Source organism: Dermacentor andersoni, chromosome 6 (assembly GCF_023375885.2).
Source record: "Dermacentor andersoni chromosome 6, qqDerAnde1_hic_scaffold, whole genome shotgun sequence".
Taxonomy (NCBI): Eukaryota; Metazoa; Arthropoda; class Arachnida; order Ixodida; family Ixodidae; genus Dermacentor; species Dermacentor andersoni.
Genome location: NC_092819.1, coordinates 43,529,527 through 43,817,884, shown reverse-complemented (window position 1 = coordinate 43,817,884; position 288,358 = coordinate 43,529,527). Strand labels below are relative to the sequence as shown.

General features: G+C 45.9%; 13 protein-coding genes and 4 non-coding genes across 20 annotated transcripts in view; 8 read left to right on the top strand and 9 right to left on the bottom strand.

The window, feature by feature from the left end:
* Nucleotides 1-38,079, bottom strand: part of LOC126521977 (rho GTPase-activating protein 18-like) — a 216,274-nt gene extending 178,195 nt beyond the window's left edge. The window contains exons 1-7 of the mRNA XM_050170739.3: nt 37,734-38,079; nt 17,965-18,117; nt 14,960-15,022; nt 14,186-14,397; nt 13,194-13,335; nt 12,923-13,059; nt 11,062-11,115 (exon numbers count right to left, since the gene is read on the bottom strand). Coding sequence (XP_050026696.1) covers nt 11,062-11,115; nt 12,923-13,059; nt 13,194-13,335; nt 14,186-14,397; nt 14,960-15,022; nt 17,965-18,117; nt 37,734-37,737 — 765 coding nt within the window. The 5' untranslated portion in view covers nt 37,738-38,079. The remainder of the gene's footprint in view (nt 1-11,061; nt 11,116-12,922; nt 13,060-13,193; nt 13,336-14,185; nt 14,398-14,959; nt 15,023-17,964; nt 18,118-37,733) is intronic.
* On the top strand, nt 5,441-10,071 carry LOC140218738 (uncharacterized). Its single transcript, XM_072288516.1, has 3 exons — nt 5,441-5,539; nt 6,667-6,854; nt 9,715-10,071. The coding sequence occupies exons 2-3, from the start codon at nt 6,694-6,696 to the stop codon at nt 9,788-9,790; spliced, it is 237 nt and encodes a 78-aa protein (XP_072144617.1). The 5' UTR covers nt 5,441-5,539; nt 6,667-6,693; the 3' UTR covers nt 9,791-10,071.
* Nucleotides 38,080-60,333: 22,254 nt separating the features above from the next.
* RpL11 (ribosomal protein L11) lies at nt 60,334-82,439 on the bottom strand. Of its 2 annotated transcripts, none has more exons than XM_050170765.3 (5): nt 82,346-82,439; nt 81,049-81,174; nt 78,537-78,686; nt 69,019-69,261; nt 60,334-60,426 (listed from the first exon to the last, which is right to left on the bottom strand). In XM_050170765.3, the coding sequence occupies exons 1-5, from the start codon at nt 82,355-82,357 to the stop codon at nt 60,388-60,390; spliced, it is 570 nt and encodes a 189-aa protein (XP_050026722.1). In that variant the 5' UTR covers nt 82,358-82,439; the 3' UTR covers nt 60,334-60,387. The 2 variants fall into 2 exon arrangements, with proteins under 2 accessions (XP_050026722.1, XP_050026723.1); XM_050170766.2 differs by lacking the exon at nt 82,346-82,439 and adding an exon at nt 82,149-82,171.
* A 6,928-nt stretch (nt 82,440-89,367) lies between these two features.
* Nucleotides 89,368-94,227, bottom strand: LOC126521984 (DDB1- and CUL4-associated factor 4-like). Its single transcript, XM_050170745.3, has 3 exons — nt 93,370-94,227; nt 92,043-92,531; nt 89,368-89,681 (listed from the first exon to the last, which is right to left on the bottom strand). Exons 1-3 carry the CDS (start codon nt 93,922-93,924, stop codon nt 89,424-89,426), a joined length of 1,302 nt encoding a protein of 433 aa, XP_050026702.1. The 5' UTR covers nt 93,925-94,227; the 3' UTR covers nt 89,368-89,423.
* Nucleotides 94,228-94,595: 368 nt separating this feature from the next.
* LOC126521991 (popeye domain-containing protein 1-like) lies at nt 94,596-98,568 on the top strand. Its single transcript, XM_050170760.3, has 2 exons — nt 94,596-95,676; nt 98,408-98,568. Exons 1-2 carry the CDS (start codon nt 94,788-94,790, stop codon nt 98,479-98,481), a joined length of 963 nt encoding a protein of 320 aa, XP_050026717.1. The 5' UTR covers nt 94,596-94,787; the 3' UTR covers nt 98,482-98,568.
* A 103-nt stretch (nt 98,569-98,671) lies between these two features.
* Nucleotides 98,672-135,479, bottom strand: LOC126521980 (uncharacterized). Of its 3 annotated transcripts, none has more exons than XM_055066202.2 (7): nt 134,433-135,450; nt 134,261-134,374; nt 133,463-133,733; nt 130,593-130,657; nt 125,712-125,754; nt 105,784-105,897; nt 98,672-100,152 (listed from the first exon to the last, which is right to left on the bottom strand). In XM_055066202.2, exons 1-7 carry the CDS (start codon nt 135,252-135,254, stop codon nt 99,959-99,961), a joined length of 1,623 nt encoding a protein of 540 aa, XP_054922177.1. In that variant the 5' UTR covers nt 135,255-135,450; the 3' UTR covers nt 98,672-99,958. The 3 variants fall into 3 exon arrangements, with proteins under 3 accessions (XP_054922177.1, XP_054922179.1, XP_054922178.1); XM_055066203.2 differs by having other exon boundaries at nt 99,961-100,152; nt 105,776-105,897; nt 134,433-135,479; XM_055066204.1 differs by lacking the exon at nt 105,784-105,897 and having other exon boundaries at nt 134,433-135,444.
* An 8,076-nt stretch (nt 135,480-143,555) lies between these two features.
* On the bottom strand, nt 143,556-149,018 carry Snx3 (sorting nexin 3). The gene is made up of 4 exons (XM_050170767.3): nt 148,605-149,018; nt 148,439-148,534; nt 148,151-148,275; nt 143,556-143,758 (listed from the first exon to the last, which is right to left on the bottom strand). The coding sequence occupies exons 1-4, from the start codon at nt 148,776-148,778 to the stop codon at nt 143,653-143,655; spliced, it is 501 nt and encodes a 166-aa protein (XP_050026724.1). The 5' UTR covers nt 148,779-149,018; the 3' UTR covers nt 143,556-143,652.
* A 5,281-nt stretch (nt 149,019-154,299) lies between these two features.
* On the bottom strand, nt 154,300-156,533 carry IntS11 (integrator complex subunit 11). Its single transcript, XM_050170740.2, has one exon. The coding sequence runs from the start codon at nt 156,301-156,303 to the stop codon at nt 154,540-154,542; it is 1,764 nt and encodes a 587-aa protein (XP_050026697.1). The 5' UTR covers nt 156,304-156,533; the 3' UTR covers nt 154,300-154,539.
* A 301-nt stretch (nt 156,534-156,834) lies between these two features.
* On the top strand, nt 156,835-168,313 carry LOC126521983 (bis(5'-adenosyl)-triphosphatase enpp4-like). Its single transcript, XM_050170744.3, has 3 exons — nt 156,835-158,138; nt 160,580-160,807; nt 164,819-168,313. The coding sequence occupies exons 1-3, from the start codon at nt 157,145-157,147 to the stop codon at nt 164,932-164,934; spliced, it is 1,338 nt and encodes a 445-aa protein (XP_050026701.1). The 5' UTR covers nt 156,835-157,144; the 3' UTR covers nt 164,935-168,313.
* On the bottom strand, nt 168,181-179,552 carry LOC140219059 (leucine-rich repeat serine/threonine-protein kinase 1-like; the record flags this gene model as incomplete). The annotated part of the gene is made up of 3 exons (XM_072288921.1): nt 168,181-173,660; nt 178,351-178,517; nt 179,317-179,552. Coding segments are annotated over 3 exons (810 nt in total), but the record flags the coding sequence as incomplete, so codon positions are not given.
* An 875-nt stretch (nt 179,553-180,427) lies between these two features.
* On the bottom strand, nt 180,428-242,530 carry Lrrk (Leucine-rich repeat kinase). The gene is made up of 31 exons (XM_055066093.2): nt 242,160-242,530; nt 241,991-242,093; nt 240,668-240,708; nt 238,404-238,569; nt 237,511-237,818; nt 234,145-234,460; nt 233,125-233,341; nt 231,574-231,760; nt 230,211-230,621; nt 228,833-229,027; nt 222,345-222,612; nt 220,995-221,116; nt 218,658-218,935; nt 215,619-215,889; nt 214,846-214,968; nt 213,800-214,049; nt 211,434-211,563; nt 210,765-210,859; nt 209,424-209,546; nt 207,738-207,919; nt 204,630-204,842; nt 202,402-202,533; nt 197,185-197,594; nt 192,895-193,045; nt 190,175-190,288; nt 188,033-188,377; nt 186,359-186,607; nt 184,413-184,535; nt 183,492-183,687; nt 181,159-181,247; nt 180,428-180,664 (listed from the first exon to the last, which is right to left on the bottom strand). Exons 1-31 carry the CDS (start codon nt 242,256-242,258, stop codon nt 180,551-180,553), a joined length of 6,021 nt encoding a protein of 2,006 aa, XP_054922068.2. The 5' UTR covers nt 242,259-242,530; the 3' UTR covers nt 180,428-180,550.
* Nucleotides 242,531-242,614: 84 nt separating this feature from the next.
* Rbsn-5 (Rabenosyn-5) lies at nt 242,615-253,393 on the top strand. The gene is made up of 8 exons (XM_050170754.3): nt 242,615-242,841; nt 242,903-242,983; nt 243,053-243,193; nt 245,228-245,389; nt 246,895-247,034; nt 247,709-247,779; nt 249,408-249,491; nt 253,047-253,393. Exons 1-8 carry the CDS (start codon nt 242,703-242,705, stop codon nt 253,378-253,380), a joined length of 1,152 nt encoding a protein of 383 aa, XP_050026711.1. The 5' UTR covers nt 242,615-242,702; the 3' UTR covers nt 253,381-253,393.
* Nucleotides 253,394-259,113: 5,720 nt separating this feature from the next.
* Nucleotides 259,114-276,222, bottom strand: Pus7 (pseudouridine synthase 7). The gene is made up of 11 exons (XM_050170741.3): nt 276,033-276,222; nt 275,192-275,608; nt 273,710-273,850; nt 271,572-271,634; nt 269,857-269,982; nt 267,223-267,284; nt 266,103-266,381; nt 263,898-264,011; nt 262,460-262,532; nt 261,564-261,715; nt 259,114-259,305 (listed from the first exon to the last, which is right to left on the bottom strand). The coding sequence occupies exons 1-11, from the start codon at nt 276,152-276,154 to the stop codon at nt 259,178-259,180; spliced, it is 1,677 nt and encodes a 558-aa protein (XP_050026698.1). The 5' UTR covers nt 276,155-276,222; the 3' UTR covers nt 259,114-259,177.
* Nucleotides 276,223-277,020: 798 nt separating this feature from the next.
* On the top strand, nt 277,021-277,093 carry TRNAK-UUU (transfer RNA lysine (anticodon UUU)). The gene has a single exon. It is a non-coding gene; the product is annotated as a tRNA-Lys (tRNA).
* A 2,410-nt stretch (nt 277,094-279,503) lies between these two features.
* TRNAK-UUU (transfer RNA lysine (anticodon UUU)) lies at nt 279,504-279,576 on the top strand. Its single transcript has one exon. It is a non-coding gene; the product is annotated as a tRNA-Lys (tRNA).
* Nucleotides 279,577-283,338: 3,762 nt separating this feature from the next.
* Nucleotides 283,339-283,411, top strand: TRNAK-UUU (transfer RNA lysine (anticodon UUU)). The gene has a single exon. It is a non-coding gene; the product is annotated as a tRNA-Lys (tRNA).
* A 4,499-nt stretch (nt 283,412-287,910) lies between these two features.
* TRNAK-UUU (transfer RNA lysine (anticodon UUU)) lies at nt 287,911-287,983 on the top strand. Its single transcript has one exon. It is a non-coding gene; the product is annotated as a tRNA-Lys (tRNA).
* The last annotated feature ends 375 nt before the right edge of the window (nt 287,984-288,358 follow it).

Here is a 288,358-nt window from a genome sequence, read left to right as displayed (position 1 = left end):
ACAATTACCGATGGAAAATCATTAAACAAAACAAATAATATGCAAGGAGGCGACAAAAACAATAAGACACTACTGCAGATATCCACTTCCTTTAGATCGACTCAACTCCTCCCGCTGCTGCATTCAGGCGGATTGTGATGTGAGCCAACAGTTCGCCTTTATAGGCAAGCTGTGGAACCGTAGGGAGATGGCCGCGAATGGCTCACTATACACGGACGAACCACCTGGACGGTATCGACCACACATAGTGTTAGCCACGCGCGATACTGAGTGCAAGTCCGTGTCTGTCTATACTTTGTCGAATGTGGGAACTCGCACGGCTTGCACGTACGAAATAACGTGCGCACACGCACACGCGTGGGCGTGTAAACACACAAACAAGCACGGGTACGTGATTGCACGAAGGCACAACGACATATGCCGCGTACATTGCAGCCCGCAGAGAAAACAAATGAGCGATCGACGATCAACGTACAGAGCAGGGGAGGGGGGGGGGGGGGGCAGTAAACTTGGGTCCTAAAAAAAAATAAGAAAATCCATTTCGCTTGTTATGTTTTTACCGTCTAGAAATAGAAGACTTTTCATCCCACGTTCCATGTCTAACTGTGCGTTCTATGCTTTGTGGACCAATGCTCTCTCGTCGACGCTCAACGCGGTCTCGGAAGAGAGCTCATGGCCATGGAGAGTGAACAATTTCCTTTTTTTTTTTTCAGCACTTCGCCGCGAGCCACAGTTTGTGGACTGCATCGCGTACTTATTTCTAAACGCACGAATGCAATAATTTCCTGCGAACATGCGTAATCACTGCCAACTGTTGCATTTGTAACGCCATATTCGGTTGAAAATCACCCATTTGCAATGTCACGAAGCCGCTTAAAGCCAGAAGGACATGCCCATCATTCGCCAGAGTTCTGTCGAGTGCTCCTTTGTACTAAATTCTACGCCGCGATTGATTGAGTAATTGACATGATGTCGATCGTGATTGCGCGTCACTCAAAACGCGGTATACACACACACATATATATATATACACGTCGATGAAAGACAACTAGCTGCTACGCTATGCAGCTTCACTCTTAGGAGCGAGGAAAAAAAAGGAAAACCGTTCACGGCGTCTCGAGAGGAAAAAGAAAGTTCCTCGAATGACCCGCAATTTGCGTCGCGCCGTGACGTGTGTGTGTCATTCGCGCTGACCGTCGGCACCTCGCGCGTCTTCCTTTTCCTGCAAGCGTTTCCGACACGTTTTGCGCCACCATGCGTGGCGAGAATACGCGCCGTGTTTACCGAAAGCTTTCAGTGTGTATGAAGAAGGAGCACTTGTGTGCGGATGCTTTTTATGTGCGTAAAAAAAAAAGAAGAAGAAGAAAGACATCATAGGAAAGAACGTTTGCGCGCCCGTTTTAGTCGCACAGAACACTAGGTGCGGAAGTAGAGGCGTTACGTCACTCATTCGCTATGGTTCACTGGCAAAAAGCCGGGCAGTTAGGTCTGGCAGGAAAAGCGACACCACTCGCCCGTTCGGGAAGCTGCGGAGGATTATTCGTTTCTTACGTAAGGACAGAATGCTGGATTGAGCTGGCAAGTTAATATCGATGTTCGTCTACCGATGTAATCTTTCCTTTTTTGTGAGAGGCTGGTGGCTATGTCGATATATATGTGTGTTACTGCGTCGGTTCTTTTATTTTGGCCTTTCCCTCATATCAGACGTCCTGCTTTGCGTGCTGCAATACTTGCGGTGGCGCGCGCACGGCGTTGATTGAACTTAACCGATATATCCTGGGCTTAGTTTGTTGCTGCAAATTCTGTGAGGTGGTCTTTTGAACACGGGATCCGATGGACTGGCAGTCACGGCGTATTGTTTTGAACACGGGTCGTCGTATGTGTTTTGCAAGCGTGCTTCATTACTGACGCGTTGCCTCAACCATGACCTCGGTCGTATGAAGCGGGGAGTAAGGCGAGCGCCAAGTCTGCATGTCTCGAGCTTCCGTTACACTGTAAATTCTGTGCATTTCCTAACCCCACTTCACTCATTCATTGTATTACAGACCATAAGAAGTATAGTCACTTAGCACAAATCGACATAAAAATAAGGGGGAGGGGGGAAGGGACAAAGCGAGCGATTCCTCTCCTTATCTTTATGTCGACCTGCGCTAAGTGGCCATAGATCTTACGGGGTCCATAATACAGTGTGAAACGACTAGGCCAGCAACAAGTATTAATGAGTTACATTCATTCATTCATTCATTCATTCATTCATTCATTCATTCATTCATTCATTCATTCAATACGTGGAACGAATGGAACTAATTATTCCAGTGCTTATGGATCAGCGTGTATCACAGTGTATAGCGTAGTATATGGGTGCACACCATATAACGGCTTGCCATGATCAGGTAAAATACATGCTCTCATTAAACATACTTTTAAAAAATATATATGGCGCAAGGAAAGTATCCGTCCTTGCCATTAGTCGTCTGTTGTGTTACCAGACGTGTTTTACCAGATCAGTAAATTATTACAACAGATGATGACAATGAATCATCATCATCATCATCATCATCATCATCATCATCAGCCTGGTTACGCCCACTGCAGGGCAAAGGCCTCTCCCATACTTCTCCAACTACACCGGTCATGTGCTGGTAGGATGACGATAAATATCCTCAAGCAACTATGGCACACACAGACTGCACTACGGAGGATACGAATATGATAGGGCGGCACGCAGAAGGAACCAACTTATGCCGGGTCGTCCTCTGTCATCGTCGTCTTCTGTGCGTCGCGCGATGATGACTTCCGAGCGAGCGAGCTATACACTCCTTCCCAATGCCGCGAATGGAATGCGCAAGCACAGTGCAGTCACAGAGCAACTCGTGTTCGTCGTGCGGCTCTTGCGTTATCGAACATCAGCGCACAGCTGGGGTTAGCTGAGCCACACTCGGATACCTAAATGTTATCTATTGTTCGTAAGCGCTGCAGTTCTACCCGCACGACATTTATCCTGTCTCTCTCTTTTTTTTTTTTTTTTCGGCTTGCCAGGAGAAGCTCACGACGCGTGTGCCGGGCATACGAGTTGCAAACTTCACTGAACGGTGCCGACGCTCAGTGACTCGAGCCTTCTTAAGAAGTATGACGCAAATATGACACCACCAGTTCGTTCAACGAACCGACTAAACGAATGGGCTATCTATCACTCACGTGCGGCCATTTGCGAAATAACCTATTCGAGTACAGTTTCACTGCACGCAAATCAAAGTGACGGACATATGGACTGACGTGCACTGAGGAAAAGTCCTAAGTTGGCGTGATTTTTTTTTTTTTTTTCTTCCTTTACGTGTTGTATTGATGCACTATTAGTTTAGACGAGCGTTTTTCAACGTTAAGCTGCTAACTTTTAATAACGAACTGATATATCCAAAAAGCTATCATAAAGATCCTGGAAGATGAAGCCGCAACACCTTGGAGAGGTGTTTCACAAACGTGCAGAAGCGATCCGTGACGCTACAACCCTGTGATGTCATCACCCGGCAATTTCTCCTCGTTGAAGTTTCCCGATATCCTAAAGGATTTTTCCCAGCCGCGCATTTCGATGAGACTGATAGCAGTTATACGAATAAATAATTGATAAATCATCAAACGCTTATATATATATATATATATATATATATATATATATATATATATATATATATATATATATATATATATATATATATAGTCATATCATAAGAAGCCAACAAACACTGACACCAAGGACAACACGGGGGAAATTACTTGTGCTTAATTAATGAAATAAAGAAACGATAAATTAATGGAAATTAAAGTGGATGAAAAAACGGTTAACCCCCTTTCTTCTCGTTTATTTATTTATATATATCACGAGGTTTATATACTAAAGGCAAAATCTAGCATGCCCAAACTATGACCCTGTGAGGAATGACTGTGAATGAATATGTGGTTGCTCGCCTCTGTTTTATGAACGTTTTGTGGCGCGCAGGCATAAAGACGAAATGGCGAGATTGATAACTGAAACCGCCAAAATAGGTAAGCTTGACCAAGCTTGCGTTAGTACTCCTTCGATACTTTTATCGAGAAGTCTCACTTCTCGCTGGTTCATTGTTTACGCCTGCTTCATTTTGTCTCTGCTATATACAGCCCGTGATCCGGCTTCTGATAAGCCATTATTGAAAGTATCACCTGTGTTTGTCTCCTCCACCGTCCGTAGTGTATTTTTTATTCTTTCTTAGTTTCTGCGCTAAACACCAGAATAGAATAAGAACACACGAAGACGGGAAGAGCACTAGATGCATTATTTTAGCATAGCGATATACCGCTGTATACCGTTGTACCTCTACAACATAGACCCCGTTCCAGCTCTGCACGTGCTACCCAAGTCGCACCAGCTACATTCGCAACGTGAATAAGCTAGCACGTGCGAAGAGTGGCAGGGGGTAGAAGTACGCTAACCTGCAACTGGGGGCTAGGCTCTCGCAGAGCAGAAGACGAGGACAAAGGCGAAGACAGAAAAACCACACATCCCCTATGTGTGTTTGCCTTCGTTGGCATTCTTGTCTTTTGCGCTGCAAAGAGCTTCCACGTCAACGGTAGTGGCAAACGGTAAAGCTGCGACGCCATGCTACGACACCGTAGCGAGTTCTTTCGCGCCGCGTCCATGAGGACACACACATATCTAGAATTAGGAAGGAACAGTGTCAACTAAGGCGACCACGAGAGGCAGAACGACACAGGACAAGAGCGCTCTCCCTCTCATGATCGTCTTACGCTGTTCCTTCCTAATTCTAGTATGCACCATCTAGCCCAAATGAATGTTGTCCTGAACAACACATATCTGTCGTCGTCGCTTGGGCACACACATATCCAAGAGTGCACGTCCGCTTGTACTCGAGCAAAAACTACAATGAAATTACTCGCGCAAAACTTGACGAACCTTCCAGACCTCCGGTCGCGTTCAACAGAATGCCGACCAGCTGCGACGGATGCGAATCCCGCATAACAGCCGTCTTGTAACCGGGTCCCGCAGAATAGGCGTGCCACGAGGAACTGCCGCGTCGTCGTGCGCGCTTTGCAAGCCGCGCGCGCGCGCTCGTCACGGTTGGGAAGGCCGCGGCGGCGCGCTTTCCTCGTTAAAGGGTCGCTCGGAAAAATCTTCTTCCTGTCTTCGGCGGGTCGTTTTCGGGACTACCCCCCCCCCCCCCCCCCCCTCACACGGACGACGACACATGCGGCTGTGCTGCTGCCGAAAGAGAAATGTAGGTTGGAAACTGATTAACATGAGCGATCGAAAAAAGCGCCGGCACCGGGTGTGTGGGCGCGCGCTCGCGCATCGGTTCCGCAACGCTGGGTCCGGCGCCTCCTCGCCAACCCCCCCCCCCCACCTCCACCCCACCCCCCCCGCCTACCTCGGCCGTAGTCCGCGGGGTCCCGGCTATATAAGGGGCACGAGCGGCCCCAGCATGGCACACACGCACAGCCACTTCGGCGACAACCAAGCAACAGGCACCAACTTCTCCCGCCACTGGTGAGTTGGAGCGGGGTTCGCGCTCTGCACCGAGCCCCGAGAGAACCGGAACCCGAGGCGATCGGCGCCGAAAGGCCTGGGATTATTCATCGACCTGGTGGTTAAATCTACGCGACGTCCGATCAGCGCCTATTGGATATTCTCTGAAAACGAAGGGAGGTGCTCGTGACTCCTATTGCGGGAGTTTGTCCCAGGCTTGACTCCGTTTTCGGGAGTTGTCGCAGTCCCCGACGGAGTAGGTTCGCTCCGTTCGCGCGCAAGCACGCAGAGTCGACGTGCTCGATCGGGAAGCACGCAGGAACTATCGAAGGTAGGGTCAAATGTGGAGCGGGTGATTGTGGGAAAGGTGCTAGCACAACAGGAGTCGCCAGCGCTCCTTTTATTGCGTGTACGGAACACTGGGAGTGTTGCAGAGTTAGATGTCTACGCTACTGAGATCAGAGGACGAACGACCAGCGCTTGCGACATAACAGGGTGCGCGCCGCAAGTGTTGAATCGCGGATCTGTCAACACAGGGACGCGAGGAACGTTTGCCGTCCTTTGATTTCGATCTTGGCAAAGGTACAGACGCCGGAGCGCAGGGCAATAGGAAACGCGGAAGATAAGTACGCTGACCGCCTGAAGTCATCTTAGCTCTAGCTACCCGAGTATTTGCTCAGCACCTGTTCGTAAATAGTCTCTATCCTCATTTTATTTTTAATAATGTTCAGTTGCTCGCAGAAACAGCCTTCCGTGCATTTGTAAGTTAACCACTATAACAGCGCATATAAATTCGGCAAAGGTTTTCCTCGTATAACTGAGCGCGACTGTGACACAGCGCACAAAAGATTCAACTCCACTACGCGGTTAACGTGGCCAGGGCACTAAATTGCAATTGAAAACATAAAGACGCGATTGATCAGTCTTATTTTTTAATACGTTTGGTTTGTCACACGGTATAAGTTCAGAATGAAATTAAAGATAAGCATGCAGGCCGTTTCGTCCAGACACAGGAAAATCCCGACCGCACTTAAAACCAACAGGCAATGAATGAAGCCAAGGAAGGATATTACAAAAGCGACTTTCGAAATGTGTTATCCATCATCCCTCTTGAATATATTGCGACTATGTGTTCCGCATCCTCGCAGCAGCCGCACCAGCCAGCCCCGCTCAAGATGTACAGCCGCCGAGCCGCACTCACCCTTCTCTGCCTGGCCCTCGTGGCGGCCCTCGTGACGCAAGAGGCGCAGGCCAGCAAGCTCAAGAAGGTGGCCAAGTACGCGCTCATCGGCGCCGCCCTGGCGCCAAGGATTGTCCCAATCCCGATCCCGATTGGGTAAGCGAAACCGTCCCACCAAACTGCTTCGAAGCATGGCGTAAACGGAGGAGGTGCCACCTATCGCTAAGACAGTAACTCGTCTACGAGGAAACAGGACAGCCAAGGGATAAGGGCTAAGAGAAAGCACTGACTGTGAACGAGTGGTTCGCGTGAAATACTCAAACAAGAGTGTTTTGTTTATTACTATTATCACCTATAGTTAGTGCGCGACTATTGCAACGAAAATCACATGACTATGATAAGACACAATCGAACGTGCACGAATTATGAGTGAGTAGCCTTGCTAGAGTCTGTACTATAATAAAATAATTTGGAGCTGACGGCCTTTCTCAACAAGGTCGCAGAAATGGCGTGCGGCAGGGTAAATCCTCCGGAGGTCCCGCCCGAAAACACTTCATCGTGCTTGGGCCGGGGGTAGGGCGCGAAGAAGGTCATGTGGTTGTCAGGTTTCGTCGCCCATTTGCCGTATACAACGGTGCCCGCAGCTGTGCTGGCGGCGTCAGTCATCAGCGCGAAAGGCGCGCCGAATGTTGGGTGCGCCAGAAGGGTGGCGTGGGGCTCACGCGCGTTCGACAGCGGCGGCATCCACAATTCGATAAATCACAGCACGAGCGAGAGCACGCGAATAAATTACCTCGTGCACGCGCGACGCGAGCACGCAAGGTAACCGTCATCCGCGCAAACTGTCTCCCGGTCCGTTTCACTACTTTCCCAGAAACCGTAAGCGTAACCGAAGCGGTGACTCTTCGTGTCTTCAGTGACTCTTGCCCCCCTACAAACTGCTTCCTAGTAAGCGCGCCCAGAATCGCAGCTTCCTGCAGCGGTGGTTGAAAGCAAGGGTGCATGGTCGAACGACCGCACAAGGCTTGGCCTCACCTCAACCTCCGATTACACTTGACGACCTCACTTAAACTAAACCTAATCCCATGAAGTTGAGATGCTTTCAGTAGACCTCACCTTAAATTCCATCACTTGCCAGCTACCTCACCTCAACCTCACCTGATATTCATTACTGAGGTCGAGCTCTCAAACTATTTCATGAATTTGAGGTCACGTACTCAAGTAATAATGCGTTTATCTAAATACCACGCTGAAACCTTCGTTGACATGGTAACAGGGGTTAGAATCCAACACGGATGGCTTGAAACCATGATATAAAGAAGTGAGCCGCGAAGAAAGTTTCCCCTCAAAACTCGACTTTCGGCCTCCACCTCAAACTCACACATAACGTTAAGCTGGGAATTACTGACGTCAATCGCAAAAAATACCTCGCAGCGGCCAAACCCACCTCAACGGCACTTGAGGTGGGTTCAAACTCTGCGAGATTGAAGTCGGCCTCGGGAAGTCAGAACCTCGTTTCAGGTTGCCCCCCTATGGTGAAAGCTTTTTCGTGTTATCAGAAAGGGACTCGCGCACGCCTTACTTCCCCTGTGGTTCACGAGAACGGGTCGTTCTCACCGACACAAGGTCGACCACGAGAAGCATAGAGATAAAACATTTTTAGCAACGCCTTGCGTCACGTAACAGCAGGAACAAGCGGGTCGTCGGCGATGGCGCCGAGTGTTTGCAGATGAAAATGTACCAAGCCAACGCAGGGACTTAGTAGAAAAGACAAGAGATAATATGCCACGCGAGTAAGAAGGCGCGAGCCGGCTTCACGTTATCACGATTGCATGCTCGCCAGAAAAGCATCGCGAATTGATAAGCGGCCACACAATCTCGGGCCATTAGAACGGGAAACCTTCAAGTGCGCGACGCGACGAGGAAAGCACGCGATACAAGACAGCGTACGCGTACGATTCTCGGGCGCTTGACTCAGCGTGTGCTTAGGACAGGAAGTTGAATTCACGAGGAAAGGTTAAAGAACAAACTTAGAAGATATAAGCGTCAAATGAAAATAACGCCACGCAAGGGAAGGTATTCAAGACCGACCTATAGATATGCAACACCCTCTCACTTTTGTGTTTTGGATAACTATTCAATGGAGCAACCGGAAACCACGCGCTTCCAACCACTCCATCAAACCCCAGGTAAACCGATCTATCGTGTTGTGCAACAAAATTAGCCACTTCGAGCGCAAGTGTAACTTATCAGTCACACATGTTCGAGAGCTCGTTTGAGGGAAAAAAAAAACCGCTCTGCAAGAACACAGCACCAGTTCGTCGATTAGTGTGTGCTTAATGCAATGACATAACATAAATACCGGCACAGGCGAAGCGGCGCGTGGCTGTGAGATCATACTTCAATCTACGTGCGCCGTGTAATGTATGGTCTAGATGCACCACCTCACGGCGCTGCAACAGCGGCGATTTACAGATCACCATTCGCAATAACGCGCCGTGTGCAGCAAGATGAACATAGCAAACAACGTGATACTTCAACATCAGCGGCAACAGCCACGCCGCAAGGGAAACGAAGTCGCATCGTAGCCTGCTACGCTAAAGCATAATGCACTTTCATTTGTGATATAAACGCGCGATAGTCAACTACCGACCTTGTGGCACGCCTAAACCCCCCAAAAATGACAACAATAGCACGGCAGCAGAAACACTTCAGAGAAATCCAAGGTTTCAACTTAAGTATTCTTTTAGTCCGTGTGACCATATATAGGTGAGCACAGCGTTTCAGTAATGCCTTTACTCCCCACTTTTGTAACATAACGCAATGAGTCTTTAAATGTTTCGTAAGTTCGACGACGACGATGACTCAGCCACGGCGAGTCACCGCTTCGGCCTGACGAATGTGCGCTTTGGCCCATAGCTTTACGGCCTACAGCTCGCAGATAACGGTGCACGTTACACATATATGTAATAGTCGTTGAGACCGTCGCACTCAAAACGACTCTCGTCTTTTACAGTCACCACGCGCACTACGAGCCCCACTATGACCACGGCTGGCACGCCGGTCTGCAGGGCGGTCACGGCTGGTGGTGAGAGGGCCACCGGGAGTGGCGCTACACGCCCACCCGACGGCAACGAAAGTCAAGTGCACTTCAGTTCCCCCCGCTCCCTACGAAGAGCGCTACGACCACCAAATGTGTGACCAGTCAACGTTTCTGCGTGTTTGTTGTATATACCGTACGTGTGCTCGTACCTGACAGCCTACCATGGACTCACACCGCATTTGTTGTCCCCGTCCGAACCGACGTCTTCTCCGCGTTCCTGTCCAAATGTCTTCGTTTTAATAAAGCAAATAATTCATTGACCACCACAAACACGTCGTTCGTCTTTCCTTTCGCGCGGCCAGAGGAGCCCCGGTCGGTCGCCTCCGGCCCAAACTCACTTAGGCGGCAAACATTTGCCAGTTGAATTAGGAAGGAACAGCGCCAACTAAGACGACCCCGAGAGGGAGAACGACACAGGAGAACGACCCTCTCGTGGTCGTCTTAGTTGGCGCTGTTCCTTCCTAATTCAAGTACGCAGCATCTAGCCCAGATGCATGTTGAATTTTCGTTTTTCCACTGAACAAGGTTCCAAGCCCGCTTTCTTAATTATTTTACTGAACAGGCCTCCGTACAATACGGTTGCCCGGTACGAGGCCGCGAAAGTCTGCTCTTCTTCTTTAAAAAAAATGAAGACTTTTCGGGCGTTGTCAGGCGATCACAAAGCGAGATACCTATAGGTTACATTTACGAACACCGTTGTACAAGGCTTCCAAGGAAAAAGCTTGGAGCGACTATGCGACACATCGCGACATAACATTCTGAAGAGTCGAGTTTTAGTGAGGGTATACGTCATTCGTGAACGATCAGTTCGATTAGGTGCAATGGGCGCGCGGCACTTTCTGTATCGTGGCGGTGCAGTCGGACGAGTGTGACATACACACCCGTTGTCTTGCGCGGTCACTGTTTTGTTTTCACATTCCTGCTCAGAACCACACTGCGTGGTTGTCGATTCTACAAGAGCCAGTAAGCGCCTTAGGATACTGAACAGATCGCAGATGTATGCGGCCCTCTCTATAGTCTTTCGCGGCGCGTATCCAACAGCCCGGCGATGAAAAAACAACGACCACAACGCCTACAGGGAAGACGCAGGGTAGAGGGTGAGAAAACGGCGCTGTCGCATCGGGCGCTATCGACTTAAGGCCGCCGACGATGAGAGCGCACGTGCTCTTGCGTCATGCATTCTCTAAACGTCAAGGAAGTCGCGCTGAGTCCGCACCATGGTTGAAAGCCATACAGAAGAAAAAACGCCGGACGACTTACAGGAAGCTCCTGGTCTTGGCTGTCCAGGCTGAACGAGTCGTTGAAGCCGGGTTGCTGTGCGGGAGCGAGTGAGAGAGAGCAAAAGACAAAAATTAATATAACTACTAATAGAAAGAGCTGCAACGTATGTCGGTGTTCTGATGAGATCAGCAGGTTCAACCATTTGGATACGATGTGCACGAGAAAGCAAGTCCCGACATGCTACCTGACGTCTACGCTAGAGCTATTCAATTCGGTGCATTCGAATTGGTAAAAAGCGCGGACGAGGAAAGGAAGGCCTTCCACCACGTTAAAAAAAATAATAACTTAAATTCTGAGGCTTTACGTGCCAAAATCACGATATGATTATGAGGCACGACGTTGTTGGGGACTGCGGGCTAACTTTGACCACCTGGGGTTCTTTAACGGGCACCCAATGCACGGAGCACGGGCGTTTTTCTTTCTTTCTTTTTTTTTTTTTCATTTCACTTCCATCGAAACGCAGCAGCCCACCGGGACTTGATCCCTCGCCTTCGGGCTTAGCAGCGCAACGGCATAAGCCACTGGGCTACCAGGTCGGAGTAGAAATCAAATACTGTTTTACATGCTCTAATATCATTTCTATAACTAAATGTTGTTGTTTTTTGCCACAAACTATACATTGGCAGAACAAGAAATCCAATGCCGTTTGATGTTATATAATATGAAAATCGTGCAAACACAGCCAATAAACTTCCGAAAGAGTGAGAGAGCCAATTATCGATGTAGAAATGGCCAAAACTGCCACGCCACCACGGCGGATTTCACCGTCTTCGACATGCGAGCCTGATCGACGCACGACATGGCGCTGGCCGCCATGTTTAACGCGCGTACGAACCCAACTTCGTACGTAATTCTCGTGTGGAAAGTGTGCGAGGCGCATTCAGCCGAAGTGCATGCGAGAAAAAACAAACACAAATTATCTATCTCGACCGAGGCGGCGGCGGAAGCTCTCGCTGTCAATTCGGTCCCGCAAGCACGACAGCAGTCACTCTCGGCGCTTTATTTAGGCCGCCGGATCACGTGACATAGAGGCACACTTACAGCTGCGGGACCGAGACCAAAAAGCGACAGATGTGAGGCATCGCGGAAACACGCATTTTTTTTTTTTTTTAGCCGCTTATTCCTGTCGCATTGAAAAGACATTATTTCGTTTGTTTAGCAAATGTGCCGGGGCCACAGGTGAACCGCGATGTTCCCCCGCTGCGTCACAGATAGTTTGAATTGTCACCAACCGAGCCAGGAATCCACACTTCTTCCACCGTACTCAATTAAAGAATTGCAGCAGCAGCCCTCTTGTGATTTTCTGGGGCTCTATCCCTCTCCTTTCTTTCTCGACCAATGTATAGTCAACTGGTACTTAATGCTGGTTTGCCACCCTTCTATTTCACCATTCTCCTTTCTTTTCTTTTGTGTGTGTGTGAGAGAGAGATGCAAATGAGAGAAAGGCAGGAAAGTTAACCAGAGTTAAAACCTCCGGTTTGCTACCCTGCACTAGGGAAAGGGAAAGTAAAGACGGAAAGAAGCGCGGTGACAAAAATAAAAGCGTGAAAAAAATTAAGAGGTACGGAACGAGATCATTACAGTCTTTCTAATAGGCCACTGCCACGTAAAAAGGTCAACAAAGCCTTGACCGACTTTCGGTCCAACGACAGTTCATGTTGTGTGTTTGTTTAGAAGTAATACATGCATCAGGCGATCTTGTTATACTTCAGTCGGATACTGCTTCGCGTTCCCGACCGAAGTTGACCGGTGTGAACCGACTCTCAAGCTGCACATATGCACAAGTCGAACGTGCTATATAAGCAGCGCAGTTTCGCGAGCCAGCGCCGACTGCCCTTACCAAAGTCCAGTCGACCCCGGGCTGGACCGCGACCGGTGACTCGTCCTCGTCGTCCTCCTCGGGGGGCGTCAAGGACGCCGCTTCCGTCGGCGCCCCTCGCAGCGTGCCTTTCATCTTGAATCCGAGCACGGCCACGCCTGCGCAGAGAGAGGTGCGCACACGTCAACACAGAGCCGTCGCGGTTTGAACGACGAAGTGGCTCCGCCCACGGAATTAAAACACCCTCAATCATCGTGGCAGTGGATTATTGCTCCCGTCCTTTCTTTTTTACCTTTGACGTCAGGCGTGGCGATGGCGTCGTACTGGTTCCAGTGGTTCTTCCACAGCGGGCCTTGAGCAGCACGGCCGCCGACTGGCGCGGCGGAGGGCAGGCGCATCTCGCCACGGCGTCCGTCCGCGGCGTCGCCAGCATGCTGCGGTCCGCGAATAATAGTACAGTCGCCTCGTAAGCCGCATTACTGGCATTTACGAAGAAAGCTTTTTATTAAAGAATCATACATTTCTGCCCGAGAGAAAGAGAGACGAAAGAAAGGAGAAAGGCCTGGAGGTTAACCAGAACCGAAAATCTGGTTCGCCATATCCACTATAATAACATACACGCAATCACAAAGGTTGGCACTATAGGTAGCACCCGTCAGCGCGAGGGCCGTTTGTTCAAGTCTGCTGCCCTTGAACAATGCCTCTGTCAACTTCTGCCGCGACAGCTGATGAGGCCGGCATTCCAAAAATGGTCCCTTCCAAAAGTGGCGTATACGTATAACAGTATTCGTGATGCATAGGTGCATGTGTCCAGGTATACACTTGAGTGGCGGGCACGCGACTATTCCCGATCACCAACCTGCCATCCAGTCGCCCAGTAAATTCCGTCGTCCCTGAATATGTGCCGTGAAGGATAAGACATCATAGGACATCACTCTATGCGCACCGCAGGTGAGCCAACACATGCCGCAAGTGGGCAGGTAACGCTAACGCGACAAAAAAAAAAAAAAGGCTGTGAATAATGGCGGGCGGCAAGGACAAGTATACAAAAGTACGTGACCTGAAATATATTCTGCTGGCATCCAAAAGCCCAGCCCAGTCCAGCGTTACGTTAAATGAGATGGAACACCGCCCCTGCTAATGGTCGGGCTTGAGCGAGTGAAATCTGGTCAAGGGCTCGGCACTGTAGATGCACGGCTCCGAAAGGAGTACGGCCTGCCGTTCATTCGCGCTGTTAGCGTAGAAGGACAATACAAGAGAACGTGCTACGGAGGGGGCACGCACCTGGTGGGCGGCTGGATCGAACACGTTGCGTACGTCCTGCCTGGGCGCGTGGTGCTTGCGCCGGCGCAGCGTGACCGTGTCCAGCCGCCTCTGGACGGCCGCTGCCTGCTCGCGGCTGAGCGTACGCACGTAGGACCGAGCCGCCGGCGGTGGTGGTGGTGGTGCACTTCCATCATTGTTGTGCTGTTGGGGTTGCTGGCCGCCGCTCGACCCTGCATGTTTTTTTGGGGGGTGGCTCAGTTCTGGGCGAATTGGCGCCGCACGTTGATCGAAAGGCTTGTTCTTGTGGCTGCTACGAGAATGCGGAAATTTTTAGCGGTCTACGGAAGACAGCCTGCTACATCAAAACCGCAGCAGTGGGTGACAAAAAAATGATGAGAGAAATAAATAACCGAAACAATTATTTCGCAGTGGCTGTGATAAAGCAATATCGTCAACAACGGTATACTAAGCGAAGAATTAAAAAAAAAAAGGATGGCCGCGAATACATATCAGACGCAATGCATGACCAGGAAATGACTTGCGAATAATATCAGCCAAGCAAAAGAGGTAAGGTAGTCGCCTGCACTACGTCCATCGCCCAGAATTGGAACACAGCCTCTGCTTTCCCGAGACCTTTCGTGACAAATACCTACCTGCGATCAGTGATGGCGCTACCTCTCTGCTACCAGTAATGGCGCTCTTGCACTCCAGACCATACTTCACTAAATATTTTCTTAGCACGAACGAGCAAGAAGGTTCGCAATCTACGGACGGCCGACGGAAGATACTCACCGAGGACGTCGTCGAGCACAAAGTCGAGTCCCACCTCCCGGAGCCAGTCAGCATCCTGCTCCTCTGCGGTGAGAAAAGAGAGGTAGAGACATGGTGCCGACTTTAATGAAAGGTGGAGGTGCGAGACAGATATAGACCGTTTTTTCGTAGGCGCCGCCATATTGTGAACGCAGTGGCGCCGCCTATGAGCAGCGCCATACTGGCTTGGTTGAAAGCGGTCTTTTGCATGGGAGGTATACGCTCGGCGGTAGGTTCTGGCGTTTGTTTTCGCGGTCGTGCGGTCTGTTTAGTATGACGTGCGTCTTCTACGTGGTAAACGGTTCTGTTAGACGTGCTGAAGTGGTTTAAGGCGTCATGGCCGGAATTTCTGCTGGCGTTGAGGTGGACGGAACACGCAGCGCGATGGTGTGTTCGCATATTTGAGCCTACAATCAGCCTCGGAGATCAATTGTGTATTTCTAAATGTTCCAATGACTAATGTGACCTTATTGCAGTATTATACTCTATTTCTAAGCTGCGGTTTAGGAGCCATAAAACATACGCGACGATCGTAACAGCATGGGTACTGTTCTGCTACGATAGGAGCTGTGCTGTTTGACAAGCGTTCAAACTGTTCACTGCAGGTTACATTGCGTGACTACTTGGTTGGATGGATGAGGTTTCCACCCATGAATAAAATAGTTTTGGCTAGTGATAGCAGCATGCCTTACAGTCTGAATTAAGCTTGTCCAGCAAAGCGACCGTTTACGAACTGCGCGAGCGTCCTAAGCAGTAGTAGGTGCTGGATTACAGATATCTTTGTTCTGTATAGCGCATGGTCCAAGCATACGGCATCAGCGGTTATATATTTACAAACGTTGTGCGGCGTTAGCCCGTTTTCTCTTGCTTTTTAGAGAAAGAGGATGATAACCGAATTTTTTTTTTTCGGTTGTGTTCGTTCAGTTCTCTACGACGCACTCACACGTATTACGGAAATTTTGCGCTCAAAAATAGCCATCGCATTCTTTTTATGCAAACCCTCTCATATATTATGGCTGTATACAGGCCAAAATGGCAATGCCGAAGCACACAGCTTTTACTGTGCTGGCTCACCAACCGCAGTGGTCGCTGTGTTGAGCAGCGCCATGGGCCTCATGCAGAAAGGCTAGCGTAGACATATGGTAATTTCAAGCATACTAGACTTGCAATGCGTGAGAACGATGCCAGTGTATCACGAATATTTGATAGCGGCTGCCGCTCAGATGTTTCGTGGTTGCCTTAGGTTGGCCGTGCACGAGCATGCGCTCTTATGTTTTACTGCCTACGCCAATCGATCAGACAGTGAGCTGATTTACCATTTAATGTCGGTAATACAGAGACGCCGGTTTTCTTTGTTGAATTAAAATCGATATAAGCAAAATAGTAAACAACACATACACGCACCGCGGCTGATAATGCTCGTACACCGCGGCTGATTATGCGTGTCACATTTATGCGCCCCCAACACATATTTCTGCCTACAGTAGTTACCGATGCACCGAAAGGCTTCCCTGACGACCTTATATCAACGAACATGGCGTAAATTTCACAAAGTAAGATCTAAAACATCTCGAAATCGTTCCGCAGCACGCGACAGCAATACTTTGAAGCAGCGCCGCGCCGGATCGCCCAAGCCAGAGAGGAGGAAAGGCTCTCCGCGCGCCCTTTCCTCCTCGCCCGATGAAACGATCTATAGAAAAGGAGAGGCGGGGAGGTCAAACAGGTTGCAAAAGCTTCACTATACTACACTAGGGGAGGGGTAAGCGGGCAGAAAAAAAAACAAGGAAAGGGAGAACGAAATAAAGAACAAGGGATGCAAGCCTGGCCATAGGCCTATAGTGTGCGGTCCCTGCCCGATAAAGGGCGAAAAAGAGCAAACGACGATACGAACGCAATAGAGAGATATATATATAAAAGGAAGGGAGGGATGTTAACCAGTCAAGAGTCCGGTGGGCTACCGTGCGCTGGGGGGAAAGAAGGGGAATGGAAGGTAGAGAGGGCGAGAGATGGGAGTAGAGAGACGTGCAAGGACGGGACTACTGAGTGAAAGGCGCTCGCACAAGCCAGACGTTCTCAGAAAGTACAAAAGTGCCTTCATTACGTTCTGAGCAGGTGATCGGCGGGTACGGTGTTCTAGCATTGTCTGTTCGCCCAGAAGACGATCGTCTAGTTTCCTGAATGCGTTGGACACAGATTTTCTTTGTGCTTGAAACTGGGAACGCAAAGTACACACAAGCACTGGAGACCGTTTATAAATGTACGAACATAAACTGTCACCGCTTTTCATAAACAGGTGACGTAATGCTGCAAGTCTGACGGCAGGCGGAGCCACACCGTAGAAGTATGAGAGGAAAAGGAGAACAAGGAGAGAGAAAGAAAGAACGGAGAGGTAGAGAGAGTGCGAGCGGGAACGGAAACCAAGAGAGTTTTTAACCAGAGACCATTTCCGGTTGGCAACAGTGTTCTGGGAAAATAGGAGAGGTGGTAGAAAGGAGGACAGAACAATAAGGGCACAGCGCGGTTGATGGGTGGGCTACCCACCACGACAACGTCTTGATGAGCACGATTTGATACTATTTTCTGCCCACAGTGAACTAGACATGTGAACTGAGAATCAGAATCCTAAACCGCTACCGTCTTTGTTGTCTCACTTTCTGCGTGTCGTGTGGCCTCCTTTATTTCTACACCTCGGTTTATCTTCCTGCAGACGTAAAGAAATGAAGTTGAGAACAACATCAACTCAACCTCCTTCCACATTAAGAGTCAAAGTGAGCACACTGTGGAAGCCATCTGCTGACCGGACAGCCAGCAACCACATTTGACTCCGTTAAAACAATGGTCTGGGCTAGCTGGTTCATGTGTTTCATTTGTTTGCATTACACTCCTCCCTCCTTGCCTTCCTTTATTTTTTTTATTTTTCAGGCTGTCCGCTTATTATTTCAATCCACCCGTCAAACAGTCCCAAACGCGCAGTCTCAAAAGTGTACCTGGATTCTGGTGGGTCGCGCGGTCGTCCTCTTCCTCATCGTCGTCGATGCGGAAGTGGTCGCACTCGCTCCAATAGGCGTCGAAGTGGCGCCCGTGGCCTTCGGGAGCGGCCGCAGCGGCCGACGAGGTCCACAGCGCTTCCTCGCCCAGATCTGCAAACACAAGGTACAGCCATTACTTCCAACTTCGCGCGCATATGCCTCAAAACGCAAACGGGAGTGCAAACGTTGCCCGAACGGTCAGAAAAGCATGCAAGCCAGAAAAGCACGCAATCAACTTTTGCAAACAGCTCGTTGCGTTTGACGTAGCCGCGTTCTTCGAAAGCGCATATTCATTACGACAAGATTCAGCGCTGTATTCGAACGCGCTCCGCACAAGATACTTAATATGTGGAACTTGTTCTTTTTTTTTTTTTTTTCAGTGTCAACAGCCAGCTTTAGCTCAATGTTCGCACGCGTTCCGTTCCATTTGCAGCGGCATTGTGGATGAGGCACGCACACGGCTGTCGACGTTGCCACGTGTATATGTATGTGTCTGTGTGTGTGTGTTTCATGCGTATAGACAACTAGCGTTCCGGTAAGCTGTTTCACGTAGAAGCGAAACGGAAGCTTACTCTCTGCCGGAAGTGCGTGACACGAACAGTTTCGCGCTTGCGTATATACATCGTATGCTATGTTTCCCATATTGCGGCGTGAACACGTCGAGTACACGTACTGCTCCTCGCAGCCTTTTCTGGCAGCGCGTTCTGTTTACACATCCGACACTTGATAGCCTTCTATAGTAGCAAGTATACAGCGCAGAACTGCCACTGCGTTCTTTCGTCCTTAGATGGCTCCGTCAAGGCAGAGATGTGGATTGATCTTTCCGCTCGGACAGCCATCTGGCTCGACAGAGTACGCATTCTAGGCAGTCAGCCAGGCTAACCTCTACAGTTTCTCGCTGATATTTCCTCTTGAAGGCAGTCTTGAAAGGACTCAGCCAGAAGAAAGAGTACGCACTTAGCCAGTGCTCCGGAAGTCGTATAGATCATTTACTTTAAACAACCTCAAAGAGATGACAGTACAGGCGAGGACGGAAATAAGTGAATACGGATGTTTGTTCCGCGGCTGTTCTACAAGCAAACCACGCGGAAAGGCTTTTCCTTCACTCGGCATGTACTACTATACCAGTGTACGGCTGCTGTATGACGAGTCCCCGAGGAACAGTGTTTATGTGGGCGTTCCGCTCTTTACCGCTTCCGGGGAGAACCCGAATTTCGTAGACCTGAAATTCTTGTTTAACGAGCTTTCCATCAACGGTAACCGTTCGGGAATAACGTCTGCCCTTCTTTCCAACAAACTATGCACTCTAAGAAAGATTTGTCCCCTAGGGGGCTTTCTCAAGAAAAAATCATCGTCATGCATCTATCCCGCACGGACTTCCTTTATTTAACGTTACGCTCTCCGTACTTTCAAGTCACGTACCAGCGTGACATAGCGTTCCTTACAAAGTAACCAGCACGAAGCGCTAATGAAAAGAAGAGCACGCAAGACAGATGACGATTACACTCTAAAAAAAAGTCTATACCCTACGGCGTAACTGTTCCCCACAACGATAATCTTCATCTGTCTTGCTTGCTTGCGCTTCCATGCTTGAAAACGCTGCGCTCGCTACTTTCATGTCAAGAATGCTGGGTCACGCTGATAACGCTCATGCTGTTCGCGACTTCAATGACCTGCAAGTACAGGGCGCGCAGCGTAAAGACACGAAAGACACACGAGATGGTAAATATTGGTTGGGGAGAAGATCAGCACTAAATTGTGTGAAAATCGTTGAGAGAGAGAGAGAGAGAGAGTGAGTGAGTGAGTGAGTGAGTGAGTGAGTGAGTGAGTGAGTGAGTGAGTGAGTGAGTGTGAGTGTGAGTGTGAGTGTGTGTGTGTGTGTGTGTGTGTGTGTGTGTGTGTGTGTGTGTGTGTGTGTGTGTGTGTGTGTGTGTGTGTGTGTGTGTGTGTGTGTGTGTGTGTGTGTCAACTATGATATTGGACTTGAGAGAGTCAACGCAGGCCAAGACTTGCACGAAGTTTTTCCTGGCTTTTTCTTTTTTTTTCTTTTTTTCCTGTATCGACGCAGAACATCGCACCGTCTAGATAGTGGTTGGCGCAACTTAGCGATTGACCGCGGGGTGTTTTCTGCACAGCGGAAACGGTAGGCTTTATTCCTTTCAGTGCCATATCGACAGCGACTGGCGTGGGCCGCGAATTGGCACACCTTCGGGAATGCGCGAGTAACAACTTCGCCAGCTGCCGCACTGCTGGAAACTTTGTTGTCACTGCATCGATAAAGTTTTGGCACCAACGCGTGCGTTCTGTCTGGCGCTAACATTGAGAAAGGAAACCCGAAAGCGGCGACGACACCGTTATAAATATATTCAAGTACGACGGTCGGTAACGCAGTCGCAGTCACATTTTTTTACTGGAACGAACACCGAGGCCCGTGTTAATATTACAGATGCGACCCGTAAACATTGAGTCACGTGCTTTTCCTCGAACGTTCCAGCGTGGTACCAAAGCTGAAGTATTTAGGAAGCAGAGGAGGGCGAACCTCCGTTTGCTTTCAGTCGCCTGAAATAGCCCACTTACACCTACCTATACAGTAGCGTTCTTAGATAAAAAAAAAACAATGCTTACGCTTCGCAGAAGTAAAAGCGAGCAATGGCAAGCAGAGCTTCTACATGTATTTGAGAATACCGAGCGGCCCGAAAGCTATAGCAGGAGGAGCTTTAAGTGTCCATATCACTCGTTAAAAGAAGCCTTGAAGGGGCTCGTTCTGATGCTTAGCAGCGAATTGTGCAGATCGGGATGTATTGTGCTAATGAAGCACGGATGAAGCACACTGGCGGCAAAAGGGGGAACTAATGTTCTGTGAGATTCGTTAAGCGCAGCTGAATCGATTTCCATTTACGACGGAGATTAACGTAACGCAACCAAAACTGCAGGGCGCATGTTTGACAGGACGTTAAGTGCCGCCCGATGAGCGTGTCCCGAACATGCATCCATGATGTTTTTTTTTTTTTTTCTGGTGGTGGTTTCGACGTATCTTTTTCTTGTTGTTTTTAGTTCTGTCCCCCTTCTTCGCTCACTATTAGTTTTATATTCACCTTTTTCTCTTCGAATGCCCGCATGCGTTGTCCCTTTTAGCTCTCCTTCTACTTTATAACTGTTTTATGTATTCAAATAGAATAACAATAATAAGAAGAACGACAGCTTGTTAATTAGGTAGCGTACACTGTCACTTCAATTACGCATACAGGATTTTTTTAGAATATTATGCTGTGGAGTTTAATGCCCAAAAGCTGCACAGTGGGCTATGCGGGACGCCGTAGTGGAAAGGGTTCCAGATAAATTTTGACCGCCTGGGGTTCCTTAAGGTGCACGCTAAGCACGGTACCGATAAAGGTGCTCTTGCGTTCTTCCCCCGTCAAAATGCGGCCGACGTGCCAGGAAGTTGAACCTGCTACCTCGTGCTCAACTGCAAAGCGCCATACCTATTTGGCCACCCGCGGTGGGTAATCGGAAATTTACTCAGGGCAAAAGTATGCTGCTGACACTTTGACAGCCGCGCCATTACACTCGTATACCTTCCACACGGGAATAGTCGACAGTGCAGACAGTGGCATCTGCGGTGAAGATAAAACTATCGCCCGCATTAGGTGCAGGTGCCAGTTTCCGCAGTACAGAAGCGTACGCCGCTGGGCTCAACGAATTTGACGACCGACCTCTGTCGGAAGAGGTAATCCTCAAACATAGACGTGACTCGATATCCCCATCAGAAGACCGTGAAAGCATTATCGTGCTTTTCGCGATCCACAGGAGCCAGTGAATGCAGCTGCTAGTTTTGTATCCTGCTTGGTTTTTCATACTGTTTTATATTTCCTTCATTCTAAACCACCGTTTCTTTTTACCCAACCCCCGTGTAGGGTAGAAAACCGGCGGCTTGCGTCTGGTTGCCCTCCTCCTCACCTCTCTCCCTCTCCCGTACTCTCCACAACGAAGTGCCAAAACGGTTTTGCGACGCAGTTGGCAGCGTGGGTCACCGTACAAGCGGAAGCCTCGGGCCAAACACGGGAACAAAAACAACGACGCCGCTAGGACTCCCACAGTGACAACCGAGTCCGTGAGAGAGGTGTGACGCAAACATGGCCGCCAGGCGTCAACAGCGTGCCGCGCCCTACACAAAGGGCGAGCTCTTGTCGCAGCTGGCGTGCCAGCAACCGCCGCGGTCGCCACCTGTTGCGTCACAACTTGCCGCGAGCGCTTCCGAGCCATTGACCGTCGCGACCGGCTCCCTGCGTTCGATGTTTGTGTAGGAACCGTTGGACGCTTATACGATATACTAAGCACGAAAGAATCCAGCTCGCCAGTCTCCTGCGTTTCAAAGATAGCTGCCCCGTTGTTTGCTTTTCTTTGGTTCGCAATATTTACGAAGGAGCGTGGCAATGCTAAAATTTGCTAATCGAATACTATTATTCGAGAAATGAGAGCTTCAAACACCCGACCAAATACTTTTCTCCTGCTTTCGAAGGTACAAAATAAATGTGAAGAAAAAAGATTTTTTTTTATTAAGTTAGCCCTAGCTGCGATGCTTGGAAGTCCGCTCGAACAGGCAACAATAAATAAGCAAAGAGTGAAATGTCGTCACACTTTTCGGTAGTCTCACGTACGAGAGTTCCAGCTATCCATGCTGGTATTAAGATGTTATAAAGCAGAAACTTTGAGTATAATGACGAAGCTTGGCAAGAAGGTGAAGACCGGTGCAACGAACGATAGGACGAAGTATGGGTGCAGCGTTAAGAGACAGGAATGCGACGGCGTGTACTATAGAGTGTCGATCAGTGCAGGCTACGTGACGCGTCGGGTACCCAACCGGTGAGCTATTAGAGCGAGAGAATCGGTGCCTAGCGAAGGGAAGCGGAGTCGACAGACAATTAGGTTGTGCGATTAAATGAGGAAACCTGCAGCTATCGAATAAAAAAAAAAAAAAGTCGTGTAGGCTGTACCAGGGACGCAGCCGCACTGGAGTGCGTGAAACGCCTTGTGCGTGCTGCAGAGGGTGCATGGGCACTAGGGTAAAGAAATGACGTAACCAAATATACACAAGTTATATTTATTCACGCATTAGAAAGACTGCATGCTCATGTTACAGCTAGTGGGGGTTTTACGATCTGATTGTGCAATCGCGCTCGCTTTCTACTCGTAGTGGGCCCCGTTTGTTTGGTAGAAAGTGTTCGGGCACTAAAAGGTAGCTAAACGACCCCCATACTGGCGGCGTCCGAGACAGTCCTGCGCCGGCACGAATGGTTTCCAACAGAACGCACCCGACACAAGGCACGGAAGACTCCGGAATAATTTTGACCACCTGAGGTTCTACATCATCACCATCATCATACTATTTTATGTCCACTGAAGGCCTATACCTGCGATCTCCAAATACCCCTGTCCTGCGCCAACCGATTCCAGCGCTAGCGCTTGCGAATTTCTCAGTTTCATCACCCCACCTAGTCTTCTGCCGTCCTCGACTGCGCTTTCCTTCTCTTGATACCCATTCTGTAACCCTAATGGTCCACCGGTTATGTAACCTCCGCATTACATGACCTGCCCAGCTTCATTTCTTTCTCTTAATGTCAATTAGAATATCGGCTATCCCTGTTTGCTCTCTGATCCACACCGCTCTCTCCCTGTCTCGTAACGTTAGGCCTATAGCATTTTTCGTTCCATCGCTCTTTGCGCGGTCCTTAACTTGTTTTCGTGCGTCTTTGTCAGTCTCCAAGTTTCTGCCCCATATGTCAGCACCGGTAGAATGCATTGATTGTACACCTTTCTTTTTAGTGATAATAGTGAGCTTCCAGTCAGGAGCTGACAATGTCTGCCGAATGCCCTCCAACCCATTTTTATTCTTCTGTAAATTTTTTGCTCATGATCAGGGTCCCCTGTGAGTAATTGACCTAAATAAACATACTCCTTCACACAGTCTCGAGGTTGACTGGTGATCCTGAACTCTTGTTCCCTTTACCGGCTATTGATTACTATCTTCGTCTTCTGCCATACTAATCTCCAACCCCACTCTTACACTCTCTCTGTTAAGGTCATCAATCATTTGTTGTAACTTGTCGCCAGTGTTGCTGAACAGGACAATGTAATCTGCAAATCGAAGGTTGCTGAGATAATATTCGCCGTTGATCCTCACTCCTAAGCATTACCAGTTTAATAGCTTGAATACTTCTTCCAAGCACGCAGTGACTAGCATTGGAGAGATTGTGTCTCTCTGTCTGACCCCTTTCTTTATAGGTATCTTCCTACTTTTCTTGTGGAGAATTAAGGTAGTTGTGAAATCTCTATAGGTACTTTCCAAGGTATTTCCTTAAGCATTCTGTACTCCTTGATTACGTAATGCCTCAATGACTTCTGGTATCTCTACTGAATCAAATGCCTTTTCGTTATCTATGACAGCACATAGAGAGGCTGACTGTACTCTGCGGATTTCTCGATTACCTGATTGATGATATGGATGTGATCCATTGGTTGACTAAAGTCCAGTGATGCCCTTATTCTATTGGAAATTATATTGGTGAATTTTTAATATAATACTGGAAGTAAGTTAATGGGCCTATAATTTTTCAATTCTTTAACGTCTCCCTTTTTATGGATTAGTATAATGTTTGCATTCTTCCAGTTCCCTGGGACCCTTGAAGTCGATAGACATTTCGTATAAACAGCCGCTAGTTCTTAAGCATTGTGTCTCTTCTATCTTTGATTAAATCGACTGGTAGTCCATCTTCTCCTGCCGCGTTTCCCCGTTTCATGTCTTGCAAGGCACTTCTAACTTCATCTCTAGTTATAGAAGGAGCATCTGTAACCTGTTCATTACTACTTCGAATGGAGGTATCGCGGCTGCTCTGGGTACTGTACAGGTAAGTATAGAATTCTCCCGCTGCTTTTACTATATCTGCGAGATTGCTGATGATATTACCCTGCTTATCTTTCAGTGCGTACATCTTGGTTTGTCCGATGCCAAGTTTCCTTCTAACTGATTTCAGACTGCGTCCATTTTTTGCTGCTTCCTCAGTCTTTCTCACGCTATAATTTCGAATATCCCTTATTTTCTCCTTGTTGATTAGTTTTGACAGTTCCGCGAATTATATCTGATCTCTTGACTTGGAGACTTTCATTCTTTGTCGTTTCTTTATTAGGCCATTTGTTATTTGGGAAGGTTTACCTACTGGCTGCCTTGGTGCATTGCCTCCCACTTCAATTGCTGCTTCTGAAGCCAGCCTAGTTACGGCTTCATTCATTGCCTCTATATCATCTTAATATCTCTGTTCTAAGGCAGCATATTTGTTTGCAAGTGCCAACCTGAATGGGTCTGCTTTTACATTTACTGCATCAAGGTTGTCTTGTTTCTTCTTGACCAATTTGCTCTCTCTCTCTCTCTTCAAATTGAGGTGAATCTTAGCCCTCACTAACATTTGATAACTGCATTTTATTCTACCTAACACTTCTAGATCCTGCACTATGCCGGGATCGACAGCAAGTATGAAATTCACCATTAGGGCTTTCCCAGGTCCAGTTTTTGTTCCAACACTTCCTGAAGAAGGTGTTCATTACCGCAGCTTGTTCCTTTCCGCGAATTGTACCGACATCTCTCCTCGAGTGTGCCTAGAATCCATGCCGTCGTTGCCGATTGCTTGTTCACCAGCCTGCTTTTTCCCCACTTTTTCATTGAAATCACCCATGACTACAGTATATTGATTTTGCACTTTGCATGCATCGCTAATATCTTCATAAAACTGTTCTATTTCTTCATCGTCGTGACTGTAGGTTGGAGCGTAGGTTTCTACTACCTTTTCTCGATACTTCCTATTCAGCTTTATTACGACTACTGCTACTGCTCATTAATGCTGTAGAATTCGTCAATGTTGCCCACTATGTCCTTATATATGGATTAGGAATCCTATCCCGTATTGCTTCTTATCTGGCAGACATCTAGAGCAGTGGACATGGCCATTATTCAGCACTGTATAAGCCTGACCAGTTCTTCTAACCTCACTGAGGTCAATGATATCTCAGACAACGCCTGATAGTCCCTCAAAGAGCCTTGCTACGCTAGCTTCACTCGAGAAGGTTCGGGTGTTAAACGTTGCAAGGGTCAGTTTCCATTGGCGGCCTGTCCGGGTAGAGAGATTCTTAGCACCTTCTGCTGCGTTACAGGTCTGACCACCGCCTTGGGCAGCTGTTCCGCAGCTGCTGGAAACTGAGGGCCATTGGTTAATCGAATGAGTCATTTGGGAAGGAGTGGCCGGATACTGCACCAGGGAGGCCAAGTCCTGTTCTGGTGAGGGAGTGTCTTGTTGAAGCTTAGTGGGTCTTCTTAATTTAGTTGTACCTGAATTAGTATAGCCCCACTTGCTATCGGCGTTTCTGCTGGTGTCAGGCGCCACTCCAAGCCTGGAGATGTAGTGTACTGGGGGAGGTGAATTCAAAGCTTCCACCTTCAAAAAAAAAAAAAAAGAAACGCGAGGATTCGAACCTCTGACTGTGGCAACCGAGCATACAAGCTAGCTCAATCAGATAACCCTGCGGACTCCAACGTGACCGCCGCAGCCGAGATCAAAACCACTGCAGATGCCGTTCTCTCTCTCTCTCTTTTTTTTTATCTCAGCAAAGGTGGCAATCCTAAGTGCACCAGAAAATCCAAACACCACTCAGGCCGGTCCGCTATTCGTAAAATTTAATATTGGAGCTTTGATCAGCGGAAATAATCACTGCGAAAAAAAGGTCCTAAAGGCTTTAATTCCCCCACTATCAATTTGCTCCTGTAAAGTAAGGATGGGAATAAGAGTTCTGAGGGGATATTTATCAAACTAAACTTGTTTAGGCCGGCTGCTTGGCCCAAGTTGATTTCGACGTCTTTCGCAATGTACACGCCGTCGCCGTGAAGGCTTGCAGTGCTGAGCTTAAATTCCCGCCAGCACTTGCCACTCGCTTCAACACTTCGCGCGACGTCAGCTCTCACGTGACTGTCGCGTCCAGCCACGCCAGTCAAAACATATCTCAAATGACGACATACGCGCGGTATCAATAAACGCGCAGCTACAGCATAATATCGAATCACGTCACACGCTGCATGGAGCCTGGGAGCAGCAGTGCATCAACTGTATGTGAGCGGGGATGAATCCGTTGGTGCACTGTGCGGTGCGAAATTACAAATAACAGCACACGCTTAAAAACGATGAGCCTCACTGTAGAAACGCAGGTGTTCGAGCAGTCGACGAACACGGTTGTGCCTTCTCGCATGTTGTGCCGAGCTGTAAGTTAACAGGCATCGCGAAATGGCTTTGTTTTGCGCGCTTTGAAATGTCAGGTGAGGTCGCCGTTATTTGTTGTCGGAATTAACGCACCGAGGTGCGAAAAAAAAAAAGGACATGACACATGAGTATGAAAAACGCAAAAAATGCATGACCCCACGAGTATGATTAAACTTTCTTTATCTCTGTGCACCACGACCGCTAATTTCCAATTGAGTTTATTGCGAAAACGACATGGGGATATACTTACGTCAAAAACCTCCCCTGTATCATGCAGCTCCTTTTTTTTTTCCATTGTCGACAATCCTTTACGCATGACCTGCTAAACGTACCACAACAAGTGCTGCTGAAGATAGATTTCAAACATATTCTGATGATTTGATGGATGCATGATGTTTAACGTCCCAAGGGAACACTGGGGGCTATGAGAGGCGCCGCAGTGGAGGGCTATGGATTCGAACCCGCGACACCGTGCTCAGCAGCAAAACGCTACAGCCACGTACGACACCACCACGGCGGGCCAAGCGCGTTGTTTTAAGAAGTGAAGTTCGTTTTCCGATAACAAAGAAATTGACGCCATGCATAACACATACTTCTCTTCTTTGATACAGAATGCCTCTATGATTTTTCACGCGTTAGCTTGTCCTTCTCTCGTTGTAAGATTAGCGTGCTGACTACAACCACATCTTTTGCAGTGGTCCTCCAAGTGACCACTGCAATGGTAGCGCACATTGAACTTTCATCATCATCATCAGCCTATTTTATGCCCACTGCAGGACGAAGGCCTCTCCCCGCGATCTACAATTACCCCTGTCCTGCGCCAGCCGATTCCAACTAGCACCCGCAAATTTCCTGATTTCGTCGCACCACCTAGTCTTCTGTCGTCCTCTACAGCGTTTCCCTTCTCTCGGCACCCTTTCTGTCACCCTAATGGCCCAACGGTTATCGACTCCACGTAAAGGTCACGCAAAAGATTATCTGCAGCTTTATTCTTGGATGTCAAAGGGGCATACGATAACGTATCTCACGAGGCTGTCCTCGATGCTCTTGAGATGGTTGAGCTAGGTGGTCGAGTTTTCCAATGAATTTCTCATTACCTTTTTATGAGATCGTCCTTTGTGTGTACCGGCGATGGTCAAACCGCACGACACTACACCTACCGAGGTGTTCCTGAAGGCGGTGTACTAAGCCCTACCCTATTCAAATTCACACTCATTGGTCTCGTTGATCATCTGACAGCAGCGATAAAGATATCAATGTACGCAGACGACATATGTATATGGACTTCAGGTGTGACACGTCCTCAGATACGTGCAAGACTTCAAAAAGCTGCTACTCAACTATATACCTCCGCAACCAAGGTCTCGAAATCTCATCAGACGAATGTGCACTGATGGCCTTCACTCGCAAACCAATGACACCCTACACCATCTCAATAAATGGCCAGATAATTTCTTCTGAGAAGACTCACAAATTTCTTGGCATAATCATTGATAGAGATCTCTCATGGAGCCCGCACGTGACATACTTGAAACAGCGACTGACAGCAATCTCCCAACTTTTCAAGTTTCTGGGAAGAAAGACTTGGGGAATGTCAGTGCATGCAATGTTGGAATTGTACAGGGCTCTTTTTCTGGGCTTCTTGAGATACAGTTTGCCCGTACTGACCAACACTTGCCAGACAAATCTTCGTGCTCTACAGGCTATTCAAGCCCGGGCTCTCAGGGTCTGTCTTGGTTTGCCAAAATGCACATCCACAGTAGCGACTATTGCGATCGCCCGGGACCAACCCATACAAACACACATTGCAGTGGAAGTGTTGAGAGTGCACATTAGGCACATTGCCCGTGCCCGTTCCCACCATCTGGCAACACTATCGCCAGAAAAGCCGCAGGCATCATTTTGTACTACGATTTCGGATTATTACACCTGCCTTTCATCACGCTTCACCCCCGCAACTAAGCCATCGATTCCTCCATGGTGTTTGGCTCGACCTGCAGTGCACCTCACCATACCAGGAATCGGCAAAAAATCTGAGCTGTCATCACCTGCTCTTAAACAACTAACTCTGCTCCTCTTGCACGAGAGGTACGCCGACCACGTACATATTTATACGGGTGGATCGCCAACTCTCCAGTGTTCCTCTGAAGCCGTGATTTCACCAACGAAATCCACCACCATCAGTTCCAAGACATGTCACCCAACGATAACGATGGCTGCGGAACTTGCAGCTCTTCGCGCTGCACTTCGTCTCGTGAGCCAAGAACAACCTCGAAGATTGTCAATATTCAGTGACTCGAAGGCAGCACTGCAGTCTTTGCTATCAGCCCTGTGGTGTGGGCCACACGAACAACTGGTATTCGAGATTAGAGAACTAATCCATACCTTGACTGAGAAGGGCCACCACGTGACATTTCAGTGGATTCCAACTCACTGTGGTGTCATAGGGAACGACCACGCCGATAACGCTGCTCGGTCGGCTCTTCAAGGGGACGAAAAGGAGGCGATACCATTATCAAGGACAGATGCCGCTAGAAAACTTCAAATGCTCAGCCGTGATATCACGTTATCCTTGTGGAACGCAGGAAGTTTTCAAAACAACCTAGACTCCTCTCTACGCATTTGCATTCCAGCTGGACCTAGCTACCAGCTACCCAGCTACCCTGCTTTGTCGAATATGGCTAGGGTCGGCCTTCACCAAGTCTTTCGCTTTCCGAATCGGATGGGCCGACGACGCCTCGTTTGGTGACTGTGGTAACGAGGAGACTCTTCAACACCTTCTCTGTGACTGTCCTCGCTATAATTTACAGAGAAGATCACTCGCAATCGGAATAGCGCGCTTTGACCGGAGACCTCTAACAGAGGAACTTATTTTAAAATGCCACCATCACAAGCCATCGCAGCAGAGGGCGAGTTTTTAAAGGCAACAGAATTGGACAAGCGACTGTAGCCGGAACAGATGTTTATAGTGCTGCAAGCGCTACTGTGCTGTGCGGTGACAGTATGCGGCGACAGTGACCAAGAGTGATTGTATGTCTGTGCTCCTTTCTTTCTTTATCTCTACTTTGTTATCACTTTACCTCCCCCTCCCCTCTCTCACCAGCGTAGGGTAGCAAACCAGATCTTCTCCTCTGGTTAACCTCCCTGCCTTTCCCCTTTCCTCTGTATATCTCTCTCTCTACTCTACGCATTACATAACCTGCCCAGCGCCATTTCTTTCTCTTCTTGTCAATTAAAATGTCGTCTATACCCGTTTCTTCTCTTATCCAAACCGATCTCTTTCTGTCTCTTAATGCCTAGCATTCTTCGTTCCATCGTTCTTTGCGCAGTCCTTAATTTGTTTGCAAGTTTCTTTGTCAGCCTCCAAGTCTCTGCCCCATATGTCAGCACCGGTAAGATGCACTGATTGCATACCTTCCTTTTCAACGATAACGGTAAGCTTGTTTTCTTTTTTCTGTCACTACAACAGCGCGACCCGCTCTGTGGTATTCCATATACACGCGAAACGCATTTCGTATACCTAGTTGCACGTTTCCTGACACATTCCTCTCTTTTTTCCATCTTTATTTGCTGAAGCGATAAAGTAGCAGGAGCTAGCTTAATACAGAACATTGAGGCAATCTTTTAAAACCGCGCTTTTCACGCGGTAAATTGGAGCATATATAGCAAGGATGCGAGTATAGCCAATAAATGCGGGGGTTCAGAGATTTATTCTGATCTATTTAAAGACGACGATACAGTGTTCATAAATTCACGTCGTGCGCTGAAGCAGCTCGTACATCGTGGCACGAACTTCTTTTGCCGCGAAAGCGACCGAACCCGCTCTTGAGCGTATTCCAAGAAAACAGGACCCCTCCGAAGCATGAGTTCAACGACTTTAGGGCGTGATAAATGCTCTATCCGGTAGCACTTGCAGCATGCATTGTGCTGGCACCGCAAAACATTCCCCTCCCTTCCTTTCCGTCCTTCCTTGTTTGCGCCAAAGCGATCGTATTTATGGTCTACTTAGCAAAACATTGCTCTCTCTCTCTCTCTTCTTTTTTCAGTAGAAAGGTTTCCGCAAAAGCCTGTGATCATTACAACATAGCTGACAGGACCGCAGGCTAATCTTGAAAAAAGAACAGAAAAGTGAGAGTTGTTGTCAATGAAGACCCCGTTTCGAAGTGTAAGACGGACCTCAAACCTTCCCTTTCTTGAGGCGCTGATACCCCCTCCCGCACTGCTTAAGACGTATTGAAGCGTGCTTGTCCCTCTTCTCTTGCGCATCTTCAACAGTTCCCTAAAGTTTAGTACGTTTCCCAGCACTTGGAAGGTAGCATGGCTAGTGCCCGTACAGAAATCGAGTGATAGAAGTGCAGTTACTAGTTACTAACTGCCGGCCTATGTATATCCTCTACGCGGCGTCAAAAGTATTTGAGTCTGTATCGCATTCCCTACATGCTGTTAGTATTAAGAACATCTTAACGGCTTAAGAACGGCTTCGCATCAGGACACTCCACAACAAGGAATTTGGTCACATTTATGACCCACGCCTCCAGCGCGGTATGTGTCCATAGTAGGGGCCAGTTAGATGCTGTTTACTCTTTAATTTGACCGAAGTAAATCATTTGATGTAGCTTTCTGTGAGCTTCTCATTACAAAGCCCACGCAAATCGACATGCCTTTTTACACCACGTGTAATTTCCATACACCCATCGGGATGCTCCACTGCCCAGGGTCGACGAAATGAAAGATCTTGGTGTGTACTTTGACAAAACGCTAAACTTTTCTTCAGACGCTAAATATGCTAAACAACGTACCCTTCGCGCTCTTGATATTGTTTGTCGGATATCGCATGACTTCCACTTCCCTGTCGTTTTTATGAAATTGTATTCTATTGCGTGCCTTTCCGTTTCTAGAGTATATGCTTCTGTGGTTTGGGGCGAAATGCGCAAATCTAACTCTGAACTCATCGAACGCGCCCGGAATAAATGTATATATCTCAGCCTCGCCGTTGCCGTTCAGGCGACCATTGTCCAGCCCTCTCAAATATACCTCAACTCACACTTCTAAAATCAAGATGTATTTAATCACACCTTCCGTTCCTCTATAAGGTGGTCCACGGCATTATACACTGTCGAAAGCTGCTCGATCGTGTGCGATTTTCCGTGCCGCAAAAGTATACCAAGCAGCATTTCACGTTTTCTGCGCGGCCTTGTTGCATTGGAGATTGCCATATATAGCTCGACTATTAAAAACTTGTAGTAAGTATACTGCCTGTATTGACATATTTAGAAGCTAAGTACCTGTGTTTTGTTTATACGTAGGTAATCATGTTGTATGATTAACTCCCATTTACTTTCGCCTCCTCGTTTTCTGTTTCCCTATTTGTTTCATTGTTGTTGTTGTTTTTCTATCTCAAATTGTCTTCTCTACCACATTTGTTTTCTCTGTATATTTTGTCTAGCGTATTATCTGTTTAAATACACGAGGAGGAATGCTCTGTAGCTTTTCCAGGGCACTACAATAAACATTTCGTTGTATGTATGTATGTATGTATTATTATTATTATTATTATTATTATTATTATTATTATTATTATTATTATTATTATTATTATTATTATTATTATTCGCACAGTATGGGTATCCACAGAAAAAGACGGAGCCAAAATATGCTGCAGTGTGAGCTTTCAAAGCTACTCTCAAAGCTTAATTAAAACTAGGCAGTATGCATAAATAAAACAGAAATTTGAAGCGATATACAGTGGACGAAAAAAAAAAAAGCCCTCAGTCTGGAGCGAACGTGTCGACAAAGACACTCTCCTACATGCGTCAGGGCCAAGACGAGTCCCTTTGCTGGCACGTTTGTTCTAAGCAGAGGGATCCTTCAGGTTTTCGGCCACTGTTGAAATATTTTATGTTCATTGTGCGTTAATCGCTGTCTACGCGATGAATAAACTCTAATGTGTGCAGGAAACACCATTGCTGACGTTATATAAACGAAACTGATGGAAGTCCGCCCTCATCAATATTTATTTAGACAATTCACACACAATACCGCTTTCCTTCAACCTTATAGTCTACAAACGTCTCTTTATACATCTATAGACTAGTCATACACTTATAGTTAATACCTTACGCCTTACTGCAATCAACCAGCTTGGGCTCGATGGATACCAATTATTAAACGATAGCAACAGGTTCATTTCCGGATTTTCTGGATATTCTGTAGATTTTATAGGATGCATGTGGTCGCGCGGAGCAAGGGCCAATGATTGCCAAAGAGGGCCGATAGATTTTATACAAAGTATACATACGAAATAAGCCTACGTGAAGGCTAAGCTTTGCAGCTTCGGTAAATATATGGACTAAAAGCGTTCTTGTAGGGGTGTGCGAATCGTAATTTTTGAGATCGAATGGAATACCAGAAGCAAACCGAGTATTTATCGAGCAGTTCTCAAGTAATGAATAGCCGTTCTCACAATTAATATAAAACAGCTGCTCACATAGCTTAATATCCGTAACGTCGGCAAGTGCATGTCATTACATTGTGCGTTACATTGTGCGTTACATTATGCGTTATTAGAAATAAATGCGTAGTTCGTTAGCATGCACAGTGCTCTTCAGAGTGTGCGAACGATCGCTGTGATAGTCGGTAAACCGTGGCTCGCTGATCGACGTAGCCTGCTCCACTAGGTAAGTTGTAATGCTCCATCGCACTCTCGTTCCTTGTTTTAGGCTTTATTGGACACAGTTGACGTTCTCAAATATGTCCCAGCAAATACTCACGCACACGCCACAAGCAAACGCACCAGGTCTGCAAAATACTCTTACTTACGAAAAATCGTTATTCGATTTGAAGACCGCCTGGAATAAGACACTGTTCGATTAGTTATTTGAATGCTTCGAACATTTGCGCGCGGCACACCGCTACATTTCTGTTAGGACGGTTGAGCCCAAATCTTGTTTATTGCCACGAAATTTGTCTCAATCAAACTGGAGGACGCAACTTCGCAAAGACTACGTCGTCTGGGATGTCTCGGAAGGTGTCACGATTACTCGTTCTCTAGACGACACTGTCCAGTGGCGCTTTTCCAGGGGGCCCCCTTAAATTCTCGAGAGGACACGCGAGCCTAATTTGAGAAAGGCAGCGTTGGTTCGTGGTCAGTGTTTGAACTATTCGCTAAGCCAAGCTCGAGAACCAGAGTGAAGAATCAACTATAGGTTGGACAATCTTGTTTTGAGTTCAAATGAATTCCTTCTTCCTATCTCGATGTTTCCCCCGTCGGGTTGGCTCTCGAGGGATAACGACAGAATGCGAGGCAACGGCAGCAGACGCCAAGGTCGTTAACCTACAAAGTAAACTTGACGAACCAAACACAAGAGCAGCTGTAATCTCAGCTGAGTAAGTCGCAAGCGAGGCTGCGAGCACCTAAAAAGACCGCGCTCGAAGATATACTGATGAACGTGCAACGACATCGGAGAAAAAAGGAACGCGTGTCGGAAGCAAACCGATCTCCAGCAGCATAACATACCTTGGTGACATAGCAGCGAAGTAGCGCGAAAGAGACAGGGACGACACGGAAAGAAAATACCACAGGACCATGCGATGACTGCCAACTGAACTTTGATTGATAAAGCCAGCCATTTAAAGATCCTTTTCTTTTTTTGTTCGACACAAAAAAATACAATAAGGCATCACGAGCATGCGCATACGAGGGAACACTGTCGGCTACGTGCGTTGGTTGAGAAATTAAATGTCCTTTTCAGATAGGCGCAAGTGACGCGCGCATACGCCACTTCAGCTTTTCTTTTAAACTATACTGATACGATTGTTCTTTCCTCATACTGCGAGCGCATCTTCTTGCAATGAATGACAAAATGACTGTTGTATATGGCTCTTTTTTTTTTTTTTTTTTCACGTTGCATCTGCGCTCTCTTGCAGTTTTATTGAAACACTGTCCAGCTTGTCCTACGAACATTTTCCCGACCGTTGACCGTTTGCGCACCAGCACGACAGGCAGTCACGCCTGCATTCAGAGAGTGGACAAGTCGCCGGACCCAACCTGCGGCGCTCGCGACCCAGGTGAGCCAGCCACAGCACACCGTCTGGTATGGCCATGTTTCGGCCTATCCGCGCTGCGGAATACCTGCCTTGCCGGGCTGCAAAGTTCAATCGTTACGTTAAACGACTGGATCGTACCAGGAAGGAGCGGAAAGTCATTATACGACAGATTGATGCTGTTCTTGTTCAGAAGTGAAAGAATACGCCTAATCTAGCCACCTCACCGAAAACACCACAGCGGTCATGTCTTATTAATTTACAGCGAAGCTGTACATGGCTAGCCAATTAGTCCGTCCGCCCGTATGTCGCCTGTACGCCGGAAACTCCTCCGGCGCAACCCCATGCGCGCGCACGAAAAAGAGAGAGAGGCGCATGATTGGCTGCGCCAGTAGTGACGTCGTTGCTCTCCGTCGCAGCCGAGTGCGCGCGCAGGAGTTTCTCATCGGTTCCGAAATGGGTAGGCCACACGTCATACGTACTCCTGAGGAGCAGGCAGCTTTAGATCAGCAACGCCGCGAGCAGAACCGGGGACGAGCTCGTTTACGCCGCGCCGATGCTGCTGCCCGGGCACAAGAACATGCTCGTGCAGCCAAGCGCAAGCAGAACTGCGCATCGAGGATCTGGCAGCCTACCAAGCCGTCGTTTAATGAACCGTCGGGATTAACCCAGTGATTAACGCCTGGGCCGCACGTTTCATCTTCGCTTGTTAACCATCTGCACGGAGTGCTTGGGCAGCAATTATTTATTTATTTTTTATAAACGTTCTTTTTTTCTATCTGTCCAGCTATTAACCTGTACTTCACTTTCTTGCGGGTTTGCACATGTGCGTATGCGACTTGTAGCGAGCCACACAGGCATAACTGCCGCAGCTTCCACACGCACGCCTACGCCTCTCAAGGCCAGGCCACAGATCCACATACATAAACGAAGAGGCATCGGGAAGCGGCACGGTCGACGTCAGGTCATGCAAGCGCACGCTTATTAGTGTACGCCAGCAAAGAAAGCACACACACGAAAAATAGAAAAACGAGGCCGACGAGAACAGAAACATGTCACCGTTTTGTCTACGCTTCAGCGGTGAGGTTCTCGCTGAGACTTTCGCAACGTAATAAAGATAAACAAAGACGCGCCGGAACCACCATTTAGCATACCAACAAAACATAGTTATTATTATTATTATTTTTATTACGCGTGGCTTTCGCGTTTTTCTTGACAGCAATCGCAGGTTGGCGTGATCGGAAAGCAGGACAATGCGAACCGGCATCCGCATTAACAAAAACAGTTCTTACGCCGGAACTGTTTCTTAAGAGCAGGTGCCAAGCCAATCGTGATGTGGGACATATTAGAGAAGGCCGACGGCAAACAGCCCTTACGAACCGAAAGCTTCGTGGATTCGGCTCTTGCTTCGCTTTCTAAACGCATGTAGTATCTGTTCTGTATTTCAATAATCTTCATGGAGTTTTCACACCCTCGATACGAGGCGCCAAAGGCCTTAAAAGAACCTCTTCCGCTGCGGTGCCTTTTGCGAACTATCGCTCAGAAGGAAACGCGCCTTGTGTCAACAGCCTAAATGTTTATTGCGAGCTTGCAAAGCACGTGATAATTTATATTTCAATATATATTACAGCTCTATCGCAACTACAGTGTCACTTATCTCTCAATGACCTAATGCGAAAAGAAACAAAGAAAGAAAGCACGTCAGCCTGTACTCTATCAGAACATTTCGCTCTGGAAATTGTCGCATGCAGCTCATGTTGTTCTCTGCAGAGGTGCAGTCGACTTAAAACGGTTTCCGCTCCTGCATCTGCTCGCCCACATAAAATCAATGCAGCTTGAGCTTAGACCCCGGCAGCGCCGGGCGTCGGACGCATCATGGAAAGATTTGCTTTCCGGGGTGCTGCTCCGAAGCGTTCGCGCAACCTTCCAACGACTGGAGCCTAACCAGAGCCGGCGACGATTGTTCGATACCGAGACGCGCGGAAACACCGCTCGCTATCGAGGCTGGCTGAGATAACAGCTTCGACGTTCCTACGCGGCGAGCACGGCCCTCCGACTGACAAAGCCCCAGACACACGGCTCAACGTTCCGTCTGCAACGCAGACCCGCCGGCGTCATGATCGTACGAAGACAATAGGAAGGAATGCGCTGAACTCGGCGCTTCAACTGGCGTCATTCTTCCACTCCGCTCACCGCCAGACACGCGCAGACCTCGCGCCTTTCGGTGGCCAGACACCTTCCAGCTCGCGCAAGCCGCTCAGATCCCGAGACATGTTCAGTGCTCTGAGCTCGTCAGCAGGCAATGTCCAGCTCACCCCGTCAAAGCAAACATCAGGCCATACACAAATACGCTCAAAGCGAGCGCCATCACGCTGTCCCACTTACTCATGCCGCCTTCGAATCTCCCGCGCTGATGCCGCCGCGCTCACTTGCTCGCGTGAGCGCGCCCGAACGACGCACGGCGAAGAGTCAACACAACACGCGCGCACGGCTGCACACACAAACCGAGCGGCACTCGACGCGGCTGCCTTTCGTGTCCCAAGCCTGTGCCCGAGCCTCGGTCGGGTGAAAGCGAGCTCGCTCGCGGGTGTTGTCAGTCACCGGAGCACTACGACGATCGCGACGTAGTACGAAACGCGGCCACACTAGCACGACGACGAGCAGCGAACCGCACCCAGCCTTCGCACGGCGTCCATCTATGCACGTCACGGCCGGAACCACGTGGGTTGCGTTTCCGGGAGGTGTACGGTGCGCGCTGCGGCGTGCTCTCCGTCGTTTACGTTCCGCGCGCGCCGATCGCAGTCACGTCGCCGTCGAGGGGGGCCCCTCAAGGACAGCCGCCGGCTACGCGCTGCTGCTGCCGTCGCCGATATGCGAACGCGATTCGCAAAGCAGGAGTGGCGCGCTGGGGGCCCTCTCCGTAAGCTGGCCGCGTCGCCGGAACCACTTTGCCTGCGCCCGTCAGCGCCAAATGCAAATGCGAGTACCTCTGTGGGCAAGAAAAAAAGCAAGAGCGGGTTTTTTTTACGACAGCTGGCTGCTGCCGCTCCTAAGCTAAAGGGTGAAGTGCATAGCGCAAGCTTTGCGAGTCACGGGGATGTAACGTGAGGATGTAACGACGTGCGCGTCAGATATACGTGGCGAAGCATATAGTCGCCAAGATTTCTAAATCGATTTTTGTAGTGAGTGCACTGGGACAGAAAATATCAAGTGCGAGTCAATTTATAAGTATGATTTACCTTGTCTTTTGCTTTCCTAAACTTTTTTTTTTTTACAACTGCGCGGTATGTTTATTTTTTTCGAATTTGTGCTTTCTGTTTACATGTTTGTACGTATTATTCTGCGTTTGGCAGGCATTCGCAGATCATGAACAGCAGGTTGCCATTATCCCTCAAGAGAAAAGTGTATAACAGCTGTGTCTTACCAGTACTCACGTACGGGGCAGAAACCTGGAGGCTTACGAAAAGGGTTCTACTTAAATTGAGGACGACGCAACGAGCTATGGAAAGAAAAATGATAGGTGTAACGTTAAGGGATAAGAAAAGAGCAGATTGGGTGAGGGAACAAACGCGCGTTAATGACATCTTAGTTGAAATCAAGAAAAAGAAATGGGCATGGGCAGGACATGTAATGAGGAGGGAAGATAACCGATGGTCATTAAGGGTTACGGACTGGATTCCGAGGGAAGGGAAGCGTAGCAGGGGGCGACAGAAAGTTAGGTGGGCAGATGAGATTAGGAAGTTTGGAGGGTCAACATGGCCACAATTAGTACATGACCGGGGTAGTTGGAGAAGTATGGGAGAGGCCTTTGCCCTGCAGTGGGCGTAATCAGGCTGATGATGATGATGATGATGATGACGTATTATTCGGTCTTCCTCTGCAACGTTATTTTGATGATCCTTTCGCTTTGTCGCACTTCGTGCCTCCTTACTGAGACGAGTAAGCAATGGTGGTCAAAGAAAATGCGCACAGTACAATTTAAGCACAAGGACAAGCTTTCAAATGTTTCGCTGAGAGTTCTCATATAAAGATGCACTTATTTTTGCATAGACGGAATAGTGCATGACGGGTCGTACTTCTAACCAAGCACACTCTTCTCCATCTCAAGCCCAATATTCCGGTTTCGCTATCGCACCTTCGACATTCCATTTCGGTTTTCATGTGGTCCACGCTAGTAAGTGTGTCTGCCATTTTGCCTTCCCACATGCAGCGAGTTCTCGTACCTTGTGAATGAGATTACGAAGGTCAATGAAGGCTGAAGGGGAACTAGAGAGATTTGTCTGATTTAGGCCTGCTTCTCATGCTGCTCCACGTGGATGAAAGAAGGGTTCAAACATGACGCTTCACACACTCTGTGAATGCACACTCTAAGGTGGCGAAAACACGCAAACATTGAGCTGTTTGAGAAGTCTCGTCAAATCCCGTTGCGCAAGAGGTCCACGAATGTTGTCGCCCACGACGCACTGAGTTCGCGTATGGAGGAATACACGCCCAAAAAAGAAAAAAAAAAGAAAAATAACGTAGACGCTGTTACGTTTCGCCTACAACGCGCGGTAATGCCGGCGCGGATGCAACGGACGCCGGGGCTTCGTTCAAAGCGGCGGACATTTTGGGCCGTTCGACGCCGCCGCAACGCCTCCCCGCCAAGCGTGTCCAGGCGTGTTTCAGTGCCACGTGTCTTCGTATGTGCGTGTGTGTGTGTGTGCCCACGCTTGTCAAAGCGCGGCAGCGGGGGAGCGGAGCTCCCCAAGTGAGGAGCCAGCAGGTCTGTCCGTCGGCGGGTTGGCGATGCGTCACTACACTCGGCTCACCATGTCTCTCGGCTCGACCGTGCGCGCCGTCGTGGGCTCATGCTCCGCCGTCGCGTGGGCTCATCCCGTGACCTTCCTTCTGGCCCGCGACGCCGGGAGTATAAGAGCAGCTGCCCCCGGACGCCAGGAGAGGCTCCGATTTGTACTGTTGAGTTACGTGCTCTCCCGTCTCTCCACTTCGGTCGACCTGACCGGCCGCTCTTTTGCTATGTTAGAATAAACAAGTTGTTCTGTTACCAGTCTTCTCATGCTTTGCCGGGACCTTCGGATGCTTCCAGTGCCCCAGGCCGCCAGGCCAACGCTACCCTTGGGGCTTGCGACCCATTGGCAATAACGGGCGTCAGCACCGAGACCCCAACAACGCCAGCACCTATTCAGTCTAGTCTTCGCAAAATGCACCATCCCCCCCGACCATAGTGTCAGGCAGGCAAAGGCACGTGCGCCGGCTGCCCGCAATCAATTGTACCATAGCCCCTTCTTTCGTTCGTTCGTTCGTTCGTTCGTTCCTTCGATCTTTCTTTCTTTTTCTTTTCATTTACAACGAAGCTGTTACGGACTCGTTCCCCCAAGATCGTGTCCCTGTGTAGACACAAAATCCCGAAGATAGTGCGATGCCGGGCCGACCCTTGGCGGGGGTGACGCCGGGGTTAAGCATTCCCTATACGGGGGCTGATCCCGAAGATAGTGAATTGCCGTGCCGACCCGTGGCGGAGGTGACACAGGCGTTAAGAATGCACTCCCTATACGGGGGCGGATCCCGAAGATAGTTTAATGCCGAGCCGCTGTTAAGGGCTAGGTCCCCAGGATCCCCCCGTGTCCGTGCGTAGACATAAAATCCCAAAGATAGTGCAATGTCGGGCCGACCCGCGGTGAAGGTGAAGCAGCCGTTAAGCACTCCCTATACGGGGGCCCTCAATCCCGAAGATTGTGCAATGCCGGGATGACCCGCGACGGAGATGACGCAGGTGTTAAGCACTCCTTATACGGGGACCGATCCCGAAGACAGTGCAATTCCGGGCCGACCCGTGGCGGAGATGACGCAGTAAGCACTCAATATATGGGGGCCGATACCGAACACACTGCAATGCCGGGCCGACCTGCGGCGGAGGTGAAGCAGGCATTAAGCCCGATCCCGAGCACCGATCCCGAAAATAGTTCAATGCCGGGCCGACCCGTGGCGGAGATGACGCAGGCGTTAAGCACTCCCGATACTGGGGCCGATGCCGAAAATAGTGCAATGCCCGGCCGACCCGTGGCGGAGGTGACGCATACGTTAAGCACTCCCCATACGTAGTTTGATCCCAAGCTAGTGCAATGCCGAGCCGCTGTTAATGGCTAGTTCCTCCAGGATCGTGTCCGTGCGTAGACACAAAATCCCGAAGATAGTGCAATGCCGGGCCGACCTCCGGTGGAGGTGAGGCAGGTGTTAAGCAGTCCCTATACGGGGACCGATCCCGAAGATAGTGCAATGTCGGGCCGATCCGCGGCGGAGGTGAAGTAGGCGTTAAGCACTCCCCATACGGGGGCCGACCCCGAAGTTAGTGCAATGCTGGGCCGACCCACGACGGAAGTGACGCAGGCGTTAAGCACTCTCCAAACGTAGGCAGATCCCGAAGATAGTGCCATGCCGGGGCGACCCGCGGCGGAGGTGAAGCAGGCATTGAGCACTCCCCATACGCGCGCTGATCCCGAAGATAGTGCATGCCATGCCGGGGCGGCCCGCGGCGGAGGTGCAGTTAGCCATTAAGGGGCCCACATACACAGCTTCTGTGGCCATCCTTCTTCACAGAGTAGAATGGCACTGATTTTTTTTAAGGAGGCTGAAAGCGATGCTTCACTGAAACCTGCCTGCGCAGCTCCTTACTTATTGCAAAGTCCCTGGTTATGAAGGAAGTGATCCTTCGTATTAAAATTCAGTCTATGTGAGTCGACCCTAACAATATAAACATATGACGCTGTTTTCTGCGGCACATTCTGGCTTGCGATCAACGCAGTGTTCAGGCCGCTTTCTTTCATCACATTCAGAGCTCAGAGAGAGAGAGAGAATTAATTTTGCTGTAATAATATACAGCCCGGAGCTTTATTCTTATTTGACCCTACACTCTGCGACGCGGCGCGGCCGTGGTCGCGGTCACGCGTGCATGCTGGCACTTATGGAGCGCTCTCGCACAAAATGGTTGGTCACGCAGAAGTTCGAGAACAAGGCGCGAGATCATGGCTACTGTTCTCAGTCCACCCGGGAACGCCGACCTCTCTCTTGCATCTGAGAGTGTCTGCCGTTCATTTTGTCAGTGTCATCGTCCCACGGTCACTTAACATGTAACCTAATATCGCATCTTTCTCGTAATAAACTGTCTACTTGCACGGCCCAGCAATTCGTAACGAACTCGCAACGACATTGCATGTACAGAATGCTGATACAGAAAAAGTTATTTGTGAGCATTTACCTATATCACACTCTTCCGTTATTTATTATAGAGTGATGAAGTACGTAAAACCCAATTTGATATTCGAATCCAGTCTTTACTCGTATATTCATATTCGATTGGCAAATTCGCTATACAAACAACACTATATATATATATACTTTAAATATCCAAAATCAAGAAGGAGGCAGACAGACGGATTAACACACTGTGGTATAACAGTTTCAAGCAGGGATAGGGTGTCCTAGAACTATAAGGCAATCTTCATTGCGGGCAGTGTGGTCACCATCAATAGCGAAATTCTGGGTGAGGTTCCTGCGACACGCTTCCCAGGATTGAATGTATCCTTCTCACTTGAGGAATTGGACGCTGCTCTGGCCACATGCAGGCGCTCATCGCCGCCAGTACCAGACGACATCACATACGCTGCTTCATGCCACCTTGGTGAAGATCGCCGAGGTCGACGTCTGGAATGTTACAACCAGTCATGGAATGATGGTGCCTTTCCTGAGCGGTGGAAGTCCAGCCGGTTGATACCACTCCTGAAGCCTGGAAAGACGCCACTTGACCTAGCGTCCTACCGACCCATTGCGCTGTTCAGCTGTGTTGGGAAGGTCATCGAAAGAATGATTCTCAGACGCCTAGAGCGATATCTTGAGCGCCATAACGTATACCCCGAGGCCATGACTGGGTTTAGAAGAGGCTGTTTCTCTATTGACCACGTCATCGACCTCGTGACGTCTGTGCAACAAGAGAAACACCGCAAGCGCATATCGGTTGCACTTTTCCTCGATGTGAAAAGCGCCTATGATAATGTAACGCATGAAGCTATCCTTGATGCCCTGGAAAATAATGGAATTGGTGGACGCATGTTTCGGCGGATTCGGATCTGTCTATTCAAAAGATCCTTCTTTGTGCACAGTGCAGATGGCCGAACCGCTGACAATTATACTTGCCGTGGCGTCCCGCAGGGTGGGGTTCTTAGCCCCTCTTTGTTCAACCTTGCAATCCTTGGACATACAGTCAACCTTTCCATATATGATGACGACATATGCATATGGGCATCGGCAGTTACACGTCTCCAGGTGCATGCACGGCTCCAAAAAGCAGGTTCCCTAACATCATCGTACCTGCGTGCTCAAGGCCTCAGCATTTCGACCGAGAAGTGCGCCTTAGTCGCTTTTATCCACAAGCCAGTGAACTGGTACCCCGTTTCTATTGATCACCAAACAATTTCAAACACAAAATCTCACCGATTTCTAGGCGTTATTATCAACAGAGACCTTTCATGGAGCCCCCACATCTCATACTTGAAGAAAAGGCTTACCCCTATCGCCCATATACTAAGGTTTCTTGCCGGTAAAACGTGGGGCACATCCGTAGCATCTATGCTTCAACTATACAGGACGCACTTCCTAGGATACTTGCGACATAGCAAACCAGTACTGTCCAATGCTAACAAAACTAACTTCCATGTCCTACAGAGCCTTCAAGGCCAAGTCCTTCGAACATGTCTGGGGATACCTTGAAGTGCTTCAACCGTAGCAACAATTGCCACTGCGAGAGACCACCCAATAATGACCTATATAGCTATCGACGCACTCCGGGCGCATGTTCAGCCATATATCCAGACTCCCAGACCGACATCTCGACCCAAGAAAAGACCCAAGGCACCGTTCTCCAGAGCAATCTTTGTCATTGACGCACTCGCCCGCAACAAGACCGCCATCCCCTCAGTGGTGCTTGAAAAAGCCTCATGTGTACCTTGCTGTTCCGGGAATAGTGAAGAAAGCTAGCCTGACCACCGCGGCTCTCACGCAGATCACATTGGGACTTTTGCATTGTTCGTACGCTAACCGAATCCATCTTTACACGGACGGTTCCGTCTCGGAAAATTCGACGGGCGCCATTGTTATACCATCTAAATCGGTCGTCATCAAGTTTAAGACTTCACACGTAACGACATCTACAGGTTCCGAACTGACCGGTCTTCGCGCTGCTGTTGAATACATTGAAAAAGAACCCTCTAACAAATGGGCAATATTTTGTGATTCGAAAGCAGCCCTCCAGAGCTTGCGAGGTTTACGACGTGGCAGTTATGAATAGCTGGTGTCTAAAATAAACGAAACTTGCCATTGCGCTTCTGAACGAGGACATGATATCATCTTTCAGTGGCTGCCGGAACACTGTGGCATCGTTGGTGATCACCTCGCCGATGACGCTGCCCGACGCGACCAGGCTGGCGCACCGACACTCCTTATACCTTTATCAAGAGTAGACGCTGCAAGAGAGCTTCGCAGTCTCGCTCGTACCATCACGTTAGGTTACTGGCATACACCACAGAACTAAGTGTCGTTTATACAGATTCGACCCATCACTGAAAGTTAAATTACCAGTAAAACTTTCACGACGTGACGCAACACTGCTGTGTCGGCTGTGGGTAGGAGTAGCATTCACTAACTCTTACAGCTATCATATTGGAATGGCGGACTCATCAATGTGCGCTAAGTGCAGGTGTGAAGAGACCATCAGTCATCTTCTGTGCCACTGCTCTCGCTTTGATAACCAACGTCAGACTCTCCAGTGTGCCTTAAATAGACTGGACGACAGGCCATTTACAAAAGCAAAGATCTTGGGAGCCTGGCCTCACAGTTCATTAGCCCAGAAAGCAGTTCGAGCGCTTCTTCACTACCTGAAGGCAACAGACTTGAGTGCCCGACTATAGACATCCTGTACCTAACTTAGTGCATCTGAAAGTGCGGTGTAGACTCATGTTTTCTCTCTCTCTCTCTCCTTCGCTCCCCATTCCCCTCCCCATGTGTAGGGTAGCCATGGAGGAAGGAAACTGAGGAGAGGCCCTAACCCCTCCGCGCGCTAGGAGAAAAGTGTGGAGGAAGTGACGTAGTAGGTTCTCCTCTATTTTGTTAATTTTTTATTTCTTTGTCGTAGCGGCCACGCCTTTCGGGCTACAATGGCGGCTCTGTTTTGGTTCTGTGCGCTCACACGTGTTGCTCCGTAGGTTTCGTACCGTGGCAAAGGCGCCGTGCGGGCAGGTTTGCGTTGATCTCCGAGTTTTGTTGCGCTGCGTTATCTGGACCGTGCTCTCCCGGATGTTGCTGTCGCCAGGTGGGACAGGAGGAACTAAAGTTCGTGAAGTGAACGCGCATGCAACGCTGTACGCAATGTACCGCGCCACGGCAATGGCAACGGACGAAGGAATATCCGCGGGTAGTTTTGCCCTCTTTGGCGGAATCATGCTAACGTGCTAACGATTGTTTAGTATTGCTGCGGAGCGCGCGGGTCCGAGCAGCACGGTTGCGCGCAGGCGGCGTGGTTTCGCGAGAAATGTAAACAAGAGAGGAGAGCTGGCCCGATAGGCGGAGCAACGCCATGAGCAACGCCAACTTCCGGCTTCACTTTAGCTTCACAAAGAGAGACGTCAGGGCCTCTCCTGAATTTCCTTCCTCCGTGAGGATAGCAAAGTGGACTCAGTCTGGTTAACCTCCCTGCCTTTCCTTCTTCCCTTCTCTCTCTTTCTTCATGCAGTAAATATACATACATACATACATACATACATACACACACACACACACACACACACACATACATACATACATACATACATACATACATACATACATACATACATACATACATACATACATACATACATACATACATACATACATACATACATACATACATACATACATACATACATACATACGATCTTACGTACGTACAGGATTCAGCGACTGAAACGCGATATTCGGACTGCCGGCGCGTTTAGCGTTACCGGTGAGGGCTCGGTGATCGCCGAAGGGCCCAATGCATGTCACAACGCATCACATACATGCACTCTCGCTTCACACGTGATACAAAAATGCAACAGCTCGGTGTCCCCAGCGCCCACCGGCGCCGCAACAAGTGCCACGCGCCCCAAGTATCGCGTTTCAATCGCTGAGCACGGTAGAGTATACGTACGCACTTGAATAATTTGTTTAGCGCAAAACGACAGAGACAAGAAAGACGACAGGACAAGGCGCTACTCTCAACTGACATCATTTTATTGCGTCACTCCTTTATAGACCGCTCAAACCAGAGGAACATGCGCAGTGAGCACCATGCGGTGGAGCCACCAACATCCGATTCCAAGAGCGCACGAGCGCCTTGGAATCGGATGTTGGAATCATGTTGGAATCATGAACCTTGGAATCATGTTGTTAACGAGCGCCTTAGAGAACATGAGCGATCCATACCAACAGGCACAGGTTCCCATTTGGCTCAGCATTGTAAAACATGCAAGTGCAAACCCATGTTTCGTGATACCACGATTTTGAAAAAGAGCCGTGACACCACCGCCCGAGAGTTATCGGAAGCTTTTTTCATTCAGTCATTGGGGTCACAGTGCATTAGTGTGCCTTCCTTAACCTTGTACAGCGCTGAATTTGGTTTTTTGGATTCTGTCGCATGAGTGCGCTCTTGGAATCGGATGTTGGTGGCTCCACCGCATGGTGCTCACTGCGCATGTTCCTCTGGTTTGAGCGGTCTATAAAGGAGTGACGCAATAAAATGATGTCAGTTGAGAGTAGCGCCTTGTCCTGTCGTCTTTCTTGTCTCTGTCGTTTTGCGCTAAACAAATTATTCATGGATTCGCACCAACTAGCCCGCCAACGCATTGTGCTGAACGTACGCACTTAAAACCATCAACGGAGGCCGTCCCTTAACGGTGCTTCTCATGCGTATGTACGTCTAGTAAGTTCGCACAATGTCCTTATATACAACCGGCGACCTGCACAAGGTGCTTTTTCCTCCGTTACGTCCTGGACGGCCTGAACAATGTCGGCGTCGAGCTCCGATGCCATGCGGAACAAGCGCGTTCCCACCTTCCGAGTGCACATCCTGTGCGTCATTTCGCGAGAACAGCACACAAGCAACGGCGGTCAAGCGAACTCGCATTCTTTGCGTTTACAACGGCGGGCGGGGATCGGCCAACACGGAGTTGTTCGGCAGTCCGGACCATAATGATAATGGGATACTTTCTCGCGTTACGTCACGCGAGCAGCGACAAGCAGGATGCTACGTCTGTGTTTCACCGGACGCATTCCCACGATGCGCGTCACGGCGCTGAAGAACCCGAAGGCGCGTAAACGAGCGCCTTTTCGACCGGAGAGACAAGAGCGCCGACTATCTCACAAAGTTTTAAGGATACACTAAAGATAAACAGTAACCAGTTCGGACTAATAAACTATCTCATAAAAATTATAACTGCGTTATAATATCGCGGTAAAAACTGATTATTATAGAATTAAAAATTAAGGGCAAATATCTGTTTTCGAATTTCGCACCAAAACCGCTGCGCCGGTGTACGTCACTAGTACATCACGAATTCCGCCTAGATTTTTTTTTTCCGAATTTACGCCATTGAGGCTTAGTGTGAAAGTTCTTGAAACTTGCAACACTTCCTCTCTTAAGCTTTTTAGAGTACATTGTAATCCACCTTTACCGATAAAAGAAGTATCTACGACCGAACAAACGCCGTTCAAATCCATGACTTCACGTCACGCTGGTGCGTAACGACGCGTCTTTCGCTTTTGCGTCTCTTGTGGATTATCAGGCCTCCTCTCACGGTAAGAGTGGCGTTTTTGGAATCGTAAAGGGCAATTTACTAATACAACTGAAATTACTTTTCTCTTTAGCACCCCTTTAAAATAAGTATGTGTGTCTTCTCACTTCTAAAAATATAAGGAAAGGGTAAGGCGATGACAAATGACGCACTAGAGCTTGCTATTATGATCGTCAATGAATGCAATGTAGTACGCGCTTGCGCAAGGCAGTCAGATAGCTAGGTAAGCTTTGGTCAAAGGGCGACACTGTGGTCAACACGTAGAGACCTACGGTGTACTGTGTGGAGCCTTGAAAAAGAAAACCACTGGACACGCCAGGAAAGCTAGATGGCCCTGTAATTATGATGTACAAGAGGTATATTTTATCTTTTACCTCAAGCTTGATTTAATCTTGTCATCGGTCTCACTTGTTCTCTGCGCTTACGTCGGCGTTCTTACACCGATTAGTCTGGGGCGGCACACATCACCGCCCAACGGCTCGGCTCTTGAGATCGACAATGCAGAAATGTCACACTTGAGAGAGAGAGAGAGAGAGAGATTTAATGATTGGCTGGAGATGTTTGCCTGACATGCTACTCCGGGTGATAGGTAATGATTACGATATACGTAGTGAATGGCCTAACAGCCATTTCGTGTAGTTACATCTCACAACTCGCTTTCCTAGTTTGACTGCATACACGCTTGAGTACATAGTGCCCTGCAGACGAAAAAAAAAAGATGGGAAAAAAAAGCACTTTAGCTTCTTTGATCTGCAGCAAACCCCGGCGTGAATACAATGAGTCACCCGCCGTGGTTGCTCAGTGGCTATGGTGTTGGGCTGCTGATCACGAGGTCGCGGGATCGAATCCCGGCCACGGCGGCCGCATTTCGATGGGGGCGAAATGCGAAAATACCCGTGTGTTTAGATTTTGGTGCACGTTAAAGAACCCCAGGTGGTCAAAATTTCCGGAGTCCTCCACTACGGCGTGCCTCATAATCAGAAAGTGGTTTTGGCACGTAAAACCCCATAATTTAATGAGACACTGAGTACTGCCGATGCTGTGCATATCTCAGCAAATAGAGACAATAACCAGCGCGCTGATTCTCTTGACGGTAACAGCCACAAGAGTGTGCGCGCTGACTCGTGATGACTGTCCGTGCTCCGTCTGTTTTGATAGAGCCAGCAGTGACCGCAATTTCATGTTTGCTTTGTAATGACATCGCTGTGCGGGCGTTCCACCTTTCTCTCTCTCTCTTCCATTTCATTTATTTTCATTAGTACGATACATATAAAACATACGTGGAGTTTATGAATTCTCCGCCGTCCACGTAGCTGCAACGAACATGATACGAATACGGCACAAAACACTCCGGCACTCTGTTCGTTATAATGTTTGCCTGATTTAACAATGCCCGAGCCTGGGCTATGGTTGAACCAGAGCAAGTTTGGCGATTGGTCACTCTCGGTGCGGCCATGCGACCATGGACGACTGTGGAAGGCGTCATATAGCCCGGAACCCCAAGCATTTTATAATGTCGCTACTAACACACTCCATTGCTCTTTCTAGTATAACGCGAAGGCCACTCAGCTATAGATCAGTAACCCTGAGGGCCCACACTAAGGAATAGTTTCTTGACAGTGTGGATTGATGAATCGGATCGTGCATCGCGCTGTGAACACACTATTTTCACAGACGAAAACGTATACACGATGCATTCGATGCACTATATACGTGTACGTGCGTGCGTGCGTAGCTCCCTAAGAAAAAAAAAGTTCTTCATAGCTGGCTTCTCCGCAACATAAATCTGTATGTGGGAAAGCCCGATTCTATAACTATTCGTTTTTCAGGCGATAGCGAGCGTGCAAAAACGAGGGACTACACGTTCGTCGGCTACGACGGCTCGGTGCGAGTCGTTTGTTCAACCCTGCTCCCTTGCCGGCAGTTGCGCGCGATGATGGCAGCAGTGTCACGTCATCCTCACTTGGCTCCTTTCATCACCAGCCTGTTAAGTATTTATGCGCGCGTCCCACTCGCAGCTGTGACAGGACAGCGGCGAGCGAGATGAAACAAAAGAGGGGCGTCAGGTGAAATCGTAGGTGAATGCTCGTGATGCTGAGACAATTAACCGATACAATTAACAGCCAAGACATGAACAGTTGCATACGCGCCTAAGAGCGTGTAGCGGAGAGTTATCGGAGGACGAATGTGCATGCCGGGACACGCGTCCGGAAACAGCAGTTCTAGTGGGGACATCTTGTGCCGCTTTGATCAACCATAAAACACTATAAACGCTCTTCTACGCGCAAAGCTTACCTCCGAAAACGAGATATATATATATATATATATATATATATATATATGCGTGTGTGTGTGTGTGTGTGTGTGTGTGTGTGTGTGTGTGTGTGTGTGTGTGTGTGTGTGTGTGTGTGTGTGTGTGTGTGTTTGCACCAAGAGTTGCGAATATATATGTGTGTACACTAGTTGATATCAGCGTCACAAGGTTGCAGTACACTATGCTACAGTGGAACGCCTGAACGCTCTTCTCCTCGTTCGGGGGAGAGGGCAAGCATTGTTTTGTGGAGGTATACAAGGCGCAGGGACCAGTGCATTCTCATCATCACGCTCTTGATTTCCAGACATGAGCTTAACCGCTTCACGCGCGAATTAATTCTGTCCATCGAAAGTTTTTCACCACCTCCTTCCCTTCTTTTTTTTTTTTTACATTCTCGGCGTCAAGTGATCGGCAACCGCACGTGTTCACACTGATAGTACCTTTTTCCCTCCCTTTCCTTTCTTTCTTTTCATGCCTTAAACACCATCCCCCGTGCAGGGTAGCAAACCGGACCTGCGTTTGGTTGACCTCCCTACATTTACTTTCTTCTTTTCCTGCTCCTCGTCCTCCTCGGAACTCAGAATCAAGGAAAGAGTACTGCTGCAGAAAGGATTAAAAATTTTCAGTTATTCAGTGTGTCTTGTCAGTTTTACAAAATATGGAGTCCACGTGAAAAGTATCTACAGTAACGTCATATGTGAGAACTTAGCGAACTATATTTTATGTCTATCATACTTGGAAAGCATTCATCGTGCCTCTCGCAATATATATGCTATATGTAAAACATTGTAAAAAAAAAAACAATATGTGAAGCGGATATCGAGATCGAATACCCAGACGTCCACCTTCCCAAGTCGATTTATTAAAACAACTTACGAACGAGAGAATGTGGTGTGCTATATATAAACACTACACATGCGCACATATTATGCAAACTTTAATCAAAGGTGCAATCAACAACTAGTTTGACACGTTAAAAAAATTAATATAATTATTTTCATCAGTGCTCTCGCTTTCGATGCGCTACCTTGACGTGCACAATTGTGCAAACAGTACCTGAAGGAGATGGTTTTCACTCAAGTGTAAGAGCGACCACGCGAGTCGCAGAACCACTATTATTATCTGCGGACGTGGACATAAGTGCACCTGAAGAATAAGTGCGTTGCATTAACGTCGACGCCTGCAAGTATGCATCGATAATTACCGAGGATTCATAACCCATATTTTCTTAATTATGCACCCTATTGATTGAAATGTCAAAATCAAAAAGAAAATAGAAATAACACACACACTACCAGCTCATTATGCAAGACTCGCAATGAGCACACGCTCAGCGATACCCACCACCAACGTGTCCCACCCAGACATTCCCATTGAGTACAAAGCCCCCACGGAGCCGCGCCTCAATATAATGGGGGCGGGTACCTACCTTGTTCATTCGTCTTCGATTTTCATACTGTGGTCTTGCTGATATCGCCGTCGGCTTAGGCACGCCGTGTTGCGGTGTCGACGTTTCGCCTAGCAAGAAACTTTCTGTTATGCTGTGGCATATGTCCAGTAGAGCATAGCGGATACGCAAAAGCATGCGGGTCATCTGATAGCAAACTGAGGTGGATAGAAAGCCAATCATGGAGGCAGAAATCTAATGGTGCATTCGACGATTCGCTTTCGAGTCATCAAAGCTCTCCACTTTTCTTTCTGTGCGTGCGTGCGTGTGTCCAAATCTCGCATGGGAAGCGAAATGGCGACTCATTCATTCATTCACAAAACTTTATTAGTCCTGAAGCCCGGTCTTTTCGAACCGAGGCAGGCCGCGTCCACGTCGGCACCGTCAGGCCGAGCCTTACGGCGCCATCATAGACCCTCTGGACAGCCCGTAGTTGATCTTGATATGAAAAGCTTGATATCATCTTGTGCCAGTAAAGCAATTTTTCTTCGGGGTCGGCGAGGGTCGCGGGACAGCCCGCCAGCATGTGTCTGATGTCAATGATGCCATCGCACACGTTACATTCTTTCCTAATTTCTCTTTCGGGGTGAATTTTATTTATGAAATATGGAGTGGGGTACGTCCCGGTTTGCAGTAAACGTAGCGTGACTGCCTGAGCCCTGTTCAACTTTACGTGTGGCAGAGGGAATTGCCTACGCCCCAAGTAGTAGTATTTAGTGATGTCGTTGTAAGTTAGTAAATGATCTTATGCTCCTCGGAATGGTAGTGGGCGTCGGTTCGGTTCTGACCGGCACGGCAAGCAAGTCGACTCGCCCATCACTGTTTTATGAAGCAGGCAGAGAGGCATCAGCTGTGTCCCTGTCTCACCGCGTGACAGTATAAAAAGATACTGGGCCGGTGTGTATTCATGTGTTTGATCAAAGATAACAGGGCCCGCATTCACAGAATGCTCTTAAGCTTTAATTGTGGGTAGCATAACATTTTAGCCAATCCTGACGTTGGACGTATTATTAGGGAAGGCGGCTGGCCAATAGCAAGGAACACTTACGAAAGAGAAACTTTGTGGATTCGGTACCAGGATTTCACAGTGACGTGCGTTATGTGACCATTGTGGGAGCTTCACGTCCTTACCTGTTCCCTGTTCCTTCTCCTTGCATGTCACTTTCCCTACAAACAAATAGAAGGTCCGTATTCCCAAAAACAGCTTACGCAAGAATTGTTCGTATAAGCGAAAATTCAGCCAATCCTGGTTCTGGACAAATTACAGAATTAAGGCTGCCGGTAAATGGCAAAGAGCACTTACGAACGAAAAGCTTTGCGAATTCGGCCCTAGCGTAGAAAACCAGACACCATTCCTGGCGTACGACCTTTGCTTCCACTCTCGAATCGAGCCGGAACCAGTGGCGCACCGAGAGAGGGTGGGGGAAGGGGGAGGTACGTTATATGGGCTATTAGTTGGATGCTTGGCCTCGCAGTGAACTGGAGCAGCCCATTCACAGGGATTGGCCATGCGTCGGACAGTGCAAGGATTCCACAAGGTAATACGAACATGAAAAAAAAAAGAAAATGAAACAAAACTGGCAACTGGAAATCTTGAAATTAAATGTTAATTGAAATAGATATGATGCCCATATTGACTACATATTACGAAATAAATGTATCATTATAAAAAAAATTCTAGCATGGAATTCTTTTTGTCTCGTACAGAAAATTGCAGAGTGCATCAGAAACGTCCCTGTGGCTAAAACTCAGCTCGGTAGCGCCACAGGACATCACCACTTTCACTGCAGAAATGACACGAAGTTGATATCGCCAGACCAGACGTGTGAAGGTAAAAGTTGACTGGGGGACTCGACAACGTAGTTCCGTAAAAGATACTTCAGACTCTAGTGGAGCACCATCTGCTGTTCCAAGGAAAATTTAGATGCGAAAAATCGGAGGCGGACAATCAAGATTTGTGAAAGTTACGTACTTGCAGTTGCAAATTTTCTGGATCGAGCCGCTGTGACGAACGCACATGTTGGTAAAATAGAGACTACCGGACTATTATGTGGCGCTACTGCATGTTCATAGGCAGTTTCATTTAGTACTGAATACTCGTGGCCTGGCACCGGCCCCACCAAACGAACGGGGCGGGGCGTCTTGGAACGAAAGAAGGCAACGTTTCGAAGACGCTTCACAAATTAGGCGTAGTTGGAGAACAGACAGGCAATCGGTTAAGATTACGGGTGATGACAAAGACGAATGTAACTTTCCTAAACCTAATCCAACTGCCAATAATCCATTCTAAAAGATAGGCGTGAATTCAGGCAGTCGGATGGCAAAAGACCAATTCAGAGATGATGATACAATGTCTGCACCTGCTTTCAAAGACGGAAGCGTCTTGTTGCAATCAAGGCGCTTATTTCTGGGTGTGCAAAGTGGTACTCTAAACTAGGTATGGGTAGAGAAAATGCTTAGCATTGTTTGGAAAGATGTCATCGAATTCAGTCTTAGTGATCGACGCAGTGATGCGAGCTGTACGAGTGTTGTCCATCGTACTTGAGCCGCTCAGCAGGGCAGCAACGGAAGCCACGGTCAGCCAAGTCCGGGAATGTTCGCGTAGAAAGCTTCGCCCTTTCGGGTTTATTCAGTCGTGTTAAATGTACGCATTCATTTCAAGCTTTTTGTGGCACTGGTTTCTACGTTTTGAAATTGTAAGCACCTCACTCGTTTAGACTGGCGACTAGCGAAAATCCGTGTCTATATAACACGTGGCACTTGTATCGAAAAAGTCGATAGGATGACAAAAAGCACTTCAAAAATCAAGTTAAAGGCCAACCGCAGCAAAATTTTGGACCGCGCCAGAAGCCTAGTTTTCAGATAGCGCAGATATGGAGCAGCGAGCAGCCTCCGTGCAAAAAAAGAAAAAAAAAGAAAAAAAAAATCCCGCTCGAAATACGCGTCACGTAGAAGTTTTTGATATTGCGTCAATGTAAAAATTTTTTATATCGAAATTGAGAAAGGCAATACGGCAGAAACCTGGCGAGGACTGTCGGAACGATCCCATACGGCAAAACGGCGCCGCGGTAGCTGAATTGGTAGAGCATCACGCGCGTAATGCGAACACGTGGGGTTGTTCCCCACTTGCGGATAGTTTTGTCCGCTTCCATTAATTTAGAATTCCTTTAATTCTATTATTAAGTACAAGTTGTCGTTGTTGACTTCAGATATAGCCAGCAACAGTCGTAATTACGGCGCGGATCTTCTTCAACGTATCGCGGAAAAGCACAGGAGCGAGTCTGCTTCACTAAATCCGACTCGGCAGTTTCGTAGGCCTTATTCTAACGCGCGTCGGTAGTCCACACTCCCGGCGCCTCGCAGCAATGAAAGTTCAAAACTCACGCCTATCTACTCCGGCGACCTGATTGGAGGCGCAAAGGGAGATGGCACACCAATATGGCTGCATTTACGGCTTCAAAAACCTGACGTCAGAGCCTCTTCTTTCCTCCATGGCCGTATTAGAGTACACTCTAGCCGTATACGATACGGCAAGGCTTAAGTTCACCAGCGGCGAAGATTTCCGTTAGGTGCAGAGTCGACCAAAATCCTTGTAGTGGCCGTACGCGATTCTTAGGCCCCGGAATCGCTAAGGGTGCTATTCTCGACACGCATGGCGGCTGCACGGCCACCATTATCCGCCATGTTGACTCTCTGATTGGCTGTCGCGAGCTCACGTGCCTTGAAATTTGTGCTGGGAAACGAAAGTTTTGCGAAATGTCATTTTGCGTTTTCATCAAGATGACGAAACGTGACGTGGAGCTACAAATTTTATGGACTAATACATTCTTTTGGTCCTTGGCAGATATATTGTGATGTTAGCGCTTTAAAAAGAATGTGAGCGGTAGCGTGCAGAAGCCAGTGCAATGCATCTGCAATTGCGCGAATATGTGGTGGTGATCCAAGATGTGCGCCACGTCAGCTTGCTGATTGGCTGAAGGAATATCGCGTGAGGAGCGTCACAGGAAGGGCTGTTTCGTAAACGTCATTTTGACGATGCTTGACGTTGCGCTGGCCCGCCATTGCCGAGATTTTCCGCCATAATTTTTGCTGCGACGAGCCGCGCGAATTATGCTAATGAGCAGCCGAGAGGAATGCGTACCGCCACATTTTCCCCGTCGTTTGGCGCCACGAAAATCTTTTGTTCATTACGCGTGCTCATAGCATTTGCATCGCTCTCGGGTGGTGTTGGCATTTGTTTGGGGCCATCATTTTTTAAAAGAACGCGTTTATACGAAATAATATTGGTTGAACATAGCAAACTTTCGGCACTGTTGTCCACTTTTCACTGCTGCATTTGTATTGTAATCAAGATTAATGCCTTTGCGCACAATCAAAAATTATGACAATGGCCTTTTTCTAAATTATAAAAAGAAATGTACGCAAGGCGGCGCCTTGAAGTTTCCTCCCGTAGAGTCACTGGAAAAAATTTCAGAGTACCGCATTCGTTTTCCACGCGCCGCCGACGCGTTTATTGGCCCAAGCGTACCACGTGACCTTGGGGGAGCCATATACCTTCCAAGCGCCTGGCGGGCCGGCTGAGTTAGAGCGCAGGCAGCGCAGGTTCCCTACGTTTTTTTGTGTTCTGATTGTCGCGCTCGCGTTTGATTGCAAGGAAATCATGCCTAGCTGCCGCGCCTTCGAATGCAGCAACCGAACTGAGTCTGGAAATACTTTTTTCTAGATTCCGACCGGGAAAAATGACCGAGAGCGTCGTTCTGCGTGGTTACACAGAATCGGCCGGGAGAACTTCAAGCCTACAAAAAACACGCTGCGAGGTATAAGTACACCTTGCTTGTGCTTTTCGGCACTGTTTTAGAAGATATTTAAGCGAAGGAGTTCATTGCAGGGATCGTTCGCGTCTTGCACGCTTGACGCGGGTACACGTGTACGCGTTTGTTGCTCAACACACGCGGTTATTCCGTGCTCGTGGCACGCGAAGGCACACTTGTCGCGCGAGAATTCCGCGTCCTCACGTGCACCAGGTACTCGCATGATTTCTCCGCGCACGTGAGCGCGCTCTCGCCTGGAGTCACTCGACCCATGTGGCACTTGTTTTTCGCAGATCGTGACGATCGCAGTCAATAAAAACATGGCCAATACGAGGCCCATGGCACTTCCTTTTTTCCACTTATCCTTTGCTCATTTATACATACGCATTTCGAGCTTGAAACCAATGGCCAGGTGATATTCACAACACATGATTAAAATTTTGAGCTTGTAAGCCGAGGACATGCAATGAACTGAAGTCAGCATACATATTATGTTTTATGTTGAAATGCTACGGTGCATACCCAGATAATGTTGTGCTTGATGCATAACAAGAAATACAAAACAACAGAACACCCAGTAGCATTAGTTTCACTCTGTCAGTATGCATATGTTACATAAACCGCTCTAAAAGCACAACAATTTTATACATCGCCTGTATAACTTAGAAAAATAAAGTGCTGCGTCACCAGCGGGTGTTCTTGCTTTTTTTTTTACACAGGCAGCAAATCTTGGCAGTCTAAGAAAACAGTCATATATAAGTTGAGAAGAGTAGCCGCTCATAAACGCGCTAGACAGCTGCGTTCATAAATGGCAATGTAGCAAACTCTCGCTCATTATCAGTGTACAGAAGTACATATACGTTGCTGTAATCACGCAAATGGCTTATATTGGCCTTCCACAAGATTTAGTGCGCAAAATGGTTATTGAAGTTGGTTTTTTACGCGTGCTGTGCACAGATCGTCTTACGCGATCACGGCCAAACACCGGTGCGCACACGGCAGTCGCAGTGCGTCGTGCGTATACGGCGGACGAAGTCGCCCGGCAGAATCGAGAACGCGCGGTATCCGTTTACAAACTAAATTAAATGTATCCGATTTAGCTTGTGAAATTATACAATGAACGTACGTGCCTGTGACACTGTCAGGTGTTAGTTTCGTCCTGCTTGGAAACATTTAATAGAAGCCGACGGCAGACCCCGAGGATAACGCCCAAAAGCACAAGCTTGCCTCATTCCGGCTCGAAGTGACGAAATGTTTCCTTCGTAGCTCGCTCCGCAGAAGTGGAAAAAAAACGCGCGCATAAGCTCCCGATAGCAGCGCTAAGCTGCTGTCCACAATCGTAGCACAGTTTCAGCAGTAAACGCGATCGGCGTGCAAAACAACCACCGGCTGCATTACTTCCCACAAAATAACATTTTATTTTCGTTCTTAGCAACCATTATCTCCGGGCAGAAAGTATTTGTACTTAAGTAAACACTCAACCCGATGTGTCACTGAATATCAAGCTCTTCCAACACGGCGGCCATCCCGCGATGCAGTCGGCTCGGAAGGTATATGGCGGTGGCCGCTCAGTGTTGCCAGTCAAATCCCGACCTTTGCGGTACTCTGAAATTTTTTCCAGTGACTCTAAAGCCCCTCCATCCACGCGCCACCGCCGCTTTCGTGGTCGGCGGTTGCGCGCGGATGGAGGGGCTTTAAGTGACTCTATCCTCCCGTGGTGCGAGTAACCAGCGAAATGAACAAGAGATGGCAGTGCCGGCTCTTGCGTCGCGCTAGTGGATATCTCTGGCGCGCGCAACGCTATCGGTGATATGCGGCCGTTTCTCAGCCAGCCGAGTCGGGCTGAGTCACTTGCGTTTCACGAGATAGCGATAACGTGGCCTAGAACGTGCGCGCATCACCACTGGTAGGTCGCGTATGTTGTCTCAAGCAAGAAAACAAGCGCGTTGGCGCCAACATGCGATGTCTCATTCCATTTTCCGGGTACACGCATCCTAGCTATTGAAGCAGACGACGGAAGCGAGAAGCGTTTTCGACGGAATAATCATATGCTTAGAGATAGCTGCTTTATTTTCGCTGCGAAGGAAAACTGTTTTGCTTTACTGATAACGCTACATTCAGTGCCTTCATTTCAGTTTCTTAGGCGAAACGTCAAGTTGGCGTCACGTTACGTAAGCAAAACTGGGCCAGCAGCGCCATTTTGTTTGCGTCGCGCTACGTCACGCACCGAAGAAAATGGCGGAATGTCCAGAATAGGGGCGCAATAGAGCAAATGTTACTTCACCGCCGCCATGCCTGCGATAATGTACGCGTTGTTTGAAAAATCGAGCGAGACACCACACAGCGTACGAAACTTGTCCCCGTTTCATAAAACATTTGACATACAGGAGCGCGTTCGCTCGCTGCCGAAAATCGCGGTTGTCCCCTTGCCTAAACCACTCGCATACGTTGGGGTGCGAGCTACTGAATACAAACAGCAACATACGGTACAAACATCGGTACGATCCTTTGACTCGGCCCACCGCGCGGCTAATGAAGCCGCTGGTCCACGTTCTTTAGACGGTGCGGCAAAATGGCGCTCGAGAGCATGGCACCCTTTTTCTTAAGCGCAAGAATCGCTTTCGACGCAATGTGGGCACATATTTCCCATATTCCGCTGAAATGCAGCAGGTCGTAGCAGAGTTCGCCTCTCTGCGCAGTTCGGCGCAGCATCGCTGGATGCCTACAGCCCCCGATTTCGCAACGGTCCGCGACACGTTTCTTTCGTTCGAACACTAAGCATAACTACAGCCGCCGACCGACAATTCCGACTCGACGGGGACAGCCAATGTCCTAAATACTGGATTCGCCTGAAAACAAGTGGTTTTATTCGATACTTTAAGATCGCCACTTTTGCGTGTACTACCTTCAATTTCATGTGACGTGCAAGAGACGCATGGGCGTCTATGAGCAAAGGCATTCTTGGCACAGTGCCGAGCTAGCTATTAGTGCGGAAAAGCTTCCACCCATCGACACAACCGGTGCCAGACACGAGAAATAGCGCGAATAAGTATCTTTAAAAGTGGTCCTCCAAGAATACGCCTTAGGTACAGCCCAACACATTCCGCGGATGCGATCTTCTAGCAATGCCTTGTATACAATTCCTTTTCACGCTTTTCGTTCTATGTCAGTGATCGGAGCACCATTCAGCACATATCAATAGCATCAGCAAAATTGAGCAAAAGGCATTGCCTACAATATCGTGGCCTGTATCTCTACCAGTCATGCTGTCGTTTCAGGCAGACGTAACTAGTGAATTCGTGCACCAAATTACTCTTGGAGACTACTAGATGACTAGGCTTTGCTGGTTGCAGTTTCGAGATGTCAGCAGGTATCAAAATGAAAATATCACTATGCTTGTCTAGAGGCCAAATGAGCACACAGAAATCTGTAAGGTGTATACATTAAATCTAGGCTAATGGCGGTGGTGCGGAGCTCTCCGATTAATCAAGCATGTCCAAAGTATCAGTCGGCGACTGTATGTGTATGTGTACAAAGAACCTTGAACATATACCATGTGTTTTTTTTTTTATTTGTGAGGAATCAAATGTGGCTGACAGCAGGTTCATTTGCCGCCCTTTCCAGGCAAGATGATGCCATCGTACTGCAAAGAGAACATTTCACAGCATTAGTCACCAGTTCTCGAGTTCTCCAACTGAACTTTAAAAATATAAATTGAACAAAATGTGTACCCCCCCCCCCCCCCCCCCCGAATCGATGAAAAGGTAGAATGGCTCTTAGCTCTGCCTAATGTGGCCGATTGCAGCTGGAGTGCACAGCCAGAGACCTTTTGTCCCAAGGAGAGCATGAGAGCATGATAGGGCAAAGACAACAGCAACCCTGCCAGACCAACAAGATTTACATCTTGCTGCAACATTCTAGAATTTAAGAACTTATTCTGAATGGCGTCTAGGTGTATGTCAGTCAAAAGCAGCTGCTGGCAAGGAGTCCCATGCAAACGGCATTTTTCCAGAATGACTGCCCCATTAACAGTACATAAGCTGTACCTCCAATCTTGTAGTAAGGACTGAATATGTGTCAGGCCCAACGTTGCAAAGGAGGATTTGCTGTTGCACTCGTTGAGATACAACACAGGACTGCATGCCGATCAAGCATCAGTGCCTGCCGATGCAGTGCGATAGTACAGCAGAGAATATCGGTGAACTCATGCCACTGGAGTTGACAGCTTTACATTTAACTTACCGTATTTACTTGAATCTAGGCCGGCCCCGATCCTAAGCCAACCCCGAATATCCAAAGAAAAAACTAGCCTCGAATGTGAACATGACAAGCTCACCCTACATCATACTACTTTACTCGCGGACAACTTTCTGTGGCTATGACGGGAAAGCTATGGAGGCGGAGCTTCTGCACATGTGTAACCGCTCCTAGTATTTTGCCAGCGTTTGACAGTGCTTTTGGTTGCTCAGAACAGACGAATCGACGCAGCATCCACGTGCGACGGCTCCACATGTGCCCAGGCGCGGAAGTGAAAAGCCGCAAAGTAAGTCAACTTTTACAATCAGTGGTGTGTGCTGTCCTATCTAACTGCTGCTAATAAGGTGTTTATGTTTTCTCTTTCCCAGCTTAAACTAACATGGGACTCTTCAGAAGCGCTCTCACTTGCGTGCACTTTGCCTCCGTAGCTTTCCCTTCATGGCCACAAAGTTTCCATTAGTATGGCCTGCTTGCTATAAAAGGGCTAAATATAGTCAGACATAGTGTGAGCGCTCGCACACGTTACGTCACGTTGGCGAGAACAACAGTGTCCATAGTTCGACCGATTATTGAAAGCACTGGCGCAGCCAACATAACCGAACGCTGCCAATGCACTCCGACATGCCCGACATCAAGCAATGTGCACCCGCGCACCGATAGCGTCGGACTATAAATGCGCCTAGTATTCCATACCGCTGTCATCTCCTCGTTGCGGGACACGCAAAAAGCGATCTCCCGTTGCCCCCTCCAACGACCAACATATTTTTCATCGATGTTGAAGTCCCGCCCGGTTTGAACATTTGACGATACCTCTGCGGCTAGCGCAACTTTTCATTTGAAATCGACAATATAGTGGCATCGCCTGTTTGGTGCCATTGCGACAAAGCCATGCCGCATGCCAACACGACGCAGGTCAAAATGGTGACATCGTTTGTTTGTGTACTTCAGTTGGCTACTGGCACATCTAGTGGCAGCTGCGATACTGACTTTTCTAGATGGCACTAGCTAGGCACAATATTTATCATTTTCAGTCAAAAACTGGTGCATTTTTAAAATACTGACCCTAGAGCTGACCCTAGAGTTTGGTATATGATCACATGAAAAAAAAAAAAAACTATCAGCCCAGATTTGAATAAATATGGTATTTACTCGCAAATATTTTCCTCAGCCCTTCTACCGGAAAATAAGAGCTTTTTCGCAAGCCCTAGACAGCACATTTTTCAGATGGGGCAGCTTCACTTTTATGACTAATTTGTCACCTAAGCTAGCTAATTTTGGCGATCATCGGAACGTCAATCAACAATAAAGATGATGACATTTTAAAGCTCTACACCCCCAGATTATGCTTAAAGATTGTAAACATCAGCCCATTTTATGTCTACTGGAGATGAAGCCTTCTCTAAGTGATCTGATTAACCTTGCCTAGTTTGGACTATCATGTCTGGCAATTTTTTATCACATTGCCTACCCGTCTACCATCCTTGACCGATTCGTGGTGTGTAAGTCCCAAAGCAACACTGCAGCTATGAAGGGTGTCATTGGAGAGAACTCAGAATTCTTTTGAACACTTTCTTTTTATCATACCACACCAAAACTGAGATACATAGTTTTTGCTTTTTACCCTTATCGAAATGCGGCCACTGCAGCCAGGAATCAAACCCACGACCTCTAGCTTGAGCAGCAGCAGACCACCATGAGCCACCGTTGGTGGGTCTCGACTGCATCTACCGTTCCGTGGCACTCATTCTGTTACGCCAATAGACAGGTTGCTTGCCCTACACACTACATCAGGGGTGTCCAAACTGCAGCTCAAAACTCTCGGATCTGTACACCCCCCTCCCCCCCATATCATTGACTATAAAGACCAGCTTTCTTCATTTTCAAGAGACGCACACACAATGGCTGCCAAACTTGAATGTGCTTGCTTCATGAAAGGGAAAGCACAATGCAGAGGCACAATAAGCAATCACAGCACGAGTGGCATTCAGTGTGACCACCAGCTTTCTTGGACAAGCAATACATTTAGTCTTGACATTTTTTTTTTTTTTGCAGTTCTTTTATGGCTCTGCATATGCCTCCCTGGCAAGCCCCTGCATTAGATGTGTCTTCACTGTGGAAGAAATATTCAGGAAACCTGACTGAAAAACCATTGCATTCCATGGCACATTTTCTGTTTGAATTTCTCACAACTGACACTAGCCACAAAGTTTCTAGCGATGCTTTGAATACTGGAAGATCAATTCCGCAATTACAACATGCCAGCCTATTGAGAACTGGCTAAAAATTGTTGAAATCAATTCTGGTGCCTGCTACGAAACTTGATCAGTAATTACAATGGAGTCACGTATCCCTCACTTTTAGTACAGTAAAATCTCGTTAAATCGTACCCACTTAAACAGTAGTTTGATTTTAAAGAAGTCAAATCTCCAACTCAGCGGCCATTGAAAATAATGTGTTTTGTATCCGCATGAACCGTACCAGCTTATTACGCACGTGTCGGTTAACACGTAGTGTTTACACTTTTCGTCACGCTATGACGGTGGTGTGTCGTCCTCATTGGGCGGCCCATTAGGACAACTAGCCTCAAATATCAGAACAGCCTCCAAGCGCCCTGTGCGTTTGCATGTGAAGTTTGCATTTCAGCGTCGTGCAAGCAAGGACTCGTGTCATGCCGAAGCTCAGACAAAAAAACACCAGGTGCTCAGCATAGAAGAAAAATTGGACACTGTTAGTGCTACCAAACGTGGAGCGAAGAAGTTGGCGCTGTCATGTGACAAGGATCTACCGTTGACAACAGTGGGCTTCTTCGACTTTCCACTTCTGGCTACCTACGGGCTGCCAGAGCCAGCCAGAGCGTTTTAGTTTTTCTTGGGTTGCTCCGCCCACCGCACTATGTACGCACTTCCGCCGGGCATTCGTTTTGCTCGGGCTGGACGGTTGTGGCTACCCACAGGCTGCCAGAACTTGCCAGGATGATTTTGGTCTGGCTGCTCTCTGGAAGTTCTCTGGCTAGCAGATGACTTGTGATGACACAACGCCAACTGATCAATGTCGCCGGTGGGCGATGTGATCACTGCGAGCAGGGATCCTCGAGCTATCGCTTTCAAGTATACGATCACTTACGCGGGATTTCGCGTCTCGTCACCCGCCGCGTCGGAGGCCATCTGTTGCGCTGCGCAAGGTGAGGTTGGCCCAGTGCGCGTTTTGCGCCGAGTCGCGCGAAAGTGATCGTATCCCTGAATGCAACTATATATTTCCAATCTGGCAACGCATAAATGGGCCGACTATGCCAAGCGCGTGCCGGCCTCGCCGGGCACTGCCATGCTGGTAGCATGTTTACATTTGGCCAGTTGTCCCGGCGTTCGATTTTGCAAACTTCGGGCAGGTTCGGGTTGTCTTGGGATCCCAGCCCACTTGACTTCCTAATCGAAGAGGCCCAGTGTGTGATATTTGGAACGCGAAAAGTTGCTCGGCAGCGCAGCTGCGACAGCGAAAAGATAGTGGCTACAAGGTTCGACTTTTCGCCGTTGTTGCTTCTGTTGTCAAAGTTCCGCCTAATGACAGTGATGAGGACGACAGGGAAGGCAACAGCACGGGTGATTAAGACCCGACAATGGCAGAAGCTGCGTGTTACGTCAACCTGAACAGCACCCCAGAATGAAAAAGGTGCCCTGCGACTTCTGCAGCACTACAGCGCCCATGCACGCCGAATATGCAATGCCAAAAAGGCATCAGCCATGCGAGTGTTTGCCGAGAAAAAGGGGCTGGCTGATACCCTGGCTCGCAGCTTCGGTAAGTTTGACGCCGCTGTTGTTGCTGCTTGGCCGCTGCAGCATTAAACGAAAATGAAGTGCAGTCTACTTATAACGATGCCACATATGACAATAAATCGGTTATGACGGTGAATAGACTTCAGAGTATCAATTTATGCATTAGGGCTAAGAGAAAAAAAATTCACCACATACCGGATATAACATCGAAATTCTGCCTTTTGGGCAGCGTTTTCCATGCAGAATAATCGTAGTATTTGCGTTGCTAAGTTCCCATTAACCAAGACAGGACTAAAAGTTTGCCTATGCAAGTTCGTATCTGCCACCATTACCGCGCAGAGCATCCCGCCAGCACACTGATTGCGAAAGCCACGGAGAGCACCGCAAGTTAGCACAGCGTACCACAAGATGGCGCCAGCTGTTCCACGTCTCCGGCAAGCGGGGGGAAAAAAAAAAGAAAGAAAAAAAAAAAGAAAGAAAAGCGAGAAGCACACTCCACCTGTGCTCACTTTCTACAATATCTCCCTCTCTTCCTCGGCGAGTACGGAAATGTGATCAAGAAGCAGCGATAGGTGCGTCAACAAAGCACAAAGCTGTGTTGCCCGAGACACAAAGCTGCAAATTTTGCAAGACTCAAAGTACGAGCTCGCGCAGTTGATACTGACAATTCTGCAAACCACGAGCGTCATGATCATAAAGGCTAGAATGAGCAACCGTGCCGATTAAGGGGGGACGCGGGGATCAGATCGCGAAAATCGCAAAAAAGATCGATTTTTGGCAACGACGCGTTTCGGTATCTGCAATGCCTAATCTACATTGTATCAAAATGGTTTGACTGAAAACTCGCTAAAAGTGCCCGAAAAAAATTAATTTATCAGTGCGTAGGGCGAGAAAACAGCTTTAAATCGCGTAAAATCACCGCAGTTCGCGGAGCCCTAACTCGTCTTTCCCGCCACCGAACGCCGCCATCTTGGTATCGTTCGAAAGCTCGAAGTTTCGCCATTCCGTTTCTGAATTCTTCGGTCGTCGCCATCTTGTAACAAACACACAAACACAAAAGAAGCGCGGGTCTGCTAGAGGCGGTCACATGGGCCCTGCGATGAAAGCGGGCCTCCGATTGGTTGCCGTACTGAAAGGCGTCTCGCCATTGGTTGCTGCTGCAGCAGCGGGCAAGCTGGCAACCACAGCGGACCGCAGTTGTCTGCTTTGAAAACCACGCCGGCGTCGTTCTTCGTTTGACACTCGCAGAATTCGGATTTATGAAAGCTCCCAGGTCAGTGATGGATCGTCGCTCATTCGAAAATAACTTTTAAATGAAGCATGCCTTCGGAAAACGGAAACGCAAGCCTCCTACGGCGAGAAAAAGGCGGCGGCCAGCGGGGGAAGCGGAGAACCCGACTGAACACGCGAATAACGTGCCGCGTTATCTTGCACCGTGCGATTCCAGCAGCGATACCGACAATCGCCCTGTGACATCGACACTGATAACCACCGGAAGACGTGCCAACGGAGGCTCTCGCACCTGTGCGTACGGCCGCGCGAGTCGGCAACCGAGATCGCGTTGTTGGAGGCGACGCGGGTCGAAGGTCTCCATCGCCGGCAGAGACGGTGTGCGTTTCCGATGCATCGTGCGACAGGGACACGCAGCCTGCAAGTAAGCTTCAACCGTCGACGAGCTACATACTGTATGGTGACTCAAGGCTCACCAAACGAATCGTCGCACGATTCAGACGCGCCTCGAGCCGCGTTTTGTGTCAGCGGTGACTGCAGAAGCACAGGCATGCAGTGTTCGCGACTCCCTTCGCGCAGTGTCCGCGACTGAGCGGAAGCAGCAATGCCAAGAACAAATTTCGGCCCCTTGTGACTGTGAGTTCATTATTATGCCTGTTTCCGCGATGAACTCTTTGATCGCTAAAACTCTTAAGCCCAAGATGCCAACAGCGTTCTGTGGGTGTGCAGTGCGATACCAGGCTCGGTCTGGCAGTGAAAATGGTGGTCATGCACTACTCCAGACGGCGCAAGAAAAGGATAAAGAACGCCTGAAGAAGGCATCCAAACCCCACCAAACAATGAGGCAAAGGTGTAAGAAGATGCCTGACAGCAATGATTCAAAACATTACAGCCCTGGTGCTTTTTAATAAATTTGCAGTGCTTTTAAAACTTTGCAGCCAGTTTTCTCAATTGCATTTTTTTGTCAATCACCTCGCTCGTGGAAAGCGTAGCACAACAATGGCTGGACCGATTTTGGCCCAGTTTGTTTTGCTGTGATCCACAAGCTGTGCTGCACTTAAAGACAGTCCTGAAATGTTTCTTTATCTTTCCATTATTTAATTATTTCACAATTACTACATGGCTCCATGCAGTGAAGCACAGTCATGTGCATGTTATGTTGAGCAAAAAATTATTAGCGCACTAAAAAAAAAATCGAACACTGTCTTGATGTAGATTAGACATCTGGGCAAACATGCAAAGTATTCCCAGCTCCCTATCATGCTTCGTTACTGTGCCAGGCTTTCCACAAGCAAGGAACTTATAAATTCTTATAAAACAAAAACTAATTAAGATATCCTAATGAAACTTTAGATTTGTCTCTTTATTGCGATGTGCAGTGTGTGTGCCAAATTTCAGCCCTTTCTGTCAAGAAACAAAAAAGTTAATTCTGATCCCCTCCTTCCCCCTTAACGGAAACGGCGTGCTTTGGGTGCCAGTGCGAAACCCCGCATGTCTGAAGCCAACACAGTGGCAGCCGCTGACATCACCGATAACTGGGAGCACGTTGCTACTGGCAATAAAACAGATGGTGCTTCGATGGAGGAGTTTCTGAGTACAGATAGCGCTGTCTCATTCTGCGAAGAATCTCCGACGGAGGGGACGACGAGATGACAGTGGCCCGTCTGACACAGACCCTAATGTTCACGCAAAGTGCACCGTTGTCGATAGAGTCGCTCCTTGATTTCATGCACGCTACGTTTGAGCTGCCAGTGTTCGCGCAGCTTCTGGACGCGATGCACACCGCGGTTGTGAACCTGAAACTTCCGCAAAAGCAAACTGACAATTTCAGCGCACCTAAAGCTTGACACGCTCCTTCGAGGTATAAATAAACGTTTCATTTTTCACACCCTACTTCCTACAACGCCAATTTTCCATCGTAAGCAGCAAATTTGGTTTTGGAGCTGCGAAGGTATGTTCGGCACCTTTTTCTCTTTTTTGCAGCAGTCCAGATATAGCAATGATCAGCTATAACGATCGGATTTTTTTTATTTTGGATATTGTTATAAGTGGACTGCACTGCAACAGACTTTTGTTGCACGAAGTGAATAAATACTGCCATGTTTTTGCCCTTTCATCACACTCTCTCCCAAGTTCCGTTTAATCAGTACTACCGTTTAGTATGTACTTTTTCCAAGCTCTGGCCAAGTACAGTTTAACGAGCTTTCACTGTAATCTAAGACAGTTTTCGAACAACACTTGGTATATTCAAGGTGAACTCATTTCCAACACATCCAACATAAATCTTCACACTGCATTAATCAAAGCTGACCATGTCTGCTGTCAGTTCTGAAACCTAGTAAACAGGGTGATGCACTACAGAAAAAATTTAGTAGCCATGTGTGGATGACCTGAGAAGCTGTAGCACATCACACACGGCTCGACAACGGTACGTGTATTTCTTTCCATCATTTTATAATGGTAGCGACGCTAGCTTTGCTAACCCATGCTAACTGCGACATCATGAACTTCTTGATATCACACTTCGGTGTACCTGGCGATACACAGTGGATATCAGAATTCAGTCTTTCGTTTGTACTGCACAGACATCACCACAATCAGTGGCATTGTTCTCTTGTGAGTCAAGGGTGTATGGGTGTACATACATATTGTCCTTTTTGTATATGGCAAAATCTCCTGCTCTAAGAAGCAACTTCAATTGTTTGGTGGTAAACAGATCAGTGACATGGTTTACAACATACACGACTTACTGTTGTTTGAACAATATGTCACATACCTCTACCTTTTATATGTGATGCACCATTTTTTGGTCGCAATTCAGTGAAAGAAGTTCATCCAGTTTTCACAGCGTTGCATGCCATTATGAAAAAGTCTAACAGCCTACATCTACATACAACCACCTTTCACAAACGTTATTAAATGAAAGTTTCAGATGAGAGGGAGTAAAAACAACCGTGTGCCCCTATTGGGATACTGACCTTCTGTTGGAACCATTTGATGGCCTCTTCCTTTGAAAGCCGGTGATTGCACCCGATGGTGCCTTTCTTGTGGCGTCTGTGTGCAACGTTGAAGCCTGGGCGGCCCAGCACTACGTAAAAGTCGAGACCGTAGATTCCAATGGTGGGGTCATACTTGATACCCAAGTCAATGTGCTCCTGGATACCGAAGCCAAAGTTGCCCGTGTCCGAGAAGTTGTCCTTGCGGAGCTCGTATTCTCGCACCTGCAGGAAGGAAGGGAAGGCATGCCACACAGCAATTTTTTATGAACCAGTTTATTGGAGGGCTTTCAAGAATGAGTACAGTGGAACCCATCAAATATGTTTTCCACGAAATCACAGGAAAAAAAAAAAAACTGCATGCCAGGGAAATGAATCATGCAAACATGCTGTTGAATATTAAAACAATGACACAATACACGGCTCAAGATCTAAAAAGGAATTAGTCACCGAATGATAGTATGGACCCAACAGACTGCCTAAATGTCAGAAATACAGTCACCGACTGATTTTTCGTACTCCAAATATTCGGACATGCTCGATTATTCGGTCTGCTTCGCGGCACCGCCATTCTCCCTATAAACCATTATGTGTAACAACTGGCGAAAGTTCGGACACCTTGCAACCTCTCGTCTGATTTTTCGGACACTACTTGAGCCAACTCGATCGAGAGCACCATGCACCGACTCTGACCGGTGCATAGTTCGACTTGCTGAATGCCATTTTTGTTTTGAATGGAGCCTCCTTGCTGCCCCACGAAGTGGCGCTACTGCAAATCCCCGCTCATCATCATTTCTGCCTGGTTCGTAGCTACAGCAGTTCCGGTCTCAGCTTAGTAAGCCATGTCAAGACAATCCAGCAGCTGATTTGTTTCTTTCTTCGTGCATGACGCTGCGAGTAGGCCACCTTTTTTGTTTGTGCGACTGGTGTTGGTGTGATGGCGTGGTGATGTTTGCTTTGTGTGCTGTGTCGAGGTTGCGGTCATGCAATGCGGCATACGGAAACATCGCGTCAATTGTCTAATGGCGCCGACAGTGCCCACGAAAACTGCGCTGGGAAATGCCGGCAAGCGTGTGCCGAGAGGCCTAGGATTTGTCGCCTTCCGATGTGCTCCCTACTGACGCCGAAAATGTTCTGCCGAGACCTGCGCAGTGGTTGCATTGCGATTCTGAACACCGTCTCATTTGACAGTTTCACAGGTGCTGATACTGCTGTACAGTCGAACCCGGCTATATCGAACTCGCCAAAAAACGCCTATCAGTTCGATATAGAGCATAATTCGATATAAACCTGCTAAATAATTGGATGTCATAAAAGCACATACCATTTATAAAACCACTTTATTGATGAAACTAGCTTATTTTCGTACGAAATAGTTCTGCATTTTCTTCTGCTTGGGCAATTTCGCTGCGTGCGAGGCACACACTTTTCCACTTTGAGGGGGGACATGGGTTGTGGAGATTATTTCCTGCATCTTATGACCAAATCTGATGAATATACACATGCTTGCTTAGTTTTTCGTGCTGATTTCAAATATGCAATAATTTTTCTTGTAGGTTCATTAGTTCAGGAGATTGACAGTGCTGCCACTGTATTGTTTCCGGAGACAATGGAAAAATAACTGCTCAGCAGGAAGCGAATATTATTGCATAGCTAGATGCTATAATGTGCAATAGCTGCAATGCTGCAAAAAGTTTTCAAATGAAATTTTAATTAGCCATTCTGCAGGTGATCAAAATTCTTTCCTTGACCTAAGGCTACCACACCAAAAGAAAATTCATAAAATGGAAATATACATACGCACAAATTTGAAATTCTGCTCTCAGCACTTTGTAATACAGTAGAATCTCGGTGATACGAATCTTAAGGGGAGGCGAAAATATTCGTATCACCCGAAATTTCGTATCACCAAAAAACGAGCAAAATCTGTCCCGAAACCATGAGACACGCACAAAAAAAAAAAACATTTATTTACGAGCAAAGAAGTCGCGTATGTCCTTCTGCGTCTTCTTCTCCGCGAGGTCGGCCAGCAGAGAATTTTGGAAGCTGAAGAACTGGGCTGTGGTGTTCTCACGCACGGTCTCGGACGTCACAGCACGCCGCAGAATATCGAGAGCGTGCATGGTTTCGGCTGCCGACGGTGCATGCTCTTCACCATTTTGCACTCGTCTTCTTCATCGTCACTGGTCGAAATTTGAGGCTGCGACGATACATCCTCCACGATGTCTTCGACTGTGCGCAGACCACAGGTGACGAGATCGTCGTCCGCGGTGACGAAATCGTCGGCACTGCAGTCAGCGCCAAGCTTGTTCCAGACATCAACCGGAAATGGATCTGGCACTTGCGAGGTGGTAGCCACTGCGGATTTAAAAATCCCACACTTAGCGAAACAATTCGCGATGGTTGCAGGGGAGACGCGCTCCCAGGCCGCTGCAGTGAAATGCATGGCGTCCAAAAGACTGATCTGCATATTTGGGTCCTTGCGGTCAATCTTCGCAAGGAGGCGGCGCACCAACAAACCTTTAAAGTGGTGCTTCACGTTTCTTATAATGCCAGCATCCAGTGGCTGCAAATGACTTGTGGCGTTCGGGGGCAGGAATACCACTTTGATGCTCTGTAACGTCATGTGCTTTGGATGCGCCGCACACTGGTCCAGCAGCAAAACAATCTTTCTGTTCTTGAATGACATCCTATTGTCCAAGTATGTCACGAACTCCATGAACAGAGCCGACGTCATCCACGCCTTTTTATTGGCTTTATATGTGCAGGGCAAACGACCGGCTGCCTTGAAGCATCGGGGCTTTTGGTATTTTCCAATGACGGTCAGTTTCATTTTTTCTGACCCGTCAGCGTTGCAGCAAAACAAAACAGTCACACGCTGCTTACTTTTCTGTCCTCCCTGGCAGGCTTCGCCCTTGAAGCAGAGACTCTTTTCGGGCTGAAGGTTGTAAAAAAGCCCTGCCTCGTCAATGTTAAAAACATCGCGAGCGTCATATCCCGCGATGAGAGACTGCAGCGTGGTTGCCATCCAATCTTCAACGACGGAGGCGTCAACCTTTTTCCCTTCGCCGCAAACGGTTTTGTAGGAGAGGTCATGCCGTGCCTTAAATCGGTGAATCCAACCACCAGAGGCCTGAAAATTTTCAATTCCAAGCGTGAGTGCGATGTCCGCAGCCTTCTCACGCAGAACTTTTCCGTCAACGTTGACGCCAGCCGCGGTGACCTCTTTAAGGGGGGACACGGGTTGTGGCGACCAAAAATCGCGAAAAAAACTTTTTTTTTTCTTGCATTTTTGGAATGTACAGCTATTATTGCATCTATATTGTTAATTTCATACCGATAACATCAGTATTTTAGCCGCAGTGACGCCTTATACGACATGTACTAGCTGAATTTCAGGCGGAACTTGCGCTGAAACGGCATATTTTCCGAAACGCGCGCCTGCTCTTCCACGTGTGCTAGCGCGGACATCTTGGTCTCATTTGAAAGAGCCGACTTTTCCCTTCAAATTCCCGCCAGAACGGGCCCCATTCAGCCATTGGCCACTTATAAAATGCGCGGCAAAGAAAGGTACTAGAACGCCCTCCTATTCGTCACTCGGTGCACGTGACTTGAGCTTGCCTCCCGATTGGCGGAACTGCATGGCCATCGTCTGCTCCGCGCTTGGAGCCGCGCACTGAGATGCGCCATCTTGCCCCAGTGTCAACGCGATATCTGAAACGGAACGCAAATTTCGAACGCGGCACAAGTTTGGTGCGCAAAAAGTGGGACGGACACTCATCGAAAACTTCAAAAAACGCTGCTCAACACTGCAAAACGCTCAGGACGCCACAACCTCAGCGACCGATGCCGAAATCGTCGATGCAGCAACGGCAGGCCTAACGACCGCATCGGCTGCTGCGGATACTGTGACAAGTCCGCCAGCCGTTGACCCTTCGACCCAGCGCTCGCGTACGGCAAGATACGATCTACCGGCAACCCTCCAAGCGGGAGGAGGAGGAAGCGAAAGCCAAAGCAAAGCTATCGGAGTTGTCTTCCGCTCCAGCGACGGAGAGGAAACGCGAGTGTGGGTGACAGCACCGACGATGCACTTCGCCCGCCTGATGGGACTACGTTTACGATTGTGGATTTGAGTGCCGTGAACACATTATTAACATTTGCGAACTGCAACATCTGCAGTGGTGCCTTATAAATCGTCCGAGACGAGCGGGAATATGGACTCGCTGTGAAGCTGCGTTTTATGTGCGCAAATTGTGGAGAGATTGCGTCGGTGTGGAGCTCGCCGCGCGTTCACAGTGCTGAACGAATGAAACCCTTTGCTGTGAACGTTTTGGCTACGCGTGCCATGCAGGCAGCGGAGAACCGACAGACCGCGCTCAATGACGTTTGTCTCGTTGATGGGCATCAGCCGTCGGGCTCTTCACACGAAAACGTGCCAGAGCTACGTGAAGACGAAGTTGACGCCAGCGGCCGATCGCACGTCGCGTAATCTGACGAGCGACTGCGCGCGGTCGGTTCGCGAACTTTACGCCGAACTGAACGTGGGTCATACTGGGAACATCGCTGTGTGCAAGGGCAAGGGCCTCAAAGGACATAATGAAAGAACTATGTCTAAATCCGAGCGAGCAAAGTCGCACCCTCATGGCCGAGAAATATAGGCGTCAAATGACAGCATCAGCCAAGAAATGCAAAGCATCACAAAATTTGCGCCAGTCCCTCAAAAAGCGGCACACCGGAGCTGGGAGTCAGCAGGACTACATGCCTGGTGCCTACTGAGCTGTTACAGCTGTAAATTTGTAAATAAAGTAGGGTTTTGCACGTTTTCTCACTTTTCTCAAAACATGTTTTTGGGTCACTTCACTAGACTGTCGAAGTGATATCTCATGATCTAGAACAGCTAGAGCACTAATTCTTTCTTTAGCAGAAAGCCTAATCTACATATTACAAAGTGCTGAGAGCAGAATTTCAAATTTGTGCGTATGTATATTTCCATTTTATGAATTTTCTTTTGGTGTGGTAGCCTTAGGTCAAGGAAAGAATTTTGATCACCTGCAGAATGGCTAATTAAAATTTCATTTGAAAACTTTTTGCAGCATTGCAGTTATTGCACATTATAGTATCTAGCTATGCAATAATATTCAATTTCTGCTCAGCAGTTTTGTTTCCATTGTCTCCGGAAACAATAGAGTGGCAGCACCGTCAATCTCCTCAACTAATGAACCTACAAGAAAGATTATTGCATATTTGAATTGCGCCAGTCCCTCAAAAAGCGGCACACCGGAGCTGGGAGTCAGCAGGACTACATGCCTGGTGCCTACTGAGCTGTTACAGCTGTAAATTTGCAAATAAAGTAGGGTTTTGCACGTTTTCTCACTTTTCTCAAAACATGTTTTTTTTTGGGTCACTTCACTAGACTGTCGAAGTGATATCTCATGATCTAGAACAGCTAGAGCACTAATTCTTTCTTTAGCAGAAAGCCTAATCTACATATTACAAAGTGCTGAGAGCAGAATTTCAAATTTGTGCGTATGTATATTTCCATTTTATGAATTTTCTTTTGGTGTGGTAGCCTTAGGTCAAGGAAAGAATTTTGATCACCTGCAGAATGGCTAATTAAAATTTCATTTGAAAACTTTTTTGCAGCATTGCAGTTATTGCACATTATAGTATCTAGCTATGCAATAATATTCAATTTCTGCTCAGCAGTTTTTTTTCCATTGTCTCCGGAAACAATAGAGTGGCAGCACCGTCAATCTCCTGTAACTAATGAACCTACAAGAAAGATTATTGCATATTTGAAATCAGCACGAAAAACTAAGTAAGCTTGTATATTTTCATCAGATTTGGCCATAAGATGCAGGTGGTAATCTCCACAACCCATGTCCCCCCTTAAACCATGTTAGCAGAACTTCTTCTAACTTTACATGGTGAGCAGTCTTCGCTTCTTTGGAGTTTACGCCAAAGTGCTGCACATTCTGCATAATTTGGTCAAGCTGACCGACGATGGTAGACAGCGTAGAAATTGGCAGGCCTAATTCCTTGGCCATGTCAATGCGCCTTTTCTTAGGCTCTTCGTCCACCTTCTTCAAAATATCCAGTTTGTCCTTCAAGGACAGCGCCTTCCGCTTTCGCGACATCTTGTACCTTTCGGGCTGACGCGATCAATGCTCAACGACACACGCAAACAACACGCTGCACTTCCGTAGTCGTCGCGCACGAGGAAACAAAGAAGCGGGAGCTGCTGCTAGCGTGAAGATCTGCTCGCTGGCTGTCGCGGAAAGACCGGCGGAGCGGGCGCGCAGGGCCGCGAGAAATGTGGAGAGGACAAATCGCGCTCGGCCGGTTGGGTTGGCTGGTTCGCAGGGCGAACGGACCAATAAGCAGCGGCGCTAGCCTCAGGCAACAACAAAGTAAAAAGAAAAAAAGCGAAGAGACCGCCCCCAAAAACAAGAGAGAGAGAAAGCTTCCCTTGCCTCGTTCGCCTCCCCGCTGACGCGGAATCCCAAACTGGCACGGGCGCACGCTGCGCCGGTCTTTTTTTTTTTTTTTTTTGCGCTGGTGGTGGCTCGACGGTTGCGGTACCGAAGTTCGTATCACCCGGCGCGACGCGGAAAAGTGTTCGGAACATCCGAATTTTGGCCCATTGCACACAATGCTTTAGGGCGGGGGAATTTAACGAATTCGTATCACACCGAAATTCGTATCAGCCGGGTTCGTATCACCGAGATTCTACTGTATGTAGATTAGGCTTTCTGCTAAAGAAAGATTTAGTGCTCTAGCTGGTCTAGATCATGAGATATCGCTCCGACAGTCTAGTGAAGTGACCCAAAAGCATGTTTTGAGAAAAGTGAGAAAACGTGTAAAACCCTACTTTATTTACAAATTTAGAGCTGGAACAGCTCAGTAGGCACCAGGCATGTAGTCCTGCTGACTCCCAGCCCCTGTGTGCCGCTTTTTGAGGGACTGGCGCAAATTTTCTCATGCTTTGCACTTCTTGGCTGATGCTGCCATTCGACGCCTATCTTTCTCGGCCATGAGGGTGCGACTTTGCTCGCTCGGATTTAGACATAGTTCTTTCATTATGGCCTTTGAGGCCCTTGGCCTTGCACACAACGATGTTCCCAGTATGACCCACGTTCAGTTCGGCGTAAAGTTCACGAACCGACCGCACGTAGTCGCTCGTCAGATTACGTGCCGCGCGATCGGCCGCTGGCGACGTCCAATGCCGACGCTCGACGTCCGATGCCCATCAACGAGACAAACGTCATTGAACACGGTCTGTCGGTTCCCCGTTGCCTGCATGCCACGCGTAGCCAAAACGTTCACAGCAAAGGGTTTCATTCGTTCAGCACTGTGAATGCGCGGCGAGCTCCACACAGACGCAATCTCTCCACAGTTTGTGCACATAAAACGCAGCTTCACAGCGAGTCCGTATTCCCGCTCGTCTCGGATGACTTCTAAGGCACCACTGCACATGTTGCAGTTTTTGCAAATGTTACTAAAGTGTTCACGGCACTCAAATCCACAATCGTAAACGTAGTCCAATCAGGCAGGCGAAGTGCATCGTCGGTACCGTCACCCACAAACTCGCGTTTCCTCTCCGTCGCTGGAGCGGAAGACAACTCCGATAGCTTTGCTTTGGCTTCCTCCTCCTCCCGTTTGGAGGGTTGCCGGTAGATCGTATCTTGCCGTACGCGAGCGCTGGTCGAAGGGTCCACGGCAGGCGGACTTGTCACAGTATCCGCAGCAGCCGATGCGGTCGTTAGGCCTGCCATTGCTGCATCAACGATTTCGGCATCGGTCGCTGAGGTTGTGGCGTCCTGAGCGTTTTGCAGTGTTGAGCAGCGTTTTTTGAAGTTTTCAATGAGCGTCTGTCGCACTTCTTGTGCACCAAACTTGTGCCGCGTTCGAAATTTGCGCTCCGTTTCAGACATCGCGTTGACACTGGGGCAAGATGGCGCACCTCAGTGCGCGGCTCTAAGCGCGGAGCAGACGATGGCCATGCAGTTCCGCCAATCGGGAGACAAGCTCAAGTCACGTGCACCGAGTGACGAATAGGAGGGCGTTCTAGTACCTTTTTTTGCCGCGCATTTTCTAAGTGGCCAATGGCTGAATAGGGCCCGTTCTGGCGGGAATTTGAAGGGAAAAGTCGCCTCTTTCAAGTGAGACCAAGACATCCGCGCTAGCACACGTGGAAGAGCAGGCGCGCGTTTCAGAAAATATGCCGTTTCAGCGCAAGTTCCGCCTGAAATTCAGCTAGTACATGTCATATAAGGCATCACTGTGGCTAAAATACTGATGTTATTGGTATGAAATTAACAATATAGATGCAATAATAGCTGTACATTCCAAAAATGCAATAAAAAAAGCGAGTTTTTTTCGCGATTTTTGGTCGCCACAACCTGTGTCCCCCCTTAACAGAATGGGTACTTATTCATGCTCACGTTCCGAACACCTTTATTGCTGTTTACAGACCACAACGTGTTTGAGGTTCTGCTCTCCTGAATGGCTTTGAAAGCATTGTGAATAAGCCGGTGGACCAAGGCTTTATTACTCGACAACACCAGTTTGTCCTGCGATGCAGCTCATTGCCACTGGCTCATCACATAAAATTACTCTTCTTTTGAATGAGTTTCTGAAAGAAAGCGGTGTATCAATGTTGTCAACCTACACAATAGCTTCTGTTGACATCTTGTGCACAAATGGTGATGACGCTGCTGAGTTTGGCTGCTACCAATGCTGTAAGAATGGTTTCTTTCGTATTCAATTATAATGTGGACAAAATTTTCGAACCCATTTAAAAAAAAGAGGTAGACACAAGTACACTATCTTTGTACATGCCTATCATATGGGAAGCAGGCAACTAAAATGGTTCTCTGATGCTCCTGACAATCCAGGCATCTGGATGGCAAGTACAAGTTCTTTGGTTCCTGAGGGCAATGAAACTAATGGTAACCAATGAAACTCCCTGAAAGAGCCTGTAGTCACCTGGCAGTCGCAAGCAATGCAGTCCATATACTTTTGACAAAGACTGTACCTCCAATTTAGTAGCAAAGCCTGAATTTGTACTCGGGCCTCACGTTGCAGAGGAGGATTTACTCTTGCACTTGTTGACATACAACACAGGGCTGAGTGCACAACACGCATTCAGTGCCTGCCGATGAGTGCTTTTGCAATTGCTCCACATGTGGACGCCTTAAACCTAGGAAAGTTGCCAGATTTCAAGACCCACTGATCAGCTACGCTGGTGGAAGCAGACCAACCAAACAAAATTGTGATCATGTAGGCTCCTTGTCACAAGTACAGTAGCTTTGTATTTGCCTATCATATTGGAGGCAGGTAGCTAAAATGTGTTACATAGATCATTACTGTTCACATTCTCAGAACATAAACTGTTTAAAAATCAAAGTATCAGGCACCAATTTCTCGACAGCCTTACCCGGCAACAATCGACGCATGAAACATGCCACCTGCAGATCACACACAACAATCACACACACCTTGAGGCCTTTCTCGAGGATCTCCTCTGCCTTGGGGCCCCGGACGGTGCAGTGCACAGCAATTTTTTCATTTCTCCTGATGCCGAACGATCGCACCGTGTAGCGGGCCTTGGAGAACACAGGCTGCTGGCCTGTCAGCTGTTCGAGCACCTGATGAGAGTCAACAGACATTCAATATATTGAAACCTGCAGTGGAGACATGAGCATTTCCCCTGTACCAAATGTCCAAGTCGTTAGCAATAAAGGCTGAAGCATTTGCTCCTGCATGCTTGAGTTATACAATCACCAGTGTTCTGGCTACTAATTTAATAATGGGGTTTTACATGCCAAAACCACGGCCTGATTCCGTGGCGCGCCGTAGTGGTTTCGTTTTCATTACCTAGGGATCTTTAATGCACACCTAAATCTAAGTACATGGGTGTATTTGCATTTCACTGCCACCAAGATGCGGCCGCCGTAGCCAGGATTTGAACCCACGACCTCGTGCTTAGCAGAGCAACACCAAAGAGCAACCACGGCGAGTTAGTGTTCTGGCTACAGGCAAATGCAGATTGGCGAGATGCTCTGCCAGACAGGTGATACACCCTGTGCTTATTAGCACCGGCACTTAACTATGATAGCTGCGATTTGTCGTGTGGATTATGCAGTGCCCTAGTTACAGTGTCGTGCTGTTAGTGGCTTGGCTGAACCTCGGTTATGCGTATTGAATCTTATACCCATGTCACACGGGCACAGAAAATGGCATTCAGTAGTTAAGGCCCAAGTCCACGGATTACATTTTTTGGCGAACCTTAGAATATGACAAAGACTACAGCAAAAAGCAAAAAAAAAAAAAAAAAGATACACTAAACATTTTGACAACTCATCAAGTTGATTGTGTCATGGCATTTAATGCGCCAAAGAAAAGATTATTCATTAAAGATTTGCAGACTTCTGTAGAAACACCGTGTACAGGCGCTCTGCTCTGAATAATCGCAGCACGAATGATCTGCGTGACAAAAAAGTTTGTCAAGTTGACTCATGAAATAATACAATAATAGCAGTTGAAACTTCAGTTGTGATTATATTGTTTATACAAGCTCATAAGTGTATAAGTTCTATATATGTCACCGATGCAGGTAGGTACAAATAACTGACAGGTCTGAAAAGTTGGTCAGCGACTGTACATACATCCTTTTGAAATCAGTTCTGGCTTCCCTTTAAAAACAAGACATGAATGCATTTAACTGTATCTCGGCAGAAAGTCTATTAAAGATGAAAAATGTCAATGGAAACAACAGTTCTATATACACTTTTGCAAGGGTTATGATTGACAAACAAAAAAACGTCAAGATCATTGGTGCCAATACAACTATCACATTCGAGCTCTAAAAACTGGGCTCATTACAATATAATTGCAGAAGTTAGCAAATAAGCATTTTGCTGAAATATGTCTTTCCATGTTAAAGATTGTCATAGTAGTGCTCATCCACTCTCATCTGTTGCAGAAATCAAGTCAACATTCAACGAAAAGAACAGTTAACTGCTTCATTGGCAATGTGCATAGATGCTGAAACCCCCTACTGTCCACCTCGCAGATACGTTAAACGGGAAAACAGATTAAAAAACATTAATGTACAGATGCGGTGCAAGCTGTACCTCCAACTTAGTAGCAAAGCCTGAATTTGTACTCAGGCTTCACGTTGCAGAGGAGGATTCACTCTCGCACTTGTTGACATACAACACAGGGCTGAGTGCACAACACGCATTCAGTGCCTGCCGATGAGTGCGCTTTAAATAGAGAAAAAATGATAATCTGCGACATGGATACACATGAAAAAAAGTTTTCCAGATATGTAAGGGTTTGTATTGCAACATGCACCAATCAGCTACACTAGTGGAAGCATACCAACAAATAAATGTGTTATGTAGGCTTCTTGTCAATGCTATGTTAATGCTCTTATACCATCACGTCTCATTATCATGGATCATTATTGTCAGCACCAACACATCATCAATCGCTGCTTCAGTTCACCGCAGAGGGGCAACCACGGCATGTGTTAGGTCATACTGATTCTATTTCTGCAACACAGCACTTGCCACACGCTTCTCTGTAGCAAACAAAAAGGCACAAGTGAAAATTGAGCTTTCCGGTTTTAAGCCTTTTTTTTTTTTTTTTTAAGACTTACGCATTTGTACCTCTTGTCCTGATTACATAGGACATAAGATGGGGAGAACACCATCCCTGCTAAGCAAAACTGAAAATGGTTGGAAGTCTTTCTGTGCTGCGCCAGCTGCCATAACCAACATTCTAAGTAGGCGTTTTCCAATTGTGAAAATTTAAAATTTTGCCCGCTAAGATAACTCAATTGAGGTAAAAGCTAATGTCTCTAGTGTAGACAAAACCCAATGAGCTTCTCATTTAAGTTGCAACATTGACAGACGCCCACAGGCCATACCATTAGTGTCAAATGAAACGTGAACGGGGGAGCACATGTCCGAAGTATAACCAAGTTCTGTACAAAAGGCTCACCTTCGCGGCCCGTGTCAGCCTGTCTCCCGATTCACCAACACAAATGTTTAGGCACAGCTTTCGGATCCGAACCTCTCGCATAGGGTTCTTATCCTTGTCTTTCTTGTCCTTTCTCGGCAGTTTCGTCTGTAAAGGAAGCTGCGCATGAAGCACATGTCAATGCATTCACAAAGCACGCCTCCATAAGTCCACAGCAACCGCAGTGTCATTTCTGCAGGCCTACTTTCATCTTAGAAGGGTGACAGTGTGGGTTGGTTTTCCATTTTAGATTGTGTGATACAGCGCGAAACAGGGTTAAGGGACGCAAGAAAAGCGCTTGTCCTCGTTTTTCTTGCGTCCCTTATCACTGCTTCGCGCTGTACCCCACAACCTACTTTCATCATTCTTCAGGGGTACAGGCATTGTCGACTGTTAAAGTCCTTTCATGAAATGGCAACCTTGCTGTCCTCCATCGTTTAATCAAAACACGCAAGATGTTTCTTTTCCATGTGCAGTGCGCCGATGTTCTGCTCTAAGCACGAGTTATATTTTGATGATGACAGAATGATTTCGATGTCATGTATGGGGTAGGACAGCGACACGCAATAGCCAATTTAGCGCTCTTGAAAGAGGCATATTATTCACATAGGGCTACCACGTTGGAAGGAACAGAAAACTTTTCCAGAATGGCAACACAAAGGGGCAGGCGTTGTGAGGGCGCTCCTCCACCCAATCACGTTTGTAAACTTATTCAGCAAACAGTTGTTCATAACGCCTTTAAAAAGGGCAGATTAGCGATTTTATCTATGTGCACACAACTCTCGAAAGGCTTCTCAAGCACGGTACTCATTTTGCAGTTACACCAGCATACGCATCTTCATTCATACTAGCAGGATCGAAACTCGAGAATGATTCAATAGAACCATGCACAATAACTCCCGGATGGACAAGACTAGACATGCCCAGACACGAAGCCATTGTGACCCCGCAAGCTCTGGCCCGGAAGCCCCCGTTGCAGCTAGTGTCAAAGAAAACGTCCCAAAGTAGCCATAAAACTGACTTGCAAGCTGTACACCCGCTCAACACTTCGCCAGCATACACGTTGCGCTTAGCATACTCACGGACATGCAAACACCGACAGTGCAGAGACAAGCGTAAAAGTCGTCGTAAAGTACTGTAACAGTTTATTAGACTTTCACTAACTATGTAACTTCGGAGCAGGAGCCCTTCTGTATGAGGTCGGTATAAACAAAAACGGTTTTGAGTATGCACTTTTCCGATTAATTTTGATTGAAAATGTGAAAAATATTCAGCATACCTTCGCCGCCATGGTGCCGAACGGAAAAAGAACTCGGCTTGTCTTGTCTTATCCGACAGCGGCTCTTTTCGGTACTTTCTTCGTTCGACACCGCAACTTGTTGGCGCTGTCATCGCTAGCGTTGAAGTGTTCACTGATGACGTCAAACAAGTGACAAATTTTCATGGCATCTGAGGCCGTATAACGTAAAACTATTACAATATATTTTTATTCCAAACTCCTGACGTCAAATTTGCGTAACCACCGACGCAAGCACCGGGCGGTCACCCGCAGGGTTGTCTGAACAAACCAATCAAATGCTCCCCGCGTTCATAGGAGGTCACTTTTGTTTGCTTGAAAAACGAACAACATTGCCTGCACTGAGCGGCTTGTCTTATCTAATTGGCTCACCAGAGGCGAGGAGCATGCTCAAGCGGAGAGAGATTCGATAGGGCTGAGCCACTGCACTGAATGGGGAACCAGCGCTGGATAGGCGGCGCGTCGATGGATGGATGGATGGATGTTATGAGCGTCCCCTTTGGAACGGGGCGGTGGCTTGCGCCACCAAGCTCTTGCTACTATGCTGCTTAATATCCTACCTAGGTTAACCAATGAAAAAACAAAAAAACCCCACTATGAACTACCACGTCCAAATTTTCTGATACCCTATTGCGAACTGTGCTTTTGTACGCCTCCGTCTTTTGTCGTTTCCCTACTTTTCTTCCACCAATCCTCCAATCGCCTCTTACTGATGTCTATTGCGGACCTGTTTGCTTTACCACTGCTCCCGCTGAACCCAAGGGCTTCAAGGAGGCCAGTGCCTAAATCGACCGCTGGATAGACGTCTTCACATTCTAATAAAATATGCTCCGTCGTTTCCCTAGCTTTACTGCAGCAAGCACATGCTTCTTCTTCCTTCTTATATCTCGCTTTATAGGTGCGTGTTCTAAGGCATCCCGATCTCGCTTCGAAAAGTAATGAGCTTCCCTTTGAGTTATCATAAATGGTTTCTTTCCTAATTTCGTTTTTTCCCCTTAAGTAGTTACTCATGGCAGGTTTCTTTTCCATTGCCGCCACCCATGAGATTAATTCAGCCTCTCTGACTTTCCGCTTGACCTTTGTTGCTGTGTTGCCCACCCCACAGGCCACATACTTGCTGGTAAGCTTCCTAGTTCTTTTCCTCCACTGTGAATCTATGTTTTGCCTGTACAGATACCTGAACACTCTCCCAGCCCATTTACTTTCCTCCATATTCCTCAGCCGTTCTTCATACTCAATTTTACTGCGAGCTTCCCTTACTTCAAAACTAGTCCAGCCCATATCCCCTTGCACAGCTTCATTTGTAGTCTTCCCGTGCGCGCCCAATGCGAGGCGACCCACTGACCTTTGGTTCCCGTCGAGTCCTGATTGTACCCCTGATTTAAAGCAAACAACCGCATTTCCAAAAGTAAGTCCTGGAACCATTACCCCTTTCCACATACCTCGGAGGACCTCGTACCTATTGTATCCCCATAGCGCTCTGTGCTTCATTATGGCTGCATTTCTCTTCCCCTTGACTGTTATGGTTTTTTCCTGAGTTTCCATATATCCGTTGCCTTCGTTTATCCATATACCAAGGTATTTATATTCTGTTACCCGAGGTATTTCTTGGCCCTGTATCTCCACTGTCTGTTCACTGTTTTCATTGAATACAATAACACCTGATTTTCTAACACTAAATTTCAAACCTAAATTGTTGCCTTCATGTCCACAGATATTAGCCAGACGTTGCAAATCACTTTGCTTGTTTGCGAGCAACACAATGTCGTCCGCATAAAATAAACCTGGGAGTTGCTGCTCTATTACTGTACCTGCCTGTTTGTATGAGAGATTAAACCCGATATTACTTCCTTCTAGCGCCCTCTCCATCCTCACCATGTACATCATAAACAGCAGCGGGGATAAAGGGCACCCCTGCCTCAGTCCCTTGTTGATATGAACTTTCTCCGCGCTCCTCATCCCTTCCCATTCAACGCAAACAGTATTTTCTAGGTAAATCTCTCTCAAAAGCTGTATACAATCGTTACCTAAGCCTTCCCCTTCCAGAATATCCCACAAAATGCTGCGGTCTACGTTGTCGTATGCTCCTGTAATGTCCAAAAAGGCCACATACAACGGTCTGCTTTCTGCTTTTGATATTTCAATACACTGTGTAAGAACAAACAAGTTATCATCCAAACGCCTACCTATTCTAAAGCCATTCTGAAGCTCTCCCAAAATGCCATTATTTTCTGCCCATGCTTGAAGCTTTAATTTGATTGCCTGCATTGCTAGCCTGTATATTACCGATGTAATGGCCAACGGTCTATACGAGTGAATTCTGTCTTTCTCCCCCTTACCTTTATAAATTAAATTCATTCTACTTTGTCGCCAACTCTCTGGTATTCGTCTATCTTTTAAAGTTTTTTCAACTGCTTTCACGAGAGCTTCCTTACTTTTTGGTCCCAGTTCATTTATCAGCCTAACGGGAACCTCGTCTAGCCCTGTGGCTGTGCGCTTAGGAATTTTCTCTTCCGCTTTCTTCCAGTTTAAATTTGTAAGCACTAGCTCCTTTGCCCCTTGGGTCTCTTTCATGCTCTTTATTTCTTCAAATACAACCTTGTCCTTGCCTTGGAAAGATTCGGCTGTTACTTTTTGGATGTAATTTATTGCTGCTTCTCCTTCCAGTCTGTTTTCATCTTCGTCTAGGATATGTTGTTGTATTGTTCTTGCCTTCCTGCCTAATAATTTTATGTGATTAAAAAAAAGGTACCCGAAAGCAGGATTCGAACTCACGTCCTCACGCTCCCATGTCAGCTACTCTAACCACTGCACCACGGTGCGTTGTACGCCGCCCTGGCGACGAAATGCGGCATACTCCAGCCGCTCGACCAGACGACACACACGTGCGCGGCCGTATTATAGTTCGTATGTTTCCGCTTTTGCGCCGCTTCAAGTGGACAGTTTTCGTGAAGAAGCTAGCGCCATCAAGTGAAGAAATGACGAAGGAAGCTTTTTAAGCTTTATATATTTTTTACAGCGTGTCGCGGCGAGCAGGAGTGTTTAACGGTTGCGCCGTGTGCCGTTGCCATGCTTGCGTGGCAGCCTGCCTCGTAAATCTAGCAGCTATGGCTCCGGTCGTGCTGCGCTATGGTTTCGGAAGTATTAGCTGGCCTGAAGGCATTCCATATTTCTCTGGCTAGACATAAAAAATTCTGATGTTACCTCGCCACAGCAGTCAATGAAGAAGAAAGTTTTATCGCATCAGCTGACTCGCGCAAGCAAGAGTTTGAGTGCTCCGCTGCTGGATCCGTAACAACGCTGGCTACATTTGGCACTAATTACATAAATTTACCGGATGCATCTCATCGCCGAGTCCTCATCCGCATGCCCATGTTAAAAAACACATAGGCGGCTTAGTAGCGCGTGCGCCGGCAGTATGTGCACACAACTCGTAGTACAAGACAGCTTCCCTCCCACATAATTCTTGGCAATGAATGGATAATATTTACTTTTCGTATCGTTCGCTTGGTGCGGTGGCATTGGAAGGGGCTTGGCGTTGGTATTGCGAAGGAATAGTGGTTGGTACATATGCCGGATAGTGCATGCTATTGCTCATTTTGTTTTCGACGAAATGCTGACTGCAGATTCTGCTGTTTGTTACTGGCTGCCACGGCTGACCGTCTTTTTTATCGAATAAACCAAGCACACACGCGAAATTCGATATAGAAACCAGCCTGACACCGCTTGACAGGGCGACAAGACGGGAACTTACTCCGCTCGCCTGACTGCTTGGATCTAACGCCGCCTCCGTTCTTGTTCGTAGGGTTTAGATGGAAAGACGCAGAAGGATACATCCTCCCTCATCCCGACGTAGTTGCGGCACTTGTATACGCAACAGTATCGTCGGCGTCCTTTTTTTTTCCTTCGACTATCAGCGCACGCAAGGCCACTACCAGTAGCAATTTTCGTCCGCGGGAGCGGCTGAGTTGTGCACATTCTGACCGCCAAGGCGGCGCTGTAGGTGTCGTGAAAACTCCAGCGCTGGTTCCCCATATCGTTAACCGGATGAAGAGGGTGGTGCCGGCGCCTGCGATTGGTCCGCTTTCTCTTACTTAGCTTGCGGTGGCTCATCCACAATCGCGGCGGCATGCAACGGAAGCTTAAGAATGGCGCTAAAACGGATCCTCAGCAAAGAAAATTTCGCAGATCGTGGTCGTAAACGTGCCCAAAGTGCTCAAAAACGTTACATGGCCACGCAAAAAGCTTTATTACACGCAAATAAATCCATGCTCTCCGGCAGGGGCGAGTAGCCAGTGTCTGAGCCACTGGCGGCAGCCATCTTCTATTCCTTTCGAAACGGGGTAGCCTGCAGCTATTCAGAAGAAAATTCAGTTTTGTTCGGCATATTAATACATATTTAACGCGTACAAGTCACTTTGACGTGGTAAAATTCTGCTGTTTTGTGACGTCGCGTGAGAGGCAAGTGAAGTGGGTGCAGCCCGAAAACTTTTGACCAATAGCCGAGGGCTAATGGCAAAGAAGCGTCGAATCAGAATTAACTATTTTTGTTTTGTTCGGTCTAATTATGCATAATCAGTGTGTACACGTCACATCAGATGGGGAGCTATCGCGGTTTTCGTGACGTCGCGTTACAGACAGGTGAAGTGGGGGTGGTCCAAAAAAGTTTTTGACCAATCGCAGTGGGCTGATTGCAGAATTGGAATAGAAAAGTTTGAAATAGTTTTACGTTATAGCGCCCCTGCTTGCGTGTATTTATTTTTACGTACTGCAGCCCATATGGGGTTAAAGCAGGCGTGGCGATAACATCACATGTAAATTACTGGCAAAAGCTGGTCAGGGGCAAAGAACGAACATTTCTGGGCAAATCGTTCCACCGTTCAATTCTTGAGGGAGAAAAGAAGTTTACACCCTTTGGCGCTTATCTTGTCCCCAAACAATAATCATCTGCCTTCCTCGCGTTTCCTCTCTTGAAAACTCGGCGCTCACTACTTTCCTGTCGAGAATGCCGTGTCAAGCTGATATACGCACAAGCCATTCGTGACTAGGAAGTACCAGGCTCGCAGCGTCAAAGAAATGAAATGCGGACAAGAGAGATGACAATTATTGTTTGGGGATGAAATACAACCCAAATGGTCGAAACTTTTCTTTAGAGTGCATGTCTGTACATGTCGGTTATGAATTGGAATGGTAAAAGCTGTGAGATCTACGAGTACAGTGCACTGTACGGAGAGTACAGGAAAGTTCAGAAAACTTAATGTCTTAATCTAAGCGGGTACGGTGTGAAGAGTTAAGGTGTGCAGGAACTTTAAGCTTTCGTTGTGGCGATGTCTTGCCGGAGTGGGACGTTGCTTTGTGCAAATGGCAAGGGACATTTTTGTATTTGCTCCTGACTAGCCAGAGTTCTGATGCAGCAGAATAAATGCTGCTTTTGCGACGCGTTATCGACTGCAATCTTCAAGAGATGATGGCCATGACATCATTTCCTGGCCCCACAGTCGCGCAATCCTATGTGAGCAATATTGTACGCAGTAGCACAACTCCGTGATGCAAGTTGGCGAGATGAGCAATATGTCTGTTACTGTATATCGCTTATTTATACAGGGTGTTTCACTTAACTTTAGACAAACTTTAAATACATGCAAATGGTACATAGCTGGTAAGAACCAACATAATGAATTTGTCGTCACTTAGAAACACAGTTTTTTCTCTATTCACAGGCTTCTTTCATGCTTAGAAAAACACTTGTGTAGCACGTATTGAGCAACAGAAAGCTGTATCGGGAGTTTTTCATGTTGCTCTACAATTTTCTTATAGACATTTTTCATATCATTGAGAAGTTGCTTGCAAAAAATAATCTGAGTATCTCCAACCGACGACAAACCACATTACCTTGGTTCGGACCAGCTACATGGCATTTGCATATTTTAAAGTTTGGCTCAAGTTACATGAAACACCTTGTATGTTGCGCTACCATAAGCATACGAGGCCATGGTGCACAGATGCTCCTACGTCTGTTTTCCATCGTTTTAGGCCGGGCTGTCTCCTCCCGCGGCTTCTGAAATCAACTGGGCCTAGCTACACATGCCGCTTTGCATGGTGTCGTAACCTCGTTGATATGGTCTTTCACTTGCAAGATTATTTGTGACCACCTAAGAAAATCTAATGGAAAATGTTACACAAGGGCAATGTTTGAGTCTATAAATTAGAATTTTGGTCAGGAATGTGTCGCATCAGCCAATCTTAGATGCTTTGACATGTACCGTTAATTTAAATCTTTTACTGCCCCATACAAATCGCTTCAGCTACGTGAAAAATGTTCAATGATAAATAAATAAAAGTGAACAGGCCAAAGCTACTTTGACGCTGCAACTATGGCACCACCACAGGTTAAACACTTGTTAAATTATGTGCAGCAAATAGCAGATTGCCTAATAGTGTATCTACATTAAACCAAGCTATTATAATAAACAAAATGTGCACCATGAATATTTGCTTCACCATTAAATGGAACACATTTTGGTGTGAATTACTGCGGCCATGCACACATTAACATTGACGCACTCATGGATATATATCCCATGTGGCTTGTTGCCACAAGTACATGATGATAACAAAGATCTGTAAGCATTTCTGTCATTCAGTAACAATGGTGTGAAATAGTGGTAGGTGCCACGTTGCTCTGTCATGCCTTGACCTTGTGGATCCATGCACAAATAATTTTGTTGGTTAAGCCATATTTCAGCACAGGAATTCATCAGAAGTGGAGGAACAAGGGAAGCAATTTGAGCTAAAACCAACATTATGATAAGGGGCGTTGTCTTCGTAAGAAGCCTTGTGATGAAGACAACTCCCATTATTGAAACCGTGACTCCAGGCTGGGGCTTTCCTAGTTTGTTGGCTGTTAATCAATTCAGCTCTCCAACTATTTCGTCTAGTTTGTGTTTCAGCATGTGATTACTTCAGACATCCCAGATGTTACTTTACTTAACACTTTTGAAACATTGCAAGTGTAAAATTGGCTTTAATTGAAGATTCTTGTAGTTCTTGATAGTTCTTATCAGGAAAAAGTGAGGCACTGGTCACCCACAGCACAAAACAGTGTGGTCGAGTACCAGGGCCATGGTTGGTGTTGTCCGCTGCCAGGCTTCAATGCAGTCAGTGGCTCCCGCTCACCCACTTTCCACAACCGCACTACTTTGTCATGTCCTGCTGAGCAAACAGTTCGATCAGATGCATTGTAGCTGAGTGGCATTTTCAGCCCGTTGTTGCAGTGGCCAGTGAATTCCTGCACAACTTGCTGGTTCCGAAGGTCCACCTGAATGACAAGCAAATGACTTAATGCCCACACAATTAGTATATGTCTTCTTTGGCAAGATTCTTCTGTCCTAATCAAGACATACTTTCGTCAACGCCGTAAAGGGGCATTAAAGAGAAACACGAAGTCAGTTTAGAATGATGAATGATGTTTTTCCTAATTATATTTTCCTTAACTCTGCAGCAATAGATTGATTATTAGATTAGGAAATGAAGGTACAACTTTCAAGTTTTAAATTTCATGCCAGAGCCCCAGCACTGCTACACTGGAGTGACATTACAGATTTCTAGGTATATTTTTGTAGTCTGGCCGTTGTAGCGCAGAATTGTTCTTGAAATTTCCGAAGTTAAGTCTTAGGTCCCCTTAAAATACAATGTATTTTATCTCAGCTGATACAAAAGCCAGAGCAGACACCATTAAACTCCATGCATGAGCTGGTGCACAAACTGCAAGGTTGCATTGCCATCCACATATTGTCTTAGTCTTCTTTTGTCTCCTCTCTTGGTAACAGTGGCTTTTTGTAAATTGTAGAATAGTTACTGCTAATACAGCTGAGGCTTATTTTTCTCTTTAGTGTCCCTTTAATGTTTGTTAATAAATATATTAGACTTTATTCAGCAACTTCTAGAAGATTATAAAAGTTTAATTGACACAATATCTTACTTCAATGCCATTTGTAATTTCAGGTGGAGCGCAAGTGAAACTCCACTGCATTTCGTGTGACGTATGCTGTCAAAACATTTTCCCCCAACTTCCAAAACACTCAGTGCTCGGGTGTCATGGCACTACATGGTAAAATCATGGTACAACATGTCAGTGACCACACTACATCCCAGTTTTTGCATGCTTATGATCCAGCCTGCCTACCAGTAAAATGGCTAATGTGCTTCAAACTTAAAACAAGCCAAGTTGAAAAAGCAGCAGATTTATGTGGTATGCTACAAGATAGCTCAAATGTGATATCTGCTCCAGGCCAAGAGAGTTGAAATTCGAGTGTTATAAGCTATGTGAACCACACATTCTTTATGACTTGCATAACTTGAGCGTCACAAAGAAGAACACTGAAAAAGATTAATGCAATCTGTCGATTCAGGTGTTTTCTCATTCTTACACTGACAGCTTGAATGGTCACTGGTGCACATCTGGACTGAGTCACAGGCACATGGATAAGTAGAGAGAAAATGCTGCAGGCCTTCCAATAGCGGGAAGAACATATGTACATCCGGCGACCATGGGATCTCCAAAAATGTTCAATTACCAAGCAGCCTGTTGCAGTAGCCTGTAAAGCTGTATACCCCGACGTTGCTGGCATATTCTAGTCGAAGCCCAAAATGCAAATACCAAACTGTGTTGTGAAGTTGTGGAGATATTCAGCTTTTTCTCAGATTTCGTGCCCTGCAATATTTTGTTGCCAGGGGTACACATATGCAACATTTTCGCCAGCACATCATAAGGATTCATGGCAAACAGTACATAAAACTTATTTAGCACAGGAAAAGTATTACTATTTAGAAATAACAATCTGCATCTGATGATGTTACTGCTAAACCTAACGGCAGTATAATGGAACCTCGTTATGATGAAAATTGCATCGCACACAACAATGCCTTCATTATATCCAATATTCATTATAAGCATATATAGGGTGTTCTTTTTTTTGTTTTTAGCTGCACAAGTTTTTTAAAATATTGCCTATGGCATTGGTGTTCCAGTTAATGTTGCTTCAATGTGTAAAACAGCAGTTTCTTGATTACGTAACTGGAACGCCAATGCATTTCGTCGGACACTTTGAAAATTAATATCTCGGAACTAGTGCTGTCCAGAGAATTCATTCCAAGTGGATACACCGTGCGAACTCAGCAGCTGTATTTTGTAGATTGAAATATGTGGCATAAAGTAATTATTTAAAAAAAGTTAATCAAGGTAATTATGTTAATTATCCAATTGAACATTTTGAATTCTCTAGAAGGAATGGCCATATCATTGAGTAATTTAGATCAAGGGTAAGAATTGTGCTATGTGCCATAGGCAATATTTAAAAAAATTAGTGTAGCTAAAACAAAAACACCCTGTATTTGTTACATGCTGTTGTCAGCAAGAAATGTTTTAGATTTATTTAGCTATATCCGATAATTAATATATATTTGTTATATTGAAGTTTGACTCTATTCTGTCAACTCTACTTAACCTCTGCAAAAAAAAATTAATTTATGACGTCATAAACAAATGTCCGCACTCAAGAGAAATGCAGTCCCATGTCATACAATTGGCTCCACAAACAGAGGTGCACTTCCCTGCTATGCCCACTCTAAGAATGGCCACATGCAAGACAGCACACAGCCAAACGCACTGCAAACTCACCAAAACCAGTTTTCCATCATAGGCACTCGCAAGCAGCGCGCCGCCAGAGTCCATTACTCTGAGGGACACCACACCACGATTGAGCGGAATCACATACACATGATTCGACTGTGGTTGATGGCGTAAGTCAGCGCACATCACATTACCACGATGTGTTCCCACAAACAGCAGGTTCCTGTCCTCAGTAAACTCCAGACTGAGTGGGTCTTCGCAACAAGTCCATACGTCAGATGCCACTGATCCAGTCTCCCGAAGTCGCAGAAGTTGTACATTCCGTTCCAAGCCAACAGCGTGGACCTGCCCTCCAGGTGCGGATGCACAGCTACGTAAAGCATCGCGAGTGAAAGGCCATGATGTGACTGAACCTTCGCCATTTACAGAACGCGACTCCGCAAAACTGCTTGCACCTGGCATGCAGTCTGAGGCTACATATGCGCACACTGTGTACATTGTTCCATCTGGTCGGCAGTAAACACTGATGTCCACCACCTGAAATTAAAAAGTGAATGTAAAACCATGAGGCTGAAACGTGTACAAGAGCCAATTTGCTTTTCCACGTACAGTTTACATACATGCATTGCTATGAAATTTGTATTTATGGCTGCTGTCACATCTTGGCCAAAGAACCAATGCTTTAGCACAGGACAAGAGGAGACAACGCACACATCACTTGTATGTGTCACCTCCTTTTATCCTCTGATAAAGCGCCATTTCTTTGCCTAAGTGTGTACCAAGCATACCAGATTAGCACTGATATATGTGATTACCGAGAGTTATGCACGCCTGCTAGCAGAAATTTTCAGAAAATAAACACAAGAACTGTTACTTAAATGATATTGCACGACAAAAAAATTGTCGCGCAAATTTTGTCGCGCAATAGCACTTAAGTTATGGATTACCAACTTGCCCGGAATGCTGCTCTCACAAGAACTGTATGTGCCTCCTTGCAGCCTAGACATGTAGCACAGGTCTGAGATGTGTGCTGCAAGCTGTGTGTGCAGCATGTTGTGCTTCAGGTGCAGACGGCACTTCCTTGACTGCATGTCTAGGCTGCATGTTCTGAAAACTTTTATGAAAGTCTGCTGTTTAAGCATGTTAACAGTCTGTGCATACTTGCCTCAACAGTCAAATTTGATACTGGAATTCACTTCTGCACTGAACTTTCAAAGCTAAAACGTTTCAGTGATTTCGGCTTGCATCTTTCGATTCCCTTTCTTACTGTCTCTTTTTTACATTTTCTTTTTTATGTATCCTCCCCCCCGGCCCGTAATTATACACCGCGCACATCTAACAACTGGGATTTTGCCAAGCGCAAGTAGACGAATACCTTATGTCTCGGGTGTGCGGCGATAGTCTGCAAGCTAGCAGTCGTACACTTGCCGACATTGACACTGCGGAGGATGGTACCGCGACGGCCGTCTTCAGTTTCGGTAGCCCATGCGCCGACGACTACAGGACCCGACTCCCTCTGACCCGATAGGAAGGTGCACTCTCCTCCGTCGTCAACCTGCGCCTGCAAGGTGCCTCTGAGCGATGCCATGCGCGCACGTTGCACCGAAGCAGCCAGGCTACCGCACATAAGTTGCCCTGTCTGCATGCGACTCAGACTCCGAGGCAGTGCGGTGTTGCCATTGCGCTGCAGACTCGCGTCGACGACTTCCCGACACTTCCTGTCGGTCAACTTGGCCTCGATGGACGCCAGTGTAAGCGGGTTGTGTCTGTTCTGGCCTGGCGTCAGCCGAAAGTAACGTTTCTGAGAGGCGTCGTAATAGAAGCCCGGTAGATGAAACGCATCGTCCTGTCCACTGTTGCCTCTCGGTGCGAGACTGCCCTGATCACCGTGCCTGTCAAGGCGCCGTTGACGTCGCCGACTGCTTCTCATTTTATTTTTATTTTGTGTCGTTCTTTTACCAGGTTTCACCAGATGACTGTACCACTATTTCTGTCTGTACGTGCGTTAAGCTGTGTCAGAGAACATAGCACCTGCCACCTACGCTAACCGAGCTTGGATTTTATTGGAACTGGATTTGACTTGAGTTTTTCGCACCCATTATCTAGCCAATGGCAGAGTAAACGGAAGAAAAACTAAACTTGAAAGAGTCATTCGCGGATGTGCTAAATAGTCTTTGAAAGTAGCACTCAAAGCTGTTTAAAGTACATTAAGTGTTTTCATATATCGGGGTACACAAAAGTTTCTTGCTGTTTCTAGATCTCTTGCGGTCCTCGTTGATTACCTTGCCTGTTTCAACCAGTCATTTCATGCATGAGTCATTTACAAGGTTAGCTATTTTTTCTTGTTTACTGTTTATTTTAGTATAACCGCGCATACTACCGTACTATGTTCTCTGCATCACGGTGTCACGGTGGTTCTTTATTCTATGGCGTCACTCTGACCAGAAAAATGCGCTGCGCTCTAAACGAGACCTGTTTTGCTTTTTCTTGTTTGTTTCTTTGTGTTCGCTGTAGCTTCTTTAACTTCCTCTAGCGACACGTGCGGCCGCGCATTTTAGCTTCGTTTTCATTGGCTTCAGTAATCGCTGCATGCGGGCGTTGTAGTAGAGGCTGCCGCAGAGGCAGCGGAGCCTGCCGGGTCGTGCTGTATTGCGTCGCTCAGCGTAAGGATGAGCGTGGCTTGTCTGGCGATGTCGGTATCTCGCGCGCGTTTGTTATCTGCTGATCGCGAGGATATGCTGCCGCGGAACCGAAGCCCTCTCCAGTGCGTCGGTGTGCGGTCGTCCTGACGCGATGTCGGCGGGCGACGCGATGTCGGCGGGCAACGCGACGGCGGCCGACACGCTGCAGGCGTACAGCATGGGTACCTACTTCTCGACGTCCGTGTGCCCGACGTGGCTGCCCACCAACCACATACTCTTCCAGTTGGCCAACATATTCCTCTTTCTCTCGTACATGGCGCCCGCGGGCCTCTATGGGCTCCTATACCTGCGTGTGTGCCTGACAATAGGCAGCTTTTTCTTCGCCCTCTGGGGCTACGTAATTTTGTGCGCCTTCGACACTATGGTGTGGAACGCATTCTTCACTGCCATCAACCTAGTGCATGTGTGCGTGCTAATGTATGTACTGCGGCCGGTGCGACTGGCGCCCCACATGGAGGTCGTGTACCAGGAGCTCTTCCAGCCGCTCAAAGTGTCGCGCCAGCAGTTTCAGGCGGCGGCATCCTGCGTCAAGACTGTGAAGGATGTGCAACCGCAGGAGACGTACGCCGTGGAGCGCGTGACGCGCGCCGATTGCCTGACGCTCGTGCTGAGCGGCAGATTCCTCGTCTCGCACAAGGGCCGGCCGCTGCAGATCGTCGATCGGCTCGAGTTCCTGGACTCGCCCGAGTGGTTCGGCGTGTGCGGCAGCGGCGACGACAACTTCCAGGTGACCATGACGGCGATGGAGCGCTGCCGCGTGGTTGTGTGGAACCGCGACAAGCTCAAGCTCACCATCAGCGGCGACACCTTCCTCCAGGCCGTGTTCGACAACGTGGTCGGAAAGGACGTGGTGCGCAAACTACTCTTCGTCACCGAATCAACTCAGAACAACCCGCACGCCGAGAATGCGACCGAGACGACCAAGCTGCTCATCCAGATGAAAGAGAACGCTGTTCGCGCAGCGTCTCGCGGAGAGAAGGGTGAGATGCTGCGCGTAGCCCACTGCGCAATCATCACACCGTCGCCCCATCATATCAAGAATTTCTGGTCCACTGGCGTTCTGCGCATGTTCGAGCAGCTCTGGGAAAAGAACGAGTACAAATGACAGTCCTTGACTTTGCTTACTGATTGAGCGAGCAGTTGGGGGGAAAATCATTTGTCTCTATGCTAACGGTGCATTCTCTTGTCACGAGGACGACCCGCTGAGCCATTGCAGAGTGCGAAAGCTTCTCTGTGCAGCAAAATAATGTCTCCAGTAACAGTCGCACAATTTGCTGAACGCTTGTGTGCAAGGCTTGTTGGGGCTAGGGCATTGCATGGTATAGGTGCACATTAATTTCTGCATCCCCTTGAACATTTTCCATCTTTCTTAGCAGTTAAGGATTGGCACAGATTCCTTTTTTCCCTGTTGCTTTTTAGCAATGCCACCTCATGCAACAGTTGTCTGCTTTCATTAGCAAGATAAGGATGTGTTCGGGAGCAAGTAACCTTTAGCAATAAATGAGAAGCCAGCCAGCCAAACAGTGATCTCGGCTGAGTTGTTGCCCCTGGATGACTTAATTGAATATAGAATACCGTAGTGCTTGGGGCACAACCAGTTATTATTAATTCTGAGACGTGCATACCACACATATGGTGCAAATACTCTGCTGTTCCATGTATTTTCCTGCAAATTGCTGCTACACACTGCAGGACCATCAATCGAATGACATGTACTTTGTGGCATAATTTGGGATAGGTCCTTCTAAACTGGTGCTAGTATCGGAATTTTTCCTAAGTGCAGACACCTTGAGCAATGAGTGTTCCGTTACAGAAGCCTGTGTACTGAAGCCTTTAATTTGCAAAGTAGTTAGCAAATTCTAGATGAGTTTGTTGTGATGAACAGGCAATTCCTGCTGCCTGCTTCCATATTTATTTATTGCTGTATTTCTATTGCACTGTGTTTGGGAGCTAGTTAGGTGTCATTGGAATACTTAAATATTAAATTTATCCTACGAGCACAGGGCTTAACTACCAAGTGCTCTGTTATGGAAGAGAGCCAAGTGGAACTTAGTTTGAAAAGATTTTTAAAATACTGCCTGTGATAAGTATTGTTTCACCTTTTCAGGTACATTTATAGAAGTGGAAAACATTACTTGCAAAACAAATTACAGTGCCCATGTGGCTGATTAAGAATTTGTATATTTCTAATAATTCACATTAGGGCATATGGTGCCATTGCAAAATTGAAGTTGAGCAGTAGTGAAGTTGAGTTTGCTTAGTAGAAATCGTGATTGTAGTAGCACTTTCAAGATATCTGGCCTCAAAAAGTGCCATGAAATACATTGGCATTCCATGGTTAGCAGTTTCCCAAAAGCATGCATCAAGCAGTCTGGGATGACCTTAACTGTAATGTCATTGCACTTTCCAGTAAACTGTGGCTTTTGGCAACAAATATCTAAAAAATGGTGCTAGTCTTACTATTTCTGCTAAGCAGAAAGCTGGCTCCTCTGCTGCTGCATTTTGATTTTGCCACTTCAACGATTGCCCTAAATTGAATAATTAAATGGTTAATTCAGTAAGTGGGTATTTTTGATTAGCCACCTCGAAACTGCAATCTCTTGCGCAAGCTACGTTGTCCTCTTAAAGTAGTCCACCTGAATGGGCAAAATTTCACTATATGTTCCATGTGATTTTTTTTTTAATTGTTAAAACAACAGAAACATGTTTACGGGTATGTTTCTTCGTGCCACTTCTTGGCTGTGACGACATGGATAATGGCAGGTTACAATTGTTTTTCTGGTCTCAAAAGTTTGCCTTAAAGTTGTGTTCATGCAAATGTGGAATGTTTTACTTCAAATGCTACATGTTCTCAGAGCCTCTGTCACAAGTGTAGTATACTATGCACCTACTGAAGAAATAGGAAGAGCTATGCATTCTTAAAGATAAAGAAAACTGTAATGAAAAGGGCCCCTAGCATCATGTAAACAACACACTGCAAAGATTGACACTTGAAATACATGTCGTGTGGCCTGGCTTTAGTAGAGAGGACCTGTAATTTGTGTGAGACTTCACATAACTGGTGCCATTTTTATTTACCGTTGAACATGGCGAAGTCTTCTAGGGTCAAAGCAGTAATGGTCGCATAAAAGCTGTTGCCTGCCTTTATCTTGGTAGCATTTTTATAACAAATTGTATTTTGTAGACCTTTGCAGCTCTTTTATATAACTTCTGCAAACTGGTATAACATAAGAATTCCTTTTGTTTAGTCCTATTATCCACCATTCACAACCGGCTGATTCTGCTGATGATGTGGGCGGAGCACTGCCGAAATGAACAAAGAAACATGAAAAGGAATCTAATTGTTATATTATCCTCGCTCTAATGAAACATTGCTGGATCACAGCAGTTGTTAGACTTGTAATTACCATGCCATTCCCTAAAAATGTTAAACATTAAATTGGAGTTTCCTGGAAATGCTAATTGAGCACATTGGTTCTGCATCTGACTACCTGATTAAGTTTTTTTTTTTTTTTCATACTTCGCTTCTTCCGCAGTATGCATTTTGCAATCGCAGAAGTGGTTAAATGCACTGAAAAAATGCCATCACCGCTTTTGAGCATATTATTTAGCTGTCCATTATGTAGCGTCTGGCTGCAATGTGGTTAAGTCTGTGAACATGTCTACTCTTCACACACTCTTGGGTGACATCCTGTATTTTGCCTTTTGCAGACGATGCTCTGGTGAGCGTATGGAGCTGGGGCCGGCGACCTTGCTATCGTTCAGACCCAGAGACAGCAGTCTAACTCACCGGTACCTCATTTGCTGCGAGGTCACACATCATGGTTGCCAAATGCATTTTTCGCCATTAAACTGTTTTTCCGTGTTTCAAATGTGTCGTTTTTACCCACCTTGAACTTCACTTCCCAGACATCACAGCCATCACACAGTGGCTTGTGCGAACGCAGGCAGTCCATTCAAACAAAACACAGACCATTGACATGTGGCTTTTTTTTTTATTTTGCACTCCGTGAATGTGTGACCATGGCACTGTGAGTAAGGGGAGATGAGTTTTGCGGGTGCAACACACAGCTGCTGCCATTAGCACGTGCGGCACAAGATGCTTATTTACAATGGCTCTGCAGAGAAAAGTTTTGAGATCCTTGCTAGTACGGAACTGGGTTCTGCAAGCACTGCTAAACGACCACCAGTGAATGTAATGACAATGTTTTTTTCTTCTTCTCAGAATGTGGCTATGTAGTGGCTCAAGCAGCGGCCATAGTCTTGCAGGACCAAATTCCATGAACACACTGCATGATCTACAACACTAGCTAGTGCGCCATGAGAGGAAAATAGGGCCGGCTGTGTTCCCTTAGCTGAACTTCCACAACGAGGAGCAGTTTTTCATAACACAAGTGAGGCTGCCAAGACTAGCCAATCAACTAATCTCGTCAATGTCTGCCACTTGTCCAATGGACACTCCAACCAGAAGCCAACTTGCAGCTGGTGGAAAAGTTGTTTATAGTGCTACAAGTGACCTAGGAGATTCTTAGATAATGTAGGGTCACAACTGGTCAACAATGCTCATGACCTCGTTAATGATGCGGAGATTACTCACTTCAATTCTCGGTAGGCACAAACATGCCGCGTCCCAAGCACTGGCGCAGGCGCATTCAGACAGTATTCCAGTAATGCCGGCCCTTTCAATATTGCAATGTAACGCTTGGAATGTCCTTTGGAAAACTTCCTCCGTCAGCTCACTAGACATTGTTATAGACCAAGTACCATCAGCACAAAAGGAAATCTGAGGACAGGAGTGCGTAGCCTGCAGCCTTTTCTGTACAAAATGTCTCTAATGTTTTTTTTTTTTATTATTATTATATAAGTGGCTAATCAAGCCACATAGGTTTTCTGCCAGCTACCTTTTCTAAGCTTTGCCAGGGTAGCTTTAGCTTGCCGAGCACTGCTACTTGTAAAACACTGATGATTTTTTACGTCCCGAATATAAACCAAACTACTTTACCACTGTTTTGAGAAGCACTGCACATTTCTGCAAATAAGTGCAGCATGATATTTCCAGAACTTTCAAGATCAGGCTAGTTGATGTTGCATCTGCGATTCTAAAATAAGAAAAAATATTCTTTAAAAATAAAACATTAGAGACGCGCATTTGCGTATGTCCTACCTTCTGCATTAAAAGATTGACAGTGCCTAAAGGGCAGCGGGCTGCACACTCCCATGACGACACATCTTATGCTGGTAGCTCACAAGAGAAAGCTGCCTTCAACGCCAAGCAGCCGAGCCGCGCTGCGGTGCAGGGGGTGGAGGATCCCTGCGCTGGACCAGCAGCACCTTGCGGCCACCGCTCAGCATCACGGGCCTTGCAGAAACCCGCTCCCCTGTAGTCGCTGGAACACGCTTGATGATTTCGACTCGTTGTGGTTGTTGCTGTGGCTGCTGCTGCTGCTGCATGTTACCTGCACGAAAATAGAAAGTTTTAGCTTGTCTGTAGGTGCACTACGCTTCGTGATTTACTGGGTTACTGTAGACGTCGACAGCAGTTGCAACAAGACGGATAAGCGAGCCAGATTCTTTACATTCATCATGCATACTTATTTGGCACAATGAAAAAAAAAAAAAAAATAACTGAAGACCTCGCTGGCACCTCGCTGTATTCCTTCTGGCAGCACGAGCCCGTGACGCTTTGTCCAACTACACCACATTTCAAACATTTCTGTTACACGGATGTTTTTATCAGTGGAAAAGAAAGGGACTGCATGTTGACAATTAAGTTGGTGCCAACATTTTACACCAGCAGCCAAGTAGAATACGGTTGGTCATTACATGTCCCATCCAACCACCGCCAAGGTCTGTGAGTGGTGGCGCTGGCTAACACTCCCAGGGTTCTACTAGGAAACATAGATACCCAAGAAAGTGGATGAGGAAACAGCACCGCGGTAGCTTAATTGGTAGAGCATCACTTGCAAAACGCGAAGGTTGTGGGATCATTCCCTGCCTGCGGCAAGTTGCTTTTCATCCACTTTCCTTTCCATTAATTTATAGTTTCTTTATATCATTCATTAAGAACAAGTAATTTCCCCTATGTTGACCTTGGTGTGTGTGTTTGTTGGCTTCTTATGATATGACTATATATATATATATATATATATATATATATATATATATATATATATATATTTTCTCTCGTGGAAAGCTCGTTCTTAAGCTGTAAAATGACTAACGTCACCGGCTCCTGATCGAGAACGGTGCGAAAACACGAGGTAGAATGATAGGACCATGACGTCAGCTTAACAACCATCGTGATGTGCGCTCGCACGATACACGCGAAGCTCTTGCACCTCCCGGACTTCTCGTCCTCCCGCAGCCACTATCTTCCATTTGCAGAAGACCAAAACAACGAAAACACAATAAAACTGCGCCGATAAACATCCGCGCCCTACGCGACCGGCACGCCGTTCTTTTCCGCCCTTTACTGCGAAAATGGGTTCGGCTCTGCTTCGCCCCGGAGGTTACACACTTGAACTGTCACGCGCAGCGAAATAGAGAAAAACAGAACAGGCGTATACATGTGTACGGAACTCCTGCAAGGCGAACGCTATTTTTGGAGCACATATAAGCCTATTTTCTGCACGGTTATGGCACCAGCAGACGACACGCTGGACGCAAGCGGGAATCGCCGGCACGCAAGACAGGAAGGCGGGGAAAGAGAGTGAGTGAGAGAGAGAGTAGAGAACAAAAAAAGAACAGCAGAAACGCTTAAGACCGCACGTGTGGGAAGTTGAAAGCATTACATCGTTTGTAGACCACGTAACGTCATGAACACGCTCATGAACGCAAGCACTAAGCAGTCAGCCAAAACCGAGCGCACTCGCCTCGCACCCCGGAGGCCCGGGTTCGGTTCCCACCCAGACCGAAATGTACTAAACTTTCTTTTCAACGCAATTAATTTACTTTTTTTACAGGAACCTCCCTGTGAGATTTGACGTCAATCCGAGCACTTTTGACGTGTTTTTAAGCTGTCGGCCACTTTTGGTACCATCTTTCATTCACACCGACGGATTTTCGCGTAAGGGGGCATATAATGCTTCCTCATTAAAAAAGAACTAACTGTAATTGAGCAGGCTGAGCTTCGCGAGTTTTCCGTCGAGCGTCTGTCGAAACGCGTGGTTGAAGTCTGCCAGCGCGCGATGTCGCATACTTGACGCTCGAAGGCGGTGAATTATCAGTCGCGACAACCGCGATAAGTCACGGACGGTCGTCGTACGGGTCGCGCTCCCCGCTCAAGTCGCGAGAGGTACACGGTTTATCGCAAACACGACGGCCTGCTGATGCCGAAACACGCACACCATGCGCAAACGATCTTCGCTCGCTCGCGCGCGGTCTCTGGACAATAGACAGCTTTTTGCAGAGCGTTGCAAAAACGCTCCGCTCCGCACACATTTCACGCGCGGCGATGGTGGCTGCGTAGAATGCATTGACTTCTTTTATCTAACAAGCACATCTCCCAGAGTCGCCAGTGACGTAACAACAAAGAAGGCGACTAATAGACGCACCCTGACGCTCCCGCTAAATCGAGTTCTTAGCGGAACGTGGGCAGCAAATGCCCGCACGCGCACCAGCGTTCTCGGTAGCGTTCTGCCGAGCGGCTGTGTGCAAATTATACCGGTGCCACACGTACATTTCTGATCGCGATCGCGGCCGATCCGGATCGAGCTTGACCCGGATCGGGTGTTGCTACACGGCCATTTGAGATCGCGATCCTGCGGGATCCGGATCTGGGCGATCGTGAACCGAGAATCGCGATCAGCCCATTAATCGCGATAACAGGCTGACGTCTCGGGCAAACTGAAAGCACAGAATCGTTTACAGACGCTAATTCTTTACCGAATACGTACAGTGAACGCCACTGCGCACGGTCGCCGCGATGGAGTCTCCCGAACCGGCTTCTTGCGTGAAAGGTAGGCAAACGCAGAGAGTAAACTATGTGAGTAAATATGTCCTTATAGTGGGTTGTCTGTATAAACAAATTGAGCATAACAGAATGAAGCCTCAATGCAGCGATCGCACGGGTTCGCAGCGACCGACTGTGCGTCTGCGTGCATATCCAAGCACAATCTTTTGCTCGTGAGCGCGTTTTTGCACCGTGCCTTGAGCTTTAGGCCGCAGCATATGAGCATTTGACAGCACACTAGGAACAATTGTTGCGTGGACGCTATCAGAACCGTTCAAAACAGTTCGGCTTCGACGCCTACGGCGACTGCGATATGCCGTCGCGACGATTCAATCTTTTTTTGTCTTCTAAGTTCTTGGACATTTGAATATTATTTCTCAAGTTGCGTCGCACTGTATGTTTATCGGTCTTCTCAGCGTGCGATTTCCCTCTGCTTCTTTTTCGTAATCCAGTACATTAATTCATAACACAAACATGACCATATGCCATGCCTTTTTTTAATGCGCTTCTTACCGCTCCCTTTCCATTGCAGTGAACTTGCCAGAATCTAGTATCAACAAGTTCATAGACCTAATAAAGCGTCATGACATTAGCCGGGCGCGGGCGAGCGTCTCAGTGCGCGTTTTCTGCTACTCTCCGAATATCGCGCAGTCCCGGCGCCGTAGCAGAAATCTTCCTCGCGTCTGTGCTTGCTGCACACCCGAGTTGTAGCCGATGGCTGTCTGCCGGTTCTAAGTTCCGCCGGCCAAGTTTCACGCAGCTCCTTGCCCTGCGGCTACGTGTGAATAAGGCTGACACCGGGCTCCGTTGCGTGCGTCCGGCACTGCAGCACCGAGCAGTAGCCTACCATGCTGCACGGCTAGAAAGGCAGCCAATGCCTATTATAGTGCTTTCAAATGTTGTCAAGCAGACACCCCAAGGCGGTAAAGCCTCACCACTTAATCAGAACCGCGGCGCAAGTGGGACATTAAAACTTTCGTTTTCAGCTTCGCTTCGGCGCTTCCGAAGCAGCCGACGCGGCCGCTGTGTCCACGTGATCCCTCATGCCACGTCACGCCGACGGTGGCGCCAGCTCAATAAAAAAGCGTTTAAAAATCTTACCAGCAATAATAAGCTGTAAAATTGAACTATTGTCCAAATTTAACTATATTTTGCAAATCTGAATTTGTAGCTAATAGATTATGCAGTTCTGAGAGTTTCTGACGATCAGCAGACGATAATAACTCTATCTGGATCGTTGGACCGTGTAGCAGCGACCATTCTTGATCGCGATCGAGAAATCCGATCCGGATCAGCCCCGATTGCGATCAGATATGTACTTGTGACACCGGTATTATATATGCCGGTCTGAGTGCAGCGGGTCGTAAATGCTCTGCTAAAACTGTCTAATAGGTGGTGGAACACTTGCGCATGACGGGTGGGCGAAGAAGCAAAAGACCTCGCTGTGTAGGCAGTTTACGCGATGGTTGAAAACTCGTCCAGAAAACAGGTCTGCGTAGCATGCATGTTTTCATAATAATGAAACTAGTCACTGCTGGACTCTTTGCACAACTGCACACATACACTAGTCTTGCCTTGTGCAGCAGAGTGAAATATATCGCTGTGTTCATTTTCCCTTCAGCTATGATGCAAACCTTACGTTGGTCCTCGTTGTATGTCCCATTGGTCCATATATTTGAGTCGTCGCATTGATCAAGTGGTTTTTCATGGGTTTCATATGATGTTGTAATCTACAATTAGCAACTGGTCTTAAAGACCCTAAATTCTAGCTGGTTTAGTGGGACTTGATACAATTTGTTTCAACGGAACTTAATTGATATGCCAATTGGTTTCGTTTGAAAGCCACACAGATTAGCAATGCTGTGAAAAAAATAAAATAGTTATTAACAATAATTGCAGAACTGAAGTGCAAGGCCAGAAATATGAGATCTTTGTGCTTTGGTATGATCAATGAACAGCAGGATCTATTTTGAGTAATAGAGTCTGCCATAAAAATCTACTTCTTTGTTGTGAAAAACTGGTGCTATTTGCTGGGGCAGAATTTACTGATATAGATATAATGTGGGCAAGATTACATTAAGTGAAACAAGGGGTGCATTGATGAAGCAATTTTCTGCCTAGGAGGTTTCTTGAGTTGAGCGCACATAACCAGACAACCTGGTTTCTTTAGCTTTAACAGGCATCACCCATATTTAAGAGCTGCATTCACAAAGCTCACCATTCACCCAGGTCCAACTGGGTCACCAGTTATCCTAAATTGTATGACTACAAAGGTCCGATTGGGTGACACAAGTTAGGCTCAATTAGCTTGCCATGGAAGGCTAGATGGGCAAGCAATTACATTTAGTTCTGCTCCAATTAGATCTAAATGGCTGACCAATTGGTCATCAATTTTTTTCAAATGGGCTATCATTTGAATACATCCGGGAGGCTAATTACACAGAAACGGTGTTCTGAAGTGGTTCAATGCAAGCTTATGGTAGTTAAGAAGCTTCCGATTGGATCCACTAAATTTTTTTTATTGGAACTGCCTTCCTATCAATCCTTTCAAAAACTCCAAAGTGATTTGATCAACATAAATTTGATTTAGGCCACTGCGCATTCCCGAACGACAAAAAGCACCCATGAAGTATGTTTCAAATACTGCGAACTTGCATGAAAATTCAGGGCACTGCTTCAACATACCAACCTATTACACACTGTAACACTGTTTAGGCAAAGAAAAGCAATTTTCACAAGCACAAAGAGGTGGTTACTTTTTCCACATAGATGGAGACGCTATCTTCCGCACGTAACCATTGCATCTAAACAAAAAATTGGTTTGTCACGTTCATAACTACAGACGAGACGTTTAGGCATTAAAGGATGCAGTTTGAGGTGCCTATAGCAGGCCTTAGAGCTGTCAATGAAGGCATATACTATAGGCTCAATAATTAAGAACATTCGCTGTCCATCTGAGGATAAATGAAGATTTTTTTAAGGTACATAGACCACTAAACCCCTGTTTTGTGAAATTAACTTAATTTTCTTGATAAAACAGAATGAGGCAAGTTGCGAAGGTAACATTTATCTGAATTCTAGTGCGTATAGACAATATGGGAAAAATTATGACAGCAATTGAAAAGCACCATCTCACGATTTTCGGGTTTCAAGTTGTGCCTTTTTTCACTGAGTAGTAGTAGCTCGACATCCATCAAAGTTAGTGCAGCATACTTGAACTTCAGAATGTTCGATGATCTCGATGAGCCCTCTGTAATTGCAGAATGTTTGCCGGTCAGAATTGTTGACAGATCTTTTAGTATGAAAAAGATGGGATTGTGTCCAACAGCAATTATTGTTTAGAACTAACTCTATCAGCAAGAGATCTATTTAAAATAGTCGTGAGCTTTTCCTGAATGTCCAACATTAGCCCCTTATTTCAGGTCAGAGTTGCACCCGAACATGAAAGCTTCTTGATGATGTTGGCTAAAAATGTGAACACAGCAAAGAAGTACTTATGCTAAGTCACATTGAAATGTATTGTTGCATGGAACAGTTTTAGCCCTTCTCACAATTATGCTCTACCAGGGTGTCTACCAAGTTGACATTTCCAAATTCCCAGAGTTTTCCAGGTTTTCCCTGAGTGCCTTTGCAAAATTCCAGATTGACACAGAACTTTGTTTTATGTCAAGATGGACTGAAATGTATGTTTAAAAAATTAAAAAAAAAAACGACTTAATCCAGTTTGAATACCAAGGAGTGGTGTTTATGTTATTCAAAAAGGAAACAGAAGGGACGGGTTAGTAAAATGCACAGAAAAAAAAAAAAAAGAACCACCTCCGAAAAAAAAAAAAAGAATGGTAAAGGCCATTGCAAATCGAGTAGAACATTTTCCAATATGAATAAAAAGATATGCATACAGAAGTAAATATTTTCGAATATGAGTTATTTCTATCAACTGATAGCAAGCTAATTACTTGGCGTATGCTTCACCGCGTAACATTGCTTCATTGAGGCGAAGCTGACTCTCGGGAGCCGGCATTATGCAACGCACCGTGCTTTCCGAGCTTCGAAGCCAACCGCGAGGATTACAAAGGCGGAGTCGGTGCCATTGCTGACAGCGGCGAATTGATATAATGAAAAACATGGCACCGAAAAGCAAAGAGTTTAATAGCGAACGTCGAAGCAGCTAGGCCTAGCGTTGCCGCGGTGGTGGCAGCGCATCTGCGTGCGAGAGTGCCGGTTCGAGGCGGCGAGGTAATCAGAATGGCGGCGGTGGTGGCTTTAATTCCGTTTCGTACCTGCGATCACGGCAAAAAGTCCGGAAAATCGGACGGCGAAGGGTTCCTGCATCCGAATTTCAGGCGTTCTTATACATTGACTCTATGGGTGTACATGGCGGTGCCGCGAAGCCATCCGAATTATGGGGCATGTCCCAAAAAGCGGGCGTTGACCGTACACTGCAAACTCCTCCAACCGACGAGACGGCGTCAAAGTCTATTCCTTACGATTCCTCTATGTTACTCGGGCCAGCATTAGCGTGACTTTTGTCCCCTTTCAATAAAATTACAGCTAATTTCCCCTGATAGCAGCAGAAATCCCCCGAGTTTTCCTTGAGTATCTCCAGACTATTTAAAATCCCTGAGTATTCCCGGTTTTCCCAGTTGGTAGACACCCTGTAGTCTACTCTGCTGCAAAGCTGTTAATAACAGCCTTCATGCCGGCAAAGTGTTATGGTAATGATTGGCTGTTTTCAGCCAATTTCCCTAGCTGGTTATCACATTGTGTATGAACGAAAGGATGCTAAGACAAAACACAAAAAAGAAAGGCATTTTTAGGCTCATAAAATGCTATATACGCACCAACATTGAAATGGGCATCTATAGGCCAAATAAAGGTGCCACTAAAATGTTTCTAGAGCCGTCATTTGTTCTATTATGTTCGATAAGCATGATAAGGACGTAATCAAAAAACAGCCATTGTAACTAAAGTTCCGGTTTCTATTCACAACATACCTGTCAGTGATAAAAAATGACTTTAAAAATGATTATGTCCTGGAGCTATCTTCGGGTCTGAGATATGCTAGGTATTGGCCTGTGAGGCATTAGGGAACACAGATGCACAAATTAACTTTGACAGAGGAACAAGAATAAATTTTGTCACTGAACACATATAATATGACAAGTGTAACAAAACGGAGAAACAGTGCTTCCCGAGGTGTTGGTCCTTGTGTGCATGACACTGTCCTGGAAATGTAGAGGATGTAGGAATCGCACCGCTGGCACGAGTTGTTGGGGTCTCGGTGCTGACGCCCGTTATTGCCAATGGGTCGCAAGCCCCAAGGGTAGCGTTGGCCTGGCGGCCTGGGGCACTGGAAGCATCCGAAGGTCCCGGCAAAGCAAGAGAAGACTGGTAACAGAACAACTTGTTTATTCTAACATAGCAAAAGAGCAGCCGGTCAGGTCGACCGAAGTGGAGAGACGGGAGAGCACGTAACTCAACAGTACAAATCGGAGCCTCTCTCCTGGCGTCCGGGGGCAGCTGCTCTTATACTCTCGGCGTCGCGGTCCAAAAGGGAAGGTCACGGGAAGAGCCCACGCGACGGCGCGCACGGTCGAGCCGAGAGACATGTTGAGCCGAGAGACATGGTGAACCGAGTGTAGTGACGCATCGCCAACCCGCCCACACGACGGCGCGCACGGTCGAGCCGAGAGACCTCCTGGCTCCTCATTTGGGGAACTCCGCTCCCCGGCTGCCGCGCTTTGACAAGCGAGGGCACACACACACACAGGCACACACGAAGACACGTGGCACTGAAACACGCCTGGACAAGCTTGGCGGGGAAGCGTTGCGGCGGCGTCGCGCGGGCCAAAATGTCCGCCGCTTTGAACGAAGCCCCGGCGTCCGGTGCATCCGCGCCGGCATTACCGCGCGTTGTAGGCGAAACGTAACAGACCGCCCCGCCGGGGGAAGGAGATACCGATGGTCAGGGGACTGCATCCGCTGTCCGGAGGGATGTCGCTCGATGATGCTCATAACCGAAGTCGGGCGTCCTTTGGCGTTTCTTGAGCGCAGCGCACAGAGAAGGCCTCGTTCTCACGTTCAGGTGCACACAGGACACTGCAAAGTGACTTCGGGAGAGTTGACATTTTTGTTCTCGTTTCCGGCAAGCGTTAGAACTACGCCGAAAGTCAACCGCTCAGTCAGCAAGCACGGCACAACCCTCACTAAGCCCTGCCAGGCTCTTTCCCCTTTTATACTGCTGCCTAGTTCCTTACAGTAGTTTAGCAGCACTCAGAACGCGTCCACAAATCGGAAAATTGCACTAGAAAGCACATCATCACTTTGAAACACTACACGAAAGCAATAGGTTAAAAATCCTGCCTCAGGAAGAAAAACATCAGTAACAAGCAATTTTGAGGCTGATTCCCACGTTAGGGGCTTCGACTTAAGCCATCGGCGTTACCGTTGAGACTCCCCTTTTTGTAACGCACCTCAAAGGAATATTGTTGCAAAGCGAGGCTCCAGCGCAGGAGGCGGCCATTTTTGGGAGAGATGGTCTGCAGCCATTGGAGAGGGCAGTGATCCGTTTCAATGATAAACCTCGAGCCGGCTAGGTAACATGACAATTTCTGAACGGCCCACACGATACACGCACACTCTTTCTCGGTGGCGCTATACGCCTGCTCACGACTGGTCAGCTTACGACTAGCATACAGGACGGGGTGTTCTACTTCTCCATTTTCCCGTTGGCACAGTACAACGCCCATGCCTCGCTCACTAGCATCACACTGAACAACGAACCCTTTTGTGTAGTCGGGCGATCGTAGCACAGGCTGGCTTGTTAGGGCGCTCTTTAGGGCGCTAAAAGCTCTTTCCTTCGTCTCATCCCAGACGACTGTTTGCGGCTCTGTCTTTCTTAGAGCATCCGTCAAGGGAGCCGCGATATCAGAGTACCTGGGGATGTACCTCTGATAGTAGCCGGCGACACCTAAGAACGACCGAATATCGGTCTTCGTGCGCGGTGGCGGGAAGTCTCGCACAGCGGCCACCTTTATTTCAGAGGGGCGGCGTCGACCCCGACCAATCACGTGTCCGAGGTAGACAACCTCGGCCTGTGCTAACTGGCACTTGGGAGCCTTGACTGTCAAGCCCGCATCGCGCAGGCGGGTTAGCACTGCCCGCAAGTGCGCCATATGCTCAGGCCAGGATGCGGAGAATATCGCTACGTCGTCTAGATACGGTAAAGCGAATTCTTGCTGTCCCCGCAACACTTTATCCATGAGGCTTGAAAAGCAGTATGGCGCGTTCTTCAAACCAAAACTCAAAACTTTAGGACGGAATGTCCCCATTGGTGAAATGAACGCCGCATACCTACTAGCCTCTTCTGTAAGTGGAACCTGCCAATAACCCCTGACAAGATCTAGGGTGGAAATAAACTGAGCGCTACTCACTCTCTCAAGGCGCTCCTCGATGTTAGGGATCGGATAAATTTGATCCTTAGTGATGGAATTAAGCCTGCGGTAGTCGACGCAAGGACGAGGTTCCTTGCCCGGTACCTCAACTAAAATCAAAGGGGAGGTATAATCACTCTCACCCGCTTCAATAACACCGAGCTGTAGCATTTTCGTTACCTCAGCCTCCATAATATCGCTCTGGCGGGGTGACACCCGGTACGCCTTGGATCGTACTGGCTCTGGGGAGGTAAGTTCTATGTCATGAGTAAGGACAGAAGTCCTACCAGGCCTCTCAGAGAACAGACCTTGAAACTCTTGTAAGAGCTGGTGTAGTTCGGTTTTCTGCTCAGGCGACAGCGATGCTTTACTTATTAAGTCACTAATGACTTGATCGGTGTCTTTCCTGTTCGTCACTGAGCCTAGTCCCGGAAGCTCGACCGGAAGCTCTTCGGGAACGTTTACCATCATGCACACCACTGCTTCCCGTTGCTTATAGGGTTTGAGCAGATTACAGTGGTAAACTTGCTGTGCTTTCCGCTTTCCTGGCAGACTCACCACGTAGTTAACGTCCGACAGTTTTTGAACAATCCGTGCTGGGCCCTCCCACTGCACGTCGAGTTTGTTCTTTAGCGATGTGCGCAATATCATGACCTCATCGCCCACCTCAAAACGACGGGCCCTGGCTGTCCGATCATAATAAACCTTGGCCCTCTGCTGGGCCTCTGCCATTGCTTCACCTGACAACTCCTGTGCCCTTCTTAAGCGTTCGAGGAGCTTAAGCACGTACTCTACCACGACTGGGTCGTCGCCCCTGCCTTCCCATGATTCTCGAAGCATGCGAAGCGGAGATCGCAGCGAGCGACCGTACACCAGCTCAGCTGGCGAAAACCCCGTAGCCGCATGCGGCGCGGTCCTTAATGCAAACATCACTCCAGGCAGACACAGCTCCCAGTCAGTTTGATGTTCAAAACACAATGCTCTCAACACGCGCTTCATAACGGAGTGGAGCTTCTCAACGGAATTCGACTGGGGGTGGTGCACTGAGCTGTGTAACAGCCTTACCCCGCACCTTTCGAGAAAGGCTGTCGTCAAAGCGCTAGTAAACACTGTGCCCTGATCTGACTGGATTTCTGCAGGAAAACCAACTCGCGCAAATATGGACAGTAGTGCATTGACTATCTCAACTGAGCTGAGTTCTTTAAGCGGCACTGCTTCAGGGAACTTTGTCGCTGGGCAGATCACAGTCAAAATGTGTCGGTACCCCCGTGGCTGTTACCGGCAGAGGTCCCACTGTATCAATAACGAGCCGTCTAAAAGGCTCCGTAATGATCGGTACCAACTTCAACGGCGCCCTCGATTTGTCCCCTGGCTTGCCCACCCGCTGACAGGTGTCGCATGTCTTCACAAAGTGGTCTGCGTCCCGAAAACACCCTGGCCAATAGTACTCCTGCAAGAGACGGTCCTTAGTTTTCTTGACTCCTAGGTGTCCGGACCACGAACCCCCATGCGACAAGCGCAACAGATCCTGACGATAGCATTGAGGCACGATCAGCTGATCGAACTCCACTCCCCTGCGGTCTAGATACTTCCGGTACAGGACCCCACCTCTTTCCACAAAGCGAGCATTTTTCTTGGCGATACCTTCCGTGATAATGCAGCGTATGTTTTCTAGGCTGCCATCCTTCTTTTGCTCGGCTATCAAAGCCGACCGGCTGACTTTTAGCAACCTGTTAAGTCCGTCTGACGTAGGCGCGATGAGCAAATCTGGAGACAGCTCTTCTAACTTTCCCGTGTCGGGAATTTCCTCTCCAGTATCTGCTGCCTTTAACGCTACAGGCTCAATTTTATCCCGTTCGGGCGTGCTCTGAATACCAGCTTGCTGCGCCTCTGACCCTTTTTCATCGTTCAACAACGTCGGCCCCGCAACTACCGCCTTTGCAGCGAGCTCCCGAACCTTCGATCTGGTTAAGGCCTGAACGCTAGCCTCACCAAACAAAAGCCCCTTCTCGCGCAGGAGGTGATCGGACCTGTTCGAAAATAGGTACGGGTACTGGGGGGGCAGCATAGATGACACTGCGGCCTCCGTCTCAAGTGCTCCGAAAGGTCCTTCAATAAGCACTTTTGCTACCGGCAGACACACGCTATGAGCTTCCACTGCTTGCTTGATCCATGCGCACTCGCCCGTGAACATATCGGGTTCTACGTAAGAGGGGTGAACTACATCCATTGTAGCTGCGGAATCGCGAAGCACTCGGCACTCTTTCCCGTTCACGAGGAGGTCTCGCATGTAAGGCTCGAGAAGCTTCATGTTCTCGTCAGTGCTGCATATAGACAAAAACACGACTTGTGTTTTTGTTTCTGGACACTGCGCCGAAAAGTGACCCGGCTTCTGGCACGTATAACAAACGCGCGCTTGCCTCGTCTCGAACCGCTTTCTGCGTTCGGCTTCGGTTGCCGCCGTCTCCTTACGTTCGGTCGGACTGCTTTCACTCGCATCCGAACTACGTGTGTCCCCCTTTGCTCTCATGGGTGTGAACTTCGGCCTCTCAAACTTGGAGCCAAATTCACCCTTTTGACCATCCTTAGCTCCGCGAGCCCGACGCGTCACAAACTCCTCGGCTAGCTCAGCGGCTCGAGCCACCGTACTAACGTCTGGCCTATCCAAGACCCAGTACCGCACGTTCTCAGGTAACCGACTATAAAACTGTTCTAGCCCAAAACACTGCAGAACTTTCTCGTGGTCACCAAACGCTTTCTCTTCTTTGAGCCACTCCTGCATGTTTGACATAAGCCTGTACGCAAACTCTGTATATGACTCACTTCTGCCTTTCTCGTTTTCCCGAAACTTCCGACGGAACGCCTCCGCTGACAGCCGGTACTTTTTTAGCAGACTCGATTTCACTTTGTCGAAATCCTCTGCCTCCTCTCTCTCCAAGCGAGCGACTACGTCGGCCGCCTCGCCGGGTAGCAAAGTGAGCAAGCGCTGTGGCCACGTTTCCCGAGAGAACCCCTGCTTCTCGCACGTTCGCTCAAAGTTAACCAGGAACAAACCAATGTCCTCTCCAAGCTTAAACGGCCGCATCAGGTCAGTCATTTTGAACAATACTCGTTCTCCTGCACCGTGTGCCTGACTTCCATTACGAGCGCGCTCCATCTCTAACTCGAGACGCTTCATTTCCAAAGCGTGTTGACGGTCGCGCTCTTCTTTTTCTTTCTCTTTTTGCTCTTTAAGTTCGCGCTCCTGTCTTTTTGCCGTCTCCCTCTCCTCAATGGTCTCAAGGCATTCCGACAGCTCGTCATCCTCAGCTTCTAACTCAAGAATAGCCCTTAGCAGTTCTGGTTTTCTGAGTTTGTCTGAGACATCCAGACCCAACTCTCTTGCAAGCTCCAGCAATTTCGGTTTGCGCAACGACTTCAAATCCATGGCTGCTCTGAATGCTGCTTTCTCTACTGCCTACTATTGTCTTGCCGCAAACTAACCCGGCAGCAACGACAACCACAATTACCAGCTCTGTTTCTAACACTAACAAAAGCCTGGCAAAACTCAGAAGAAGAAAGTCCCGCACTCACCAAACCTCGCAGCCAAGACTTCAGCGCAGTCGTTCCGCTGCAGGCAACCAGTCGTCACACAGGGCTCGTTGCACTGCTCCCGGATGGTCGTTGTGCTGCTCAGCATACAGTCAACCGCATCTCTTCGCTGCTGGCCTCCGTTGTCGCGATCTCTCCGCTGCCAACCAGTTGTTAGGAATCGCACCGCTGGCACGAGTTGTTGGGGTCTCGGTGCTGACGCCCGTTATTGCCAATGGGTCGCAAGCCCCAAGGGTAGCGTTGGCCTGGCGGCCTGGGGCACTGGAAGCATCCGAAGGTCCCGGCAAAGCAAGAGAAGACTGGTAACAGAACAACTTGTTTATTCTAACATAGCAAAAGAGCGGCCGGTCAGGTCGACCGAAGTGGAGAGACGGGAGAGCACGTAACTCAACAGTACAAATCGGAGCCTCTCTCCTGGCGTCCGGGGGCAGCTGCTCTTATACTCTCGGCGTCGCGGTCCAAAAGGGAAGGTCACGGGAAGAGCCCACGCGACGGCGCGCACGGTCGAGCCGAGAGACATGTTGAGCCGAGAGACATGGTGAACCGAGTGTAGTGACGCATCGCCAACCCGCCCACACGACGGCGCGCACGGTCGAGCCGAGAGACCTCCTGGCTCCTCATTTGGGGAACTCCGCTCCCCGGCTGCCGCGCTTTGACAAGCGAGGGCACACACACACACACGCACACACGAAGACACGTGGCACTGAAACACGCCTGGACACGCTTGGCGGGGAAGCGTTGCGGCGGCGTCGCGCGGGCCAAAATGTCCGCCGCTTTGAACGAAGCCCCGGCGTCCGGTGCATCCGCGCCGGCATTACCGCGCGTTGTAGGCGAAACGTAACAAGGAACACTCCTGTTTTCTACATCAATTCTGGCTATAAAGCCAAAGCTATCTTTACAATGGTACTCCCCAAAATGGTGAGCATCTCAACTGTGATATATCACAACAAAAATATACTACCTGCGCAGTGGCAGGTGTTAAAGGCATACGGACATGATATTTTCGACTCTTAATTTCTTGCATTGAGTGAGAGTCCCACACCTAAAACCCTAGAAGAAAATACCCACAAGCTTCAGTGCACCCCAATTAATCTAATATAACATAACAGCTTTTCTACAGCCAGTTTGGTTGCATTTCTACTGTGACGGGACATCACGATGCAGAAGGTGGTAATGTGAGAACAAGACATTGCAGTGTTTTGCACTTGCTCCGGTTCACCCGGTCGTCTCGTATGCTGCTAGTCGTTGTTCGATCCTACATAGCGACATAGCAGACGACCGAGCGAGCTGCAGCGAGTGTTGAAACGTGGCACTGTCCTGCTCCCACGTGACTTTCTGTGTCATGAAGTTGTGACACAGTAGGCTCCCAAGAAAAGAATTCGAAGCTGAGCGTAGAAAAGAGACTATATTAATTAAATAGGGCGCGCCAAGGCTAGGTTCTTTTTTTCTGAGGTTTAGAGATCTACGACCTTCATTCTATGGACAAAAAAAAAAAGAATCGAGACTCCAAAATATGTCAGTACGCTTAATTTTCAACAGCTAAAGATATTGTCAAGTGCTAAAGCTGTTAAAAATATATATAATATATATGAAGAACAAATACTGATGTGCGAATAGATGCCCTTATTTTTGAATTTTGCATTTCAGTAAAGTTCAACTGAGGGACGAGACTTGCTGCTGTTGATAAAAATGAACCTTTCATGGATTCAGTCCCAAGCTATTAGAAATAGAGTGCAAAGTTCGAGGGTGAGGAATTTCCAACAAAATTTAAGCAATGTCCAAGGGTCAAGAGAACAAGCTTAAGTATTACCAAGTTGTGATCTTGACAGCCAGCTAAATTTCGGCTACATCACTTTACGAGACAGCTTACAATATCCAAGAAATGTATTCTATCTGAAATTATTTATTTGTTTGCAGTACAGACGCTGTCAGACATATGCTTGCCTAAATAATTGAAAACTATGAACCATGCCGTATGTACAAAAGTACACACTAAACATTTAACAGCCTGGTCATGAGGACATGTGGCAGCCAATCACTGTTGATAAAAGATTATTACGGCATTATGATTAGAAACAGAAAGAAGAATTGCTGCTACAGTTGCCGTCCGAGTATGAAACCTAGGGAAGGCATATTTCAAACGTAAATGTTGTACTTTTCTAAGCAATAGTAGGGTGCTAATGCATGACAATTGCCATAAATGAGACACAGTGAATGTAAATTATGTTTATCTTGCTAAGAACTGTAAAGCATGTTGAAGCAAATAAGGTGACATACATTCCAGAAACCTTTTCTTTTTTGCTTTGCAGGACAATGTATTTGATGCAGCTGCCATGGCAACGACTGTGTTGAAATTCAATGCATGTACCATCCACTTTACCATTAGAGTTTGCCCTGCAAGACCATTTTCCATTTGCAGACCAAGACAGCAAATGATGGGAACAAACTTTTAAGGGGGGACACGGCTCTTTGCGGCGAAAAAATTGCGAAAAAATCGATTTTTTGAAAACGAAATTTTCGATATCTACAGCTAATATTCCTTTAATTCACCAAGTTTCGAATCTCGGGGAAGAGTATTTCGTCCGCAATATCAATTTATAACATCACTGTGAGCTGAATTCCGCGCAAAAACAGCCCTTTTTAGCGCGGCGCGTAGCTCTTTTTCTACGCGCGCGATCGCAGCCATCTTGGTCTCGTTGGAAAGAGGAGCCTTCCTTCTTTAATTTCCCGCCAAAAGTGACTCCGTCGGTACGCCAGTGACGTTGAAATCCGGGGAGAAAAAAAGCCCGAACGCGCGATCCGATTCGTTGACTAGCGCACGTGACCAAAAACGCGCGCTGTGGTTGGCTGCGCGAGGTTCCCATCGTCTGCTCCACTCCGCAGGCGACGCGACTGCGCGTCTCGTAGGTTTGTTGGCACCATGCCCAACGATGTCCGATCCACCGGGAAAGTTTGCCACGAGGCACAAGTTCGGCAAAAAGAAGAAGCGATCAGCTTATAACTTTCAAAAGCGCTCCATTCCTTCTGAAAGCATCGAGAGTAGCTCGCCGCCAACCGCAAATGATGCCGAAACCGCGGACGATGCCGAAGTAGGCCTAGCCAGCTCACAAATGAGTGAAATCGTTACGGACAGCGGCCGCGTTCGGCGTGACACTGCAATGTTGCAGCGTGCGGATTTGTTGCAGAGGGAGATGAATGCTCAAAAAAAACTTCGAGTTCTCGCGTCAACGCCAGCAACAACGCGGGTGTTGGATTTGCTCACTCGCGCCGACGGCGTTGCAGCCGCGCCAGTCGACGCCGAGGTAGGCTTCGCTTTCCTCAGTAGGACTCCGTGAGCGGACTGATGTCAAGTACAAGGTGTGCGGCGGCAGCGTCGCAGTAGGCAAAAGCGAACGGTAATCTGGCCTCGCCATAAAGATCGTTATCACGTGCGCGTGTTGCGGCGATATCGCGTCGGCATGGAGCTCGACCCTCGTGAACAACCTCGCCGCGCGCGCGATGCAAGACACCGGGAATCGGCGAACGGCGCTAAACGATGTTTTTGCCGCATTTGGGTGGCCGTGGTCAGAGCGACTACATTCCTGGTGGCTTTTAGCCACTTTCACTGCAAAGTAATGCAAAATTATTTCTGCACTTTTGATTAAAAGTGAATGTATTCCTTTTTTCTCGTTTTCTCAAAACGACATTGTTGATGGTAGTGTAGTTTTGGAGTGACGATATCTCTGGTTCTACTCATCTTATTGCAATAATTCTTTTTTCATCAGAAAGGTGGACAAATTGGGAGTGCAGTAGGCCTAAAATGTGAACAAACATCATTACAGAAATTTTGAAAAAGTAATAATTTCTCCAGGGCTTCACTAATGCCTTCTGCTTACAAAAGTTTGACATGCTGTAACTTCGGCATAAATCAGTTTAGAACATTCATTCTTGTAGCACTGCAACCTCTGATCATTCAACATCATTTTGATGTGCCAGTCTCCTTCATTAACAGCCAGCATTGTAGAGAGAACTTGCCTCCAAATTAGTCCACACAAAAAAACATGAATTGCTTATATTTTGAAAAGTACTTGTTGCATGGGAAAACCAATTGAATATTTGAAATCAGCATGTCAAAATACATAAGTGATGGAAGTTTTATCAAATTGTGGCCACAAATAAAAAATAAAAATTTAAGTGGGGTGTCCCCCCTTAAAAACAACATTGTACAAATTACTATAGCAGAACAACTAGCCTTCACAATTTCTTTTCCCCCGAGTTAAAGACCTTCAGAAAGTATGTAATTAATGTGTGTTGGGACAATATTTTTCATTCTACTGATTCAAATGTGGCTCATGATACTTTTTTTAGTTGCTTCTCGGCAGTGTACAAAAAAAACGTTTCATTTACAAACGTCTGGAAAGGATGAAAGGCTGTTGAAAGCCATGAATGACGTGTAAACTATTGCATAGGATTGACAAAAAATGTCGTTTATTTGAGAAGTTCATGTGTAAGCATAAAGAAGTAGACTTAATTGCATTTAAGTGGCTTTGAAATGTTTTAGATAAGGAACTTAAAAAGTGAAAGGAAATGTATTACTTTCTTCTATTTTCTTGCTGTTCTAAACAAAGAGATGTATAATGGAACAAGCTGAATTCACTTATGAGAGGGAGCAAGGAAATCTTACATGGTGGGGGAACAGTCAGTGGTGATCTTATGGTCAATGCCTTTAACAACTATTTTGTGTACTGAAGTTTTTACGCTGAGCCACGCACATCCTACACAACTTTAGATCCTGCTAATGTAAATATTCTTTTTAGAAGGAGCAGTAGAACCTGAAGTTCGTGCTGCTTTCTTGGGGCTCAAAAATAGTCATAGCTGGGATGCTGATGGGCTGAAAGTAGGGCTAGTCAAATTGCTCCAGTGATGACATATATATTTAGCTTATGTATTTGAATGGGTGTTTTTCCATCCAAAATGCAAGGAGTTCATGTGGTGGCTTTATATAAGGAGACAAAAAAGATGTTTCAATTATAGACCAGTGTTGATATTGCCCGTGTTTTCTAAAGGTTTAGAGAAAAAAATATATAATTGACAATATCCTTTCTGTAACAAGTATGTGACAACGAAATGTCAGTATGGTTTTCTAAAAAATAGATCAATAGAACTTGCTAGACAGAATATATATATTGGAGAACTTAAAAAAAAGAAAGAAAAAATTTGCTCTTGGAATTTTTGTTCATATTACGCAAGCCTTTGATTACATAAATCAAAGTTTTATTTGATAAACTAAGTTACTATGGCATCTGTGGGCTTCCCCTGATGCTACTCAAAAGTTATCTTTCAGAATGACGTCAGTTTGTATCGACGAATGAAACAAAAAGCAAATAATTTCAGGAGTAGTACTGGGTAACATTCTCAGGCCATTTATCTTTAATTTATACACAAATGACATAGTCCATATTTCCTCAGAAGTTAGTTATAATTTATGCTGACGATACCAGCACATTTGTTTCATCTTTATCAGATGCAGATCTTTTTCATAAAGCTACTGCTGTTTTAGCGGAAGAAAGCGAGGAGAAGCGAAAACGGCGTTCGGTTTGACATTTCTGGTCTTTCCGCGGTGCGTAGCGATATAATAGTTTTCAAACACGACTGTTATCACGCAATGTATGCTCTGCGCTTGTCAGCTCAAAACGGCCAGACCTGGTGAGGGACTCTTTTGGACTCAAATCGCCACAGGCACATCCGAAAAAGCTCTGAACGCCTGCCAGGATACTTATTAGGCATATTGGTGTTCGTACTGTGACAGGAGATGGCGGGTGCACGTGCGAATAATTAAGGAATACATACTGTGTCCCATGACAATTGCCCCTTTCCACACGTGCGATGCTTCACCGCGTAGCACTACTGTATTAAGGCAAAGCTGACTTTCGGAACCAGCATTATACAACGCGTCCTGCTTTACGAGCTTCGAAGACAATTACGAGGATGACAAAGGCGGAGTCAATGGCATTGCTCACAGCGGCGAATTGTTTTAATGAAAAACACGGCGTCGAACAGCAAGAAGCTTGGTAGGGAACGTCGAAGAAGCTAGGTCTAGCATTGCCGCTGTGGTGGCTACTGCTGCTAGCTGATCTGCATGCGAGAGCGCCAGTTCGAGGTGGCGAGGTAAGGCAGGTAAGGCATGCAAGGCAGCTCCTGCTGGGTAGAAGGAACAGCACCCTGGCAGCTATGAAACATAGCACAACGCTGCCGTGATGAAGAGCGCCACCAATGGTGTTGCATGCATCGCACCTCAATGGCGCACGAGGTGGGACTGACGGGAAACTGTCAGCATTCCAAAAATACGCCGAACGTCTCAACATGCTGGCTTGCGCACAGGAAATTCTTGAAGGGGTCCTGAACCACATTTTATCGAAGTCGAGAAATGTATTTGACATTAAAGCAGACTATTTCAAGAATACTTTGCAGCAAAAAGTACTTCAATGCATTCAGCAGAAGCATATTTATTGGCAATCAAAGATTGCATGCCATCCCCTTCGCAGTGCTCCCAGTCCTTTATCAATTCCTTGCGCTGCGAAGGCTATGGAGGATAAGAGTGGTGCCGTAACGCTCTGCCTACTGGACGTTATCGTTGTGAGCAGTAATAATTTGGTTTCATATGTTTACATAGACGCCACTGGCTCCAATTTTGGTACCTACGATGCACCAAACTCAGAGGCTATCTCACGGTTCTGAGAAGCGTGCATGTTGTCCGACCTTAAGTTTCCTCGTTTCAAGGCTAGTTTGGTGTTCAAAGCTAGTTGAAATGAGCAACACCCGACGGCACGATACCAATAAGCAGGGCAGCCAAAGCAGCAGCACAGTTTCCCCGCCACCGCAAGCCGATCCAGACTGTTGTGTCTTGTGTTGCTGCGTTCCGACACTACACGACAGATGGTGGCACAGAATGCCAAAAACTAAGCCCCTCCCCAAAACTGGCCGAAAGCAACCCTGATAACTCTATCAGTGTGTTGTCACGTGGGCCTGGTATCAGTGGCGCTCGGCAAGTTTCGCGGGCATGTGCTGCTTTGTGAACTTGCACAACAGTGGGTCACTGTCTGCACCTAGGAATTTTTCTTTTGAATACAGTCAACGACTGAATTTTCGGACGCCCAAATTTTCGGACATGCCTGATATTTCGGACGTCTTCGCGGCACCGCCACCTGCCCCGTAGAATCAATGTATAAGGACATCTGAAGTTTCGGACGCTCGAACCCCCCGCCGTCCAATTTTCTGGACTTTTTGACACTATGGAAGGTCATTTGGCTGCTCGCGCAGCGCCCTTGCGAAGGAAATCGACTTGCAGCCGAAGCATATCACCGCTTTGAACCACGACTAGCCGAATCTAGCCGTCACACACCAATTTGGTCTGGCCACGCTGGCTATGTTCATCGCAGCAAATGGCCGCACTTACGCCTCTGGCCTCCATGCCTCCGGCGGAGTTTCCGGAGCAGCGCTATTTCGCTTGTTTGCGCAGGCCACGTTTTGGCTAGCGTGGTGTGTGGTTGTGCTGTTGCATCGTGTGCTCTGCGACGCTAGGCCTAGGTGCTTCGACGCTCGTCAGCGAACTCCACTGTTCGCAACTTGAGGATTTCGCTTGCCTTCGATGGGCCCCACTCAGTCTTCGTCGTTCTCGCCGATGGCATCGAAGCGCGGAAAGCAGTACCGTACCCACGGAAATAACTTTTGAACACTTTGTTGATGCTGACAACGAGCTCAACTTCTGCGCAGAACTGACTGACGAGGGAATAGTCCGTCAGGTTGTGGAGCATTCAGAAGACTTCGATGTTGAAAATGAGGAGCCAATGCCTGCGCCGCCTACAAGCGCCGAGTTGACGCAAGCACTGTTGACTCTTTCATCGGTGTACAATGCTGACATGACCCTTGCTCAGATCGAGGCGAATATGATCGCATGCAACCGGAACGCCGTCCAAACAACAATCAACAAGTTCTTCAAGCCACTGCAGCAATAACACTGGCTGCCCAACGATGCACATGTACATAATAAACCGGCAGTCGGCTGCATACAGTTTTTGAACCCCTCTTTTTATAGCACCTTCATTGATGCTTTGGCAGGGTTTCGGAAGCCTGGTACTTACTTCGCCCTTTACCTCTAGATCCAAGAAAAAAAAGAAGAAAGGTGCGTTTTTTTGCATGCATTAATTTTTTCGGACTGCCTGAATTTTCTGACGTTTTTACGTTCCCTAGAGGGTCCGAAAAATCGGTCGACTGTATTTGCCAAATAAGCTATTATTTCTCACACCCGTGTCATCAAGATATCACCGTGAAAAGAGCGGGGGGAGGGGGGGGGGGGTCATTTTAGATTTTTCGAATCTAAACACCTCCCCACCCCACCCTCAGTTTAGGCATCGCGATCATGAAAGAAAAGGGGGTGCTTAGAATTTAGTAAATACGGTATGTAATTCCTCTTGAAATTCTAAATGCAAATTTTAGCTTACTTCAGCTTTTTTTTATTAAACTGCATCAACAAATATGCACAGCAACAGTAGGAAGAAGCACACTGATACAAACACCATTCCTTATGTCAGCTATTCACCAAGAGCAGCTGCGCATGGGAATCTGTTATATTATGAAATATAGCACCCAGAAAAGATTGAGGAGACGGCTTCTGTTGAAAAGAGAGTGTAAGAAAAAATGACTACGCACTCTGCTAATGAGCTCCACGTGGTGCGCACGACTGCAAAGTTTGGTTGAGATGTTCACAGCAGCTCGTATTATCCACAGACTATTTTTTAACAAGCCCAAGGCGTGGTTCAGGACCTCATTAAAGTGACAGCCATCTGGCCAGAATGCAGAATGCGATGGCAAAAAGTCTAACCTCTTAGCCGACATCTTTTCACGGTCGCAGCAGCTCTGCCGAGCAACTTCTCCTTTGCATTCTAAATGCCACACACCGTAGTCAATGGTAGATTCCTCTTGCGTGCTAGTGCGGACTTCTTTATGTCACATTCAATAGCATTAATGATGTCAAATTTAGCTTCAGCATGACGTGAGTCCTAGCTTGCACGATGCCACAACCATAGTGCCACAAAGCTCTCTGGCACAGCACCATAATAAATCATGTTGATGTGGCTGGATGGACTGATGCTATGAGCATCCCTTTTGGAGTAGGACAGTGGGTTGCACCACTAAGCTCTTGTTATTATATTGCCTGATGTCTTACCAATGTTAAAATGAAAAAGGAACAAAAAAAAGAATTCCCACCGCCAAACTTTCTTAACCCCTATTGGGAACTTGGTTTTTGAACGCCTTCATTGTTTGTCATTTCCCTACTTCCACCAAACTTCCAATCACCTCTTACTAATCTCTCCCCCCCCCCCCCCCCCTATTACGGACATGTTTACTTTCCATGTGCTCTCGCTGAACCCAAGGGCTTCAAGGAGGCCAGAGGTGCCTAAATCGACCGCTGAGCAGATATCTTCAGATTCTAATAGAACATGCTCCATCGTTTCGCTAGCTTTACCTCAGAAAGCACATGCTTCTCCTTCCTTGTTGTATCTCGCTTTATAAGTGCGTGTTCTAAGGCATCCTGATCTTGCTTCGGAAAGTAATGCGCTTCCCTTTGAGTTATCATAAATTGCTTCATTCCTGATTTCGATTTTTCCTGCTCTTGAAAAGAAACCTGCTCACAGCAGGTTTCTTTTCCATTGCCGCCACCCATGAGATTATCTCAGCCTCTCTGTCTATCTGCTTGACATTCTTTGCTGTCATGTTGCTGACCACGCTGGTCGCATACTTGCTGGTAAGCTTCTTAGTTCTTTTCCTCCACTGTGAATCAATGCGGATCAATGTTTTTCCTCTACAAATATGTGAACACTCTCCCAGCCCATTTACTTTCTTCCATATTCCTCAGTCATTCTTCATAATCAATTTTACTCTGAGCTTCCCTCACTTCACCCTTTCAAGTGCCCTCTGCATTTGCACTTGGAGGCTGTTCCGATCTCCGAGGCTCATTGTTCTGCTGGGCCGATGTACCACCGTGATAGTGTGACAAAAAGTGGAAACACTTTGTGTTAACCGATATGTATGCAATAAGCTAGTACGGTTTATGCGGGTACAAAACACATTATGTTCAGTGGCCGCTAAGTTGTTGATTTGACTTTACTACTTTAAAACGAAACTACTGTTTAAGTGGGTATGGTTTAACGAGGTTTTACTGTACTTAATAACTAAATTCACAACCCATGCTTCTATATTGCACAAGATCAGTGCAGAAATGGCACTTCTCGATGCGTTAGAGCTCACAGCTATGAGGGCTTTGTTACTTCCTTCACAGCGTGGCCCGTTTGGCTGTGGCCCAAGACCCACGTCTTCATTCGAGTAGACATGCCTTTCACTACTGCATGCACATCACAATTATTTTTTCGCCAGTAAGCTGGTTGGCAACAGATTTGTTCGTCCATTGTGACGTAGCCGTGGGTTTGATAGTAGCATGCAGGCCGCGACGAAATCTGTCTTCGTCCTCGAAAGCTTCCGCCACATTTATGACATTGCACGAGCATTAAATGCACTGAGTCAAAACGAAACTACTGCCCGTGGTAACTCCTGTGGACAAAACCGTTGAGCAGTTCTGAAAGTACGCAGCCAACGCGCACTGAGTCAAAATGAAACTAATGCTCGCAGCGACTGTGGCGGACAAAACCGCAGACATCATCAATACGATCGTTAATGGCAACCATGCAGTTCTGGGGCATGTGGCCAACATGTACACTCAGTTGAACATTAACTACTGTATACCACAACCGCTGAGGACAAAACCACGGCTGTTTTCGACACGATCAGGGATGGCGACTACACAGTTCTGACGGCATGTGTGGCAATGCGGTATCATCTGCGGTGGTACACGCATGAACGCAGAAATAGACACAAAGTAATTGGCGTTTCTGTCGTTCCCATAAGGTTTCCGCTAATGACTACGGCAATGCAGACTCAACCGCTTCATTTCAATTGGCCTTTAGCAATGATTTCTCTCTTTTGCGTGTGCATTTGCATTTTGTCAAGGGTGCAGACACATGATAGCTGCGCCTTTTTGCCCGACACTTGTGCGCATGTGCGAGTTGCGAGAGAAAAATCTGGAGAATGTGCCTAGAGGAGGCCACGCTTTCCTCCGTTCAAACCTAGCCAATGGAAGTGCACACTACACAATAACCAATACTTAACTTCCAATCAAACGCCATCAGAGTGGCCTGTGTGGAGTCCGTAATAGGGAAGCATAAAATATAACAAATTCACAGTAACCACATGTCATTATTCATTGGTCTGCAGTCACTAAAGTGGCATCTACCTAAGTCAGAGGGGAAACCAATATAATAATGCAGATTAAGAAAAAAAGGTTGTACTCTCGCTTTGAACTGTGGGTCTTCCAATCACAAACACAGTGCTATGGCCACTACATAAGAAAATGCAAGTAGGGAGAAAGCTTATTCCAGAGCCCTTATCCACAGTCGCATACTGTAGCTGGGCTAGAGACCAACAGAGCAATGTGTGTCGTCCTCCGTAGTACCTAGGCATAGTCCCCAGATTTTCACCTCTCAACTCACACGCGGCGCACAAGGGTCAGGAAAACACGGTGTAGCTCTCTCATTTGCCAGCCCTTGATAAAATGGAAATACGTTGCCCATTTGCAGTACGGTGCGCTCGCCTCAAATAGAGGGTCGTTCGAATTAACCGGTGTGTGGCCAAATACGCCCAAATTAATGAGAGTTTGATGCAATTAAATAATGCATACGCCTGCAGTGAGCAAAGGTCGAGTCCAAATTATTGAATTTTCCAAATTAACAAGGGTCAAATTAACAAGGTCTTGCTGTATAAAGTGTACAACTGAAAACTGTGCTTTCCATTTCAGTTTCATCTGCTACCACGAGGTGGAGTCTCTGAATGGAAAGCACTCAGCCAGAGTAACCAACATTAGGATGGTCATTCACATTTTGTTGAAGCCCTGCACAGCCTCTCATAAATTAACAAAAGAAGCCACATGGAATTGCAGCTGCCGACTCACCAGGCTTAGCTGGCTTTCCCACGTCCATGGCAATCCGTAACAGCTGAAACAAACAAGCCACAAATTGCAGTGAGAGCCCTGCAATCATTGTGTGAACACTTGGACAATCTCTCCAAACATAACTTCAGCAATTTATTCAAACAATAAGGAGCCGCTAAATCTAGTATACACCCATTTACATCTAGTATGACCACACAGTCAAAATCAGCAGTTTCAGGCGATCGCTCCTGCTCTGGACACATTTACTGCAATCGCAACAGACTCTCGCAACAGACGCTACCATCTCTTCAAGAACAACTTCTCTGTTATGCACACATTGCTGTTGTCCTCAACCGCTGCAGCATCACCTACTGTGACCTCCAAAATACACGCACAGGCAACACCACTCTCAGAATCTGTGTGGTAAGCAGAACACCGCACAAATTACCGAGCACTAGATCTATGCAATAGCAGAGTGGTAAGTACACCCAGCTTCCAAATGCACGGTGGCACAGGGATGCAAGTTCAAATGCCAGTGACGGTGACGAAGGTCAGTTCTTTTCCCTATAGTTAAGGTGAAGCCGAGAATGAGAAGGTGGCATCATGATGACATGGTAATGATGACCTGACAGCTCGTCATCATCGGCATGACAGATGAACAGAGGAAACCCAGTTTCGAGCTTTCAACTGCTGTCACAGAAAAATTTCAGACAGCTTCTGGTCTCTGTATTCGGGTTAACATGTTTATTCTACTGCATGTAATTCACAAGCAATAGTTTCCTCGCATAAGACCTCCTGATAGGTGGTAACAAGCCTAATGGAGCAATCACTTGGTACAGTGAAACCTCGTTAAACCATAGTTGACCGGAGCACGAAAAAAGGATGTCCTAAACAGTACAGAAAAACTCATTAAACCGTACCCGCTTAAACAGTAGTTTCGGTTTAAAAGTAGTAAAGTCAATTCCCCGACTCAGCGGCAATTGAACATAATGTATTTTGTATCCACATAAACCGTACCAGCTTATTGCGTATGCATCGGTTAAAATGTAGCGTTTCCGCTTTTCGTCGCGCAAACACGACGGTACGTCGTCTCCACTGGGCGGTCCGGCAGAACAACAAGCCTCAGAGATCGGTACAACGGCCTCCAAGCGCCCTGTGCGTTTGCACGTGAAGCCGCATCAACATCATTTCGACGCCGTGCTATGGTGGCTAGAAGGCCACTATAGCTGTGCCAGATAGCGTTGTGGCTATAGTGTACTAGAATAATGTATTAGTTGTGGCGTCGTGCAAGCGAGGACTCGCGTCATGCCGAAGCTCGGATAAAAAGGACACCAAGTGCTCAGCATAGAAGAAAAATTAGACATCGTCCGTGCTATCGAAATTGACACGAATAAGTCGGCGCTGGCCCGCGACATGGATCTGCTGTTGACTACAGTGTGTGGCATTTGGAATGCGAAGTTGCTCAGCAGCGCTGCTGCGACCGCGAAGAGATGTCGGCTACGAGGTTCGACTTTTCGCTATCGTTGCCTCTGTTGTTGCCGAAGTGTCGACTAGCGACAGTGACGAGGACGACACGAAAAGCGACAGCACGGGCGATTCAGGCCCGACAGTGGCAGAAGCAGCGCGTTACGTCAGCCTCATGAATGCAATCGTCGTGACGAGAACAAGGGCGCGATAACGTAACTATTCCAAACGAAAAGTTTTCCAAACTCCGGCACCCGGCAATGAAAAAGGCGCCCCGGGACTCATGCAGCACTAGTGCGCGCGTGCACGGAGAATACGTTATGCCAACGAGGAATCTACCGTGCGCGTGTTTGCCGAGAGGAGGGGGGCTGGCTGAGAAGCTGGCACGCAGCTTGAGTAAGTTTGGGCCTGCTGTCGTCGTGCTAGGCCGTTGCGGCATCAAACGAAAATAACACTTATGTCGCGCGAAGTGAATAAATACTGCATTGTTTTTTCCCCTTTCATCGCACTCTCTCCGAGTTCCGTTTTCGACAGGTAAGTGGGCGATCTCATGCTATTTCGGTTAAACAGTACTACCGTTTAGTACGTACTTTTTCTGAGCTCCGGCCGACTACGGTTTAACGAGGTTTCACTGTAGTACTGCTTAACCGAAATAGCATGAAATCACCCACTTACCTGCAAAAAATGGAACTCAGAGAGAGTGCGATGAAATGGGAAAAAACATGCAGTACTTATTAACTTCACGGACAAAAGTGTTATTTTCGTTCAATGACGCGGCAGCCTAGCAGCGACAACAGCGGCCTCAAACTTATTGAAGCTGCGAGCCGGCTATTGAGCCAGCGCCCTCTTCTTGCCAAACACTTGCATGGCAGATTCCTCGTTGTTTTGCATATTCTCTGTGCACGGGCGCGGTAGTGCTGCAGAAGTCGCGGGGCGCCTTTTTCATTGCAGGGTGCTGTTCTTGTCGCGACAACTGCATTCATAAGGTTGACGTAGCGCGCAGCTTCTGCCGCTATTGGGCCTGAATTGCCCGTGCTGTCGCTTTCCGTGTCGTCTTCATCACTGTAGCGAGGCGACACTTCGGCAACAGCAGTGGCAACGATGGCGAAAAGTCGAACCTTGTCGCTGACATCTCTTCGCTGTCACAGCAGCACTGCAGAGATACTTCTTCGTATTCCAAATGGCATACACCGTAGTCAACAGTAGATCCCTGTCGCGTGCCAGCGCCAAATTCTTCGTGTCATGTTCGAAAGCACAAACTAATTTTTCTTCTATGCTGAGCACCGGTGTCTTTTTTTATCCGAGCTTCGGCATGACGCAAGCCCTTGTTGCATTAATTAGCTTGCATGACGCCACAATGCTCTCTGGCACGGCGCCGAAATGATATTGATGTGGCTTCACGTGCAAACACACAGGGTGCTTGGAGGCCATAGTTCTGATCTCTGAGGCTTGTTGTTCTGCCGGGCCGCACGATGGACATGACGCATCGCAGTGTTTGCGCGACGAAAAGTGGAAACACTACGTGTTAACCGATGCTTGCGCAATAAGCTGGTACGGTTTATGCAGATACAAAACGCATTATGTTCAATGGCCACTGAGTGGGGGATTTGACTTTCCTACTTTTAAAATGGAACTACTGTTTAAAGGAACACTAAAGTGAAAAATGATTTCTTCTGCATCAGTAAATTACCGTTCTACAACACCAAAAACACCACTCTTACAACGATAAGACGTTTGGTAAGCCAGAAAAAGCACAAGAACGAAATACGGGTGGCGACGCCTACTTATGTTCCCGCACCTGGGGGCTGTGACGTCTTGAATTTTGATGGCATCTTCTAGGGCCTACTAATTATATATAGCGGTACGGATTGACTACATTGTGTTCTAAAGGAAGCAAATATTAAACATGGCAAGTTTCGGGAACCTTTATTCAGCCAACGCGGCCCAAATGAGAAAACATACCTTGGAATCCCTGACGTCACGCTGACGTACCGGCGCGAAATTCAAATACTGATACTTGGACCTTCATTTTCTCATCCAATAATCAAACTATTTTTTGTGAAATGACTGCCTGCAGGGTTCTCAAACAATGCTTGATTAATCTAAACTGATTTATTGTTTCGCTTTAGTGTCCCTTTATGTGGGTACGGTTTAACGAGGTTTTAATGTATTAGATAAAAGTTAGTGGTACAGTATAGACAAAAATTATGTTTCACTCAAATCTGCATGACAAATGGAGAAGGAAACAATTTTAACAAGTGTTGCATTAGCATACCTTTATTTTGTTAGGTGCATCAACTTCATTTTAATATTGCGGAAAATCTGCACACATGCTACAATGTTTGACGTAGTAGTTCTGCGGAAACCCGCAAGGTGGAGAGAAGTAATTAATTCGTCCCGGACCAGGACGAATTTTTCTTCAACTCTGAGGCTTTTCTTTCGAGGAACCCGTATGGGTTTCCTTTGTAGCAATTGCTACGAACGGGTGGATGTCTGATTTTCCCTTTATTAATGCTACAATGTTTCATCATCTCATGCAAATGATACAAGCCTACAAACTGTAGGAAGAATTTGCACAAAACTGCTACGAGGCAACCTCTCTGCTTTCTATGCAATGCAAATGCCATTAACTTTTATTTTAATAACAGCGTGGTCCACAGTTAAAAGAAACATCTAGATGTTAATAAAGCCAACATATATAAAACACTTGTTTTATTGTGAAAAAAATATGGGTGATAAGACGCATTTGGTTGACATCTATGCATTTAAAATATGCCATCGGCATGGCTCCATGCCATATTTCAGCTGTTGTTGGTAGCCAAATACAAACTGGGTGTTCGCTTCAAAAGCGCAACATACTGTACATCAGTGCAAGCCTGTTGCAAGAGTGCTTTCTCAGTGCAGTGCTTTCTCAAACTTCTCTCACTTCCAAGCATATGGACACACTGTATACACTATATAGCAGTACATATACAAAAAAATAGTACTAAATCAGAGTGGACAGGCACATTGTACTCTTTGGAAACTTCTGCATTTACGTAGAAAACTGTTGCTTAGTTTTAAAGAAACAGAAGGTTAAACTGCAATAGTGAAAAGATCAGCTAGTTGGCCCTGCTCAATAAATATAATGTTAGAGGATAAAGACCTAGACAAATGAAGGAAGGACAACAGGACACATGCTAGATCTGTTTCTTTTCACTTGGTCATGTCTTTTTCTTTTCTTCTACTAACACAATGCTTAAGGATCATCCACACCAGTGACTCGCAAAGATCATGCGACAAAGTTGGTAGCAAACCAGTCACAAGTGGTCGCTTTGGTCAAAAAGCGACTGTTTGGGTCAGTCACACAACTGAAGTCACAAAGTTGCTGAGTGGCTTTGAAGCTTTTGACGAAAACTGCACATCTTCCACTCTAGTAAACACAGTAACGCTGCTTACCTCTATGGGCAGCGACCGAGCCTGTGTGTTGGAGCCGTCCTGTTTGAATACCATGGGCAGCCCATCTGCAGCAGCACAAGGGAAGAGGCAATGCAAAAAGTGCTGAATGGCAAGTGCAGTGTTGATACAGATGTGTTAGAAAAAAAAAAGAAAAAAAAGGAAACATACAATAAAAGCTACCAGTTTAAGATAAGCTTGCTGCAAACTAGGTAATCGTCCTGCGTTTACGGCTCATAAGGTCCACTGCAAATTTGAATCACTGGAAGACTGACATCTACAGTGGAAGGGAACTGGTGTAAACAAAGGAAAATATTTAGTGCTACAGTGCCGACATGTTTCTAAACGACAAAAGTTCTGAATCTCCTTTTAAAATTCGTTACATTACATTCACAGCTTCATATGCAAACATTTCCTTTTCTGTACAGTAAATTTCTCATAAGGAAACCAACAACCAACTTTTAAGGTACAACCTCCCCTCCCCTTTTCTGTTGACAGGAAGCTCATCAGCCACGGTGCTCACAAACCCAGTAGTTATATGGAACACACCACAGAAAATTTTGGGAAGAAATTTCAGTCGGCGATCATGTTTATGTAGTCTTAGGCTGGAAACAGTGATAACATAGCACTATAGCGATAGTATGCTAGCATAAGAAAATGGCGCAATGAAGTGCTGCTCTAGTCTTATATTCTTCATTAAAGGGACACTGAAGAGAAAAATAATTTCACCTGCAGGTAAGTTACCCTTCCACAACACCAAGAATGCCACTCTAACCGCAAGAAGTGGTTTCGTAAGCCAGAAAATGCGCAAGAAGGAAAGAGTGGCAACGCCTTGTTGAAGTTCCCGCACCACCTCACCATGACATCATAAATTTTGATGGCGACTGATAGGGCCTATTTAAAGTTTTTCGGTAAAACCAGACTCCATTATGTTCTAAAAGAGCCAATGCTTGAACATGGCACGCTCAGGAAGCTTTAACAGAGCCAACCATGCCCAAATACAAAAATTGCACTTCGAAATCCGTGACATCACACTGACTTAATTGCGCTGAGGTTTCAGCAAGAAATTCAAAAAAGGGAAACTGGACTTCACTTTCTCTTGTAATAATCAACCTGTTATCGCAAAAATAGTTTTCAAAGAATACTTCATCACTCTAAAATTATTTGATGTTTCTCTTTAGTGTCCCTTTAGGGCAATAATCATGTGCCTTCAGAACAACTGAATTATTTGTGCAACACATACACACTTTTCTCCAGCCTCTCAAAGTTAGTCTCATCCTTTTACTATCCAGGTCTTCAAAAACTAACTAGTACTTCGACATGTGCTTCTGCGCAGTTCCTCTTTTGGTAGTACCAATGATCCTTTGCAGCATGGCGAATTCATGCAGTTTAAAGCATACAGGGAGGCCAGTGCAAATTTGCATGCGTACAAAAGCATTTACACTTGCCACTGCTGTTCTGTCGTTGCACTCACTGACATGCAGGAAGATCCACTTTTCAACATGAAAATTACACTGTAATGCACACTGAAGAGTACATGTGCCGGTCACCATAGCAAGTACTGTCATATGTAACTGTACATTATCTTTCGCATTTCAGCATAGACGATAAGGCAGGTTGCGACATTAATTTTGAGTAGGACTGGCCATCTCTCCCTTGCATAATAAAATGTTTACAGAAGCTCATGCTTCTTTGCCTGAAAACGCTTAGTCAAACAAGGAGGATGCCACTAACACTTGTGGTTTAAGGGAAACTTGAAACTGTGGTGACATTTTTTGCTGCTGCTTGAACTATTTGCAAGGCAGTAAGCAGGATGTTCAGTTGTGATGCTGTCATAGACGAAAGTACTACGGAATGCTTCCTAAAACAGCAGGCTACATTTGAAAAAATGTTTCCATACAGAGAAAGCCTGCTACAATCTGAGTCTTCGTGCCATCCGTACGACAGCCTTTAAGTTTCACTCACAAATTTTCACTCATCTTTGTGACAAGATAGAAGGCAATGACGCAGCAAAGTGAAGTTTAATGTTGTCCTTGACTGGTAGTATATTATCAAACCCTCCCATATATTTGACGTAGCAGTTCTGCGGAAACCCGCAAGGTGGAGAGAAGTGATTAATAAAGGGAAAATCAGATGTCCCGGACCAGGACAAATTTTTCTCCAACTCTGAGGCTTTTCGTTCGAGGAATCCGTATGGGTTTCCTTTGTAGCAATTGCTACGAATGGGTGGATGTCTGATTTTCCCTTTATTAATTCCTCCCATATATAGACAGCTGGGGATGCTTGTTGTTCTAAGTGGAGTGTCAGAATTGGCATGATTGAACAAGTATTGTGCTAGTGCTTAGAGGTGTACGGCCCCTAGAACAGTTGCCAAAACTTTTAAGAGTGGTATGCAACAACGTGCATTAATGCTGTCTGGTGGAAGACGCAAGATCAATACACTTTCTTTCTGAGCAACCAGCATTATTGGCCCTAGGCTGCTGCTAGTAGTGTTGCACTTTATGCAGTAAAAACAGCTGCTGTGGTAAGCAATACAGTAGGCAATCGCACACCTCGGTTTTGCATCTAACGTCGCTAAGGCAAGCCTGGAAGGGAGTGGCGTGGCTAATAGATGCAGGGAAAGCTAACATCACAGCAAGAGGTGCGTGTAGCAGTGACTAGCCTACCTGGAAACACATTTTCAAAACCAAGCCATCTTGTACCAGCACAAAAGCCTGCCACAAATGGCCCGCATTTGCTCTTGTGCACACCACTCCCTAGTTTTAGACAGAAGTACCCGGGGCTCTACATAATCATTGAACAACCGCACAATAAACACTAGCATGATTTTGGTGGAAATTATTGTAGGACGATATGTAACCACAACTTCACACCTGTCCGTACTGTATGACCCAAGGCCTGGATGCGCGCAACTTCCTGTATGAAGCTGTAGACATCTTCTGGGAGGTTTTTGCCCAGCTCGTCTCGGGGCTGTGGCTGTGACTGGAGGGGCTGGCCACTAGGCAGAGTGTAGGCAGGGACACGAGTACCATCCCGGAAGGAGACACGCACATTCTGACGTGCCTCCTTTGCTCGCATGAAGGCCTCCAAGCAGGGCACTGAACAAAGGATTCCCTTGGGACCAGCACTTGCCACCTGCACGGGCTGCAAACCAACATCAGTAGGGAAAGTTGAAGCGAGCTGGTGTAAATTGATCTTGTGAAACACTGAGCAAAGGGAGACTAGAACAAAAAAAAAAGCAATCAATTGTCTTGTGGCCTTTTCTTTGTGATTTTCCTCTCCCTTTGTGCCGAATCTCACACGACCAATGCAGTTATAAAGTTTTGCAAACTGAAAAACTGCATGTGTCCAATGCCCATAGGTTCAATGACCCCTGCCATAAGCTCTTCACAAAAGAGCAGTGTAAGTGCAAAAATAAAAATCAAGAATGAGTTGCCACTAAGCTCCTTGTGTTTACAAACTTCTTACTGACTGACCAAAGACGCACTGACCATAATATGTGCATCACAATAGACCATTTTAAATAGCAGCGATAAATATTTGCACGTCGGTCCAATCATATTCCAGCCACACTAATATGCACACTTATGTGACAGTCAGTAACCTTTTAGTAGGGTACGCTCTGATTCGGGATAGCGTTAGTAAGAAGTATCTGCTGCGCAGAAACATACCGTGAGGCACTGTGCACATAGCTTGTATGCGCAGCCGGGCTCCTTGCGGGCGCTCTCCAGGGACGGGCGGCTGCGCCGCGCCAGTTCGTAGAAGCGCCCCTTCTCCGGTAGCACCTGGAAGGCAGTAGAGAAGTTCGCGGCCGATTCGAATGCTACGTCCGTGAAGTCTTACCTGTGTGCAGAAGTTGGGGTAGACGCGACTGAGGCCGGCGTCCTTGGAGATGTCATACATCATGAGCGCCAGCATGGTATTGTTGAGGGGAAACATGTGGAACCAGAAGCGCGACGTTTTGGTGATGCCGTCGTGCGGCCGCTGGAAAAGCGCGGGACAGGCCACGTTCAACTTGCTCAGGTAAAGTTGAAACGTCCGCACTGGGCACAGCGGGTTCTCTGGGTCGTCAGGCACCGAAGCTCCACCTGCTATTTTCCACTGCAGCCGTCGGCGCCCGTCGGCCGGCGACTTGAGTAGCGCGAAAGAGTCCTTGCGCATAGCGTGCTGGTTCTCGATGCCATCCGAGCCAAGGTGGATCATGAGATCGAACCAGACCTTCTGTTGTAGTCCGCGCGGGGTGTTTATCACGCGCCAAAAATACTGTCCAATCTTCGTCAAGTCTTCGGCTGTGATGACCACGGCGTCCGCTGCCTGGCCCATTCTGCTCGCTCCTCCCGCGTTCGCTGCCCCCGATGCAGAAGGAGCCGCCAGTGGCGCGAACGCTGGGTCGCGGCCCAGATCGAAATCACCGCCGTACAGTGACCGTAAGTAATTGTTGAGGCCAACCTGAAATCGTCGCAGTGAGCGTGCGCTATGCAGCGGGCCCTGCCTGGCACGAGATGAATCGACGTACTCCCGGGCCAAGCCGGCCAGTGCGAGCTTGTCGAGGTGTCGCAGGCTGGCCGAGCCCTTCTTGGCGCAGAAATCTCGGAATCCTAATAATCCGTGGGTGCGAAGCAACCTCTCCTCGTCCGGCGCCTCGGCAGCGGCGCTACACTGCATGGCATCGGTGCGGCGGCATCAGCCCGCGCGACAACCACACGGGCCAAACAACGACGCTTCTTCGCTTTGTCTTGCGCACCCACACCATTGGGCAGCCCTTCGCTGTGGGCCACCCAGTAGACACACTCATTCGCTTTGTCGAACTGTCTTTGTTATGGTTTTGCATTTGACGGGCGCTGATGATGATAGCACTTGTCAACTTGAGCCATTCGCGCACCGTTGACTCGCGCAGCCAAGGTTACATAACTCGTGCTCTACAGTGAATGTTAAACGACATTTAGCAGTTATTCTTTCCGTACTTCTGTATTTGATACAGCACGTACTGTACGTTCTTTTGATGCTTGCCGTTCACTTGCAGCTGCTTGGGCATGGCTACACTGGTACGCGCGGGACAATTCGAATAATATGACTCCAGTACTTTTTCTCAAGAGGTGCAGTGCATTTTTTCATGCAATTTAAATGACGTTTATAAAGCTCTATACCCTAGAAAAAATAGTGAAAAGCCTCCGAGCGCCGTGAACAATTTATTATAATAAATTCTTGCACCTGCTTTTGGTTTCGTTTCTAGGTGGGTTTTGAGCCGCGACGTAACGATACAGTATGTGGGCATAAGTGGGGGCAGAACATTGCGACTTTTCGACACTCGCTCCTGCTCACTCTGTCGCCTCGTATGCTAACGGATTCGGAGCGACTGTCAAAACGTCGCAACGTCCTGTTCCTAAGTGACCACAAATGGTGTCGTGACGTCAGAACAAAGTATCTTTGTCGAAAAAGTATTAAATTGTTTACGGCGCTCTAAGGCGTGCCTATTTTATCTAGGATTTAGAGCTCTATGAACCTCAATAAACGTGAAAAAGACAATTCCACGTTGGAACTATTGCGTCAGTGCCACGCTTAATCTGCCGACCTTCACTCCATTTTGGTTAGGCAACTGTGCAAACCGATAAAATCATAGTTTCCTGTAATTATTGTATGAAACTATGGATAAAGTAAAGCGTCAAGTGGTAATGGCTGTTTGGCTCTGAATTTTACAGCGAAGCTGTCTACGACTAGAATCTGAAAATAAAATGTGCACCCCCCCCCCCCCTGTTGATAAAAACAAATCATCATGTGGATCAATGATAGTGCAGACCACAACTTGGTGCAGACCATAAAGTTTCATACAGTAAATATTATAGGAAACTCTATAGTGCAGACAGGTCTAATCTCAATGTCACATACCCTAATGTCCATACCCTGTGAGCTCAGGGACCTGTAACACGCCCTTGAACTACCTTTACATATGTTTTTGAAAAAAAATTGGAGGACGCTTAAGCTTCGCCTTCAATAATGGAACGCGATAGCGTTATCGCACCCCGTTCCCACCGCCCACTCATTCGCTCGGCATGCTAGCTCTTGACGAGACGAAGGGGAGAAGCGGTCGAGTGGCGCGCCACCTGTCGGGGCAGCGCCGTACATAGCGAGGAGGGGGTCTTCTGTGTTTGCCGCAAGATGGCTCTGTGTGTGCGCCAAGCGCAAAAGAAATGTAGCGGAAACGTACTTCGCTACTCGTTTAACTGCAACTTCTGTAATTTACATGCTCATAATTACCGATATACACCGCAGTATAACTTTCTACGGCACGCTTCTAAGGCAACACCGCATTCACTAGAGGCGCTTTTGTCGCACTTTGAACCGTCAAACTCATGGCTGAGTGAACCAGTGTGTTGTGATAAAAACGATGTAGGCTAGTCACTTTGTCCAAAGCACTTAGCCAATCAGGAGGATCACTCTGTGTGCAGAAAAATTCGCTTATATATAGCACACTTTCAATGAAGTATTCATGTGCTGGGGCCTGAACAATGCGCTCATGTCTAATATCCATACGCATTCACTACACGCTATGCATGCACAGAAGCATTAACAGATCGACAGGCGCTCCCTATGGTTCCGCACATGGCTGAGTGGCAGCGTCTCTGTCTCACACTCCGGAGACCCTGGTTCAATTCCCACCCAGCCCATCTTGCAAGTTGTTTTTATTTATGAATTGCCTTCCGGGATTTTTCGCCAACGCCGCTGACTTTTCTGCGACACGAGCTCCCTAACGCTGTCGCGTTAAAAGGTTTTGTACAACTTTTCAGAAAGGACTGTTAAAAATTCTCGGCGCTAACTGCGCTAGTGCTTCCTTGCGCGTTCGTTGCCGTCGTCTTCCACAGCTGGCTCTGTAGTCGCTCATCATTCCAACGTAGAGAGAGAGGGCTATAACGAAGGCAGGGATGTTAACTAGTCCAGCCTACCCTAGACTGGGGGGAAGGGAGAAGGGGAAGAGATGTGCACAGACAGTCATTAAGTCAAAGCCGCTCATGCAAACCAGATGTTCTCAGAAAGCACAAAAGTGTGCGCACTGCCTTGTGAGCCGATGATCAGCGGGGGGACGGTGCTCTAGTACGCTGTTCACTCGGAGGACGATCATCTAGTTTTCTCAATGTGTTGGACAAAGATTGTCTTTGTGCTTCAAATTGAGGACAGTGGCACATTAAGTAGTAAAGGTTCTCTTCGCATCCACATGCATCACATATACTACAGGACTATCAGCCATTCCAATTAGTGCTGAGTAAGCTTTCGTGAAGGCAACTCTCAGCCACAACCGACACAGAAGAGACGCGTCACGTCGGTGCAGTCCAGCCAGAGGTCTGAGTTGGCAATGAAAGGTTTAGTCTGAGCAGTCTGGGGTGCCTTGTATGTGCGGTATTGCACTCGGCTAAGGAGAGTGTGTGTGCTAGAATGCAAAGTTGTCTTGCAGTGTTGATCCCTGAGAGAGGAATGGGTACGCAGCGGTCTTCTTTGTTAGACGTCCGAGCTGCCTTATCTGCATCATCATTTCCAATGATACCTCAGTGACCTGGTATCCTTTTTCTCTCAAGTGGTGGACAACTTCCACGATTTCGCACTTGAGCTGATCGCGAGTTCTATGTCGGAGAAACGACCGCACACATTGCAAGGCCAGCCTTGAATCGTAGAAGACTGCCCATTTTCAAGAATTTTCAACATTTATCACATGAAGTGCGCCGTGGAGAGCCGCGAGCTCTGCAGCTATAGATGCAGTGATATGGGAAGTCTTGAACTGCTGGGTCTAATGTCTAATGTCGTAGTAATGGGGAGGCTGCATGCACGGCAGCATGAGCTTAAGGGGGTATGAGCCATTCATTGTTGTAGGTGAACGACACATTTAATAGCAGAGGTGATACGCGAATGTGTGTGTGTACCTATATTGCCACGGTAACCACAGATTAGGACAAAAAATGTGTTCGTACGTTTGTTCAATATTATGGGTCACCCCTGTGTTGTGCGCTAAACAGCTTCGTGGCCCATCCACCTGCACAGAGTGGAATGGCACTGAATTTTTATTTAGGTTACATGTTCGGTCTTCAGGACTTTTGTAAAACAAACCAAATTAAAAAAAAAAAAAAATGAGCTGTCAATTGCAGAATTCACATACATACAAAAGATACTGCCACTTCAACAGTGAAGCAAGAAAAGTTGTTATATCTCAGTTCATATGACCTGAAATTCATTTGCATAATTGCCATATGCATATATAATGTTGTTATTGAATTGAAAGCAATTGAATTTTTTCTCTGGAATATTTCTCTTTTTCTTTATGTTTATGAGGAACTAAGTAAACATTGTGAGACTAAGTGTCAGTCACCAATGCTTTCTTTTAAATGCATCAAACTTTATTTCTCAGTTCAGCAGTTATACCGTAATGGGAACATTTCTGCATTTTACAAGTGAGGGTTTCAGCTCCTCCAAAACACCTGAGCTGCCCCTTTTTTTCAATATTAGGTCGTTGCATCCAAGTGAAATGGCCAACAAGAATGGAGTGCAAGTTGGGGCTACCACCATTGTTATTATGTGTCCCACATATACTAGCGCCAAAATATAAAAAATATGCAAGTACCACATAGGGTACCATAGTTCACTGTAACATAGCTGGACAGAACCAAGCTAATGTTGTTTGTTGTCACTTGGAGCAAGTCAGGATGTTTCTTGCATTTTGCCTACTTACATAATTATTTATTATTAATTAATCAACTGCACAAATATTACATTGAGAGCAAAAGCGTCAATAAAAAAGTTGTAGGTTGTGATATAATCCCAGTCCAGCTTTCTGTTGCTCAAAATGTGCTCCACAAAAGTTTTTTCCAAGCCTGAAAGAGAGCCTGCGAAACACGAAAAAGCAAACATTATCTTGGTTCTATCCAGCTATATGGCCACTTGCATATTTTTTAAATTATGGTACAAGTTATGTCACCCAGTAATAGATGTGTCTTTTCCTTCAGTGAAGTACGAGACTGGGCTAGTTAGTGTTCCATCTTGTTACAGAGTGCAAAACAAGACAAAGAACAGAAAAAACGGGAGACAAAGACTTTCCTTCTTTCAATGCTTCACCAGCCAAGATATTGGTAGTAAATCCGGAAAGAATACCGCAATCATTCAAACATCATGTCCAATTAGTTAAAAGAAAGAAAGAAATCGGCAAATACAGTAGGATGGCCTCCAAAGGATTCATGCGTCCCTTGATATTTTATCTGAATGCCTGTAGAATCATATCATGTTCTCAGATGACATCAGGGCCTGCATTGTGGACACTGCACTGCTAGTGAATTCAGCCGTGTTGTCTATTTTGCGCAGGGAAAAGCACAGCTCTCCTCTCGAGCCAGTCAAAGATGTCTCCCAACTCAGATTACTCAGAAATTAAGATAAGTCTGCCGAAAGTTATGCCTCCTGAAAATAGTGTTAAGCAACAGGACCACTTCATGCAACATGAAGAAACTTATTTGGGTTATTTTAATGCACCCTATGGCCGCGAAAATGTCTAGCAGAGTGGAGGGCTGAAAACATATGACCAAGTGTTTCACTCTGGATGTTTTTTTTTATCACAATCTACTCTGTGCGAAATGCCACCTAAATAACAAATAAATTAGTTTAGGTAAGGAGAGCATTCAAACATGGCATGGAGCTTCTCAAGATCTTCTTTCACACTCGCCTGTTTAAACTGCTCTAGTAGACTTCTCAGGTCCAATCCTCACATCATAGTGTGACACAAGCTACAGTGAGTCCACCAGTCCCTAGACCTTCGCATTCCACATCGTTAACTTTAGGACTCTGGGTGAAGATATGGCAACACGAACCCGTTTACTTTGTCAAGAGAGTTCAACATCTGGTGCATCCATGTTTGTGACTTAGAAATATCAGCACAACCATTGCTGTTGCTATTTTGTTTTGTAAGGCTGCAACTTCTGACAAGAAAAAAAAAATCATCAAGAAGCAAGGGGTTGGGTGCGCGTCTTTTATGCATTTATTCAGAAATACAATGTGAAAACAAAATAATGTGGTGATACACCAACACAAACTTTGCACGAATGAATTTAGCGAAAATATTTACATAAAATGTTTGGTACACTTTGAAAATCCCCAAGCTGCTGTTCTAAATTATTTATTGGTAACGCATATTGCTAACCTAGAAGCAACACACTATACAGTCTAGATGACAACAAAATACATGATGCTTCAAGTAAAGTTCGGGCTCCTTTCTCGCGCTTTCCGCTGGACACGCTGTGCCATCTGGCGGCTAAGCAGTTACAAATAAATGCATTTGCAACATTTCAGTTGTCTGCCGTTTAAACACCTGACAGAGCACTTTTGATGCAACTTATGTGCCTATTTAGGGAGAACTGGCAAATGACATGCCAGTACAGCAGTTGAACTAGCAAACCAGGCACAGGGAGGAAAAGAGAACCCTGTGCTGGTGGAAAACCAACCATGCGACAACTCTATCATGCCAGGTTTTCTTCCATTCACTCTACCCTTTTCCCATAGAGGTTTGACATATTACGCCAGTTTTCTAAGCTTTGCCTTTTCATTTTGTTGCTCCAGTCTCAGCTTATTGTACCAGGATCTTCCTCAATCATGTCTTGCAGTGGGTGACCGCACTTTCTCCTGGCACTTGAATTATCTTCATTGCCAACTTTTCGACACTGTCATCTTATTTTGTCACTGTGTGGCCAAACGATACTCCATTTTGAGCCTCAGCTGCAATGCCATTCACTTTCAGCAAGCTTCAAGAATGGTTGTTCAGGACTTGAGTTTACCGAGTTTCCCCACATGCCCATCTCAGCATCTTACTTCCGGGCACTTGAATTTCTTGATAAGTGCAGGTAGAACAATTTGTTGTCCGAGTTGACCAGGCTTAAATAGGGACGAAGGACAATATGAAGGAACAGAGTTCAGAGCAGTTTTAACAGTCATTAATCTGACAGTTAGAAAAATTGAATTCTGGGGTTTTACACGCGAAAAACCATGATTTGATCAAGAGGCCTGTCGTAGTGAGGGACTCCAGATTAATTCTGACCATCTAGGGTTCTCTAATGTGCACCCAATGCATGGTACACATGCATTTTTGCATTTCACCCCCTGAGGCTTACACTCTTAAGCAAAATTACGCCCTTTGGGTTGTATCTCGCCACACAACAATAATCGCTATCTGCCTTGTCCGCACTTCCTTCCTTTCTTCCTTTAACGAAGTCACGAAGGGTATGCGCGTTATCAGCATGACAGAGCATTCTCGACAGGAAAGTAGCGAGCGCAGCATTATTATAAAAGGAAACGCAAGCAATACAGATGACGATTATTGTTTTTTGGCAGGATACGACCCAAAGGGTGTAATTTTGCTTAAGAGTGTAAGCCTCAGGGGGTGAAATGCAAAAATGCACGTGTGAATTCTCATTTTCTTACATATCTTTTATATTGTTTCCTCTATGAGAAAAGCAGTAGCCGTCACTATTATAAGGTGACTACGTCTCCTTTATTTTCATTTCAAGAAAAAAAAAAGCAAACTTCTCTCACGGCTCGCATACCTAAAATTAGTACATCATACTAAACGTTTTTCTAGCTGCACCAAATTTATAAGAACAGCCTGCGGCAGATAGCACAATTCTGACCCTTGAGCTAAATTACTCGACAAGATGGACGTTACTGCTTCGAGAAATTGAAATGCCTAATTGAATCATTAACATATTTCCACTAATTAAGTTATTTTACAGCACACATTACGATTTATTGATTGTAGCCAATGAGTTTACACGGCGCACACACTTGGCATGAATTCTGGGTCCTACACTTTCGACATATTGAAAGCTTCTGATGAAGTACACTGGTGTTCGTCACTTTCCTGCTTCAATGCATGAATCTGCATGTTCCTTAAAAAGTAGGCGGAATGATAGTGCATTTTTACTGCTAGCATAACGGTGCACATATTGAAACCGGTGCTATCTTCAATATTCATCCCAACAACTAAATTACATCCTGGGGTTTTGCATCCCAAAACGATGATACGATTATGAGGGATGCCGTGGCGAGGGACTCGGGATTAATTTTGACAACCAGAGGTTCTTTAACGTGCCCCCAATGCATGGGACATGGGCACTTTTGCATTTCACCGCCATCTAAATGCTGCCGTGTCTGGGGTTTGATCCCGCAGCCTTGTGCTTAGCAATGCAACACCACAACCACTAAGCTACCGTGGCAGGTAATATTGATTCCAAGCTGATATGCCGTGCAAACTCACTAGCTGCAATTCGTACACTGCAATACGTGCAGTAAACTAATTAATAAATAACTTACCAACACTTTGTTAGTCAACTCTATAAATGACTGCTTGTGGAAGCAACATCCACCTCATCGAGTAATATAGTGCATGTTTTAGAATTATGCTATCTGCCACAGGCAATATTTAAATATTTGGTCTAGCTGAATGAAGAAAACCTATGTAGTATATGAAGGAAAGATACGGGTCATGTAATTTGATGCAACACTTGGCCTCGTACTCTTGTGTTCCAAAATACGTCGCAACTGTTACATGGGAGTTGTTGCGGATGCGAACCTATTTACCACGTAATAAGCGAAGTGACAAGTTTCCAAGACCAGCAGGCACTGCACGTCACTGGCGCTTGTGACCAAAATGCAGTGTGTTGCACACATGAAGCGTGAAGGTGCGCAAACAATATGTAGGCCTTACATCCACAAGTAGTAGTTGTGGGTATGTGAAGTTATTCCGTAGAAAGCATTGCAGATAAAAGAATACTACATATGTATGAAACACATACTGCACATTAAGCAGTTTCCTTGCCCAGCCCAAGCTCTTGGGTTTGACCGAACGGCGCGGCTGTCGCTTCTCCGATCTCCGAGAGGATGCACAGAGGGGAGCAGATGGCAAACAGCTACAGTATTAGGTGGGCATCAAAATAATGAGACCGCAAGTCAAAGAGAAAAGGCCAGCTTTATTACATAACATACATATACTCATTATATATATATATATTTATAAAGACGTGTCAAACAGTCTCAGCAGTCAGCCTCACGTGTTCCGAATCTTGCCGGGAACGTAGTTGCGGTCAATCACTGGTTCCTGCAGAAACATGTGCAGGCAGCGCTCATTCTGAGCTAGTGGATGTCCAGCCACCCTGCATACAACCATCAAGAAACATCAGCAATTGCCCGACATCTTGTGACTGAAATGGCAATGACGCTGGCTAGGCGTGCTCTGATGAAAGGCTGTTGCGAATGCAGTTTTGGTTTCGAATCTGATTGCATCACGCAGGTAATTTTCATACCAATTTTCTGTTATAAAAAGGTCCGTGTTGAATAAAGTTAATCATTCATTGTGAGCTATCATTTCGCCTGAAGATCTTCCTATCGCAGGTCAAAAATGATGTTTTCAGCGGGAAATTATGCATGCTGAATGCGTACACTGTCCCCTAATACAGCCAAGAAAAACACTGCCACTATTGCAGTCAAGCGTGTGCATGCTGACCAATCAAGTTCAAATTATCCAGTGAAAGCCAATTTCAGGATCGACATAACGAAACTGAGCTAGTAGAAATGTATGGGTGCTGGCCGGGACCTTCAGTCACGATAGCATTTCCCAAAAAATTTCATTTACCGGGGCTGAATTACCGAAAGTCTGCAGTAACAGTTTATTAAGGGGCACCGAACACATTATTAGCTATTTAGTTGCAAAGAAAAGCACAAACTTCTGCTTGTTGCATTAATGCAGACGGATCTTAGTTGTAAAACGCAGATTTTCTCAATGCTACAGGAGACATCCATCTGTAGAGCTGCATTTTCAGCAGTTGTCAGCGCATGCATGGAAATGTTTCGAAGAACCCCAACAGCCTTACAAACTAAAAGAACTGGCACAAGTTCACAAAAATCTACAGATTACTAAAGACATGGTACAAATGCAGGAAATGAGAAACATGATATAACTTCTCTCTGCAGAGTCAGGTGAGGAGAGGTAATTTTTTTTCATGCCCTTGTTTTTTTTTACGTGCTGACATGCCAGGCAGGTGCGCTTGTCATTTCTGATTAACTTGAATAGTGTTTGGTTACTAATGAAGTAGCTTGACTGATGTTTGCACTTCTGGCTGGTGCCCAACCTTACAAAGCTGAGTGGAAGCTAACACAGATGAACTGACAACAGGTTCATGGTGTGTAGGTGGAGCACTAACCTCTTCTAAATCCCACCATTGAGTCATGAATTCATTCACGGGTTTTAACATTCCAAAGAAACAGGTGTTTTGAATGACTAGTATATTAAGCTACCCGGAGTTCTTTAACATGCCTCCAAATTTCAGTACATGAGTGTGCTCGCATTCTGCCACCACAGGAATGTCGCACAAACATAATTCTGAAAATTATCAACCATGGTAAACCATGTTTGACACCATAGATGGGACAGTAGGCAATATGCCTGCAAACTAGTCTGTGTGACAAGCTATGTATTTAAATGATCGCTATCTCTTTGAGCATTCCCGGTGAAAGAGGAAATGCTCTGATGCAAAATGTCAATCATCCCATCAAAACTTTGGTCCATGACAGCAATCAGTCACGCCTCAATCATGCCTGTCCAACTAAACTTTTGTCAAGCCCGTCACTGTACCTGGCAAGCACTGTCATCATGATCAGGTGATTAAAAGTACATCAATAGCCATATGTCTAACATGACCTGCATTGAAGCAGCCATGAACGAGCATTATGCCCAGAAGTTTGCTAACTAAGTGGCTGCCACACTGCCACTAGACAACAGCTACGAAATGTTGCGAACTTCAAGCAACATAACAAAAGCACCAATGATAAAAAATGTGTTGCAATGATGCTACGTCCGATTTCACAAAGGTGCGTTAGTGGTTTTCTAACCAATTTCATACTGCAAAATGCAGAACAATCACCAAGAATAGAAGACTACGAGCAATACTTGTTAATTTTGTTTATTCTTATTTTGTTTTTTTTTGACAGGGAGGAAAGCCATATACGAGTGCCACACAGTACATTTTTATCTCGATTGGCTACTTTGTGCAAGCTGCGAAAGGGAACTAAACGCTGTCGAGAAATTCAATCCTGATCAGCCTCGATCGAGAGTGAAAATGCACTGTGCGACACCAGTATTACTCTGCTGAGGAATACTGCAGTAGGTGCACATTGCAAAGTGAACCTGTCATTGCCAGTCAGTATGCCAATGCTGCAATAAGTGTCATGTTTAATGCTTCTGTTCTTACAGCTATTGTACCCTATAACCAAATTAGTGGAACTTACTGTTATAGCATGGTGTAAATATTCATGAATTAAATAGACACCAAAGAAGCATATTAAAAGGACACTGAAACGATTTTGTTGATATTGTACAAGCATACCAAGTCATTTCTGATCATTAGTAGGCAGGTCCTTCTCATCTTAAGTGGCACATTTAAGTGCTTCATATAAGCGTGCAAGCGTGCAACCGGAATACCGGACACGCTCGGTGCTGCAACAGAATGCTTTCAACGTGTGCCACTTGGATAGCTCTCGCTGGGGATCGACAGCCAGGCAGCTAGTAGCATGGTTGGAGAGCCTTTACGCGCTGGCTCCAAGAGACTGGAAGCAGACCTAACGATGTCACATGATGCAGAGCCAGTGAAGGTGGAACTTAGCCCAAATCGCTCAGCGAACGAGTTGAGGAGAAAAATCAAAGCTAAGGAGAAGGGTAGCTTGTAATCGTCCGTAGCTCTCTTAATATGAGACTTCACTTAAATCGTGGTGCTAATGCCTACAAAATTTCTCCGAACAGTCTCAGGGACCCTTCATGATAAGTTAGATAGGTTGTTCGTCTAGAAGTACATCATCGTTTTTAGTATGCCAATATATACTGTATCAGCATAGAAAATTGACACCACTCGAAAGGTTCCACCGCAGCTCCTCAATTTCCACTTCCCATGGTAGAACAGACAAGTTGACGCAATATCCACGTGACCTCCCTCAGCACCGCTCTGTGGATCAGCCAGTGCTCGCAATATACGAGGTACCATAGTTCACAACAAGTGGCGCTACTCCGATCTTTTCATTGCAGGACCTGCAGAGTGCGAATGGAGACCACGGAGCATCTTATACTTCAATGTGCAGACTTTTTCCAACGCTGATAGATAGCACGACTTTTCCTCTGGCACTCAGCTTTGCACCTGCAAAGCCGAGAGCCTGTTGCCATACTGACTATGAAAGCCTGGCTCCAATTCTGGTGGCAGGCGATACAGCGGTAAAAATGTGGACTGTGAGTGGGAGCGGCTGACGCGATGACTCCAAGCACCAACCCTTCCTTTTGCGTAGTGTCTCCTGCTAACTTTCCCGTTTCTTTTTCTCTCTAATAGCGTTGTTTTTTCTTTGTTTCATTTCCTTTTTCTTCAATCGCTCGGCTTGGCTGCACGCTTTGTAATCACCCAATTCAAAGGGAACAGCCACATAAGCATCATTTGTCATTTTCTCGCTTACAAAGCACTGTTCTCGCTATGAATAAAGAATTTGTTGTTACACAAGCCTAACCTTAAAATCTAGCTAGACAATAGTTCTCTTTAATGTCCCTTTAAACGGAAGTACACCATAATGCAAGGTATAGCTTACAGAACAATGATAGTGAGGAAGATATGCAATGGACAATTTGCAAGATTTTATGTTGAAACAATCTCTCTTAACTAAGAACTTTCATATATTTTCGGAAACAAAAGGAGGAACGCAATAACTGGACCCAGTTTCTTAATGGCTAGTGGTTCTTGCCTGTTTCGAGGACCGCACAAAGAAAGGGTGATGCCAAGTAAACTTTTTCTATGGCAAAACTCACTCTTGGTTTTACAAGAGAAACATGAACAACTATGATTATAGCTGTGATATAGACCAGCACATTTGTATTTTTACTTGCTTCCAGACTGTTGCACATGAAGTAAATATGTAGTCTATAGACTATTTGGTTAGAATAAAGCTTTGCAAGAAGGCCGACTTGAATCTTGCAAATCGTCCACTGATCGCTGCTAGCGGAGAAGTTACATCACTGCTAAAAAGTTGCGAGTGTTTTTTTTAACATGTGACGCACAAAGCTGATGGTTGTTTCTGAAATAAACAGAGTAATCAAACTGCAAGGTGGCGACGACGTTATAGTACTAAGTTCTTCAGCACAGCATAGAAAGTAGGCCACACTGATAAGGCTTTGGTATCGCCATACACACAAGAGGCTGCTAAACACACGGGCACAAGGGCCACATAGTATATCTCATTAATAAATGCTAGCAACACGCCAGCTCTAAATAAGAACTACAGTGCCAAGTTTAAAGTAGGGCATAAACTGCCCTTATAGGCAGCATTTTAAGGCATTTCACGATTTCTTAAATGATTTTGCTGTGTTTAGGGTGCTACCGAAACCAATTACGTACTGGACACACAAACGCCACCGCGTTGACGCTTTCGATGTGGTATCTGCGAGTGATAAAACGTGGGGGGCGGGAATCGCCTGCCATTCGAGAGCGCTCAGTGAAAAAGAAATCCGCTCTGCTCACTTGTTGATGAATAGCTCGAGCCCCTTCTTGCGCTCCTCAATGAACTCCTCGTCAAAGATTCCTTCGTCGCTCCGAAAGGGCAGCTGCCGCTTCCACGCCTTGCCCGGCAGCGGAGGTACCACGATCTGCGCACAGCATAGCATCAATGCGACAGCCACAACGGAACTGCGTTTCCCACTCTCGACAGGCATGCGAGACAAGGGAAAACTGCATTCTTCAACTCGTCACTGAACGACCGGTGTGGGCCTGGTGACCCACGGGGCCAGTGGTCGCAATCGGCCTTCGCACCTTGCTGTCGCGCTCCAACTCGCTCCTCAGCCACTCGAAGTCGCTGTAGCGTCGCCGCACGGTCGATTCCTTGTTCTTGAAGACGGGAAGGTTGGTCTGTAAACGAGAACGACAATGTTGAGGCAGCCGACGTGAGGCCTAATCACCGTGGGGCGTTTCTGCTCACCCGCATGCGGACTTCGTAGTCGGTGTACCGCTTTCTGGCAACGCCGTGCGTCATCGGGTTACCGACGTCAATCTCCAGGTAGTTGGCCGGCGGGGCGTACGCATCGTCGAGGGTCTGCTTCTTGGTCTGCAGTCGCTTTGTAGCATCCTGCGGCGGCGCTGTGTCAGTCGCCATCGCACCCACCGTGCGCGGCCTCCACTGCGAGGCAGCTGCCTACTCTGCCGTTTTCACTGGTGGTGCGCTGCTGCTGCTACCGCGAACGCTGCTAGGGCACAGGCGCACACACCACGCGTACGGTTTGCCTGACTTGCAATACACGTACCGCCCGTACGCTCTGGAAACTTCACAGATGTCGCTTCCGTAGCGTGCACCACCGGGTGCCGCCACAGGCGCCTGCACCGTAGAGTTTCCTACAACCAGTGTAATTAGTGTAGAAAAATCTGTGCATTGCCCGAGCTAAATTGACACTAGGACAATGAATTGTCTACGCCATAGAGTTTCCTACAAACATGTTTGTAGGAAACTCTATGGTCTACGCCACTTACAACATGAAAAAAAAAGGGGGGGGGGGAACTATAGATTGTACTAGAGTTGAAACCCATGCAGGTGTTTTATGCGGTGTGTCACACGGCGCAAAGTGGCCATGTGAGTTACTACTCCGTTTATGTTATCTACTCATGGCTCATTCATAATTAGGCATCTTAAACAAAGGAGGTGTTGCTAAAACATCTGATAAGTCACGATTCACGCCTTGGTACGCACAGATACATCTTGTGAAGTATTTCCTGTGCCGTACAACCACCATAACCAAGGTGTTGCCATGTGTTGCCATGACTCGGCGCACTCGTTCATCTGCATCCGTCTCGTTTTCTCAACTGCTCGCAGCGCGCGTCGCTGGGGCATTTCGCCATTTCGCCTGCGTCTACCGCTTCCTTCTCGGGCTCGATCCTTCATAAACCAGCTTTGTTATTTATTTTGTCCCATTTCCCCTATGCTCATTACCACAATGTTCAGAGCATACGCCAACGTAATCTCGTCCAGTTGACGCAGTCTCCATTCTCGTCCCATTTTTCAAAGCGCCACCGCTTCGCCTCTCAGAATTTGCAAACTTGTACCTAATCGAGAGATTCATGCCAACCATTCTGGGCCTGGCTAATTTTCAATGTTCCTCCTCCTCGCCCATACCGGCCCGAGGCCCCTCTAAACACGCACCAAACCCTCTCGTACACTCCGGCACGCGCGCTCGACCTCCTTTCCACTCTCCTAGGGGTGGCAGAGGGGTTCGCGTTCCGATGCCTGCTACGGCCGCGTCGTCGCTTCGAAACAATCTGCAAGGATGTGACCGCAGTACATTGGCTACGTTTACAACCCGAAGCGAGTGGGAGTCGGAAATCGGACTGACAGATCCCTACGTGATCACGTTTCCGTGAACTCGGCTGACGGGTCTGGACAGGGAGACGATCTTTACAATTAATACATGGCACCTGAGTTCACTCTGCATATGTTCCGCCCAGTCATGGACATGAATCTTAGTATGACCTCCAAATGGATATTTTACAATAAATCAACATATCAATAGCACATTAAATGAAATAATGTGCAATTATTCATTGTTCTACAGCCACTACCCCTCCCCTCCCAACATTGCGCACCAGGTTGCTTCTTCGCTCTCCTTGGCAGGTGCTCTCCGTGTCAGGCTTTGTAGTAAAGTATACGAAAAAATAACATTTACTGCAGAAGTCAAAGGGGAAAATGATATAAAGGTCTACAGCAGCAGCTGCCAGTATCAGTGGGGCGTTAACGCCGATAGGTTAGTGGAGGCAGAGTGGGTACAGGCGGCACATACTGTAAAGATCACTTTCCGTCTGGACAATAGTGGAAAGCAGTATTGAACCGAGACATCAACGTGTTGGAATAGGGCTTTCAGTTCTTGCAGCCATTTGTAACAGCTTTATTATTTCATGGCTCTTATCGTAATAAAGAGGTTGCACTACACAGTGTTCGCCTTTGCCGTGTCCCTATACAATTCCCATTGCCTGTCCATAAAACACTGATGTCTCAGTGGTCAGCTCAACGGGCTAGCATTTACACGAACTCAACAGGCCGATTCCAGCCTGACGAGTCGACTTGACCCACTTCTGTTGAATTTGTGTAGATGTCCCGACAGTTGTGCGAGCTTGTTTTGGTCATCGTGTTCTTTATACACTGCTGTCAATCTTGTTCATATTCTAATGCCAGTGCCAGCATTCTTGTACCTCTTCAGTTCCCGTTCAGAAAAAGTAGATCAAGGTGTACATACGTTCCAAAAGGGAAACACTTTTCCACTGCTACAAATACCATTTAATTCTTCCAGTTTATACATTTTTATGAAGGCTGCAAAATAATCTTAAGCAACTATGTAGGTAGTATGCTGTTCATATCAAAACACACTGTACATATATGTACTGATGCTAGCACCACATGTGATATTCGTTGTCACCACATGTGATATTCGTTGAAATAAGGTTATTCTGAACAAGTGCATAACTATTGCAATGTTATCCTCGCTTAAGGGTCTCTGCTTCTTGTTTCAAGAATTTTTCAGCAGGCCCTGTCTCTAGCCCCAAACTATAAATTTTATTTTTGTGGGCTTAGATTGCTGAGGTAGCAGACAATTTTTTGTTCAACTTATCAGTTCAGACAACAGTTATGAATAGGGATTGAAGTTTTTGTTTTTTACTGATAAATGCTGAAAACTGCCTGGCGATTCTAATTTAAGGAGTATGGTTTAAACCGAAAACTGCCGAATTTAGGAATTCGTCATGGTTCATCAGACTTGGTCCGCACAACATGGCCGAACCCTTCCAATGGGGTACTCATGCTCGGCTGGTATAAAAGCTCCCGAGTGTGGGGGGTAAGAGTAGGGTTTCTCGACAAGCAGGTTTGTTGTTTGTCTACCTTGCCTGAATCCCACCCGAATACCAGTGACCTCGCCAACCACGTCATGACAAAGCAGATTGAATGGGAGCCTTATGCACATCTATTCCTCCCCGCTCTTATTGCGCGTATCCTCCAATGCTGGCCTAAGCATCCAGCTGTTAAACAAGTGAAGGAAATGTGGTAATGGAGTAAAAAATGATGCTTTCCGTGGAGTAGCCATCCCGAGTGCATGAACAATAACAGTGCGAGGACACCACCAAAGAGGCAATTTCAATATGCACAAGCAGACCAGCCTGTGTGCTTAAGGCAAGATTCCAGGAATTTGCAGAGGCCCAATAATTTTTCGCAGGCCAGTGTTTAGTAATTTATGAAATAAACATGCCAGATGCCCACCCCAACGCCATAAGCCGATATGCACTATGTACAGACTTGCATGCCCCTTCTACGCTCTAATGCTTCTTTGTAGTGCTACTGCAATAGGTGCATAACACAGGACTCAAAATGGTTTTTGCACATCATAAATGTGAAAGGGGCACTGCCAGCCCTCAGACTAGAATTGCTGCATGCATTTTAACAAAACAGTTGTGTAATTATTTGCCTTGCTGCCTTTATGACAACCAAGATTTCTTGTTTTGCTGGTCCCTTCCCAATATAAACACGTGAGAAATCTTCCAAAGAGCCAGAAATGTCGAAAATGTGGTACTGTAAAAAAATAGGCAGCGATAAGTGCTGAATTTAGCAAGGAGGATGAATGCCGATAAATTCCTGCCAAATTTCAAACAAATAAATGCTCAAAAATGAAATCCCTAGTTATAAACGCACAAATGCCAATTGTTATTCATCCCAAGTTTGGAAAGCTGTGAACGTGAGCCATGCATTCTTCAGTTTGAGGTGGTGGCAGCAGAATGGCCACTATCATGTTCAGTAGGTTGAAAGAGGGATTTAATTTCCATAAGTCCTTGTAAACGCTGCAGAAAATGCTTTGCAACACTGACATCACAGTTTTCCCTGTCATTCTGCGGTCATCAGTTCTGCAACTAAAATGCCTCTGTGAGGGAAGATTCGACTCGTGCTCTACCTGGGCTTTCTTCTAGCAACCTGCAGAGATGTGCAACTACTAGATGTTCCTTTTGTGAACTCCATAGCTGATAGCTAATCCTTGAAGCCTACTTCCCTTCGAACCCCGCTCCATCTTTGTAATGTGAAAGTCTAGTCTCAGATAACACATGCTCTAGTCCTCTCCCACGTGTTTGCTCCTTTTGTAATCTCATCCCGATGGAGAAAGTCCCTCCGGAGGTTTAGGTTTGGGTTCCATAACTTGGGCTGAAGCCCAGCACTGGAAGACCCCATGAAGAACTCACATCTGCTGCAGATGTTCACCATTGCTGTGTCTTTGTGCAGGGACAAACGACACGCATGTACTGAGAAGTGCCAGGATACAGATGGACCATCCTATAGATTACAGTTATTTTTAGACAATAAGCTTCACGAGCCACTAATTCAGACCCTTTAAGAATTTTGGCATACACTTATTTAAGTAAAATTTGTAACCATTGCAATCTGTGCAGAGAAAAAAAGAGGAAAAAAGCCAATCAGCTTGCTGAGAAAGCGATAACTCGACTATACAGGGGAGGTGGGGTTAGCTGCGGAAAAACACTAAAAGCAAATATGAGCATATATTTAGCTAAAAACATTTTTGTCACACCAAAAAGTCCCTAACAACCCCCCCTCCCAACTGAAACGCAATGCATGAGCAGTGGGAGATGGGAGATGGTGCTGATCAGCTCGGCGTTGGGAGATCAGTGAAAGCTGATCACCAGAGCCGAGAGTACTGCTGTTGCCGTTAGGGCCCTGGACAGAGGGCCTAACTCACTGCAGGGATCCAGCCCTCCTTGTGCACCGCCTTTCATTTCAGTCAATGGCTGCTATGCCACCATACTCCCAAAATCATTTAGTGCAACGAATCATTAGAAAAGAATAGAATCAAAGGAAATTAGTAACCACAACACTGCCCACACTACTGAATTCTGATGCAGAGGCACATGGCAGCACCAGATCGTGTTCAAGTGAACTGTACATGCTCTGGGACTGGAACATGAACCAAAACGGGCACAAATATGGAATTCACATTTACAGGATAACATCTTTCGTGGCGCAGTGTCTGGTAGTTCTCTGCACCACTACCTGCATTGACGTGCACTGTAGCATGCGCACAGATGCAAAAATGCAGTGTTACTTCTGCTTGTCAAACATAGTAATTATTGGTGTGAGCAGAGGAGTTGACAGAACAGCTGTACACTAGCTTGAAAAGGTACTTATGTGTTCGATTTTGTATGTCAAAGAATGCAAAATGGTGACTATATATATGCTAGTGCGTGTGTGTTGCACATGGTCACTCCAGCTACGGTTAACATGAATAGATTTCAATACTTTCAGACTAAAGGAAATCTTCAATGCAGCTGTGTTGTGTGGCCTGCATTACAATTAAAGCATGACATTTAGTCAACTTGCTTTGCTATCTCAAAAACATACTTGGTCAGACATAAATATACAGACTTGTTAACAATACCAGTACCTCCGGTACAGTGCTGACAGTGCCAACACTGGTCTCAATGCACAGGCACCACCAAGCAAAAGCATTAGAATATAACAAGAAATAGAAATGTTGAGCCTCTGTCTATGCTAGAATACAAAGGCAATATTGCTCAGCAGGTGAGGAAGTCAGTGCTTTCAATAGGATTCGTATATTTTAAATAACAAGAGGCAGTGGGACCCCTTGCCACTCAGGTATGGTTTTTATTTTTTAATCTGCAAGTATTAGCAGCATAAGAAAAGAAAAGCAAAATGAGTAACAGCAATCACTCGCACTCCAATGCATGGTCACTGATAAAATAAATAGTATACACAACTAAAGGTCAACAAATACAGAATCTGGTATTCAAATTGGTCTCCTTCACAGGAACAATAACCAGATTCACACTCAGCCACTGCACCGAGTTTCTCTTCATATGGGACCTCACATTGTAGCCATCTCCTGAACCAGACTGAGGAGATGGCTTCCCAGGTCTTCATCCTGGAGAGTCCATGACACGCATATTGCTCTACTCGCTGCATCATCTTCCTGGCCACCAACTTTGACCAGTGCTGAGGCAACAGCGATAGAGCCATCAGGCAGCAGCTGCACACCTGGTAATCGATCTCTGAGCCGCGTATACAGTGCATCAGCCAATGCAGCTCTTGGGGAGGCCACAGTAGTGGTAAATCGTATCTGGTGGCTCGTCAAACCTAGTTCCTGCATGGCTTGCCTTGAGTCCAGCAGCCGCACCCCACGATCGTGCATCACAAGAGCCCCATGGATAAGCTTGGGTCGCTTGCTGTCCGAGCCTAGGGCATGCTTGAGTAATGGCACTGCTACATCAACGGGCACTGTGTCGGGTGTGTCAATAACCACAGTCTCGCCATTAGCTGGCATGGAGCAGTCAATAGAAAACTCTTGTCGGATCTTCTTGCGCAGGAAGTCCATCTTTCCTGCTTCACCATGGACCAGCAACACATTGGCTGGCTCGCACTGCTGGATGAGTTGCATAATGCCCTTAGCATCAGCATGTGCACTAAAGGACATGTACTGCACAGACATCTTAACCTCAACCACCTGCCGATTGTCCAGCTCTACCTTGCGTGCCCCACTGAGAATCTTGTGGCCCACAGTGCCTGCCACACAATATCCTGGCATGATGACCATATTTCCCTCAAAGGGAGCCCACTTTTTAAATATTTGCAGCGAGAGCCCAGCATGCAACATCCCAGGGGTGGCAAACACTACCATGGGCCCTGGGTTGTCAATGAAGGCTCGATCAAAGGGCTTAATGTGCTTGAAATCGAACATGTTTCGCTGCACAAAGGTCTTGCGGATCTTCTGGTTTGTCCATGTGATAAACATCTTGTAGTAGTTGGTAGCCTTTTCAGTAAGCCCAACGGCGAAGTAGATCGGAACGCGAAGGTTCATTCGGTCCCAGTAAGTTTCAAGCAAAATGCAAAGTTCTTGGGCCCGACCTAAGGCAAACACAGGTATCAGCACCTTACCGCCTTTATCAATGCAGTCGTGTACTTTGGTCAAAAAGTCGCGCTCACGGCAACGCTTCGAGTCGCGGATAGTGGTGGCGTATGTTGACTCGGTGATGAGCAGGTCTGGCCGGCATTTATCCAACCAAGCTGCACCAAGATGTCTGTCGGGCGTCATGTTGTAATCGCCGGTGTAGACCACCGACTGAGAGCCTACTCGAATCCGGAACATCGCAGCTCCTAATACGTGTCCAGCGTAGTACGCTTTTATCTCCAGCTCATCGTCTACCTGAACTGCCTGATGTAGGTTTACAGCAACCACCTTACGCATGCAGTCGCGGATCATAGCGGACGTGAAGAAGTTGGTCTCGCCTTTGCGGTCGACGGTGATCTTACGGAAGTCTTCGAGCAAGATCGGACAGATGGCTTTAGTCGGGTGTGTCATGTAAACGGGACCCGAATAACCCACCATTTCGGTCATGTACGGCAGGGCACCGCAATGGTCCAGGTGGAAGTGGCTGATTATGACACAATCTAGATGCTCGTTGAGGGGACCCTCTTGAGTGATGTAAGTGAAATCTGGGAACCGTCGCTCATCGTTGAAGCCCATGTGCATGCCGCAGTCCAACATTACGTTTTTGCCACCAATGCTGAGCAGAATGCAACTGCGCCCCACGTCCTGGCCAGCGCCTAGCGGAGTCACACTGATTTGAGGCATCTTCACCGGCGTTGCACGCTAGCTTAAGTATTTACACTTGTTTGACGGCGTACGACGGTGCTACGTGTATCCACACGAGGGATGAGCTAGCATTTAAATTGCCTTTCAACGAGCGCGTTCGTCAGGTTCGCGTTGTACCGCATTTGCAAGAACCATGCGTCCTAGAATACATACTGTATACCAACTGTATACATACTACGCGTTAACACACAGAACATACAACGCTACATACTACATTCTCAATGAATGGATGGATGTTATGTACGTTCCCTTTGCAACGGGCCGGTGGGTTGCGCCACCAACCACTATAGCTGCACTCTAGTGGTGAGATCGTAGAATAAAGCATAGAGTTTCCTACAAAAATTACAAAAAATTAGCCACAACTAAATAAACAAACAGATAATTTTGATTGTGATTCTAACTATAATTTTATGAAGTTTTGGCACACCATGCACCAGTGCACAGATCCTTCGCCGCAGTGATCGGAGTCTGCCGCACGGATCGTTCTGCGGATTATCTGGTAACATTGGCGGACGCGTAGGAAGCATAACAAAAATAGGAAAGCATGCCGCCTGTAGGAATCAACAGCGAAAGTGGCTGCAACGGTGTGGAAAAACCTCGGCGTTCCGTAGTTGCGCGTGCCTAGGCAACTGCGGAAAAATGAGCGTGTTTTTGCGGGCAACCGACTGTGTCAGGGACGCAGCTGCCGAGCCTGAAGGCGCGGTCACCGTGTTCAAGGTGCAGAAAGGAATGCAACGTATAATATGAGAGCCGACGCAGTTGTAGCATTCTCAACATCAGAGGATCACAGGCGTGCGACAGGTGACATCAGCTGCCACCAATGCTGTCTACGTGGCTGACGTGCTGCGCGCTGTGGGTCTGCGCCCACAGCAGCTCGCCCCCGCTGCTGCTGGTTCTGTCGCTTGATGGCTTCTGGTACAAGTACCGCTCTCTCTACAAGACGCCGCACCTGGATCGGCTGGCTGCTGAAGGTGTGCAGGCCGAGTACCTGCGCAATGCGTACGTGACGAAGACCTTTCCAAACCACTTCACCATCGCTACGGGCCTTTACGAAGAGAGCCACGGTATCGTTGGTAACGTTATGTTCGACCCCGTGCTGAACGACACCTTCGACGAGTCGAGCCGCGATCCCAAGTGGTGGGACAACGGCCACTCCCTGCCCATCTGGGCGGCCAACCAGCTGCACGGTGGCCGCAGCGGCAGTATGATGTGGCCCGGCGGCGACGTGGCCATTCACGGCGTGACCGCGCACTACGCGCAGAGCTACGACTCGTCGTTCAACTTCACCGAACGCGTCGACCGCGTCATCAGCTGGTTTCTGCATCCGCGGGAGCCGGCGAATTGCGTCTTTTTTTACTACGAGGAGCCAGATGCGACCGGCCACGAATACGGGCCGCTGTCGCCTGTCACGGGTGCGCGCGTCGAGCAAGTCGACGCCCTGGTGGGTGAGCTAGTGGCGGCGTTGAAGCGAGCGAAACTGTGGGACCGCATTCACCTGATCGTGGTGAGCGACCACGGCATGGCGCCTGTGACGCGGGTGTCTGCGCTGGATGAGGTGCTGCCGCCTGACTCCTTCCGTGCCTACGGCACGAGCCCCGTGTGGAACATACTTCCGGCACAGGGTCGCGAGCACGAGGTGTACACAAGGCTGTCGGAAGCGGCCGCGCGACTCCACATCCGAGTGTACAGGTCGAACGAGATTCCGCCCGAGTACCACTACCGACACAACGTGCGCATCCTTCCCATTCTGGCCGAAGCCGAACCAGGATGGGACTTGGTACTCTCGAAGACGTCGCAGAGAGAAAATCGCACCTGTAAGCACTGAGCGCACATAATTAGCCAGAATACTCGGCAAGTACATTCGTTATTGTCCTTAGCAGAAGGCCATCTCATGGTGTCGTACTGCTCGTGCACGCACCAATGTTAGGATATCTGTCATAGCGGCTCATTGTCCAGGTTATGTGAACATTGCAAAATTCCTACATGAATGTGTTAGTAAGCCTTAATGCCTGGTGTTTGCATTTTATAGAGCATACTGACAAAAAACTGCAGTGGATTTATGCATGACTGTTACAGTGAAGCACAACGCTGTGAAGAGCACAACACAAAAATCATGTACAGCATTGTTTAATGGTCCACTTTCAAAATGTGACCCCCACATTCAGCTTGCATTCCTATTACATTGATAAGACTGACAGCTATGTATGTAACTGTAGCATCAAGTGCAATATTTTTATGATGGAAACAGGTGCTGTGTAGGAGGAAGTGGGCGGTTAGTTGGCTGTGATGTTGCCTCTCCTTTGCAACTTCTTTACTGTAAGCGTTCTCCTTATTATTTTTTTGTATCTTTTGGCATGGCCATCAAAAATTGTTTTCTGGGACAAGAACCTCAAACCTAAAGCAGCAACCATGTAGAAGATATATTTTACATATTTTCAGCATAGTGTTATGCGGCATTACCAAGTCCATTTCGGCTATGCAGTAAGCATGGTGTTGACAAGGTCGAACTGGGTACCGTGCAGATTGTTGAACCAAACATTCTTTTGTTTCAGATCACGCACCAACAAAAAAACCACTTCAGTCCCAGTTTAATGCTGCAGAAAAAACTAACAGCTCAAACCTATCTGAACCAGCTTGTTTAAGTAAACATGAATATAATTAAAGGAAATTAGCATAAATTTATTTTGTACAAAATCTTGACAATGCTCCTCAGCAGCGCTGAAAAACTAAAAAAAAAATGTGCACAAGTAGTTACAAAACTATCACATTGTGGAAGCAAACCTTAGAAGCATTACATCATTTCTATGGCACCTGCTTCGCTTTACATACAAGTGCGATGAAAAGCAACGGCTTAAATAGGAAGTGCCTCTTCATTTGAGCGATTATGGTATATAGGTCTCCCACCATTTGAACTATTTGACAGTCATCAGTTTCAAACCCTCACAAGTGTATTGCTAACAAGCCTGTCTGCCGAAGTGGCACTTTGCAAATTGCACTAGCAGTGTGGTCACTTCTAAAATGACAGTGAGCATGTGTGCATTGACCAGTCAGGTAACATGGTTGAGCCACGAGTGCAGGCACTGCTTGGATGAAAAGTTTCAGAGAGGATAGCCACCCTGAATCGAAAACGTCTTTTGTTTTTTCAATGTGAAAGCATTATATGCCCCATTACGTGAAAATCCGGCGTTGTAGTCGGCGGCGTAAAAAGTAAAGAGTAAAAACATATAAAAAATACTCGAATTGATGTCAAATTTCTCAGGGAGGTTCCTGTGAGCAAGGCAAATTAATGCCTTTGAAAAGAAAATGAGGTAAATCTTTATCTGGGTGGGAATTGAACTCGAGTTTCTGGGCTGCGAGACGAGCTCGCTTCCCCGACGCCATGGTGGCTCCACATTTCTGGTTGTCTAGAGGTGTACTTAGTGTGTGCATCATTGCACACGTCATGTCGCAGCCATCTGGCTGACTAAACGTGTGGCCTAGTGCATGCGTCGGGCATGTGACGGGCACAGCCAATGTGTAGGAGGCGGCGCCATGTCATGAGAATATAAAATAAAAAGCATTAATGTCCACTTGAACGCCACTGAGTGGTCCTTCGAGTTATGAACTCCTTGCGGGCAAGCGAGCGTGTTGAGACGGTTGGGGCATTTTCATTTGGCCTTACCAAGGCACAGTTAGAACGCAGACGAGAGCTTGTGCGGACAAGGAATGCGTGGAAAAAAATGTTTGACCAAAGGGACTATAATGCTTTTGCATTCCCACATGTAAGCAGTCTTAACTGTCTCTGCCAAATTTTTTATTTTGGTTTCATTCCTTAGCGGGGAAAAAAAAATGTAGCATTCAGTTAGGTTTCGGTTCATGCAAAAATTATATTTTTTCTGTTTTCGGTTCAGTTCCACTTTCATACCCTGGTGCTGTGGGCTTTGAACATCAGTCCCTAACCTCGTGGTACATATTTTGGCCAGGATTACTGCGAATTTATCATACACGCTAAAATGGGTGTGTCGACACTGTCAAAAGCATCGTCCACATATCATTCATGTGGGTTCCACTCAACGCCTGTGTCTAACCTGCACAAGAGCAAACAAAAGGAATGTCCTGTGTATTATGGTAGTAGCTGGATATCTCTGTTTAAAGGCACCTAGGCTGCTATGTCATGGCTTCTGAAATGTTCCTTCATAAGCTGGTCATCGTGCCATATTGAAACTGCTGCGTCTGCAGACTGTCTGTAAACATTTCTGCGCAACACTGCTTGCAGACGGAAACCACGGCTACCGACCCAGCCTAGACTGGATGCGGCCACTGTTTGTGGCTCGAGGCCCAGCGCTGAAGAAAGGTCAGCACGTGGGTCCCCTGGCAAGTGTGCACCTCTATCCGCTCATGGGTCACCTGCTAGGCCTGCCGTCATGGCCGTCCAATGGGTCTTTGCATGCTGTGCGGCATATGTTCCAGCCGGCTCCTAGCAACCTGCCCCTTCTGCTGGCTGGTGCGTGCTTTCGCTTTTCTTATATGTGCACAAGAATGGGTCAACAACTGTGATGTGTTTCATTCAGGATCACTTATGCCACGAAAAAAGATAAGTTACGCACTGTTCACCACATTGTTTGCCCGTATTTGCTTAGTGAAAACTGGCACTGAACCACCAGCTAATGTATATATACATGGGCACCAGGTCACAAGTACAGGGACCGGTGTGTATGTGGCTGGTGAGACACAGTCTTTCACTTTCTTACTTTAATGGCGCTGTTAGTGAATGTCGATGTCGTGTTGTTTCACAGGCATGTGTGCCTCTTCCACATCCTTTTGCTTTCGCAATAGCGTACAGGCAGGCTTAAATGGGACACAATCTGTTAAATGCAAGATAGTACGCCTTCCGTGTGTAATTACTTGAAATTGTGAGTTAGTGTTATGGTTTAGTGCCCCACTAAAGATGTCCTATCCTCAAAACTATTAATTGTCTTTGAATGGTCACAAACAGGAGCTGTTGTCACAAATATGATCTGTGAGGACTGGGGGTTGGCCATGGTGTATTTTGTTTTAGCTGTTCGGGTTTTGTAGTTACAAAAGTGCATAAACAGCATGTGAGCAGAATGTTATATTTATTTGCTCTTTTTTCACATGTATACATGCAGCACCTAAATGCAATTATGGTGTAGGGGGCACAAAAAAAAAAATTATTGCTTAGTGATTTTCCAGGCCAAATACATGCTGATATGAGCAGAAAGTAAACACGCTTGACAAGGTGGGTACAAGTAATTCCCTTGCCTCTGTATTAAATGACAGCCGGAGGCAGTCGATTCCAATTTATGATGGCTTTTGGAAAGTGGTAGGACCCAGCTTGCAATTGAATTGGAAATGGTAGGGCTAAATGAGTGGTTAGCTTGAAGCAGTTGAGATTTGATATATTATGCCAATTATCCTCCTGGCATAGTTCACTTGGTAATGGTTTGGTTTAACTGAATGTGCCTTGATGCTTTTAACAGAAGTCTTGTCATCTGTGGTAAGCAGACACCATTTTTGCTATTTTTTTCGCTGTATATGCATGAAGATTTTTTTTTCTCTTCTGAACAGGAGACGTATTCTCGGAAGATCACTTTCAGTGATACTGCCACCTTCACGTGACATGACGTAGTGCTAAACCAACCAATAAGTGCACACTGAAAGTGATATCGCGGAAGGTGACTTTCAGAGAATACGTAACCAGATTGCATACATTGTACCAATCTTAACCCTTTCATTGTTAAGTTCCAGGGCTGCTTACAGTAATCTTACAGTAATAAGATTGTCCTGACAATCAGAAACAGTCAGAGAAATATTTGCACCTTGACGTAATGGAAGTAAAATGTGCCTCAACGTTTTAGCATGTAACAAATACATGCTTATAATGAATATCAGATATAACAAAGGCATTTTCATGTTGAATGAAACTTTGTTACAACAAGGGTTGAATCACATTTAAAACATACTGCTTAAGCTTAATATACTTCTAATTTGAATGTCACTACAAAAGCGCTTATCATGCGTGAGGTGTATTACAAGAAACTGTGGGAACATTGTAATTGGGTGGCTGCAGACAGTCCCAGTAAGTGTTCATGTGGCAGATTCTGCTATTCTCTTGTTCTTGCAATTAAAGGGATGCTAAAAAGTACCAATAAGTCAAGCTGGACTGATAAATGACACATTTGGAATATTGGAGGGATCAGTCTCACTATAGCAGAAAGGGGAAGAAAGGGGGTTAACCGAGGGGCCCGATTTTTATTAGTCATCTCATAAGAAGCTGACAAACACTGACACCAAGGGACAACATAGGGGAAATTACTTGTGCTTAATAAATGAAATAATAAATGAAATAAAGAAACGATAAAGTAATGGAAATCAAAGTGGATGAAAAATCAACTTGCCGCAGGTGGGGAACGATCCCACAACCTTTGCATCACGCGAATGCAGAAAGGTTTGATATGCAGAAAGAGTTAAGAAGCCATCTCGAAGTTCTCATGCCAGCTCTTTATAAAATTGCGGATCCAGCAATGCTTGTTCAGGATTGGTTAATTGCCTACCAAAGAAGAAGAATGGCATCATATTCAAGAAATGCCAAAGCTCAACCTAGCAACTTCTGAAAATGTTTCATGCATAGTAGTGGCCAATATGTGCAAATAATATTTTGGAATCCCCAACGTCTTGCCAACAATCCTGAACTGCGATTTGGGCATGGATGTGCAAAACAAGGAAGTTTGGCCTTCTCTCCACTAATAATCAACATTTCTGCATCGGAGAAATGCTAATAAAATATTGGGGAGTGTGTGGGGGGGGGGGGAGCAAAATTCTGTACCAGTCTGATTCAACTTGTAGTGCTGCTTTTTAGAGTCCGTTTAATTAACGTAAGGCAAGTTTCTGAAATGCATGGATCTCCTCCAGGTACAGCAATAAACATTGTGAGAAAGAGCACTGAATTTGTTTTCTAGCATTGGTTAATCGTGACATGTGGATTCGAACCTTACATGTGGTAATGTGCTTTGTAGCTTTACCATTGAATGTTTAGCCTCATGGAACAACCCCATGCCCACTGTACGTGCCAAAGAGATAAATTACGCAGTTTAACGTCTCAAAGCCATACACAGGCCTTAGTGCTTGTGTGCTTTGGGTTCATTTCAACTGCCCGGGGTTCCTTAGCCCTTTAACTCCCAAGTTCTGCTGCAAGAAAGTGTACAAAGTTTCCGCGATATTTTTTTTTATTGCAGCAAATCCTTGGGCAGTATATCTGGATTCAAAAAAATACATGTGTCTTTTACCTCTTATAGTATTCACCCAAAATATTAATGAAAGACTTCAGCTCTGGAAAAGGGACTTTCCCTCTGCATATGAGTAGGGCTTGAGGGAAATTATCTGAACAGATGATAGCAAAAGGGATCGAAAGCATAGAAGAATATCTTCGAGTACCGAAACCCAAATGCATGGCGAGAACCAAGCGTGGCTTGTCTCTGGCAAGCCAAACGGAAGAAGCTGTGGCCTGGACAAGTACGGCTCATCCTTCGTGGCATTAGTACAAACAGCTAGGACAAGTATAGCCCGGGCTTGGTAGTTAATCGAAATTACGCGTTCTCTGCCATATTGCTAGTGGAGGTAAACTACATTTTGAACAGCCAGAAGGCTTTGTTTCTGTACTAGGATCTGTATCCGAGCTAGTTGGTACAGCGACATTTTAAGGCAGGCAAAGTGCCAATAAAACATGGGTAGCAGAAAGAATGAGTACATACAGGGCGCTAATTCCAACTGAATTTATTACACAAGAAAACCCGTATTTATGCATTCACATTCATTCATAGCCACAGCGCATGCATCTGAAAACATTCGATATCTAGATAATTGACCAACACCGTGCGGGGATATGCGACTCTCACGCATCCCCTGATATGTTGTTTTCCCGCACGGCTCGCGTGGCCTGGCGCCCGCAGCGGTCGGAGTGGTACAAGCGCGGTGCGAGAGATGGCGCGAGTGTCGCGCCGCTGCGGGGTTACTTGGGTGCAGGAAAGACAAGGCGCTCTCTCTCTGGTTCGGGCCAACAAGCAGTACGGACGTGCTGTGCCGCGCGTGCGCCGATCCATGCTTCTGCGAGACCGTCTCGCGGGGCCGCCTTCGAACGCGCCACCGTTGGCGTGACCGTACACGTGAACGACCAGGCGTTGGGATCCAGCATGGGGCGAACATATTCGCTCGCTATCCGGTCACGGTGAGTCGGACTTCTAGATTTGTCGCGCGCCCATCGGCATGTTTTGTGGATAGCAACTTGGCTAGCAGGCATTGATCTATGAAAGGTGCAATAAATGCCCTTGTGATTGTTTGCACTACTGTGTTGTCGTTCCTTTGTCCCAAGAGCACGGAGGAGAACTCCACAACCGTTGCCCATCGAGGCGATGCCCGAGCCGCAAAATTCACACACTATTCACACAAATGTCTTTTACATCACATCCCCCTCCCCCCTTTCTTCTTTCTTGTGCAGCTGCCAGCGTGTTCCTGTGCACCACTGTGGGCCTGGTGGCACTGGTTGTGTGCGGCCAGCCGCACAGCAATTCTAGCCAAGAAGATGAGGAGCCCCTGCTGCTGCTTTCTGCCTGAGGCTACCCTGCCCCGGCACATGTCTAGTCCAGCAACAATCCATTGTTGCCAGCATAGCCTCTTTTAAGGTGGGACGTGACAGCTAAAATAATTTTGGTTACCTGCACACGAAATCTGGTGAAATTTGACACGAATGATTTCTTATAGAAGCGTTAGAACTGAGACTGGTCCTTTTGAGGATGCTCTCGTATGCCCTTCGAGTTACCAGGTTCCTTCAAGTTATGAATATCTTGAATTTTGAACAGCACAGCAGATGACAAGGGCACAACCTTCTCTTCTGTTGCGCTACTCGAAATTCCAGATCATCAACCAAAAAGCCCAAATTCTGACATTATGAAGTTGCGAAAATGACTTTGGCCTAGTTAACTGACTACATAAAATATTTATTTGTATGTTTATACCCACATTTTCATGCTTCGCAACAGTATAAATGAACTCCCAAGGGCCACATGAAAAAAATTCACTTGAAAAATCAAAGATTTGGTAAAGCCACCAATCTTAATTGCCACGTCCCTCCCTTAATGTGGCTTGCATTCACTGCATTAGTTCTCAGAGGAGCGCTTCGTTTGCTTGAGTTACCTTTGTGGTGTCAGAGTACAACGAATGTTCCCATCTATCATGGCACCGAGTCCTTGCAATTTTAGCTGAGGGTAGCATGAAAAAATTAAGAAAGAAAGAAAAGAAAGGCATTGCTAAAAAGTGTCGCCTTATCCGGTACATTGATCAGTTGACGGCTGCACTGCCTGAGCTAGTTTGGGCTGCCAGCACAGACTGATTTAATGGAGCACAGTGTGTGTTCGCATATGGAGTCATTCACTGTCAAAGCAAACGTCTCATTAATATTCAAGGCAACATAACTTCAGCCTTTATTGGCGGACTTGTCCCCGTGCATTGATGCAAAATATTTTGTTGCTATCGCTGTTGGAATATTAGTGCAGCGTTTGCATTACAGTGAATGACCCTGTATGTGATGGTGTCAGATACCACAACACGAGTGTCGGTGACAGGTGAATCTGGTGAAGCTCATGTTGCAGAGACCTGCTTACATATCTGTACCATCACTAAAGCATTATCTGTGTTCGTTTTACTGAGCAGTACAGTTTAATGTGCATGTTTTTTTTTATGCTGCGGCACAATCTTTTGTATACTGCAGCTCTTCACAGAGCAAATACCTGTTAACTTACAACGGTTTCCTTTCAAGGTGACTTCTTATTGTTTGCTCCTTTGTAGTGAAGGACATTACTGTACTTTTTAACTTTTATCAACATTCTTTTGTCGCTTACTTTTGAAAAAAATATCTGGTGTCACTCATTGCTCATAACTTTGTTAAGTATAGCTTCAAAGGAGATCTCAGGCCCGGTGCCTGCTTTGCTGCACGTTGCACCTATTTTGCTAGATGTCAAAGCAATGATACATGTGAGATGGCTGGGCCTAAGGCTGCTCAAGCTTGCCATCATCACCTCGAGATCTGTGATGACTCATTTGAAAATAAGGAGCTGCGAGGAAGCCAAGGTATGAAAGATGGTAGCAATGCAAGAATAAGAGGCTATCCACTGTCTACAATGCGCAGTTTTCAAAACTTTTGCGCAGGTCTGAGTGGCATGATGAGCTGTGGGATGCGACGATGAAATAGCTTTAACTGGACTCTCCTGATGTGTCTAAAATGTGGCGGGGCAGCACCGACTAACTGCACGACGTGTTGGATGACTGGATAGTGTTGCTGTGTGTTAGTGTGTGCATAAATCGTTTCAAATAACTTGTATTTTGTGGCCAAAGAAGTGGCTGATGACACTCGCTGTAGCCATTTTAGTCAAAGTATAGTGTTATTAGATTGCACATTATCTTCTCAGCCATACTCTACTCAAGCTGACAAGACTCAAAATTGATATTAGCGACTAAATTAGCCGACAGGTCTGCTTCTCAGGTGCATCTTGAAGCTGTATTTCTCATGTTTATTATTTTTTTATTCAATCTTATGAAAACTGCTTGCTGACAGAACAGGTGCAAAATGTTGCGATCAGAAGTCTTGTGCGGAATGATGAAGTGTGTCTTATTCATACACTTTGTTTAGGAGTGTACATTTGTGGAGTACCAGATATGTCTGTGTGATTTGTGTGTCCAGTTATGGTTATATAACACTTTTTAACTTCACTTCTGTGTGTCCTTTATTTTTAGGAAGGTCTGTCTGTTCCTTCTACATAAACTTTTTTCCTGTATAACTTTTGAGTTGACAGCGATGTTTCACAGATGTGGTGTGGACTGCTCATGTGCTCATGAATGCGAGTCAACTTAATGTCCGAGCACCAATTCAAAAAGGCCATGGCATCAGGTTTTCCAGCAAACCTTTAAATGCATCTTTTCTTTTATAACAAACGACTGCCGCGTAGAACTTGATGCAGGCTTGTGAACATTACGATGGCCTTGCATCACATATGTGTGTTGCATATTGTATGCATGCGTTATTTATGCCATCCCTCAATATTTAGTATGGTCATTTTTGTACAGCCTCATAGATGTCCATGTGCTTGAAGATGAGCACTTCTTGCCCATGTAAATACAACAGCTGACTGCATGTAATGATTTCAGTGGCAGAGGATGGTAAGGCCGGTACCAATGTTACATACAGTACAATCTGCAGCTAAGAACCTTGCGAAAAACATGTTGGAGCTTTTGTTTTAAGTCTAGGATTCTTAAACATTTTGGATCAGTTATATGCATGCGAACCATGGTATTCATAAAGGGAATTCTATAGTGCAATACAGTGCTTTCTAATGTCATGGCCCTTTTGATTAATGAGCCTTGGTGCCCAGAAGTGGAAAGTCACTAAAGCAACTTGTTGCTGTTGTGTTTTGTTAAGTTTTTAGTTGTGATTTGCTCAGAAATTTATTCAGAAATTTATTTTTAAAAGTTTGTTTCTACAGTCCAGTTCAGCAGATGTCTGGCATACACACAAATACCAGTTTATCTGGTAGTTTTCTTGAGCATTTTTTCAGTTATACACTCATGCAAGGTGCCCCAGCTAATGTGTGCCACATTTAAAAAAAGTCAGGCCCTGCGTATTAAATTGTTAGCAGTCACGTATAAATATGCTGCCTGTATCTTTTCTCCACATGGAGGGCATTGGATTTGTTATTTCTTAAATTGTGCATGTTTGCTGGGACATCCTGTAGAGATCTTAGAGTTGCACATTTTCGCCACTCTGTTGGGTTTGTATTCCTGTTGTTTTATGAACACACGACGATATGGTATTGTTTTACAATGTTGTGATATTTATTAACAGAACGTGAATGTAAATTAAACAGCTGCATGCCATAAAAATAGTTCATGGCATTCACATCACTGTTTCGTGCACAGAATAAAATTGTTGAATTGCACTCGACGCCCAAGCTGAAATCGGAACACAATTTTTTTTTCTTTTTGTGGTAGCGTTTTGAGCACACATACACCGCTATATTGATTTCAAGCTGCAAATGAACTGCAATACACAGGATTCAGACCTTTTGCCAAAAATTTTATGGTTTCCAGCTATGTCAACACAATGTTTTAAAGTTTGACCTGAACATCTTGGGGAGATTCTCTCTGCTTGTCATGAACACATGCTACATAAGTTTGTGGGCAAGTGTTTTCACAGCTGCCATAGACACTTTCCATCAAGATGCAGGGTTTTATGCAAAAATACATCGATGGAAACCTGCTGCTACTGTCAGTGAAAGCTGTCAGTACGACTGTTAACACAGAGTGGGAATGATGGAATGTACATGACCCTTAATAACGGGAAAGCAACACTTTATAAACAGCTGTTACCTGAGTTGTGTTCTTGGTTGGGAGTATCATGAGCTGGCTTCATGTGACTTCTGAACTCTTTGATGGCGATTCCATAATTTGGAATGGTAAAGCACTAAATGAGACGCAAACGAAGAACAGACAATGACAAGCTCTTGTTAGCTAATCTCCATCCATGTCTAGTCGCAGTAACATTTCAGATTATAGAAACTCAACTATCTCTTTTCATCACGTTGCTGATTCTGTCATTGTTAATTCATTATGCGTCAATTGTAAGTTTAATTTACTGTCTGAATGCAAGTGCTTAACTGCTTTCTCAAAAAAAGCAAGTAATTTTCAATATACAAGGAAATTGTAAACAGGTGACATACAGCCAAAGCTCTACACAGTTTTGGCAGCACACAAACCAAACCACCAATTATTCCCACTGAAAATTATAATGTTTTCCTGCCATAAAGGAATGTTGTAATGGGAGCTCAGAATAAAACTGCCCGATTTGGTAAGGTAACAAGTATGCTCTCAACCATGGTAAGATCAATGTGCATCCCACTATTTCCACGGTAGTTGAAATGGCTGCTGTGTGAGAATGCCCTCTAGTTTAACTTATGTGAAATTCTGCACTTTAAAGACACTGAAATACTTTTGTTTGAGCACACGCAAAAAAAAAAGATGACTAAAAAATACAAGGCTTCATCCACACCAAGTTGTTGAGCAAGCTTTAAACATGTTATTGAAAAGGGAAGCTATGGCCCTGGAAAGTACTGTAGTTACCCCTTTAACCAAACTTCTAACTATTATGTGACACCATGCATCATTGTTTTCCTAATTGTTTCTTGCATCTTTGATCGTCACTTCCCTTGCCACACTATCGGTAGCTGTGCCTCTTGCCCGCTAAGCATGAGTGCACGAGTTTGTGAGTTCAGTTTGATTCTGGCCTAGGAGGCAGCATTCTAATGGGAACAAAATAGAAGAATGCTCGTATACTTATATGTAGGTTTACATTAAGGAGCTCCAGATTCTCAAAATTAATCAGAACCTTCTAAAAAATTATAGGGTTTTATGTGCCAAAACCACTTTCCGATTATGAGGCACACCATAGTGGGGGACTCCGGAAATTTGGGCCACCTGGGTTTCTTTAATGTGCACCTAAATTTAACCCCCACCGAAATGTGGCCGCCATGGCCGAGATTTGACAGAGCCTTCTACTATCGCATCTTTCATAACCCATGTTGCTTAGCAACATTAAAATCAATCAGTCAATCAATTAATTAATCAAAGATTCTAGCCGCTGCTTGCGCATTTTCCACTAACCCAGAGGTATGACAAAGCTGCTTCTCATGTTGTTTCATTTGCTTGTCCTCATGCAGTTATCAGGGCCTACGCTGAAAAATTTCTATGTATCGTCACTTCGTCTAATCCTTTCTGGTGCCCATGACTAAATTTCTTTTAACATCCATTGTTGGGCAACTAGACCACCAATTTCTTGCACTACCCATTATGTAGCCAACCCTATTTCACTTCTTCCTGTTTAATATTCACTAGAACACAATCTATGCATGCCTCGCTCCTAATACATGCTGCTGCATGTTCATCGCTTATTGTTCCACCTATTATTTTCTTCTCATTGAATATAATGATCATTAAGATAGCGTGTAGGAATCTTATTTTACTTTGGTCTAAAGTTCTATTCAATGCGGTGACAATAATGAGAAGTTAACTCTTTGGCCAGAGAGTGTGACCTCCTACATGGCGTATCTAAGAGCCCAACATTTCATGCAATTCAGTTCCCTAACCTCGACAAAATGAAAAAGATGTTTCGTAGCCCTTGATAATATGTAAGCTACTAGGCTATGCTATCAGCCCAAGAGGTAATTGCAGGACTTACTGAAGCACGGAGATCGTTCCGTTCTGCTTGTAGGGCAAAATACGTGACCAAGAGAGAACGGCTACATTTTACAAGAAATATACACACAACAAAATGGAGCATGGTTAATTTGTTCTAAGCCAAGACTAGCACTTCCTGGCATGATCACAGCATATATGGGCTCACCTAAACAAATGCCCTGGATTGTTGAATGTGTCAAAGAGTTGTGTCCGTTGCTCTGCAACACAATATTGCGACCAACCAGAGGGAACTGTCTCATCCAAATGTAAATGACGACTGTCCTAGGTGCCCTAGACACATAACACAAATGAGAAAGCATGCATGCGCATTCATAACACATACACACGGACAGTGGCTGTCACAGTGACAGCGGTCTTCCATTATTAGAACTGGGGCATTCGAGACAAAAAGACGGCATTTGCCTAAATAAGGTTTGCACCAGTGGTGGGCATTAAAATTTCTGTGATAATCTCCAATACATCATATCGACTAAATAACTTTTCAAGTCGGCCAGAACGTAGAGCCCGACCATAACCACAAGCACCAGTAGAAAGAATAACAGATTCATACTGTGTAATGAAATGCACTGCTGTTTCAGTTAAATATTTTGTACTTTGGAAAAGAAAAACGGTGCAGGAAAAATAGCAGGGAGAACACCAGTACAGCAGCAGTGGAATTCATGCTTGAGCAGTACTGTTCCCCCACGGTTCGTTGCAAGATTGGTTTTTCACTGCACGCAAGCTTCTAGAGACATTCTACCAGCCAGGAGGCTTCGTCAGCTGCCCTTCGTATAAAAGAAGCATTCAGGACTCTGCTGAAGAGTGGCCTGTTCCTGCTGCCGCAGTACATTCACACAGTATATATTGTCTACTGGACAAAACCAACAACTCAAGAGTTTTAACATGCCACTCATACATTTCCTGTTCACCATTAGCTCATTTAGGCCTCCTAGGCCTCTAGTCGGCAGTCATCACAGTTTTTATCTGGTGCGAAAAACGTGCCGGGGTCTCAAAACACATGGTCCACAGGCTGCATGCCCCTTTATGTGCCCCTGAGGCCCTTTGAAGTGTCCAACCTGCTTCACCTAACTTCCCTATGCACCAGATAACTATTTGACCTTACTATCTAGCCAATAGCCACCATATAATCTCTACATTGAACACGCCACAATGCGGCCTTTGAGGATCTCTGTACAATATGTATGGCCTCGTGTGTGACATGAGTTTGAGGCCCCCTGCAGCAGACTCCCAGACAACCTCTGTAGAACTAGATTTCCCGATAACATGGAGGATCTTTGTAGAGTTTCTCATGGGTACAATGCAGTTCTGTCAATGTGAATTGCCAAGAAAGTAAATGAATTTTTAAGGTGCCTTCAGATTGTTCTTGAAGTGAGGCTACTGTACAGACTGGCATGATTCAGAACAGCATTGGCCAACAAAGTACAAAGTGCACTTTTGGGGGAAACACTTTCCGCAGGACTTAGATCAAGACCAAGATTATTCATTTGCCTCTCCTTTGTTTACAGTTATATCTACAGAAACCGCCAATCTTACTCAGAAACAGGCAACAAGGAATGAATGATCTCAATCGTCACCACGGAAAAAAGTGGCCCCTGTCATGCTACTACTTGAGTGGTCAGTGCTTTCACAATAACCTACATGCTGCACAAGACTGTACTTACATGCTTGGACCACCGGCACCTTCTGCAAGGCTGCATTAACTTGGTGGCTGAAAGAGAACCACTAACAAACCACACTTTTAGATAAATATCTGCAAAATAAATAGTTTCCACAGTGGGCAAGCTCCATGTAGCAGTGTGCCAAAACAGTATCTGTCTCTGCAGGCAAGCTTAACACGGCGGTATCACATGCCCTGTGGTCACGTGAACAAACAGCTGCTTGGGGGACGAGGAAACTTGCGGCACAAGATGCTCATGCTAGTTGCCAGCATATGTTGATGTGACCGCTCCTATCATCTTGTAACCAGACCTCCAGTGTTGGCTACTTGTGATTTGACACCCTCTTTTTTTTTTTTTTAATTTGTAGTTAACAGTACGAGTAGTGGGCTGGAGGATGTTGTGCCAGTAGCAGGCTGACTGTGCAAGGTAGCAGGTCATGACAGCATATGGTAACGTGTCGGGAATGGAACGCAAACTTGTACCTGTTCAGATGACACACTGTTTTCCTTGCGCTTGTTTTCCACAGACGGCTGAACATTCACCTCCTAGGGGCTGAGTGTAGCTTCACGATCTTTCTGCTGTGAATGACTCGCAGCAATGGTGTTGGCGTTGGACGCCTGAGGGGCTTTTTCCAAGTCCAGCAGTGCAAGATGGGTCTTGCGTTAGATTAGCGTAAATTCTCTCCAGTCCACCTTCCTTCATGCAGTGGAAATATAGCACTGTAGTCTTCTGCACAAAGTGGATGTGAAATGTTCACTGTATCTGAAGCCAGTGGCATACAAGCTTAATTCAGATGTAAATTTATGGCAGACTCTCTTGCACGTGCGTACAGCGTGTCTAGCATCGTCAAGCATAGTGCACCACAATAAATCACGAAGCATGGTGCAGTTTTCTTTAAGTAGTTCAGCTAGTGCAGGCAAATCAATTCGGACAAGGGAATCTGGCAAGGAGCCGGAAGAGACGGAAATCAGCCCTAGGGCAGCACCCAGCCATCCGTACACCACAGCAGGGCGCAGAGCTGACTGGCCTCTCCCGTGGTTGCGCTTGGCAGGAAGCGAGCCAGCAGGCTGCGGTAGCCCCTCCCCAGGGCGGCCACACGCTCACCCAAAGACAACACAGCGTCTACGGGTTCTTCAAAGGGCCGAAAGACGGTGAGAGGCCTCAGGGCGGTTGCCTCTGCAACCACCAGGCAGCCCCAGGCGGTGCCCACGTACAGAGCACCGCTGGCGTATGCCATGGCGGTCACCTGGCACCGGCCACGGCTCAAATGCTCTTCTATGCTCATGGACAGCAGGCTCTCGGAGCAGGGTGCAAGCTTGGAGCAATCCAGCCGATGCAGAAGGGTGCGCGAACTGCATTCCCACTGGTACACCACGCAACCTACGTAGGTAACAGTGCGCATGGCTAAATGACTCTTTGTATCAGTCACTGTAAGCTGTGCAATGGTGTAGTTTACTGCCACAGCAGAACTGTGGCTTGGGCTAGTTGCTAGTAATAGAGATGCAATGGCAAGAAATAAACAAGGACACGCGTAATGTCGTTGCACCTATAGCAGTTACTATACTTACCAAAATTTAAGTGCCCATTTTAATGGCATTACTTAGTATCTTCCGGGTGCCCGTTTGCAACAAAAAAACCTTAAGTTTTTCGTGGTCAGTCCAGTGCACTTGGAGCTAGAGCTGCCTGTCAAAAACTAGTATGCATTGTTCGAAAGATTTTATTTTTGTGCAACGAAACAGTGGTGCCATCTGTCACCACTGCTGTGAAAGGTACATTCCATCATAGTGACAGATGGTGCCAACATTTCGTTGTAGCAAAATCTTTATTTTTTGAGTGGCACAGCTGCGAATGAGGCACATTTGGGTTTATTCTGAAGGAAATGGGCAATCAAGGCTCGCAAATGTGATAACATACTCAGCCCAGTGCAAAATTCTACCCCTTTGCAACATTTCAGTGGAAATCGGCAAGTGATTCAGCTGCAAGAGTCAAGTACATGTTGGTGGTCCTATTTACGCAATACTCGGTAGACACATGTCCTGTTTAAGCAACTGCACCTTCAGTTTTATTTCAGCATTTAATTGGTCAATTGCAACATGCTTAAGATGACTGTCTACAGAACTTTAACTCTTTCCTTACCAGCAGAAATGGGCTTAATTTTGGAGCTTTTATGTTTTAGCGTTTTATATTTACGATGTATTCTCTTTATATTATGATGTACAGTATATCGCAACATATACCACAATATAAAATTGTAGCCGAATCGTTCGTGGTTTAAATGAAGATAAAGAAAAAATAATTGCTCAGAGGGTTTTTAGGAATTCTAATGTGAAATTTCAAAGCACTATGTAAAGGACCATGAATGAAAAGAATAATTTCAGATTTTCACTAAAATGGTTACTGCGTAAAGAAAATCTGAAATATACGAAATACGTGCCATGCTCCTGGTCTCCAGTTTCTCCAAGTTGGACCAGACAAAAAAATATTGTGCAGATTTAGTGGCATGAATATTAACCCATGCTTTGCGGGAAAGTTGTTGACTCGCGAATTTGAATACAGGTATGTGCCTATTGTACAGGGGACGTTTGTTTTGGCTCCTTGAACCAAGCATGTGGTTTCTTTAGTTTTCAGCATTCTTTAGGTTCTTGGAGCAATGACTGTTATGTTGGAGAGCAACACAAACCTCCTCATAATCGATTATTGTGCTTGATTAGCTCCTTTCTGCAAGAAAGCTGGCTTTTGTGCACCTTGAACTTACAATGTAGCCGTCTTGTGCTTTGTACAGTATGTGTAACTTGTTGTACAGTAACTTACAGTGTTGCACAGTAGTGTACATTAATAAATAAGGGAATTTGCACAGGAAGTGTCCAAGAATGAAGAGATCAGACTGCTGGTCAAGCTTTCACAGAAGGTTTGTCCGAAATCGACTGCGCGCTCTTGTGTGAGTGAAAACTTTACATGACTGGAATGATTACTGATAATATGTGTTATACAGTAAAACCTTCTTAATTCAACCCTTGTTAATTTGGCAAATTGGATCATTTGGACTCGCCCTTTGGTCCTGGCAGGTGTAAACATGATTTAATGCAATGAAACTCTCGTTAATTCGGACGCATTTGAGTGCACATCGGTCAATTCGGACTAGTCTCGGAGCTCGGTGAGCATGGAGCGCCGTGAAAGAGCAGAAGTGGTGTTAGTGTCCACCAAAACAAAGCGGCAGAATTCGTGTAGTCACAGTTATCAGTGGAAATCGTACGTGAATGACAGAAACGCCAGAATGCTTCGTGCCTATTTGTGCCTTTAAAGCCTTTATGCTTGGGTTTACTGCCGTGCATGTGCCTTTATGACTGTGTAGTCGCCATCCATGATCGTGTCGATAGCGGCCGTCCTTTCGTCTGCAGCAGTTGCGGCGGTAGTTTCACTTTGGCTCGGTGCATGGGTTGGCCATGTACCTTCATGACTGTGCAGTCGCCATCTACGATTGCGTCGATAGCGGCCGCGAATTCGTCCAAAGTGGCAGCGGCAGCCTCTTTTCCCAACTTTCCAGGCGCTACTGCTGCTGTTGTGATCTAGCTCGCATCTGCCACTGGGTTTGCAACACCCCCAGATGGTGCTTGCCTCCACATATTCAGTTTCGTCATCACAGTTTGTGCGTATGGCATGTGCTGTGCTTGCTTTCCTATGCAACGAAAATGCAGGCGCTGGGCTGTGGAGATTGCATGCTGGGCTGTGATAGCGTAAAAATTACAATCATCCATAGCTTGAAGACCGCTTGGAGCTGCTGTCTGTTCACCACCATGGCCGGTAACCATGGTGATGAAACGCGCGCTGCTGGGCCCGTATGTCAAACGTCTGAACGCTCCTGATGACTAGCCGTTGTTGAGTAAATGTTCTGTACACTTCTGCCATGATGCGATGTGCCATGTAAGGCAATGATAATGCTCAACCCTCTCAGAGATTATGAACAATGATGCACAATAATGCCTAAAGCAAACACGTGTCCATGTGTGTTCTGTGGATTATGCAGACAAACAGCAGTGGTGTACACAAGGCAATGTTTAACATCGACTCACCACTCTCGTATTGGCCTAAATGCTGAAGAAATCACACATTCACCATTAACATCATCGCTAACTATGGTCAGTCAAAGCAAACAGCATACAAGGTTTTGCTTACATTGACTCCCACAGTCTGTGGGATCCACATATTTTTAGGGGCGTGCGAATAGTGATTTTTGAGACCGAATTGAATACAAACCAAATCAAATCAAATATTAAATAGCTTTCGAACAGTTTTTGATTAATGAACAGCCATTGTCACAACTAATAAATATAAAACGATGTTTACACCTTAGTATTTTTCAAGTTAGCACGTTTCTGTCATTACACAGCATGTTATGAAGTGTTGTTTATTGAAAGCACAAATGGAGCACTAGGAGTAAACAATCAGTTTCTTCGCACGCACAGGGCTCTTCAGACAGTGCGAATGATCGCTGTACAGCTTGTAAGGTATGGCTACATAAGCAACGTAGCCTGCTTTATCATGCAAGTTCTCATGTTTTATGTCTATACTATGGCCGCGGTGGTCAACATACGAAAGTATGCGAAAAATATTTGCATTTGTGAATAGCGACTATTCAATTCAAAGACCAAATCGAATAGCACACTATTTGATTCGTTATTTAGAAGTTTCGAATATTCGCCCGCTCCTACATATTTTTACGCAGTGCAAAGCTGTTGAGAATGAAGAGCATCGTCTACATCGCGATGGGTGGTGACCTGGCAACACTGACGAAAAAATAATCGGGCTGTGCGTGGGGTAGTGAAAAGTGTGTCTCAGATGAAGACGTATGTCGCGAAGGAAGTCACGAGATGATGAGACTTGCAGCTTCTGCACTGCTTTTGTGCAAAATATAAACAAGATTTGCTGATTCACTCGGTAAATAGGGGCATGTTGATGTAGTAAGCATTCTTTTATTGTATTTGTTTAAAAACTACGGGCCTGGATTGCAGACTTTGAGCATGCCAAATTGCTTGCGATATGTTCTACATCTTCCTTCTATCGTCATCGTCACCCATCATGCACCTCTTCCCTCTTTCTTTCCCTCTTCCCCTTCCCCCAATGCCGAGTAGCTGGCTAGAGGAATATACCTCAGGCCGACCTCTCAGCATTTCGTATCATTAAACTTCTCTCTCTCTCTCTATTGTTTTCTCGATACCCTCGACAATTCAACATTTGATTAATTTGGACATTTCTTTCGGACTTGTGAAATCCGAAACAAAGTTTTACTGTAATATGTGTCAGATATGTTGTCGAAACGCTAATGGGTAAAAGCAACTTATTGGAGGAAAAAATAAGCTTGCACTTGATATTATTCAAGCACACTATTCAAAACAATGTGCTCTCCCGAACATGTGCTGATGTTTGAGGCATCTTTAAAGCAGCGTAAACGTCGGCACAAATTAGGCAACTTGAGAGAAGCTCCCAGGTTTTCACTGCCGCTGTCATATAAAAATGGTGGAACCGATTCGACCAGAAGCTCAAATTTTGTGTTGTTTGATATCGAAAGCGCTAGGAGTACTGGAGGCTTGTTTCAGTGATACCTCCTGTCGAAAATTTATTTTTCAAGACTCCCCAATATGCCGAAAATTGCGAAATCTGACCAAAAGTTAAAGTCAGTCTTCATTTCATACAGTGCATGGCGATGCTCATGGAAGCATTCTGACGGCAACATATAACAGCATCGAAAAGCTGTCGATCTAGCTGATTAATATTTTAGGACTGGTAAGGAAAAAGTTAATATTGTCCTAAAGGTTTGAAAAATATTTTAGTATTGTGCATATGACTACTGCTATTGAGTGAGATGTACAAGCGTACCAAAAAGTGTGTCAGACATTTTACAAAAGCATGAGCCTTTCCTAGACCAAACTGTTTCCGGAAGGAGCTAATATACAGCACAGTGCTTTTATATAATTACTTGTAGATTTGTATAGATTTGTAGACACAATATTTATAACTAACATGCTGTGAAGAGAAACAAAAGCAATCACAGAGACGTCAAACATTCAATTACCTGGGTATAGGTAGGACCAGGCGGTGTTGTTTTGGCCACAAAGCTGGGAGACTGTGCCGGTATCTGGGTGCTCCAGTGCCTCTCGGCCAGAGACTGGTCCACTCTCGGGCACCAGGTAGATGGTAAGTATGCCCTCCAAACCACCGCACCAGAGCTCAGCTGCAGGCCTATGTAAAGGAAACACAGAGGAATGTTGGCACTGCTTTGCAGACATACTAATACTCTTCACACTTTTAATTTCCTTCATCATCATCACCATATTTTTGCCCACAGCAGAACAAAGGTCTCCCCCAGCAATGTCCATTTGCCTCTGTCTTGTGCCACCTGACCCCATCCTGTGCCTGCAAATTTCCTAACTTTCCTAACGAAGCCACCACAAGAAGTCTCTCTAGCTTCCACATCATTGACTGCTATGTATGGAATGGAGTATACACATGTGCAATACTTCCAAAACAGTGCTGAGGTTTGCATATTATGGATTGTCCTTTGTAAAAGCTTGCAATGATAGTTATTAAACCATCAATATCAGCTCAACTCTATCAACCCTCAAGCACAATTCTGCTTTAGCTTCAATGAAAAGAGCATACCACACTGTGATAACAAGGTCCAGGTGACAAACACTTCAAGACACAAGAACAATGTCATACTAGTAGAAGACCTGCCAGTGTCAGTGTGACCACACTAAACATTGTCTCCACTGCAGAAGTCATGTGACAGTGTCACTATCCATGTGCTCTCTTTTTGCTACCAACAGCGCCAGTTCCGAGGAGCATTCAGAGACCAAATGCCGCTGCTAAGGAAAAGTTGCATTCTAGTGAGTCCCCTAGATCTGCATCCTGTGGAAAACTGTGGAAAACAGCTCTGAAATCCATTTGCTGTGAGACAGGCAAACTCCTTCCGCCTTGAGTTTTGCGCCATCCATTTTCCCACTAGTGTGGTCGCACTTTTACGCCGCTGTAAGCGTACCTGTCATCTGGCTGGGTGACACAGAGGCACAGTGGAGCAGCTTGCACGTCCAGCTCCTGCAGATTTTTGGTGACCTCATCGCACAGCCAGAGCCGAGAGCCAGCTGTCAAGGCAACGCGGCCGGCTTGGGGAACGTGCTGCATGGCACGCACGGCAACCTCCTCGTCCCCTTCCTCCAGCAGGCTCACAGTGCACAGCTCGTGGCGGCTGTCCTGGCTGCAAAGTTTAGAAACATTTCACAGGCCGTTTTGTACGTGACCAGTTAAGCTGGTTCATGCTACTCTGGGTAAACCAGTTGAAAGGAAGCTAACTGACAACCATGGTTCTAAGCTACATAGAGTGAAACACCACTTGATAAAGCAGAGCTCGAGACAATTATTGATATCAGTAAATTGTTAGAATGCAACCATAGATAGCAAGCTCATGTATTCACCTTTGACATGAATGAAGTTTTGCCTGATGATCGAAAACGTCCCTGAGGTCCTCTGAGGTTTTGAAGTGGAGTTTTACAGTGGTTATTTAGCTGATACATAGTACTACTACATGTACTACATGTACTACTACTACTACTACTACTACTACTACTACTACTACTACTACTACTACTACGACTACTACTACTACTACTACTACTACTACTACTACTACAATAACAATAAACAGGCTCAACAGTCAAAGGGACGCTTGCACAACCCAAAGTTTTGGAGCTGTACAGTGGACAAAAATATGACCTCCATACAAACTAGAGCAAGCAATGCCAATGGAGTGAATGGCATGTGAGATTAGGTACACATTTTTCGGCACAGCCATAGAATGAGACATCTTCACAGCCCAAGCCCTTTCTGTGCATCTTATAAAACACCCATTTGAGCAACACCATCACTTTTCCTGCATCTCAAAAATTTATAAACTAGAAATATAATTGGGGGGTTTAACGTCCTTAAACTGCACAGTTGGTTATGAGGAACATTGTAGTGGAGGGCTCCGGATTAATTTTTACCAACTGGGACTTTATTTGAAGTGCACATAAATATAAGTACACAGCAATTCTAAGTTTTGCCCCCATAGGAGTGCAGCTGGCCTGGCCGGGAATCGAACCCGTGACCTCATGGTCAGCAGCAGACCATAGCCACAAAGTCACCACAGCAGGCTATATACAATATGCCCTTTAACATAAGGTGCCTAGTAGAAAGCCTTCACAGTACTACTAGCAGTGCAGAAAGTAGCACATTAGTTACAGAATGAGACAGCCGACTTGCCTGTAGATCTGCACTCTCGCCTGCGAACTGCCCAACCAGACGTCATTGTTGACAACACACAGGCAGGTGATAGCTGGCACAGATAGCACCTAGAGAAAAATGAAAATTATTTTACTTGTCACTCATTCTCGATACCTTTATGGCTGCCTCAAGGCAACGTGACTGCTGCGGCTGAAATCTGAGCCTGCGTTATAGTGTAGAATTGTCATCAAAATCTTATTTGAAGATGTGCATGCACGACATGCTAACCAAGAAGACAGCTATGAGAATGTACGCAGAAACACTGAAACTTCAATTTGACAAAATTGTCTATGTTTTCGTTTATCAGGTATGCCTCTGTTACAGTAATGTCTGACACTACATAGTTACAGGACACCAAAAGCTCCATGCAGTCTCTTTCTCACTTAGCTCTTCTTTTTGCATGAATGCAATTTAAGGTGATCATCATCACTCTTATTTTCTCAGAAATACTGCTGAACTCCTATGCGATTTTGCAGAATTTTCAGATGAATGGAAAAATTTTATCCGCAGTTCAGACTATTCTTCTGAAGCGTTAGCAGTAAATATGATTGGTGCACCCCACCTTGAGTTCTTGCCAGTGGCTGCTGTCACAGGTCAGCAGATTCACCTGGTCATCTGTGCGGCCCAGCCACAGCTCAGATGATGGCTCCTCTGCACCCAGGCACAAAAATAACCGAATGCTTCTGTTACACACGCATATCTTGGCTATAAGTAAAGAGTGCAAATCTCTGTAGACCGATGGAACACAACGGCCCACAAGAGCTCACAGCAAACAAGAAAGAGTCCTGGCTATGATGAGAGAGAAAGAGAGAGGGCTTTTTATTAGTAAAACAGAGAATTTTGCTGGCGCGTATATAACCGCTGGCATGCTACTCTGTATAGGGATGGGGAATGGGATTAAAAGATTCCATAAGAGAGTGGGAGAAAAAGAGGATAAAATAAATATGAAATGTCCAAGTGGACCTGGTACTAATATTTACAGGTGACATGGCGGGTAAATTTAGGCTTTTGTATATGAAGTGTGCAATCTTTAAAGCTTTCCTATTAGACCAATTTCTGACAGGTATTTGAACGATAAATCCAAAACCCGCCGCTGTTTTGAAGGGCCGGGCATTGGACCTAAGATGCTCGGTAACGTTAACGGTTCGTGGCAAATCATGTCCATTTGTTGTTCAAAAAATTGTCTCTCGTCGCGGTACGCGGGGCATTCTAGTAATATGTGCTCCATTGTCTCTAAGTTGCGACAGTTATCACAGTATGGGTTAGTGGTAAGCCCTATGCAGTACAGATAATTGTTCGTATATGCCACGTCCAGTCGAAGACGATGGTACAATGTCTCTAAGTGTCGCGGAAGTGGTCGTGGAATTTTCAGTCTCATTTCTGGGTCAATGTAACGCAGGAAGTTATCTTGATGAAGCGGCAGATTCCAGATGTGGTCTTTTTCTTGATAGGCATATTTTTTGTCATGTTTGAAGCGTCGGCTATGATGGCTGGCTGCCAAGAGAATCACCTACCATGCCAGATGCTTACACCATAGAGAACTGAGAGAACAGAGAACCGAGGCCACATGTACACCATAGAGAACTGAGGCCATATGTATGTAAGCATGCACAGGCATGCACTTGAGGACTACAATGTCCAACAAGTCATAGCCTTTCGTGTAGCTTTGGTCAGAAACACAATGTTAGTTAATGCTCCCAGTACTTTTCCTCTTCCACTGAGTAGTTGAATCGGCTGCCAAAAGGATGGACCAATGCATCAGTATAAATTTTTTCGTTCACATATGGAGGCCACCAATAGCAAAGGCGCCTCATGTTTTTCTCCAGGCACTGCTTGTTGTTGTTGTCAAAGAAAACTGATTAATACTTCTGTCAGATGGGCAAATTTAGTGTCATATTGAGCAAGTTCACTTCACCATTAGTGTAGTTAGCAGGCTGTCAGGAGGGAATGTATAAGTGACAATTGTAAAATGCAATCACCTGCAAGTGGATTCATCAAACTCGCTATGCTGCGTTGAAGTGTGTAGCATTGACGGCAGCGCTTCAAAAATAAATATAGAATTATTTCATGAAGGGATGGCACTAATCGTGAAGACACTTTTTTCTTTTGTGATTTAGAATGTTATCTACAATGGAAACCAGATTTCTTTTGCTGCTAACACTAGCTGCAATGCTCTCTTTCCTTGGCTCGTGATGATTAATCATATTAATGCGGCTATAATACATTACTTACACTGAAATTCATGTTATTTATCATGTTTTAGTTATAATGGCGTATTAGTTTGCAGACACTGCTGAAAACAACAAATATATAATGTGCCTACCGATTTAAACATCAACGCGGCCATCAGTTTCAAATGAAACTTCCCCTTCCAATGTAGCAGCGTGCCGCCATAGTGACACTTGCTCAAAGTGCCACTGAGGTTGCCTGCGTGATCGTGGTATAAGTCATGGGGTTCAACATTATGAAGCAACACTGGAACTGAGAGACGCCATGGTGGAGGGCTGCGAATCAATTTTGATCCAAGTGGGTTCTAAGTAAAGTACGCACGAGGGCTGTTGCATTCTTCCCCCATCAGGCTGTGGCTGCGGCAGCCAAGAATTGAACCCAAGACCTTGTGTTCAGGAGCAGAACGCCGTAGCCACTGAGCCACCGTGGTGGGTAGTCAAAGAAATTCAGTTGCTAGAAGTGAATGCCCGTTCTGTGCATCTTGCATGCTGTCCCCTCGCGTTTACTTCTTCATGAGATGGGAACACCAAGGAGTCCGACGTGAAGTGCGGATAAATGAGACACAGTGAAAGTAAATTAAATCACACGGTATCTCCATGTCTTATCTCATTGCATGTACAGCTGATGAAGGAATCAACAGAGTGCACGACGCACTAAACCACTGACCTTCGGTGCCAGAGGTGAATGAGACAGCTGCAAGAAGGGGCTGTGATCCTGGGAGGGAGACAACATCCAGAAGCTGTCCGAACTCTGCAGCACTGACAATGGACACAAGCTGGCTTGCTGATGGTCGATCACGTGGCTGCTGAGCCCAGCAACACACCATGAGGTCCAGCAGATAACCCGGGTAGCTCAGTGCCTCCTGCAATACAGCGATTTCCAGCCCACATGACTCAAAAGACCTGAAAAATTACCTCAATAACCCAAGTAAAGTGAAGCTATGGGTACAATGCTAAGCCATGGACAACTTGATCAAACAATGCCAATCCATTCAATGTGCGCACTGCCTGCAATGTGTAATTACATGAGAATGCAACATACAGTCTCTCTTTAGTATGTTTGTAAGCATGGTATAGTCCCAAATGTACATTTCAGAGCCTCAAATAATCCTACTGTTACAAAAGGCAAACATGGAAATGCAGCAATGCATCCTAGTCATTTATGGCTTGTTCAGTTTTCAATTTACGAATCAACCAGAATAGCCCTGTGGTTGCGGAGATTTACAGCTGAGTGTGAAACTAGATTCAATTGTAGCATATTACTAACAGATAAACAAGCACGGTTATTACAAATTCTGAGTGGTTACAAACAAACCACAATATGCTGTGCAATAACACAAATGACATTAATTGGTGATGTATCACTGTGAGTCCTTACAGAGACACATGAGTATGGGATAAAAGGCAAGGGAGACGTTCTGGGTTACTTCCTAACTGGCACTTGCAATGTCGTTCATCCCATGTCCTATATCAGCAGGAAAGATTTCATGGTGAGCCTCCCATGAATGGCAAACTCTGATCTCTGAAGCATACTTGGTTGGCTCGCTAAGAGATGGCCAGAGCAAAAATAACGACCCGTTGTACGCACTCTGCGTGTGAGCACAGGTCGTCCTCCATCCAGGATGTGGTCCTTAACACAGTCCTGGCCTTCAAAGGGCAGTCGCAGCGTCAGCAGCTCATACATAAACATGCCGTAGGAGAAGCAGTCAACCTGCACAAGAGCAGCAAAGGCAAATCATCAGAAAGCTGCTCACAGTGTTGAAAGCACTGTGAAAACACTGGCGAGCATTTGTTGAAAACAAGTGCTCATCACTTGTTTACAGCGCCTGCACCTGACTAAAGCAATGTAGGTACTGGTATAAAAATGCATGGAGAAACTCCTCTGGGAGTTGTCTAAGTATGCGAAAGCACTGTGCCACATGCCACTGTGCCATCATCACCAAATTTTTCAACAAAGCCTTCATAGAAACTGTTGTTTTAGACATCATCTACTTTACAGCAATTCGTCTAACTCGATGGACAGGTTTCCCCATTGAGTAAGCATAGAAATGCTTACGCATTTAAAAAACAAACGCAGTTCTGAATGAACTCACAGAACAGCCACAGTGATAGCTGTGGCGCAATGTCAGATCTTCCTGCCTCCTTATGCATTTCACAGTAGAGAGAGAGAGTAAGATAGAGAGGAACTTTAATGGCAGAAAGGTGAAGAGGTTGGCCTGAGTGAAGTGCCTCTGGCTTGCTGGTCCACACTGGGGAAGGAGTTTACGAGAGCAAAAGAGATAGGATGTGAAGAGCAAGGAGGGTGGTTTATGGTGAAGTTGATGATGATGAGAGCTGCACAGTATACTGTTTCTGTAAATTTTAGATTACCGTACGACGACTTTGTGATGACTTTGTAGAGAACCTAGTGACAATCATGCTTCTTTCCAACAACATGAGTGACTGACTTCAATCCTGTTTGACACATTCTACACTGCTTCGAGTGAGGGCTGAGGAGAGAAGAGTTAACAAAAGAATACAGAAGAAATGAAAAAGTGGACATGTTGGTGTAGATTTGCGACTACTAAAGCATGAAAAAACACAAAGATAGCTGATGAACATAGGGCTGGGGTAATGTAACAATTATATTATAATTCATTTCCATTGTGCTCTTGATCAGTGGTCTGATTGGTGCACTGCCTATGCACCAATCATAGGAATCACCTGGATTGCCTGGTTGTGAGCGGTGCATGATAGGAAAGGACCAAAACTCAGTGAAAAGAATACTGTATAAATGCGTGCAAGGGCCGCGCTTGCCCTTTCCTCAACCCATAAGTGTTCAAAATGCGTGCGTGTGGGCTAGCTTCTAGGTGCTGTCGACAGAGGGCATGAGAGAACGCGACAGATCATGATGATCATCATAACCTATGAATACGCAACTGAGAACAGCTACACTGTGTCGGCACAGACATGGCTGTTATTCCGGGCAGCCTCACAGGCATGCCGAAACCACTAGATGTCAGCATAAATCAGCCTTTTAAGGTTGAATTCCGAAGGCAGTACACGGAATGGATGGCAAGCCGCAGCCATGAGCAGATGCCAACCAGACGGCTCAAGAGGGTATCGCTTGCTATACTGAAGCTTTAAAGCCAGCGGAATCTCGAACAGCTTGGACGGCGCAAAGGATGACTTCTTGTGGGATGAGTGTGCACCTCAACACAGCAACACAGCAACAGCTCGAAGTCTGAGGACGCGATGAATCACAATGATTGAGCATATATGTCATATACTGTAATAAATGCTCCTTCGTAGGTTGTTCTTGCTTGAAAAAAACATTTTTTTTACACATCGCGTGTATGGGACACACCCTGAAAACTGGCCCTCGTATCTTGAAAAACAATTGCGGCCCTTACACGCACATTTATACGGTAGTCGCATTATATACAGACCAAGGAATGGTGCTTGTGACACGGACTTCTGCATAATTCGCTACTTTCGCACACAAGCCCCGACTCGTTAGTTGCGATAAGCAAGAGGGGAGAGAGGATGTCCTGCCTTTTCTGTGTACTCCTCCTCGCCATTGTGCCGCATGATCTCGGGGGCCATGAATCCCTCAGTGCCTCCGAAACCCTTGGTACCCGTGGGCAGGGCAGCCCGGCTGATGCCGTAGTCGGCGAGACGCACCTGCACCGGGCCGCCGTCTGGTTCACCGGGCAGCGGCAGCGCCCACACCAGCACATTCTCGGACTTTAGGTCTCGATATATTATGTGCTGCTGGTGAAGGTATTCCAGGGCACGTGCCACCTGCAATGACAGGCAATGCACAAATATAGCTCACCTTAAAAGGCAGAAAACACAATTAAGTATTACATTGCAAAATGTCTTAAATACACAGGGCCGCGGCTCCACAAGTATGAAATACAGTGCTTGTTAAGGGAAAGTGCAAACACTGTAATGGTGAGATTTATCACAAACCTGAACTATTCCACAGCAGAAGACAAGCCACTGGCACTCAATGTTCCTAGGTGAAGCAGGGTTTAGGTAGGGGCTAGTTGGTATTCCATTGCAAACTTGACTACAGCCCGTACATAGAAATAGCTAGGTAGGTGGTCTCCCTCACAGTTGCTGATTAGCAATGGCGATCTGATGAGAGCCAGCACGTTTAGAAAGACATGACTGATGGCTGCCACGAGTACCCTACTTCAATTTTAATAAGTCGCATGGATGATGATTTGAGCGAACTGATGTTGTATTTCACACAAAGTTTCACAACTGGTTGAGTGACTGAACATTTGGTTTGATTGACGCGTGGAGCTTAAAGGGGCTCTGAACAACCCATCGGGCTCGGTGAAATCTCAGCTAAGTTTTGCTGTCGTTCGCGGTGCGTGAACCTTGCAAGTGGATCGAAAACTCAACTTTCTCTCAAACGCTCTCTTTTCAAAAAAAGGCTCTGTCCTCACTCTCTTCTAGACGCACTATTTCGCCATCGGATGCACTATTTCATCATTTCCTCAGGCGGCTGCTACTGGCCGATAGCTGACATCAAGCTGAGGTCGGCTACATTGTAGATACCGCGGCCGTCGTGGGGTGCCGCCACGAGTCCACTGTCTAAGTGCATTGCAGCTTGCTGAGGACAACTGCGCTTGGCTTATGTTTAGTGCATTGTAGGCATCAAAGGCGGAAGTCGTGGCAACTGCGGGGCACGGTGACATTTAGAAGGAGGATCGTTGTGAGCATGCCCCACTGCGCCTTAGCCTTTGCAGTGCAAGGCATTAAAAAGGAACGGAAACGCAGCACAGGCCGTGTTTGATTTCTAATAACTCCGCTTCTGCTGAACGCATTGAAGTACTTTCTGCGGCAAAGTACTTCTGAAATAGCCCATTTTCACTTCAAATGCCTTTCTCCACTTCAATAAAAAATGGTTCAGGGCCCCTTTAACATCCAGAAACAACACTGGGGCTATGAGAGATGCCATAGTAAGGGGCTCCGGATTAATTTTGATTGCCTCAGGTTATCTTGATGTACACCTAAATCTAAATACATGAGTGTTTTCTCATTTCTCCCCCTCTGAAATATGGCCACCACAGCTAGGAATGGAATCCGTGACCCCATGCTCAGCAGCAGAATGCCATAGCCACTGGGCTACTACGGCGGTTTAAAGTTTCCCAACACAAGCAAGCAGAAAACATAAAGGCACTACTATTGTGGAAGGCGACTTAAATTTCTCACCTGCAACAGAACCCTCTGAAGTGCACCAGAAGGCAGGTGCGCTCCTGAGCGCCGGAAGTCGGCAAGGAGGGCATCCAGCGCTCCGCGTGGAGCCAGCTGCAGCACGAGTGCCAGCGGCCGTGGGCAAACCCCACGTAGCGCCACCACGTGCGGATGGCGCACACTCAGCAGAATGCTCAGCTCCTGCCGAGCTGTGCAGTACGCCTTGCAGGCATACTGCAGAGGTTCCCGCTGCCACTGGGCTCGTGCGGCCTTGTAGGCAACCGTGTCCGATGGCCGTGCCCCATAGCCAGGCTCTACTGGCTGGAGCATCTTCATGGCAACCTCTGTGAACTTTCCCGAGCCCTAGCAGAGGCGACAAAAAGGAGTAATGCGGTGAACATTTACTCAAAAATAACTAAATAATGACACTGAAGTCATGAAATGGAGCCCACATTCCTGACATAAACAAACAGGTGTGTGTGCTGGGTAAGGAACCTTTTTGTGCTGAATGCTAAACATTACAAAAAAAATATAAACAGACACATTAAAAAATTCTATAACTTTCAGTATTAGCATGTAGATGGACGCTCTTTGAAAGCTGTCAAACAATTTGTGGCTACGACCACCTAACATAGCCCGAGTGAACTCTCATCTTAGTTGTTCGCAACATATCTCTACTACCTGCCAGTAGATTAATGCGATGCAAGGGCTGCAACTTTTGTACACAATGATGCACAAACATATGACTATAGTCACTTTTTGATCGATTGGTTGATTGAGTTTAAGACCCCAAAGTAACATCTGGGCTGTGAAAGATGCCGTAGTGGAGGGCTCCAAGTTAGGTTGTTTTGATTACATAGGATTCGTTAACATGCTTATAAGTACACGAGCGTTTTTGCTTTATGCATCGTCATAATGCAGTCGCTACATCCAGGAATCAAACCTGCACTGCATGCTCTGTGCTGGAATACCACAGCCACTAAGTCGCCACAGTGGACTGTGAACACTTTTTTCTTTCAGAACCTCGAGGTTCCATCTCTCTCCTTTCTCATGCCCGGGCCCTTTCAGTTATCAAGACTGCCTGTGTGAAGGAACGTGCAACAGTATAGTAGCCAAGATGAAAAACTTGGTTGGAACAAGAAAATTAAGCTATTCAATGATTTAGTCCTGCCTGAGTAAATACAGTTGTTTGCGGAAGACAACAAGCCTCATCGCCCCTTCCGTGCTTCAACAACTGCTTCTTTTCTTCACCATGGGTGGGTAGCACCAGAAAGCACGTACCAGTGGATCACTCTGAATGATGATTACATAAATACTAAAGTGCTGTTCCCTTAATAAAGTTTCTTCAGATGCGAGTTCACTACCCTTTAAGCAGTCCTTGCAGACTAACAACCAAATTCGATTACTAAACTGCGATAAAGTTATGGCAATTCACTTTTGTGGAAGCCTTTAAGGTGGAAGAAGGCTCATGAAACCCATACGAGTTTCTTTTTGTGTGAGACCTGTACATTTCCTTTGTAGCTTTGTGCTACAGTCGTGAGGAATTGTAATTCATTATCCATAAAGTTATCTCTAATTCATTAACAAGGAATTTGGGAGCAACCTTACAATCCAAAACTGCAGCACTAAAAAGCAAGGACAACAGAAAGTACACGTACACCAACTGAACACACATACCTCCCTTTGTCTTTGAGCAGAACAGTTTTGTGATGACAAGCCAACTTGTACCGTATTTGTTTCGCATATAACCCTCCACTGCTTATAACCCGCACCCCCATTACAACAGCCAGGAAAAAAATATATATCCACACGTTTAATCAGCGAAAGTAACTGCATACAACAACTCTCATATCTTTGCAAGAACAGCCTTCACTCACCAATGCACACATTGTAACTACAGCCAGAAGCTTGGTTCCCCCATTCCTCGGCAATGCTGACAAAGCTGGATTAACACGCCGGACGTTATCACGGATGCATCAGTCACGTGATATGTGACGCGATATGTGACAGCGCGGCGCAGGTTGCCATGAAGCCACACTTCAAGGTGAAATTCACATATTACACGCACCCCCATCTCACTGTAGAATTTTGTGAAATTTTGGTGCGGGTTATATGCACAAAAATACGGTAATTTAAAGGTATATTCTTGCATGCCCTTACCCTCTGCTTCATAGTTGCCTTGAACACAAAGCCAAAGGCACCTCGGCCGAGCATGCGGCCCCGCCGTATCTGGTCTGGCTGCACAAGGTAGCGCTCACCTAGGTCTAGAAAAACCTGCAAATTGAACACACGTACAAGGACACCACTTATAACAATATGCTGGACATAATGATGAACAAACAGAACATCATTACCTTAACTACACAGATGGCAGTCAAACACACCACTGCATAATTCTACCAAGTCTTTTGTCATTCTTGGCACTCATACTGATATTGTCTACAAGACTCTTTGTAATATGCATTGAATTCTTGATAAGGCACGCTGATAGCAATAAATCCTTCAACTAAAGGCACAACAAATCACAATGTAATTAGTTGACTCACATTAATTCAAACTAAACTCCAAGGGATCACAGATACTTAAATTATCTGAAGTCAAATAAAGTATGGCTTAAAATGAATTATGGCTTTTTGCACAAACAAGCAGTAACAGTAAAAAAATGTATACAACCAAAACAGTTGTGCAGATACATACTACTCAGTCATGTACACAGTGACTTGTTTACTGGGTGATTATAGCATAAACAGGGACACTAAGGGACACTAAAGTGAAACAATAAATGTGTTTAGATTGATAATGTGCGTGTCAAACACTCTATTTTTGTTGATTTCATGGCAATTAGGTTGATTATTCGAAGAGAAAATGATGGCCAATGTTCCACTTTTGAATTTCGTGCCTAAACCCCAGGGGCGGTACGTCAGCATGACGTCATGGATTGCAAAGTATTTTTAACATTCCAGCCATTGTGGCTCAGTAAAAGTTCTTGAAACTTTCTTTGTTCATTTTTTGGCTCTCTTGAAATACAGTATAGTCCATCTTTATCGCTAGAGGCTTAACTAGGTTCGAGCAGACGGCACCCGTGACATCATGACGAGCTGGTTTGGCAACTTCAAGGTGGTGTCACCATTCGTCTTTCGTTCTTGCACCTTTTCTGGCTTACCAATCATCTTCTTGTGGCAAGAGTGGCCTTGTTGATATTGTGTAAAGGTAATTTGCCAACAAAGCTCAAATCATTTTTCTCTTTAGTGTCCCTTTTAAGAACATCCTCTAATCAGCCATTCTGCACCACTTTCTCTGATCTCTGGAAAGCCAAAATATTCAAATAATCTAAAATTCTTGTTCAACTTGTTTAACTTAAGAGGAAGCTCAGGGTTCTCTTATCTCAATACACGGGAAAGGAGAAATCATTTTTCTCGGCAATGACTGCACCAAATTTGATAAGGCATTTAAAAGAAAAAGTTAAAAATCTAGTGACTGTTGGAAGTGGATGTTTTATTTATGTCATCGATTTTTTAATAAATATTGTTGAAAATCAAAAATGGAAACTACGAAGTTTCAGCTTTGTAACTCAGTAATAAAATATTTTATAGCAATCTTGTAAATTATGCCTAATAGTTAAAGCAGACAAAATTGATGTATTACGCATGGCTCTTAAGTACACCCTTAAAAAATGTGAATAGGACTTTCGCAAAACCCTTGTAAACACTGTAACAATTTTATTTATTATAAAAAATTTATATGTATATCAAATTTGTATGCTTTGGATATTTTAACAGATGCAGTTTACAGAACTGTGATATCTGTTCTCGGTGTAGTGTTATGGATTTCCAAACTTCGTGCCTTTTCAAACTTACCGATTTTTGGCAATATTTTGTAAAAAAATTAACACCCTAAATCAATATTCAGCTTCAAATAACACTAGAATTTAACCTTCTCTCTCAAATGCATCCAGATGTCATTAAAATCGGCCCAGGGGCTACTTAAGGAAGGCATTTCTGCATTTTACGTATTTTGAATAGGTGGCATTAGAGATAGGCCTGCGCTAAAGGCTAAACCCCATGAGCACGATTTTGTGCGCGACAGCGACGAGCGACGGCTTCGAGCGACGGATCGGGCCGTCGCGTGAACAGATCGCTCGGTCTTGTCGTGCGATTGCTCGGTTCTGCAAATCTAGAATTCGTCGCTCGTCGCCCGGAAGTGCTATGAGCGACTAGCCAATAGCGCGAAGCCGGAACTGGATGTACATAACTCAAGTACTTCCGATTGTCGCAGGGAATGAGCAAACGATTGAATTTTTATACGTGCAAGGATAAGAACCTACTGCAAGACTTTCATAAATATTTTATGCTGCTTTTTACAGTAAAACACATCAACTTAAGGTAATAAAGCACGCGTCACGTTAGTTTCGGCGCCTATATTGCTGCCCTCATACCGGCAACATTGGGGAGACGTCGCTCGAAGTAATCGCTCGCATGGGGTGCAACTTGTAGGCGACGAGCGAACGCGACAGCCATCTCCATCGCGTCGCTTGTCGCTGTCGCGTGCAAGATCGCTTGCATGGGGTTTATACTTAAAGCTTTCCCTTAAGTGCATCCATAATGCACTGGACCAACTGAAATTTTGACATAATATTTAAACTGGTTTTCCAGTCTACTGAATGTCAACTATCATGACTCTGTGGGGCTACTGTGGGGCGTTTCCATTCACTGCTTTTTTTCTTTTTCAACTCCAACTCAGCGGTGCAGCTGGTGATATCAGCCATTACTTTCCATGCACTACAAAAAAACCTACAAAAGGACTGCACCATACAGTTGGCAAAGTAAAAAACTTCTAGAGCGTATATCAGAAGTAGGTAGTCAGGATACACAGATACGCACCGTGTCAGGTGCTAACTGTGCCAAACGCAAGTCTCCGTGGATCGGGCAGGTGACAGCACCTCGTTCATTGGCTGCAAGAATGCATTCTTCCACCAAGAAGGCGTAGGGGCCCGTGATCGCTTCCTCCAGTCCCTCAGCTGATGCAGGGCGGCTGTGTGAATGACCACACAGTCTTTTACCAACACTGAGAGCACACTGTCGCAAAAATTTAGGACTGCTGACTAAGATTGGTAAATGTTTCCCCCCCCCCCAGTTACCCACCACTGTTCCTTAGACTGAGTGACCGAGTAGTAAGTGGATGTGTTCACTTAACCCTATACGTGCCAGAAAAAAATTAAAAAAAATGCATGCAGAAAATGACATTTCTTTTTATTGCACATCTGAACAACAAATATTTTTTTGCAGATTCAAAATATATATGACATGGGGGCAGTAAATTCACAACTTGTGTCTGAAATGCATATATTTAAAATGAGGAAGCCCTGGCAGAAGGTTCAGTCGACCTAATTTCATTCACTGTCACGCCCTATCAACACTATCATCATAGTTGGCGACATCGTAATCAGTAAATGCGTCTATAGCACAGGAAACACTGCCATTACTGTCAGTGTTTTCATGCATAAGCAAATCATCTTTGGAGCTTCATGACTGAATCAAGTGAAAGCCGCACTTTCAGGATGGACGCGGCAACACACAATTGGCAGCCACTATTTTTTATATCTCTACCAGGCGAACATAGATGAAGGGAGTCTATAGGCAACCTAGCAGACAAAGAAGGATTTCGCCAGAATGTCAAAATAGGTTGGACCAGCCCGGCCTGTTACTGGCACCTAGAAAGGGTGCCCGAATACATAGTCCTGGGCACTATTTACAAAAAAATACGTTGTAGCTGAGTAAGATTCTTCCATGACATGATTAACACATGGCATTTCAAGAAGCATCAAGATCACATTCCGTATGGGCTGTTTTCATTATGGAGTGATTGGGACTGTCTGGCTGGGGTCCCAAATGTGTTTGTTTAGACTTTCTGGCCGTAAAAACCTTTAACAGCAATTCCAGCCATGTTGAACTGTAGAAGTACTTATTGGGCTAGTTGATTAAACATAGCTATTAGAGGAGGTGTGCAAGTTAACACATTGTCCTGCCTATACTTTATCTATGTATGTATCTACACTACTGACATGTATGGAAGGAGGTGACCCTACACTAGGAACCATTGCGAGGAATACCAGTCACATGACTGCACCAGAACATGAGCTGGGCACCATTATATGATCTCCGTCATGAAATGGTGCTTGGCTCATATGTTTCCAGTTAACTCACCAGACAAGAACCTCATTGTGGTTGAAATTAAAACAAGACAGGAAGATGAATACTTCAGGTTATCAACTGTGGTCAAATAAGCGATGTCTGTGGAGTCCCTGACAAAGAAAAGTTCACTAGTCGAAATGTTGGCTTTAGAGACATCACTTGTTTGTCAACTGTTGCTCACTGTGGTTAGTGTATTAAAAAATTATAATCTGGAAATAATAATTGGTCAATTAGATCATATCTCATTTGTAAATGATTTAACTTTTGTGTGACAAAACATTCATTGTGATAAATCATTACAGTAATGGTCATTACCACACACCATAATAATACTGACAGCTAGTATACCAGTCCAATAGTTTCTTTCATCGCATCTGCTACTGCTGGTTCACCAAAGCGACACAGCTCAACTGCATTTTGATGCAGTCTGCCAAGAGGAAAGCCCTGCCTCAAGGATTCTCAGTTATTGGGGAACCACAGCAGCTTTCAGAAAGTGCAGTGGTGCTCCCTTTAACTCATGCTCTTGCTTATCCACGCAAATGCCTTTCAGTGAACATTCACAATGAATCACTAACATTGTTATGCAATGTTTATCATGTGGTAATGAAACAAAAACAGTCCCTATATTAATGTGAAGGGCACATCTAGTTTTCTTTGAGCAGACAGCCAATCTGCTGCGCTTTAGAACATACAGAGCCAATCTCAAATTCGTTGCCGAGCTTCTAGATAGTTTTAGCGCTACGTTTGCCTAGGTCAATGCTCAGAATTTTTACCCATGTGCATACCTTCTAGCAAAAAATAAAACACACACCTGCCACTAACCATAAGATCAACAAGTGGTGCAAGAACAGAGGCAAGTGTGCATGAATCAATTTTTATGCTTGCAGGAACTTGAAAATACAGCCCACAATGACCTCGGCTTTCGGAGAACCCAGTTTGAGATATAGCAGAACCTCGCTGATATAATCCTGTTTCATACGGTTTCCCTGCGCCAATGTTCTTGATCGACAACACAAGAAATGACCCCAATACACTTATGCTTCTTTTTTACCAGTCAGTATGTTCTTTGAAAACAGAATATTTTGCCACCAACGTTCAGTACATTGCAAAACTGCCATCGTATCATATGTTTTCTGGTCACTAGATCCCTTGTGAACAAGGGAAGGCATGAGGCACGTGTGATCAAGAGTAGTGAGCGGCTGCTAAGGCAGCTTCTCCGCAGTACTTGCCCACCTGTGTCGCTTGAAAATGCCAACACGCACTCAATTTCCTCTTCTGGTACCAGCAAATGTTCTTATGGGTCATTGCATGTTGCATTCACAGCTATCACTACCAAACCTGTTGCGATAAGCGTCTTCACCTGTCTGTTTCACAGTGCACGTGTACAGTCGGAAGCGTACTGCACACTTTTCATAGGTGATAACTCAAACGCGCCACTGTTCTCTGCAGCAGGCGGTGCGAAGTGAGCGTGGCATTTCAGTCTGGCAGCATCGTATTCTGGCATAGCCCGCCCGCTCGATTACGTTTCGGTTTTCCAGTGCCATCAACGCTATGTAATAGGAAAACGACAAAGAGCATCTCAGGCTACTCAAGCCCAACCAGCTACACACGTGTCCGTGTATCTTGCGGCAGCAATTTTCAACAAGTGGGCACGTTGAAACTTCTTGAAACTTCGAAATCCCCCACTTAATAAAACTGCTGACCCAAGCCGAATTCGAAAAGCATGAACGTAAGCTTGGCTGAAGTCACAGAAGTGACAATGCATGTCTCAGGCCGTTCGGCCCTCCACACCAGCTTAGCACATATCTACATCTCATGCTGCAATAATTCACAAATGCTTCACATTATGTAGGTGTCAACTACAGTTGAGTCTGCCAAATTCTTTAGTGACTTTGGTCGTATGTTTTTCCATTTAGTGTGTATTTTCTAAGTTTTTTCCAATACAAGGTTCTACTGTACAGTCAACTCCCGTTAATTTGACCCTGACGGGACTGACGAAATTGAGAGAATTATCTGACAGGTTGAATCAAACAAAACGCAAAAAAATATTTAAAACAAACTGCTGATTTATTTGGAAGTATTTGCCTGATTCTAACACACCCCCGAATCAAGCACACATCAAGTTTCAATGTGTCCAAAGTAGAAAACTAACACAGAAATGACGTTAAGAACTATAAACAAAGTAGAAATCTAACGCACAAACAATTTTTAGCAAGAAAAACGAGCAAGGGTCTAATATGTGTCTCGCAATGATGGCCGGTTTTCTAAAGTCAGCTTGGCCTCAATACATTCGTGTTATGCGGTATAGCATACGAACTCCGGAAAGGTGGTTTTGGTTTTGGATCCGATTGCACCATGAAGTCAATTTCCGTCCGTATGTTTTTTTTTTGTTTTTTTTTTAAAGAGAACGTGGACATTACAATCGTGTAACTACAGTAATCAGAGAATGTGACCTATGGTTAATGCTTGAAAATCTTCCCAAGGCAGGCTGAAAATAGGTGTTTTCAGCAGGAGATTCACGTATGTTCAGTGCAATCAATGTCTTCTAAGCTCCGCTGAGGCAGACACTGCCACTAAAGGGGGCATTATTGGAGTCACCATAGGTGCCACGTGCGTGCTTGCTGACTGGTCAGGTTCGAATTATCCAGCAAAGTCAAATCTTAGGAACGAAATAATGAAAGCATGGGCCCATAGAAATTTGTAAGGGCTGGCCAGGTCGTTCGGTTGGGATTGAAATAACTGAAAAATTGAATTAACTGGAGTAATTAACCAAAGTTGAATTAATGCAAGTCTACTGTACTTGGTTCATTGCTCTAATAGACACGTCAACAGCATGGAAAAATTATGACAGGAGTAAGAAACGGCACATATAAAAGACACACATGGGTGCCTGTATGTGTTTTATACGCGCATCCTGTTGCTTCTAGCCTCATCCTTTTTCCATGCTGTTGACTTACCAGTTTAGGAACTCCACCCTACCTGTCAACAACACCACTGTCAGTGCTCGCACGAGAAGGTGGTCCAGAAGAAGGGGCCATGCTGCAACCCTGTCCAGTGGCACACGAAGGACATGGTACCAGGCGGGTGACCAGGAAGCGCCCCTGGGAAGTGTGCACAAAACGTGTGCCCAGAGCCGGGTACCAGTCTTCGAGTAGAGTGTCGACATGGTCAGCAGCCAAGGAAAGCAGCTGGGTTGCGCTCTCCATGCGCGGAAGCAACTGCACGGGGCCCCACTGCCGACGCTCCAGCGGAAGCTCCAGCAAAAGGGCAACTGCACCTTGAGTTTCCACAGGACTCCAATGGCCTTCCAGGCGTACGCGTGGACGTGCACCAAGCAGGTCGCAGGATGCGCCACCAGACACCACTTCACGCAGGCGCAGGACTACAGCCTGCAGGTGAAAGGTTTACTTACACAGTACAATGACATCTGTTCTTGTAAGTGGTGTACACTCCCCCACAAAATATTACGGGGCGTGCGAGCGCGTGCCGAAACGGCCCTCCTCCCCTTCTAGCGGCGCACCCGTGGTGTCGAGACCAATGCCTGCGCGCATGCGCGTCCCTCCGAGAATGCAAGCGTGCACACGTTTTCTGTGCTTGCTCCTTGCGCGCCGGCGATATCCGAATGTAGCCGCGAGGTGCCCCTCTTGCGGTTGGCGCTGTGGTGGCTTCGACAGGCAAAACTTCATTTATACAACGGGAATCAAGAGTTCATTTTCGTCTTGCCCGTCTCCTTCTATAGAGCGCGTTTTCAGCCACGCTCTTCTAAAGGAGAACACCTTGTTCGTACATAGAAAGAAACAACAAATATTGGCCACGAAAAGGTGCAGCACAGAAAAAGAAAAATGACTCATTGCACTCGCCACCGGGCCGTATGCGTCAGCGCTCGTGACTCGACAAGAAGTGGCCGCAGTGGTGCGCGCAAGCTCACGTTTCACATAGCTTTGCGCCAATTGCAAGAGGGGCACATCGCAGCTACATTCGGATATCGCCAGCGCGCAAGGACGAAGCGCGGAAACATGCACGCTTGCATTCTCGGAAGGACGCGCATGTGTGCAGGCGTCGGTCTCAACACCAGGGGTACGCCGCTAGAAGGGGAGGAGGGCCGTTTCGCCACGCGCTCGCGCGCCCCGTCATATTTTGTGAGCGAGTGTACACATCCACGCCCCAGCCATGGTTCCCTTTGGGCAAAGGCTGGGCTACGTGAAGCGAAGTTTCCCGGTGAAATTTGCACGGCTGAAATAGATGTGGAAGCACAATGCCAATTGTTTGCTGGCTTGGCTACATGGAGTGAAAAAGAGGCCTACACTGCTGCATGCTTACCGCCTCGCTGTTGATCTTACCAGACTCTATAAACATGCTTTTCTTAAGCAGAAAAGAAAAAGATAAAAGGAGTTTTCATTATGTTATATATTGTTAATTGCTAAGCAATTTAGGGAAATAAATTCAATAGATGGGTTTACAAACGATTTTTACACTTTCTACAGAGCTGTAAGCATTTTAGCGGGTGGGCATTGCGCCGCCTGACTATGTTGTGTGGTGGCTTGAGCTTGGAGCCTCATGTGTGTGTAGAGGCTTCTAGCCTATCTAGTACATGTGCCGTGTGCTGTAGTGCACGCATATCCTGTATAGTGCGTGTGTGAGGTGTGTGCCTGCTGTTCAATGTGCAAGCCTGAAAACAACTGCACAGCGGTCGTCGTAGTGTCTAGCACTGCAGCTGGAGAGGATAGCATTATCGAAATTTGCCGCGACACGAGCCTGTCAGTGCATCTCGTTTTTGATGCCGCCAGCCACTTCGTGTGCCATCTGGGCCACACAAATGCAAACAGCCTGGAAACCACGCACAGTCAGTTTCTAACTATAATGTCACGTTCCTTTTTTCCCTCAAGGCGCTCGAGCACTCAAAACCGTTGGCCGTGTGATGGACGCATCGCTGGTGGCACTAGGAGAAAAAAGAAAAACATAAGAACTTGCGGCAGCTCACAACCAGCCACCAGAAGTCGGTGGGAGATGGCTTGTTGTGACGACTGGCAAACAGCACACGAGCCGTGCTCGCGGCTTCCGGCGGCAAACTTCACCAGCCAAAGTTTTTCGAATTTAGTTGGGTTGGTGGTGGGCGTCAAATCTTTAGACGTCGAGGGTCGGGCATTTGACGCTGGGCAAGGTTGGACTCTTTGACACCAGTTTTTCACTAGCCATAACAGAAACACATCTTGAGGGGTGTGCTTCTGCAGGCTGGATGTGCCGCAAGTGACTGCAGAGCCAGAAATGCTTCATGGCTACCGTGTTTTAGACCTCACTTTACATTAGAAAAATATTACGCTTACTGCTTGCTATGTTGCACTAATATTTCACTATAATATAGCATTTCTTTTTGGTCCACATCGTTCAAATCACTTGGAATCTCTGCTTACATGCTTCATCAGGGTAAAAAAGTTTTTAAGCCCGATTGTATAAGTATGGGCAGGCTGCTGCATCAATGCAGACTGGTTTTGTCGCCTGTCAGCAACTAAAGAAAAGAACCTGGATAATGGGCACAGTAGAGCGTTTCTTTTCGTGATTCTCTTTTGTTTGTCCAATGTACTGCGCTCTACCAAGCACTATCTGAGCAACAGAAGAAAGCCAACTCATGATTTCATGCAATGCGTCGTGAGCTGACTTCGCTGCACATCGGAGCTGTAAAATAGCAAGGCACGGAGCGACAGCAGCAGCAAGTGTAGGTTCGTGACGCAGTAACTCCTTTGTTAGTTTTTGCTACTGACAGGCAACAAAAAGGAGCGGGGCTGTTAAATATAATTACCAGCTTACTAGCATTTATTTACTGGTAGTACTTGCAGGAGAAGGCAGTTTTCCATCTTCTTAAGAAAATTCAGAAGTGTACTCATTAAAAATATATATATATTGAGCAAATCACCCAGCAAAATGAAATCTATATGTTGGCTTCGCGCGCTCGCTACTAAGACAGCAGTAAACATGATTTAATTTTAGAATGTTGTTACTCCAAACACACAAGGCACTTGAACTCGGATAACGAAATTTATCTGCAATGTGCACTGTTATTGAGGTACAATCAGTCCTGCTAGCTTACTGGAAACAATATTTGCAATAAAGATGAGTTCCCGTGAGGCCTGGGTACATAACCTCTCGAATTCAGTTTCTGCCTGAAGTAGCCTTTGCGAGCTGCACACTGATTCATCAAGTTGGAAGTGGCATGCCTTAACAGAGCATAAATTCACATTTTTCATGGAATCCAGGTCCTGCAAACTTTCGTGGTCAACTGGACATGACATACTGCTGTGCTCACCAACTGAAGAAGAAAATAATGTTAGCTTATCGGTGAAGGTCGGTGTGCATGTCTTGTATTTCGCCGAGTGCCAGTTAAAATTCTTATCATTCAGTACTCCACATTCAGCTTTCTTATTTACAACTTTTAGTAACATGTGAAACTGTTTTGAGCTAAACAGTGTTGTGTATATCAAATGCTATTAGCCAACTGTACTTACGATGAACAAGCTGTAAGAAAGGTAATGTATTTATTAAATATTACGACCATGCAAGTAAAACAAAAGCAAGAAAACAAAAACAGGTATACAGTAGAACCTTGCTGATAGATCCCATTACATACCATTTCTCGGCACTAACATTCGCGATAGAGAATACTAAAAATGACCTAATAAGTTACGCCTTTTTACTGAAACACGATCTTTCGGCACCACTGTTCAGTACATTGCCATACAGCAATCGTATTATATGTTACACGGCCACTAAATCCCATGTAAACAAGAAATGGCGCAAGGCGCCTGTGATCGATAACAGTAGCCGTCTGTTGCAGCAGTTTTCTCACAATACTGCAATACTGCATGCAAAAGACACTGGCGCGCACTCAGTTTCTTATTTTGGTATCAGCAAAACTCCTTCAAGGTTACTGCATGTCGCATTAACAGCTATCGCCACCAACCATATCGCAATAAGCATCTTGGGTTGTAGTACTGTTGGGCATGTACTGCACGCTTTTCATAGGCAATAACCCAAACGCACTGCCGTTCCCTGCTGCACGCGGCACAAAGTGAGTGTCACGTTTAGCTGTGGCGGCATTGTAGGCATTGTATTCCAGCACCGCCCACCAGCTCAATTTGGCTATGGTTTTCCATCGCCGACACAATAACAAAGCGACAATGTGTGTCTCACGTCGCTCTGGTCCCATTAGCTCAACATGCGTCAGAGTTTAGTGCCACAACGATTCGCGCAGAGTGGACACGTCAAAATTTCCCACCAAAATTCCCTGCTCGAAGAAGTTGCTGTCCCAGGCCGGGAGCACAAACGTACGCTTGCTGAAGCCGCAAAAATGACAATGTGCGTCTCCAGCCGCTTGGGCCCCACCTGTTTGGTGCGTGTTAGCGTCTCGTGCAGTAGCAGGTCATGCAACGCTTCGCCTTACGTAGATGCCAACTACAGTTGAGTCTGCCAAATTTTTTTTGTGACTTTGGATCGTACGTTTACCTGGTTAGTATGTATTTTCCTCAGAATATTTTCCAAAATGTATGAACAAGGTTCTAACGTATTTCTTCGAACACTGAGCCACTGAAGGATGCCATTTTGATATGCAGGTTTACATAAGCATTCAAGTAATGTTAAACAAACATTGAAGTATGGTCAAGATATCTACTAAATTACAGTTTTGACTGACATGCTGCATGCACAGGCACGTGAACTGTCAGCACCATCCGTGTAAGACTGAAACAAATATTTTGACGGCTGAAGGAGACGTGAATTACAGACAGACCTAGCTGAATAGAGTAACAGCGAAGGAACAGAAAAATGAAAGAAGTGTCTCTACTGCCTCTTCAGCAGGAAGCCTGTATATTGGAATCCCCAAATAGCCACTGCTTCATTTGCTGGCAAGCTTACCTGAACCTGCTGCAGCAAGACCCTCATTCAAAAGTAAAACATCGTTGTTCTGCTATTACTACCAATCTAGCTCTTCCAAAGCCATTTAATCTTCCACTTTCACTTTCGTAGTATGACATTTTTTTGTTTTCTTTCCCCTAAGCTGTAACAATACCAACGGGTAGCTTCAGCGAAACACATAGATGAATAGTGACAACAGAAAAACACTGACATTGCAATTCACTAGCGCACTGCGATGTGAAAACTATGAGTTTATGTGCAACCGCTATAACATAGATGCTGGTTACGTACCTGTGCATGCCGCAGTTCAAGCCCAGTCTGCCAGCAGAGCCACTCGGCGCGCTGCGACAGTGCAGCAGCAAGACCCGGATCCTTCTCCCAGCCACGAGGTGGGGCCAAGTAGCCACGGAGTGCTTCCACCACCTATTTTAAGTACAACTTGGTTAGAAAGGCATAACAAAGAAAGTGGAGCTATGAAAGATGCCAACAGTTACAGAAACTACAGGCAAATGGGGGGGTATTGAAGGAGGAGATTATTCATACAGCATCGGGCATACTAGTCCAAAGCATGGAAAGGTGCAATGCAAAGAAAACAACTTTGTGCTGCTGCTGCTGATTTAAAATACCTGTGCAGGCGTATGTGTTAGTCAGAAAAATTTATCTAAACCCAGTGTCTATTGCAAGATGCTGACTTCTTTCAACCTCAGCATGACATTCACGTGTGCTATGCAGGTGTGCCAGAGGCTGCACTTGCAAATTGGAAGACATCATTAAATTAAACAAACTCTTTGACAGGAGTTTCATGATTTGAGAGCCAAGAATGAATGTTCAGCCTGTCACATAATTTGAGTCAAGAAAACTTGCATAACAGATCAGTTACTAAATTACTCTTTTTCCGAAACAGCTGCCTTGGCTGTGGTTCTGCCAATATACACGCACACACACGCACACGCACGCATGCACGTGTGTGCACGTCTGTCCGTGCATGTGTGTGTGCGTGTGCAGCTTATGTAACAATAACGTTTACAGGGAAATGCTGGCTGCGAATGCTATGCACGAAGGCGAGCTTTTTGGTAGAAACACCGTATGCGTGGTTCGGAATTTGGTTCGAAATTCTTTTTGCCGAGGTGACGTCCGACGCCGAATGCTGAATTTTCTGCGACACGGGCTCTTCAATGCTATCGCATTAATATAATGAAGTGTGCAATCACACAATTTCAATACAGCGAAATTTCACTGTCGCCATGAAGGAATATCGAGACATTAAATGGAACAGACACAGATGGTAAAACAGTTGAATTACAAATGGCTGCTTGTGAATGCACCTCTCCAATCATACACCGGGCAACAAAGAGCAACTGTTGAAGCGGAGCAGTGCCATGTTCCATATAATGTCCAAGTGTGCTAAGATCCTATTGTGCCCAGCAGACTGTACTCTTTTCGTGCTAGTGCAAGCTTGCGAGGTTCAGCCAGGAAGGATGGTGGCTAGGTGAGTGCTGTCTTCCCGTGCGCACAAGAGGGAAGGAGGGAAGGGTGCAAGCTCGCAGTAACATGATCAAGTGTGCACGAGAATACGCCAGGGGGGAGGGGGTAAGTCAGGGGGAAGGTTGGCACGCATCTCCTTTTCGAGCGCGGCCCCTGGCTTTGCATGGCTGTCAGTGTGACACCCTGTTCTAGAAGTAATCTGTTGCCCGTGCAAAGAGTGGGACGTCGAGATGGCATGACATCATGCGTGCTATCTTCCTACGCATTTAGTACTGGAGGTTGCATAATCATGAGTTTCGGGGACACGCTGAAACGAGAAGACCTACCATTCACTCCTCACGGGATGCACTTTTCATTAATAGCATCATCCCACTTTGGGCAACACAATCGGCCGCAGGGGTGGAGTAGATGCAAAAGTGTGGCTGGCTTCGCTTTGTATCACCGACGTGAAGCTATTGTCGGCAAGGCATGAAACTGTTATGCATTTCGCTGCCAAATCTCAGATCCAACAATATACATTTTTTTTCTCATTGAAGTTTGCTCATTCTAATTGCTCGATAGTTAAGGAAGTTTTGCTGCGATTTCCTTGTAGGAAAAATCCACTGGCGACTGCACTTACTTGCATAAAAGGTAGAATTTCAATATAACAATATTTCCACATGATGAAGCAAATTACCACTTTTACCGACTTCATTATATAGAGGTTTAACTGCATTTTATTTTTTTGACAGGTCTATTTCTAGCACTGGCCCCATTTACACTAACTAAATTGATTAATTGTTACATCACACAGCAATACAGCCTTAGACAATATCATCTATGTTTTATTTTCCTGGCCTCGTAGCATTTTTCTGTCCATTTATGCTTGCTAATGCAGTAACAAAGGTCTGTACTGCCAGGACCGAACCACTGATTTTGCAGCCGTAAGGTGAGCACGAGCCTAACTGGGCCACGAGTGGTCCTTTGGGGCAGTAGGGATACAGAGAGCTACGAACACACACGCGCGCATGTGAAGTGCTGCGGCAGAGTGATACCTGGTCATCAGCCAGCAGGCGGGTGATAAGGCGTGCCCAGAAGCCACTGGGCAGGTATGACAGCAGCACGAGCCGCTGCACGGTGGGCTGTTCACGGCTCGCGGGCAGCACCCGCAGGGTGCATCCACCACTTCCTGGTGCCTGCCCAGCGCCGGCCGAGTTCCCTCGGCTCATTGCGGAGCGGAGGCCCCAGCCACGGGACCGCACGGGTACCTGCAACACGGCACACTGGTCTGCAGTCAACTGGTCCTTCCTTGCCAGCAATACAGCATGAGTGCTACCGAAAGAAAGAGCATGGTGCTAGGTGCTAATCTGGTGCACCCACCATAAACATAATGCACAAATGCCTAAGACACTTACAAGGACCAGAATGAAATGAGGATATTTCACTAATGTATAAAAAGTGTAATACAGTAGAACCTCATTAATTTGAGCTCCATGGGGACCGGTAAATTATTTCAATAAAATATAGTTCAAGCTACAGAGAACCCCTTTAAATATAGTGTCCAATAAATTGCACAGCACAGCATGCAAAACCAAAACCGTCATTAGACTTATATTGAAACAGTCTTATCCTCCATCAGCGGCCTACCGCACATGTTGTAAAAAGCGTAGGTTATGTATAAAGTCAAAGTGCGATAAGATCGCACCTCGAGCAGCGCTGTTTACTGTGGGTGCAAGAGAAAATGTGCGAGAATGGGCCGAGAAGGCTGGTGGCTCGATGAGGAGTTCGAACTCTCTTAATTCAAATGGACAGATAATTTGAACTGCTCTGTATGTCCTGGCAAAGTTCTATGCAATTGAATAGAGAAAAAGTCTCGCAAATTCGAACTCCGAGAAAGGTGCAACAGTCATGCTGAACAAAATTTTTCACTCCCATTAATGGCTTTTCTAACAAACCTAAGCCAAAGGTGCGTGGGGGAGTCGAGACTTCACAGGAGCAAGCAGAGTGGCACGCATCCTCTTTTCTTATTCAGCTTCTTATATATATATATATATATACATATATATATATATTTAAAAGGAACAGGAAAGAGCCCCCTAGGGTGGGCTTGATCAGATTACTGAGAACTCACCTACGACCACCCCCTACAGTGCATGCTCGATCATGTCATCTCCAACACAGGGCATGCAGAAGGATGGTGTGCAACCAAGCCACTATCCTTCTCATCTCACAATCGCATGCTATCCTTCACACAAATAGCAAACGGTGCTCGAGGAGCAATTCTATTGCACTTGGACATTATATTAGGGGTGTGCGAATACCGAATAATAGGTTTTGAATTGAATATCAAATCAAATCAAGAAAAAAAAAAAGCCGAATATCAAATTGAATATCAGAAAATTTACCATAAACTTTGATGCTTCCAAATTTTGTGCAAGAAACACAGTGCTGCACATTCTCTGGAGGCTAATCACATTAACAAGAATCTTGTTAGCTATCAGTAACCTATGACTCTAGATGCGTATTATGCTCTGCTCTTATTAAAGGGAGCGCCAAATTAGTATGCCAGCACTAATAACAACTCAGTTCATATACAAAGGTCGGGAAAATGTTTTTTATTAATGGAATGTCTGTCAAGTAGAATAAAGTGCTTTTTCCCTTTGAAGCTGAAGAAATAGCAAAGTTGTCTTAAATACCAATGGGGCTTTTAGATTTAATAGTGGGCCATGCTGTGCTTAACGCCAATCTTATATTGCTTAGGAGGTATTGCTTTTCAGTTTTCTTCCAGAAGACAGGAGGGTCCTTCCGTCTTTATGCAGGTGGTTTCATCCAATCTGCACAATAGACAAGAGTGGGGAATGCACATCATGCAGCCGTGGGTCAGCGTGCTGTCGCATATTTTTGAGCCTGCCATGTAAATCCAAAGTTAGTCTTGTCATGGATCTCTCAAAGCTACAAAAGGAGACCTTTGTTCGCCTACGAATGCTGTTTGGAACAAGAAGCCATCACACGGTATTTTGCAAAAATGGCGGGCGCAAATATGCAACAATCATCCCATGCATTCACTTTAGTTGGCGAGTCAGTTTGGCAGCTTTAAGAGGGTCGTGCGACCACTATGAATATGTCTGCATTGATTAGGTAATCATAACTTTAGTCGCCGACACTTGACGATGAATCTCCGATTGGGCCTCACGGGCTAGACAGTGTAGCCTTGATGAAAATTCACTGCCGGCCGACGGGATAATGAGCCGCAAAGCGCTGCGCAGAGCTTGTCGCTGATGTTGGTACAGGTGGTTCATTAATGATCGATCCTAAAATCACGCATACAGGTTAGACTGATGGCCGCTGCAGCAGCATTCGGGTCTGCAGTCAACCAGCCAGCAACCACCGTGAGCATGTGTGCCAAGTTTGTCTATGTGCTTCACATGTGGGTAGAGCTCCAAACTGCACGAACTGCACGCATGAACTCTGAACACGCATTCAATGCAATCAGCGTGCCTGCCGGTGGCTAATCAGACCAATCTTCACACACGCTCTCATGCTTTCTATGCACGCTGCTGTGGTAGTTCTCTCTGTCCGCATCACATTAATTGTTTCGATCGGTATTGTTGACCTGGATGAACCATGTACCACTAGAGATCACGCGCTGTGGGAACTCTGCACATGTAAAGGCACTGACCATGGCTGGGTCATTCACTGAAGGTACCGATATTCTAGAAATCGAATATTAGATATTCGATTTGGGAATCGAATTATTCGAACATTCTCTATTCAATTCGAAATTGAATATTCGAGTATTCGCACATCCCTACTTTTTATATCGAACCTAGGCTTCTCCGGCACATGTAGTCACACGCTGATGGAGGAGAGACAAGACTTTTAGATGTGAGCCCAGTGACAGTTTTGGTTTTGTATGCTGTACCGTATAATTGATTGGGTGCTATATTTAAAGGTGCTCTCATTAGTTCGAACTCTGTTTTATTCTAATAAATTTCCAGCCCCCTTGGAGTTCTTGGGGTTCAAATTAACAAGTTTCTACTATACTACTGCTGCTATTGCTTTGTGGAAGGCTTATCAACCTACTACAGGTAATGGGGTTAGGAAATCAGGAGATGTCGACAGAGCGAGGCATAACCCTGACAAGACACTGAAGCACAACTTACCCGGACATCGGCTCCTGGCAGGCCACAGCGAAGCAGTTCCTCTGAAGGCAACAGGGACGGAATGAGCAGGCTACGCCCGTCCCAAGTCAACGCCACCTCAAACTTGTTCAGCAAGCTCAGCAAGTAGCTCCGTGTTTCGGCACTTCGAAACAGGTGCTGCAAGTCCTCCAAACGCATGATGCCTGCAAAAGTAGCCACCTTTATAAACAGCACTTCTCAAAGAGATGAAGCCTTGCTTATTACAACAGTTGTGCAATGTACACTTTTTCTCCGTGTTACCTCTGTTGTAATGACACTGTACGAATGAATTGTGGAATATGTTAACAGGCACAGGAACAACACTTTTTATTTTATCTTTCATAACTGTTAGCTCCCTGCTCTTTAGATGGTAGGTTCATGCACCTGAAACTATTAAGAACATCGTTGTTTCATAGGTCAACATGAAGCATGCATAACAAAAGCCTTGCTTGATGTTATAGTTGCATGATGCATTCTGCACATGCCTTGAGAGCCCCGTTTTTGTTGTTCATTTCCCTTAGTGATGACTCTTGGAAAACAGATTTAAAAATATGTCAACAGGCCCAAATAGAACACTTTCTTGTGCATCTATTATAACTGTCACCTCCCAACTCCGAAGGAAGTTGTTATATCAACAATGCCGTTAAAAGATATACTACACTATATTTTAATATATAGATGCAAACATTTGTGGCAACAAATCATGCAAGAAATAAAGTTCTGCAAGCTTGCAGTTTGACTTTTTATTTATTGACGCTTGGGGTTTAATGTCCAAAAACAACCCTGGGGTCCCAAGAGATGCCTAATCAAGAGATCTGGATTAATTTTGACCATTTCTTTCATGTGCACCTAAGTCTATAAGCACACACACAAGTAATGTTGGATTCCACCCCCCATTAGAATGCAGCCACTACGGAAAAGAATTGAACCAGAGAATTGAATACCATAGCTACTGAGCAGCAGTGGGGGTTAATTTCTGCACATTTAATCACTACAATACCAAATTATTCAGTGAAGACAGCCTTTGTAAAATACATGTCCACACATCTTTGCTTAGCCAACTAACAGGAAAGAATTTTTACAGGCACATCTCTCGTGATTGCGAGACGGGAAAATGTTTAAAGATGTACCACGGTCTCCTGGAACATGCGGTGGGGGCCTTACAGAGTGCTTGTTTGAGCTGTTGCTGACAACGATTTAAGTATACTGCCACATGTCTCAAATAATGATGATTGTGTCAATTCTCATTACATGTACAACTAGCACATGGCAATAAAACACCGCAGAAGTTCTGAAAACAAACACATCCAAGAAGTCCCCAAGGCGAGGTTGGCCATGACGAAATGGTTGTTCATGACCAGCAAAGTTTACTGTAATCGTGATCACGACCAATCTACAGCAAGCTCGGTGTTTGCATAGTCACTTATTATTTTTGGCCCCTATCAATTTGTCACAGAATTCCACATTTTTCTTGACAGAAGCTCTACAGCTGGCAGCAATCAGAGGACAGACCAGCTGCTGGCGCAGCATTATTCCAAGTTGGTCGATAATCAACTATATTGCCATGTTGATGGCAACCAGCAACTCTATTACCACGTTTGTGGTGACTGCACAGCATTCATAACACATCAGACATCTCCGTAACCCTGAATACACTGCTTTACTCACCATTGCGTGCAAAAGGGTTGATCTCACGCACAGTGACTACATGGGCCAGCACGTCGCAAAGCCACTGTGGATCCAAGAAATATAGGTCCTTAAGTGTGGCATCTTCATAATGCAGAAGCACACCTGCAAGAGTCAATGCAGCTTATGAGATGCTCACTTGTGGTGCACTCAGTAAGACGTACACAACTTAGTACACACAGTGCACACATTACGCACAGTACAAATAAGATGTAAGGTGTACACAGATGTAAAACACATGCAATTTTTAAGATTATCACTAGACGTGATAAGAGTGATTGTGGTTTAGTAACATGTAGGCCACGAATGTTTGTTCTGGACTACGAGAGACCCTCACCAAAATTTGGATGCCAAAGCAATTATACAGCCTGCAAATAAGCAGCCCTGCTAGTATAACAGATAAAATGTGTGCAATCCACGAAGCACTCTTCTAAAGTCCACCTTGAGAAGAATGAGGCAGAAAGAAATGTTTATGTCCTAACATAATGCACTACAAGCACTGATTTTGCACCGTCTGTTCATATGGTGTGGCCAAGACGTGACACGATTTGCCTTTTCCAATTAGGCTGAAAAGCTACTTGACATTGACTTTAATGCATATCGTACAGGTTTAAGAGCGTCTTTGATCTTTCAAGTAGTGGAACCACACATCAACTAAGCTTCCCTTCTGCTACCAGCATTGCCATTTGTTGGGCATGTTGGTAAACTGACTTGGAAAGCATATTTAAACGCCAGCGAACAAGGACAGAAGCGCATTGTGGTGTCATCTCCCTTCTGTCCTTGTTTGCTGGTGCTAAATATGCTTTTCAACTTCTAATACCCTTTCACATATGCAGTTTTGGTCACACATCATCATGCATCACGGTCGCGCACGCTCGAAAACGATACTTTGCAGTGTTCAATCTGCACTGAATTTGACATGAAAGGGAAAAGTGTCATCCACTCGAGCATACGACAAAGCTACAAAGGAAACCCAGGCAGGTTTCTCAGAATTAAAGCTTCACTGCAGGTACTTGGTTCGATCCTTGGAAGAGGACAAATTTTTATTTAACTTCCATTGTAGGTTTATGCTAAGTCTCGGATGGATGACAATTTCCCCCTTTGTCAAACTTCCTCCATGCTGTGGTTTTCTACAGAACCAATTTGCCGTATCAAGTTTGACATGACGTGACTCAAGCTTGCTTGATGTGTCTTATATGAACAGGATATAACAGTGCATGAGTGAAAACATTAAGTGATTTGACAAGTATATATTTCATGTCAGAGTCTACTCAATGCCTGCATCCTGGCAGCTATCACCGCTATGGTGCACGCCAAACCAACCATTGTCATGCAGGAACGAGGTGGCCTGGTTAAGCTCCGCCATGTCCCGAAAGCAGCAGTCAAACTTCTGCTGCAGTTCGTGCATAACCAGCATCCTGCATGAACAAAAAGATTTCTCACCTTTTCAAAGAAACTGAATGATGAAGGTCTTTAAAGAGTGCACCAGTATAGAGTGGGGGTTCTATATATCTTTTGGCATGCAGGGACCTCTCCAACTTTTGTAAAAGAACACAAAAGCCTCACATTCTTTTTCCTTCCTTCAGAAATTCACACAGTTGGCAGAGGTAAAAACTATAGCTAGATGCATGACCTTTTATTAAATTGAGAGGGAGGGAGAGAAAAAGCATGCAAACAATTTATCAAAGGTTTACACAAGCTTTATAACGGAAAAGTTAAATAAAACTAAAAACATTGTGAAACAGTGCCTCTTTGTACCAATGATTTGTGATGGGTTATTTTCCCTTATTTTTTTTTTATTTTTTTAAAAGGAGCAATGGGATGAAAAACTATATCATAGGGTGGCTTCGAAATACTTAGAAAAGCTTATCAAATGGTTACCTCGTGAATTAATGGGAAGGAGCTGAAAAAAGAAACATCTTGACCAAACTGCACTGGTTAAAACATGCAAATGAATGTGCTCGCAGTGATGCACCAGAACCAGAAACGCACCGGTACTGCTCAGCGTGCAGAACGGGTTCCTTTCCCTGAAGCCGCCGCTCAAGAGCCAGGCTGCCCACTACGTCTTCCAGGGCTAAGTAGGTGGCTGGGATGCGCTGTTCCAAAAGGCGCTCTTTGCTGCCTGCATTGAAGAAGAGCAAATGCCAAATGCAGCTGTCTATAAAGGCACAACAAGTGATAAAAGTTGGACAGAATTTTCTACTACGACAACATATAGGCAGATCCACTGACGCTAGACCCTCTCTAAAACTGGGGCCACTTGCTCGAAGGATTCCACCTGTGGATATATGTACTCATGGGTAATAAATCTTGTGCATAAGACAATAAGTTGCCGAGAAGGAAAGGTAATAAAATAAAAGGCGACTCAGATAATGAACCATTTGACAAGTAACGCAGACATATACGAAAATACAAGAGACATATATGCAAGCTGCAATTCTAGTAGCTCTACCTCTCCAAGCATTAAAAAATTATTAAATTCTGGGGTGTCAGGAGCCAAAACCACAATTTAGCTATGAGGCCTGCCATAGTAGGAGACTTCGGAATAATTTTGACCACTTGGGGTTTCTTAATGCAAACCCAATGAGCGGTACACGAGTGTTCTTGCATTCCCCCCTAATCAGAACACAGCCACTGTCGCCAGGATCGAACCTGCAACCACGAGCATGTTCCTTTAATGTACCTATCTGATGTACCATTAGCCCCTGCAACAGCATGTTCCTCGAGAATGAATGAGTGAATGATTCAATCAATCTTTATTGCTCCGCATGAGTGAGAAGCCATGAAGTTTTCAATTACAGGCTACCAGTTCCGGAACGTCCCAAACAAGCAAGGAAGTAACACACGAAGCCTTACTTATTTATTTGGTTTGCACACATAAAATCAGCCACAGAGAAGAAGTGAGCTAGCTGGTAACTACCACCAGGAGGGGCACAACTCCTGCCGGCTCTAGAATCCTTCCTCACAGTAACATTTCAGTACACATGTGCACAGTTGCCAAAAAGATTGGCTGCGTCTTCATGTGTCCATAATAACAACACCTTTCTGATAAGCAGGCAATTTGCTTCTTCATTTGACAGTACTGGTTGATGTAATGATGCAATGCTTAAATGAAGATTTTTTTTCCCACTTGCTTAAAGAAATACGCTGCATTGCAGCACTTCATTCATATAAACTGAAGACTAAAGCAGTCAGTTTCGTGAAGTCAGCAACTGCACATACTGAACTGACGAAAGTGGTACCGTGTACAGTATGATCACCTTTCAAAGAGAGAGCTTAACTGCTAACAAAGACAATCTTCAGCTTTAGTGAGGGAAAATAATAGCTGACAGGATGCATGAGGCAGACATCTACAGATTAAAGGAAGTCTGCATGGCTTCATGCAATAATTCAGCCATGTTTAGAAGCCAAATAGCGGACTGTACCATAATACATAGGCCCTCAGGTACTCTTCTTTTTTTTTAATCTGAAGGCTGCAACATCTGTGGGAAGTAATAAATTGAACTACAGTTGACTCTCATTACAATTGACCCTGATAATCCGACAAAAAGCGTCCATTTTATCTAAAGTCCATAATATCCGAGACTCCTCACTTCTGAAACTTTTGTCGCGATGTCTAACAACTTTATTGCAGAGTGAGTGATGACCGTCCAAAGTAAAAAACAAACAAGAAAGTCGCAGTTTTGTCTGAAAGGCAACGCATTGATTGCGGTAGCAAATTAAGCAGGATAAGTGCGGCAGCAGCAGCGAGCGAATTGACCTTCGTGCTGTCTCTCGCTTCAACCCAAACTAAACGTCGAAAGCCCAGCACATACGAAGCTACCGACACTGGCGCATTTTGTCCGCATCGCAGATTGCTTTCAAGATACGGCACCAGCGCAGGCGTGCCCTTTGTCCTCATTGCAGATTGCTTTTAAGATATGGTGCCCGCGTGGCCGCGCCGTTAACAGCAGCCACCGGAGTACAACCCCCCTCTTTCCCTGCATCCCCCCTCCCCCCACACGGGCCTCGCGTGCAAAAGATGGCGTGTTTCCGCCCGCTTTCCTTCCTCCCTCTCTCGAGCGCAAGATATTGAGCCGCAATCGTCAGCTGACCCTCGCAAGTCGGTCGTCAGCCCATGTCGACACGGCAAAAGTCCATTTTATACGGCCAATTTTGAGAAAAATTGCCGCTAACTTTGTCCGCTGTAGCTGATAGTCCGTTGTAGCGCGGTCTGTTAAAAACGAACTTCGTTGCATTAATAAAATAGGCAGACCAAACTAAGGTAGAAATGTGGTCTGTTGTATCCGAAAGCCTGTTGTATGCAGGTCTCTTGCAACGAGCATAGACTGTATACCGAGGGAAGGACATGGGGTTACCCGGGCAGCGCATGTCGAAGGCCACATCATAGATGAGCTGGCAGAGGTGCCGGATGTTGTGCCGTGTGCGGCAGCTCACTTCCAGAGAGTCGAGCACGCGCGGGAGGCCACACTTGTCCGCATCCACCACGCCCAGGAAGCGGCTGCGGATCAGTGCCTGCAGCTCCTCCGCGTAGCCATCTGGCAGGCACTCCTTCACAAGGTCCTGGTGTGTGCCCACCACCAACACAGGGGCATTGGGAGCACGGGCCTGCAAGTTGAATCTCATTAAATTGCTTATTAGGAGCGCCTAAAAATAAAACGCCATTTGAACATTGTAAGTAGATCTGTCCAGACATTAGGCAATGATCTCATGAACACCTGAGCCAAATATTACTCCTGTACATGCAGCACAACTTTTTTTCGTGGAAGCCATATTTTTGTTCCAGGCCATAACTAAATTATGATTATGTGGAATAATTACAGTGAAGCTAGTAGGGCAAGTTCCACAGAGGTTTTAGTAGAGTGGTAAGGTGTGCTGGCATGGTTGGTATCAAACGTCAGTCGGAGAACAACTAGCCACGCAGCCAGCAATTTGACCCTACCAGGCTAGACACCGGTGTCAGTAGAACCAGTGCAACATATAGAAACATGTGCCAGATATAGCGGAGAGTATGCAGTAGTAAGCTCAGATATAGTGAAGCTTTTTCAAAGTCTTGGGTAGATTATGGACAGTGGTAAACCAGGTCCCTAGAACTCCCGAAGGGTGTGAGAAATTGCTTACGCAACTTCGCTGTCTTTGATGTATCAGTTGCTCAGATTTGCATACATCTGCGATGGTTTTTCTTTTTAGTAGTGCGTTGCTCAGGGAAGCAGGAACTTTAAACTGCATAAAAGCCCTAAAGCCCTATGTGAACACAGTAGTTCAAAAATGCAATAAAACATGACAAGCTGACCAAAAATCTGAGATTTGCTGGAATTAACAAGAATTTAAAACTATATGAGCTCAAATTACCATAAATTTAGTGTATTTCATCACAGGGCAATGTAACCAAGAATGCACTCACCTGAATGTTGATAAGCCACTGGTGGATTCCTTGGACACCTCGCTCGCCATCTGTTATCCGCCACACTACCAAGTACAGGGAGCGTTTGGACAAGAAGTACTGGTGGGTGGCATAGTACTCTTTCTGCAACAGCAATGATGTTACTGGTTCAGTGCTTTATTTGCAAACAGGCGATCCATAATGTTCCACACTTGATGGTGTTACGAGTTTACTTGTTTAAAGCACTTACAAATAAAGAAAAAAGAAATAGGAAGATATATATATATTATAGCACAAAATAAAGACAAAAATGGGCAACAAACAATCACAGCATCGCCCTTTGTTAAGTTGCACTCAAGCTCACAAGAAGGCTAGTATGGTAATGCAATGAATGAATACAATATAATACAATATGTCTGCATAACTGACAAAGCAAAATAAACACGTCAGTTGCCAACTTCTGGTTTTTTGTACCGTAGTTTACGCACGTTATAATCTGTGATCAACCATCTCAATTTGTGCTTGCTACGGTAGGGTTACGTGTGCTCAAAAACTGTTTCATATACATGAAATTTTGACCATTCATTGATTTGACTGCACATATTTTTAAAAGCAACACACTCTATGAGACAACTCAGAATATACCAGAAATCTACAGCCTATATGTGGTAATGTGTTTTAGAACATCTTCTTAGCATGAACAGCTATACACAGGCATTAACAGTGATCCAAATTTTTCACTTATGTAGTACTCCCTGCAAGTGCTATACGCCAGTCACAGTGCACTGCCTCACCTGGCCACCAAAATCCCATGTGCGGAACGTAACAGGACCGTGTCGTCCCTTCAGTGTCCAGTCACCCAGGTCCACACCGACAGTGGACAGCATCACTCCCCTGGGTGTCTTCAGTCCAAGGCCGCGGTGGCCTACCCGCTTACCCCAGTGTTCGGGAGGCCGCTTCCGATATGAGCCTGTGCCTTCCTGTCGCAACTGCTCCAGCAGGGATGTCTTTCCGATGCCTTGCACGCCCACTATCATTAACTTCATCCTGGCATACGGTCGAGCACTGCACGTTAAGGGAAAAAGGTAGTTGTCACCCACCTTTTACCATTGCAGGGGGCCTACATTCACGGTCTCACAGAAAAAAAAAAAAAAGGAAGGCAATTCAGTGCTAGTGTATGATTAAACTGCACGAGAAGACACAGAATGACACTAACAGTCTCGCTGCGCAAGGCTGTTAGTGCGGCTGAGCGCCATGCGCAACCTGCGCACCTCACTTTAGAGGTAATTTCCCGCATGTGCAAAGAGTGGGAGAGCTGAGATGGCGTGGCATCGTGTGCTGTCTTCCCAAGCATCAAGTCCTGGAAGTTGCGCAACATCAATTTTCGGAGACGTGCTGAAGCAAGATGCAGACAAAGCATTCCCTCCCTATCACCGGTGCTTCACATGATAGCGTTGCCTAATTATGGGCGAAACTATCAGCCGCAGGGGTGGAGAGAATGTGAAAGCGTGGCTGGCTTTGCATCCTACCGCCGATAATTATTAAGGTATTGTAAACATAGCATGAAACCACATCTTTTGTCGCCGACTCTCTAAATCAACAAACGGGTTTTTATTTACTCAAATTTGCTATTTACAATTTTCCGATAATTCGGAAAAAATTTGCGGCCCCTTCAGTGTAAACAAAAGACTGCTGATGACTGTACTCATTATGCATAAAAATATTGAATTTCAATATAATAAAATTTTGATATAACGAATCGAATTGCCGATTTTACCGACTTCGTTATACAGTTAAACCTCAATATAACGAACTAGGCAAAATCTCCAATTTGCTTCGTTATACCGAAATTTCGTTGTATTGAAATTCGATCTTTTATGCAAATAAGTAGTCGTCGATCGGTTTTTCTTACATGGAAAGGGGACGCATAATTTTCAGAATTATCGGGCAATCGAAAAAAGCAAATTTGAATGACAAAGCAATTTATTTTGATTAATTTGAGAGTTGGCGATGAATGACACGGTTTCATGCCACGCTGACAATATCTTCACATAGGCCGTACGAATTAAGCGAAGCCAGCCACACATTCGCATGCACTTCTCCTCCGTGGCTGATAGCATAGCTCGCACTGGGATGACGCTATAATGAAAAGTGCCAGCAGCGGGTAGCGAATGCTTCGTCTGCCTCTCGCTGCAGCTGTTCACCGAAACTCGAGATTACGCAACCTTCAATACTAAACGTGCAGGAAGACAGCTTGTATGATGCCACGCCGTCTCGGCATGCCCACTCCTTGCACACGCCACAGATCCACAGATTACCCCTAAAGCAGGGTGCGCGGCTGTATATGCGCTCAGCCAGGCTTATAGCCATGCACCGCCACGGCGGAGAAACGCGCCAACTTACTACCACACTGTGGGCTTGCTCCCCTCACGCGGGGAGGCGGCATACGTGTGCAAAGCCACCATCCTTCTTTCTCACCCTCGCACAATTTCACTTGCACTAAAAGCACAAAGTGAGTGGGGTGCAATAGGATCTTATCGCACTTGGTCTTTATACGGAACCTGATGCGGCTCACTGTGGCGTCGAAATGCCCCATCGAAATGCGACTGCCCCAGTTGCGATCAAATCCGTGACCTAGAGCAATGCCATAGCCGCAAAGCTACTGCGGCGGGCACAGAAGTGTTAATTTGATGTGTGATTGCTTCCGCTGTGTTGCCTAGACTCTGCAGTGCGCTTTAATTAATGCAGCTCTGCTTCTGCACACCCTGCGTAAGTTGTCCACTAGACATATTTGCATGGTTTTATTTTTCACAAATAGCAGAAATACATCATGCCAAACCTTGAACTTAAGTTTCCCCAATGTTTCCTTGCCTTCTCATGTCACATTTTCCCTCTCCCCCCCACCGCACTGGTATTTGTATGGTAACTGCGAGCGAAGAGTGGCAAGGCTGTTATTCACTCATTTCACGACTGCATCGATTCTACCCATTCTCTGCCTCCTCTTCCCCTCCTCTCTTTCATTCTATCTAGTTTTCCTCTGGACTTGCACGTTGGTAGAAAGGTAAGCGCTTTCGGGGAGGTCACGGATAATTACAGCTATCAAGAGGCTAATGTGGTGACGACCCGGGTGCTCCAGAGGGCATCGTGCACATACAATGCGGTGCGGTCAAAACGAGTTCCTCACGTCTATTTTCTTCTCTGCCAAGCTCCTTTCATGCATATACACGCTCTGAACCACCCCCTGATGCAGTGTGCCAGACTCCAGCAGCCACGGCAGAAGTGGGAAAGTGTATGTGTATTTAAATATAGATTTATTCTAACTCGTTTCTGTGTAATCTTCAACTACCAGATGTTTCATTAATTACTTTTAATATGCTGATTTGTATTTTCACACTGTTCTTACCTTCGTTGCTAATCGTATGTGCTATATTTTTATACATGTTATAACAGGAGGTCCCCCCGACAGTTTTTACTTTGGGACTTCCTTCTGTATTACGTTTCCTTTGAAACTGTAATAATGTCTAATAATAATGATTGATTGAAATTGATTGATTGACTGAAAAGGCAAAGAAAGCTTCACTTTAAAACGCAGTCACACTTGCAACACTGAATGCAGTGTGTACTGATTGATTGATTTGTGGGGCTTAACATTTCAAAGGGACACTTGGTCATCACCATAGTGAAGGACTTCAGATAAATTATGACCACCCGGGCTTCGTAACATGCACAAAATCTAGCACAGGAGCCTTTTTGCATTTCACCTCCATCAAATGCAGCTGATGCGGCTGGGAACCAAACCCGCAACCTCAGCAGCAGAAGTACTGTGCACTCACTCTTGGAGAATAGATTTGAGGTATCCGACGAGGTCAGTGGTGCGGTAGCGTGTCGAGCGCACCATGGACGCGAGCGGCTCGTGCAAGCTGCAGCCACGCAGGTTCAGGTTCCACAGCTTCGATAGAAGGCCGAGCTGTGGAGGCAGCTCGATGATGCCCGGATTCCCGCTCAAGTTCAACACCGAGAGGGAGCCAAGCTCAGCCAGTGTTGCTGGCACATCGCTCAGGAGGTTGTTGCTTACATCCAGCATGGACAGATTCGGGAAAAGTGGCACCTCCTGCACACCGCAATTGGAGAGGAAAAAAAAACTGTCAAACTCGAATGAAATCACATCATGGGGTTTAACATCAGAAAGCAACTCATGGGCTATTAGAGAAGTTGTAGTTGGAGGCTCTGGATTAATTTCAGGCATTTGGGGGGGGGGGGCAAATCAGTTCTGCTAAAGACCATAAGGAGTAGGAAGTGCGTTTCTGCAAAGCTGATCTGCCATATTCAGTGTCCTTATGCTTTGAGTTGTCACTCAATTTGGCCTGGCCCTGCAATATTCAAGCATGCTGGTTAGCTCAGATGGTAGAGCAACTGCACTGGAAATGCACCGGTCTTGGGTTCGGCCACCGAACCAGGATGCATTTTTCTTCAACTCCAATGCTTCTTTTCGGAGAAACCCATACGGGTTTCCTTCATGGCTTTATGCTACAGTCCAGATGGATGGCAATTTTGTCTTTTCACCTAGAATTCTGAGTAGTCAAGCATTTTTTTCATTCTGCCCCATTCAAATACGACCACCATGGCGGGGTGGCTGCTAAGCACGAGGTCACGGGATCGAATCCCAGCGATGGCGCCCGCATTTTGATGGGGGTGAAATGTGAAAACAGCCATGTACTTAGATTTGGGTGCACATTAAAGAGCCCCAGGTTGTCCAAATTTCCGGAGTCCCCCACTATGGCATGCCTCATAATCATAAAATGGTTTTGGCAAGTAAAATCCCATAATTTTTTTTTTTACCAAGGCGGGGTATCAAACCTGCAGCCTCATGTGGAGTGGCAGGAGACCACAGTGAGCCAGCACAATTAGAGAGGAAAAAAAATTGCCGCATATGCATAAATATAAGAAAATAACAAGGTTTACCATATCACATAATGTGGATGGCAACATAATGTTGTGCCAAATGATAAATAAATAAAGCGTGATGCAGCTAAAAGGAGACACCACGCAGGCACAGGACAAATGGAAGGCACAAATGAAGCACTTACCATCAACCAAAATTAATTGCATCCAAGGAAAATAAATAAAGGTGCCAAAAGGGAGAAACGAGGGAATGAGGTAATGAACAGATACAAAAGAAAATCTGAGGGCCAATAATATATGTGAAATGCCATTTCCAACATCAACTAAACTAGCAAGTGCATCTATGAGCATCCGAAGCAATACGCTAAATTATTGAAATGCTTCGTTGGCTAAAGTGTCCTGTGAATTAATGACTGTCTCAGGGAACATGCCTATTTATTCACACTTCGCCAGAGGCTTCCCTTTGTCTGGTCCTGGCACTGCGTCTCTATTTTGTTATAACACATACCAAACAGCCAATCTCTGCACTCTCTCAAAGCATGATAACTACAGAACTTCAGGCATACAGCTTCCTATCTGAGTTTTCCATATGGGCTTCTTGGAAGCTTCATGCTACTTTCAGTTGGATGCTAACTTTTCCCTGCACGTCACGTATCTTGCCACTCAAACTGCAGTTTTTCCATCGAGCCTGCAATAACACAGTAACATTAGAGTAAGTACAACAATTGTTACCCATAGTAAACAACGGGCTCAGGGAACGACAATAACGAGTACAGTTACTATTAAAATAACTATATCTAAGCTTCCCATAAGCTAAAGTCAATTGTGTTGCATTATAACATGAAATAAAGTGCACTATTTCCAGTTTAATTTAAATTTCCCATTGAACTTTGCGCTACATCTTCACGCTGCTCTCTAACATTTCCAATAAGAGTATGGCACGCTTTCTATGTGGACCTCCGATTTACAGCAAGCAGCAGGCATCTACACAGCATGGCCTCTGAGTTTGTTGGTGCAGCTTAAAGAGACAAGGAGAGACAGTTTAGTGATAAGAAAGGGCAGAGGGATTGCATCTATGTAACAGATCATGTTCATTGCAGATAATTTGAAGTGTAGAATTGTAAGGCTGATTGCAATTCGTCTCTGCAACTGAGTTATCTATCAGCACAGAACAAACATTACAAGGTTACCAGAAGAGTAATCAAAACACTCTTGATTGATTCAATGTTTGCCTTTTGTGCTCCTTTAAAGACAGCATGCCATGTCACCTTGGAGTCGTTCCCGTCTTGCTGCCCCACTAGACCTTGGAGCCCTGGCAGCTGATTACTGGCCAGCAGCAGTGTGCGCAGGTTCTCCAGACGCCAATGGCTTTGGTGCAGGCAGCTGCCCCCTGTGCCGACACCATTAGATACCATTCAGCTGGCATTAAAAAAATATGAGATGGATGCATACGTGGCAATGCCACGAGGCCACAGGAAAGCTTAAAGGAGAACTGACACGTACTTTCAAAGTTTTCAAAAATATACTATGTGCTTCTTGCACATAAAAGGATTACACTTGGCAAATGTGAAGGTCAAGAAATGCCTAAAGATGTCTTTGATACGAACGTTAGTCACCGAATACCAGACTTGGCATCACTGACAATATCATGAAATCATGGCACAGAGCAAATTGCTGACGCTGAGTAGCAATAAGGGTAGGCATGATAATGTTGTTCCTTAAAAAAAAAAAAGAAAAAAAGAGTACTGTGCTTGTTTCTGTTGGTTGCTCCTGTATATCGCACCTGCAGCAATCACTGGAACAAAGCAAGCCAGTATGCCACATATATACTTGCTGGGTGTGGAAAGTGAAACTGGTTCATATAAACAAGCATTATAATAAATTATTTTGGGAAACTCTGATTATTGCCAGAATGTCTTTCTAGGAGTTTAAGGGCTTGGAGCTTAACTTAACATAAACATACAAATGTGGCAAGACAAAAATGTCATGTTAGTACTCCTTTAAAACACCCTGTGCCACATCTGTTAAAACAAACTGACGATACTGCATTATGTTAAAAAGAATACACATACACACAGTCAATGCAGATCTATTCCAATGTGTCTTGCCAGAAACAAGAGAGCCTATCAGCTTTCAGTGTATTCTAAACATTGAAAATAATTGGTGTAAGAACACATCAGACACAGCGTGCACATTTTGCCTACCCATCGTGCACTTGCAAAAACCGGATATCAGTGCATGGACTCATTGGTTACATGTGCAGGGTTGTCCACTCTCAGTGGGAACATCTCACTGACATTCAAGCACTCATAGGATCTTCAATTCAGGATGAAGGATTGCAGAATAACCTTTCATTAACATGTCTGCGTAAGGCATTATATGAGCCAGAAGTTGTATCATACCATTGTATCGTATCGCATTAGCCAGAAGTCATATCGTATCAAATACTAATCAAGCGTTCCCCCAAGCAGTAGTTGACACCGTACATTACACAATGTCATCACTGCTGTCATTTTTCTGCCTTCCGGGTTGCTCCATAAATGCTTTCTATGGCTTTAAGAAGACAAGAACTCCTAAAAGGGGTTGCAAATATTGTCTTTGGAAATTTGAGAGCCTACCAGTTGCAGCACAGGTGGTGTCAGTTGTTGCTGGCGTCCACCACACAGCTAATCGATTGGAGGACAGGTCGAGGTGACGCAGACTAACAGGGTAGAACCTCAGCTCGCCGGGTGAAGCCAGCCCGTTGTAGCTGAGGTTCACTCGAGCCAGGTGGGGCGCCCTGCAGGCCAGCATGGGAGGCAGCCTCTCAAAGGCATTGTGAGACAGGTTGAGGCTGCTCAGTGGGCAGCCTGAGCCAGGCCCTTCCGGCGCATATGTCTCTTGCACCTGCAAGAGAAACAGTGCAATCGGGGCTCGCTGGTTCTCTTACATATAGCTGGTGTCAACATCAAGATCCCCAAACAATGGCTCCCTCAGAGTAACGGAAAAAAATCTCAAAGGCCATGCTCTTGTGTAACGCAGGTGCTGGGAGCAACATCATGGCCACCACATTTCAAACGCTGTTTTGCGAGGTGGATACAGTACACCTACAGCACTCATGAAATGCCCATATATTATTTTTACAAAAAGAACATCAAATGTAACCTCTGCGTAATGATGAGAAAATGAAATGAAATACAACAAAGCATTGTTGAGTTTCTCTGTAGAAACACTGAGGGCGAGCTAAAGTCAGCAAAGTACAATTGCAGTTTGCTTTTGATTTCCCTGTTGGCATGTTTGAGGGTATCTTGAATGTATGATTTGTTGTGTCCCTGGAGATTGTAGCTAAATGTTTCAAGGTTGTGAGAACTTCAAATATCACAGATCGCATCCAAGATCGAGTGATAAGGATAGGCTAGTGTTAGTGACACTAATGATGACAATAGTGGCGCTGATGACGACAATAGTGACACTGATGACGACGCAGCACAAGTAGGAATTGGATTATCCTATGTGGCACGAGTAAATTAAAACACGCAAAGGGGTCACAGAAAGATGGAGGCTGGAGTGATCAACAATGGCCGAACAAGGAAAGCAAGCTTCAGCATGATTCCATTGTTTCAACGAGTAGACTTGTCCTCACCAGGGCAAAATTTGTTTATTAAAAATGACAGCGAAGCCCATCTCAGAATGAATGTCGACATCAGTGTGATTACAGCTCTGACACCTATAGCATAGGCACTTATAGTGCGGGACTGGATATAATTCGGACTTTTCTGACTCCCATTTATCTTCCCATAGAACTCAATGTATGCCTACGGCTTAGAGTGCAGCCGCGCGAGACAACATATCGATTACAATGCAGAGGCCGGAAAATCCTGCAGACAAGCCAGGCCAGCGAATGCACTTCTCAATGAGGAGCAATTTTGACCACCTGAGGTTTTTCGACGTTCACCCTATGCACGGTACACAAGCATTTTTACATTCTGCCCTCATCGGAATGTGGCCACCACAGGTGCAACCAAACCCGCAACATCGAGCCCAGTGGTGTAATGTTATAGCCACTGGGATACCGTGGCAGGTGCCAGAGCAACAGCAAGAGTGACATGTGTAAAGTGTCCTTCCTACGCACAAACGTAGAACTGAACTGGAAAACGCTTTTTCTCTACCAGAACCGCAGCCGATAAAGGTTGCAGCAAAAGTAAAGCCTTAACAAGTGTAGTGGTGCACGGTAGCAAACTTTTTTTGCTATAACCTGCCGCCGCATGTAACCCGCACCCCAAATTACAACAGCCTGGAAAGAAAAAGAGAATCCGCATGTGTAACCTGCGGAAATGACTGTGTGCTGACATCTTTGCAGAAACGGTCTCCATTCATGGATGCGCTACTCGTCCACGTCGTATCTTTGGTCAGTGGCACTGTTCCACCCCTCCTTGGCGATGCTGCACTGTTGAGGACAGTCACTGAGCGCAGCTCATAGAGGTCCGAGTTCTAGCTTGCCCATGCTGCGTGCATTATTCGCTAACTACGAGGGTGAATCGGAAAGTCTTTGCCCCTATTCTTTATTAGCCAAAATAAGGTACTTACAGGTAATTACAACTATACGTACTATTCTACGTACCTTACACTATTTTTTCGCACAGTCCCCACACCGGTTCAAACATTTCTCCCACTGCAGAAGTAAATTTGAGAAATGTCGCCAGTCAGCGAGGCACGTGGCCTCAACCTTTTGTGAACTCACAACACCACCACCTCACACTTCTCAGAGTGAGACACCTTTCCCCATACGTGGGCTGTATTTGCCAGTGGATATCAAGGGGCGTTCGTCCCTTGCTCCATAGAAAAAGAATCAGACTTCGTTGCTTGTACGCTGTGGACGTGTGAAGCACAACTGACATCTTCAACAACTGACAGCGGCAACATGCTGCGGAGCTACCGGCAGATAAAGCAGGGTTGGTCCAAGAAAGGTCCATCGCTGGGAATGGATATGGTGACTTTGCATTTGCAGCCTGTGATGGCACAATTTTTGTCGGCCCGCTAGGCTCGGTGGCCTGCCAGGTTCGGTGGGCAACATCGATCATCACACCAAATAAACGCCAAGCACAGCAGCTCACGGTCAGTCATCATTCACCGTCACCACAATGCAGAGCATCACTCTGAAGAAGGGTGCCTCGAGCCCTCTTGTTCATGAACCCAGGCGGTTTGCGACACCAGCGACGAGGAGGGGCTCTGGTCTCTCCGCGGCCAGGCTCCACATCGTGGCTGAGGACCCGCCAATCTTCGACATGTGGCACACTGGCCTTGTTCCATTGTCTGTGTCACCGTACATGCTGACCGTCGAAGTCTGCAGGCACTAAATTTCCATGGAGTTGGACACAGGGGCCAGCATGTCAGTCATGGCTGTGAAACTGTTCAAACGTACCTTCCCCGCGTGTCCATCGAGGCTTTGGGCGTCATGCTGCGCAGCTACTCCAGACAGTTCTCCCAGGTCCAGGGTCAGGCCTGAGTCAGCATTCGCTTTGGCAACTGGGAGGCAATCCTTCCGATTTACTTAACTAAGAGGTCATCGCCAACGCTGCTGGGCCAAAACTGGATTCACACACTGGGAGTTCATCTGCCAGAGTACCAGGAAGCCGTCCTGCATGCGGTGAAAGACGTCCTAAGCCTCCTGACTAATTTCAAGTCCCTGTTCAAGCCAGGAGTGGGCACATTCGCTGGCACGATGGCCGACATCTGTGTACCTGAGGGAGCCAGGCCTCGTTTTTTCAAGCCTCACCCACTGCCGTTCCACCTGAATGACGGGGTCACCGAGGAGCTGCAATGGTTACAGCGAGATGGAATCCTGGTGCCCGTCATGACGTCTGAATGGGCCGCCCCTATAATTCCAGTCCTCAAGCGAGATGGCAGTGTCAGGATCTACGGAGATTTCAAGGTTACCATCAACCCTGTCCCTACCATCGAGAAGTACCCGCTGCCCCAGACTGAAAATCTCTGGTCAGCATTGTCCGGGGGACAATAGTTCACCAAGCTCAACCTCAGAGGTGCTTACCAGTAGCTGGTGCTCCCGGATGCCTCTCTGAAGTGTCACAATATCGACCAACTTTCGGGTTCTTCCAGCACACGCACTTGCCGTTTAGCGTGGCCTCAGCCCCAGCCATATTTCAGAGGAAGATGGACAACCTTTTCAGGGGTATGAGGCACATGGCAGTGTACTTGAATGAAATCCTGGTTACTGGCACCAACACAAAGGCCACCTGCAAAACCTGCACAACGTCCTGACATGACTGCAGGACACCGGTCTCAAGATCAAGCTGGAAAAGCGCGTTTTCCTTGCCCCCAGAGTTGAGTACCTAGGAAATGTCATTTCCCAGGCCGGCCTGGCCCCGGCCCACCGCATAGTAGATGCTGAGCTCAAGGTGCCTAAGCCGCACAATAAGAAGGAGCTCCAGAGCTACTTCGGCCTCATCAACTTCTACAGGAGCTTCCTGCCGAACCTGTCGGTGCATCTACAGCCGCTCCATCTTCTGCTTCGAGATGGTCAGCAGTGGGTCTGGAAAAAAGAGTAGGACGTGACCTTCCAGTGCAGCAAGGAGCTAATCACCAAAGCTCCAGTGCTGGTACACTTCGATTCAGCCAAGCCTGTCGTCTTCACCATAGATGCATTGCTGCATGGTGTTGCAGCCATCCTGGTGCCCGGGACAAGGATAGCCAGGAACGCCCTGTGTTGTTAGCTTTCCGTCGGCTTCATGCTGCAGAGCAACGTTACAGCCAGCTGAACAAGGAAGGCCTGGCCCTCATGTTCTGGGTTGAGCGCTTTCACCAGTATCTGTGGGGTCGGAAATTCGAAGCAGTCACAGACCACAAGTCGCTGTTGGGGCTGCTGGGGCCTGACAAGGCGGTTCCCGTGCAGGCATCACCTCGAGTGGTACGCTGGGCCTTGAGGCTGGCGGACTAGAGCTACCAGCTGGTCTACCCTCCTGGAAAGAACCTGAGACTAGTTGATGCCCTGAGCTTCCTGCCCCTGCCAGAAGTGCCTGCTGCTGTTCCAGAGCCTGCTGAAGTGTTCATGTTGGAGCATGCGTACCCAGATGTACTGCCCAGACCTGCGGTGTCACAGGCAACCAGCTGGGACCCAGTCCTGTTCCAGGTGGTCAAAGCGGTGTCCAGAGGGGAAGAGTTGGTGCAGCAGGCCTACTGAGCCTACAGCTGAGCCTGCAGCAGGGCTGCCTACTGTGGGGTTCCACGGTGGTGATCCCACAAAGTCTCTGGTCCAGGGTCCTGCAGTTGCTGCATGCGAGTCGTCTTGGCATGGACAAAGATGGTGGCACAGTCCCACGTTTGGTGGTCTGGCCTGGACTAGGACACTGCTCACATGGTGCAGAGCATCCAAGTCTGCCAGGAGCATCAGCGGGCCTCATGTCATGTGGAAATCACCCCCTGGCCATTCTCACAGAGACCCTGGTCCCGCCTGCATGTGGATTTTTGGAGGCCCTTCAAGGGCCATTATTTCCTCGTTGTGGCAGATGCCTTTTCAAAGTGGGTGGAGGTCCTACCTATCACCAGTCCATCAGCAGGCACGACCATTGCGATGCTGCAGCAGGTCTTCGCCGCCCAGAGGTTGCCAGACGTCATCGTGTGCAACAATGGTCCTGCTTTCGCCAAAACAGAATATCTAGCCTGGCTCCCATCAGATTCCGCCAGATGATGGTTCCGCCATACCACCCAGCTTCAAACCATGCAGCCGAGCGAGTGGTACAGACCATCAAGCACAAGCTCTAGAAGAGCCATGTTGGGGATTTTCAAACGCAGGTTGCCCGGGTACTGTTCCAGTACCAGACCACACCCCACAATGTCACTGGCCATGCCCCCTGTGAGCTCCTGCTGGGCCAGATGGCCAAGACACCCTCGGACATCTTGCATCCAGACCTCTGGTCCACAGTGCTCCTGAAGCAGCTGAAGCAGAAGCTAGCTGCTGACCAAAAGTACCGTCCTGGGCTTTTGCCGGAGTCAGGAGCTCCAGTCTTCACCAGGAACTTTTGTCCTGGCCCACATTGGTCTGCCAGACAGGTGGTATCTCCTGCCAGCGTCTCATCGCTGCTAGTCCGCGTGCCGGACGGGACCATGTGGCACTGGCACACTGACCATGTTAGGCCTCGCTTCGGAAACCAGCTAGCACTCTCGGCAGCCATTTGAGAAGTTCAGCCCACAGGGGGGCCAATGGCAGCACCAGTCGATGCCAGCGAAGCATCGCCCACTTCGGAGGCAGCAAGCATCGCCAGTTGTGTGGTGCCCATTGGGCCAGTGTCAAGTCCGGCACCACTCTCAAGGCCGGCCACTGCGGACCCTCCTGACGGAGTGAGGCTGGCTCAGGCAACACCCGGCGTTGCTACACCCGGTCTATTGACACCGGTGTGCAGGTGGAGTACTTTACCGTGAAGGCCGTCAGATACTCGCTTGGGTAACAGGCTCCATCGACCCAGCTGGGACGGCAGCAGAGCCTCGACCAGGCGTGAACCTGCTATTAGTTTGTGTTCAACAAACAAACTAGGGGTAAGAGGTGTGACAAGAATGTGACGCCCCTTCGGCATAATCTTCGTCGGCACACCAGGCTCGGTGGACAACACTGACCATCCTACCGAATAAACACCGAGCACAGCTGCTCGTGGCCAGTCATCATACACCACAACCACACTGCGGAGCATCCCACTGACGGAGAACGCCTCGAGCCCCCCCTTCCCCCCTCATTCACGAACCCGGGCTAATCGTGACACAGCCGTAATACGGCTAAAAAAATAGGGGCAAATACTTTCTGATTCACCCTCGTACTAAACACAAAATGGCGACCCGTAAAGAGGAGGAGAATGGCCAACCATAAAGGAGGGGAGAAGGGAGCTCCAACATGCAGGGATAAGGAAACGAAACTTTGAATGGTGGAGGACCTTGCCTTGAAGTGTTGCTCCACAGCAGCGCAAGCCATGCTGCCGTGAAGCCACACCTCAAGGCGAAATTCACATATAAGCTGCATCCCAATTTAAAAAACGTTTAATGTGGGTTATATGTGCAAAAGTACGGTACATTCAGGGAAGGCAGCCAGAGGATCCACATCACCAAAGAAAAGTGCACCTGCCTCAAGTGCGTGCCTCCAGAGGCAGTGATGTTCAAGTGGCCAAGTCGGCGATGGGGCACGAGGTGCAACAGGTGCTGGCTCGGGCTCCTGTGGAGCAGAGTTGCCTCCTGGTTCGCTGGGCAGCCTTGACAGCATGTTCATCGACAGGTTTAGGTCACGTAGCCGGGGTGCTCCCCACAGCTCTTCAGGCAGCACCTGCGGGCGTACACATATTGTGAAGTGCTGCTGCAGTGAAAATATAAATTTTCTTCATCCTACCGCTATGACAAACTCCCTTCCTAGAATGCTTGTCTTCACATAGCTCTGCCTTTACAGGCTTTCCATGTTCATGACACCAGTTAATCTGACCCTTCCTTCAAAGTGACTGTGTTCAAAACAAAGAACTGAGAAGCTCACAAATAAAAACGAACTCCTAAGGTAATGGTATGTTAAGGTGGCTAGATGGCAGCTTGGCATGCACAGTTACCTATCAGTGTCACATAAGAACAAAACAAAGTGAGGACAGAAAGTGATGTGGTCAGCGGAAATCAAGTTCACTGCAGACCATATAAAAGTGTGTACTTCTTGCGGAGAGTACTGTAAACTTATTTGGGACAACTTCAGGCGACATTTAGCTACTAGTACGACTGCGGATTGGCAGGTCATGCAAAGGTATGCATGTTAATTAAGGTGCTTAACAAAGTCATTGACTTTGCTCCTGTGCAGTGCCAAGAAGCTTTATGATAGCTTCCTGGTATTTATGTTGGTTCCCTTTATGAGCAGTCTCTGTTCCTTAACTGTGTCTTGTGGAAGCTGGTTAGTAGGTAATGAATTATTCTATATGCTTTCACTCAGTTGATGAACAAAGACCACAATGACCCATAAATGTTTTCTTCACAAATCCTAAAACAACCACAGATGCCCATTTGAGAACCATGATGTCAGGTAAGGAGTACACAGACATAGCGCGTCCCATCAGTACTCCTTCATTTTCCGTTTTACCAGCCCCACTGCCACTTGTGGCTCTCCCTATGTCCCTTGCAACTCTTCGTGCAATCTCTCGGCCTTGTAACCAACTACAGTCGAACTTCGTTATAACATACATGGACATAATGCAGCATCGGATACAAAGAAGTAAATATAGCATGTCTCGCTCGCTTGCATCAGCTTGTAGCAAATATATGCCTATAGTCAATATTGGCTATATCAAAGGTATCTTTATGTCGAATCTAACTTTGATATAACAAGGCTCAACTGTAGCCAAAGCCCTGCACTTGTGGTCTTTGTTATCGTCACACCAGTCCTTACAATGCTTGGCAATTAGGTTGCACATTGACAGGGACATCCCCAAGAAATGTCAAATCAGAAAACAAGCCTTGCTAGATCGCTAGTTCAGCACCTGTAACTTGTTGTTGGACAAGTCGAGCGTGTGGAGGGCAGGCAACTGGAACAGGCTCCCTGGAACCGTCTCCAGCCGGTTGTCCTGCAGCTGCAGCTCCTCCAGAAGTGGAGCAGAGACCACCGCAGGCAGCGTGGCCAGTTTGTTCTGTCCAGCTGCCAGCAGGTGCAGTGATGGCAGCGATGAAAATACGCAGCCCGGAAGCTCGGACAAGGCATTCCCCGACACGTCCAGGCGGGTGATGGCGGCGAGTGCAGGGCCTGTGAGCTGTGGCTGCAGCTTGAGCTTGAGGTTGAGTGCCATGGCAGCATCGGCCAGCCAACGCTCGGATAACTGCTCCAGGCATTGCTGGCCATGCCAGTTGATCATCACAGGTACGCTCGGTGCCAGGGCCAGGCCGTCTAGGGCACCCTGCACAGAACAAAGCAAGACAGTGTCCACCACTACAGGATTTTCTTATTGATTCCAACTGATCACCTTGTAAAAGGGGCCCTGAAACACATTTCTAACTAATCACACAATGGCTTTACTATTAAAGGATGTTGCTTCATGAATCTCATGGCGCAAACATTTTACGAATCTTAGAACTATAAGTGGAGTTATCACACCGATAACCTGCTTTCTCTATGTCCAGCCTAGCACACTGGAAGCTATATAGAGAAGCCAAAAGAGCAAAGCCTCGGCCGAAAGTTGAGTGTCGTGGCAGTGAAAGGGCTCGTCGCAGCACCCCATGGTGACCGCAGTAGACTACTTCCCCACTTCCATCTCAGAGGCCATGCGTAGCTGACACAGTTACGCACAGTGCAGAGATGAAATTATCTTTCTGCCATTTTGTGATCACAGACACATATACGTTTAATTTGTTTAACTCAAAATTAGCAATTATGCATTACAGAGAATGCTCTCGCGATCACGAAATCAGCCAATAGTGTTGGCAGGCCAGCTGCTTTTGATGACACTGCATGACGGCATTTCAGTCATGGAAGACGCTCTAGTGGAGGGCTTAGAATTGTTTTGGCCACCTGGAGCCCTTTATCACATACCAAAAGCACAGTACACTGGCATTTTTGCATTCCACCTGTAGCCACTACGGCCTGGAAATCAAACACATGACATAAAGCTCCAGAGCAGAACACTATAGCCACAGAGTCACCGCTGCAGGTAACAATTTTGAAAGGCGATCTCTACATTTCACATCTGTGACTTTTTTGTTTTGTTTACCTGGCTGTAAACTCTCCTGCCCAATTGCTCGACATAATGCCTGCATAAGTGAAGCAGGAAATGAACAAACAAATAGACATAGAAGCAAACAGATTAGCAATAAATCGATAAACAAGTAAATAATTAAAAGCGGCATGCCCACCTGGTTGACAGTGTGTTCCGGGTCACGATATGCACGCAGCGACAGCAGGCGTGACACAAGCCGCCCGCCGTGTGGGAGCAATGCGGCCAGTGCCGCTCCATCCTCATCTCGTGCCCCGTGGCGAAGCAGCAACTCCACCATCTGAGCATCCCTCCGCCGGCATGCCTCCAAGAGAGCACTTGACGGGCTGCACCATCGTGTGTCGTGCATGTGTTGCTATTACACACAGAGGGCGGTTAAGTTTCTACAATCACTACAAACACAAATGCCCGGAGTCTACTGAACAGTTTAACAGAACCTACCAGAAAGAAGTGTTAAGTATCTATTGTGGGAGCACACACAAGAATAAGCCAAAGCTGAATGACAAGATAGCAAACATAATGAACAAAAAAGGCTGAATGATTAAGCTTGAAGAAGACGAATAAAAGAGACAGATATTCAATTAACAGAAAGCAAGCTTAGCGACTACTTCAGTTAGGTATGGTGGGAAACATAAACACTTGTTAGATACTGCATTTCTGTGCAAATGACTTGCTCTAAAGCTTAGAGAAACTTAAAGGGCTCCTCACCAGGTCTGGTCATTTTGAGCTGACAAGTGCAGTGCATACAATGCGAGCTAACGATCGCATCTGCGAAGTATTACATCCTTGCGCGCCACAAAAAAAGCTTAAATTTTAAACCGAACCCCGTTTGCCTTTCTCCTCGCGGGTGCCGTGCTCCAAGCCAGAGAGGCGACGTATATCGCACAAGTGCGCCTGCGTACATGGCCACTCGTAGTGGCACATGACTTTGAGAATTATTCAAGGCAACAGCAGTTATTTGTTTGATCTGTCGCTTCAATAGACGAATTAAAGTTTAGAAAAATAATAAAACCTACAAACCGAATGTCTGCGTGTCATTCATTTACTTCGTACCGCAGCAAGAGAGATGTACTTCCGTTTCGTCTGCTTGTTCCCATGTCATGCAGTTGCGCGTGCAAAGAGCAAAACTATGTCATTTTCTACCGTGTTCCAGCGCGCGATAATGCTCTGTGATCCGCTTCCATCTGCCTCAGTGTTCGTGTGGCACTGACTTATACCACTAGTCAGGTGTTCTTGTGCACAGTGCGCAAAATTGTGCACTGCGAGAAACAAAACAAATTCAACAGTTTGCATGAGAGACCGTCAGCAGAAGTGCGCCATACAGCAAAAAAGTGAGAAAAAAAAGAAAGGCGGGTCTCTTGTGACGTATGCGTCACGCGGTCCTCCAGCTCTGGTATGGGAGAACGCAGGGAAGGAATTTCTATTGCGGAGGCTACACGGGGGCAAGTGGAGAGATGGTTATGTTGGTGGCGACACCAGCCTCCTAAAATCATGGACTTGCGGCACTGAAATATTTCTATCTCGGCTATTAACGAACCAATTTGAAAAATTCTTGTGGTAGAACACTCCCTAGAGGGCACGTAACAACTTCCAGCGTATAACCAAAATTTGCTACGTCGCCTGGTGAGGGGCCCTTTAAAACAACCAGTGCCTCTGCAAAGCTTGTTTGGTTGTGTCATAGTCCCCTTACCTGTCTCCCCGCATGGGAAGGTTAGGTGCCGCCCCAGCACGCAGCAAAGCAGCTGCTAGCGCGTAATGTCCTTTGCGTACAGCCACGTGCAGTGCTGTCTCACTGCCCTGGTTGCAGTACAGGTCGAGCCGCACGGGGCAGAGTTGCATCTCGCGTGGTGCAGCCCCTCCAGAGGCCATGTTGAGGCGTGTCACTATGGACTGCACATGCCCTGTGTCTGTGTAGATGTAGGCACCAATTTGCTCTTTAATTAGTAGTGCATCTCAAGTATGGAGAAAAGACAAAAACAAGGAATCGCTTTACAGAAGAGAAGACAGTGATTAATTTCAAACAAATATAATCAAGCAGTTACTTCAGTTATGTTGTGAAAGATAAATATTTGTTAGATATCGCATTTCCACATACATGACCCACACCAAAAGATTAAAAAATTCAAGTACGAACTGAGAATGCAAATTATACTTAAATTGTGCCTTCAAATGTGGCTTCACTGCGACAAAGATTTCCTTGCTGTGAAGCCCCCATTTGAAGACAAAACTCACATAAAAAGGTGCAACCTGCATTGCCGTGAAGCAAAAGGAAGCTTCAGCAGATAGCTGTGATTACTAAATGCAAAGAAGGACTTTTAGGCCTGTTACAACGATGTGAATGAATGTCCTTGCACTTTGTTATTTGCAAAGGTTATTTACATGGACATTCTGTTTTAAATGGTTGGAATTTCGGATGTGAATTGTTATATCTAGGAGTGGGCTGCCTGAGAAGATGGTAATTTCTAAAACATACTTCGTGCTACTAAGTTTCAGAGATGCACAGATTTTGCTGAAGAGAGCTTGTGCACACCCTGCACATAGCATTCTTTTAGAGGACGACGATGGAGAGATAAAGCTAACTAAAGCTTTTAGGCAAAATGAAATGGTTTGAGTTCTGGGTGCATACCCCACAGGCCACCCAGTTACAAGTGTTCCAACATCCATGTCCAAAAGTGACTGGCTGAGACTATGACTGCTACTGAAAGCATACCTGCAATTGGGCTTTCATCAGCGGTGAGGAGCCGCTTGGCCCAAACACGCCATTTCAGCAGTGCTTCCAGAAAGCGTCGATGGCCGAGGCAGGCAGCCATGTACAGGGCTGTCTGGCCCGTGGCATCCTGTGCATTCACATCAAAGGCCAGCGGGTACTCCCATTTGCCATTTGGATCTTCCCACAGCCTCAGCAGGTGAGACGGGTAGGCGTGACCCAGTAGCTGCTCTAGTACAGTCACGTGACCCCCGAGGGCAGCTGCGTGCAGTGGCAGCCACCGCTCCACTGTTGGCTCCCGCACCAGCTCAGGAAAGTGCTGTGGCACAAAACAACAAGGCAGCCCAAGCCAGGTAAATTGACTAATGCTCAACAAGCTAAAACAGAAAGGTTGTAGTGCATTTTATATTCATTATGCTAACACACCAGCTATGCATTCAAATCATTAAGTTTAAAGAAACAAAGCAACCTGTGGGCTATGAGCAGAGGTTGGCAAACGCACTAGTGTCATGAAGTCAACTCACTCAGAATCGGACCTACCCATGAGTCTGATTCTGAGTGAGCCCCACTGAGTAAAATTTTCGGGAGCCTGAGTTCGAGTGATGCCGGCTGCGTAGAATTTTGACGAGTCTTAGTCCAAGTGAGCCCTAAGCAAAAAATATATACATTGCAAGTGAGTTCTGCTTATTATGCAGATTAATAAGAAATACTGCTAAAGTCGCATCGACAATAGCAGCGTGACGCTGTGCGCAGCGTACATCACACGAGCGCAGGAAAAAATCAACAGACAGAGCACAGGAAAATCCGGCCGTCGTTCGCATTGTTGTCCGGCTGCGTCCCAAGCCTGCAACCCCCCCCCCCCTATCTCCATGAATGCACACCACTAGTTTTATGCCCATCCTTATCACAGCAATGACAACGCATGCTGGCGACGCTAAGTGCAGACTGTCACAGTGCCATGCTTCGATGCCCCCCCCCACCCCCCCCCCGCCTCACTGTATCTCCTCTGCTTTGCATTTTCTTACAATGTGCACCTCCGTTGCACACTGGAGGCAGGTTTGAAAGTAGGGAAGGCGCACTGCAAAGCACGAGACATCTGGGTACAAATGAGTAGTGTAGGCTATGTAAGCCTCCCTTTCACCCTTCCGGCCAAGGTCAGATAAGGCTAGACGCCAGAGCACTGTAAGCTGTGGTATTGCGAGAAGTGAGAGAGATTGACAGCATTTAACTTTCTCAAGTTTGTTTGGCTCAGTTTCCGTTTTCATTCAGCACTCGCTCAACCTCTACCCTGTTTTTTCTGGACACTGAGTGTTGGTGCTCTTGCTTTTGTGAGAAAGCAGTGCTGGATGGAATTCAGCGCGAGTGACATCATGGTACCAATCATTTACTGGTCGTGGTGCACATCTATGCTCGTGGCAACTTCTATGATGAGAGGTACTCCTGTTGCTTCTGTGGAGCAACCAGACTTTCCAAATGCTAGGTGTACAGCACAACCTTCGAGAACAACGAGGCAAGCTGTACTTTCAGCAGTGCTCTTCACAACCATAGTTTGATTGAACGTTGGCGATTTAGCTTTCGTATGGACTGGTACCATGGAGGTAAGGGGAAAAATTAAGGGGGAGCATGATGCCAAGCAGCTAGTCTTGGCAAGCCAGCCTCCTCTGATGCCGCCCTACCAACCTCTCTCCAGGTCCTAACTGATCAATAATTCTTGGGTAGTAGGCCCTCCATGGTTGCCAGACTTTTTCAACAAGCTAGTTGGTATGCTAACTGGTGCCCTCATCACAATCGACCCTCGCCACACGCTCTCCGATCTCTCTCATACACTCAACGGCTAGAAATTACTGCTTATGCAATTTGTGGTGAGGTTCTATTGCCCATGAGCCCTTCCTTTATATTTTAAGACAAAAGCCTTATACGCCCCATGAAGCGAAAAATCCGGCGTTCGTTGGGCATTAATATCTGATGGTTCTAAAACCCACGTGACCAAGTGATGATGTCACGTTCCCGGTGCTGGACCTGCTGCAGCTCACACTGCAAAATCCCATGGTGAAGTAAAGTGAATGAAGGTGAATTAAAGTGCATTAAGGTGGGCTAAAGTGGATTAAGGTAGGTGCATATTAGAGCAAGGTGGATGAAGATGAAGCTTTAATTTAAGGCGATAACTCAGACAAGTCCTCATGCTTTCGCCTTCAAATCCCATAAGGATACTTAAGCAACTATCAATTTTTTATGACGAAACTTCAAGATGGTCACTTGACGCACCCTCCTAATCCTTTTTCTTCCTCCATGTTTGGTGCTCACGTTCAGAGCGATTGACAGCCAATATGGATGTCAGCAGTGTCACTGTTGGAACTGCGTATCTGCACTTAAAACACTTTGTGTCATGGACGCATCTACCGTAGATCCTGTGGACCGACCCGGACTTACAAAATTCTCAGTGCCTAGGAGTATGTCTGACAACTCAAAAGCAAAACAGCGAGCTCTACCTTCTGCAGCGCTACCATGCATCGTAGTTGGGAATAGGCTATACATAAAGTCAAGTTTTCTTTGTGCACAATTTTAGCAGCATCCACTTTTGTTTACGAGGCAGGCCTTCATAATGAACAGTGCCAGAAAGAAAGGATCGGGTTCAGTATAAACTGCCAAAAACGCATGCGCGCGCCACTCGAACAAACGTCCGTGAAAGCATAAACAAACCTGCTAATAAGAATTTCCATATTCGTAAAAGATCCTTTGAGCACATTTTATCCTTTGGCAAAGTACTTCCAGCACTGCCAAGATTGCAGATCATACTTATTTATTTAATGCAAGACATTGTGATGCACGAGAAATAAGCAACTTTCTTGCATATTTAAGATTCTCGTGCGTACTTTTTCCTAAATGTTTAGCATTTTTAATCCCTCTGCCTGCGCTATTATTAGACTCATACGAAAGTGTTCAATTCACAAGAAAGCCTGAGTATGTGAGAGTCTGTAGGCCAAGTAGACCCACCTGAGTCTGTTTTTGATGAGTGAGTCCAAGTTAATTCTGCTGAGTGTAATTCTTGCGAGTTTGAGTCTCAGTGAGTCAGACTGAGTAAAATTTTGGCGAGTCAGTCCAAGTGAGCTCTAAGCAAAAAATATAATTTTTGTGTGATTCTGAGCGAGTTCTATTTATTTTGCCAACCTATGGCTACGGGAGATGCTTTAGTGGAAGTTGTTTAACATCCTGGGGTTCTTCAACACGCACTAAAAGCACGGCATATAAGCGTTTTTGCATTCTGACTCCATGTGACCACAGTGGCTGAGAGTCAAACCCATGACCTCATCCTTATAGCAGCATATAATAGCCCATTGAGTCACAGCGGCAGGTGGTAAGCAATCTTACCTCAAGTAGTAAGGGCACAATATCAGTACGTCCCTTGTAGCAGGCCACATACAGAGGCGAGTAGTGAGTGACCAGGTGGGCTCGACCATCTGCCCCATGCTCCAGGAGTAACCGAGCGATTTCCAGTTGACCATCCTCACATGCCCTGTACAGCAGGGAGCCACCCCCTGGGCCTCCTTCGCTGTTTACCACAGCCTCGGCACGGGGTCCAAGCTCTGTCAACAGGGCTTGCACTTCCTCCACATGACCCAAGGCACACGATGCGGCCAGTCGAGTGTAGCTCTCCTGGTGCTTCTGATCCAGCTCCTCTGTCATGGGGAAAAAGCGCACCACTTGTCAAAACTGACAGCTCTGTGGAACTATGGAACATGTTGTGCCAAGCTCTTTAGTGAATACAAGCAATGCTAATGCATTTGAACATCTTTAGACCCGTGTTTGCAAGATTGTTCAGCATCTTCAAATGTCTGTGCATCTAGTTTATATGTTGTTTCTTCTCACTCGTTTACCAGCCCTGTAAGGACCCTCATTATAGGGATGACAGTATGGCAGAATGAATGAGTACTGGTTTATAATCATGGTGCAATGTTCAATATGTGCTAAACCTAGCCATTACTTGCCAAGTTTTCTAACGGTTATTCATATTCTCCTGGTCATTCAGTCGATATGCAGAACCTGAAACATTGCCATTACGACCTGCCGGACATGTTTTTGGATCCAGCAATCACCAAAACTACTTGTCAGGGTTATGTATTCATAAAGCAGGACACGTTATGATTTGCATTACACATGGTGAACTTCACATCACAGTAAACCTTGCAAATCGTCCATCATACAGTCGTTATTGTAAAATTGTTCTTGTCTGCCCAAATTAATTCGTCTTATTGAAAACACACCGGTGGCCATTCGAAGCATTTCCGCCACTTGGGCATGCCCAGCGAGCTCAGCAACGTCAGTGGCTGTCTGGCCTTGGGCATCGCGAGCCAGCAAGTCGGCGCCCGAATCAAGCAGCAGTCGCACCGTTGACACATGGCCCAGCTCGGCAGCCACGTGCAGTGGTGTCTGCAATGGTGTACGTGGAAGGTGCGTGAGAAACATGGCACACCGCAGTTTTGTCATTGCAACAAACTAAATTGGTAAAGAACAGGAGAAATAAAATAACAGAATAGATAACTGAGCTTGTTAGTACACATTAGTATTATGCGGGACCTGACTGAAAAACAGTACAAGGAAGACAGGCAGCATATGTGCAGAAATAATGTGAGTGCATGATCAAGGGTGGCTAGAAACTGGACTTGATGGCTGAGAAAGTTCGCTCCGATTCATATGAAAAACAAAGATTAAAAATGTTTCAGAGAATGACGATGGGAAAGCCAGAAGAAAAGGCACTTATCGACATGACGCTCTATCTCCACGAAAAGAACATTTACACATGCAGCACACAATGCAAGCGCACGGTGCCATAAAAAAAAGTCATGTTCTGAAATTGCATCTACACATACAAAGTTTTTGTCTACAACGCCCCATGGTCATTCATAATGCTGATTGAGCTAAAAGTAAAAATGGATGAGGTCACCACAGCCTATTTTCGGATGCAAGGTATGCCTTCCTTTACTAGCACTACTAATGCATATGTGTAAGGCGACCTGGGATGGCATAATATAACAACTTTTCTCAACTAATTATATTTCATTCTTGTCAACTGTTACTTGGGACAGGCAAATCTTTGTCATAGCTTATGCAGTTCGTCAAAGACATAACATTAACAGAAGTAAAATTAAAACAGAATTGTTGCACAATATTCCAGCTTTGTTGTGCAAGAACAATCCATGTAGCATGCAACACTCCTCAGCATAAAATGCACTTGAAGCTGCCAACGGGCAGGACATTAAGAACTGAAGCTGTGTTCAAGCAGTGTCTTTGCACTGTACACTATCTATATAAGATTAGCAGCTACACCTTACGACACATTGAGTATGTTTATCTGGTGGAAGATACCACGTTTTCCAGGCAAAGGCGAAAAAAGCTGGTAAAGACAGCTAATAGAGATAGAGCAAGAGATTCCTCTGACAACCTACTGATTTTGACCAAAGCCATGCTAAGTTGTGCAATACACATTACTTAGCCAGTTAATTTGTGTTCACTATTAAACTATTTGATTATTAATTTGAGAGGTGTGTTGCAAATGCAGAATTGAAGCTAGTTCAGTGCAAAGCCTGTGTCGATTTGCAGAAATCTAGATGCGCAAGTTTCAAGATATTGCATAAACTGGAATACGGGTCGAGATTTTTTTCCAGAAAAGAAACAGCTTTGTAAGCACACTGTAAGTTGCCATGTGGTCAAGTTAGGTTCACGTGTCGGCCTATATTATGGGCCGACATATATTCCGGTTGACACGGTATATTGATGCATAAACTGTGTGGCAATATACAGTGGTGCTCCACATCGAAAGCCTTCTTCATGGACTGCAGAATAAAAATATGTGGAACATCAATGTACACTGTGGGTCATTTCTCAGATGAACATCTCAAAACTGATACTTGTCTCAGGAGCCCTACCAAAGTAATACCGTGGGCAGTGACTGGCTTCTACTGTCCAGTTTCAACTTGTTTTCTCAAATTCCTAACCAAGCAAGTAATTAAGGTAAAGCTTCCTTAATTAGGCAGTTACCTGAGCATAAAACATGCTTCCTGATGTCAACTGCAACTAGTGCTGTTCGACGGAAAAAAATCACTTTTCTACCTCTTCTGTGTAGTATTTAAGGCAAGTATTTTATCTCAGCTAAAACAGGTGGTATAGCAGCTGCTTGGATAGTGGATAATCATGCAGCATACAGCAATGGCATAGCCAGAAATTCTTTTCAGGGAAAGGACGGGGGGGGGGGGGGGAACTTGACCAGAAACGGAGAGGAAGAGGGGAACTGGGAAGGTCGCATACTAACAGAGACATTTCAGAAAAAAGGGTGGGAAGTTGGGGTGGGGGGGTGGAGGGAGAGGGCACATGCCCAAAGTGCCACTTCCTGGCTATGCCACTTCCATACAGTGCAGTGCGAGCAGCGGCAGTTAACATTCGCGCACAAGCTCTACCGTGGATATGTTCTATATTAAATGCACTAGAGCTGGATCTTGTGACATCAGTTTCTGTGATGCTATGTGCTCACCTTGTGCTGGTCATGAATTCCACAAGCAGCACTCGGATTTGCTGGAACGAGAGGACAGTATATCATTCACCTTGATCATCAAGTGAAGCAACATAATCTGTACGTGCTTCGGAGTGTTAGGTAGTACAAGACTGAAACACAAATCTTTTCGTCCATTTTAAGAAGTTCAGACCTATGCATGAATACACATGCTTACAAAGTATGCAGGTAATGGTAAAGTCAGAACAGATGTCTGGTAAGGCATATAAGGCTAGTCATTTAATTTATTTGTATGATCAGCTCAATGTATGGGCCAGATATGGATCTAACAAGCAATAAAATCTGAAACCTTGCAACTTAATTGAGGATGCAGGAAAATGCATGCCCCACAGGACAAGCAATGTGCTGCATGCGTGTTTCTTTCTTCTGGGTCTTTATAATTGAACTGTTTCAGCTGGCATATTGAGGATGAATCGACTAATGCATGCTTACCAAGATACGTCACGGCCCTATAACCTTGGTGTTCCACCTAGCTCAAGATGTAAAGGCCCTGTGGGCTAAAACCAAGCCTTCTCATTGTAAATATGAAAGGCAAGTACCATAAGAAATGACATTCAACAATACCACCAGCTTTTCTAATACATCAATGTGTACAAGCATGGAAGTTTCAACTAACTTTCTTCATGCAGTTAAGAATAAGAAAATGATGCAGCAGGGCCATAACAAGAAGTGCACATGGTACTTGAGCAAGTTCCACTGGGTTCAGAATGTAGCACTGTGGAGTTTGTTATTAACTAAATTCACATGACGGCTTTCACTGCAGAAAGAATATATGAGAAGGGTTGTTACGCTTCATCCTTCAAATCGGTGCGTTCACTGACAGAAACTCATTGCGATCATTCAGCCATATTATCCGCTTGCAACTATAACTAGTTCCTTGTGCGAGAGAGGTGCTCAGACAAGAGGAACAAGGAAGAATATGTTGATACTGGAGTCAAGGGTGGGAATTTAACTAAATGCAACACAAATCATAAACACAAAGGCTTCTGCACTGACGAGGCACCACTGATTGTGTTAAGCTCTTTACGAGGCGGAACCTCACATGTTAATATTGCTAATAAACGCCCAGAATCAAAATCCCCTGGCGCGAACGTAACGAACCGTGACACTATAGTACCGCAACCATGATCAGCCTGGTACAGCTCTTAAAATATCAAATGAGAAGGCAATAATAATTGACTTCAAAGAGTACCGAATTTGAATGGTTATGTTTACTAGCCGTTTCTGTGTCGTGCACAAGCGTGATTGTGCATGCCCTCTCCTTGTATACATCACGCGACTCACCACCCGACTGTAGCAAGATGCGGGCACACGTCTCATCACTGTTGGTTGCGGCTGCGTGAAGAGCTGTTCTTCCGTGCATATCCGGAGCATCGATGAGCCGCACCTGCATTCAGACGTTAAATACATATCTGCTGCCCACTCGAATCTTGATCGGGCAGCCCGCGTATACCTGGTCGCCGTTGAGCAAGTCTTCCAGGAGCTCGGCGTTCCCCCACAGAGCAGCCTGGTGAAGCAGCTCGCCCGGGTACTCTTCACGATCGTCGGCCATCGAGTAGCTTCTTACACCGGCACGAAAATTGGCAAAGGGCAGCAGGCATGCTTCCGCCACGGAAGCGGTCCAGGACCGCGGTCATTGCTTCTTGCGATGCGTCAAGAACGAGACATGGCTGCACAAAGCGGCTACAAAACCACTTATACGGTGTTTCCTACGCACATAGTGATTACGGAGACCAACCACTGTCCCAGCGGTTTCACTCGGATCAGCTTGCAGGCCGGATGCAGAAGCGAAAGGAAAATACAGGAGCGACAGCCCGCATGTGAATGAGTAGACGTCGAAATAGCACAGAGCATGTCAGACCTGCGCAAGAGAGGCCGTGGAGAAGGCGGGCACAGGCGTGCAAAGAACTCTGTTGACGGTGCTATTTTGACGTCACCAAGTTCTCCACTGCGGGGAGTTTCAGTTGGTTTCGCCCCTTGCATCTGAGAAGCTATTATGGGAGAGGTAAAGGAAGGGTATCTTTGTCCCATCTGTGTGGAAGATCTGGGAAACTTCGAGGAGCTAACTGCTCATTTCGAAGCCAACCACGCTGCCGGCGAGCGAGATGTTCTGCACTCGCTGAAGGGCTTCATCGGTATGCTCGCTGTAGTACAACGCCCCACTGGTAGCAGTGAGCTTATGAAGTGTCCACGCAGGACGTGCCAGACGAAAGATCCTCGCGGACTCTCCCGTCGTTGAGGAAGAACAAACGCCTGATTGGGGACAACAGGAAATTGGTGCGTATTCAATTACTCCATAAATCACGATTCAATAGCTGTACGTAATTCGTGCGCATCACTTCGCAGGAGTTGTCCAGGCTCACACAGGTACTGTCCGGCTAATTCGCGGTCGTCGAGTGGATCGGTACGTAGGGCAGAGCAACAAGCTGCTCATCCGATTGACGAAACTTGTAGTGGACGCCCCCAGCGACCCCGAGATGCGGAAAGGTGCGTGTGATCACGTTTAAAATAACCCTTTCATTCTCGCTTCACGCTGCTTATTTTTCGTCAGTGCAAGTAGAATTGTTTGCGAGTCATTCCGTGTCATAATCGTTGCGGTATCTTTGAATAATCTATCGCAGGTCGTTGCTCTAACTTTCTTATCTGTCTTTCATTGCCTAGAAAATGCATTCTGAATCTCATTTTGTTGATTTCAGGACACAATTAAGCCACCATTGTAGTTTGCCCACATACATGATAATATGATGGTTTGCATGGTTCATTGCATTAATTGTGCAAGATGCACCACTGTCCTTATCCATATGCATGCATGCATGCTAGTATGATTTCGCCATGGAACTCGGGCTATACGACATACATATATGGCATACGACATAGGAGCACTGTAAAAGCATGTTTGTCATGGTTGGAAAAAAGAACATATCTCTGTGGCATGTTCATTTGTTATCGTTATCCTGTCGTGAGAGCACTGAATGTTGTGTACTTATTTGCTCCAACTAATTGCAGACCAATGTGGTGTTACACATGTATGCAAGGTCACTCATGTGTGAATATGTGGGGATGAAGTATTCTGGACCGTGGTAGTGCATGGCAATATGCCAACTAGCAACTTCTAACGGCAGGTACATTGTGTTGCAAGTGGCATTTGTGTCCCATCTAGTTCGCAAAGGTAGCAGTTATTTAACTTCTGGTAGCCACTTTTCAAGCCTCAGAAATTGCCTCAAGGTACACTCCTGCCACATCAATAGCATGTCTTTTAAAAGGCCCCTCATCAGGCCCCATTCCAAATTTCCGTTATACACTAGAAGCTGTAGGTCATTGTCTAGGGAGCATTTTACTGCAAGAATTTTTCAAATAGCCTCATTATTAAAGATAGGAGAAATTGAAATGTTGTGTTGGCATGCTGCCAGGAGGCAAGCTTCACTGCCAATGTAGACACTCTCTCCTCTTGCCATGACTAGCGTTTTCAAGCACCATTCCTTCCCTACATTCTCCCCAACGTAGCTGAGGGACTGCGTCACGTTTGTATCACGAGCACTGTCTCCTTCTTTTTTTCTCTTCCGTTTTTGCTACGTGGCCCACTTCCTTCAGCATTAGACAATTTACCGAAGTCACATGCCATAATCGGTTACATTGTAGATAATGCGTTTTACGTAGATGCATTTGTGCATGTGACCTTGACTCTCTGGCTTGGAAGTGCAGCTCGCCCAAGAAGGAGAGCACACAAGCTTCTGTTTGATATTTCAACCAATTTCGTGCTGTGTATCTGTTGGATACTTTGCAGACAGGGCTGTCACCACATGATGTATGCACCACAATTGTTTGTTTGCAATGCCCAAATTTGGTGAGGGACCCTTTAAACAGCTGAATGATAAACAGATGGTATTACTTTTCATGATGAACACGTTCGAGGGTATTTTGGCTGAATCCAGGACGAAAATTTCTGTGCAGTGCCTCTGGCTCTTCACACATGCACTAAATTTGCCTTGGAATGCATGCGTCGTGGGAAGTGGTAGCACCCGTTTATCATTCCTCAAATGTTTAAAAGACACTCCACTGTTGCAGGAGCGTGCTTTGCAGCACTTTCCAAGGCTTGAAAGGCCAGATGTTTGATAATCGCCACCCTTGCAAGTTTGATAGAATGCCAGCGCCAGTTGCGGCACCAGGCACCCGCCATTAGACACCACTGGCTGGCATTATGCCATGTGCTTCCACAGTCCGCAATATTTTGTCCCTACCTGTACACACAAATACATGCTAAGAACAACATGCAAGGTACCTTCTATTCTGTAAATTACTGTTGGCACTAATAGTTTTTTGTCAGCATTTCTGCCTAGAATATTTGCTACAAAGTTCTCGTTTTTTAAGAAAATTTGACTTCTTTCTGGGTAGGTATATTGAACAGGTAGTTTGACGGTGTAGCGCATTAAACATAGACACAACAGCAGCCCTTTCAGTGAAATCATGCCGAGGAGTGGTGCTGTGCCAAATCCGAGGTTGAACACTGTATGTACTTTTCAGCCCGTGAAAGGTCCCTTGTGCCTTGGGTAGATGATGCTGACGTCAAACTGTGCCCCAGCTGTGCAAAGGCTTTCAGCATTTCCCGTCGACGACATCACTGCCGTTTGTGTGGAGGCATTATGTGCCAGCTATGCTCAGAGTTCCTGGACTCTGCCACTGTTCGTAAGTAGCTCAATACTTGTATCTTGCTGGACTTGGGTAAGCTTTTTGATACCACGGTACCATGTACATACAAGTAATCGCTGAAAAAAAAAAGTGAGTGTATGTGGTCTAAGTATGCTGAAAACCTTGAAGAATGTGGCACATTGGAATGTAATATTATGAACTGACGTGTTTACAAGATCTCATGCTCGGAGAGCATGTTGGTATAAGGTATTGAGAAAAGAACCTTGGCCAGCCATTTTGAGTGCCATCAGATGAAAAGCCCCATCAAGAGGTGCATGCCAGCCTCACACTTAGCTTTGTCCTGGCAAACATTTGGTGACAATATAGTCGGACACCATGCTTTCAGTTCTTTGGTGCTTGACTTCCACAACCATAAAGGTTTTTTTATGTTGATGAAATAAGGACTTGTGTATATTTAAGTTAATTCATAAATGTGACAACAATGACACCATTATATTCTTCTTGCACAGATAAGTGGGGAAAGTGGTCACCGTACCTTTTTAATGACTTTTGAAATTTGAAATACACTGCTTTAATAATCTACTGAACAATATCCTAAGAAAAATCAATCATGCCAGCCCATTGTACCAAAGTTGCTTTGTACTACTTTGTGTCGGATCTGTGCTTGTAGCATCTGTATCCTAGCTTCTCCTGTGCAGTGTGCACTATGCTAGACATTGGCATTTCATTTAAAATCATTTAAATTCATATAGCAAAGATAAACGGAGAGTTCTTGCATGAATCAGGGCTAGCTGTATTCACTAAAGTACCCTTGCATTAAAAGAATTTCCTTATTGCCCTGTGTACCTCTCACCACTCATAAATAGCATTTGACATGACATGAGACCATCATCACAGTGTAGGCTAATTGCAGACAGCGCTTACATAAGAGAAGTTTAATGAAGTGCCTTGGTCTTTTTGTCTAAACTTGAAAGTACAACTTGCTTCGCAGTGGCTGCTTTGTTTAAAAGCATGCAGCCTGTCTGTATTGTCACGTGGTAGTGACGTTGAAGAACACAGTAGCAATACTGTGAAAGACAAAACTAACTTTATTGGGCGAACCTGTGCCCACAAAAACAGGCTACACTTATAGCACAATGATAGCGGCGAACACGGTCGGCGATCGTCGAAAATCTCGTCAGCGGGTCAAGCGCGTCGGCTTTTATAGAGCAGTCATCGAATGTTCGAGACTAATCGTTGGGACCCGCATGCCTTCCACAAAGTTCTACACCATTCGAGTCACGCGATGAAATCAGATAACACAAGGTTCGGCGACAACAGACAGCGGATAGAAGCATCGATAACTTTCCAGAAACTTTGGACACATGCAGGCGCGTCAAGCGCTGTGCGATGACATTTGTTTGGCGGCGAAACGTGGTCGCCCGATAAATATAAGTACACGTGTCAGTATGTACTAAGGCCTTCTGCTTCTGCGAGAGGCAGCACATGCCTGCCTCTAGACATTAGCCTGCGCGGTGTGCATACAGGAAGCGTGTTTGCAGAGCAGCTGGTGGCGTCTGCTGGGAGCCCAGCTGCCAACGTTGGGGACGAGCCGCTGCGCCTGTGCCGGGACTGCCGCGTGCTCTTGGACCGGCGCCTATTGCTTCCCGAGCAGCCACCTCCACTGTTGGCTCAATACGAGGTTCTGTCACAATTTCTTGATTGTAGACCTTTCCAACAAGCGCTCCTTGAGTAATGCCATAATCCACATTGAACTGTCGCGTGAACAGATGCATGAAAATGCACTAAAGTGCAATGCCTGCCTTCTACACTTAATTTCTGTTATTTCTGCGACTTTGTAGTATTTCGGCGTGTCTGCCTCTTTTCTGAGTATCGTTGTCACTGTTGTGTGTGACATAGCGGCATGCATTTGAGCGCTGGTAGGACACAAGTGCGGCCTTAGAGCATGTTCACACTGAGACATTTAGCTTCCAGAGTGGCGCGTAATTCAATTTGGAGGCTGCAAATACCACTGAAAAGGCCCTTTTCATGCCAATTGGTTCCAGACCGATTGGTGCCGTCACTGCTGCCGGAAACATTCACCAATCAGAATGTGAGCTAGTTACTTAGTCATCCCTCACGGCACTCTGCAAATGCAAAATGGCGCCTCGACACGAGAAAACTGCAGATATATATGTATTAAGTGCTCTCTCCTTGTTTTCACGATACTTCAAGAAGTGACAGCGGTGCAAAAGGCAAGCAATATGAATGATGCAGCATTTGGGCAGCAGAACATTCTACATCGCTCCAGACTTTGAATGTCGTTTTACACTGCATTCTATGTGCTGAAAAATTGAAACGCTCCTCTGACTACAGCGCATGCGGAAACTAATGGATGAAGCTGAGAAATTGCTGCCTGGCTACTACCGTCTGATTGATGGAATGAGGTGAGCAACTACTGCATTTGATGAAAGTGCTGGAAAGACCATGCTACCGTAGCTTTTTTTTTTTCATGAATGTGAAAATAATGGAACACCACATTTTGTCGACCCAACTGTGAGATTTTAAAAGTATTACTCGACATTCATGGAAAAACAAGAGGCTGCCATTTCTAAAAGTTGGTTTCAATTCCAAGTACAGTCAAACTTTGTTCTAAAGTCGCATTTAACACCGTTGGTAATCTGCTATTTGTTATAAACATGCATGCAATACATGTTGATATCAGGCAGAAACATTTTACAGTTGTTCTTATTTTATGTCTTATTATTCGTTATATCCATGTTCTGTATATGAAAAGTTGACTTGATCTCTTTTTCTTGTTGAGGTTCATACTTTAGAGAACTGTGAGATGTGCCTAAAGGTAAAGCCCCTCCAAACACATTTCTGCCGACCAGGTTAAGTACCGCCAACCTGCCCTCCTCCTCCACGCTGCTCTTCCACTCACCCCCTTCGCTTCCGGCGTCAAGCGGAACTTACCTAGCTGCACCTTCCTGTTCCGAGTGGAAGTGACGTTTTGTTTTTTAGCGTTGTTTACTTTCGCGTCGCTGGAGAGGCTTTAATTGCACCAGCTGCGGTTGAAACTGTGAATGCGATTCCATCCAAGAACCACCGCCTATTTTTTGTCACATGTATTATGTATATATCTCTCTCTCCACTTTACCAAGTTTTTATTGTTTATGTGACGAAGTGTCTGCATTATAGAATTTCATTTCTTGGACCCATAACTAGCCTACGGCTACGGGTCCAAACAGTACTGGACACACTTTTATTGTTTTCATGGAAAAATTAAAAACTTGAATTTGAATTTAACCAGCGATTTGCTCGTGCTCACTGCTTCGCGTCAACCTGCGATCGGTTGTGGCACGAGCAACAACGTACAGTGGAATGTAGTGCCTGGGCGCTTGGAGACCACTGCCGTTTTTCGTGCATTTGGAAAACAGCGACCGCGAACTACTACTTCAGCGGAATACAACAGCTTGTCCCCTTTGCATTCTTCTTATGGTGACTGCCACAGCTCTGCTAAGCACGCGCAGGCGTCTTACCATCGTCTAACAGCAGTCAACGCGGAAATTCCCGCAGCGCAACTCCAGGAAGCGGAAACGCCAGAACCGGATTTGGTGTGAGGGGAAAAGGCGGCGCACAACAAAGGTTGTCGCTACTTAAGAAAGCGGCGGTGGCGCGTGGCTGCAGGGGCTTTACCTAAAGGTAGAGTTGCTCATATTCACCATGGCTTATTTTACCCGGACAGTGAAAATGCAGGGTTGAGAAGCACTTCAGTGACACTCATGACACTCAAAAATATGAAGTAACTATTGAATAAGACTAGTTTGCTTGAGAGGTATAGCTTATTGCTGCATATTTAGCAAGCGTGAAGCTAACACTCGCACATGACGGCAGAGAAGGCTACGAGGTTGAGCCATGTCCCCGCAAATATAAGTGGCTCACGCAAGATATGGCCATATACTTGCGCGCATTTAGAAACTGGAAACTGAACTGGCTCATGCAAGATATGGCCATATACTTGCACGCATTTAGAAACTGAACTCAATATTGCACTGTGCATGCTTTGATGCAGGGAGGGGCGGTCAGGACTTGAAGAGGAAGCCAAAGCAACAAGGGCACGCCTTTGCCGAATCGCTGAACAGCTGGACTTAGTCAGGTGAGCATCGCTGCTGCTTTGAAAAGGTTGGGCTCACCTACCATGATTGACCTCAAATGTAGCTAGAATGTGTGAATGATAATTTAGCGACGTTTACTTTCAAAAAGCAATTGAGCTACTTTCCAGCTGGTTCTTAAGTACGCTCTTCCTTTTGTTCGAATGTTCACACATGAGATAAGAAAGGAGTAAAGTTGAGCAGGTTGTGTAATGCGTAGAGCGGATTACTGGTGGTCTATTAGAGTAACTGTCAAGGGTGGCAGGTAGACAGGGTGATAAGATAAAGAAATTTGCAGGCATGTGATGGCTTTCACTAGTGCAGGACAGGGATAAGTAAATATCCTGCAGTGAAGTTTAGTAATAATACGGTTTATTCTCGCATGTGTACATATACAACAATGTATCATGCCAACGAGATGAGGCAAAAGAAAACAGACAAAGCATACTTGCTGTCTAGGCTTACAGCCCAGTTCCTAAAGATACAGGTCAGCAGTGAGGTCGGCAAAGAAGCATTTAAAAACATTTACCAATTACATGCAAACCTTTGCAATAAATGTAATAAAGTATAAACATTTCCATCATGTGTTAACAATATAATCAATGAACACAAGCAAATCAAAAGGTGAATGCTTCAAGCAAGATTTCAAGTAAGACTAAACGATGGGCATAATGTTACATGTGGAGTTTAATGAACTACACTTAAGCAAACAGAGGTAGACATCGCAGCTGGTAGGATACGAGCACACACAGAATAAAACACGAGGGAAAAAACACACAATAACGCTTCAACCTGGGTCAAAAAGTAATCTTGCTTTCTTTCTAAAATGGTATACAGATCTGGGGAGGTATTCTGTAAGAGTACACGTAGTGGGCTGTCCATTTCGGCCGTTCCTGATTGGTTAGGGCCGCTCGTCTCCTCCTCGCTCGTACAGCTGCATCCAATCAGCAGCGGCCGAAATGGACAGTCCCACTACTTGGACTCTTACAGAATACACCCCCTGCTCAATTGTGCAATTTCCACTACAGAAGGAAAACTATTACATATTTTTACTATTTGATGATCTAGTGATTGAGTGCCATAATTTGTCTTCAGTCTAATCGAAAAAAGCGAGATTGTTCATAAGTAGTTGTGAATATCACGGCTGAGGTACATATTGCTGGATAAAAAAAAAGTTTTGTTTAATACGATGATAGATAAGGACCACTAGTTTAAAGTTATAGCACTCAGTAAAACGCATTACGTGAAAAACAGATAATAAGTTATTATGGCCACCTTGCCTTCTCGTTAATAGTTTCAATGCTTTTTGTTGCATGATTATCAATTCTTTTGCATTGGTCTTATTACACATGCCCCAAACAAATTTGCAGTATGTGAGGTGCGAATAAACAAAAGTATAGCTGCTTTGCTACAGAACATGGAAGATGGCAAATGCAGCCAATAACACCTATGAATCGAGCCATTTTCATTTTGACATGAGTGATGTGATCAGACCAGCTCATATCGTTGTGGAAGTGTACACCCAGAAACTTGCAACTTCTATTACATGCAATTTCTGAATAATCGAAATGGAGCTTTGGGTTGTGTTTTATTGCTTTGTATTTTGTGTGGAATAGTATGAAATTAGTTTTTTTAACATCTAATGTCAATTGATTTACAATCAGCCAAGCATGTAATTTGTCAAGCCATATATTCGCTTGCTCCTGAAGTTCTTTTAGGTATAAGCCAGAAAAGATGTTAGTATTGTCAGCGTATAGGATAATGTTCGAAGTTGAAGAAATGTTTATGATGTCACTTATATATGTAGTGTATAGGAGAGGTCCTAATACGTACCCCTGAGGTACACCATATTTTAATGTTCCATGGTCAGAGCAAGTGTTCTTACGTAGCCTTGTGTACTGTTGTCTTCCATTTAGGTAGCTTTCCATTAGGTCTTTAGCGAGGCCACGAATTCCGTAAATTTCTAATTTTGTTAGTAGAATATCATGTTGGACCGAATCAAACACGTTGCTGAAGTCAAGAAAGAGACCAATAGTAAAAAGTTTCATTTCAATGTTTTGAATTAAGACATTTTTTATATCAAGTAATGCGGTCTCAGTCGGCTTACTAGGTTGGAAGCCACATTGACGATCACTTATCACATTGTTGGAGGAAAAAAAAAAAAAGACACGTGTAAATTATTTTTTCAGCAACCTTAAAAAAAACTGGCAGAACTGAAATTGGCCGGTAATTGCCGAATTCTGTTTTCTTTCCGCCTTTGAAAACAATAGTAACACAGGCTACCTTTAGTCTGTCTGGGAGCACTCCAGTAACCAACATCTGATTAAATATGTAAGTCAACAGTCCTATAAAGCGTCCAATAGAATGTTTAATTGGCAGTGGTAAAAGGTCATCATCCCCATGAGCACAGGTATTTCTTAGAGAACCAATAATGGTTGTCATTTCTGCTTCTGTTGTTGGTGTCAGAAATATCAAGTCAGAATTTAATGTGTGCATGTATGACATAAGGGAGCTATTACTTGGGAGGGGATTTGAAGCTGTATATTTGCCCACTTCCAGGAAATGTGCATTAAATTTGTCTGCTAACGCAACTCCAGTATAAAGAAAACCATTTATCAACATTTCAAGAGGTGTTGTGTTAGTTTTGCTACCGAAGAGAGTTTTAATTTCTTTCCAGATCTGCAAATTATAAAGTAATAGGAAATTTAAGTACACTAACAGTAATATTGCATAAGCTGGGTGGTTTATGTAATCGTATACACACTCTAGTACACTGTGCATTATGAAGCCTGTCATTGGTGGCTCAGTGGCTGTTGTATTTTGTTGCTGAGCGCAAAGTTGCAAGTCAGATTTGTGGCTGCATTCTAAAGGGCATGGAATGCAAAATATGCGTACCAACATTTGGTGCATAAATGCCACGTGGTCAAAGTATTCCGAAAAACCCTGCGCCACCATATTGTAGGTGTAGCTTTCAGACACAAAGCTCCGTGAATGCCTTGCTCCCGGCATTCTCAGCTCAAGGGATTTGTGGTACATTCGGCTGGTTCCCATCAAGCTCCGACTTGGGTTGAAACAATTTGACGCCCGCTTTAGATTGGAGCCAGAGAAAGTGCGCCTGAGCCGAACATGCTGCCACTTGCCAGAGCAGTCTGAGGCCAGAAGGGGAAATACGTCAGCTCCATGTGTAGTCGTCAAACAAGGTGCCAGGCGCTGAGGCAACCGTGAACTATTGCTGGGGCAGACGCCACGTCAACAACGGAAGCTGCAAAAGCCACGTGACCAGAACTCCGCTAGATCTCTATCACACTCCCAAGTCGAAGGCGAGAGTGCCTCTGAGCTTGAGCGCAGTACATACTCTGAAAGGACCGGCCATATATGGCATGTTCCGACCGCTTGATTTTGACCAGCCAAAAGTAACACACACTGCCAGGGTAATCTGGTGTGCTTGAAAACGACTAGCCGAACCTACTATCAGTAATGAGTTAATCAAGTAAATCAGTGCTGCTCTTGCAACATTGCTACTCAGCCCACAGCAGTACAAGCTGTGCCTTGTCTTGCAGCCGACAGATTGGCAGTGGAGGCACCACGCCTCGCCAGCTTCAGTTACGGGGTGCCCTACGGCTAGCGGCCAGCCACTTCCTACGCCAGGGACTGTTGGGGTTGCCTGGCCTGCCCAAACCACAGCCACAGCCAGAGCAAGGCTGGAGCCCCAACAGCGTGAAGGCGCCACCAGAAGAGGAAGACCCCCTGGCACAACAGATGGCCATAATTCGTGGCTACATTCAGCAGGCACGGCAAAGCCAACGCTACGAGGAGCTGGCTTCCCTTGAGGCCAACCTGTTGGAGCTTAAGCAGGAGTACCTGCGACGCACCCTTGGCACACCAGGAAAATAAACACTAAATTATACAGATGCAGTCTTTGTATTAATAGTGTATGGCTAGGACAGTGTGCCTCGTGCACTGTTGCATCTGATAATGTCTCCTCTTTTCCTTAATTTTAGTGATAAAGACTTCCTGCAAAGCACTGTGAGCATGTGCATATGGATATGCGACTATCTGGCATAGGTATTGCTGCATGGAAGCTTGTTTTCCTAAAGATATTGAACACAAGCTAATTAACGAAATGGAAAGATATCAAGCAGGCTTTATGAGAACTTCACAGGAAGTACCCATCATGCAACTTTATGGTACCAGAAACCAGACGTTACAAAGCATAATTGAGTCCATGCAAGTTCAAAACTTTACAAGGCACGTGAGCACTGTGCACCATCCCATGCGTGCCGTGCAAACTAGACTTTGCGGCACGTGTGATGAATCGTCAGTTGTGTGGGCGCCTAGCATGTGGGCAAGTTAACTCTTGCTTACAGCTTTCAAGAGCATGAGCTGTTCAAGAGCAGCACCAGCACTGAATACTGGCAGATACGATTCCAGGTGTTACACAGAACTTTCGTTTTGTTGTGCAAGCTGTACTGCATACAAGCTGGACGCTCAACTTTTGCAGCAGGAAGGGTCGGTTACACCTGGTATGCCTCCTGGTGAGATTACAGGCTTTCGAGTGCACCACTTGCTATACACCTGAGCTGCATACAGGTGAGCATGCGTATAACACACTGGCACATACAGCAATGACCCAAAATCTAGTACTTATTAGTTATTGATGTGGAAGTGTCAAATGGTCCCCTGAGTGAAAAAGCCAGCGATGTCTGTAGCAGCAAAAATGCACCTAACTTCCCAGTGGCTGCGACGCCGTGTCCCAAGGGCCTTCGTATGCTTGCTGGCTCGTGCCTCAAATGGAGCAGAGCGGGCGAAAGGGAACACCTGCTGCTGCAGTATTGTGTGAGAAGAGAGCGCATCGCCACGTCACCCTTGCTCTTGGAAACCCGTGTTATCCACGCGTGCCTTGTCCTTGCAAGCTCTCGCCTGTGTTTCAACTACACCTTGGTAAGGCCAAATCAACATGCACCAAGTGTCTCAACGTGCTCGCTTGCCCGCAAAAAGTTCATAACTCGAAGAATCGCTCAGTGTTGTTCAATTGGACATTAATGCTTTCACATTCACAGAACTCGTAAGAAGCATTTAGGTGTCCTCAGATTTTTTCAGCTAACGGCTAGAAACTCTGGGAAGCAATGATCTATGCCTTCCACCTCTAGTAAAGGCAGCAATGGGCAAAATAAGGCATTGAGTTACAAGTCCAAAAACCGAATAGTAGTTTTTGGGACGAAAGTGAATAGTGCCAAATGAACAACGAATTGAAAGTAGCATGTGCTACCCCAGCCCCCCCAGCTCTTCCCTCTCCCTTTCATGAGCTAGTATTAATATCCTTAACAGACATCAAAACTGCCATAGACGCTGGTAGTTTTGTTGCTGCGTTATTCATTGACCTTTCAAAGGCATTCGATTACATTTTTCACTGCATATTGTTTCAGAAGCTAGAATTGATTGGAATAACCGGCCCAGCTTTAACATTAGTCCGCACTTACAAGATCGAGAACAACTGGTATACCAAATCTGGTACTTACTCATTACCTAATGTAACTAATATTGGCATGCCATATTGTCATCTATATCGATGACCTTCCATTATGCCTAAGCTCATTTAATTGTATACTCTATGCTGACGATACTACCATAATAAGTGCAGATAAATGTATAGACTTACCCGTATCCAAATTAACATTGATGCTGCCAATATATTTAACTGGCGCCGGAGTAATGGATGAAGTATTAACACTAAGAAGTCTAATTTTATTAACTTTTCCTCACACAATAGGTAAATTTCCAGCACTCCAGCGATTCACATTGGTAATGACATACTTGCTTCTGACACTACTACCTTCCTGGGGGTAAAATTGGATAGGCATCTTACTCACTAATGAAGAAATTAGCATGCAGCATTAGAATTCTACTAAAGGCTAGGTCATACTTTGATATTAAAACCCTGCGATCACATTATTACGCATTTATTCACAGTCACTTTAAATACGGTATCTCTAACACCTTAACACCTAATGTGTGGGGTAACACCTTACCTCACACATTTGTCCCCATTGCAGTACGTTCAAAATCGGGCTATACATATCATGATATTTAACAGTCCTACAGCTAATGCTTCCTTGTTGCTTCATGATCACAACATACTACCACTCGATAAATTAAACAAATACTCCCTCAGCATTTTATTTTACAAATTTGTCCATGGAAAACTTCCACGTGTCCCTTATTAACCCACATCAGTTCCCCCCCGTCACTTCTACAGGATTCACTCCACAGAATAACTTTTTGTTGCCTAAACCAGGAACTAATTATCGGAAATTCATAGCTAATTTTGCCTCAACTTCACTATGGGATACCTTACCGACTAAGCTTAAAAGAATATTCTGCCATTACTACATATAAATTCGAGTTGCACACATTCTTGCAATATGTGTAAAGTTGACTTATTAGCTATTTTATGCCTCACTTCTTTTTTTCTTTCACAGCTATGTTTTATTTATTATGTATTTATGCTCGTACTTTAAGCATGTATACACAAATTTTCCGTTTGCTGTAATAGCAAATCTTATCTTACTGTTGTAAGTATTAACAGTAAGATAACCTTTACAGTCTTTCACTACGAGACCTCCTTCTGTACGTATATATTTCATACCCAAATGTACTTGTACGCAATAAAAATTTCAGCTGCAGTTTCAAAGTCAAGTGGTTGCCCCCATCCCCTCGAGAAAAATTCCTGGCTGCACCACAGTCGCTAATATACACGTATAAAATAATGTTGACACCCCAGCATTGACTACACTACGAAGTTTAGTCATTATACTGCATATTATATGGTAAGCTTTATCAGAAACTCGAATGGAGCATTATAAACAAATCGGGATTCTTCAGAGAATGTGTGGTTGTGCATATGAAGAGGCAGTCTTAAGAGCCTAATAGCACCCATTTACTGTCCACTTGAGGCCGAAACGGAAATACATGTTTACTACAGTGAGGGCAAAGCAAAGCAAAGCATTTCTTCTCTAATTGGTGGTAACTGCAGATGGATCCACTACTGGTGCATCAAATAACAATGAAATTGAGCATATTCGAAGACCGCACAGTTACCACACCGACAAATAGTACCGAACAATGCCCATTGTCAAATGCCATGTCTGAGCAAAATGCAAGTGTGAACGATCGCAATTTAGTGGCTGGAAAAAATGTGGTTCCTTTGAGTGATGCAGCCTCCTATTATCTTCCCATTCTTTATGTGCATTGTGACATGGGTGTGAAGTTTGCTCCAGGTTTGAATTTGCATAGCTGGCAAGGTGAAGCATCAGAAAAATATCTGCACTTGTGAATAGTGACTATTTGATTCGAATACTGAACAGCCTTCTTTACCACTAATACATGTATAAAACAATGTTGACATCCCAACATTGGCTACATTACTAAGTTTGTCATTATGCCGCACATTATGCAGTAAGCTTAATCAAAAGCTTAAATGGGGCATTATAAACAAATAAGCCAATATAACATGAACCTGTTTCTGATTTGAGGACCGAATAGAATAAGAATATCCACTTCATGATTTGAAAGTTTCAAATATTTGCACACCCTTATAAATTTTAAAAATAATTATTACGTTTACTACTTTCACCGACATTGCTTTGAAAGTTCGGCCAATCAGCAGGGTGTTCTGTGGCTGTGCCACATAGCCTGCCGTGACTGAAAAATAATAAGAGGTAAATGTCAAAATGGTAAATTTTGTTAAAACTAGCCATCCACATCACAGAAGGGAACTTTATGTACACTCGTAACCACAATTCCCGGTAAGTTACCCTCAATATGCTTAAACGAGAAGAAAGGGCACTAACCGAGGGGCCTGATCTTTTGTTAGTCGTGTCAAAGAAGCCAACAAACACTGACACCAAGGACAACATAGGGAAATTACTTGTGCTTAATAAATGAAACAAAGAAACGATAAATTAATGGAAATGAAAGTGGATGAAAAAACAACTTGCCACAGGTGAGGAACGATCCCACAACCTTCGCATTTTCGCCTGCGATGCTCTACCAATTTAGCTACTGTGGAGCCATTTCCCTTTCTTCTCGTTTATTACCTAACGAAGGTCCTAAATCTGGCAACATTGATGCCTTCAGGTAGCATGTGTGGGTTTGTTGACCGGTTGCCATTGCCCAAGAAGATCATGTTCTCGTGACGCCTGCGGCAGAAAGGTTGTTCCAAATCTGCCGCCAAGGTTTACGAGTGGTGGCGCTGGCTAACACTCCCAGGGTTCTACTGGGAAACATAAATACCCAAGAAAGTGGATGGGGAAAGGGCGCCGCGGTGGCTCAATTGGTAGACCATCGCATGCGAAATGCGAAGGTTGTGGGATTGTTCCCCACCTGCAGCAAGTTGTTTTTTCGTCCACTTTCATTTCCATTAATTTATTGTTTCTTTGTTTCATTTATTAAGCACAAGTAATTACCCCTATGTTGCCCTTGGTGTCAGTGTTTGTTGGGTTCTTATGATATGCCTAAATATGCTTGGAATTTTTTAATATGATAACATGAGCATTTGTATTGTGAACTTATACCCAGAGGCTAGCCCGAAGAGCTTGGTGGCAAGGCATGGAGAAAAACACTGGTCTGCCATTTTCCCCACTATCGAAGAGGGAGCTCCACCACAAGGCACATGCCAGCCTAGGACTTTGCTTTGCCCTGGCACACAATCCATGACAAAAATTTGGAGGACGCTTAAGTGTCGCCTTTAGGAGTGGAACGTGATAACATTCAATGATCCCCGACTGCTTGTCACAATTCCCGGCACCTGCAGCTTATGCAACCGTAATGTTTGCCAGGAATCGCTAGCAATGAACGCTGTGCACAAAGGGGAGCTTTGTGGTACAAACTCTTGCGTGGGCCGCAATGCGGTGGAGGCGAGCACCATCTGGAGGTGTTGCAAGGAACTGGGCACATCCCACTGTGGCCTCCGAGATTTGCACGCACCGGCATGCACAAATCTCGGACACCATGGCTGGTCTATGAATGCTAGAAATGCTTGAAGGCGCGTTTGTGTCAGAGTTTCCACGTAACAATTACGCTTCCTTGTATATTCAAATTACAATCAGACGCTATCATGTCTATAGGTTGTGTGCAAGTTGCGCTTTACGATTTTACTGATGTACTTTACTTTTAGAGATTCAATTAGTTCAGTTCTTTGCACTACACGGAGGGCCTGTGTGGTTGGTTATGCGTAGTTTGGAATGATTTTTGCCGAAACGACAGTCAACGCTGGACACTGGATGCCAACGCTGAATTTTCTACGACACAGGGCCTTTTACACTATCGCGTTAATATAGGTAGACACCATGTTCTCTGGTGCTTGACTTCCACTACAAAGATATAAGTTTCCTGATACATCCAAACACAAGGAAACAGCTATGGTGTCTTCAGCTCGCTTATGCACCACATCTCATGTACTTTTCTGCAAAACTAACTTGAAAAGTTTCGACCAGTAGCATCATGGCACAAGTGTAAAGTGGCTATTGCTTATGTGTAAGAACGATGCTACGCGAAAGTGTCAGCACAACACACCTTGAAGGGGCAAATTACAAAAACATGCTTAAAACATTCAACATGAAGCACTGATGCAGACAGCTAATGTCCAAGAAACTGCCAAGGATTTTTCATTTTTTTTTCTTTTTCAAAACCATCAACTTGATACAACTGCTGCCCATGACGTGCACTCCCGATGCATCAGCTCTCTTACTGCCATGGTGGCATAACATGATGAGCTCAGGTTGAACTCCAGCTTCAGTGCCCTCTTTGCGTTGTCGTCACCTGCGGGCATGAATGTTGTGATACAGTTTTGGCTCCACACAACAGACAACTTGCAATCAAGCTTGTATTGAGAATCAATGAATACTCCATGCACTGTATGCAAGCATCATTCTGACACGTCATTTTTCAATGCATACGAAGACTTTATCACTGGGTAATCAAATGCATTCAAAAGAAGCAAACATAAAATCCAAAATTAAACTGAGTAACATAAGCAGTATGCTAGAGGCATTCATAAAATGACACAAAATTGTACGTAAACCATCCACAATTACTGTCAATGTAACCGAATAGCCAAACATTCCAATAAGGGTATTCACTTTATTAAACAAATGGTGCACTCGATGGCGTATATTTGTTGCAGTGAAGATCTTTAAGTAGCATTTGTTGTTTCATTGCATAATTCCATAGAGAACAGAGCTGTTAACGAGCACGTCTATGATAGTAGTATAGGTGGACAGTGGATTTGTCTCGGAGAGCCATAATAGTTGGCATTCACCAAGGAATGTGCCCTTTGCGTCAGTGCCTCTGAATCAATAGGGAAAGCCTGACCACTGACCACGAAAACAGGCAAATGAGCCCAAGAAGGCTAGACACTCAGTGCATGGAACAATGAAACTGCCATTATGGCTATAAATGGTGCTTACTAGCGCTACCAGGGCTAAGCCTAGTACACAAATACTCGTGAAAGTAGATGGGGGGACAGCTGCCGCCATAGCTCATTTAGCAGAGCATAGCACATATAACGCCAAGAATGTAGGTATGGCTCCCACCGGTGGCACATGGTTTTCATCCAGTTCCAGTTACCTTATGATTTCTACATTTCAATTAAAGGAACAGTCAATTTTCCATATGCTTTCATTGGCTTTGTTGTTCGGTGGCTTCACGTGTTTCATAGGATCCTTATTCTTCTCACCCAGGCGTATGTTATGCCTAAAAATAACCAAAGAACTTCTGAATAGAATTATTTCTAACCTTTTAGACATTCATACTATTCCTACAACCATTGCCGTTGAACTGCGTCACTTTGCTATGCACAAACATCACAAGCACATGTATCCGTTTTGCAAGCAAGTTTACCCAATCTCCATAGCAGTGCATTGGCCTAGTTATGTATCTTTAGAAATATGATTTTATAATTTCTCATTTCTCTCACCCCACAATTACCCTTTCCATTTGCCTACTACATAGGGCAAAATTTACAATTTCCGTGGGCTCCATCCACTTTGAGAGTGAAGACCTGACAAACCCTGCCAGGATGACTACTTCTCTTTGAACAAAGTTGAACGCACGTGTCAAAAAGTTGGCAGTAAGCTTAATCATATACCATACTTGTGTTTTTATCATGGTGACCTTTAGGGAAAAGTGCACATTTTCACATTTAGGCCCTTAATAATGCTGACAGTATGCTGGTTCCTGTGTTTTAGCTATTACATAATATGATCTGTACGGTGAATGATCTTGCAGCAAAGCTGTTAAGACGCCCCTCACCAGGCCACACAGCAAACTTCGGTTACATGCTGGAAGTTTTTACGTGTCCCCTAGGGAGCATTCTGCAGTAAACATTTTTCAAATTGGCTCATTAATAGCCAAGATAGAAATATTTCACTGCCACGAACCCATGATTTCAGGAGGCAAGCTTCACTGCAAAACACAGACACTCTCTCCACTATCCCCACAAGGCCTCCTCAGTTTCTGCTTTTGGGTGTCCCCGGTAAGGCGTTGTCAGAATGATAAAACTCTCCAAACTATGCTCTTGCTATGTTCTTTATTGTTGATTACCAGCAGGTAGCTGACCTCCTTTATCATGAGCAATAATAAACTTTATTATGTTAATTTGACTTACTATGTGCTTGAATGTTATTTTATTTTGCATGAAAAACTTGCTTTTTAGAAGGAAAACATTCAATATCGAAATTTTTTTAAATGAGCAGTTTGGGCATAGCAACTTTCAAAATAATAAAACGCACTTATACAGCTTTGCTTTATTTGATGTACCAGTTGCTTGGATTGGCATATATCTGCAAAGTATTCTTTTTATATCTGATGGTAACATTGACAGGAGTATAAAACTTACAGCAGCAATTTATAGCTAATTCCAGTGCCCAGCATCATGTTGCAATGAAAGAAATGTTTAAGGGCAACAGCACAGCTATCGGCTTTAAATGAGAAAATGTGTGCACCTTTATAAAGGTTACTGCGACAACAGTTTATTCACCATTAGCAGTGACAGAAACAAAAAGGCTTCAAATGCTTACTTTCGCAGCTTTGAGGCTCTGGCAGGCCCTGTAGTCTGTCAAGGTCACTGAGCAGTAGTGCAGCTAGGGGGTCTGTGTAGCTCACTTCCTGCCACTGCACCTCTCGTGGGACAGCCACCAGGTGGCGGTAGCAGCCACTCATAGACAACTCCCTGCAACACAACATGTCACTTTTCTGCACTCTATCAAACAAGCTGGTTGAGAATGGCATATTTTTTTTTCGTTGCAGGCCCTGTTCAGGTATACTATGATAGTAAATTACATCAACTACAAAGTCTAGTTAACTTCCCTACCTCTCCCCCGTCCTTATCTCTCTCTCTCTATATCATGACCACAGCGTACCACACAGGTTGCACAGGACCATGTTTACACCGTAATAATTATCATAATCCCACAAACGTTCACTGCAGGATGAAACAATACAGCAATCTGCAGTCACCCCTACTCTGTCAACTGACTCTGTTTTATGCCAGCAAATTTCCTAATCTCATCAATTGATCAAATCCAGTTGTCGTAACCCTTCGAGACCAAAGAGTGAAAACAAACGTCTCAAACTGCCATCTTTAATCATCAGCAGCAAAAATTAAGCAAAGGTCTCCAACATGGACATCCAGACACACAGCAACTTTGATGCCAAAGCACCTAATAATCTTCAATTTGCGCTCATGTAGCCAAAAAGGTGTAAGATCAAAACAGGATGTAAAAGGAGATCTTGACTAAGCCTGCATATTTTGCCTAATTCAACTCGCTTTATTTCTACATTTATCATAAGAGTAACTGTGGGGAGCAGAGATAAAAAGCTTGTTAGGTGACAGCTATTAAACAGCCATACCTTCCACACTAGTAACATGCTTATAAACAACTATACAATTGTAAACAAATAGAAATAAACAAACCTGTGCCTCTGTTCGTTGAAAGAATCCAGGGTGAGTCCATCCTCAGCCAGTATTTCCTTGTACCAATCAGCAACTGCATACAAGATAGCTTTGCAGCACCAGTAAATGCCATCCAGACTAACAACTGGAAGACTGCATCATGATGATGCAATGTTTACAAAACCAAGAATTGACCAATGAGAGCACAGGTGCTACACCTTGCTTCTTTTGATATTGTGTTTTTTACAGTACAGACCACAGATTACAATTCACTACAGTCCACACTAAGCTAAACAATGCTGCCTAGAGCTTATGCATGGCTCTTCTACACGTTGTGGTGACACTCAACTCTCTTGCACCCCCTGATGTTGTTTTCCCCGCATGGCTCTCGCTTTCCTGTAATCCGGCTTTGCCACATAGCTAAGCGCCGCCGCCGGTCAGTGTAGTTGCAGAATACTGCGAGAGATGGCGCAACTGTTGCGCTGCTAACGCCACCTAACAGTGAGGTTACTCGGGCACAAAAGGGAGTAGCCTCCTTTTCTTTGGCTTGGAGTTGGCCAGCTGCGTGGACGTTTCGCGTGTTTGCTGGCCATTCACAGGATTGTCCTGCGAAAGGCTTAGGAGCAGGACACCGGAATGGACGAATGTGATCGTTCGAACCCGTCACCGTTCGCGTGACTGTACGCACAATCAATTAGGTGTTGGTGTCCAGCACGGGGGCGAACATATTCGTTCACTATCCTGTCACGGTGAGTCGAACTTCCTCGATTTGTCAGCACCTATAGGCACGCTCTATTGGTGGTAATTCAGCTGGCTAGATTGGTGTATAAGAGTTGCAATAAACGCCCTTGTGATTGTCTACACTACTGTGTTGTCGTTCCTTTGTCCCAAGAGCACGTTTAAGACCCTACAATGTGGCCATGCTTATCGGAGGCAGACACTGACAGAAACCGCATTGCTCACAACCCATTCCTTCAGCCACCGCGTAAGCACACAGCATAACTGCAGAGAGCTCCCGCCCCCCTAAGTGATGTGCTAGCAGCACCCTTTCTGTGCATTCGTCCTTGGCACTCGGACCTTTGCTTTTTGTGCCTCCTGGGACCAGGCTTTTGTACAGTGCTGGTTGCCACCAGAGATTGAGAGTAAATAAGCCTCTCTTTCGTCAACTTGGGCATACTGTGTTTTTCGTGGCACAATGCTTGGGTGCCCTTCAGAGGCCATGCACGCGCTCCGGGCGGCACCCCAGTCAATGCAATGCAACGACTAGTGCCTGTGGCTGAGCTAAGCTCAAACATGCTGTGGTTGCTTACTCCTCTGAGCGGTGCAGAGAGATTGCATTTAGTGTAATTCCTTGAATCACCGAGAAAGCACCACATGCACACACACAGCTATCCGACCATGTTATGTAGTACCTAGTGCCCTTACAAAGAGATGACCACTAATGCTTTGGGTTACTTACCTTCATTTTGTGGGTACCGCACACTGTGGCCGGGAAGAGGCAGCACTAGTGTTTGCACACTAGCAGATGCCACATCATCCGGACCTGCTACTCTCGGTTCCTCTTCGGTGCCACCTGCAATTGCCACAGTCATGACCTTTCAACGAGCAATCAAACTTGAGATTTCTTTCTTCTTTTGCAAGGACCATAAATTGAAATCTATGTTTGTGTTTCAATAAACAAGGTCACAAATTTAAAGGTATGGACCCCTGGCAGCCTAGCCCTGGGCACCAACATCAATAACTGTTGGACAAATAAAGTTTGTTCCTATCCTATCCTACAGGAGATGGTTGAATAGTTGACAGACTCCACCAGAATCCCCTATCAACAGGTATAAAAAGGGAGTAAATAAAAGAACATACAGCAAAGAAAGGCAGAAAAAAGAAAGAGGTTTACAAAACTACAGGAATTGAACAGGAACCTCAAATAGACCAATCTCAGACATAAATACACTCAGAATGTAAATAGAAAACTAAATACAACATTGCAGAAAAACTTAAACAGACAATTAGACCCGCATTCACATGGGAAAATGCAGGGTGCTTTGTTTGCTTTTTTTCTTTAGTTCTTGGACAGCAAGCACGAAGAACTGTATAAAACCTCTCCCACGTAACTCACCTTTGAAAAGCCTGACGCTTGGTCAGGGGGCTGCTTGTATCATATTATATATCGTTGGGTGTCTGGCAGTGGGATTTGAACCCATGCCTCCCACAGTCAAGCCAGGAGCCCTATCTACTGGGCCACGGCTTTATATAGGATTCACACAGCTGCTAATTCAAACAGCTTTTTAGCAATTTCTTCAGTGAATACAGTAATGCTGATGATAATGCAGGATAAGGTACAATGCTACACACACTGACAGCTGAGGAAGACATAAGTCAATCTGCTGTAATTGCTGCTTCTGCAATGAAGAGTCCTTGTAAGATAAGAAAAGTCAATGGAGTCAGCAATTTTTTTATTGTTCAGATCGAACTCGTGTCGCTCCATTGTCAGTTGTAAGAAGCAGCACCAACGCAGTGGCAACAAAAATCAATGCCACGGAAAGGTCACCTGTGGATCTGCTGCATATGAGGGTACCTTTCTTTTGCATGCAATATGCCCAATGCCTTTTGCAGAAATATTTATACTTTTATAAATTTATACCTTGTGGTTGGCGCATGATGGCCTTAGTTGCTTATGAGCCATTAAACTCAACAACAACAACAAGAATTGGCTTAAATTTTTGAACGGAAACATGTGGCCTAATATGAATAACTACAAAGTTAGAGAGACATTGCTAATTAGTTGCCATCACACAGCAATTTGTCCTACAACTTGTGTTAACCTTTTCAAGTATCCAGCGGATGTGACATAATTCTGACATTTACCAGAGAAGATTGTTAATAAGACTGCTTTATAAAATATAATAATAATAATAGTAATAATGATAAAGATCGTTTGGCATGTAACACTCTGTACATGTTGATAAGCTGTATTTGTCATCAACAGTGCATGAAGTATGCTATGAAATGAAGTTGGTTCTACGAGGAAAGCATGCAGCCGCAGCATCTAAAGCCTCCTCCACTCAATCATTAAAATAAATGTTACAGCTTAATAAAACCTATTATACAGCTTTTGTAAAGCCATATTAGTAGAATTACATCCATAGCATAATAGTGCATGGCAAGATGCTATAGGTCACTGCCATCTGAACATGGAATTCAATTCTGCAAACCACGCTTTATGAAAACTATCTATTGTATCAGGTGTACAGTCGAACACAGCTATACTACATTTTTCTCTTTACAGGATTCTAGAATGTACAAGTCTTGAGCAGTGGAACAAACAGTATTTCTTCTAAGAGTTAGCACCATGGGACAGGGTGCATTTACAATACAATCATCCTCATTAAATTGTTATTGTTGTATTCCTTTTTTTTGTTGTTGTTGCTGTTCTGCCGACTGATCTCATTTTGCGAAGTTTCAATGGCCAGTCAGTGTGTGTGTCACGACTACACTAGTAGTTGACATTTTTCTGGATCAAGGCTTGTTCAAAGCTCAGAGCTACTACAATGCCCAGAACCCGATGCCAGAATCACGATGCCCTGAATCATGAATGAGTAGCCCACAAAGCAGTAAAACGCAGCAGATGGCCAGGCAAGACCGAGTGGCAAGAAAGCACACAAACCGAGTGTCATGAGCAGGTCCCCAGGGAGCACAGTGAGGCCAAATCGCTGCACCCGTCGTGACACGAGCCGGTTCCACACGTAACTCTGGTATCCATGCAGATACAGCAGGCGCACATTTCTTGGAAGAGCAAGCAGGGCACCAAGGTAGTTTGTGGCGCCCCCCTTGGTCAGCGCACGCAACAGCAGCCCCTCAATGCAACCCCGGTGGGGCAGCTTTGCTAGAGCCTGTGCAGCGTCCTTCGATCTTGCCCACTCTTCTCGGCACTCTGCAAGAGCTCCTGCACAGAATCATTTAGAGAGGTTGCGGGGACACTCGACTCTCTTGTGTCCCCTGACATTCATCTTCCTCGCACGGCCACCACATATCTTAACATTCGGCTTCCCCCCCCGTGACACATACATGATGATGGGAGCCAGTAGACAGCTATGGTGAGACTGTTTTGATGCAAGCGCCACCTGACAGCATGGATACTTGTCCGTGCGATGAACTAACTTTACTCTACTGGACTGCGAAGTGTCGGCATGCATGGACTGACTGCATTCGTGGGTATTCTGCACAGGGCTAACCCTTGGTAGGCTTCACACGTGACTTCAAAGTGCAGAATCAGCATAGATGAACACAATTTCTCTAACGTGCTTCTCTTTATACCCATAAATGACTTGTGCGTAGGCATCCAGCATGTTGCATGGGGGGGTAAACAAAAAGCAGTTGCACCCGAAATGTGAAGCATCGATTGCAATAGCAAATTATTAGACAGTTATATGAAGTAAAGGTAGTAGTTTTATCAGCCGTATAAACTTGGAGACATTTGCTTACTAATCAAATTAACAAGCACAGTGTCACATGCTCGCAAGCAAACATTAACACATCTTACTCGATGACTGAGGACACTCGCTGTCAAAATGCTGGTGTGAGGAAACGCAGCAGCAGGAGCAAGTGAATTGACCTTTTGCTGCCTCTCGCTTCAACGCGAACTAAACGCGAACTTTTTATATGCACTTTTGTTAGCAGGTGAAGAGGCAGACACCGCAGAAAAAGTTTGCAACATGTAGTCAAAGCTTGGCTCATTATGAGGTCATAACAGCTCATACTTTCACAGATGACAGTACTGCACTTACCGCCATCCCGTGGTTGAAGCACCAAGTCAACTGCCTCCTCGTAGCAGCCTTTCAGAAGAGCCCTGCAAAAAAAAGATAGTACACTCAGCACAAATCAGAATTAAAACGTATGCTGGCAGATGGCCAGTGAGACATTATGAGCAGGCATGACACTCCCATTCGTCTGCAGGAAAGAATGCTAGATGCATACTCTCACAACAGCAGAATACAGACCTATTGCTTTGCACTCAATGACTCCAGGTCAACATGACAATGTTGGGCAATCAATAATTTAGCCCTTACTAAAATGCAAACAGGGAAAAATAATTCAAAATCATAACGACGCCAATCAGGCATGTGAACTTTCCATTAGAATCAACATGTGCACCACTTTATGCTAAGCATGCATCTTCGTGCAAGAACACTGTGGGCCTTGTGCAAATTCATGCAGCTGCTGTTGCACTTATGAAGCACGTTGATTAACATGTGTAGACACAAAGTTGCAATGTCAGGTATATGTAAGGCTGCAATGAAGAACTAATTTCAACCTGCCCACCTTACAAGGCGTCCCTCACCTGTAAACATTTAAATGCTTCAAAAGTGTCAGGCTCCCCTATCTCAGCCAACGGGCATAGTATTTTCACGAATAATAAACTGGTGCTAAAGAAGCACCAATTCGGTTCTGCATACACATTTCCATATCCTTCCCTTATTAATGGGTGGCTATCCCAGCCAAGAAATAAATCCACAGCACAGTATTCAACAGTAGTGTGTCAGAGTTGCTGTTATTGCAGTCGGCACTAAGTGTCAGGTGAACAAAACTTTGACTTATGCAGAATGACAGCAAAATTTAATGCTATATTTTAACCGTTTGTGATTGCTTACAACATGCATGCACACATACAGCAATACAGTTGTTGGTGTAACAGTTGGTGTAACAACATCGGGCAAACAGCACGAACACAGGTGGAGCACATCTGCAGTTTTTGTGCTACTTGCCATATTATGACATGTACAACTTCGAACATACTGCTGGCATTTACAGCATATCATAAAAATCAGCAACACGATGTTTTCATTGTTTTCCACCCTCACAGCACCAACAATGCATACTCATTACTGTCTCACTGAAATCTCTTGTGTTCCATAAGGGACGAAAGTTCAAGAATGTAGTGCAAACGCACCCTAATATGGAATGCATAAATGTGCCAGCCAACTCTCATCACTTATTTATTTGGCTTTCCACAGTGCAAGCATTCCCTGTTTGGCCTCTCACACATCACCCAATCATCACTGCTCATTTGCCATTTCCTAATTAGTGGAGGGCCACAATTTTGAAGCGATGCCTTTTCCCGATGCTAACACCTTTCGGCGCTTTTCGCGTTCGTGAGTGGCCATGTTCAACGCTCCACCCAGGGCGGAACGTCTCTTGATTACTCACGAACGCGAAAAGTGCCGAAAGGCGTTAGCATAGGGAAAAGGCATCGCTAAAGAATCGTGGCCCAGGCGTGCATTTCAGTACAGCTGTCAATACATCACCTGATCACCTTTTACCCTATAAGGCTATAACACAGCCAAGCATGCTTCTGGATCAGAGCTGTGCAACTTCAACACGGGGGGGCTCATCACCATACACTACTGTTTTGTGTTTTTGTGCACTCTATTCAGTAATAACTACGTGTGCTGCTTCGGCAACATGTCCAGACATACACCTCTTTGTGAGCTACACTCACTGCTGTGCCAGTTCTCCATACCATGTACAGTCAACTGCAAGAGTTTACGGGACGCAGGATCTGCCAAGAAGCTGAATTCTCGCAAAGCGCGGTCACACAGCCTCGGCTTGAATGTTCCAGCATGTAGTAGCCTTCGCCACCGACACAGTGATTTATTAGATACGAAGTGTCATGCCTTAACAGTGCAGGAATTCACATTTGAAGGGGAAACTGCATCCCGTAAGCTTTTGCTGTTGACTGTACATATGGCCATGTGTGAAATGTTCTCTTACTGTCTATTGTCAACCACAGTAACAGACAGCAGAAATAAACTTTCAGTTGCTCACCACCACAGTCAGGACAATTCCCCTTTAAGGCCTGCACACAGATTACAAGGATTAGCACTGACTCCACAACCTTCCATTTCAAGAAGCCTCAACCTCAGCTGTGATACTACAAAAGTGCAGTGGCAATAATTTCCATCCAGCTGATCATATATCTTTGCCTGGCCTTCTAGTCACAGAGTATTACAGGAAAAAGGTGCCTTACAGCAGATTTTTTGAACAGTACAACACAAGATGGAGAAAAGAGGCACAGGACAGAGCACTATTTGACAAGATGTACCAACTAGCTCAAATTAACATGCAAGAAAAAGGTGTTTTTCCCTGTCCAAAGACTCAGTAAGTTACAGCTAATGCCACTAGTCATTACTGCCTTTCAAACTGTGCATGTCTGACAGCCTGACCATGGTTTTTCTTTATTTATATGGTATGAAATCATCTTCTCCGTGTCTATGCAAGATGTAAGGAAACTCCTTTTTTAAGCACAGAGAAATGAAAAGCAGGTGCAACACACACTTTTGCGTGAGGAGCTTTTGCATTCCTTAGCTTATCGCCAACTATAGATTACTGCACACAGAATAGTGAAGAGAGGCAACACTCGCCGACCAATCTGGTGAGTCGCCACTGCTGTAGTGCCAAAGCGCTGTGTGCCGAAGTAGTTGAGAAAGCCATTCTCCGACAGTGACTTCATTGCCTCCTCATGGTCAGCTCTGGTGCCATCCACGTCCCTGAATAGCAGTTGTGCAGGACCAGGATTAGAGTGCATGGTACAATGCGGCAAGTTACGCATGCACATCATTGATGCAAACACCGAAAATTTTACAGTGGTAGCAGTTGTTAGTGCAGTAGTAGCAGCACAGTAAAAGCTCATTAATTCGAACTCGAAGGGGACTATAAAATTGTTCGAATTAAGCGGAGTTCGAATTAGCAGGCAAGCGCTAGAATGAACGACCATGGTGCCATGCTATGTGGGTAGAACCCAAAGAAGCCACCTCTGGATTCATCACCCGATTCATTGCACCCCCCCCCCCCCCTCTGTAGTGATGTACACTCACTCTAAATGGTTCAGCGAACATTTAACATAATATAAATCATGTTATTATCTGACTCATCACAGATATACTGCAAAATACAAGATGTATGAGTCTGAAAAGTGGCCACAGCTATTGCTACAACTATACAGTGGATTGACACAACTTACAGAGAGCTTTTTTTTATTTATTTTACTACAAAAGATGACCACCAAAATTTTACTAGCATGTTAATTTCAGTCCATATCACTCGCCAAAGGCCCATTTCGCCTAATCAACTGTTGGCAGAATAGTGAAACCTCACTGTAACAAAGTTGCATATGACACAAAATTATCTTTGTTATATTCGATTTTCGTTACAAGCAATATATTTGTTCATTATCATCATCAGTCTACTTATGCCACTGCAGGACGAAAGCTTAGCCCAGTGATCTCCAATTAGCTGCCTTGTGCCACCCGACACAATTTTATGACTGCAAATTTCCCAATTTCACCCCGCCACCTAGTTCTATCATCCCCGACTATGCTTCCCTACTCTTGGCACCCATTCTGTAGCTCCAATTGACCACCGGTAATCTGCCTTACACATTACATGTCCTGCCCAACTTCATTTTAAGAAATGTCAACTACAATATTGGCTACCCCCATTTACTCTCTAATCAACAGAGCTGTCTTCCTGAAGCTTAACGTTACTCCTCCTTCCACTGTTCTTTGTGCAGCCCTCTAACTTCTTCTCAAGCTCCTTTGTTAACCTCCAAGTTCCTGCTTCATATGTTAGTACTGGTAGAATGCAATGATTGCACACTTTTCTAGGACAGTGGTAATCTGCCAGTCATGACTTGGTAATGTGCACACTATGCACTCCAACCCATTTTTGTTCTGTAAATTTCCTTATCACGATCCCCTGTGATCCTGCCATGAGCCCCTGTGACTAATTAGCCTAGATAAGTGTACTCTTGCACAGATTATCGGGCCGACAATTCTTTTCTCCTGCCAATCGTTATTTGTTACAAGCTGCTATTGGTGAGAAACATTTCAGGTTTACTTCCTTATATCCTATAATTTGTCGTATGGAGGTTTGATTGCAATTATAGAGGCAAAGCGCAACTCCACTGGAAGGTCTTAAATGAGGCTCAAATGTAATAAAATCCCAATGCACGGACACTGCTCTATTAGCTGTGGGGCACCCAAAGGGTGCGGACGACTCAAAAGTTTTTCAATATACAATATACTTTAACTTGCAACCATCATGAAAAACCACACTTGCGGCCACAACAACACATTACCTCAGGACAATGGTAAACCGGTTTCCCTGCAGATCACCTAGCTTGATGGCTGTATTTTCAAACCTGCGCAGAACAACCACAGTCATGCAGCAGCTTTATAAAATGCTCCTAAATGATGTTCACTTTGTGACTGTATTAAATGGTGCTTTTGAAAGACTGGCCGAGAAATATTCTACGGCAAGAATTTTTTTTATAGCAGCAGGAAAGGTGAAGCGTAGATCTTTGTGGAAACAAAACTTGTTTCACACTCACAACTGCCCTTCTCATCACTCTCGCCCAGCAAGTGTAGTGTCTGCCGGACCTTAAGCAATGATTAAGTGACTGATGAAGCTTCAGATTCCAAAGCTGCTGTGTGTGCTACGAGGCTTGCCGTAACAGTCCCAAGTTTCAGTTGTTCATACCCTAACTGTAATGCAGCCTCAATGTTTTGCTGTTATACACTTCTAGGCCACACACCACAGGCACCTTAATTTTATCTGGCAATGAAAAAAAAGAAACTAATCCTGCACATCTGTAACAAGCACCATGCAGCACTCGTCTAGATTGTCATCACAAATGAAGAAGCAACAGGCTATGAATTGGACAACACACTGAGGTGTAAATTTTCTAACAAAGGTTCATAATACTTACACATAATTCAATTTTGGGGTTTTGCATGCTGAAACTGCTATTTATTACGAGGCATGCCATAGTGGGGGACTTATTATAATTTAGACACCTGGGGTTATTTAGTGTGCACCTAAATCTAAGTACACAAGTACACAAGCATTTTTGCATTCCACCCCGATCAGCACGTGGCCGTTGCAACCAGAACTGAACCTATAATCTTGAACTTAGCAGCACAATGCCGTAGCCATTGGACTATCATGGCGGGTGAAGACCAATGAATGTGTCAGTACAGCTTCAATTTCAATGTTGTTGAAAGACAGATATTGCTAAAGGCATGTAATTCGCTTGTTCACAAATTCTTTCTGTCTTTCGTCTCTACTTTGTCAGCAGCTTCTACAGTGGCAAGCGTGATTGTATGTGACAATGCATATAGGACAAGCATCTGTTTTTCTCTCCTCTGTCTCCAGGCCTTTTGTGCTTTCTTCCAATTCCTCTTGTATATGGTTAACCACTGATTTTTATTGCATCTTGTCTTGCTTTCTTTTTTCCTTCCTTGCCATCTCTGTATTTCCTACTCCCCATTCCTGTGATAGTCCTACAGGGTTGCAGTATGTTGAAATAAATAAATAAATAAATAAATAAATAAATAAAAATTAAGCTCACCGCAGGTTGACCAGAACATCCTAGCGATGCCTCTATCCATCTCACCAACTTTCTGCAGTATAGCAAAGGCTAGGGTTCATCCATCACTAATGTTGAATTCCAATGGCGGAGTCAGAGCAGCCAACGGACTCCGCGAGCGAGCACGCGACTCTGGAGTAGAGCAACACCTCCAAATCCGCGAGTGGAACACAACCTGCGGCGCCGGAAGCGGAACTTCTATCGCCGAGTTACCCAGGATACCCTGCGTGTTGTCATTTCCTTCCGCTGTTTGCTCCCAGCACCGCCGCACCGGTCACTTGTCTCTTCAGCGCCGTTCACCTGTTGTTTTTTTTTAAAGTGTGGAATGGATATCTCGCCAAGCGTAGCTTTTGCTTCCTCGCGAGTCATGACCGGTGGTGCCTCCCAGCAGACAAACGCGGCAAAGGAAATACGTCACGCAGAGTTCCAGTCCACTCCGCCGATTTTGGCGGAGCATCTTTTTCTACTCCACGGAGTGACTCTCGCTCTGAATCCCCTCCGACTCTCTCATTGGAACAACTTACTCTCGCCCTCACTCTGTCATTGGAACAAACTTGCTCCGAAACGAGCAGAAAAGCTTGCTCCGACTCCGCCATTGGAATTCAACATAATAATTTAGCAGATGGGAGCAGAACTTGCCCATTATATGCCAGTACTCCTTCCATGACACTTCCATTCAGCTGGCATCATGCAGAAGACCATCAGAAAGGGGCAATGGGGGAGCCCCTTCTGGTTCTTTCTCCTTATTGGCTATGGCGACCCACAGCTTTTGCTACACTACATGGAGTTGACGAGAGATGGAATATACTGACAAAGATAACACAAGTAGTGAAAAGCGTCCAGCCTACGTGATGTTGCCCACCCAAAGACCCTGTCTGCGGTTGAGATCCAGCAGCTTCTTTGCTGGCAACCGGTGACAAGAGACCCGCTGGCAGGTTTTCGCCCGTTTGTCCTTGGTGCCCGCATATCCCAGGAATGAGGGACGCATCCTGCAATGAAATCTGTGTCAATTGCTGAGCACCCAACAGAAATCACTTGACACTGCATGCTACACGTGCACTTGGACTCTTTAAGATACCTTACTTTGACACACGCAAATTCAGCCACACAGCACCTTGCAGGTAGGAGAGTTGTATTACAGGATCACTGATCTAAGCACTTGAAAACAGCAAGCTTGTTTCTTATGTCTAGAAATGATGACAAGCTAAGAATGCAGTGGCAAATGCACCGCCGTCTGACTAAAACCAGTTTGTATATATACAGTAGCTAATTAAATTAGCTTACTTTTTTTTGACGTCATGGTAGACACGAACTTTCAATATTAGGGTCTCTTGGGAGCTATGTTTTGGAGCGTGATGACATAGAGGGTGCAGTTTTGTAGGTGGAGCTTGCACTGGATTCAAAAGTTGTCACTGATTATAGGTAAGCTGGCTCAAAAGAAACTTGAGATGTCCAGCAAGGCTCTGTGGAAAAGAACGTGATGCTCCAATTATAAGAATTGCATAGTATATTCTGCGAAATGTCACCTGGTCTCAATGCGCAGCTAACAGCACATCTGTTTTGGTCTTTGAGGGAGACTCATGAGATGCCAGTCAAAAGGAACATTGAACCTTGCCCCCTGCATTGTCTGCAATCTAAAGCAGCATGACACGTGCATGCAGCTACTTCAAGAAACCTAATGCAGCTAGCATAAAAAGAGGCATTCAAAGCTAACAAGTTTCTTTGGGCTAGTTGGTGTGACAACGCAGGCACACACAGTTGAGCACATAGACAGAGCAGACAGTAGTCCATCCTGTCGCATTCCTTGCTCCGTCTCAATCTGTTTGTGCTGTGCGTTCTTTCATTCAAAGCAATGCCCATTACCTCGAAGCTTCAAGAAAGATTTGGATTGCAAAGCAAGATGGTTTACGTGCAGCACAGCGACAACATTGTACAAAGCGAGCTGGCTCCTCCGCCGGCACCTCCAGCAACTCTAAAGGACTCGATGATAGCAGGCTAAATTTAGGTCTGGTTGGTACAGACGTCCGCACATCTGGCATGCTGCAAAGCTGAGACAGTGACATTCTAGCATTGCTGCTTACTTTCAGAAACAATTCTTGTAAACACAGCAGCAGCAGCCATACATGAGAATAATGCAATATTCATTCCCGCAGCTGCAGTAGTAGTACTCTTTATTTGCTGTGCAGCGCTACACAAGTCAGACTCTAGACGGAAGAGTGGTTACTTGTGCAAGCTCCAAGACGTTATTCTACTGTGCCACGGAGGCAGTGAAAGACAGGTTTTATCGGAAGGGCTCAGCAAAGGTGGCTGTCCACTCAGTGTTATCCTACCCAAGAAACGTAGCTATCCGGTTGACGGCTTCGATGGTGTCCATGTTCTCCTTGTACAGGACAAAAGTGGTGTAGCTTGGTCGGCCCGAAGGCCACGGCGCAGCGCGCCGTCGCTGCGCCTTGGAGCGGCTCACGCGCACGGTGCCATCCGTCGTGTGGCTGTCCAGGTGAGGCCAGTGGGCGCGAACCCAGGCGTGCAGCTGACCGCGCTGCTCCTTGCTCATTCCCGTCACCGGAATGACTACAGGTTCGGCGCGCTGGCCGCCGGCCAGCAGCTCCAGGCGCTCCTTTACCTCGGCACTCACATTTTCGTCAGCCCAGCTCGTTTCCGGCTGCGGCTCGGGTGGAGGTTCCAGCGTTTCCAGTCGCACTATGCGTCCCGACGGGTCGATCTCGTTAACTAGGAAGTCTGAATACCTGCACGTGGCACGATCAAAAAGGGTGATTAAGTTGCGCTCTCTTTCAGTGCTTTAAAAACGATACTTTATTAATGTGCATCGACAAGTAGCCAAGTACGCCATGTAGTTTAAAGGCGCCCGAACCGAAACTCCGCTATAATGAAGCCAGCGCAGAAATTAATTGAAAGCAAATACGACGTCCCGTTTTTCGACACTAAACTTGTTTGCGAGGAGCTAAAGTGCTATAAACTAGGATATCGTGCACTACATACGACTACGATGAAACACAGTGTATATCGTAAGCCCGACAATTTCTGTCATGCGGCTATTCCGTGTTTGCTTTTTGCTAACATAGCGCAGTCTTTTGCAAACTTTCCGCACCCACACTCCACAAACAAGTTGGATGGCTCATACCGAGCCAGATCTATTTCGAAACATTTCACCTTTGTTTCAAAACGCCATTGAAGCCTTTGTGCTTTCCAACGAATTCTGTAATGCCAACTTCCTCTTCAAAGCCCACACGCCGCTTCTTTGAAACGGTCACGTCCTCATTATCGGCTGACATGATAAACGACAGAGCGACAGCAACGGCAGACAGTCAGATCCGAGGCAGACAGCATGCGTTTCTAAGTGGCTTGGCTTGTTGCTTGGCTCAACTTTTGCGCATGTTGAACAATTGGCTGTGATTTGTGTTGGCTTTGATCGGCTTTGTTACGACGTCTGACCTTAAAAATATCTGCTCAAAACACGGGTATTCGTGTTAAGTCATGACATGTCTTTAAGACAAGACAGACTCGTTTCTCATACAGTCGAATGACCGAAATTGTCGTCTGCTAAACCACGGAAACCACGGCCCTTCGATAAAAATAAACACACAACCTGTGCGTGGTTCATTGAGGGGCCGTGACTGAACACTGCTTCGACCACGGGTGTGATGCAGTGTATTACTATGCTCAGTTAACAGTACCCTTTCTAGTATTGCACTTCATTTACTACCGCAATCCCGTCGTCCTGCTGCCAAGGTTGTCATAGAACACGGTAGAAATATATCCCACATAGCACAGCTTACCGCTAAAAGAACATCATATACAATACGGCAAGCCTCTCCCGCGATATGTAAAGCTACAAACAAGCCGGTTCCTTATTTTATGCTATGGCAGCAGGTGTTAATAACTGGTGGTCAAGTCGCCGTACGGTGGAGCGGTCGGTTGGAAAAAAGGTAGTCAACGCTCGCGTTCCGTCCGTACCGAGAGGTACGGACGGAACGGACGGACGGTGAGGTACGAACGTTTTGTCATGACAAAACCGACGCACAACTGGAATTCCTGCCGAAATTATGTACACACACATTGATTACTAAATTATTATCTCGGATGTTTATATTTTTCATACTTTTAATTACTTGTTGAATAAGAGACCAACATACCAGTGGCCCGGGTAGCTCAGTCGGTAGAGCGTTAGGCTTTTAACCTAACGGTCCAGGGTTCGAGCCCCTGCTCGGGCGCGTGTTCTTTTTCTTTGTTTCTTTTTTATTATTATTATGATTATTTCTGTATGTTTGCTAGAGGAGGGACAGGGTTTCGTACAATACCGTATCGGCGAGGCGTTCGATGAGGTTGTGTGTCCTCGTAAAGTATGCAGGAGCTAGGTGATACGTGAGCATGAAGAGCGATCAACACAACTTCGAAAGCATAGTGAGCAGGATATGCATCAACGGCGCGATGTTTCAAAACTTTTTATGTTCTTCAAGGGAGCTCTATATAATAGCACTAAAATATTGTCTACATCTTCCTTCGCTGACAAAATAGTCACGATATATGAATTAAAATGACTGAACGTTTTCCTTTTGAGTTATTACCCTACCTGCCCGCGTTCGTGGTAACTTGGAGATCCGCAAGATCGTATTTATATGAACGTTTAACAAAAAATAGCGAGTACCCATTCACATCATCCTCTCAAGCGAAATGTTCAAAACATACGCCAAACGCAGCGCGCGACTTCGAGCATCCCTGCAATGGGAAATGGCGGTAACGTACACATTGCTAAGCGGTGATTGAATTATTTATCACGCACTAGTATTTATCAGCACACAGTAATTCAAGTTTCTTACAAATCGATTGTTATGCTAAATAAAGCAAAGAAGTCAGACCCAAAGTTTTGGTGTCAGATAGATTATATTAAAGAGACGCGTGGGCTCGAGATAAGATTCAATCTACTGTCTGTTTTTTTTATATATATGTAGGATGTATATATATATATATATATATATATATATATGTACGGCTTGTGCTATATCTTGCTCAGGTGTCACGTGCTTCAGGATAGCACTTACATTTATTGGCTCTCGCGTTGCGTGTTTCTGTGCGCGTACGTGTTTTAAAGAGCCACACATACGGATAGCGTCTATCACCTTGAAGTTTCACCCCTTGAGGAGGAGTCGAGTACATTATCTGTCAAATCGCAATTTGCAAACTCCCAATAATACGTATTATCGAACTGCAACCTAACTTTGTCAGGTACTTGAAAAGTTAGGCTGCATGCCACATTCTTGCATATATGCAGTGCTTACCCGCATTCGTCGTCAAGTTGGGCTATGCTTTTCACATCGTACCGCACTGTACGACGAAGAGTAAAGGGGATATGAATCAGCCATAGTGGAACGTTGACGCGTTTCACCGTCATATATATGTCGTATATGCAATCTCTAATATGTGCGCGACATATAAAGGAAGGAGGCACACCTGCCTTCGAGGAAAGCAAGTGCAGCGGCATAATCCGATGACAATAGTGCGTGTTGCAATTTATTTGGCAAATGTCAATATGAGCAAACATCCGAGGATGGTAAAATCCTGACCTTTAGTGCGATCGGCAAGATTGTAACTCGGCACGTTACTGCAAGAATATTTCCCCGCGCGAAATGCAACAGGACAAATTTTTCATGTAGCATAATTTACGAGGGAGTCCCTTTTCAATTTAATTACATAGTAGGGTCCTTCGATCGTTCTCGGGTTTTATATTTTTTTGGAATTCGAGCTGGAAAAGGTGGGGGTTAAATCAAATTCGGGTGTTATTCTTTAAAGAGGAAAACCGGGGAGTAATGGGTGAATTTTGTGGTCTTGCGTGAAGACCGGTGGAGGACCGGGGGTCTTGTTGTCCGGCAGCACAAAATTCGGTATCTTCTATTTTTTTTTATATGCATCCTACAAACGATTAACGCAACTAAAAGTTTGTACACAAGCGAATTCCCTCGCAGGAACATATATACGTGAAAGCAAGGAGCTGAGCTGCTCGCAAATCATCTGAAGGACTGATGGATCCCTACAAATCCGCATTGTCAGGCATTATTTATTAATACGTCTAAACGAAACCGCGCATTAACAAAAACAGATAGAGACGGGTTCGATGATTCCTACTTTACATTCTTCTTGCATTTTTTGAACATGTATTACTGTGCTTAGTTAACCATACCCTTTCTAGTGTTACACTCCGCTTATTACCACGATCCCGTGGTCGTGCTACCAAGGTTGTCACAAACCACAGTAGAAATATATCCCACATGGCACAGCTTCCGGCTGAAAGAACATCATATACAATACGGCAAGCCTCTCCCGCGATATCTAAAGCTACAAACAAGCCGGTTCCTTATTTTATGTAGGTGTAAATAATAACTGGTGGTCAAGTCGCCGTACGGTTGAGCGGTCGGTTGGAAAAAAGGTAGTCAACGCTCGCGGTCCGTCCGTATCTCGGTACGGACGGAACGAACGGACCGAGAGGTACGGTCGTTTAGTCATGACAAAACCGACGCACAACTGGAATTCCTGCCGAAATTATGTACACACGCATTGATTACTAAAAGATGTTTATATTTTTCATATTTTTAACTACTTGTTGAATAAGGGACCGACATCCCAGCGGCCCGGGTAGCTCAGTCGGTAGAGCGTTAGGCTTTTAACCTAACGGTCCAGGGTTCGAGCCCCTGCTCGGGCGTGTGTTTTTTTTTTCTTTTATTTAGTATTATGATTATTTGTGTATGTTTGCTAGAGAAGGGACAGGGTTTCGTACAATACCGGGTCGGCGAGGCGTTCGATGAGAATTAAGGTTGTGTGTCCTCGTAAAGTGTGCAGGAGCTAGGTTATACGTGGGCATGAAGAGCGATCAACACAACTTCGAAAGCATAGTGAGCAGGATATGCATCAACGGCGCGATGTTTCAAAACTTTCTATGTTCTTCAAGGGAGCTCTATATAATAGCACCAAAATATTGTCTACATCTTCCTTCGCTGACAAAACAGTCACGATATGAATTAAAATGATTGAACGTTTTCCTTTTGAGTTATTCCCCTACCTGCCGGCGTTCGTGGTAACTTGGAGATCCGGAAGATCGTATTTATATAAACGTTTAACAAAAAATAGCGAGTACCCATTCACATCATCCTTTCAAGCGAAATGTTCAAAACATACGCCAAACGCAGCGCGCGACTTCGAGCATCCCTGCACTGGGAAATGGCGGTAACGTACACATTGCTAAGCGGTGATTGAATTATTTATCACGCACTAGTATTTATCAGCACAGAGTAATTCAAGTTTCCTACAAATCGATTGTTACGCTAAATAAAGTCAGAGCCAAAGTTTTGGTGTCAGATATTATATTAAGGAGAAGCGTGGGCTTCGAGATAAGATTCAATCTACTGTCTGTTCTTTCTATATATATATATATATATATATATATATATATGCAGTAAACTCTCACTTGTAAGAACGTCGGTTTATTGAATATTTCAGACTAACGAACTTTTTAAAAATCGCCGGCAGTTTTCTTATAGATTCTATGCAAACATGTTCCACTTAAACAAATTTCGGAACAGTCACGAACTCGCTCAGAGGACCAAGGTTTATTTTTACGAACCACGTGGTGTGTTTTTCATCGGCTCCGTTCAGCCTTCCAGTATTAAGTAACAACGGCAATCCGCGTGCCCACTTTCGAGATGAGTGCGATGAAACGGAAGCGGTTGTCTCTCTCGGACAAGCTGGAAATCCTTCAGCGCCTAGACAACGGTCAAAGGCAAGTGAACGTTGCAAAGGACTACGGAATTGCACCGTCGACGTTGTCAACGATTGTGAAACAAAAATCGAAGCTTGAAGAAGAAACTTCGATGAATCCGGCCAGGAAACTACTCTGCATGGGGTACTTCAAAGAAGTGGACGATGCCATTGCGGTATGGCTTCGCGACCTACGATCTCAAAACATTCCAGTGTCCGGCCCGATGATACAGGGCAAAGCGAAGGAATTTGCTCTTCTTCGGGACGTTCGCGACTTCGAAGCAAGCAGTGGATGGCTTACACGATTTTGGGATAGGCGTGGGATCGCGTGGAAAACGATTTGCGGTGAAAGCAAGGATGCCGACCAAGCGGCAGCGAGAACCTGGAGGGATGAGGTTGTAGCTGAAGTTGTAGGGCATACATTGGAAAGTTGAGAGACTTTGTGTCTCAACAGCAAGCTGTGCCAGAAGAAGTGTACAAAAACATTGACTCTTTGGACAGTTTTGTTACTTCCTGTGCTTTAAAAGTACAAGTGCAGAAGAAGATTACAGATTTATTTTCTAAGTAAGAAAGGCAGCATTATAACTGTTATGAACATTGTACTTGTTGATACGTACAAATTCCATTTCACACATTTCTAACACTATGGATGCCATGTCTATTGCTCCATGAATTGCACTTGAAACTTTTGACTCTGTATGCCATGTCTTATGTTGGTCTAGTGAATATTCAGTTTAGTGAACTTTCAGTTAAGCGAACTATTTTCTTCGGCCCCTTGAAATTCACTCAAGTGAGAGTTCACTGTATACACCGCTTGTGCTATATCTTGCGCAGGTGTCATGTGCTTCAGTATAGCACTTACATTTATTGGCTCTCGCGTTGCGTGTTTGTGTGCGCGTGTTTTAAAGAGCCACACATACGGATAGGGTGGCTAGAAGGCCCCTTCTAGCCGCCCTAATACGGATAGCGTGCATCACCTGAATGTTCGACCACTTGAGGAGGAGTCGAGTACATTAACTGTCAATTCGCACCGCACAGTACGACGAAGAGTAAAGGGGAGATGAATTAGCCATAGTGGAACGTTGACGCGTTTCACCGTCATATATATGTCGTATATGCAATCTTTAATATGTGCGCGACGTATAAAGAAAGGAGGCACACCTGGCTTCGAGGAAAGCAAGTGCAGCGGCATAATCCGATGACAATAGTGCGTGTTGCAATTTATTTGGCAAATGTCAATATGAGCAAACATCCGAGGAGGTAAAATCCTGACCTTTAGTGCGATCGCCAAGATTGTAACTCGGCACATTACTGCAAGAATATTTCCCCGCGCGAAATGCAACAGGACATAAATTTTTTGATGTAGCATAATTTACGAGGGAATCCCTTTTCAATTTAATTACATAGTAGGGTCCTTCGTTCTCGGGTTTTATATATTTTTTTGAATTCGAGCTGGAAAAGGCGGGGGTTAAAATTCGGGTGTTATTCTTTAAAGAGGAAAACCGGGGAGTAATGGGGGAATTTCGTGGTCTTGCGTGAAGACCGGTGGAGGACCGGGGGTCTTGTTGTCCGGCAGCACAAAATTCGGTATCTTCCATTTTTTTTTATACATCCTACAAACGATTAACGCAACTAACGGTTTGTATACAAGCGAATTCCCTCACAGGAACATATATACGTGAAAGCAAGGAGCTGAGCTGCTCGCACATCATCTGACGGACTGATGGATCCCTACAAATCCGCATTGTCAGGCATTATTTATTAATACGTCTAAACGAAACCGCGCATTAACAAAAACAGATAGAGACGGGTTCGATGATTCCTACTTTACATTTTTCTTGCATTTTTTGAACATGTATTACTGTGCTTAGTTAACCATACCCTTTCTAGTGTTACACTTCGCTTACTACCGCGATCCCGTGGTCGTGCCATGGTCGTGCTACCAAGGTTGTCACAAACCACGGTAGAAATATATCCCAAATGGCACAGCTTCCGGCTGAAAGAACATCATATACAATACGGCAAGCCTCCCCCGCGATATCTAAAGCTACAAACAAGCCGGTTCCTTATTTTATGCAGGTGTAAATAATAGACAGCTTTAGCAGAGCGTTTGCTTGCGCTCCGCTCCGCACACGTTTCACGCGCACCGGTGGCTGCACAGAATGCATTGATTTCGCTTATCTAACAAGAGCGTCTTCCAGAGATGCCACTGATGTGCTCTCAGCTTGGCGGTAAAATGATTACGAAAGCAACTACACGCTCCCTGACGCACCGCTATATCGGGTTCCTAGCGGAACGTGGTCAGCGTCCCACGTTCCGCTGCCGCTATGTATGCTGTGCGCACGCGCGTCAGTGGTCCCAGTAGCGTTTTGCTGAGCGGCTGCGTGCCAATTGTTGTGATATTCCGGTCTGAGCGGAGCGGACCGTAAACGCTCTGCTAAAACTCTCTAATAACTGGTGGTCAAGTCGCCGTATGGTTGAGCGGTCGGTTGGAAAAAAGGTAGTCAACGCTCGCGGTCCGTCCGTATCTCGGTACGGACGGAACGGACGGACCGAGAGGTACGGACGTTTTGTCGTGACAAAACCGACGCACAACTGGAATTCCTGCCGAAATTATGTACATACACATTGATTACTAAATTATTGTCTGAGATGTTTATATTTTTCATATTTTTAATTACTTGTTGAATAAGGGACGGATATCCCAGCGGCCCGGGTAGCTCAGTCGGTAGAGCGTTAGGCTTTTAACCTAACGGTCCAGGGTTCGAGCCCCTGCTCGGGCGCGTGTTTTTTTTTTTTTCTTTTTTATTATTATTATGATTATTTGTGTATGTTTGCTAGAGGAGGGACAGGGTTTCGTACAATACCGGATCGGCGAGACGTTCGATGAGAATTAAGGTTGTGTGTCCTCGTAAAGCGTGCAGGAGCTAGGTTATACGTGGGCATGAAGAGCGATCAAGACAACTTCGAAAGCATAGTGAGCAGGATATGCATCAACGGCACGATGTTTCAAAACTTTTTATGTTCTTCAAGGGAGCTCTATATAATAGCACTAAAATATTGTCTACATCTACCTTCGCTGACAAAATAGTCACGATATGAATTAAAATGATTGAACGTTTTCCTTTTGAGTTATTCGCCTACCTGCCGGCGTTCGAGGTAATTTGGAGATCCGCTAGAGCGTATTTACAGAAACGTTTAACAAAAAATAGTGAGTACCCATTCACATCATCCTCTCAAGCGAAATGTTCAAAACATACGCCAAATGCAGGGCGTGACTTCGAGCATCCCTGCAATGGGAAATGGCGGTAACAGGCACGTACCCAGGATTATTTTTCGGGGGGGGGGGCAACTTAAGGTAACTTTTCTATGCAAATGAAGGGGGGGTACCTCTACTAGTACAAATGTGAATAACGCCCACCATTCGCCATAAGAACGCGTGAACCCACAGAAGAGAAATGAAATAAGGTGTATTTTACTCGTACGCCTGTGTGATACACCTCTCCTTTACTTGGCAAACAAAGAACCACGTCAAATGGACTCGCGCAGGAAAGAAGCGCAGAAAGGACACTGCCAAGAACCAGTAAAGAAGAAAAAGTGTAAAATAAAGATTACTTTAGTAGAATAGAACTTAAAAAGAACAGCAGTTGGCAACAAAGGCACATGGACCGCGCGGAGTTAGATTACTCCGCCAGCCAATCACAGAAGCAAACAAAATCGTCGTCATGCGGCCATTTCAATATGGCGTTGTACTTGATACCTCCGGAGCGTCTGCTTTTCTTGAAGAGTCTTTTCATCGGCAGAAATAATTATGTGTCTAACAGACATGGACAAAATGTATGGAGTCCTCAAAAGTCCGTGGTGCGGTTCATTTCACTGATCATGAAACTTCATTTTACTCATGAAACTTTACTGCCAAATTTAAGTGAAACTTCACAACAAATAGTTGTAGCGAAGCCAAGCATATTTCAGTTCAATAAAGAATTAGGTATTCGCCATTCCACCATATAGGCGAGGGAAAAAGGTATGAAATTGCATGCTAATAATTTTATTCTTGTGGCTACCGCCTTATTTGGGTAACAGAAAAAATTTGAAGTACGAATTATTTGCAGCCTCGCGGAGGAACAGTGGCTGGCGGTGATGAGGGCGTGGGCGGGGTTTCATTGCAGACTTAAGTTGTATCCGACTATATTAGCGCTTTTTTAATAGCTCTGTAAGAATTATACAGAAACATATGTTTGCGGAACAATCACAATTCTTTTGGATCCCTCGTTTACTGCTGTAACAAGTGCCACAACCAACTCGTATTGTTATTAGGGAAGCTACGCAACGATGCGTGGCCGCCATTCGCGTACGACCGCGTATGGCGCAGGAAGCTGCGATTCTAGGCGTACTGCGCCCACCGCGGAAGGTTAGAAAAACACCTACATAAGCACAGCAGAGACGTGGTTACGTTAGGCGGCTCTAATGATAACAGTAGAATCGTCATTCAGAACACACGGAATTGTCCTCCACTTCCGGCGGCGTTTTCTCTGTTCATTTCTAAATAAAGAGATGACAGATGTTGATCCACAAATAGTTTCATAAACAATGGCTAAATTTGTTAATTTTCGCTTTTCCTTCCTGTTCGGCTGCTGTCTCGGCCCTCTCCCTTAGTAGATCGCTTAGTAGATCGCTTAACTCCTTGACAGTCTTGTTTCCAGTTGCCAATTATGCACGAAAAGTGCTGCACACTTAGGCAAAAGCCAGACGAGTTAACGGGTGACAGTCATATTGCCCATGATTTCAAGGGTTATTGCAAGGTTTGATGATGGACGCTGTCTCGCATTATTTTATTTTGCACCTTATCTAACCCATATCACGGGTATATGGTTCCGAGGATCTGTCAGCGTCGCGGCGAGCCGTCACTTGAGGAAATAATGAAAGGAAAAGAAAAGTTAAACGCAGTTGCCATTTTCTCTGGCCGCAACTCGTTCCACGTGCATACAGACCACCTGACTACGAACTGAATCCCTGTCCCGGTCCGTGGATCAGTCTAGACGAAGAAGGTTGAACTAACAAAGCAACAACGATGCACGTGACCGTTGAATAGACGGTGACAACTGAATGCATCTCGAGTTAATCGTGCGGGCACCGAATTGATGAGGAAACTGGCCTTCTCATCCCAGGAGATGCCAACAACTACCGCCATCCAAAAGGAGTGAAAAAGGCGACAAAATATTGACCGCCGAATGGCTGTCACGTCTCAACATTGATTTGGCAGTGCTTTAGGAATGTGTGTGAGAAGTGGTGGCGTGGGTTGGGGGGGGGGGAGGTATGCGTCCTAATTTCGGGGGGGGGGGGCGGGCCCTCCCGGGCCCCCCCTTGGGTACGTGCCTGGGCGGTAACGTACACATTGCTAAACGGTGACTGAATTATTTATCACGCACTAGTATTTATCAGCACAGAGTAATTCAAGTTTCTTACAAATCGATTGTTATGCTAAATAAAGCGAAGAAGTCAGACCCAAAGTTTTGGTGTCAGATATTATATTCATGTCTGTTCTTTATATATATATATATATATATATATATATATATACCGCTTGTGCTATATCTTGCGCAGGTGTCATGTTTCAGGATAGCACTTACATTTATTTGCTCTCGCGTTGCGTGTTGGTGCGCGCGTGTTTAAAGAGCCACACATGCGGATAGCGTGCATCACCTTAAAGTTCAACCAATTGAGGAAGAGTCGAGTACATTAACTGTCAGATCGCGATTTGCAAGCTGCCAATAATACGTATTATCGAACTGCAACCCAACTTTGTCAGGTACTTGACAAAGTTAGGCTGCACGCATGCATTTTTACACTTGCAGTGCTTACCCGCATTCGTCGTCAAGTTGGGCTATGCTTTTCACATCGTACCGCACTGTACGAGGAAGAGTAAAGTGGGGATGAATTAGTGGGGAACGTTGACGCGTTTCACCGTCATATATATGTCATATATGCAATCTTTAATATGTGCGCGACATATAAAGGAAGGAGGCACACCTGCCTTCGAGGAAAGCAAGTGCAGCGGCATAATCCGATGACAATAGTGCGTGTTGCAATTTATTTGGCAAACGTCAATATGAGCAAACATCCGAGGAGGTAAAATCCTGACCTTTAGTGCGATCGGCTTAGAAGGACAGAAAGCTGAGCTAGTTGGTAAGGATTCATTATGCAAAAAAGGTGAGGCGTGAAGAGAAGACAAGAGAAGGGGACAACACAAACTTTTTTTTTTTTGCATAATGTGCGATCGGCATAACTTTAACTGGGCACGTTACTTCAAGAATATTCTCCCGCGAGAAATGCAACAGGACATACATTTTTCATGTAGCCTAATTTACGAGGGATTCATTTGCGAATTAATTACATAGTAGGGTCCTTCGTTCTCGGGTTTTATATATATATATTTTTTTTGTAATTCGAGGTGGTAGAGGTGGGGGTTAAAATTCGGGTGTTATTCTTTAAAGAGGAAAACCGGAGAGTAATGGAGGAATTTTGTGGTCTTGCGTGAAGACCGGTGGAGGACCGGGGGTTTTGTTGTCCGGCAGCCCAAAATTCAGGATCATTTATTTTTTTATTTTTTTGGGTAAATCCTACAAACAATTAATGCAACTAAGGGTCTGTACACAAGCGAATTCCCTCACAGGAACATATATACGTGATAGCAAAGAGCTGAGCTGCTCGCAAATCGTCTGACGGACTGATGGATCCCTACAAATCCGTATTGTGAGGCATTATTAATACGTCTAAAAGAAACCGCGCACTAACAAAAACAGATAGAGACGGGTTCGATCATTCCTACTTTACATTTTTCTTGCATTTTTTGAACATGTATTACTGTGCTTAGTTAACCATACCCTTTCCAGTGTTACACTTCGCTCATTACCGCGATCCCGTGGTCGTGCTGCCAAGGTTGTCATAGAACACGGTAGAAACATATCCCACATGGCATAACTTCTCGCTGAAAGAAGATCATATACAATACGGCAAGCCTCTCCCGAGATATCTAAAGCTACAAACAAGCCGGTTCCTTATCGGTCGGTTGGAAAAAATGTAGCCAACGCTCGCGTTCCGTTCGTACGGACGGAACGGACGGATCGAGAGGTACGGACGTTTTGTCATGACAAAACCGACGCATAACTGGAATTCCTGCCGAAATTATGTACATACACATTGATTACGAAATTATTGTCGCAAATGTTTATATTTTTGATATTTTTAATTACGTTTTGAATAAGGGGCCGCAATCCCAGCGGCCCGGGTAGCTCAGTCGGTAGAGCGTTAGGCTTTTAACCTAACGGTCCAGGGTTCGAGCCCCTGCTCGGGCGCGTGTTTTTTTTTTTTTTCTTCCAATATTTCTTTTTTATTATTATTACGATTATTTGTGTACGTTTGCTAGATGAGGGACAGTGTTTCGTACAATACCGAGCCGGCAAGGCGTTCGATGATAATGTTCGATGAGTGTCCTCGTAAAATATGCAGGAGCTAGGTTATACGTGAGCACAAAAAAAGACAGCTTCGAAAGCGTACTGGGCAGCATATGTGTCAACGACACGATGTTCCAAAACTTTTTATGCTCTTTAAAGGAGCACTGTATAATAACACCAAAAATTTGTCTCCATCTTCCGTCGTTGACAAAATAGTCACGATATGAATTAAAATGATTGAACGTTTTCCTTTTGAGTTATTCCCCTACCTGCCGG

Excerpts from the sequence above, each read along its gene's own strand:
- LOC140218738 (XM_072288516.1), top strand. The coding sequence starts at position 6,694 with ATGTACAGCCGCCGAGCCGCACTCACCCTTCTCTGCCTGGCCCTCGTG. Across the intron at positions 6,855-9,714 it reads CCAATCCCGATCCCGATTGG|TCACCACGCGCACTACGAGC; the intron begins GTAAGCGAAACC and ends CGTCTTTTACAG.
- RpL11 (XM_050170765.3), bottom strand. Across the intron at positions 78,687-81,048 it reads GGCTGACACGGGCCGCGAAG|GTGCTCGAACAGCTGACAGG; the intron begins GTGAGCCTTTTG and ends GACTCTCATCAG. Across the intron at positions 69,262-78,536 it reads TCCTCGAGAAAGGCCTCAAG|GTGCGAGAATACGAGCTCCG; the intron begins GTGTGTGTGATT and ends TCCTTCCTGCAG.
- LOC126521984 (XM_050170745.3), bottom strand. The coding sequence starts at position 93,924 with ATGAGAAGCAGTCGGCGACGTCAACGGCGCCTTGACAGGCACGGTGAT. Across the intron at positions 92,532-93,369 it reads CCGCACACCCGAGACATAAG|GTGGTGGACATCAGTGTTTA; the intron begins GTATTCGTCTAC and ends TTTTAATTTCAG. Across the intron at positions 89,682-92,042 it reads ATGATGGAAAACTGGTTTTG|GTGGACCTTCGGAACCAGCA; the intron begins GTGAGTTTGCAG and ends CTTGTCATTCAG.
- LOC126521991 (XM_050170760.3), top strand. The coding sequence starts at position 94,788 with ATGTCGGCGGGCGACGCGATGTCGGCGGGCAACGCGACGGCGGCCGAC. Across the intron at positions 95,677-98,407 it reads AGCGTCTCGCGGAGAGAAGG|ACGATGCTCTGGTGAGCGTA; the intron begins GTGAGATGCTGC and ends TGCCTTTTGCAG.
- LOC126521980 (XM_055066202.2), bottom strand. The coding sequence starts at position 135,254 with ATGCAGTGTAGCGCCGCTGCCGAGGCGCCGGACGAGGAGAGGTTGCTT. Across the intron at positions 105,898-125,711 it reads GGGAAAGCCAGCTAAGCCTG|AGGGCTCATCGAGATCATCG; the intron begins GTGAGTCGGCAG and ends CTGCAATTACAG. Across the intron at positions 100,153-105,783 it reads CAACTTGAAACCCGAAAATC|GTAACATGCAGCAGCAGCAG; the intron begins GTGAGATGGTGC and ends ATTTTCGTGCAG.
- Snx3 (XM_050170767.3), bottom strand. The coding sequence starts at position 148,778 with ATGGCGACTGACACAGCGCCGCCGCAGGATGCTACAAAGCGACTGCAG. Across the intron at positions 148,276-148,438 it reads AGTTGGAGCGCGACAGCAAG|ATCGTGGTACCTCCGCTGCC; the intron begins GTGCGAAGGCCG and ends TGCTGTGCGCAG. Across the intron at positions 143,759-148,150 it reads CTCGAGCTATTCATCAACAA|GGTGGCTGGACATCCACTAG; the intron begins GTGAGCAGAGCG and ends GGTTGTATGCAG.
- IntS11 (XM_050170740.2), bottom strand. The coding sequence starts at position 156,303 with ATGCCTCAAATCAGTGTGACTCCGCTAGGCGCTGGCCAGGACGTGGGG.
- LOC126521983 (XM_050170744.3), top strand. The coding sequence starts at position 157,145 with ATGCTGTCTACGTGGCTGACGTGCTGCGCGCTGTGGGTCTGCGCCCAC. Across the intron at positions 158,139-160,579 it reads GCAGAGAGAAAATCGCACCT|ACGGAAACCACGGCTACCGA; the intron begins GTAAGCACTGAG and ends CACTGCTTGCAG. Across the intron at positions 160,808-164,818 it reads CCTGCCCCTTCTGCTGGCTG|CTGCCAGCGTGTTCCTGTGC; the intron begins GTGCGTGCTTTC and ends TTTCTTGTGCAG.
- Lrrk (XM_055066093.2), bottom strand. The coding sequence starts at position 242,258 with ATGGCCGACGATCGTGAAGAGTACCCGGGCGAGCTGCTTCACCAGGCT. Across the intron at positions 193,046-197,184 it reads GACAGTGGTGTTGTTGACAG|CCGCCCTGCATCAGCTGAGG; the intron begins GTAGGGTGGAGT and ends TCATTCACACAG. Across the intron at positions 186,608-188,032 it reads TTCAGAGGGTTCTGTTGCAG|GTGGCACGTGCCCTGGAATA; the intron begins GTGAGAAATTTA and ends CTGTCATTGCAG.
- Rbsn-5 (XM_050170754.3), top strand. The coding sequence starts at position 242,703 with ATGGGAGAGGTAAAGGAAGGGTATCTTTGTCCCATCTGTGTGGAAGAT. Across the intron at positions 245,390-246,894 it reads CCTGGACTCTGCCACTGTTC|AGCAGCTGGTGGCGTCTGCT; the intron begins GTAAGTAGCTCA and ends GCGTGTTTGCAG. Across the intron at positions 247,780-249,407 it reads CGTCTGATTGATGGAATGAG|GGAGGGGCGGTCAGGACTTG; the intron begins GTGAGCAACTAC and ends GCTTTGATGCAG.
- Pus7 (XM_050170741.3), bottom strand. The coding sequence starts at position 276,154 with ATGTCAGCCGATAATGAGGACGTGACCGTTTCAAAGAAGCGGCGTGTG. Across the intron at positions 266,382-267,222 it reads GCTTCAACCACGGGATGGCG|GAGCTCTTGCAGAGTGCCGA; the intron begins GTAAGTGCAGTA and ends GATTCTGTGCAG. Across the intron at positions 261,716-262,459 it reads TTCAACGAACAGAGGCACAG|GGAGTTGTCTATGAGTGGCT; the intron begins GTTTGTTTATTT and ends GTTGTGTTGCAG.